Raw genomic sequence first — 288358 nt, 5'->3', positions numbered from 1 at the left:
TTCCCAGACAGCATGATGCCTCGGAATTCCGGGAACTGAAATCTGCACACCTTGAAATTGTAGCAGTTGAGAAATACTACCCTACAGAGTCAATCTCTAAAAATTAATAGGGGTTCATCATTTCCAGGAAGTGAATGGGATTTGGGTTTAATGGTTTTCTGCAGTGACTCCTATATTTCGGGTCTGGCTCACCCTTTTCTGGTTCATTTGTAACTTTCTAAAGCAGGGGTCACCAACCTTTTGGATCTTAGGGACCACCAAAATCATAATTTTAAATCCCGCAGGCCACTAAAATGAATTTTGACTGATTTTGACTAATATGAATTTTGACTGAACTTGCTGACGTTGGTGGGGAAGTCGGTTCCATATTCCAGAGCTGCAATAGTCACAGGACTGGCCTGTGCACCTGCTTGCCATGGATAAGCTGCTCTGGGATGACAAAAGGGCCAGTCTTGTGACTACTGCAGCTCTGGAATATGGGACCAGCCCGTGATGGGGGTCGAAAATCTCTGCTGTAGGGGGTGGCACATGTAATGTGCAAATTTGCAGGTGGTGCAACATGCAAAAAGCAGTACAGTTCTCTCTAAAAATGGTGGTCATGTTGGCCATGCTCAATCACAAAATTGCTTTTAGTAGAAAACAAACAGCTGAACTTGTTTTTTGTTATTCCTTCTAGCCTCCAGGATGGATGTTGTTTTGTATCTCTGTTTGTTTACTTGTGGGAGCTGGTGGGTACACTTCCAAACAAATCACTGAGCATTATTTTTGATTTTTGGGGGGATGCTAAAAAGGGCATATGAGACCCAAAATCATTCTTAAGGAGAAGAGAAGGAAAGAGAAATGACTTAAATTCCACATTTCCATGTGTTTTTTTTTAATGAAAATATTTGAAGATAGGGCCAGACATCATACTGCCAAGCTGTTGGCCAGTCTGGGCCTAATAAGCTTTTGGGGTCAGAAGTGAGAGGGAGTGTTAGGGGTTCTCCTTTCTTTTCATTTTTTTACTTGATTATTTAAAAATTCTATTTGGTTAGATATATATATTTAAATCAAGACATAGTATGCATATAAAAAATAGTAAAATTAGAAAGTAGATCTTTTTTTGAACAACATATCACTGTAAAATTCAACAAGGCACTGCATATCAATCAATCTTCTGTTGCTTCTCTACAGGGCCAGTTCAAAGGCTGATAATTAATATATTTCTTTAATCTAAGATTTTATATCTGACATTGTTGCTTCTTTTTACTGTGCATTATTATTTTCTTTGATATACCCTAAAACTGATCTACCCAAAGACCCATCACAGATCAACAGACTCCAAATTACTGATACATAATTTAATTTTACCATAACATCTTAAATTCACTTCTCAATATCCTATTAACAAAAATAGAAATATTAAACCAAAATGAAATAGTGAAAAAGCAAATCCCAAACCACAAGTCTTAGTCCTTCAAATTTATTACAACTGCAAGATAATAACAAATTAACCTTAGATCTTTGGAACATGACACAAGGCAGGAAGAAGGGAAACAGGAAAAAAATTGTAAATAATTCCATCTGGGACTGGCCATGCTGATGAATGATAAATCAGCCCTGCAATTTATTTACTGGGAGGGACCAAGTATGATCTAGAATCTGTCAAGCTATGTTGTGTTATGAGTCATAATCCTACAAGTTCCACCTTTGACATTATTGTTTTGGTGATTATAGATTCTATGGCTGGTTATAACTCGGAAAAATTGTGCTGCCTTTTATAAATGGCAACCCTGACTGAGAGCATGCATATATATCTTTTATCTTTCCCACCATCTTGACCTAATTTGCTGTAGGCTCCATTTCTGCTTTGCAGTAAGTGAGGATAAGTGACTATGGTACTTGACTGGAGTTCCCAAGCAGCAAACGCTACTGTAAATTCTCTTGCTACCTCATAATTTTCAAAGGGAAATGAAACGAAAGGCTACAAACCGGCAATTCTAGTTCAGTCACTATTGTCTATCCCCAAAGGAACTGCCTCTGCACAGTAAATTACTGACTCCAGATGAACATACTTCAACACTGGAAATTTTTAAGAAGAGATTGGACAACCATTTGTCTGGAATGGTAGAGTTCCTGCCTAAACAGCGGGTAGGAATAGAAAACATCCAAAGTCATTTCCAACTCTGTTATTCTATCTATTCTATTCTAAATCATACTATATATTAATAAATAGTTTTCTTGAAAATTCATTGTTGATTGTATCCCAGCCCTATATTGATTTTAATTCTTGGAATTCAAGAAATCAAAATGCCTTGGTTTTGGGTTTCTTTCTTTCTTTCTTTCTTTCTTTCTTTCTTTCTTTCTTTCTTTTTTACTGTTCCCCTTCAGCATCCCTCACTGTATCTTCTGGCAACAGTTCCAGAGTCTTGCTGTGAGTTGAAAGAGAAAGAGAAAAGGGATACTTTTCTTTTGCCTGTCTTCCACTATGTAGTTTCAGTTGGATGAAAAATTCAAGTTTATGAGAATGAAAGATATATTTTCACTTTTACTTGGCCCATGCCATGAATTATTTTAATGATCATCATACTGTGGATATGCCCTATCAAGGGCTTGTGTACTCCGTCTCCTTCTTTGTCAGTTTTTACAGATCTGCTTGTAAAAAGTGCATATTAAAATGCTACTAGCCACACAGCTGTGTTATAAATAAAATGTTCTCCATAAATAAAACTAGTAGAAATTGGATTAGTGAGGTTCCTCTCTGCTATATTAAAGAGATAAGATAAAAGGCACTTTACAAAACAAATCAGTTCTATCCTGTGGAATACATTGGAAATAATTAGCATTGATAAAATCACCATTAGTCAATTGTAAAAGATAGCTTTACTCAGAATAATTTACACCCTGAGATTTAAATACCATCAAATAACATCCCAGGTTCTTGAGAAGGACTTCATCAGCAGATAAAAATGCCAGATCAAGTCTAAACCTCTGGCTATTATGTGACCAACTGTAATCAGACAAAGTATAGCATTTCACTAGATGATTCTTTCTGAACAATATTATATACCTGATATACTTACTTAATTTTTGATTTAGATTAATTTCAATGATTTAGTTTCTTACAGCAGAAAAGATGCTAGAGTGAAAAGTTGAATTGTACATTTCCTTTTGCCTCTTCCATTCAGCCGAGGCTTTTTTTTAAGACTTGTTTTGAGGATCAGAGTATCCTGTGGTTGTGATAACACAAACTTCTTGCCTTGGGGTGAGATTAATGGCCCATTAAGATTAACAGAGCAGGGCATTTTTGCTGAACTCAAAAGAAGAATGCAAGAGAAAGAACAGAAATGGACTAAATTCTCCTGGATCAACCTCTTCTGGTCTACAGGTCCCCATCAAACAAAGCACTGAGATCAAGGAAGGCTAAACCACCTTTGACCTGGTATCCCTTTGTATTTGGAATAGCTGCCCAGAGCACTGGGCTGCAAAGTCAACAAGCTTCTGTCCACCCTGTCAGGGAATCTTGAAGCAATCAATTCTTCTTAAAAATAAAATTTGGATCAAAAGATTGATGAACTATGAGCAAGTGTAAATTTGGACATAGGATTAATATCATGTACATGTAGAGATCTCTAAATACTGTATATTATTTTGCATATGCAATGTTTCCCTTTGGCACCTCTTTTGAATGTATGCCACTCCCACTTAAATGAGGTCTTTGTACATACATTGAATATTTCTTATCCATGCTTCATTTCTTATTCCACTGGGAATTGTAGTGGCGCTTATGGGTAATCACAAATATGTGACACATACATAAGTTAGAAATGCTTCTTATGGTGTAAATAATCACAAATGACCAGATGGGAAGTACTATTTCATAAATTACACATGACCCCCAAGACACGTGTTATTTGCATTCACATGTTAGCCTGTATTCACATGCTAAAATGTGAATGTTAGTATATCTTATTTGCATTTGAATGACTTTTTTAATATTTTAAAATAATTTAAAATGTGGGGGAAATTCAAGGCAGTATTATGAGTTCTTATTTTTATCCGCTGTTCTCCATGCTTCGTCACACAATGGGTGGTTGCTCCTGTAACAGCCTTCCTATTTGCTTTTTCTTCCTTGAGTCAGCAGCTCTTTTCACATTCCAACCACACCTCATCTTAGGCCTCTATGACCTATAGTTGCTATGCTGAAGGCTTTGATTTTCAGCTGTAGAAAGACAGGAGATAAGCACAAGTATGAGAATAGAAAACTACTCAGAAAGAAAAGACATCTTCGTGGCTTGTTTTCTTAGATAATTCAAAAAGACCTTGTTGAAGTGTCCTGATAATTAGTTGACATGCAAAGAAATCAAGAGACTCCAGGGCAGTCAGGGTCCAAACAAGAGACCAGAGGAATTACTGAGATCAAGCTGGTGGTAATAGGAGACGGAGGCTGTGGGAAAACATCGATGCTCATGGTCTTTGCAAAAGGAGAATTCCCTAAGGTAAGTTTCTTTTAACCATAATATCAACCTCACACTTCTTACTGCCAGATCCTTTTGTCAAGATCTTTCCTACTCAAGGCAAACTATTCAAATATAGTTTCTATAGAATAACTCCTATCAAGCCTCTGATATTATTTTTCTTCAATTTGAAATTCTCCCATGTTTTAAATTCTCATAACAGGTATACTAGAAACTTCCCTTGTCATGGAAGAATAACTGAAGCATTGTGACAGCAAATCTTTCTGGAGTTTTTCTGTGGATATAGACTCTAACCAAGAGTACTAATAATACTACTAAATTCACTTTACTTAACTAAAGTATTTATCTAATTGCCAGTGACATGCTAAGGACAGCAGAACAAGATTTGGATAGAACCATGAAATATTTGACTGAAAACATCCTGAAATAAAATTATTTTGACAGGTACAAGCAGATTTGGTTATTGTAGAAAGAAAAAAAAAGAGAAAATCAATCAAGTTGGCTTTATTTTATTTAAGAATGGACTTAGAACCTTTTGGGCAAATAGATTAACCTATAATATTTAAAGTTATACTTTGCATTGGTTACATCAAAGAAATAAGAATCTTGTGACACTTTAACATTAGTTCATTTCTTACAATATAAAGTTTTATGGAGTAACATCTATTTAATTAGGCCCATTGACGTATACACTATGTATACTGTATATGTGATGAGAAAATGGTAAGCACTTAGTCCATACCTTGTCACAAATATTATCTGACTCTGAGACACAATGGCTTCCTATTTAGTGAGTAGAGGGGAGTGATACTAATAAAGGAGAATATTTGTAACTCAGGGTTGACATAAGAGGTCCTTGGTGCTATCTGAGCTTGATTGTCTTCTTGCAGGTATTTCTCATCAGTGCCAGTAAGGAGTGTTGTTTGCTCTCAGTTTATATTCTAGTGGCTTACCTGTTGGTGTTGGTGAGGGTGGTCTTAGAAATTCTTTGGGTGGACTGTTTGATGTTGGCTTCTTTGACAGTTTCTTGATTGGGTATTGTTTACTTGATTGTTGGTCTGATATTAACCTTGGAGTTAATCTATGCTGACCTGGGTGCTGATTGCTGGTAGAAAGGTGCTTGGGTCTTTTTTTTCCCGTTTTGGGCTGGGTAATAATCGCTTTTGCATAGTCTATAGATGTTGTTAATGTCTATGTGTCTACTGATAGCTGATTTGCCAGAGTGCCTGGCTTCTAGAAATTCCCTGGTGTTTTTGGACTTGACCTGGTCTAGGATGGTAACATTTTCACAATTGAAACTATGGTTAAATCTATCTATATGTTGTGAAATGAAAGGATTTTCATCATGCCTTCTGACTGTTAGTTGTGTTCATGAATGCATTCTGCCAGTCTTCTGCCTGTTTGTCCTACATAGTGGTTGTTGCAGTCCTTACACTGTATGTTGTAGCTGTCTCCTGTTTTGTTTTTTGTTTTTTCTGGGGCTGTTGGGTCTTTTGGTCTGCTTAGGATATTTTGAAGGGCTTTAGTTGGCTTGTGTTCTATGCTGATTCCATGTGGTTGTAATAGACTGTTGGTGGTTTCTGGGATATTCTTGATATATGGTAATGTAATTCTTTTTAAGGTTTGTATTGGTTGTGCTGTGTTGGTTGGGTTGAGTGGTCAGGAACCACTCTATTTCCTTTTTCTGCTGTTTTGGGTTGCTGCAGGGTGTTTGTTCTTGTCTAAATAAAGTCCCTACACAGCTTCTCTTGTGGGAGGTTGGGTTGTTGCTTTGGAAGTGGAGCACCTGGTTAGTAAAGGTAGTTTTTCTGTAGACTTGCGTTTCTAGTTTGCCATTGTGGTCTCTGCTGATCAGGATGTCCAGGAAGGGTAGCAAGTTGTTGTTTTTTCTTTTCTAGTAAAGTAGATTCCTTTAAACATGTTACTGATAGTTCTGTGGGTGTTCTCCAATTGGTCCTTTTTTATTATGGTGTAGGTGTCCCCTAGGAGGTGTGATGTACTGGGGGGGTGGGTGTTCAGAGGCTCACTTCAGAACCTGCCAGCAACTTGGGGTAATCTTGGAAGTCAGATTTGACCCACAGGACTGAATTCAATATCCTTGGCATTAGCATATACATGATCATTCAATTAACTATTAGCAATACAATTATTACCTCCCACCCGTCACCTCTGTAATAAACTATTCCATTGGTGTAGGCTATAAGATTTAATATTGATAGTTCATAATTTAACAATTTCATATTAGAGTCTTCCTTGAAAATTATTTGTTTAAAAATAACCACCAAAAAATTAAATCTCCAATGGAAGAGAATATATGTAGGTCAGGGTGGAACTGTAGAGTCCTTGGTGCACTCTGAGCTTGGTTGTTTGCTTGCAGACATTTCATCTGTGTATTGATGATGTTATCTAGTTGGGTAATGAAACATCTGCGAGCAAACAATCAAGTTCAGAGAACACCAAGGAATCCACAAATCAGCATCTGTATGTATAAGCTGAAATGATCCTATCTTGGTTATTTTTATCTATATGTTGCATTCACAACTGAATCATTTTTATTGCAAAAATAAGTGAATGTGGATTGGTGAAATGTGGCAGAGATAGAAAAGAAGGGAAAGCAAAAAAATAACTTTCCTATAGCTTTGTGAAATGAAAGAATATCTGGATACCTATATGTCTCTGAAGATTTTGCCTTACCAAATGTAACCTAGAGTCAGATGAAGATTAACTCCAGATTTTTAATATTAATTCAGTAGAAGTTGATAATACAGTCTCCCTCAAGGACTGAGCTTTTCTAGTGTCAAGGAAGCCATGGCTGAGAAAATAACTGAGATATGGACCACTTAATGGTGCTCCTGAAGGCACCCTCCCACAGTGAAATATTAATTAGATTGGGCCAACTGAGAATGGGCCTTTTCATTGTTGCCTGTACTCAAATTTCCTTGCTATGTATTTATTACATTTTTAATATAGGAAAATACGCTTTTATTTCTCCAGACTTTCCAATGCTAATTTTCTTGCCACAGTCCAATGGAGCTTTTTTAATTGATCTGTTTTTGTTGGCTACCGGTTGTTTTAATTAGTTGACATATTGTTTCAGTAGATGTGCTGTGTATTTGTTAGCTGTTTTGTGATGCTGTTAATTAATGCTAGAATTTTTTTGAGAAAGAGGTTAGATATTGTTCTTCAAAATGTTTTGAAGACTTTGTAGGAAAAGATTTGTTTGGAAAAGCAGCCTATATATTCCTAAACAAATAATCTGAAAGGAAATAGATGCTGTGGCAGAAAAAGCTCTGCAGGGATGGTATCAAATCAACCAATCCTTCAAGAGATAATCAGCTAAGCAAAAATGTAACTTTCTTCATCATCTTTTTCTAGGTTTATAACCCAACAGTTTTTGAGAAATATTTTGCTCCCTTTTGCATCAGTGACAAGCAAGTCCATATCAGTCTTTGGGACACAGCAGGTAAGGCCTAGGTCAAAACGGCAGCATTATTCTATAGACAGATGCATTAGCAAAATAAAATTCTTTCAGTGAGATTGTGTTAGTCAAGGAATGAACAAACTTTTGCCTGTATAGAGACATCATGTTCCAGAAGGAAGTTCAATGCAGTGGCAGTTTGCCAACAATTTTTGGCTACTGACTGAACACCAGCTAGTCAGGCAGAATTATTTGCTTGAAAAAGGCAACCTAAAACCTAGCAATGTGGGGGTGTGGAGATGAATTTAATTTAAAGAATTATCTTTCACTACTGCATTAGCTTATTTTAACATAGAACCATATTCAAATATAGTTGCCTTCTTTAGGGAGTATGTAGAACATATCACAATCTTTGATCCACATATGGACAGAAATAGGCAGCCCATAAGCAAAAAGCTTTCTTTTCTTTTGGGAAGGTAGTATCGCCCAATCTCTTTATTCATCACAATGTTTTGCAAAGGGGGAATAGCATAAATCTTGTGGTGATGTATCATACAATGAACACTTTGCCTTATCAAAGCTGGAGTCCCTCAGATGTCCTAAGCTTCACCTCTTACATGCTGACTAGGGATGATGAGAGTGAGCCTAACACATCTGTTGAGACAGGCTGCCTTGAAGTTCCTCTGCATGAATGAAACAAACATTTTGGTTTTTAAAATAATGTACGTCAGTCAGGATATCCTGTAACCTTCCCTTCCAAGATCACTGCATAACAAGCAAGTCACTTTTACCACATTTTACAACTTGTTGCTTCACTTTTATAGACTTGGTTGCCCCCCACCCCACCCCACTTCCCCTGCTGCCCTGTCTATTGACAGTACTGAGCTCTCACTGTAGAAACTGTATTTTCTGAGGCAGAAAAGTGTGCTCCTGTAAGGAAAAGGCCCTTTCAATGCTTCCTTTTGTTAAAATATATAAAAATGAACAAAGGTGGAGAAGGAACAAATGACAAAACCTCCCTTACAGAGAACCTCAGACAATCTCTCAAGAGTTCAAAGTGGCCATTTCTAGAACCTTGAAATTTCCCTGGAATATCAGTCCAAAGTTACCAGATTTCTAGAGGTGAAAGAAATACTTTCAACAGAACTGAAAGAACAGTTTCTTTCATCTCTAGACAAAATATCTACCACTTCCATACCTTGAATCCTGGAGATTATGTTGCAGAGAAAACAAAAGACTGCACAGCAGGGGTGGGATCAGTAGTGGGATTCAAATGTTTTTACTACAGGTTCTGTGGGCGAGGCTTGGTGGGAATGGCAGGGGAAGGATACTATAAAATCTCCAGTCAGAGGTGTCATTTGCCGATTCTCTAAACTATTCAAAATTTCTGCTACCAGTTCTCCAGAACTGGTCAGAACCTGCTGAATACCACCTCTGGGTGGGATGCTACTGGTTCTGTCCAGCTCTAGAGAGCTGGTAGCTCTGAAGAGCAACAGACCCAAAACCGGTTCTGTGTCTGCTGCTGTTCGGCTCACCCGCCCACCCGGGCTCTTACCTGACCTTGATTTCCTGCATTTTCAACTTCAGCTGCTTTCCGTGGCACAGCTGCAGTTGAAAAAGCAGGAAAAAAGTGCTTTTTGAAATGCTCTGCACCCATGGGCAGCGCTTATCAGCTGTCCCAGTGGCTCAGCTAATGATGTAGTACACACACAAAATGCAAATACTGAACTGGTAGTAACGCTAGTTGAATCCCACCCCTGCTGCACAGTACATGTCAACAGTTGTAGTTGTGTTTCTCCTAGATTAGAGGAGAAGAAATAAGAGAAAGAGTGGTTTTTCTGCTACTTTTGAATTTCTAAAAAATATAAGTAAAGGCCTAGTAAAGATAGACTGTCACCTAGGATTTTATCCTAGCAGTCAACTCATGCATGGACACATGCTCACATGAACATCTGACTATAATGATTTGAAGATAACAGGAGGCCAGTTCATCTCCTGATTGTTTCCTCTTGCTCACAATGCTCCTATGCACAAATGAAGCACATTGGAAATGCTAAGGATGTATGTTCTTTACAGGTCCCTGAAAATTACACTGTGATCAACTAGTATATAAAATCACAACCTTTTAGACATTTAATCAGAAACAAACTCCACTGAATGGACTGAGAAGACAATGCATATTAGACTGTACTATGTATTTAATTTATTAGATTTTTACCTTGCCTTTATTATTTTATAAATAACGTAAGGTGGCAATGGTACCTAATACTCCTTCCTCCTCATGTTTTCCCCACTGTGACAACCTTGTGAGGTGGGTTGGGCTGAAGGAAGGCAACTGGCCCAAAGTCATCCAGCTTGGCTTTCGTGTACTTTAAATTACTTAGGGATTTTTTAGGACAGAGATACACTACCTTATATATTAATATGACTGTAGGTGGCTATTATGGGAAGTGAAATGTGTAAGAAACTGGGAGGAAGCCCCTGAAAAAGCACTAATGCATATATTGTAAGTGATGCTTATATATATTGGTCAATGCAAATACATGTTACATTATTCTATACAGGACAGGAAGATTATGACAGACTCCGCCCTCTCTCCTATGACGGAGCCAATGCAATTATCATATGCTATGATGTCACCAATCCCATCAGCTTCAACAACATCCTCACAAAGGTAACAAGAACAGTACCTCAACGTAATATGTGAACTCAATGAAAATCGCTTGCTATGGCATCTGTTGAAAAGGTGTGATATCTTACAGTAAATAAAAGTCAAGTTGTTATACCAGAAAAACTTGCAGCTCTTCCAAGGACATCCATTCAGCTTTTGGGTTTGCTTCCTTTTCTTCTATTTCACTCCATTTTGACCTGCATAATCATTTTATTTTAATCCATCATCTGGTTTTATCATGCCCAAAGTATTAAGTCTTGTTTGTTGAATGCTGGAACAGACCGGCTTTATTTGGTCCAGAATTCAGACTGATTAGTTATTCTTGCAATCCATGGTACTCTTGTCAACCATCTCCAAATCCAGAATCTGAAAGTGTGTTTTCTTTCTCTTGTTCTTTCTCTGTGTCCACAGCTTTCACAGCTGTATGTTCGCACTGAAAGACCATTGAGGAAACAAATTCCTTGAGTAAAAACTCATTCATTCTAGATACGCATGTTTTATAGAAGTCTCTTTACTAGTTTTCAGAAATATAGCAAAAAATAAAGCAGATTCTATATAACTGAAATCTATATACCTTCGATGTTTTTTTAAACCCCATCTGTCTCTTATTTTAGTGGTACCCTGAAGCAAACCATTTCTGCAAAGGGATTCCAATTTTACTTGTTGGTTGCAAAACTGACCTAAGGAAAGACAAAGTTCTACTAAGGAAAGAACATCAAAATCAACTGGAACCCATCACCTACCAGAAGGTAGTACAATCAGACACCCACACTTCTCTCTCTGTGTGTGTGCTATCATGTTGCACTATCCAACCACAAGCTTTACCCCCAAAAAACATAATACATGAGGTGACTTTCTACCTACATTCGGTCTCATCAAAGCTAACAAAAGGTGCTGATAATAGCAGGGCTGAACAATACTTCAGAAATAATATTAGAGAACGTATGCTTTGGGATGGATGAAAGCACAAAAGAACATGTCTACAACTCCTTAGACCTGCTGCTTCTTTTCCCTTGACTGGGTGTTATGCTATCTGCAGCTGCCATGTGATCCCCGGAAACAATGCAGTTACTTCAAGAATTGTAGATTTATGGCCCTTTGAAGCACATTTTTGGAACTAAATCTAAAGCACTTTCCTATCCTAACATTCAGCCAAATCCCATCAAGTTGGGCTTGATAGCTGGAAATTACATAGACTAATGGTTACCATTTCATCCTCACCTTGAAATACCAGGTGTGCTTTGTTGTAGCTCATTATTGTAAATATGTTGCCCTTTACTGGTTCCTTAAATCAGGAACGAGCAGCAGTTGTTGAATTCCAACTCTCATTATCTGTGAGCAGAACAGCCAGTGGTACAAGATGATAGTGTTGCAAACCAAGGTCCAGAAGGCCACAAATTGTCTATCCTGCCCTAGTTTTAAGAAGATATGCTAATATTGTTATTTCCAACTCCCCTCCCCCCACTCCTCATCTTCTTTTTGTTGTAGGGACAGGCCTTGGCTCGGAATCTCCATGCAGTTGCATATTTTGAGTGTTCAGCCCTCTATCATGAAAATATTACTGACATATTCACAGAGGCTTCAAAAGCAGCTTTGAGTAGGATGAAGAAAGAACAGCGGAGGCAAAGACTCAAAAGGACCTGTCTCCTTACCTAAACATCCTTTGAGTGACTCCAGAAACTTTGCAAAAGTTCCTATCTACCCAGAGAGATGAAATCTCTTAGAATAAGTTGTGCAATAAATAAAGAAAATAAGTAATAAAGATGTTGGGACCCCAACTGAGATAGACCAATATGCAAATAGATAGAACAAGATTGCATAGAATATCAAGCTTCCTGGATCTAGTGGTACAATATTTCAACTACTGCACAGCAGTTCATCTTCACCTTCAAATTTATCGATGACTAAAGAAGAAATCAAAGGAACTAGATTTGCTTTTTCTAAGGAAAAGAACAGCAAATGCAATCACAGACTATATCTGATAATCTAGGAACAAAGCCAGAAGGAGGGACCCGCCCAGCCTGCAAGCTTGGTTCTTCAAGTTGAGTACTTTTCCATCATAGCTGCACATCTAATTCTGGGGCAATATACAGTGTATATCATGTTAGAAGCCTCCTTTATTTCTGTGACCTTGCTGCTTATTTTTTAAAAAGTTATTGAAACAATTTTTTTAAAGCCTTGAAACCCTTGGTTTAAAATTATCTAGCTGCACTTTGTCCAGCATTTTCAAATTAGTTAGTCTTAAATTAGTCTTTAAGATGCAATAAACTCTGAGAGAAAGTCAGTTTTTGATGTGCCTAAATATGTTATTTATTCACAGACATGTATTAACAAAGAAAAAGGAAGTATTGTGTTGCATATATAATTCAATTTATCTATAGGCCATTAGATAACAGAAGACTGCCATAGGACAATATCACAATTCATCATCACATGTCAAGATTTATTTTCTATGCAGAACTAGAAATAACACAAAATGTATTTTTCAGCGTCATGACCATTGCTACCACCTAGTGTGAAGAATCTGGAATTTCTGTCTATTCAGTTATTGAAGAAGACTTGAGGTGTTGTGGGGAAATAGAAAAAATTCACAGAGAAAGAAAGAATCCCACCCTCAGAACTTTGCTTAACAAATAACTTCATTGCTAAGAGAAAAACTGTGACACAATGGAAGAACACATTCTGAGTTTTGGCTAAATAGTAAATTTTTCTTTTTCCAATACAGGATATCATAAAACATGTAAAACAACAACAATTGGATAGGAGGTGTTAAGGATTCAAGCCAAGAAAACCTATTTTCAATAGGTTTTCTCCTTAACCTTTCTCTGGCCTTAGACAAGTTTTTCTTCCAATAAACTCTGAAAATCTTAAAGTCCCAGAGCATGTTAGCCTTTTCATTTTCTATTACTTTGTCTGTTTTATGTTCCCACCACTTTTTGCTTGCAGGCAAACACTATTTCTTGCAGATATTCCAACATGTTGTTTCTACATACTTTGTGAAACCGTTGTTTATAATCAGTAGCTAACTAGGTAGTCCATTATTTCTTCAGTTCCTTATTGTTTACATTTATGATGACAGTTCAATGGACTCTGGGTGGCTTACAACATCCAGGTATATAATTAAAACAATTAGAAATAAAAAATAAAATATGTATTACAAAAAAAACAATTAAAAATATAAATGACATGTTAGTCCAAACTAAAAACAAACAAAACAATAAAACCTGACAGGGGCCATAAACACCTTAATCCCAAGCCCGGGAACACAGGTAGATTTCCAGTGCTTTCTGGAACTCCAGGAGAGTTGACATTGTGTGTACAGTATCTCTGGGGGACTACTGTTCCAGAGGTCAGGAGCAGCAATAGAGAAGGCATGCTTCCTCAATCCCACACAATGACATTGTTTCATTGAGGGGACTTGGCGCATACCCCTCAGACCGAATGTTCCAGATAGACAGAAATTATTTGAAAAAGGTGTGGTTTACCATTACATTCCCCCATGCATTATGAAATGATGCCTTTGCCATTGCCATTAAAGCTATCATCCACTTTCAGCATCTTCCGATATCACTAAAGCCTATTCGCATTAGCTCGGCAGATGGACTTACATCTTGAATGGTCCTGCTGGGACTATGTACTTTTGGCATATACTCCTGGCATTCTTCGCTCATCCCTCTTAGAAATACCATCCCTATCCTCCATTGTGATGAAGCATCATAGCAGGACTTGGGGAAATAGGTTTGCTTCTTTAGTGTATCTGAGTAAGGGAAGAATGCCCAATTTTTCATGCACAGTCCTGACTCGTAGGATAAAAAGGGAAATCTTCAAAGTCCGAAAGTGCTAATAGTGACCTTTAAATTCTAGTATGTTTTTTTTTACTATCCTTTAAAAACTTAAAACACAATATGTATGATGTCTGTAATCTTCACAATATTTTTCTTCAAGCACTAGTTATTACAATTTGAGGTCAGAGAAAAGAGAATCATAAAAATGAATATGATTCTTCCGTACTTCTAGCCTGATGTCATTCTTCATATCACTTGTGTCTACCTAAGTTGAAACTGAACATCTAGAAGGCCCAAGGCTGAAGAAGCTGGGCTGATCCAGTTATTGAATATACCAGGAAAAAATTTCATATCATATATCGTGGATTTGGTTGCAAATTCTAAAAACAAAAATAAACAAAACAAAAAAAATGTTGGTAGAGCACTTTGAAATCCTACTTATTGTGATATAAGGTATCCTACTTTGGACAAATTATGCGTTCTCTGGTAGCAAAGTGGTGCTTATAATAGCAATGAGTGCACCATGGAATTGCTGAAGGACTAGGTTAGGGTCAGATGATCTTGAAAATTCATCTACAATACATGGTCACTAAGAATCAGCAACCATTTGTTAACACGATTGAATTTTGGAAAAATGGTAGCCCAGGTTGGTTGTCACAGTTCTCTAGACTTAGGGAGATAAATACCAAAGCAGAGATAATATTTTTTGAAGACATTTCATTTTGCAGTTCAGCAACCCTTTGTGCAACCCTTCAGAAGTGGGGGTCACCTCGTACTGTTATACCCTATGCCAAATTTGAATTATCTGGAATTAATGGGCGATTGGAGGCTTCTTGATGGTTGGAATGGTGTCAACTCTGTTGTCAGTCTGTTATGTATGATTTGAATCAAGTGCTTTACCTTTCTTTCAAATTAAGCAACTCTAGTTCTGTCCTTATTTAATTTGAGGCACATTCACTAAGTAGAAAACTCAAAAGAAATAATGCAAAAGTAAAATTGCCTTTCTGTATCTATAAAAGATGTATATCTTTTATATATCTATTCTGCAAAATGGGCAATGAAGTAGAAAGCATCCTAATGCTGAGAAACCCGCAGCATAATGCTAAACCCCAACAGACTTCTAAAGAAGAAACTATGATTTTAAAAATGATTTAAATACAAAAAATGTTCTTTTAAAGATAATAAATTTCTTGTTAAAGTTAGCTAATACAATATTACTCTATAATGAATGGGGATCCTGCTTTTCTAGGCATCAATGATGTTCAGTTATTTAAATACTGATCCTATATTCATATTGTTTTCTTTCAACAAAACTAGACTGCTCATTGGGTCTGTTTTTTTTTTCTTCCTATTATTTTCCCAGAAGTGCAAGGTCCACTTTTTCCAGTTTAACTGATATTGATCTATTTGATTAAAGCAGGAATTGACTGACAAGCTTGTCATCAAAGCCTGATGACTGGGACTGAAAGTTCCTGGTTCAAAGTCACCCAGCTGACTTTCATGACTAAAGTAGAACTAGAGTTCACTCTTTCCTGGTCGCTAACCTGATCTAACTACTAGACCAAACTAGTACTTTTAATTGGAGTTGAAAATAGAAGTAATAATTTTGTATGACTGCATGTTGCAATGAATCATTTCAACCTCAGCAGAAATATACTTCCTACAATGATTAAGTTTTTCGTTACAGTGAAATTGTTCAGGGTAAGCATATTATTTTTCAGTCCCATGCATCTTAACTAAAATTTTAAAATAAATAATATACTGACAACCCAATTTCATTCATGTTTATCTGAATCTAGGGCTATTGAAAAATATTTCTACAATTAGTCTGCTCATAAAAAATTAGTTAAGCAATCTTTACATTTACTATCAAGCTCTTTAATACATAATTCATTTCAAATCTGGAGAGTATTAAAAAAAACTTTTTGAAATGGACTGTCAAGTAGTCCTCAACTTACAAACATTTGTTTAGTGACCGTTCGACATTACAACAGCCCTGAAAAAAGTGACTTGATTTTCACACTTAACGACTGTTACAGCATACCTGGAACAAAATTCATATATTTGGAAACTAGTATTTATTTATGACAGTTGCAGTGTCTGGGGTCATGCTTTGGCTACCTTCTGACAAGAAAAGTCAATAGTGAAGTAAGATTCACTGAACAACTGTGTTATTAACTTCATAACTGCAATGATTTACTGTGGCAAGAAAGGTATAAAATGGGGCAAAACTCAACAACTGTCTTGCTTAGCAGCAGAAATTTTGGGCTCATTGTCATAAATAATGGATTATAACTGAAATATTGCTCAGAAAAGATTTTTGTCAACTCTGCCTCAAAAAATATTAGGCTAACATCTCACTAACATCTCATCCTGGGCACCCTTTTCTTTTTTGAACTATTACCACCTGGCAGACGGTACAGGATAATAAAAACAAGGACAAATAGGCTGAAAAAGACTTTCTATCCCAGGGCAGTAGCTCTTTTGAATTCTGCTGTATAGAGCAGTATTGGTGCGGTGTCGCGGTTTTCAATTCAATGTGTGGAGTGTGAAGGATGCGTTTGTGTTTTATTTTTATAGTTATAATGTAACTGAAGATGGCATTTCATTTCGTTGTAGGAGGTGCAATGACAAACTAACTTTTGTGACACTTAAAAAATTGATAGACTCTAGTCTAAAGCAATTATGCAATGACAACAGCTATCGGAAAAATCTAATTAGCTTTGTTAAATAGGTGTCAGTCTATATATCCCGCACCCCCTTAAAGAGCTTTATGTAGATTTCGAAACGTGAGCCTTTTTTTTTTCTTGTGTCACTTTCGGAAAGCCGACTCCAAAGCAAAGGTCCTCCCGTTACGCTCATTGCGGTCCAGAATTGTGACAGAAAACCCGCTGTGTCCCATCAGGGTTGTTGGGAAAGAGAACAGGTAGCGAATGCAAACCAGCCAGAACATTTTTTTTTCTTTATTTAACAGCAATTTTCAAATTATTTCCTAGAACTTAAAACGATGCGGTAGAATCAAGTTATTTTTCAGTTACTGAAAGGAAAGCAAAAGTTAGTGAGAGCGGCTGTTCCCCCTCGTCTCTTCCGTAAAGATGAGGAGAGAAACACGATGGACTGTTCTTAATGGGATGCGATCCCGAGCACTTTTTGCTAAATAGGCCTAGTAATGCGTTTAAATGCCCCTCGTCCTACTTCACTTGGGTAACCGCGTCAGAAAAAGCTTCTCTGAGTAACAAAGTGAGAGAGAATTAGCCTGCGGGCGTAACATGTAAAACAGAATCCTTAATTTCCCTATTCCGGATCACTTCCACGGAGATCAATAATTCTTATCCAGAATAAACACCAGACCGAATCTTCCCCTCAGAGCACTTTTTCCCTCCCTTAAGCATTGCGCATGCCTCGGAAATTGTAATATTCCGCTAGGTGGCGCAATAGAAAACCCCAATTTTACGTAAAGGTCCAGCCAAATCAAGACGAGAGAAGAGAGCGAGGAAGAGAGATAGATAAAGTAGAAAGATAGGTAGATAGATAGATAAATAAATAAATAAATACTACGCATGCGTATCCACTGGTCAAGTCTAGGCCAAAAGCAGATCCCGCTTATACGCGTGCGCAGTTAAAAAGGGTTCAACTCCAGGTGGAGAAAAGCGCGCGTGCGCATGGGGAGGGCTTGCTTGTTGGGAGGGGTTAGAGAGGGAAGAGTATGCCGCGCAGGCGCAGTATGGCGGCCGAGTATGTGTGTATGTGAGAGTCTGACGGGTTCAAAATGGCGGCGGCTGCTGCTTCTATGTGAGGGGAAGAATCTGGGGGCGGCGGGAAGGGAAGGAGGGCGAATGACGGTGGGGTTGAGTGATTGACCGATGGGCAGCTACCAGGCCCCGAGAGCCGACTCGAGGGATCCTAGTGGCTCTTTGTAGTGGGAGGCTGTGGCTGTGTCCTGGAGGGGGTGATAGAAGTGGAAGCGACAAGGCTGAGGTTTGGGTGCGAGTTCGGGGCCACCCTGAAAAACCCAGGATGGGGCCGATAGTCACGGGAGAAGGGGGCCGGGTTAAGCTCGGTGGAAGCATTTGAAATGAGCCAAGGCTACTGAGGTGAGAATCGGAGGGATGGGCAGAGGCTGGAGAGGCAAGTTGAAAGACTGGGAAGGCTGAAGGTGCGTGTGAGACTAGTCTTGAATGGGGGATTTCCAGGGATTGTGGGGCCAGATCGATAAGGGGAAAGCTTATTTATCTTATTATCTGCCGGACCTGGGAGAGAGTTTAATGTCGCGGCAGGGACTTTGTGGGAGTTCCCCCCCCCCCCTTCCCTGCGTCGAGTTACTGCTTCAGAGTTGATCGTTTGGGAGCTAAGGTGAAGAGAGGTTACAGTTTTCGGGACACCCTCCCCCTCCAAGCCCGGCCTTGTGGAGAGGAGCCGGAGTATAGTATGCCCTCCAGGATCCCCCTGGCAACCCCCACTCCCCCACTCCCAGAAGGAAGTTGGTTACTCTTTGTATTTGAAGGCTTCCTGCCCTTTCTGGATACGAAAGTTCTCCAGCTTTTGAAGTCGCTTGGGAATTGATTTATTTTCTTTCTTTCTTTTTTTCCTGCCCTAGAAAGGGGCAAAGGAAATTCAGAAACCTGGTAAGATCTAACTTTGTTTATATTCTGTAGTTTTATAAACAATGCTGTGTTTAATATTTCCTCTTCTCGGTGGTGAAAACCAAGGTGTCTCTGCATTTGTATCAGTGCAAATTATGTAATATGCTGGTGCTTAAAATCCAGATAATCTCCCTAATTTCTGACTCCTTTTAGCAACAGTATTCTGAACTATTTTATTGGTTCTGGGACCTTGGGACAAGTGAGATGGGTGTTGGGAGCAAGTAGACATCTCTAAATTTCTCTTACTCCACCCAGTTCCTTCTTGCTATTTATACGTCAAATCACCAAGGCAGAACTTAACTAGTTAGTTTTCAAACTGTGACTAAAACAAGTTAGGCAGTTTTTCTTAACATGTATTTTTATTTAAGCAATTTTTATATAAGTTACTATTATAGAGTTTCCAAAGACGGATTTCTGTTTTATTTATGATAATGAATCCTCTCCTCATTCATCAGTTTTGTGACTTATACATTATTATTCTTACATATGTGTTTAGTGTCAGGCAGTTGTAATACCAGATTTATTACTACTGAATAAACTTTTAATTACAGGAATCCTTTTATAATTATGCAACAAAATTATGATTATGGTGCATACACTTCACAATAGTGCAGTAAAGAAACAACAAATTGGCAACACATATAATGGTTGAAATCATAAATTGTAACTAGTCTGATATATCTTAAAGTACTAAAAAGAATTTTGTTGCTGCTGCTATTGTTTTGGCAGTAACTATCTTCTAAATATGTTACATCAGTATGGATTTAAATCATGGTTAGATAACATGTGGCTCTCCGAAATATAACTCCTAAGATTCCTCACCTTAGTTATGCTTTAAAGAGTAGAAGGGCAACAGGCAGCTCACTTTCAATTTATAGTACAATATAAGTCTGTGGATCACAAGCTTTGCTTGGTAGCAACCCACATCAGAATATTATATGAATTTGTGCCATTTTGTCCTTATGGATAAAAATAATTACAGTGATGTTAGGGTTGGGCATGAAATAAATATATCACTTTTACTCATTGCTTTAATCCATTATTGTAGGGGTTCTCATATTTTGCAGTTACTGCACTGTGAGCTTGTATAGACAAAATTAGAAGCAAAACCCAGAACAAGTTTTTACAGTGTTCCCATTTGCCTGAGCAAGCCAGATGAAGTTTTTTTTAAAGACCAAGGCACTTCTTTAAGTTGCTTGTGATTCTCTTGGTGATCCTGACTCACAGTTTGAGGACGCTTGATATAATATTAGAAATTGTTTTATTAAATATTCCTGAAGCTGAAAAAAAGTTACTCTCTTCCAGTAATATTAAATCATTATAATACATTATAAGTCAAATTGGAATTGGTTTACAGGTAGCATGGTAATTATAAAAATATCTTTATAATCAATATTTTGAAATGCTTTCTATAAATAAATGAAAATAATTTTAATTAAATTGGGTGTTTTAATTAAATTGATTTATCAACCCATTTAAAAAACAACTTATTGTGTTGCACAGATCAACATATATCTGTGCATTAGCACTGGACAAATTATGGAAGACCTCTCAGAAGCAGATGATTTAGAATGCACTAGCATAGGCAGAATGAAATGTCTGTTTCATAAGCTGCACTGGTTTTCAGTAAGCTTCTAGGTGCAACTCAAAGTGTGAATGGCACTTATAAAGGCTTCATGGTATAGGATTTGGTAATCTGAGAACCATCTGTCTTCAGTCATTTCTGCCCCTCTTGTACAAGTGGACATTCTTGACATGCTCTGAGTTCCCATTGATCAATATCACCTGAGGGAAAGGAGGCCTTCTCTGTCACAGCACATGTTATATGAATTCATATGGCCCTTATCCTATCTTTTTTTTAAAAAATTCTTATTTATTACATTTATATGCCACCAAATTCCCAGAGATCCCAGGTAGTTTAAACATTAATATTCCCTCAAGCCTTAGACTATAATAGGTGGTGGACCTGTATGATAGATTGATATGTTTTGTTGCTATGTCCAGGCAGTACTGTTCTTTATTGTTTATACCATTTTAGTGTTTTATGCCATCCAGAGTCATGATGGAGTTGCATGGCCTTAAAAATTTGATAAATACAATTATATGCTTCTCTTACGCAACTGCCAGATCATACTTAGTTTACAAACACTATAGTTATCTGAATAAAATCTACTAAAATATTTTCCAATCAATATGGGTAGTGGAAACTAAAATTCAAAACATTTGAAGGTGTGACATGTTTTGGAAGGCCTAAAGAATTGAAAGGGAATCCTGTTTCCTTTCTCTTATCTCAAGGAGGAAGAGGAAGAAGATAGTAGTTCTGATATATCCTTCTCACTCTCATCAGAAGAGTCTGAGATGGAGCCTGAAGAAGAACGGATCCGTTATAGCAAACGACTGGTTAGTGTGCACTCTTTTTATGTTTCACTTTAGCCATGTATACTTACACATATATACTATGATGTTCAATACATTTACTTTCAAATGTGGTAGCTTTATAGTTGCTAGAGACGTTAACATAACTTGCACTCCACTTATCCAAATAAATGGTTTAAGTATACCTTTCGAAGAATACTGGGAAAATTGATGTCACAATGTTTGGTAGAGTATGAGGAAAAAAAATAAAAAACTAGCAATGCTTACTTTTCTCAATTTAAAATACTCTTACAGTTTTCAGATCTTTGAAAAAATAAAAGGAATGTTTAGCTTGGGGGTGGGGGGGCGAAATTAAGCATGGTTATGTTATACTTCAAAGAAAAACTACCAGGAAAGCTCAGGGTTTTAAACTGGGAAGTCAAAAAAGCCTTCCTTAGAAGTTGATCGTATTTGTGTTCAGAATGATTTGACTCCATCTGATGAGTCTTGATGCTATACTTTGAGTGTGCAGTGATCTGGAATCCAAGGGAAAAAGGTGATTCCAAGTATGTATCACGTTCACATAACGTTGTTGGTAACTTCTTTAAGAAATTGTGTCTTTCCTTTACAGTCCTAAAGAAAGACACGATTTAAGGAGCTGTCAAAAAGTGCTGTATCGGTGTGCCCACTCTTCACTTTTGAATTTGATCACTGTCCAGCTGTGCTAGACTACCATGCTTTTGAAACTTTCCAACTGATTTTATATGCAACATTTTATTTTCCTGAGTGGAATGTGTTACAGAGAGCATGCTGTACTTAAATGTGTTGGCTCCATTACCTTCTAGGAATAATGTAATGTGATGCTTTAAACTTTAAAAATCATGCACTTTTCCTCTGCATTCTACTTTTTATAGTAATTCAGAAGATTTCTTATGATTATACTTTTACAGACCCAACACATGCTTGGTAGATACTCCAGTATCTGTGAAATGTCTTTTCATTGGAGATTAATCAAAGTTCAGGTTCAGCTTACATTCTTTAAAAGCAGAAAGAGTGTGAGTGCTAGAGTTACAAAACAATAGAATAATCTACATTCTAATAAAGCATTTGCAATATATAATTAATTAAGAATTAGATGTTAATTCATCTGAGTTTCTGGGATAAAAATGCTGGTATAACATCTTAAGAGAAGTTATGCATGGTAATAGAGTATATGTTCAGGAAACAGATGAAATATATGGAACTTTGATTATTGCTTGTCATATTAAGTTTATGATATTTTAAGAGGAAAGTGAAAGTATGCACTTATGTACTCAAAACTGAATATGACTATATTTTCAGATAAGTTAATGGATAAAGTGGTCGTAATTGCAATTATTTATCAGAAAATAGTGTGCATTGCATTATAATTATGCTTATCTGTGAGGCAACCTTTATATGCCTTTTCTTGAATCTTTGTTATGACTCCCTAAGGTTTATTAACTACTTTGAGAAGAGTAGAAGTCCAGATCTATCCACAGGGGCTGTAAAAGTTCACTCAAAAATAATTTATTTTAGAGTGGCCATGTAGAGAAGTGTAGACTCTTTAAGATGCAAGATTCCCTACAGATTATCTAGAGCAATCCTCTGCCTGGTAAAAGAAAATGTGACAACAGCATCCTCAATAAATGGCACTGCACAGATGTCCTGAAGCATAATGGTATTTTGATTTAAATAAAGGTCTAGGGTTCAGTTCACAATAAACAATACAATTTACAAAAGAAGAAAAAATAAATAAAAATGGCACTGCACTCTGCTGTGAAGGAGAGTCTACTATTCTTCCATTTTTATTATCGTATTTGTCACTGCATGATAATTTGTAGTTTTAAGCAAATAATCTTAAAGCAAAGTTGGAGTAAATGTTTTAAGATATGTGTTTAACTTGAGCTTTCAACAAAGTAGGTGTATGTATTTAAAATTCAACTGAGGGTTGCCAAATTTCAGAAAAGTATAGTTTTGTTATAGGCTAGTAATTTTGAATAACTTATATACTGAACAATAAGTAATTGCCATTCTCTTCCTAAAAATGTGGATCAGTATTGAGTTAAGTATGCTGGCCCTGCTTGCCTGTTATTAATTATCAGCATCATCACATTTTAAAATTGGTGGGAACCTTGACTTTCCTTGTAGGTACTAAAGATAGATTAATGGTTAAAACAGCACTGTGTTGTGATTGTATTTTCTAATAACCTTTTACTACAAGTGTTCTCACTAACTTTAATATAGGCACGTTCATTCCATATATACAGATACAAGTTAAGATTTTTAGAATTGTTTTTAAGCTAATAAAACTGGACTGGTTCACATATATATCATTATAATGAGTATGCTGAGCTGAAAACAAATATATTTTTAAAGAGATCCTTTGGAGTTTGGTGTGCTGGGAGCTACCTATCAGCAATTAGTTTAAATTGAAAGCTTGATTTCAATTTAAACATAATTAGAAGTCACATTTGTAAATTGCACATCTTTAATAATTTCCTTGTCATTTTTTAAAAATAGTTTTATGACAACATTTGGACTGGCATTTAAAGGACTTACTCAAGACTTTGAAATATTACCACCTGTGTATCCTGTTTATATGTTATGTCATTTATACATAGAATATTAAATAATTTGGAATATTAAATAATTAAATACATCTGGATTATTGAAGCACCAAGATCATAACAAATAGGAAATTAGCCCTCAGGTTCTGTGTGAATTTTGTAATATTCAAGAACTATTTCTATTCCCACAAAAGGAGAATTGATTATATTATAATTATTTTATCAAACTTCATACATTCTATTATATGCTTGTCAGAATTCATCCTCAAGCTTTGTAGAATGAAGAAAAAAATATAAAGGGGAAGAAAGAATATTTGCTACTGAAAATTTGTTTTTTGAAGAAGCAATATCAGTTACTACTGAAGTGTAAAGAACTGGAATTCCAAAAATGGTTGAAAAGTACTCTTTGGCTTCAGTTCTATGTCCCTGACACCATATCTCAGAAATGTTAGGATATTTTAGATCTCCCCATGTGAGGACAGCAAGAGAGCAAGGTCTGTTCTTGGAATTTATCCAACTTTGTTTGCCCTTCCCAATTCCCATGCATGTCCATAGCCCTGTAGCTAGTGTAGCTAATTCTCCTCTTACTGATTGCAGTTGGCGAAGAATATTGGAGAAGGAATAGTAAAATCTCAATTCTTCCTTTCTCTGTCACAGGAAGTCTGGCAGAGCTTAGGATAAAGCACCAATTCCATCTTTGGCAGTTTTTCCTCCTGTTGATAAGTTTGTTCTACCTGGAGCCTTATGACATACTTTTTGTTTTAGGTTTTTTTTATCCTACCTGTATTATTTTTTTCCATAGATAGCTTGAGGCAGTAAACATACCATGCCATCAGAAGTAATGGGTGCTCTATCACTGGAGGTTTTTAAGAAAAGATTGGGCAGCCATTTGACACACGCACTCCAAACACGTAATTATGAATGGCTACAAACTGCTCTGAGCCATAAAGTTTCTGGCTTATTGCTTATTCAGCAAACATATAAACAAGTAGTAAGTACAATATAGGAAGAGATCGTACATATTTAAATAGGGCCTAATGTTTGAAATATTTGTATAAGTCACATGGCATGGTTTCTCTCATTAGCTGCAGTCACAGAAACTATAGCCTATTATGAGTTTGACATCACTTTTGGGGCTGTTTGCTAGAGCTGACTTTTACAACATAGTACTCTTCAAATGTATAAGAATACAAGTTTTAGTGACTGCAAATAATGACAGTTGTGTCCTAAAGATCTGCATTTATTGACAACTATAGACAGAGCGGAAGCATGGAAGCCTTTTTATGGGCAGGGAAGGCTTGCTTTTAGTAGTTTTATTGAATAATCCTTTACAACAGGAGGGAACAATATTTTGTACCAAAAAGATTGCATTATATCTCTTTTTGATTACTGTGGTCTCCTGGAGGGAGGCATAAATTGATAATTATGTCATAGGATGAAAATATTTGATCGTTAAGTCTTTTCTTAATTTGCATGCTTTCATAGAAAAACAAATGAAAAAGCACATTGTTGAACTTAGATAGTGCAATTGGGGATTAAAGAATGGTTACCAAGGTGTTAGGAAGCCTACAGACCTCACACTGCTCATTCATTTGAATCACTATAAAATTTTAGAGAATATTGTCTGAAAGACAACATATTTTGTTAATTCAACATAAATACACAAGTTTCCAAAAACAGTGGCATAAAACTTTTTTTAAGGCAAAATTGGTTTTTTTAGAAAGTTTGAGTAGCTAGATTATAAGCAGTTTTCAATAGAAAATAGTCTTGTCTCTTGTTCAGTTATAATTAAAGTACCATTTTAGTATATGGGGGCCTGTGTATAAAAATGTTTTCATATGCTTCACCTGAAAAAAGATAAAAGAAGTACTTAACTTTAAACCTGGGCAGTTTAACCTAGATGTTTTTGTTGTTGTTAACTGTTTGGCTAAATCTTTGCTAAACCTGTCATACTAAGCTATTAGTATATGGCTAGAGCAGCTCAGTGGCCTAGAGGTGAAAATGCTAGCCTCCCACTCGAAGATTGAGTGTTCAATCCTAGGAAGCCCAACAGATGTTTCTCTGTCATAGCTCAAAGAGAAACTATCTGCTGTGAACTCCATGTAGACAGAAAGAAGGGCATCTGCCCAGTAAAGGCTCAGCTCCATTCAGTCACCCAGACTCCACCCTGATAAAAGGATTACAAGGTCATAAAAAGAAAAAAAAATCGGTGTATATTGCTGTCTATCTCACAACAGCAACATTTGAGGGGTAACAGTAAAAATAATGCTTTACTTAACTATGAATTGAAAAACACATATATTTACTTCGATTGAGTTTGTACAACATAACCACAAGTCATAGTTTAAGAACCAGAGTGAATAGGTTCACAACATACTTAAGCCATAATAAATATATCATTTTGAGTTAGCAAGTTTTTGAACCCAGTCTATAAAACAGGACATTTTCTTTTGTAAAAATCTTGTTGCCCAGATAGAGGGATGGTTGGATGCTTGCATGCATTCATGCATGCGATGGATGGATGCTGTCTTTCAATTATTTGGGCTGATTAAAATAGAGATTAAGGGTCAACTATTAAGTCCCTGAGAGTCTGCATATTTGGAAACTAGTATCCCCAGTAAATGTGTTTTGTGTACATTAACAGTTAAGCTCCCATTTTATGCAAATATGGATTTGAGGCTCAATTTCCAATAAGGCATGATAAGTATCAAGTTAAAAGGAGTCTAGTTGACTTTTGTGCAGAATAGAAAAAAAACAGATGGAATTTATTCCTTTATATTTCCTTGACAACTACATTGAAACTTGTTGATACGTCTAATACATGTAATTATTATAAATGTAATTCACAAAATTTTCTTTGTTATGAATATCAATTCAGCATGCTTTTAACTTAGATCATAGGTAATTGCTTAGAAAAAAATGCATGCCTTTTCCACAATTATTTTTGTTGTTTTTAATACAGCTAATTTAGTTTTTTTTTTTAATTCACTTATTGGTGTCCTTGATTTTTATCAGGCATTTTAAGTGTTATTACTAAGTGGCCTGCATTGTGCTATTTTAAAACGTCAGTGTAGGCTACTATGATCTGGTTGTTTCATAATAGCTTGATAGTGCAATCTCTCAAGATACAGTACAAGAAAAACAATATTCTAGTAGCCCTGAAGAATTTCTTCACTGAAACATGTTAGATATCTTGTTATTTTAATTTTGCATTTTTGTTGGTATTTTGAAGGTAAACCTCTTTCATTATTAAAAATAACCATGTATTTCTCTTGCAGAAAACCAAAAATCAGACACTGTACTTTATTTTGGTGCATGTTAGAGAGGTTGGTAGAAAAGTCAGGAATGAATCAATGTTTGCTGCCTTGAGTTATTTATAAAATAATAAAGGCTGGATATAAAATAAATCATACCTTTTGCCTAGGAAATTATGACAAATAATATTAATGATGCTGCTAGGTAAAGGATCTGTAACAGTCAGAATGATACTCGCTGTTGGAATGCTTTTAAGACTAAAACTTCTTAAGGAGAGGAATGTGGAAGTCACTACTGTATAAAATTTTGGGAATAAAAGAAAAAGCTGTTTATTTCTTTGTCCACTGTAAATTAAAAACGGGATTGTAGGTAAGAGAAGTATCTTGGAAGTATGTGAATGTATATGTTCAAGAAAGATTCTTAAGCAGGACTTTTACCAATTTATGTTATAAATCACAGTGGACTACATGCATAGTTTCTGGTTATCAATAATGTACAATTTTCTGTCACACAAACATTTGTATTTTGGAGAACACACCAATAGGACAATTGACTGTAAAACAAGCCTTTTATATTTAATTATAAGTAAAATATGGATTCTTAAACTCATTAAAATACATTTTTGTTTATAGCACAATGAGAATTGTTACACTTTGCAGCTGTCTGAAGATTATATTTTTCTTAACAGAAATTTCCCCTAATTTCTTTTGTTATTGCAAAATACAGCAATAATTGGTGTAGAATAATGAGCAGGAAGGCATATATTTTGTTTGTTTACTCTAGGAATGAAACTTACACTGAAAATAAGCTTAGGTCTGATTTGTTTTGCAATGCTGTTTTAATCAAGTCCAACTTTGCCTGTTTTGAGGTCTGTTTAATATTATTGTACTGTATCTTAGACAGTTTTCTCTGAGGGGCAGACGTCTCTGAATATATCCTTGTATCAGACAGGACTATATAATTCACATTTTTTCTGCCTTTGAATTTTCAGTTCTAAAAATTGTTGAAAATAGCTGTATCAATATTTTAAGGCATAATGAGGGTGTTAGAATAGGATATCTATTTTAAGTTTTAATTTGTATTCATTGATTTGTGTCCTTTTTTCTGAAGCCATGTTATGCTAGCATAAAAAAAATCATTGAAAAAATATATGTATTAAAAACTACAACAGTTTGTAAGATTTCCATATAGAGCTATCATTTAGAAATCTGATAACTTTTTCACATGCTGTCAAATTTCCAAATGTATTCATTGGGCTCCAGAGGTTGAAGACTTATAGCGTATCTTAAAAGCTTGATGAAACAAATTTTTCACTGTAAAAGAGAGGAATCACTTTCCTATCTACTTCCCTACTGAGAAAGCTTTTTCTTTTGGATTTTTCATGGTTATTAGTTGACTTCTAAGTTTACAAATCTTGAAGTATTTAGAGCTTTACAATATATAAAAAAGGAGAATGATTTTTAAAAATGTTTAGAATGTTTACTTTAGATTCATTGGAGTCAATTAAATATTTAATATAGGATTCTTCTATCTTCTTAGAAGAGTATTCCAGTGATTGTTAACTCACTAGTAGTGTTTTCTCTACTTGTTTTGCACAAACAAAAACCTGTTTCAACCACAGGCAGTTCTCAACCTACGACTACAATTGAGCCCAAAATGTATGTTGTTAAGTGAGAAATGTGTTGAGTTTTGCCCCATTTTACGACTTTTCTTGCCACACTTGTTAAATGAATCAGTGCAGTTGTTAAATTAGTAATGCAGCTGTTAAGTAAATCTGGTTTCTCCATTGATTTTGCTTGTCAGAAGGTTACAAAAGGTGATCACATGACCCCAGGACCCTGCAACCATCATAAATGTGAGACAGTTGTCTAGCATCCAAATGTAAATCATGTGACCATAGGGATGCTTCAATGGTCATAAGTGTGAAAAATGGTCATAAGTCACTTTTTTCAGTGCTGTTCTAACTTTAATGGGCACTAAACAAGCCGGTAAGTCGAGGACTACTTGTACAGAGGCAAAAAGAGAGCCATTCAATTTCTAGTTAAATTGTTTTCAGAAATTTGTATTAGCCAATCACATACTTAATGGTAGGATTGAAATTTAAATTGAGAGTTGCAAAGGCTGGAAAGAGACAAAATGAAAACCTGGGACTACCTGTAATTTGTAAAGTAGCATAAATGGCAGCAGGTAATCCAATATTGATGATGATAACTATTAAGAGTAAGGGAAAGAAACTCCAAGATTTAATCTCTGAATATGCATAACTTATAGATTCTTGTCTATACAGGCTGATCTTTGTGATATATAAGATTGATTATTCATTGTAAGCAATCTTATATTTTGTATAAGGAACTACTTTATCTACTGATATGAAACTTTTGATTTCTCATAAGAGCACCAAGTTCCTTAAGAAAACATTTATTTCATTGGCCTGAGGTAGCCCATGGCATCAGGTTCAATTTCTCTTTGCTTCAAGGGAGAAAAAAAAATGACTTCAGACTTCTGAGACCAGAGGTGCCAAATTCACGGCCTGCAAGCCGGATGCATCATGTGCTTGCCACACCCATGCCAAGTTTAGCGAAGGGGAGGAAAGTCACAATACACCACGTGATGACACGAGTTTGACACCCCTCTCCTAGACTATCATGTGATCCTTTGGTAGATCGGCTGACAATGGATCGAGTTGCTAATATCCTGCTCTAGTATCAAAATCAAGTGATACAGTATCAGAAATAGGTAGCAGTTGAGGTGGACTAGGTCCTTAATTGATTAATCGAGCAGATGTCTTAGCATCTCCCTCAGATCAGGATCAGCTGCCAAAGAAGCTGTAGCAGCAATAGTTCTTAAGCACTCGCATCTCACTTCTTTTTTTGACAAATATGGGAGTAATAACATATTCCTCACTCTATGTATCTTACACAGTCAGTCTGAAGCCTGTAGAAATTAGTGCAGACTAATCCCACATAAGATTTATAATTAGCTTTTTGACTGAGGAGGGCACAAAATGAATAACTCTCTCTTCCCTTCTGCTACAAAACAGCCTTTGTAACTTCATAATACTTGAAAAGCTACTTTTCAGGTCTACCTTCAGCGTGATGGTAAGGACTAATGGAGTGCTGCCTTCATTCTTATTTCAACTGCCATTAAGATTTAGCCTAACCTCTCTTTGGTCAGATTTGCTTCTAAAAACTGCTTATTTTCTTTCTGAAATGTTACCCTTCCAATTTATCTGTAATTGCCACCTGTATCTGTAGTTGGACACCTCTTAACCATCCTGCATTCCTGAAACGTCCTTTTTTCTTCAGGAACTGCAAACTACTCAGTGCCTCTTTTTAAAAAACAATTTGATTGTGTCAAAGGCTCCTTACAACTGCTCATCGTGTTGAGCATCATTGCTGAGAAGAATTCTTCCCTCCTTTTGTTGTTTGAAACTGTATCTGGCTTTTGCTCAAGTTCTTCCCCTCTCTTAGCTAGATATCCTTTTTCAATTAATGAATTGTTATCTATTATTTCAACTTATATGGCTACTTCTCTCAAATTCATGACTCTGGGTGGCTAATAACCATTAAAAACATCATAAATCACATAACAATAAAAACACACACATGATTAGCAGCCGAAGTAAAAAAGACAAGTAGAATCAACAGCAGTAAATCAGCATAACCATTGCATAGGTTCTCTGCTCTGCTACACATTGAGATGGCAACACCCTGTGACAAAACTATGTCTTTAAGACCTTGAGCAAAGCCAGCAGGTCCCAGGCCAATCTAATCACTGGGAGGTGGGTATTCCAAAAAGCAAGGGTTATGATGCTATTCGTTGGCCCATTTCTGGTGCTTGGATAGATTTTAATTTTTTATTTTATTTATTTATTTGTCAAGCAATTATAATAGGTATAAGTATAAACAGAGTTATGAATACATGAAATGGATACATATAAGAGAAATAAAAAGAATAGGACAGGGATGGTAGGCACGTTGGTGCGCTTAATGCACCAATATCAATATCAGTTCCATATTTTTCATTTGAACTCACAGCTGCACTAGAAATACATTGGCTTTACACTATTCACTCTTAGTTTTGTTCTGACCCTTATGAACCTTCAATTCAGTAACTTCAAGAACATTTTCAATTCAGAAACACAACCATATTTTTACACATACACACACACACACACACACACACACACACACACACACACACACAGGTTGCATGGGCACCAACAGACAGAAAGAATGAGTAAATCTTTATTATTATCTCCATGACACAAACTGCTAGATTTTTAGCCCCTTTTTTGAAAAGAAAAGAAAAGAAAAAGGAGAACCCTCTAATACTCACCTTTTGTATAATAACTGATAGTCGCTGAAATATTTAAAATAAGTGCATGGAGGGGCCGCGCGCATTGCCTTCTGGGTGGTGGCATGCGAGTGTGCGAGCATGTACAAATGCAATTTTTGGCATGGGAGCTCAAAAAGGTTATCCTATAGAATAGGGTCTTTTGAGAGTTCCCAATCCCAGCCCTTTTTGATATTTGCTCCCATTTATCAGTGGGAAAAAACTGATCTGAGATTAAATATTGATTGAATAGTTGCATTTATTTTACAAAGCTTGCTGGTGGTAGAGAAAATAAAACATGCTATTGCTGACAAAATATTTAAGGTCAAAAATATTTGCTGATTTTTTTCAACACGAGGATATAAAACAGATTCAAACATAAGCTAAACTATATATTAGGACCATCTTGGACTATGGAGTCCAGAGATTTTTGATATAGGGAAGTGTCTAAGCATAAGCTGAGCAAAGCCAAATAGTCTTCTGTCTTTTGAGCTGAATGCCGAGGCTTTTCCAGATGTGATTTTTTTGAAAGCAGAGCTTAGTTAGAGATAATGTCTCTTGTTTATATCCACTTATGTTTCTACAGCAACATAATGCAAATAAAACAGTCTACCTAGGGATGCTCTACATCTCTAAGGAATTTGGAAGATTCCAACAAACAAGACAATCTCAAAATTGTGTATTAAATGGCTTAGGGTCCTATTTCTGTAGGCTATTTAATAATGTGTTCTTTGCATTAAAGGATGCATGAGCCATAATAACATGGCTCATTGTAGCTCTGCAGACATTCTGGCTGTGCATTCTCAAGTTGAAAGTGGTAGGACAAGAGGACATCAGTTCTGCCTATAGTATCCTTGAGTCTGTTGGTTTCAATAAAACCTTGTGTGCATTAAGCGCTGAGGTTTGGAAAGAGGGCTGTAACATATTCTTGTACACCATAATAAAATGCATTAAAATGTACATTGTCAGGTATATACAATATATTTTATTGCTGCACTGGTTTTGTTTATTTTTATATGCAGCTTAGTGTACACTGTACATTTTGCAAGAACTGGGACATTAGTGGGTAGAATGAACATATTGTAACCTTGTCATATAGGCAATGCTGCCTATAGGAAATAAATCATCTTAACTATCACACTTTAGTTTTTATAAATAAAATTATCAAAATTTATTACATTTAATAAAAATATTAAGCATAAGGAAAAATAGAAAATGATGTGGAAATAGGAAAATATTCACTGCAAAATTGGCAGTCTTTAGAGCTGTGTTCTGAACTGTTTTGTGTTATTTGCTTTATTCATATGTAAAAACAGAATTAGAATGTACGGAATGATTGTTGATTAGTCTTTGGATATGTTCTGCACTGCTTCTCTTACTGCTTAAGCTAACCCATAGTAACATCATGATCTGAGGTTCAGGAAGTTAGCATCAGTCCCATGCCATAGCAGCTTATGCCTTTTAGATCCTGGAGTTCTAGGGCACCTGGAGTTCTTGATTGGCCTATCCCAGGTTACTGATGAACCTAATAGAGTTTCAGAGAAAACATGGAGTTATTTCTCAAGCTCTGCTTCGCGGTTCAGCCGAGGCCTTAATCACAGCTTTGAATGAGCATATTCCAATAATTCTGCCTCCATGGACTTCACAATAATGTATCCTGCACATGGTCTATACAGCAGTTCTGGGAGAGGAACAGACCTAAGAGACACTTACAGCCTACTAGAGAAAGATGAAAGGTGATGACAACCAGATATAGGTAAGAGCCTTCATTAGGACTTAATGTGACAGTAAAAGCAGCAAAGTGAGTTAATAACAGAATAACAGAATTGGAAGGGATCTTTGAGGTCTTCTAGTCCACCCCCCTGCTCAGGCAGGAAGCCCTATATCATTTCAGACAAGTAGTTATCCAGTCTCTTTTTAAAAACCTCCAGTGATGGAGCATCCACCATTTCTGTAAGCAAGCCATTCCACTGATTCATTGTTCCCAGTTAGGAAATTTCTCCATAGTTCTAGGTTGCTTTTCTCCTTGATTAGGTTCTATCCATTATTTCTTATCCTGCCTTCGGGTGCTTTGGAAAATAGGTTGATCCCCTCTTTGTGGCAGCCCCTCAAATATTGGAACACTGCTATTATGTTACTCTAGTCCAGGGGTGGGCAAACTTTTTGGCTCGGGGGCCGCATTGACTTTTAAAATTTGACAGACGGTCCGGGTCAGCACAAGATACGATACATATAAAAACCTGCATTTGTTAACAGTACATATCAAACATAAATAGAAAAAAGCATTAAACTTAGCTCTCTTTTGCTCCAGTTAGGTGCTCCCAGCGTGGACAAGGAGCATGAAGGGAGGCAACAAGGGCATGTGATAGGTCCCTCCACGGTCCCCTCCCAGGTGACAGCCAGGGCTTTGGCACCTACTTTTTTCCTGAGAGGTGTGGTATCTGCCTCCCTTCATACTCCTTGTGGAGGGACACACATGCCCCGTCACCCCTGCCGCTAGTACGTTTGCTCGGCTTCTTCCATGGGGGCACTCTTAAAGTCGACCAATAAGTGGTCCCGGAATATCCACCCACCTGCCCAGCACCCGCCCTCCCAGAGCACGCTTTCTTCCTTCTCATGGAGAACGTGCCTCTCCAGCCCGGCTAGCCAGCAGGTGACCACATGTCCTGGGGCTTGTCGCGAGATGCCTGCAGCATGCTCTGTTCAATTTGTCAGGCCCAGCAAGTCCGAGCAGCCGGCGCATAGAACAGGGTGGTGCCGGACCATTGGAGAAGCGGAGCAAAGCCGGAGATTAGTAGCTGCCTCTTTCGGCGCAGAAAGCTTCCCCCAACTAGCCGGCTGGTCTCCTCCTCCTCGGCCACACAGAACAAACAGACAGAGAAGGAGGAGAGCAGCTGGCCAGTTGGGGGAGGCTTCTTGTGCTGCGAAAGAGGTGGCTAATGGTCTCCAGTTCCACTCTGCTTCTCCAACATCCAGTGCCGCCCTGTTCTGTGCGCCGTCTGCTCGGACTTGCTAGGCCTGACACAGAACAGGGTGGTGCCGGATGTTGGAGAAGCAGAGCGGAGCGGAGATCTTTAGCCGCCTCTTTCGCAGCACAAGAAGAACAGGGTGGTGCCGGACCATTGGAGAAGCGGAGCAAAGCCAGAGATTAGTAGCTGCCTCTTTCGGTGCAGAAAGCTTACCCCAACCAGCCGGGGGGTCGTCTCCTTCTCTGGCGGTTTGTTCTGTATGGCTGAGGAGGAGAAGACCAGCCAAGAAGCGCACTGCCAGGCAGGGGCCACGTGGCGCAGGGCAACACGCCATGCCCAGCCCTGGTGAGGGAAAGCAGTGGGTGTTCCTTGGGCGGCGGCCTCGGCCCTGCCACCAGGGAAGCAGCTGCCCAGCTCTGGAGCTGATCCACTCCTGACCAGCTGGAAAGGAAGGGTGTGTAGTGTTGGTGTTGTGTGTGCGATTTTTTGGCGCATGGCACGGGGTCTCTCTAGGCCAGCCCCTATTTTTTTTTCAGAGGCGGGCCGGATTAAAAAGACCAATGGGCCGGATGTGGCCCGCGGGCCATAGTTTGCCCAGCCCTGTTCTAGTCCTTCTTTTCACTAGACTAGACTAAGTCATTGTTTTTTAAAGTATGGTGTGAGGACCCCTTAGGTCTCTGCAAAATCTATCAGCCAGATATTGAGGATACTTACACAAATTCAAAACATTAACTCTTCTCATTATTTTTATTCACTAAAATACCATTTTTCATAAATATTTTGTTTATGTTAATATCCACTGGGTTCAATTTTACTGTTTTTACAATAAAATATTCCTTGAATAATTAATTTTAATTTTTAATGCAGTAAATATCAGTAAATATAACCCATACAAACAAAAGCTCCTTCATACTTTATAAAAATGGGAAGAGATCCTGCAACTAAAAACTTTAAGAAATATTTGCCTAAAGTAATGAATCTTACATTCAGGCAGTCTTCAAGGTGTGACTTCTAATAGCCCTTGCCCATTAGGGTCATAAGTCAAAATAGTCATAAAATGTATTGGGTTTATTTGTGCAACATTTTTTACTATGTTCGTTAAGTGAATCAACCAAGTCATTAAGTGCAGATCCGGCTTGTTGTTTTCTTCTTAAATTACCTTATTAAGTGAACCAGGAGCTTGAGAATTTGAATGGCTCTTCTTCCTGTTGCCCTCCCATCAGCTGTTCTACAAGCAATCAACAGCAGTACACACTAACAATCAAAGCAAAAGCAAACACAGTACTGTAGAACAGGGGTGTCAAACTCAAGGCCTGTGGGCTGGATCCAGCCTGCAGGATGCATTGGAAACAGAGAAGGACTGGCCCATCAAGCTTCTGCCAGTGAAAACAGAGCTCAGGAGGGCTGCATGCTACCCTCCCAAGCTCCGTTTTCAGCTGAGAGGGCCTCCTGCAATCCTCTGCCAAGGAAAATGAAGCTCTGGAGGGTTGCATGTGGCCATGCCTACCCTGGCCACCCCCCACCCCCCATAACCCTGATGTGGCCCTCAATGAAATCGAGTTTGACACCCCTGCTGTAGAGCAATAAAGAACTTCACAATATCTTTGCTTTCTGTGGGTGTTGGCTAGTATTTGTGCAGTGATCTCAAACACATGCAAACACAATATAGAGTATAATGCAAAGGAACTTTACAGTACTAAATTTGATTTCAGTAGGGGCTGGCTAGTATTTCTGCAAACAATTTCAAGATAAATATAAACAAGCACAGTACAAGTAGTCTTCGAAGTACGACCATAATTGAGTCCAAAATTTCTGTTATGTGAGACATTTGTTAATTGAGTTTTGCCCCATTTTACAATCTGATCCCAGGTGTTACCTGAATTACTGCATAAAATGTATTGGGTTCATTTGTTAAGTGAACCTGGCTTCCCCATTGACTCTGCTTGTCAGAAGGTTGCAAAAGTAATCACATGGTCTTGAGACACAGAAATAGTCATAAGTATAAACCAGTTGCCATCTGAATTTTGATCACAAAGGGAAAAAAAACTGCATGACCATACGGGTCTCAGAAATCACCTGTTCTAACTGCTGGCAGCTTCTGGGTCTCAAAGGACTAAAGACTAAAAATGGCTGCCACAGTTTAAAGGGATCGAATCCAGGTCACATGATTGCAGAGACCTCTTATTGGTCACAATTTCTGCAGAGCTGTTTTTTTTTTTAAAAAAAAAAAACTTTAGATGACATGATTCTCTTCCAGACAGAGTTAATACACTACTTGGGTTTCATTCTAGACTTGTGGCTCTTGCTGAAGGAGAAATGCCTTTGCGCAAATTCATCTTTTGAGCCAATTACGCCCATTCTTGGAGGCCTTGCTAACATTCACTCATGCCCTGGTTAGGCATGAGATCCTGATTAGTTTATTGCAGAATTCTTTTCATGGGACTGCCTTCGAAGATCACCCAAAAGTTATAAGTGATCCAGAATGCAGCAGCATATGCAATTCTAGTCAACCTGCTACTATTGCAAGAGCTGGTGACTGTCAGTTTATTTTTACGTACAATTCAACTTGCTAGTTATCTCCTTTAAAAATATGAATGTCACAGGGCCAGGCTCTTTGCAGAACTGTTATCTTTGAGGATATCTGCCTATTCCTCCCAAGTTAGATAAAGTGGACATGCTTCAGGTCCCTCCCCTGAAATGATGTCATCTGATCGGTATTATGGTTGGATACACAGCCAGATATTTAGATTAGATCTGGCATTTTTGTTCACCTATCAACTCCTTCCCAAAGATCTGGGTTAGGCAAATGCTATTTACGGTAATAATAAGGTACAGGTTATAAGCAGGGGTGCGATTCAACCGGTGTAACAACAGGTTCGGTGCCCGTGCGTGCAGAGCGTTTGATACTGACTTTCTCCAGCAATCTGTGTTTTGCCTGTGATTGCCTGACGGGTGGCAATCCGCTGTGCCGCACAAATCAGCTGAGCTTGAAAACCAGGATATAAAGTACAGACTAGAGCCAGGGCAAGTGGGTGGGCCCAACAGTTGATTGTCGGCGAACCGGTTCTCTCACAGCTGATCCTCGGAGCTACCGGTTCCGAATCAGTAGAATCCCACCCCTGGTTATAAACTGTTCCATGTAAACTCTTCCTTTTGCAGTGGATTAATGGTGATACATTTCATATGATCTTTCTTATAGTTTGGTCTCTTTGGTATTTAATAAACCTTCATGGTGTATTAGTTTCAATGCATCTTCTTCAGTGTCCTTCAGGTATTCTTCCAATGCTCTTTTTTCTTCTTCAGCTCCCTAAAGTGCTTGCAACATTCCACAGCCTTGCTATTATTGTATTATAACAATAATAATAATTATTATTATTATTTCTTTTATTCATTAACCCTGAAACTCAGTCAACTGAACATTTAAACACGTATCACAAATATAATTGACTGGCGCTAATAGTTGATATGGGTTGCTGCCAGCATCCTAGGTATTAACCATGTATGTATGTATGTATTATTTATTAGTATAATTATTATTCTATCTCCTATATCTCGGATATTTAAATCTTTGTTCAATTTGCCTCATGTAGCTAAGCACCTGTCAATACGCACGCACGCACTAATAGTACAATGGAGATTGCATTGTTTTAAGAAATTAGTTTCATACTGAAACTTTTATTACATTACGACTGTGATGTGAAACGCAGTGCATTTGTTATGTTATGCTCAATTTTGGATAATAAATAACTTTGTTTGCAGTATTGACATCTTAAAATACTATTAATATTAATGGAATTTTTACTTTTTTCTTCTTTTCGGTATGTTTTCTGAGTAATAGAATGTTTATGATTTGTAATCTTATTACATACGTACTATTACATTGAAATCTTCATTGAAATAATACAGTATAATAAGATTTATAACATTACAATAGAAGAGAAAAATAATTCAAGCAGAAACTAATGAATTAGCTTCATGTTGAGAGAAAGGCAAACTCTGAATGTGGTATAATCCGTATATAAGAATATAATCTATGAAGAGTTTCCAATTTGCATTTTTAAAAATACATTGTCATCTGGCAGGATCTTAAGATATACCTTCTCTCACCTGTGAATAATGGAAGGATCCTTACCCTTTAAGCCCTCTGAAAAGCCTTGAAGAGCTGATTGTTCCCCAAGGTGTTCAGTTAGGATATGAATAGAGTTGCAAATGTGTGGTGGACATGCTGTGAAGTCTTTAGCAGTGTTATTTCATTTTCTATGTCAATTTTGCTGTGAATTAAACAAGTTTATTGTATATAAGATGGATATTCATACAAGTATTATTAAAAATAAAATTGTGGAGTCTGATCTTTTTTTGAGGAATATTGATTATTTAGGGCATGGGATGGGAATGAGGAATAACTTGGATACAAGTAGTCCTTGACACACAACCACAATTGAGTCCAAAATTTCTGTTGCTGAGCAAGGCAGTTGATAAGTGAGTTTTGCCCCATTTTACATCCTTTTTGCCACAGTTGTTAAGAGAATCACTGCAGTTGTTAAGTGAATCATGCTGTCATTAAGCAAATCTGGCTACCCTCACTGACTGTGCTTCTTGGAAGTTGGCTGGGAAGGTTACAAATGATAGTCACATGAGCCTGGGACAGTGCAACTGTCATAAATATATCCAGCTGCCAAGTGCCTGAACATTGATTACATGGCTATGGGATGCTACAACAGTTAAGTGTGAAAACTGGACATAAATCTTTTTGTGTGTGTGCCATTGTAACTCAAATAGTCACTAAACAAATGGTTATTTGTTAAAATGGTTATCTGTACTGTAAGATTGGAAAAGTATTACGCTAAATATTAAAGACTGGAATAAAAGTTACGTAATTTTTTTTGATACGACTAGAGGTTTTTAGTAATCAAGAACTGACACAATATGTTTGACCAGTGGTGCGATTCAACCCGTGTAACAACCGGTTCAGTGACCACGTGCATGCACACCATTTAAAAAAGCCCATTTCCAGTTATAATACTTATCTTCTACTGCAACCCCAGTGAATAAAACAGCTGAGGCGCAGCAAAACCGCTCTGCCACGCGAATCAGCTGTGCTCCAAAACAAGGAACTAAAGCACAGGAAAGAGCAGGGGTGGATGGGTGGGGCCAAATGATCACCGGAACTACCGGTTTGCCTGAACCAGTCCAAACCAGTAGAATACCACCCGTGTTTGACCTATATTTCATAATATTTTACAAGACAATACTTATTTTAATGCTTGATAAATTGTAGTTAAATGAATATATACTATATTTAGCTGATTTATATACATTTAGCTTATTAATTTTAGGGAGTTTTCTGTTCAAATGTTTATTTTAGTTTGTGTTTTGATACTTCCATTGTATAAATATCCAGTTATTTTGTTTTCTGTCTTCTTTTACCTTTGTCTCTTTTAAAACAAATAATTAAAATGTATATAGCTTATTTTGGGAACTACCTGACTACTAGATTCTTCCCTGTGGTTCATCCTATACTTATATTTTGCAATTGATTCTACAGCGTGGTGCTATGAGACGACGCTATGAGGATGATGGCATCTCAGATGATGAGATTGAAGGCAAGCGAACATTTGACCTTGAAGAAAAACTTACTACCAACAAATATAATGCCAACTTTGTAGTATTCATGGAAGGCAAAGGTGAGTGTCCATTCTACCATGCTTCCGTTCCAAGGTGAGGATACATATGAGTATTTCACCTAACTGCTGTAACAAAACGATTTTATTCTCTGATGCTATGGGGCTCAGCGAATATTAAAATTCTAAAAAAAAAAATTCAGCCCCTTTCTTAGAAACTCAATTGGTGCTTCTTGTAATAATAGGGCATTTGAAAATACAAATGAAAATTATAGCAAAAATAGTAAATAATCACAAATAAATGAAGGAAACAGACTTTCATCTACAGAGAGAGAGAGAGAGAGAGAGAGAGAGAGAGAATGAGTGTGTGTATATATATTTGGTGATTTAAAATTCACTAAATAAATACAAAGTGCTGACATAATGTCATATTTAATAAGATGCTATCTTCCTCCTCCCCATACTATTTTATGATTTTGCTATATAAGCTATATTCAAAACATTATACATGAACTTTTAGCAGTCAGAAAAGCAAGAATAATTTATCATACAGGAGTGCTATTCCTGCAAGTCTTACAACTCAGCATGTAGTTCCTCCTTTCCTCATCACAGCATTGGGATGAAAGATAAAATACTGCAATTTGCTTTTTTTTTTAGTCCTTTTGTCTTGTATGCTCTTGCTTCCAGTCCCATTGATTAAACAAACTGTGTAGGAGGAACCCATAGGCAGGCCTTCTTTGTTACTAAATTTTCTTTTTGGAATATCATCTTCTACGGAATTATAGGGCCACTTACCTTCAGCCATTCTTTTAAAATTTGGCTTTTTCCAGGCCTTGAGTTAGGATAGGGACCACTTTAAACTGAAGGAGTATGCAGGAGGATAGTTCTATTCTTTCAGACAGTTGTTGTTTTATATATAGTTGTAGTTTTATGTAATGTTTGTTCTTCTAACTTGGTAAAGCTTCCCAGAATAATGTTGGAGTTGGATGGCCTGAAAATGTAATGAGTTGGATTTTCATTCTTGCCATACATAGTTTTTGCTGTGGCAATCATGAAATTTATCATAGTAAAATTCTGACTGCCACTCACAGCATTCGCCCTGAGTGATGGTGAGGCACATGCATCTTCAATACACAGTAAATAAGATGGCTTGTAGCATTTGTGTTATGTGTCTTATGTTACATGCTCTTAACTTGACATTAAGTATATGTATAAATGTTTAAGCACGTGTAGAAAACATCTAGAGCTTTACAATGCAGAGGACAGAATTTCACAGAATTTCAGAATTTTTGCACAAAAATGTTGATATATAACCCCTGCAAATACAGAGATCAAACTATCAATGAATAAATTTTGACTTCAATATATTCTGAAAAAAGTAAGCTCCTTTCAATTATATGTGTGCACCGTTTCCACATAGATTACAAGTAGCTTTGAAATCTCCTTTAATAAATCTATTAAATTAGAATATAATAAGGAGAAATTAGTACTTTCTTAGCATATACTGTATCCATCATTGAAATTGAGAAATTTATGCTGAGAAACATTGTATGTCAGGTTGTCAGGTTCCTTTGGGCAATATCAGTCTATGATGGGTCTAATAATGTCACTCTTTCAGACTGTATGGTAACCTCATGTTTATAAACTAGCCAATAAATGCTGACCTTTGAAAAAGGCTATCATGGTCCTTTCATTAGCTTTTGGTATGCTGGACTATGATTGCCATTGTATTGTTTAATTATGCTTTGCAAAGGTAGCACAGTGGTTAGAATACAGTATTGCAGGCTAACTCTGCCCATAACCAGGAGTTTGATCCTGACCAGCTCAAGGTTGACTTAGGTTACCATCCTTCCAAGGTTGGTTAAAATGAGGACCCAAATTGTTGGGTGAAATATGCTGACTCTAAACCACTCAGAGAGTGCTTTAAACTTAAAGCACTATGGGCGGTATATACATCTAAAATACTACTGCTATTTTGTATTCCTTTTGTTAGATTTTATTGATTTTTTTATGCATTGCCCAGAGTAACGTTGATTACTTGAGCAGCCATATAAATGGTTTAAATAAGTAAATGTGTCACCAAGTCCACATTTTGACAGCCATATAGTATTTAGTAATTGTTAAACTCCGACTGATTCTTCCTTGGCCCCCTACTTGTGTCTTATTTGACAATTTTAGTGTTTTTGTTGTTGTTCTATTTATTTTGTAAGGCTTTGCATGCCTTGAAAATTATTCAGAGGTGGGAATCTGGGGAAAAAACTGCTTTAATGGAAAGCCAAGAGGTACAATGCATGCATGAGTTCCAAAACACTTCTGAATAATTCTTGAAATATACGTAGCCCTGGTATTTTTAGCTTAAGTGTAACAATTTATTTTTTAAAACAATTGTTGTATAGATACTAGAACAATATATTGTAAAAGGCTTCCTAACAAGGCAGTGGTGGTTGTGTACCTCCATTATGGTGATGAATTTTATTATCAGTATTCAAACATTCCTGTTTTCCTTACTAATTTCATCTGTGCAAGCATGGCTTAAGTAATTATAGCAGCCTTTCCAACGGAAAAAATAGTTTTAGCACTCCTGGGACAAAAAGTATTAGGATATTATTAATTAAGTGGAGGAGATTGGAATACTAATGATATTTCATGTGTTAGCTTCACATTAGTAATGTTAATATGTTATCTGTGGAATGCTATTATTTGGGCTTAGAAAATGATGAGTTGTTAAACTAAATATGTAGAAGTGGAAATGATTCTTTGAAATTATAAAAATTCAAAGCAATTGTAAACCTCATTTCAGATATCTAAATAAACTAGTAATCAAATCATGTACCTCTCTTTTTAATTTTATTTGAATTAAGATTGCCAGGTTGATTTATTTGTATTGATTTTACTCAGTTTATAGGGCCATCCACCTGTTTTTCTCTGTATATGAAGTCTTAAGCATACCTTTTCACAATTTCCAGCAAATATGTGCAATTGCTTGGGGGGGACAAGGAAAGAGGCATTTTATGAGAAACACTTTTTGTTTACATTGTTTTTATTTTGATCTTGTTTGGCTCTTAAATTGAATAAGGATTCCTTTCAATGGTTAATGTTGAAGAAATGGGAGGTAAGAACTTAAACATGGGAGTTTTGTTTTATTCTCAATCTCATATTTATTCATCTTCTATCCATTCATCCATTCAATTTCTATAGCCACCCATCTAAGTCAATGACTCTTGGTGGCTTACAATTCAAAAAATGTACTACAGTTTAAAATACTAAAAACATTTAAAAACAATAAAAATGCTAAAAAACATCCAGATTAAGTATACATAGGAGCAAGATATTTAGCCAGTTAACAATACAGCCAGTGAACAGGACCCTTAACCCATTCAGCACCTCAAGCATGGTAATACAAGTTTTAGGCCCTTAAGAAAGCCTAGTAGGTTTGGAGTCAGGGAGGATGCTCCATAGAGCAGGGACCACTGTAGAAAAAGTTCATCTTCTGATTTCTGCTACTTGGCACTCTTTGACTGATGGGATCTGCAGCAAGTCCATTCTGTTAAATCTAGTTGAACAAGTAGAGACTCTTGAAAAAAAGATTCCTCCAGTACCCCAATCTCAAATCATCTAGATCTTTAAAGGTAACTACTATCACCTATTGCACCCGGAAGCACACTGGCAACCAATGCACAGAAGTAGTGTTACATGTGCCTCGTATCTGACACATTTAACACACATACACACACACCCATTTCTGCACTAGTTGAAGTTTTTGAATGGTCTTCAGAGTAGCCCCATGTAGAGCATGTTACGGTAGTCTATCCTAGAGGTTACAAGGGTGTGAGTTACTGTGTGCAGGTCCTCCTGGTCCATGTATGGGTACAACTGGCACACTGAAGATATGCAAAGGCCCTCCTAGCCACATCTGCCACCTACTGTTTGAGTCGAGACCATATTATAGTTAAAAGTCTTATTTGAAAACTGTAATGAACAGTTCATTTTTATTATTATGTTTGAATAATTTTTCCTTCTGTTGTAATAAAAATTATAAATTTGACAGAATTTTAGGTCACACAAGCCTTTGGGACCTTTACATAGCCTTAGTGCTCCAGGTTATATATATCTGTTATAGTGGATAACATGGCTAAGAATTTTCATAAGCCTCTTTGTCCAACTCAATTATTCATTTAAAAATATTTATATCCTACCTATTTTTCCAAAACAGTTCTAGATAGCTCACAGCAGATACGTTTAATAAATAAGCTGGCTTTTCATTAGTATAACATGAGTAAAGTTATATTTCATTATCTGTGCCAATAAAGTCATATGTTTGCTAATAATATTTTTCCCCCCAAAATAGGGAAGTAATTAAGTAGGAAAAACCATTTTATTTTTCACTCTTACCTTTTCATTCTAGCTGTCTTTTGGGGTTCTCACTTGGTTGCTAGTTTTCTCTAATAAACCATTTTTTTTTCTTGAACAGACTTCAATGTGGAGTACATTCAGCGTGGTGGCTTAAGAGATCCTTTGATCTTCAAGAATTGTGATGGTCTTGGAATAAAGTGAGTGGTGGAAAAATATCAATTTGATATTAGACAAGGTCACTATTTCCCCTATGAGATAATGTGTTACTAAGCCAGAATGCTTTGTTTATGCTCCTCCAAGTTTCTGATAATGACAGGAGATGAGACTAGTGCAGGAAGAAACTCAACAGACTATTCTAAAGTTTATTTTAATGCACATAATATTGAAGTTGAAAATAGTGACATATATTCAAATTAGATGCCATATTTAGTGTAAGATCTATAGAGATTTTAAGGTTACTGATCATAATTTGTGAGTCCACTTTTAATTACTATAGAAATAAAATATTTTGGAGAGTCAGGCCAAATATTTGCTTCTTGGTTCATTATGACTGGCCAGTTCTCCAGCACGATTGGAGAATCCATGGATGGGTTGACACATGCCTTTCTTCCCTGGGTCTGAAGATGTTGGACAAATGTCATTCAGCCATGAATTTTGGAACAATGTGATAGATAACACAGGTAATACAACTATCTAAGAGCCATGGTGGCACAGTCATTAGAATGCAGTATTTCAGGCTACTTCTGTCAGCTGCCTGCAGTTTGGCAGTTCGAATCTCACCAGGCTCAAGGTTGACTCAGCCTTCCATCCTTCTGAGGTAGGTAAAATGAGGACCCAGATTGTTGGGGGCAATATGCTGACTCTGTAGACCCCTTAGAGAAGGCTGTAAAGCACTGTGAAGCAGTATATAAGTCTAAGTGCTATTGCTATCTGTCTTAACTTGGAAGAAGCCAATTATCTCCAGACCAGTTTTAACCATAGTGGTCTGGACTCAACATTGAATCCCAGCATTTTTAGGTTGATAGTCTTAAAGCCTCATTGTTTTCTTGACTGTATTTGCAATTCAGTCAGATGATGAGAAAGAAATTGTAAACAAATAGCCTAAACAAATTTCAAAAGTTTGGCATTTCTATAAGAGATTTGCAAGAAAAGGGGTATCAGGAATAGAGAGAACTTTGTGTATTTAGCATGAAGAAGAAAAGGCTGTAGGAAGACACAGTTGCTCTCTTCAAGTGTCTAAAGAGTTGTCACCACAGGATTGGTCAGGAGGATAGGATATCCTAATGATAAGAATTATTCAACAATGAAGAAAACTGCCAGTGAAGAAGTTGATTCTAGTAAAGGGCTTGACGACATTTCCAAGTCTTACATTCTATGATTTCATTTTTTTTCATAATATACTATTTTTCTGGCTAAAACAATCCTCCCATAAAAACAAGTACTTTCAATAATAATTCATGGCTTTGATCCCATCAAAACCCATTTTGTTAATCATTGAGGCAGTTATTTTTTCCTTTCTTAATTGGGCAAACATTTTTGAGAATCTGTGCTGTTAATCCAGTTGAGTTAGTTCAAATAGAACCCTCTACTTGGTATTCGTTAATTTAGTGCTACACTGTTGCTTTTTCTAGACATTTTTCAAGGATGATTTCTCCATTGAATATATTGCAGTAGTTACAAGAAAATGTAAGCAATGCATGAATAACTACTGCCATATCTGTAGCTAAGAAAGAGTTGTTGCTAATGTACTAACTGTAGTTGTCAAATGCCTCTTGGCTGTAATTGACTTCTGTTATCATTGAGGATCAAAGAGCAAACTAGGGATCTCTTTTTAAAGTGAGCGCAGCTTCTTCCAAACCAAGACTGAACTTCAGTTCCCCAAGTGCAGTTTTGTATCTGTCAACAGGACTCCCTTTTCGCCTGGATTGAATTTCAGCTTTCTCCTTTATTCAGCCCATTCAGCTTGGATAATTTTTGAGGATATATATTACTTTCTTGAACTATTAGAAGCAAGATAGAAGGCAAGATAGAAATAAAGTAAATTACAGTAGCCATTAACTGGATCTTGCTACAAAAAGCTATTAGGAACCAGCAGATGGCAGAGTTGGGCCATTTTATCCAGTTGTTCACCCTGCTAAGGTTTTATTCAGGTCACTGATGTAAAACTGGCTAGAGCAGGGGTCGCCAACCTTTTGGATCTCAAGGACCACCAAACTCATACTTTTAAATCCCAAGGACCAGTAATACGAATTTTAATACAAATTTTAATTTTAATTTTCATACAAATATATTAATACGAGCTAATATATTTAATATAATTTATATATATATAAATGTATGTGTTTTCTTAAGTTTTCGTGGGTATTTATATGTATGGTGTTCAGCTTTGTCCGGGTATTTTCCCACGTCATTATAGTTGTGCTTTTAAAGTTGTAGCAACGTTTCGGCAGAATCTCATCTGCCATCGATTTTCATGGGTACAGGTATGTGGGTCTATGTGTGTTCGGGTCTTTTCCCATGTAAGATTAAGAGTATCTTGGTGACGTTTTGGCGAGGTCCCACTCGCCATCCTCAGGCTGGTGCTTTCGGCTTCGTGCTTGCACTGGCATGAATAATAATAATATAGGTATATATACATATATATACGTGTTCTGTCTCACCTTTCCAAGGAAGATGAAGAGTCCAAAAAATCCGACAAATACAGGCAGGCAAGAAGATTCAGTATTTACGGGGTTAATTCCTTTATACAGACAATGCTTTTGGCATTATAACCAACACTGCCTGCCAAGTCCGACAAGATAACCAGAAAGATTAATCACTAAAGTTTCCAACGCAGACCACAAAACACACCGGAGCCTGACAGAAAGTAACACTTTGTCCCGTACAGAGTTTTCAGAGAAAACACACCCACTTTTATCCCCTGTGGGATGTGTCTCAATAACTCATCTCACTCTCTGATTCGCCCACGCCTCCTGCGTTGCAGCTCACACTTCTTCCTGCAACACTGCCTCGGGGCCAACCTTCGTCTACTTGATTCCCTGTCAGAGGCTGCTCCGATATGCCCTCCTCCTCCTGATTAGTCTCAGGCTGTCTGTCTCGGTTATCTGCTGAAACCTGAGGTATTATCAGGGAGGAAGGCATTCCCAATTCCTCCTCCTCCTCATCTTCTGAGTCCTCTTCCTGTAACAACACAGGCTCAGGAATCGGAGCCACAGCACTATCCCTCACCGCAGGGCCCTTCCCCCAAATCTGATGGTCAGGATGTGGTCTCAAGGGGAACTGGTCATGGAACCTCCATATAAGGTCCGGGGTGTGGAACGTGGAAGCATCCACCCAGGAAAGGGCCTCTGGTCCATCCCCTTGCCTCTCGATCAAATACTGGAACCGTCCTTTCAACCAGCGGGAAATCTGAATGCTGACCACTGTGCCGTCAACTGTGTTATCATCATCGGGTACAGGTGATGGATCATCAGCTGCGGGAGGCCGGAGATCACACAAAGGGGCGTCTGGGACCAAAAGGGAACGGTGAAAAACAGGATGAATACACATGGAGCGCGGTAGAGTCAAACGATAGGCTATGGGGTTGATGACTGCCTCGATGGGAAAGGGGCTGATGAACCGATGGTCCAGCTTCTTTATCGGGTGGTCGACCCGAAGATGTTTTGTGGACAACCACACACGGTCTCCCACAGCCAGCGGAGGCGTCGCCCGTCAAGAGTGATCTGTGAACCTCTTATAGTCTTCCTTGGCCCGTATCAATTGCTGTCGAATTAATTGTTGAACAGAATGTAGCTCCGACAAGAATTCCTGGGTCTCGGGAACGGGGGAATCTAAGAGCGTCAATGGAAATAATCGCAGATGGAAGCCCACATTCGAATAAAATGGTGTCGTTTGGGTGGAGGTGTGCTGGGAGTTGTTGAAGGCAAACTCCGCCAGAGGGAGATAAGCAACCCAATTGTTCTGTTGTTAATTGACAAAACAACGCAAATATTGTTCGAGAATGCCAATAACCTTCTCCGTCCCACCATCAGTCTCTGGATGGTGCGCCGACGACAAGCATACCTGCACCTGTAATGCGGCCATCAGGCTCTTCCAAAATTGGGCTGAAAATTGGACACCGCGATCAGAGACTACCCTGTCTGGCAGACCATGGAGATGAAAAACATGCTGCAAAAACAACTGGGCAGTAGTACGGGCCGAAGGCAATTTACGACACGGAATAAAGTGGGCCAGTTTGGTTAACATGTCGACCACCACAAGCACAGTCGTAAATCCCGAAGATGATGGTAAATGAGTCAAGAAGTCCATGGAAATTGCTCCCCATGGTCTTTCTGGAGTCGGCAGAGGTTGGAGAAGACCAGGAGGCGCACCCGTCGCGGTTTTCGTTCGACATGACATAAGCGTGGACATCATGCCATACTTGAGGCCACCAAAATGTCCATGTGACAAGATGGAGGGTCTTAAAAAACCCCAAAATGGCCGGCTGCAGGGTTGTCGTGACACTGAGTCATAATAAGGGCTCGAAGCGGCCCTGATGCTTGAGTAAGCCCTCCTCCAAAGTCCATGGGGAATCGGGTCCAATCTCCCCCATCTGCTGCGACCAAGCGTCTAGGCGCTGCGCCTCTCGCACCTGAGTCCACAAATCCACCGGTTCCTGGACTATGGCCAAGGACTCTGCTGGCAGCACCGTCTGCGGAGGAATGGGGTCCTCGGGGCAAAGGTGCTCAGGTTTGCAGGACAGGGCATCCGCCCTCCGATTGTGACCACTGGGGATATAGGTCACAAAAAAGTTGAACCGGGCAAAATACAACGACCACCGGATCTGCTGCTGGTTCAACTTTCGTGCCATTGACAAGTGTTCTAAATTCCGATGATCCGTCCAGACCTCCACCTTGTGTTGGGCCCCCTCGAGATGATGTCGCCAAGTCTCAAATGCAGCCTTGATAGCCAGCAAGTCTTTTTCCCAGATGGTGTAATTGCGTTCGGAAGGAGTGAGTTTCCAGGAATAGTAACCGCAGGGAAAAAGAGTGACGCTATCCACTGGGGCTTGCAACAACACAGCCCCAATAGCCACGTTGGACGCATCTGTCTCCACCACAAAAGGACGATGCAGATCAGGATGCCTCAGGACAGGTTCTGCGATGAAGGCCTTCTTGAGGGCTTCAAAAGCCTGTTGCTGCGGGTGGGGGCACTGGAACGGGACCTTCTTTCGAAGGAGCTGGGTTATTGGACCTGTCAGTTTGGCAAAACCCGGGATGAAGGTCCAGTAATAGTTAGCAAACCCCAATAGGCGTTGAACGTCCTTCACGCGACGAGGGGGTTCTCAACTACACAAGGCCTCAACCTTACGCGGGTCCATAGCGATGCCTTCGGGAGAGATGATGTGCCCAAGGAACTCTATGGAAGTCTGGACGAAAAGACATTTCTCCAACTTCGCATAAAGTTGGTGTTCCCGAAGGTGTTGCAAAACCAGAGAACGTGGTGAAGGTGGCTGTCCCTGGACCCAGAATAGATCAGAATATCATCAAGGTACACCACCATGAACCGATCTAACATATCCCAAAATACGTCATTCATCAGGTGCTGGAAGACCGCGGGGGCATTGGTCAACCCAAACGGCATCACAGTGTACTCAAAATGGCCGTATCAGGTGCCAAATGCCGTCTTCCATTCGCCCCCCTCTCGCATCCGCACCAGGTTGTAGGCCCCTCGAAGATCGAGCTTGGTGAAGATAGCGGCCTTCCCCAACCTCTCCAACAACTCCAGAATAAGCGGCAAAGGGTAGCTATTCCACACCGTGATGGCGTTTAACCGGCGGTAATCGCAGCACAAGCTTAAGTCTCCCGTCTTCTTCTTGACAAAGAGAACTGGGGCTGAGAGAGGGGACGACGAAGGCCGGATGAACCCCCGGGCCAAGTTTTTGTCCAAAAAGTCTCGCAGTGCGGCCAGCTCGGACTCGGACATGGAGTACAAACGTCCCTTTGGCAGTGGTACATTGGGCAGAAGGTCCACTGGGCAATCATAGGGCTGATGTGGGGGTAACTGGTCCGCCTCCTTCTCACTGAACACATTCGAGAAGTCCGAGAGTTCAGGAGGTATGGAGACAGCAGGGGTGGTGATGTCCTGGCCAGCACAGATGTGGCGTAAGTGGTCCACGCACTGCAGACTTGGAAAAGAAATGGCGTTCCGCGACCATGCCACCTGAGGATCATGAATCCGAAGCCAAGCCATGCCGAGGACTAATGGGAAATGGAGGTCCGCGGTGACATAAAAGCGGATTGCCTCCTCATGGTCTCCAATGACCAGGCGCAAAGGCTGGCGATCCGCTTTTATGTCACCGTGGACCTCCATTAATGGGTCCTGCAATAAGTTCCCGCCCATCAATAGTCTCGACCCTCATCGGAGGGTCTACCGGAACCAAGGGAGCATCAAAATGAGCCACAAAGACCTGGTCCATAAAGTTAGTCGTGGCCCCCGAATCCACCAGCGCAGTCGCTGAAATCCCTTCCGACTGGTTAGTCAAGAAAACCCGAGTGTCCAAAAGCAAATGCCAAGGGGGCCCAGAGTCAACCTCCGCTAATTCAGGTGGGTGTTTGATACATGTCCGGCCGAGGGTCCCCCCCCAGGTCAGGCCTGCCTTGTTTCCCGATTGATCAGGCCGAGATTCAGGCATAGGCTTGAGTGCCCCCCTTCGCTTTATAGGACAAGAAATAGCAAAATGTCCTGCCCCCCAACAATACAAGCACAAACCTCCTTGGCGTCTCCGCATTTGCTCCTGGGCCATCGGGTGAGGTCTGACCGCTCCCAACTCCATTGGGTCCTCAGCCATTTCCACGACACATTGGGTGACATGGGGCGCTGATTGCGCAGGGCGCTGCGGTACAGATATGGATGGCTGCTCCTGGACGGTGCGACGGGTCTTTCGCCATTGAAGTTGTGCGTCGATGCGCAAGCATTGCACCACCAGAGCATCGAGGGGCGGGGCTGGTTCCACTCGAACTAACTCATCCTGCAGCTCATCTGACAGGCCATCCTGGAAGGCATCCATTAAGGCTGCATCGTTCCAATTGGAATCCAGACATACAAGCCGAAATTCCAAAATAAATTACTGCAGGGGGCGGTTCCCTTGGCGAAGTTCCTTCAGACGCCTGGCTGCCGTCTGCACTCGTATGGGGTCCTCATACATGTGGCGCATATGTTGCCAAAACCCTTGGTAATCCGTTAATAACGGGCTGTTCCGGAGCAACAAAGGTGTGGCCCATCTGGCAGCCGAGCCAGAAAGGAGGCTTATCACAAACCCCACCCGGGCCCAGTCATCTGGGAAATCCTCTGGCCTCATAGCCATAAACAACTGGCACTGTCCCATGAAAGCCGGGAACATCTCAGGCTGCCCAGAAAACTTGTCCATCACAGCCACCGGGCATTTCCGACGGGGAGGGGCAGGAGGAGCAGCATGAGCCTGCAGCAAAGCAATTTGAGCTATTAATTGAGTCACCTGCTGTTGCAGAGCCTGATTTTCATTCTGCAGCTGTTGCTGCTGCTGCTGTTGCTGGTCCATCTTGGGTAAAAGATGGTTTAAGTCTGGTACGGGAGAAAAATGTTCTGTCTCACCTTTCCAAGGAAGATGAAGAGTCCAAAAATCTGACAAATATAGGCATATATATGCCCTCCTCCTCCTGATTAGTCTTAGGCTGTCCCTCTCGGTTATCTGCTGAAACCTGGGGTATTATCAGGGAGGAAGGCATTGCCGAAGAGGAAGGTCCTGGGGAGGAAGGCATTTCCAATTCCTCCTCCTCCTCATCTTCCGAGTCCTCTTCCTCTAACAACGCAGGCTCAGGAATCGGAGCCACAACATATACATATATACACACACATTTAATTATAACAAAAATGTAAATGCTTAATGATAACAAAAAAAACGTTCTGGGCTGGAAGCCTCCCCCCACCTGGCACCTTCCAAAGAGACAGAAGAGTGGGCTCTGTGTGTTTGTGTGTGCAGTTCTTGTGCCTCCCAGCTCTCCGAGGGACCCCGGATATGCATGCGCCAACCAGCTCCTACACCCGGCGGCAGCGGCAACAGCAGTCCACCCCCCAGCACCCGCTGTCAGCTCTTCCCCATTAGTTCTCTAGCTTTGAATTGCTCCCAGCTCTCTCCCTTTCCTCCCCACCGCCCATGTGCAGGCAGGAAAGGGAAACGGAGCCATGCACAGCTCTCCCCTTTTCCAGCCCTTGCTGCCTCTCCCAACATCGAAGCCTTGGAAACGCAGGCAAAGCCACCACAGCGGTAGTGCCCTGAGTTGCTTGCTTCTCCACTACTGCCTCCTCCTCCTCCAGCAACACTTCCTTCTCTGGGTTAGGGCGATTCTTAACTAACCGAGCATGCTAAGACAACTCAGGACACTACTGCTGTGGCGGCTTTGCCTGCATTCGATGTTGGGAGAGGCAGTAAGGGCTGGAAAAGGGGAGAGCTGTACACGGCTCCGTTTCCCTTTCCTGCCTGCACATGGGCGGTGGGGAGGAAAGGGAGAGAGCTGGGAGCAATTCAAAGCTAGAGAACTAATGGGGAAGAGCTGACAGCGGGTGCTGGGGGGTGGACTGCTGTTGCCGCTGCCGCCGGGTGTAGGAGCTGGTTGGCGCATGCATATCCGGGGTCCCTCGGAGAGCTGGGAGGCACAAGAACTGCATGGCCCAGATTAATTGGTTTTGGGGGCCATTTCTTCTGCAGCCCACCAAAAAAATTTCCACGGCCCACCGGTTGGCGACCGCTAGGCTAGAGAGTGATGTCCCTGGCAACCAGGATACATAGACTTTGCTCACATTTAGATCATTAGCTCCACCCAAGCAGAATACAAAATCCAGAATATGGCATTCAACATGGGGCCAAATATCATTGGAAAGATTTTTTTTTTATTATCCTGAAAGACACAAAATTGTGAGTAACTTCTAACTTGGCTGTCTCAGTAATTTATTAAAATCCTTAGGACAAGAATTTTAAGAAATGAAAAATCATTCACTGTGGCTACCTTAATAGGAGTTTTAGATAATGGGATATAAAGTACATTGTTAGCATCTCTACACTATCCTGACCACCCATATGCACTCAAAATTAGCTGACAAAGGGAACATCTAGATAACTAGAAAGAGTGCCTATAAATCACAACCACCCCACATCTAATCCTAGCCTAGTATGTTATTGAACAGACAAGAAGATAGAGCTCTCCACCCTCAGTTCTTCATGTTATATCCCAGACCAGTACTTTCATCCATAATTAAATCCTGGATAACAAAGTTTACCAATAAATGATCTGGCACTGAAGAGTAAAATCTTCAGGTTGGAAGGCTCCTGTCAACTAGTCTGCCTTATCTTCTGTTACCTGCATTGGCCAAATTGCAACCTGTGATATTGCTCCCCACCTAGCCTCTCCAGCTACTTGTCTGTAAACAGAACAAAGTAAGTTCCCTTTAACCCCAAGGCTTCCATAAGGTGTTCCTAAAGTACACTGTATTACTTTAACACTCTTCAGTCTATCATTCTGCAGCTGGATAACTTCAAAGAGTTAAATAATGCAATACTGAAAAAAGTAAAAACTAAGCAACGAGTAGCAACAATGATTGTTTTGCAAATTAAAAGCCTGGGATGTTTTTAAATGCACACCTAGTATTTAAAGAACAGACAGTAGCATCATGCCAGCCTGAGAAAAAGAATTCTATAGTTAGAATTCCATACATGAGAATTCTTTCCAGACACTATCCATTTTGCTTGTAAAAGTATCCAGAAAGTATCCATATAATGATTTTACAACATGGTGCTAGTGTGAAAATAAGATCTCCTTTGGGTATTGGGGCTTCAGCCACATTGGACTATAAAATAGCACAAGCATTTAGACTTCTATATTGCTTTACAGTGTTTTATAGCCCTCTCTAAAGTGTTTACGGCATTGCCCTCAACAATCTGGGTCCTCATTTTACCGACCTCAGAAGGATGGAAGGTTAAGTTAACCTTGAGCCAGTGAGAATTGAACTGCTGGCAGTTGGCAGAACTAGCCTGCAATACTGCATTCTAACCACTGTATGATCATCTTGTAAAAGATTATACATACAGCTATATCTATTACAAATGGACTGATAACGAGTGAGAATATTGTCATACTTGTGGAGGGTACATTCTCTGATTAGTGTATACCAAAAAGCTAACTAGCAGTGTTCTGAACTAACTGAAGTGGCCAGACAGTCATCAGAGGCTGTCACATGCAACAGATTCCAGTAAGCTAATTTGAAGAATAGCTATAAATGGGAACTGAAGCCATACTGTCTCTGTCTAAACAGGAGAAAGCAAGAGGGGATACTCTAGTTTATCTCTTTAGAGTAACAATATCAAACAAGAAATCTGATTTTTAGGGGTTAAAGTGATTTTCTAAGTGAAGAACTGACAACATTTCATGGTTCATATTGCAGCCCACCAGAGTAAAGTTATTGGAAGGTACACAGTTAGAGCAAATCCAAAACTGACCAAGATCAAAGTAAAAAATGATTAGGAAATCCTATTCTCTGCTTCATTTATCATCATTCCAGAAGTTATATTTTTTGTTCTTCTTTAAGAAACAGCAACAGATTCTCAAATGCTTCCTCAATCCATTTTTTTCCTCTTTCAGTTACTCACATACTCAAAATACTTTTTTTCCATATTCATGCACTTGCCTTACAATGAGATTTTCTTCCCTAGTAGACAAGGAAAAAAAGGCTTCACTTTCTTATAACACAGGAGAGCAAAGCTAAGAAGTAGAGGTAAAATTCAATGGCAGCGAGTAGATTAGATACATGCTGAATCTGCCTATGGGTGTATATTGGGTAAAGACTACATATGTGTTTCAACAGGATGTGCATTCAGCTCCAAATAGTTCCACTTCCTGACAAAAAGAACCACCTGTGAATCTTGCCTGAATGTTAAAAAAATTTCAGTACATTTGATACGAAGAGCATCTCATTTCACATTCCTAAGTGACATTAAGCAGAAGTTTCATGTTGCCAGTGCTCAATCAATAAATAAGACAATGTGGAATTTTACAGGACTTGGTAGTATAAATATTACAGAATTGTTCAAAACTCAGCAAGAGCTGCTTCAGCCAAGAATGGAACCACTTATCCACAGTTCAAGTGCGTCTTTACTCAAATACTTTGTTCAGAGAAATAAAATAGTAAATTGTAAATTTGGCTTCAAAGAAAAGTAAGAAAGTGGGCTTGGTTATATCTCTGGTTTTACATGATGGATAGTTTTGAAGCAGACTTGTAGGAGAATAGATAAAAGACTCGCAGCATTACAGACTCACAGATAAAAGACTCACTGCACTTTTTTTTCTGTTTCAGGATGCCAGAGCCAGACTTTAGTGTGAGTGATGTACGACTCTATGTAGGTAATTATGCATTTTTCTTCTGAATTAAACAGGCATGTCAAGATAAAAACTGGTATGTAATTTATGTGTAGAATTTAATTTTAGCAGAACTTTTAAATTGTAAAGTAATCCCTGGTCTTGAAGGGAAAAAAATGAAAAATGTATGTTTTAAAGATTAAGCACCCCTAAATCAGAAGGCCTTGGATAATTATTCTATATCTTATCCTTTATATGCCCTTTATCTCCCCCCACTGCTTTTTAAAAACCATGTTTTATGTGTTCTGCCTCTCTTGAGCTAGACGTTATTACCGGAAATTAATTATCTATTTATCTTATTAATTGGTAGGGAGTCGTAGGATGGTGGATGTCATGGATGTAAACACACAAAGGGATATTGAGATGACCATGTCTCAGTGGGCACGCTACTATGAAACACCAGAGGAAGACCGAGAGAAGCTATACAACGTTATCAGCTTAGAGTTCAGCCATACCCGGCTTGAGAATCTGGTGCAAAGGCCAAATACGGTAAATTTGGTGTTTCTTCTTTCCAGGGACAGTATCATTTAAAAAAAAAACATTGAAGGTCTTTTAAATAAACGAGGGAGTCCATAATATTAACTTGGGTCATGGTTTAAGTCATGGATTCAGGTGATATCTGAATACCCCGTTTCCACGAAAATATGACCTACCCTGAAAGTAAGTCCTAGCTTGATTTTTTTTTACACGTGCGCCCAATATAAGCCCTACCCCCAAAATAAGCCCTAATTAAGATCCCGCCCACTCCAGAGTGCATGGGTAAAAATTAAGTAGGGTGGAGATGGGGGTGGAGCTGCCCGACTACTTACCCTTTGGAAAGTTGTAACCAGGCCTAGCATACCCCAACACCTGCCTTGCCGGCCCATTTATTCAGCAGCCATCAAGGCTAGCAAGGCTTTCCTGAAGGCCTCTCTAGCGGATAACAGCTCCGGATCGATCGGAGCTCTGTTATCCACTACAGAGGCCTTCAGGAAAGCCTTGCCAGCCGCAGAAGTAGTAGTCCCTGAAGGCCTCTGACAGTGAAAAGGAGGCCGCCGGGGGGGGGGACGTATGCAAGAGAGACTAGTCAGTGGATGGCATCCCCCCAAAATAAGACCTGGTGCCTTTTTTGGTGGCAAAAAATTATAAAACAGGGTCTTATTTTGGGGGAAACATGGGAACTTCTACTGAGCTGCCAAAAGCAATAATTATATTATTGCTGAAGCTTCATCACCCAGCATGCATATATTTTAAATTTTGTACTTAAACTATAATAGCAATGAAAAGAGAGAAATAAATGCTGATGGGAACTATCAAGGTTGTCATTGTATGGGAAGGGAGGGGGATAATGTGCTTTTCTCTATTTGTGATCATACACTGCTCAAAAAAATAAAGGGAACACTTAAACAACACAATGTAACTCCAAGTCAGTCACACTCCTGTGAAATCAAACTGTCCACTTAGGTAGCAACACTGATTGACAATCAATTTCACATGCTGTTGTACAAATGGAATAGACAACAGGTGGAAAGCAGAGGCAGTTAGCAAGACATCCCCAAGAAAGGAGTGGTTCTGCAGGTGGTGACCACAGACCACTTCTCAGTTCCTATGCTTTCTGGCCGATGGTTTGGTCACTTTTGAATGCTGGTGGTGCTTTCACTCTAGTGGTAGCATGAGACGGAGTCTACAATCCACACAAGTGGCTCAGGTAGTGCAGCTCATCCAGGATGGCACATCAATGCGAGCTGGAGCAAGAAGGTTTGCTGTGTCTGTCAGCATAGTGTCCAGAGCATGGAGGCGCTACCAGGAGACAGGACAGTACATCAGAAGACATGGAGGAGGCCGTAGGAGGGCAACAACCCAGCATCAAGACAGCTACCTGGGCCTTTGTGCAAGGAGGGACAGGAGGAGCACTGCCAGAGCCCTGCAAAATGACCTCCAGCGGGCCACAAATGTGCATGTGGCTGCTCAAACAGTCAGAAACAGACTCCATGAGGGTGGCATGAGCGCCCGACGTCCACAGGTGGGGGTTGTGCTTACAGCCCAACACCGTGCAGGACGTTTGGCATTTGCCAGAGAACACCAAGATTGGCAAATTCACCACTGTGCTTTTCACAGATGAAAGCAGGTTCACACAGAGCACATGTGACAGACATGACAGGGTCTGGAGACACCGTGGAGAATGTTCTGCTGCCTTCAACATCCTCCAGCATGATTGGTTTGGCAGTGGGTCAGTAATGGTGTGAGGTGGCATTTCTTTAGGGGGCCGCACAGCCCTCCATGTGCTCGCCAGAGGTAGCCTGACTGCCATTAGGTACAGAGATGAGATCCTCAGACCCCTTGAGACCATATGCTGGCGTGGTTGGCGCTGGGTTCCTCCTAATGCACGACAATGCTAGACCTCATGTGGCTGGAGTGTGTCAGCAGTTTCTGCAAGACGAAGGCATTGATGCTATGGACTGGCCCGCCCATTCCCCAGACCTGAATCCAATTGAGCACATCTGGAACATCATGTCTTGCTCCATCCACCAATGCCATGTTGCACCACAGACTGTCCAGGAGCTGGGGGATGCTTTAGTCCAGGTGTGGGAAGAGATCCCTCAGGAGACCATCCGCCTCCTCATCAGGAGCATGCCCAGGCATTGTAGGGAGGTCATACAGGCACGTGGAGGCCACACTACTGAGCCTCATTTTGACTTGTTTTAAGGACATTACATCAAAGTTGGATCAGCCTGTAGTGTTTTTTTCCACTTTAATTTTGAGTGTAACTCCAAATCCAGACTGCCATGGGTTGCTAAATTTGATTTCCATTGATAATTTTTGTGTGATTTTGTTGTCAGCACATTCAACTATGTAATGAACAAAGTATTTAATAAGAATATTTCATTCATTCAGATCTAGGATGCCTTATTTTTGTGTTCCCTTTAATTTTTTGAGCAGTGTAGTATCCTACCCATGATCCTCAATTTCCAGATTGCTGGAAATTCTGGACTCAAGAATGGAGGGATACCCCTAGGTAATGGTTCTTTGCTTTCTAAGGTCTGGACACACCACAGCATAGCAGATATGTATACAGTGCTTTATTGCAGCACACACCTTTCCCAATAATACGCAATTGTTCCCCACCCTTAAACATTTTATAAGCTGATGTTTCCTTGTAATATATTTCCATGTAAGTATATATTTAATACTCAGTCCTCTAATATTTAATACTCAAGTCAAAATAAAAGACCCAAAGTCTTTAAAGTGCCATACAACCTTTGCCTTCTTCCAAAAGTTCTTACATTAACTGGGATAAATGCTGCCTCAGTGTGATTGCTGCTTTTCTGGTTGCTATCAGGCTCCCAGGAAAGCTCCAGGGTCCAGATAGGAATCCTGCTAAGATACGTGGCTCACCTTAGCTTGTAGTCCTGGCAATTGACTGGTAATCCTCTTGACTGCCTGGAAGAGCTGCCAATCTCTCTGTCTGTTTCAGCTTCCCTATCGGCATGTCGTCATCTTATCCCCTGTTATCCTGCACATCACTTCCCTTTGTTGTAGCATTATTTTTTGTAAGCCAAGAGCCTGGGTGGGGTTGTTAGGACGTCTGGATGTTAGGACGTCCTTGAAAACAACAGGGTGTGGCTCACTTATTACAGGCAGCTGGAATACTGCTGGCATTGATGCTTGTGAGTAAAATGGTGGGTGAATAAATGCATGATGGAAGTAGAATGGGAACTGTTTCTGCCTGGCTGCACCTGCTTTGGGTACAATCTCAATGTTTGAGTTTGGGGAACAAGAGCGTGAAGAGGAGCCTTTTACATGGTTGCATGATCCTGTCGGCTTCTCTTTTTCCCCAAGGTTACCATGACCACCTCCTTCCTGTCATTTAAGAAATTAGTTAAGGCCTTCTATTCCATTTGGCTTTTGGAAAATACAGTGGTAAAAATGGTAGTTCCCCTGTATGATCTCTTAGCAATTGTTCTTCATATTGGTATGTTTTATTTTGACTGTATTTTGCTGGGATTTTTAATACGTTTTATGTCTTAACATTTGTTGATTTTAAAAGGTAGGTGATAGTATGATATATGGAGTCTTTGTTGTTTGCTGAGCTTGGTTGTTTGTTTGCATATGTTTTATTATCTGACTAGGTAATATCAGTGCTAGTGAGTATGGCATTTGGTCCTTGTTTATATACACTAGATTTTATGTATTTATTTATTTAAATAAATCTTAAACAACTCTTTAACAACCATCAAACCTGTAAATAATCCTAAACAGGAAACAGTAAAGCAATACCATGTGCCATAGTCATCCCCTTTGGGATGCCCCACAACAAGATAAACTACCCTCCTTCCATGCCCTCTACCCATATAATCCCAGCCACCTCAGTCAAAAGCCAAGTCTTAACAGCCTTCCAAAAAGCTTGAAGGGTGGAGACCTGGCAAACCACAAGTGGGACAATGTTCCACAAGGTAGGTCAGCCATGGAAAAGTCATGCTTCCAAAGTACTGTTAGATGGCAACATTTTAAGGAGAGGACTAGGAGCATACTCACTCTCTCTGATCTTGTGGGATGGATGGATAGGCTTAGGCAGTCCCACAAATAACCAGATCCCATGCCATGTAGGGTGTTAAAGATGATAACCAGCACTGTGAATTGCATCCAGAAGAAAACTGGGAACAAAGTAAAAATGTATTTCTAGGCATTACTGTAAATATAATTCTTAAAACAACCAAAAAACCCTCACCATATAAAAAATAATATATTGTCCCTATAGGAAATTATTCATATTAAAATAAAATCTATGATAAGTTGTGATTGAAAGCTTGCAGTATGTGTGGCATTAATTACATTTATGTGTATGAGAAATCAATCTGTACTTAAATATAAGCATTAATTCTGATTCCTTCAGCAAGCCAGTTTGATCTAAATGTTAAAGTTCCAGGTTAGAAATGAGGAGGCTGTGCATTCTAGTCCTGCCTTAGGCATCTAGATGTAGCTGGATGACTTTGGGCCAGTGATTCCCTCTCAGCCCACAACATCAGGCAACAAGCCAATCAGTCAATTCCTGTTGCAGCCAATGGGTCAGCATTTGATTGGTTCAAAATGTGGATCCTCTACCTAAAGGAAAAATGCTTGGAAGAAGAAAAAAACCTGATCCTTTCACTAGCAATTCTAAAGTATATTAAGTCCATTTGACTTCCAGTGAATTGGTGATGTATGAGATTGCACATATGTGTGCTACAAAAGATAATTTTAAATTTTATTCCATAAATATTGGATAGGTGGTTTGTTTGTTTTTTAATTGAAGCACACAGCATCAGTATCAGCTGGGGTTTGACCAGCTAAACTTACTGCAGCATGCCAATAACAAAAAAATGTAAACTAATGATAGAATTCCAAGTATCTTATCTCACAAAACTCATTTCACTTTGTCCCAACTGCAGTAAAAGCAGCCAGTTAGTAAAGCTGAGAATACTTACTGCAGAAGGATGGAAGACTGATTACAAACATGAGTAAGAGGGTTGTTATTATTATTTAAATACATAAAATGGCCCTTACAAAAGGTGACTATTGTTGACTAGGATCACAAACTGGAGTAATATAAGATTATAACGAGTGAGAAAGCCAAGCCAAGATTACAGGTTTTTTTCCTCCAGCAAGACTCTCACCTGACTCTCCTTTAGACAATGGCTGAGTTACCCCAAATGAAGGCCCTAGGGCTGTGATGGCGAACCTATGGCACGTGTGACACAGGTGGCACGCAGAGCTATTTGTGCGGGCACGCAATCCCCAGCCAAACTGACCTGCACTGCACATAAGCACACCTCCCAGCTGATTTACGGCCTGTTTGAGGCCGTTTTCGCCCTCCCAGAGGCTCGAGGGAAGCCTCTGCAGCCTCGGGAGGCCAAAAAATGGGCCTTCCGGAAGTGCTGAAACAGGTTTTCAGCCTCCCAAGGTTCTAGAGACTTCCCTAGAGCCTCCAGGAGGGTGAAAACTGCCTCCCCTGGGCTCCAGAGGCCCTCCAAAGGCTGAAAATGGGTACTTCCAGTAATTCCGGAAGGGCCATTTTTTGGTCTCCCGAGGCTGCAGAGGCTTCCTTCGAGCCTGCGGGAGGGCGAAAACGGCCTCAAACGGGCCAAAAATCAGCTGGGAGGTGCATACATGTGCAGTGCAGGTAAGGGGGCGGGGTGAGGTGTTGTGCACACATGGGCAAGAGGGGGGGGCACATTGCATTGTTGGTGCCGGCACATGCACCCTATCATGTGCCCATGCACTTTCAGCACACCACAACAAAAAGGTTCGCCATCGCTGCCCTATGGTGAAGTCATTTCATGACTGGTCATTAGGGCCTTGCTGCATGTTTACAGGAGAGCCAATTGAAACTAGAGTAAATCCAGCCAAAGAATTTGCCTCATGAATCAACAGCCTTTTATATCGACAACATTCCCATAAAGAGGAACTGGACTATGCTGGGAGGTGAAGAGACTGCACTCCGCCATCCCACCCACATCCTATATGCTTCATCCTGCATCCCTGACGACCCAAGTTGACTTTTGTCACTGAAATGGCAGGGATAGGGAAGTGCAAGGCGGCAGGAGCAGCAGACTTGGCAGAGTGCAGCACAGATAAAAGGACAAAAATGTGGGGGGAGGTAGGTAGGTGGAAGGAATAAAGAAGAGCTGAGTGCTACAGTGAAGGAAAAAAATTGAAATCTAATGACAGCAGTTCTGGACTAAAGACTGCAATGGGACTACCAAAACTGCCAACATTAAGCAGTGCAATCATGTGACATTTCCCATAATGACTGCATCACTTAACAACAGAAATTCCAATTAGGGACTTTATGTAAGGACTACTTCTAAAGATATTATCTTTTTTTTAATATTTCATCAGTATAGGTGGGAGATATTTATTCCTGACTAACCAGTTTTGTGACATTCATTGTAATTCTGTTATTTTTATGTTTAATTTCTAAGACATTATTGTATATCTTATTTCATAGATAATTGTTCACGAATACAGAGTATATCAGTATAATAATACCAGATTGTTAGTTGAAAGAGTGAGTAGAGCCTCACTAACTGATACTTAGTGAAATATCCTATATCTTGAACCTCAAGATATAATCTTTGATACCTATTTAATATTTTGGAATTGGGTTATTTGGTGGAAAGATAATGAACATTTGTTTGTGAAAAACATAAATCTTGATTTAATACATATTTTCAGGTGGATTTAATTGATTGGGTTGACAACATGTGGCCAAGACATCTGAAGGAAAGCCAGACAGAATCAACAAATGCTATTTTGGATATGCAGTATCCAAAAGTGCAAAAGTAAGTATTTGTATATAGAACTTTCTTTTCATTGATGTGAGTTTTAAGGAAGATATTTCTGTACTACTATCTCTCCTTCTATGTTTGTATTGATTGTCAAAGATCAGCAGTCTGGGCCAGACAGGCTGACATCATTCCTAAGTCCTCCAACAATGCTAATTGGATGGATAACATCTATTAACATTGTATTGTTGAATGGCAAAATAGATTTGTTTTAACAGCAGGAATTATAGCAGGAAGAACTTCCTGCTTAGTGATATAGATTCATATTACTAGCTTTCTGATGCAATAAAAACTATACATCAGGTACTAATCTTATTGTCCAGTTTTCTTTCAATAGTAGAAAGTATTCTTAATACATAGATTCTGGTAATACTATCATTCAATGTGTCAGTGGCATACTAAATACTAACAATAAGCATTTATTCTATCTATAGAGTGTTGCAACTTAATAAAGTTTATGTTTTCATAATTTCTGGTTTTATTTCAGATATTGCCTGATGAGTGTTAAAGGATGCTACACAGATTTCCATGTAGATTTTGGTGGCACATCAGTATGGTATCACATCCACAGAGGGGGGAAGGTACTGTGGCATTTCCAGCAACATACTTTTTGTGAGAAGTTTTGAGTAAAGAGCAAATGGTCACTGTACACAGCAGTTGCTAAATGAGTGCTACCTGCAGATATTCATTTCACTTGAGTCATTTGAAACTCATTTGGACACCTCACTCTAGAATTAAACTTACTGGGCTGTTTTAACAGGATTCCTTAGTGTAACTAGTAACTAGTACTATGTAACTATTATATATATTATATATTACACAGTAGGTAATTAATAGCACTAGAGCTAATTTTAACAATAAGGAGTTAATGAAATAACTATTTTATGAATTGTATGCCTAAACTAGTTGATTGTAATAGCTTATATTGAAAAATAGGATACATACAGTAATTTTTTTAATAGATTGAAAATATCAATCTACAAGATCAGTGAATCTACTTAATTCTTTTTAAATAGTTACCATTTTTGTAACAAATTTGCTTTCAGGTATAAATGTTCCCGATCAGAAAAATAACACTTTACACATCTGCTCATGCTATTCAACTGCAGCATTATTTTATTACCTGTTTGGCATAGAGACGTTAGTAGAATTTTTACCTGGTCTTATTTAAAAAAAAGAAATTTCCAAGGATTTTTAGGCTTATTTGGGGACTTTTATATGTCTAGTTCTTTAATCATTTAATATTCTATTTTTAAGAAAGTTTAAAAATTGAGATACGTTTTGTCCTACTGCAAAACTTCGCTTTCATTCTGTTGTTTTGAATTATTTGCTTTGCTAATTGTACAGCCATTACTCATTTAGTGACCATCTCAGTGACCATTCACAACTACAATAATAATAAAAAATGCTGATTAAAAATTCATTTTCCAACCAATTCATGTACTTGAGCCTGACAAAAGAAGCCTTCAGAGTGACATTGGTTAAAATCCCATTAGTTTCAGGCAGCTAAGTGTGCTAATTAACTAATTAAGGTTACAGAATTGAGCTTGTTACCTTGTTTGTGGCTTTTAGGGAAACTATGCTGTGTGGAGAAAAGCAGCCCAGGAAGAAAGCTTATTTTAAAAATCTCTCCAACCTGTAAGGGAAGCAAAATAGATCAGGCACAGGACACTAGGAAAGAAGGAACCAGTGATCTTCATAACCTCTCTCTCTTAACCATGTATTCACGTAGCAATTATTTCACTTAACAACCAAATTGTTAGAATGCAACTCAGTTGTTGAATAAGGAGAAAGTGCATTAAATGATCTCCCCCATTTAAATTAATTGGATTAGTTGCATTAACTATAGAAATTAAGGAATGTATAAAGATTCTTCAATACTTCACTGAACTCCTACAGTATATACAGTATAAATGAGTAAAATCCAAATGGCTAGTTTTCTATGCCAGTCTAAACAGAGGTAAATAATACATACAACACAGAAAGTACTATTGAAAATGGAGGACACAAAGATTAATCTATTTTAGTACCTTTAATTATTATTTTTCCCAAAAAGCAGTAAGTTTGCTCTGCCAGGTTTAGAATATCTTTTTGCCACATTGAACCTTTGAGAATTACTGGCTCTGTGTTGCATATGCAATGTGATGTTTTGTTTTAGTTAAATATAAAAGTAGCGCTCAATTACGACTCATTGAGTCAAGGGTCTTCAAACTTGGCAAGTTTAAAACTTGTGGACTTCAACTCCCAGAATTCCTGAGCTAACATGATTAGAGGAGGAATTCTGGGAGTTGAAGTCCACAAGTCTTAAGCCTGTCAAGTTTGAAGATTGAGTGATCATTTGAAATTGCAGCAGAAATTGAAAAAAGTGACTTACAAGCAATCCTCATACTTGCGACTGTTGCAGAATTCCCACAGTCACACAATCAAAATTCAGGCACTCACCAACTGGCATGTATTTCTGATGGTTGCAGCATCCCGGAGTCATGTGATCACCATTTACGACCTTTATTTCTGACAAGCAAAGTCAGTGGAGGAAGCCATATTTGTTTAGTGACTGACTGTGTGAGTCATTTAACAACTGCAATGATTCAATTAACAACCGTGATAAAAAAAAGTTGTAAAATAGGCACAACTCATGCAACTCACGTAACAACTGTCTTACTTAACAATGAAAGTTTTAGTATCAATTGTAGTCATAAGTTGAGGAGTATTTGTCATATAATAATAATCATACAAATTGCAATCTCCATACAATTCAAATTGCTGGCAGTGATTATTGGTATCTAGTAACATGTTGTAAAAGAGAAGATTATAAACTAAAAGATTTGTCCTCATTGGGATAGCTAGGGCAGGACTAGGCTGCAGATGAAATGCTGATAAAAATATTTCCAAATAATTCTCTTAGAAGAAAAGCTCTACCCTGAGAATCCAATATGCAGAGAGAGAGAAATTGGGGCGGGGGGTGTTCTTGAAGAAAAGAGATGGTAGATTGGTTGAATGTGATAAGCAACATGCAAGAAAGTTTCAGAAAACAAATGCTAGATGGTTTCAATTATCTTTTTTTTTTTAAACAAATTTTATTAATTTTAAAGACAAACAAAACATCATTAAACATTAAAAACATAAAACCTCTTTCCATTGTAAATCTTTACAAGGCAGATAAAACATTATTTTATACCGCATAATTCTAATTTACCCCATTTCCATATGGACACATAAATATCTTTTAACAAATTTCTCATTATTTCTCTTTACTCTTATTCAATTACATTTCTATATTTATCTGTTATATAGTCATCATATTTATATTTCCCTCTGACTTGTTTACAATTATTCTCATCTAACATTCCTCCAAGGTTTTATTAATTCTCAGTCAAACATAAAACACACAAAACACAAAAACATAAAACTTCTTTTTAGAAAGTGGCTTGGCCCCAGATTACCTCTCTTTGTATGGACTTCAATTAAATTCATGCTCATCTTATATACCATTACCTATCTTATTTACCATTCTATGACTTCTATATAACTCCTCCCCGCTTTTCAATCTTCTTAATTCTATTTTATTTATTTCATCTTACTTTAAATCATTATACTTGTATCTTTTGTCCATTCTTTTCCAATTAACCATTTATCTCATTCTCAATAATAAAAAAAAAGAAAATTTCTCCTGAAATCACTAATCGGAGTATGATGCCTTTCTATCATTCCCCTAGATTAACATTTAAAATAACACTTAGATCCCAGTCTGATTCTGCTTAGTACATTCTACCTACTAAATTTTAAGAAAAAAAAAGAATAAATCTATAAAATAGTTAAGTACATAATTAAATATTAAAATCTATCATTAAATCTTAAACATTTTAATGTTTTAATTTATTAAATCTTATAACATTCCAATTGTCTATTTCAAAAACAAATGCTGCAATAATAAATCTATAATAACATCAACACAATATCCCATTAAACTCTATAATTAAACTAAATATTTTACACATTTCCTTTAATATTTTATTAAATCTTAGAATCTATCATTATTAAACATTTTAATATTTTAATCTTTTATTAGATCTTATAAAATTCTAATTTTCTATTTCTAATACAAATACTACAATACTATCATATGTACTTTGCAGAATCTTTTTTTTAAAAAAAAAATTATGCATTACCCTTTATCCCTAAAAAAAATTTCTTTTTCCCATCTTGTTTCATACCTTTGTGGCTTTTTCCCCCCTTTTCCCTTTCTTTCTTAATCCACCTAGCCTTTTTACCCCCTCCTCTCCTAACCTCCGCCTTTTTAGCTTCCCCTCTCTGTTGTATTCCTCTTTTCTTTTGCTTTCTAACATTGTATTGATTTTGCATCTTATTTTTCTCTTTCTTGGGTGTTTTTTTAGGTCTTAAGTCCTTCCTTTTCCTTCTTTTCTTTCTCTTTTCTTTCTTGATCAAACTTTTTGGTTCATTAAAAATGGCTTCTTCTGCTTCTGCTTCTGCTTCTCCTTCTCCTGCTTCTGCTTCCTCCACCTGGTGTTGAGTTTGCTGGTAAATAGCAAGCGCCATTTCTAAAAAGCGAAAGGCTTCTCCCACAGCGTCCTTGCCTTCTTTCCTTGTTTTTCCATATTGTTAGTTCATCAAGAGGTAAAGCCATTATAACCCTTTTCTTCTTCATTTTCTTTTTCCTCTTCTTCTTATTAAACCAACCAAGATATTTCAAAACTTCAAACAGTTTCCCAAAGTCCCAGAGTCATCAAGCAGTCCAAACAGAGCACAAAGTTCTTCCCTTTGCAATTTCTCTTCCTGGGGTAATATCAATTAGAAAAAAAAAACCCCAATCTGTATTTTAAAGCCTTATTGCAGTTAACTTCTAGTCTCTAAATCTTCAAGGCATCTCCTCCAACAAAATCTTAATATAAGTTTTTTTTTTCAGTCCTCTCCCTTCCCACTTGTAACAAAGAGCTTTAAATTTTTACCTTCTATAAAAAAGCAGGTTTTTCAGTGTCCATTTGTTAACTCCGTAAGGGAGGGAGAGTAACTTTCCCTTTCAGCACTTCTATTCGCCGCTTTAAAAAAACTCCACTGGAAACAATGTATCATCCAAGAGATCATGGTTTTCAGGATATTAAATGTATCTTAAAAGTCCCGGTTCAGCCAAAAGACTTTCACTTTACAACTTTCTCCTTCTTCCTCCTGCACAGTCTTGTCCAGCTGCCGGCTTCTTTGTTGCGGCCATTACAGACTGCCGCTCCACCGCCTTGAGAAAAGGGGGTTTTGCCAGCTGGGGAGGGTGTCTGCAATACCCCCAAACACCTATCCGGACCCCCCCTGTCTTCGGCTGCCTCTACAGGGCAGCCTTATCCTCCAGACCCGTCGGGATCAGAGGCACCAAGATGGCTAGCACGGCAGGGATCGCGCAGGAACGCGAATCCCTGCCGTCGCCGAAGCCTGGCAAACTGGAAGTCCAATTATCTTTTTTTTTTTTACTGTATTTATCTCTAGTTCTTGAGCATTATTGCAGTTTAGATGGGTGGTCTGTCCTTCTAAAAGTTGAGTATCCACTAAACATCCACAATTAGCACAAATTAGCAAACTCTTGAACATGGAGTGGTCTTATGTTTCTTCTTCGCACTTGATCCAATTACTGTTGCATGTATGAATATTATCAGAAGTGATACATACAGTGTGAAATAATTTTTAGCTGGGAAGCTTATAGTTTCATGATGGCAAACCTGTGGCATGCAGAGCCATTTGTGCGGGCACGTGAGCCCCAGCCAAACTAACTGCACTGTGCATGCACATGCCTCCCAGCTGATTTTTGGCCCATTTGAGGCTGTTTTCGCCCTCCCGGAGGCTCAAGGGAAGCCTCTGCAGCCTCGGGAGGCCGAAAAATGGGCCTTCCTGAAACACCGGAAGTGCTGAAATGGGCCCATTTTCAGCCTCCCAAGGCTCTAGAGGCTTCACTAGAGCCTCTGGGAGGGCAAAAATGGCCTCCCCCCAGGCTCCAGAGGCCCTCTGGAGGCTGAAAACAGGCACTTACGGTATTTCCGGAAGGCCTGTTTTTCAGCCTCCCAAGGCTGCAGAGGCTTTCCTCAAGCCTCCAGGAGGGTGAAAACTGCCTCAAACAGGCTGAAAATTAGCTGGGAGGTGTGCACCTGCACAGTGCAGGTAGGGGGATAGGGCAGGGGTATTGCGCACGCATGGGCGGGGGGGCACATTGCATTGTGGGTGCCCTCACGTGCATGCTATCTTGCACGCACGCACTTTCGGCGCACCACAACCAAAAGGTTTGCCATCACTGTTATAGGTGGAATATGTAGGTCACCAATTTTCAGCAAGGTGTTGCATAACTTAAAATACTAATCTGGATTTAATAGTTGATTTTTCTGAAGGACGCCTTCTTTAATTTTTCTTTTTCTATTTGCAGATCTTCTGGCTAATCCCACCCACTCCACAGAATTTAGAATTATATGAAAACTGGCTATTATCAGGGAAACAAGGTGACATCTTCCTTGGTGACAGGGTATCAGATTGTCAGCGTATTGAACTAAAGCAAGGCTATACCTTTGTCATTCCCTCAGGTATATATAAACAGTGTTGCATAGGTAAAACACAGCCACTAAGAAAAAGTTCTAAACTGCAGATTCTCAGTATCTTTTTTATTGCTAAAAAAGTATATGTCTGTTGAAGTATTAGAATAATACAGTACTTCTTACGGTTTGATTAAGCCTGGGATATACTTAAATTTGAACAGACAATTCTTCGATTAACTACAATCGATCTACTTCGCTTAACAATCTCCAGATTCACTTTGCTAAAATTCAATGAATCCCCAATTTTTGGCAGCATAATCTTTGACATCTTTTTTGATTTTCTGAGAGATTGGAAATAAATAAATTAAGTTTAAAATAGCCTCATAAGTCTTGGGTGATATCTCTCTGGTAATGTAAGCCCTTTATCCCCTTTGCTTCAGAGGCCTAAAAATGATTCTGACCTAAACAGTATTTACCCATTTAAGTCAACAGGGCAATCTGCATTGTTGGCAAATCTTGTTGAAAACAATGAGGGAAGAGCAATAGGCAGTTATTCTAAGAAACCAGAAAATACCAAACCTCCCTTTCCTCCAATTTCAGGTGAAAAATATCATTGCATCTTTATAAACTGCATGACATATGTTGCTGAAGCCAGGTTGGATCTTATACCTTCCTGTAATCCTAGGATAAATTGGAATTAAGAATACATTTTTTCTGAGAAGATTTGGTTCAATAAATACAACTCTTGGAAGTGTAAACATATGTAAATTATAACTTTAAAAATACAAGATTTTCAGCTATGGACACTCAGATTATTTAAATGATGAGCTTTGATCCTTAGGTTGGATCCATGCTGTGTATACTCCTATGGATACCCTAGTTTTTGGAGGAAACTTTCTACACAGCTTCAACATCCCTATGCAGCTACGGATTTATAGTATTGAAGACCGTACACGGGTAAGAGGTTTTCAGAAACATTTTTTTTAAATTGTATAACTTACACATTATAGAATATTACTACCCCGATTGAAGTTAGTTTTGCAACTGGTAAACCCTAAAATTTCAGCAGATAGGGCAAACACTAATTTAATCAGAGAAACAACAGTATAGATGTCTACATTCTTTTCTAATATTTTTAATAGTTTTCTAATTGTTATTTACAATGCCCATAATGGCAGGGCACAACAGATGATCCACTTAACTGGATTAAATCAAGATGTCATGTAATCCCAAAATCAGTTTCTATCATATCAGCTAGTCCTGAAAGATCAGAAATGAAGCATTATCGTAATCAGCTTTTATTGATTATTATCCAGTGTCTAGTACTGATCTGAAATACAGAGCTGAAATTACTTTCAGTCTATGTTTAACTGAATTCTCATACTTGCCATATGATTTTTTTTAATCACTTATTTTTCACTGCTAAATTATGCCACAAGTTGATGTTTCTGCTTAGGCTTTATTGTGCTAAGTAATCTAGGCTCACTTCAAGTTACTGTAGTATCTAAGTTCTTTGTTTCCAAATTATTTGTAATAATTGCTGACTTCAAGACAAATCCTTTCAGATAAATTATTTTAACTTCTTTTCATTGTGTAGTTAGTTGATTCTGTTATCATTCAATAAGTTACCAGTCTATAAGCTGGCAGCATACAATTTCTGAAGTTGTGGGAAACTTTTATGTCTAAACACAACCAAATTAACAAACTTAGATAATAATTTATACTGGCAAGGGCAGTTTTATCCATAAGATCTTCTTTCACATAGAAAAGGGACAGGTTTTACAATCCCTTTCAATCCCATTTGTTCATGACGTTTGAGAAGCCTTTCAGAAGAGTGTGAAATTATAACATGGGCAAGTAACAAAAAATAGCTCACCTTCTATCAAAATTGTTGGATCGAAGGCGTTCTGTGAACATGAAAGAACAATGTTATTTGTAGAAAGGGTGTCTCCATGTAGAAAGACTCAGCAATTGCAGAAATTCTAAAAAGCTAATGAAGCAAGGCCTTTCCTTTATAAAAGCCATGCTGATTTTTTTTCCCCCTCTGGTAATTCTGGTTGCTCTTCAGATCAGAGATCTTCATCACTCTTTAATGTTCAACTTTTCTGCACATTGAGCTATCCTTAATAGTATTCTCTAGTTTATATGGGGCAGAAGTTAAGATGACCTAGATCTTTTTTAAAGATTATATAGGCTGTTTTGAAGTCCTCAGTAAGAAAGCTAATTTTAATAAGTTTATATTTTAATTAAGAGACTGGAAAAAATGCCACTGGCCCCACACGGAATTGTAAAGTATGAATGAATTAATACTGAGAGAACTACAAGGCAGCAATTTTCTACATACTGGGGCATTTTGATTTCCCTATAGGGCTAAGTGAGAAAAAGGTGGGGTTATTAAGAAAATTGCATAACAAATAGTCTAAGAAATGCTGTTTCCTTATATTTTGTTACTTTATAGGTCCCAATTAAATTTCGTTATCCCTTTTATTATGAAATGTGCTGGTATGTACTAGAACGCTATGTCTACTGCATCACTAACCGTTCCCATTTGACCAAGGACTTTCAGAAGGAATCACTTAACATGGGTAAGAGCTGTTATTGTAGTTTTCTTTATATATATATATATTATACACATACACATACGCACTTCTGATTTTAACAGATAACCCTTAAAGATAATGCCATAACCAGAAAAGAGTCACATACCCAATCACCAAGTGATCTAAGAGGATGACTTAAACCTAACTATATGTTCACCTTTATTTATTTAATGCTGTCCAAAAAAAATCAAATATTTAATCTGATAATGATTATTCCTTCCCCTGTATGCAGATATGGAACTGTGCAACTCAGATTCAGGAAATATTGATGAAGACGATGCTATGGGCGGAAAGGAATCACGTCGCCCAATCACCAGAAGGTCAATCCTTACCAGCCCAGTAGCCAATGGTGCTAATCTAGACTATGATGAACTAAATAGAGGGTGTCGAAGTTTGCCAAGTCTTAAGAGAACTCTCTCTATGGATTCTGAATCCAGTCGAGGTTCCCAAAATGGCCAAACATGGGATTCTCACAGCAATTGTTCACTTAAAGACAAGAAGGTGCACCTAACACAGTTTGAGCTTGAAGGTCTGCGTTGTCTTGTAGACAAGCTGGAATCTTTGCCTCTACACAAGAAATGTGTACCCACGGGCATAGAAGATGAGGATGCTCTTATTGTAGATGTTAAGGTAAGATGGAAATATTGTCTTTTTCTATCGCACCATCAAGTTAAGGAACAAAGGAACAGTAATAATCAAATTGAAATATTTAATCAGGACTGGATGATTATAGCTAACTATGCTGCACTACTGCAAGCTGGTTTAACACTGGAATCAAAATAGCTATTTTATTTTGTACTTATCAAAATTCCTGACACTATTCGTATTTGAAAATGTTTCTGCTTTCCCTGCTGTACTAAATAGAAGTAATGCAGATTTGTCATTCTGAGAATAGTCATGTTTCCCCAAATATAAGACCGGATCGTATTTTCTTTGGGGTCCTAAAATAAGTACATGGGTGGCCTGGCTTACCTCAGGGCCCCTGCAGCCAGGCCACCCATGCCCCGACACCTGCTTCACCTTGCATCCATGGCACCAGCAACTCAGTCCAGCAGGACCCTGCATGGCTGCCAGCCATTTCTGCTTCCTTGTAGCCGCAATGGAGCAGGAGGCCAAGCAACGCACCAGTGCCGTGGTCACAAGGTGAGGCGGGTGGAGCTACCCCACACCAGCTTACCTCAGGACCCCCCACAGCCAGTCCATCCATGCCCCTACACCTGCCTCACCTCGCAGCCATGGCACCACTGCGCCACTCAGCCTGCTGCTCCGTTGCAGCTGTGAGCAAGCAGAAATGGGCCAGTGGCCACGTGGGCTCTTGCTGCACATGGCTGCTAGTGCTGCCACTCTGAGGCAGGTGTCGAGGCGTGGATGGCCTGGCTGTGGGAGGTCCTGAGGTAAGCTAGTGTGGAGCGCATGGGACAGCCCGACCCGCCTCACCTCATGGCCTCAGCACCACAAACAACCAGATGAAATGGGTGGGCATCCGGCTGCGCAGGCTCTTAAGTAGGGCTTATTTGGGGGGTTGGTCTTATTTTCAGGGAAACAAGGTATACCCCATACTATTTCATTTGCATCCCAAGAAGAGGGTCAAAAAATGATTTTCCACATCTCTAATATGGGCACAGTTATCAATTTACATTTTGGTAATATTTGATAACATGTATTGATAGTGTTTCATATATGATATGTACCCTTACAAAGTTGTTTCATGGAAATGAAACAAGGAAGTTCCTGAATTTTATCAGTATGAAATACTTCCTATAGTAAAGTAACTATGTATCTTCCATGTGTTTTGTCACTTAGAGTCCCTGAATAATTTAATATATTTCTGGAAGGATTTGTTGAACAGAATCCTTGGTAAACATACTTTTAGTTATATGCTCCCAGCCAGCACATAAGCACAGATATCATATGAACATAAAACTGTGTGAACTATTACTACAAATTAGTAATTTGTCATTTGCCTGAAAGCCAATTAAGTTTTTAAGAAAGCAGAACACAGTAGAGTATCCACTGCTCCATTAACTTCTGATAACTTCTTCAGACTAGATTCACCATCTGTTAAGACTGTAGCTGGCTTATGAAGTTTGCTGAATTGTCTGGATTTGCCTCATATATTAAAACCATAAATCATAATTTACAAACCAGTATCTGGATTCAGATAATACAAGTCAAACCCAGTCAAATCACATTATGGCATAGTGCATTATATAAAGCAAGGCACAATAACTTGATTTGTGTATTTTTGTTCCTTATCTCTCTGGAATTTTTTTTCTCTTGTGGTTATTTGAAGAGGGAAAAGGATTTATTTAATCCAAATGATCAACAAAGCCACATCATCCAACTTGAAAGGCAAGACTGAAAAATGTTTCCTTATTGGAGGGTTATTAGAAGTGTACATGTGTATGTGTATATAGAACCACAAGCCATTATGTCTCCTAGAGATAACAGCTGCCATTTTGTTCAGTTGGTGTTTTATGGGTACTGTGTGTCATTTGATCTGTCTACTGAAAAATGATGACAAATTCAGAAGTTTCCATAGAAATGGTAGTGTCCAATTACATTGTATAGTCTGATAAAAATAGTGCTCAGTTAGAAATACTGCTTAGTTATATAATTCCAGGAAATGTTGGTGAAACCCACAATTGATAGTAAAAAATAAAACTGTTAAAACATTATTCCCCTAATGTTTTATGCATTAATTAAAATGCTGTGGCATATTCCAATACACCTGTAAACAATTGTGTAAATATACTCTTTGAAACGAGAAAATTTGCATTACAGTCTTGCAGGCATTTTCTTTTTTTCAGCATCTGTAGGTTGCTCTCTTGTATCCCGCAAGCTATGTGACATAGCCACAGTTCTGCTTAAGGCTGTTTAAACTTTTAGTAAGTTTGAATGCATTGTCATCTCTTAATGGTTTATATGCATGCAAAGTAAAACATTTATGTATGTAAAATACGCCAACTATCTGTTGCACTGCAATAGCTAGTTGTATATTTTGAACGTTAGCCCCTGCTACATCGACATTTAAGATATACTGTGGCATTACTTGTGGTTAGAAGCTTTATAAGCCCATGCCTTTAATGTTTGTTCAATCACTTTTTATCCGTTTCAGCCTTCTAAATATACCAGCAAACATTTTAAACGCCCAGTAATACAAGGGTAGCATCCTGCAATACCTGTTTGGCTAGCATACAGCACCAACTTGTCTCTAATAAGTCTGTATGGCAAGTTTGTGCTGAATTCCGAAAACGTTGATTCGTGAGCAGGAAAGCGGGGGTGGGGGAACCGCCATCAGATACAAGTTTCACTTTTACAACGAACTTCCCGTGCGGTCTTTTAAACTCACATTTTCAATATAAAGCGGCTGGATAGCTGACGGCATTAAGAAACTAGCTGTACCTCTCTCGGCCGTTTCACGGTTCTCAAGACCTTTTCTTTCCCATGTTCTAGGCGGTTAAAGAAAAGAAAAGCCATTGTTACTGTTCAAAGGCACCCTTATTAAGAGGAATTTGCTTGTGACCAAAATAGGGATGCAAGGGCGGGTGGTGGGGGGTGGGAAAGAGACGTAGCTGCAGCAACCTCCGAGAACGGGTTAATAAAGCTTTCCTGTTCTCGAAAGTCTGCCAGAGTCTCAGCCCCAAGGGCTGCTGGCCCCGGATTCTCCAATTGCAGTGGCGGGGGAGGGAGAAGGGCGTCAGCTTAGGCGGCCGTTTCGACCAATTAGCAAGCAGCCAACCGCTTAGTCCAGCCCCCCTCCTCCTCCTCCTCCCGACTCTGCAGCAGAACGGCTTTCCGTTCTGTTCTTCGCTCGCTCGGCCTCCTTTCTCTCCTGCCATCTTCCGTTGCAAAGCATTGCTGGGAACTGCATGTGGGTGACGCAGCAGCATTGTTTGCAGGCAGAGGAAGCTTCCGCTGAAGGGTTCTGGAAGGAGCATGCTCCGGCCAGGCAGCTGCTCGGGCTGACAAGAGTTGTTAAAAGTGGCCCCCGTTTCACCGCAATCCTCGCCCGGGAGAACGAGAATTGGATGGGAACAAACTTGTATACCTTGGGGCAAAAAAGATCGAACCCGAAGCGGTAACTGGGCAGACTAGAAAACAAAGAGACTATAGCAGGAAACTTCCTTTGCGAGACTCTCGGCTGCTTCGGTGGAACGGAGCGCGCAAGGTCAGGCAGATCCGGAACTGTGGGGCTGGGTTCAGGATCGGGGAGTGGACTTCTGCTGAATGAGCGGATCCCCGCGTTCCCGTGGAGAGCGGTTGAGCGGGCTTTCCCGGCGGCGTTTCCTTTCACTGTGCTTGTCTGCATTTTCGGAGGGGGGGGGGAAGGGGTTGTTTGAATTGAAGGGGAAACGCCAGGCCGCTTAGCTTGGCTTTAAAGGGCAGCAAGACCCTCGACTTCTATAAGTTTGTCAGCGATGCGTTGCGTGTTTGAAAGTCGCGTGTTCTCAGAGTTAGTTCCGCGATGGGTCTTTTTCTATCTCTTTTCTCTTCCTGCTCCCGAATGGGCTCTTTCTAAATGTCCCTGGGAATTGGTGGAACTGGGTGTTGTCGTCCTCGCAGCTTACACGCCTCTGCGGCTCCCCCTAAAGTGCCTCTGACTGAAGGAGTTTGTGTGTGTCTCTTTCCCCCCCCCCCCACCTTTCCCCCCCCCCCAGCAGCGTGTGTGTTCATGCCCTCAAATGCCGACCTTTCCTCTTAAGTACGTGCCGTAAGGAAGAGGGCGGGGCTTGGAGACTGCATGTTCTGCTGGGCTAGCCGCGACAGTCACTTCCTTCCACCCACGGTTTTTTTTTTTTCTTGAAGGGTGGGGAAACAGTTGCAAAGCAGGGTGGATTAAAAATCCGTTAAAAAATTTAAACCCAATTAAGTTTTGTTAAAACGCAGGCAGGTTGTGGGGTTTTTTTTGTTTTTGTTTTTTGAATGACCCTTGGTCTATAATGGAAGTTTGCCTTTTCTTTTAAAAGGGATTCTATAAAAGCATTCTTATCAACTACATTGTAACTTCCTAAAATAAACCCAAAGTAAAATGGTAGGTCTCATAAAAAGCTGCAATTCTGTTATTTAAACGACAAATGTTGAGGTGGGTAGTGGTTCTTGGCCTTTAATTGTTATCCGGGATGTGCACTAGTAAAAATGGTGTTATCAGTATAGCAATCCAAGTGATCCAACTTCATTCTGACATACACAGATTTTAATCCATGCATGTTGCAAGAATACTTTTAATAACATCTTTGAACCAGATAACAACCACCCTTTATCTGATTGGCAGATTTTGTTACTGTTTCTGTGTTGTTGCTAAAGTGCCATTTTATTTTAGTTTTGAAGCACTTCACATATATCTGTTTAATTTTATATGTGAGGAGCTTCCAAAATTTTAAACAGATAAGAGACTAGTCAGCCAAGGGTGAAAAGGAATATTTCTTTTTCCTGTCTCCTACTTTATTAGGGGGAAAGTATGACCTGCTTAAGGATTATTGGTTTGGGCTAAACTAAAACAGTACTGTACAGTTTCTGTGTCATAGGGAAATAGCTCTGCCTGATTGGTTTCTTGTTTTTGCTTTTGGAAGTTCCATCTTCGCATTTAAACATCACTTAAATTGTTGTTTATTCCTACATCTGTAAATAAAATGTGCTATCAATTTTTTTCTTTGAATAGATTCATATTTGTCATTGTATAAAGGTGATAGTCTGCGTGATTACAGATTCAGGAGTAGGAGAATTCCGTTTCTTCTTTTGTCGCATATATATGTTCATTACTTAGGGCAATCTATTAATCAGATAGATTGGATAGATACCTTTATATTTGGTTTAAATCCTCAATGTTGGTTTCCCCCAATTCTTGGCAATTTTAAAGTCTCTTATACTAATAGACATTTCACAGCAGAAGCTTCATATGGGAATATGAATTCCTTGCATTGGTTAGTGCCAGCAAGAGCAAGCCCAGCCCATGCAGTGTTCTTTCCATCTTGGCAGCAAGAAACACTGCACTCCCTGCACAAGGCAATGCCAGTAATGTATCCATAGTAACCCCAAGTAAATAAAGCACATCTGAAACGGCAATCGAGTGGGTGGATGTGGGGTGGACAGCAGAAGCATCAGAAACGAGGGGGGAAATATTTAGGAAGAGATGCAAAATCACCTATGATTTTAGCCACATGCTGCTAACACTGAGCAGCAGACTGGTGACTCAGGCTATTTAGTGCTACAGTATATGAAAAAGACAGATGAACATTAAAGCAACATTATTAGAAAAAAATAGCCTTAGTACCTGCTGTTGAATTTTAGGGCCAAATTGTCTGTTTTAAGGTTAAAAGTAAGTCTAATCACAATAGTTGAGCACTGATGCATTAGACATTCCTTTCTGTATGAGTTGGACATTGTAATAGTATGGAAACAATAAAAACTGGATTGTAAAGATAGTCCATATGTCTGCACAAATTTTTGTTTTTGTTTTTTTAACTGAAGATGGTATATGCTTTGGGTAGTTGATGTAGATTACAGGTAGCACTATGCAAAACCTTCATTAATAAATGGGACTACTTATTTTTACAGAAAGTTATTCTTAAGGATGAATATTAAACATGTATTGAATAATTTTAAAATGCTATATGAAGTTTAAAGATATATTTTTATTTTCTATGTTCTGCTATAGCTATTGCTTGAAGAGTATTCAAACAGTGATCCCAAACTGGCACTTACTGGAATCCCTATTGTCCAGTGGCCGAAGAGGGATAAGGTAAATAATGGTTCTCTGTGTTTGTTCTAATAACTGGAAAATTTGTGTTGAAAATATAAATCCACTGTGTTAAATCCAGCCTCTTATTTCAGTTAAAGACCCAAGATACAGACTCTTGTTGCTGCCTTTATTCCTACAAATGCACATAATTGTAGTATGCAGAAAGTAAAATTAAGGATAACGTACATAGTATTTTTAAAGTGCTGATTTCTAGGAATTATCATTGCCACAACTCAGAATTAGTTAATGATAAAATAATCCTGTTATTTAGACATCTTATCTTATCAAGCTCTTTTCCCTTTGCATACATAATTTTTTTTCTGTTCCCATGTTTAGAGCTTTTCTGTGATTGAATGTCTATTATCGCATTGTGGTCTTTTGAAAGAAGAATCTTTGGTATTCCATGAATCTCTAGATTTAATACCGTTTTCCCCCCTACACTGACAGCTCAAGCTTCAGACTCGGCCAAAGTTAAGATTACCTGCCATCCCTATCACCAAGCCCCATACCATGAAACCAGCTCCACGACTTGCAACTGTGAGACCCACAGTCTCTCCTATAGTATCTGGTGCACGAAGGAGGCGGGTACGATGTCGTAAATGCAAGGCCTGCCTGCAGGGTGAATGTGGCATGTGTCATTACTGCAAAGATATGAAGAAATTTGGAGGGCCTGGTCGCATGAAACAGTCTTGTATTTTAAGGCAATGTTTGGCGGTAAGTGATGCTACAAGAGAAAAACCAGTTGTCTTTGCAAAAGAAATAAGCTTTGATTTGTGTAAATGAAGGGGATGAAGCCTGTGATTCTTTTTGAAAATAACCCTGAACTAAAACCCAAAACTATCCTTGAAGTCCAAATAGAAGTTTCTGGTCTGATTTCTTGTTTTAACTTTGTAGCCCAGACTGCCTCATTCTGTCACATGCGCACTTTGTGGAGAGGTAGATAAGAATGAAGATTCCCAGGACTTTGACAAGAAACTAATGGAGTGCTGCATCTGCAATGAAATTGTTCATCCTGGCTGTTTACAGGTGAGGAGCTCTAAATTCCATACAGACAACTTGATTTGATTTGATTTGCTATAAGAATGACACCAATGTGCGTCTTACCAACATGGAAATTATTGCTGAGTTTCTCTCTTCTGCAGATGGATGGGGAAGGGCTACTGAACGAGGAATTGCCAAATTGCTGGGAATGCCCGAAGTGTTACAAGGGAGATGAGGCAGAGAAAGGCCAGGTAAAGAAGTGATTTTTTAATTGGTTGTGCATAGTATCCTGCTCTTGAGTAATGAGACAAACTGTTGTTTGTGGAGCGGCTCAATATTTTATGTAGCCTTTATGACTAGGAAGCTGAGATTGGTGCAGCATCTCCGTTTCTTGATTTATTTATGTGTATTGAGGAAGTGAAGTTGCAGGAAGTGCATCAGTAGTTCTAGCAAGTGAACTTTTGGGTGTTATTGCAGAAAATACTTGCATATATTAATGAGCACAAGAGAAATTGCCTTGTTCATAATAAGCAGATTGCTTCACAGTTTTGTCTTATGATCTTCCTGGAATCTAGTAAGTTATGACATTTTGCCAGGGGGGAAATCAGCATCCAGTTATTAAATAGCAAATACATGACAGTGCAAAAGCTGCAAAGTTGGGCTGCTGGGCCTACTATCCCAACAAAGAACTTTCTAGTGAAAACTGCAAGGTGGTAATCCCTTTCTGAGCATTGCAAGAGCTATTTCCAAATGGGAGAATATTTGGCCTCTGGGTGGCCCTCCAATACTTCATTCCTGTCCTAAGGAACTCAGATCATAGTAGTAAGGAGTCCTTATATGAGCCATTGATTATGACATACTATATATGGAATATTATTCAGTATAGAAAGAACTTGGTTCATAACCTGAATACTTGCTAGCGAATTAAATCTTGACAAAAAAAGTAGCATCTTCCTAATCTGTATGTTAAACTAGCAACTTAAAGAAGTTGTGTTTTATTTCAGTCTGGAAGAATAGTTGGCTTGTTTTTCACATCCATTCATTTGCTGCTTCTGGTACATGTATACTGTACACTATTGAAACTTCCTAGCTTTATTTTGTACCTTGGCATAGATAATCTTGAATATATATCGCTTTAAACTTTGGTAACATTTGTATGACCAGTACAGATAATTTGAGACCAATTGGAAGAAGAAAATATATTGCATTCAAATGAATTAAAGGGTTTGTAGAAGAAAGATGGTTCTGGTCACAGTCAGTTAAATTTATAGGACATTCAACTCCCAGCAACTTTGGATGGTTAACAATTTGTTAAAAGCATTTAAAAGGTAACAAAACAAGAAATGCAAAAAAGAAAAGAAAGCAGAGAAAAACTTGGGTGGGAACAAGGAAAAGGAAGCAAAGGAGCATTAACCATCTCACCAAAGATCTGGGCAAAGAGCCAATATGTTGAGGGCCTTTTGAAATATCAGTAGAGTGGTTTTGAATCTTAGAGGGGGAACCACATCCCAGAGGACAAGTATTGCTACAGAAAAGGTGCACTTCTGGGGTCTACAAATCCTGCCAGATTGAACCAGCCAGGCAGATAGTATGGAAAACAGGTAGTCTCTCAAGTAAATCCTTCAAAAATTAGTTGTGAGGAAGTTAGAACTCCATATAGAACAGCTACTGGAATATGCTTTCCTTAAAAATCTGCAGACTTTATCATGATCAAACCAATTGCACCCTGTGGCTTTGCTCACAGTCACTCAAGCCTTGATCACTTCCCATCTAGATTACCACAATACTTCAACTGGTCCAGAATGCGGCAGAGCAGATAGTAACAGGGATTAATAGGTTTGCCCTCATAGCACTAGTATTATGCAAGCTGCACTGACGTCCAGTTCATTTGCAAGTGGAAATAAAGGTACTGGTCATCATCTTTAAAGCCCCATATTGCATGAAGCCAAGTTATCTGTGGGGAGGACCTCCTTTCCGTAAGGATATTGACCAGATCAGATAGGTCAGCTCCCTAAATACTATTTAATAGGAGAAAGGGAACATTTCCCATGGCAGCCCTTACCCTATGGGCATCTTGTCCCCTGAAGTTTGACAGGCTTCCATCTTTTTAGCCTTCTTAAAGACCTGGCTTTCCCCCCAAGTATAGGGAGTGGCTTAGATAACGGCACATTAACAAGGATTGGCACCAGATTTTTCTTGTTCTGATGTTTTATGTATTGACCAGTTGTTTTTTGACAGTTTTTAAAAATGATTTTATATGTCTTTTTAGTTTTTGATCAGGAGCCACCCACAGTTGGCTGAAAGATGGACAGCTATAGAAGTGTTTTAAATAAATGATGACTGCAATAATATAGATCTCCCATGTGTTTCTCCGAGCTTCTCCCTAAATAAGGTGTAATTCTACCACAGAACTAAATGTCAAAATTTAATATGAAACAGAAATAACTTGGTAATTTGCATTATATATTACAGAAATGCAATTTGCATTACATCTATAGATCCTGATGCTTAATCAATAGTGCAAGTTGGAAATCCAATTTGTGTCCATTTTATTTCACAAAGGAAAATTATATAAGCTAGAAAGGCAAACTTTATGAAGAACAGCAATTTTAATAATGTATTAAACGTATATGTCAGCGGGTCAAAGCAGTAAAGGAGCAACTTGAATCACTTTCCTGAATATTACCAGTTACAAAAGGAGAAGGAAGGAAACAATTTTGTGCTTTGCAATCTAACTTCTTGTCTGGGAATAGCAAGAAGGGAAGGGAGGAAAAACCCAGACAAAAAGGCTGCGGGTGGGGTAGTGATGAGGAGGGAAATAAAAAAAAGTACTGCAGTAGAAAGCTGTGGAGATAAGGAGAAACAATGGGAAACAATAAGGAAATAAAATGAAAGAAAGGACAAAGTCTGCTAAGGAAAGAAGAGATAAAAATTATGTTCGTAACAAAAATACACCCCCTTTCTTCTGTACTTATAATCAAGCGTTCTCAAAAATCTAAAAATTCTATAGCAGCTATGTTTGCATAACTGGTAGCGTAGTAGGTTGTTCCTGCGAAGAAACTGGCAACTCTTTCCACTGAGGCAGTACCGGCTTCTTTAAGCGCTGTAGGGGGTTCTCTTTGCTTCCTTTTCTTCGTGTTCCATCCATATAACTTTATCTCTGCTTCCTTTCTGTGCCACACAGGAAATGAAGAGTGATGACACAGCCTGTCTTTTCTCCTTTTGCTCTTGATATCTCACATGATGCTGCTATCCCTGCACTTTCCCTAAGGGAAAAGACATGTTTAATGTTTTTTTTAAAAAAATTGAAAGTATTAAAGTGCAAAGAGGAGTTCTCAATCTTTGCTGAGACATTAGTACATCAAGTGTCGTACTGGGACCTCTAACCGTCAGCCTTTTAATGTAGTAAATCAGTGTACATTTTCCATTCTGCTTTATTTTTCTACTTGAACAAATGTAGGCTTCTGCGTGGCAATCATAGAAAGGAAAAGAGAGGGATTTCGAGTATCCTATTTATCCCTGATCTATGGCATTCGTTCCAAGGCCCAAACTCCTATTTGATATTTAAATGGTAACTTAATATCACTCACTTTTTAGAAACGGAAAATGGATGATGGTGATGATGACACAGTTCAAGCCAAAGTCCTGCGTCCCCTGCGAAGCTGTGAGGAACCTCTGACTCCACCACCCCACTCTCCTACCCCAATGCTGCAGCTGATCCATGATCCTGTGTCACCTCGAAGCATAGTGACACGGTCCTCTCCAGGGGCAGGTCCTAGCGACCATCATGGTGCCAGTCGGGATGAACGCTTTAAGAGACGACAGCTGCTTCGACTACAGGGCACAGAACGTACAGTTGTGCGGGAAAAGGAAAACAACCCTAGTGGCAAGAAAGAGCTTTCAGAGGTAGAAAAAGCCAAGCTTCATGGTTCATATCTCACAGTCACATTGCAAAGACCTACCAAAGACATGCATGGCACTTCAATTGTACCCAAGTTGCAGGCAATCACTGCCTCCGCTAATCTGAGACACTCCCCCCGTGTGGTCATGCGCCAAAGTTCAGCCAGGACACCCCAGCGGGGTGGAGATGAAGAAGTAGCAGAGGAGGAAGAGGAAGATGACAGTGCAGATGAAGAAGAAGAGAATGCTGAGGAAAATGGGGCAGCCAGGCTAAATGGACAGGGGGGCAGGGCATCGGATGGTGAGGAAATCTGGATGCAAAAGGAAGTATGGATGTCTGTCTTCCGATACCTTACTCGCAAGGAGCTTTGTGAATGTATGCGTGTATGCAAAACCTGGCACAAATGGTAAGTGTACAGAAATTATTGCCAGAGCAGTTTTTACAGCTCATTTCTGTAATGCCTTTATTTTTCACAGTGACTTACACAATCCTTACATACCACCCAAAAATCATAGATCAGGTTGTATTTGCTGGGCCTCAACTGACAGATTTATGAATAAGCAGAAATGGGGATACAAAAATGGAATAAAGATATTTATGCAACAATATTTGTCTATACACGATGTCTAGAATGTGCATATCGGTTCCATGCTCAAGTGACAATTTGGGGGAAAAAATAAACGTGCAGATTATAAATAATTGCTTTGCTAGTAATAGCTGAAAATGGAATCATGTTCATTGGAAGCATATATTCTGGACTGATCTAGTGTAATATTTTACATGCCACAGTCTGGGCATGACTGAAGTATGCTACAATATTCTAAAGAGAACTGCCATCTGGTGCATTTTAAACTCCCTGAATTCTAAGTTTTGTGTTCAAGCATTTATATATCAACGAAAGATGGTTCTGTTCTATCAGTAAATATTTAAAGCACTTTGCTTTGATTTTTTTGATCTTTGATCTTTCAGTGCAAAAAGCTAGCGATGAGCTTTTAAGTGTACAGCACTTAATATTGGAATATGTATGAGTTCACATTACAAATCTCTGCAAGTGAAATATTCGATCTGGGTGTATTGCTACACAATTCTTTAGTCTGCATAGGTTTCAGACCTGCCTCTTCGGTCCCTTTATAGTGGAAAAAATAATCTGACCTCAGCCTGCCACAGGATCTGGTTTATATATTTAGGTTGAAGTCAAACAGCAAGCATGAACCATCATTTAGATTTTTTCTAGTTCTCTGTCTTCGTGTTTTGAATGCGATATTTTCATATGTAGTGAACATGCATCTATCTTATCTATAGGAATTGGGAGGGAGTAAATGTGTCAGTGATTATCCAGAAAAATGGTTCTTACCACTGAAAAGCTTCATAGATCCAAATGCACTGTTTGAAAGATTATTGACCTGACTACTGTAAAAAGCCATGTCCAACCTTATACTTGTAAATAGAAAAGGTTAACTTTCATATAAAAATAAAAGTGTGTGTGTGTGTGTGTGTGTAGTGAAGAATTGGAAGGTAACTATGGCCAAGACAGAAAAAAAAAAATAAGCTTATATCCATATGATATCTCAAGCTATGTCTTTCCTATCTAGACTTTGTTTCAGAGTATATACTGATGCACTCCTCTATAATAATCTTAGTCTTGCCCCCAAAAGATAGTGGTGAGAGACTTGTCAGGAACTGTTATATAAGTGATGTAGGAAAGTATGTTCTCTGTCTAAATCAATATATTTGATAGGTGCGGTGATAGGAGATTGTGGACAAAGATTGACTTAAGCAGGTATAAGTCCATCACACCCTTGGCTCTTAGTGGTATAATCAGGAGGCAACCAGTCAGCCTTGACCTCAGCTGGACCAATATTTCTAGAAAACAGCTTACCTGGCTCATCAACAGATTACCAGGTATGTACCTTCATCAGGTTAGATGCATCTTTCTGTCAAAGCCTCACATTAAAGGTTTCCCATTTAACAGATTAATTTCCTATGATAGCTGATCACTAAGGTTGTTTGTGAAAATAGTTTAGGATTCTGAATATCATAATATGACATTCATTTGCTTTCCCAAAGATAACCATAGATTAGATTTGTTACTTTGGCCTAATTCTTAACAAGCTATGAGGCAAATGTTAATGGGTTATCAAAGAAGCATTGTTCTTACAATACTGATATTGTTTTTATACTGTGGACTTCAGCAATGATCAACTATTGCCTCACATTTACAATCTGGAATGAGGGCTCAAAGTAAAAGTCCAGTAGCTGGGGTCCTGGACATATATACAGAAAATTATTTAAAAGATTTTCACATCTATCATTCAACAGGCCTCAAAGACCTCATCTTGGCAGGCTGCTCCTGGTCAGCAGTATCTGCTCTCAGTACCTCTACCTGCCCCCTTCTCAGGACCCTCGATCTTCGGTGGGCAGTAGGAATCAAGGATCCTCAGATTCGGGACTTGCTGACACCTCCATCAGATAAACCCAGTATGTTTGTTTGCCATTTGCACACAGCAGGAATTTCTGGAGAGCTTGTGGGTGACAGACAGATTGATAATGAGTAGGAAAATTAAAAGGGGGAAGTTTGGGGCTGAAATATACGATAGTTGTTTTTTGTGCCCTTTCAAACGTTACTGTGTATCATACAATAGGTCAAGACAATCGCAGCAAACTCCGTAACATGATCGACTTCCGATTGGCCGGGCTGGATATTACTGATGCCACACTCCGGCTCATCATTCGCCACATGCCTATGCTCTCGCGACTTGATCTTAGTCACTGCAATCACCTTACAGACCAGTCAGCCAACCTGTTAACAGCTGTGGGATCTTCCACACGAAACTCACTCACTGAAATTAATATGGCAGGTATGTGCACTTGCATTTTTAAAAAATACATCTCTGCATTCTACCCTGGCAAGAACCACTGGCCTGCATGATCTCTGGTTTCTTGCCCTGTGGTTGCAGAAGAGGGCAATTTTAAACAGATAGTGATCTCTTTTGCTCTCAAGTCACAAACGTATCTTTCAGAACCCAAAGGCCTATGAAAGTTTGAGGTGCTTATCTTCCATATTTCATAGGCTTTTCCTCCAGTCTTTATTAAATGTGAATATAGCAAAACAGTCACCAGAGGTAAAATTTACCTTGCATGTATTTGAACTCGGATAGTATTCCATTATAAATATTTTTTTGAGAAATGCATTTGAACTAGCATGTTAAAATTAAATCCTGTATAGTGCAAGCGTTTTACTGATTGTTGCAAATCCACATTCAATAAAAATTGGCATATAACCCTGAAGGAAAATAATCATTTACAAAATGGTAAGAGTTCAATAGTACTTGTCTTATTCCATAACAGCTTGTCTGATTGCTAATAGTGTCAGCTTGAAGAACTGTTCTGTTACATGCTTAACTGGTCAGATCAGACCGTAGAAAAGATTAGGAACTGCTAATGAAGAAATACTGTTTAAATGCGTGTTTCGGTATTCTTGTGCATTTTATCTCTTCTGCTCTGTAATATTTTTACCCATGGAAGAAGTGAGTGTGAGAGCCAGTTTAGTGTAGTGGTGAGGGTGCTGGCCTAGAAACCAGGAGACTATGAATTCTAGTCCCAAAATAGGCATGAAAGCCAGCTGGGTGACTTTGGGCCAGTCACTGTTAACTCACCTCACCTCACAGGGTTGTCCTGGGGAAAAGAGGTGGTGTAAAAAGAATATTATATGTGTTTGTACATTAAGTTACTTGTAAAGTAATAAAGGCAGGATAAAATATAATAAAGAAGTGAATATTATGTGTATCATACTGCCTTACTTTCCATAGGTTGCAATAAGCTCACAGACCAGTCCCTGCTGTACCTGCGACGCATCTCTAATGTCACTCTGATAGATCTGCGTGGCTGCAAACAGATCACCCGCAAGGCCTGCGAGCACTTCATTTCAGACCTGTCAATCAACAGCCTCTATTGCCTGTCAGATGAAAAGCTGATCCAAAAAATCAGCTAGAAATTTGCCACAGAAAGACTGAAGAGAAGGAAAGATCCCAGACAACCCCTCTTGGAGAGCAGATCCTCCCTCAGTTTACCCCATCTCTACAGTCAGGAGACATGCCAGCCTGATTGTGATTGTAATGACCCTCCTCTACTTGGGACTTCTGTAAACCAGAAAATCCCACCAGGCAGTTGAGTAAGTGGCAGCAAGAAGAGATGGACAATTGCTCTTGTCGGGGTACTTGCTCATCAGCTACATGCTCTTAACTTTTTGTAGCCGCTTTTTCAGGGGGAAACATGACCTTTTCTCTCCACCTTTCTCCCTTCTCATAAATCCTGTGAAAACAAATTATACTTCCTCATCAGATAATGGGAAACGTGACCTGGATAGTATAAAACAGGTGCATTTCTGCTCCCTGTTTCTTTACTGTCTTGGTATGCAATTTGTTACTAAGTCTTCAGAGTTACTAAGACTTGAGAGTAACTGCTCTTGCCCACCACATTCTGCTAAGCTTCCTTTTCTCACTCACCAGCAGCTGAATGGGCAGCTACTGCATTGTGCCGATTACTCAGAACTACATGTCCGCAGTAGTGATGCCTGCTTTGTAGTGAGGTTCAGTTTGCAGGCGTCTCCCAACTTAAGACTAGTGAGGGGATGGCGGAAGTTTCAGAATAAGGAAGCCATGTTCTTATCCTAGATTATCCCAGAAAAGGGAGAGGGTGTCAGACAAGCATGTTCTACCTTTCCTGCGATGAAAGGATGGCAGCATTTGTGTAGAGAAAAAGCTGCAGTATAGCTTGAAGGCTTCAGGGGCATCTATTGGGATTTCTAACACCAGCAGAAATGGTCTCTGTTGTTCCATATGTCTGCTGAAATTAGCATTCTTAGAGATGCTGGCTAGAACAAATGCCTGCATCCTGCGGGGTGCATAGCTGTTGGCTCTTGAGCTGAGAGACGGGTTAATGCTCCATTAGCTGCCTCTCTTCCTTTGCAATGAATGGCCGGTCCAAAGAACTTCTCTCTTGGGCAGCAGAGAGCTTTTTGCACTTTAGAAAGAAAGGTAATATTTTGGATCCCTATTTTATTTTCCCCTGCTTGAGTGACTGGACACTCCTTCCAGCTGTCTGAGTTTGTCAGGGTTTGAATGCACACTTTGCACTCTGCTCTCTTCCCCATAGTGATAGCACAAATTGGACTGCCCTCCCCCCTGGCCTCCCCCTCTGATCTTCAAATGGCAAAAAAGCAGCTCTCCAGTGTTTGTGCAGCAAGGGAAAGGAGGAGAGTGGTTACAGAATTGGAGGAAGACCCAATGCACCCTCGCTGCTGCTTCTGAAGCAATAAGGGAGGGGGAGGAATCCACCCATAACTCTCCAAATCGCCCAGCCTCATTGCATTGAATGCTGTGGCAACTGAGCCTCGGGGAAGACTTGAGTTCCCCTGCACTAATGGGGATGGGGTGAGGGAGATACATTTAGATCTACTGAAATCCAATGGTTCCCCCCTCACTTCCATATGAGGAGCAGGCTTCTTTGCCAAGAGGACAATGCTAGTGTGATGAGTTCCAGAGTGCCTCAATATACAGGAGCTTTGCTGCAAATTGAATTTTTCTGCAAAAATGCCCACTGATCTCCTAGAAGTGGAAACTTTCTGCCTTGTTGTATTGGCTCCTGTGGAAAAAAAAAATTGTAGAACCAATCTTTTTGTGCTTTTTTGTTTGTTTGTTTCCAAGAGGAAGGTGAGAATAGCCATAAATAGGAGATTCAAGTGCATCTGCCCAGATAACTCCCACATTGAGTTTTCTACACTCTGGGTATTTTATGTTTTTGTTTTCTCAAAAGTGGGAGCACCTTCATAACTCTCCACGTGCATTGATCAGCCTGAGAAGTGCTGAACTGCAGCAAGTTGGCATGACAGGAGCATTAGTCTGGGAGGAATCTCGTCCTGCGGCAAGAGGGATGAAAAAGCATCAGCAGACTGATTGGGGAGGGTGGGTATTGTGAGTTTAGGTTTTATTATCCTACAGCCTTCTCAGAAATGGCCCTCGAGTGACTGTGGCTTAAGAGACTTAAAGTAATTGTGAAACTTCATTGCCTAAACTGATCATCACTTCAGAGGGCAAGTGGTGACACAAAGGAAAGAAAAATTATATATAAAATCACTTGGTGATTTAAAAAAGAAACAAAAGAAGACAAACATGCTCCCTAAATAAAACTCCCTAAGAAAGTCACTATTGTCTAAAAGGGTTTGGTTGTTATTTTGTGTTTTTCTTTTCTTTGGTTGGTTTGTTTGAAGAAATTGTAAATATATATTTTTTTTGTTGCTAACTTAGAGTCAATCTCCAATGTTGTGCTTCAAAATTAAATGTAAGCGTTAAGGGTAAAAGAAACCAAGTCTTGCGCTCTCGCGGTTGACATGTTTAGGGTTGGGGAACATTTGGGGCTAAAGGGGAGGGGACCTAGTTGGGATTTTTCATTTTCTAATCATTTGCCAATAACAGTTTTAAAGAATCTTTCCTCAAACATATTACCACAGATCTGAGGCACAAGTGAAAGGGGGAAGAAAAGATACCAGCCTCTGAAGGGAGACTTTGTTTCAATGGGGTGGATTTTGGAATAAACATTTCAAGAAAAAAATATGTGGGGTCTGCATATTGATTACCCTTGATTTGAGCAGCATTGTAACAGCGTGAATGAGAAAACTCAAGTTGTCTAATCCACTATGCATTTTTCCTTCCCACATTTACTATCTTATGAATTCTGCACTATTAAAATGATATATGCTAGCAATATTTTAGCCAGAAAAATTTTAGTTTGTATCGGTAGTAGACATTTGCTCTATCTGCATAACTTTGCAAATCTTAGTGACGTTATAGTGCATTCATAATTAGCAGTTCTAACAAAGGGCACTAAAGCTACATACACAAAGCACTGGAACCATATTTTCAACCGTTTATTTTGTCTGGCCAATTCCAGCCTCCAAAATTGAAGCAAATGCTATTTTGATACTTTAAAGTACATTTGAGATTATCAAAATTTAGGAACTCTAGGCTCAATATTCTAAGCCAGGAGTTTCAAACTCACGGGCCAGGTGCGTCACACGCTGGCCACACCCAGTTTAGCAAATACCTGTGGTTTTGTTTATCCTATACATTGATGGCAGTTGAACATACATGGAGCACACTTCTTGGAATAAATATGCTGCATGAGCTAGAGGAGTTTATTCTGAAATGTTATAAAAGCACTGGAATATGGCCATATTCTAAAAATTTCTATCCATATTTCGTATCTTAACGACATTTAAGATTATAAATAATGTTTACAGCCCTTATTTCCTTCTTGCTTTTTAATTTCTCTGAATTCTTGAGATTCTATATGATCTACAATCTGTTTATTTTATACAAAAGAGTAAACATAATATATTGTACAAGTAATACTGGGATGTTGATGTCTTCTGGATAAAAGGTGCTAATTAATAGGAATTGGATTTATAAATATTTAACATACTTTGGTGGGATGTAACATGTAACATACAGATTATTCATGCTGATTTGTTTTAATTCATGGTGTTTTATTCCTGTCAACCTATACCTGATCTTTTGTGCATCAAAAGCTACAGTTTGCTAGTACAAAAATAGCAAATTGGTTTCTTCAAAACCTACTATAAAACCAGGATTAAGCAAACATCTATGATTTGGTATTTAAATTTACTTTAAAGCTATCCTGGGAATACAATCCATGCAGTAAGCAAAAATAAAGGAATAAAATAGCAAATCTATCAATAAAATCTGGGGAAGATTGTTGGTGCCAGCAAGTACGAACCTTATTAACCAGATTAAGGAAATTAAACCTGATGGTTGAAAATATCTCTGACAGGGGTCTCTTTGAACATTAAATATAAATGGATCTCTGTGACATTAAAATGACAGAAAAAAGTTGCACAGAAAAATTCTTGGAATGTTTGTAGATGGCTCTGATTAGACACAAAACTTGGGGATAGTTTCAGGAAATGCCATACGTATAAGAGCAAGGAGAATCAGTTTGGTGCAGTGGTTAAGGGATCAGGGTAGAAATTAAGAAACGAGTTGTAATCCCATGTTAGACGTAAAGCCAGCTGGGTGACCTTGGGCCAGTCCCTTTCAACCCCAGCAAGAAGGCAATGGCAAAATCATTTTTGAAACACCTTGCCAAGAAAAGTGTACAGACTTGTTAGGCAGTCACCAGGAATGACTCAAAGGCACCAAATAAATAAAAATAGGAACAATAGGATATAATCTTAAGATCCAGAAAAGCATTTTATTTAGTAAGTTTCAAAACCAATTACTTTTTAGAACAATACAAAGGAGAAAGTTAATGCCTTTCACAAATATGTAAAGTTATTTTTAAATAAGAGGAGATCTGGGTATAAAATAAAAACCTGAAGTTTTCCTTAGCTGGGAAATCATTACTTATGGACTATATGGTCTAGTAACCTTCATCCATCAAAGGCAGTAAGTATCGGGTGGGCTTCAAAAATGTTAGCAACAGGTTCTCTGCCCAGTTGCTGGGTAGGCGTGGCCTAGTTGCCTGCACCACAGCAGGGGGAGCGTATTTGCCCTCCTTGGGCTCTGGAGGCTCTCTGGAAGCCAGAAACAGGCCCATTTCTGAACTTCTGGGAGGCCTGTTTTCCGTCCTTCCCCAAGCCTCCACGCGCACCCTGCATTTAACCTGCATCCAAAACGGGCCAAGTGGGGACTCAGCGTAGGGGAGGAGTGGGTGGGGCCAGCGAGGAGTGGGATTTGGGGGTTCTCTGAACTGCACAGAATCTTAGCTAGGGGCTCTCCAGAACCCCTGCGAACCCCCAGCAGCACATCCTGGTAAGTATTCATGTATGTACATAGTCTGCGTCTTTTGCACCTTTAAAAGCACTAACTTAATTCCTGCTGTTTTCCTGTTAAGCCACTGCCATCTTTCTAACCTAATGAATATCTTTTGCTCTCTGCCCCTCATTCTTTCCCCTCTACTCAGGGGTGGGATTCAAATTTTTTAACAACTGGTTCTGTGGGCATGTCCTAAGGTGGTGGGTATGGCTTGGTGGTCATGTGACTGGATAGACATGGCTTGGTGGTCATGTTATTAGCTGGGTGTGGCCAACTCAATATCATTCACATTGAGGCATGCATCTCCTTGCCTGGCCTCTCATGACTGTGGGGATTCTGCAACAGTCGTAAGTGTAAAAAATGGTCATAAGTCACTTTTTTCAGTGCCATTGTAACTTTGAATGGTCACTCCACACAAGCAAAGTACCAGCAAAGGAGGGGAAAAAAACCTCCAGAGACGTTCCTGAGACAGGAAGTCTAGTCCTGCCAAGAATGTAATAAGGGTTAATGGAGAGGCAGTTTCTGTAAGCAGTACCAGGATGTTTCCTTCCTGCCTTCCTTACAGCAGTGGCCCCCAACCTTTTTTGTGCCATGGCCCAGTACTGGCATCACAAAATGATCTGCGGACCGGTACTGGCATCAGCACGCATGGCAAGGCGAGCCAAGCGACCGGCCAGTCAGCTGCCCCCCACTTCTCCCCGCCACCTTCAACTCCTCCTCTGTACCTTTGTCGATGGGCTTCGGGACGGTCACTCAGCTCGCCTTGCCTTGGGTGCTGAAAGAATCCTCGCGCCTTAGTTTTGTTCGAAGCCATCCCCCCCCCCCCATCCCTTGATGAAACTACGGCGCAAGGATTCCTTCAGGACCCAAACGCCGCTTTCCAACCGGAAAAGCTCACCGGAAGCACTTTCTCATCAAAACAAGATGGCGGCGCCCAGCAAACCAGCGGCCCAGTAGAAAATGTTCCACGGACCGGTACCGGTCCAGGGCCCGGTGGTTGGGGACCCCTGCCTTACAGGATTCGGCCAGTAATTTCTTCTAACTAACAACCGGTTCTCTGAACTGCTTAGAACGTTAACAACTGGTTCTAGCGAATAGGTGCAAACTGGTAGAATCCCACCCCTGCCTCTACTCCAAAAACATATCCATTCTACCATAACTTAAGTTTCCTCTCTAAGTAACAGTTACAATTTATTTCCAACCTCTGGCATCCCTTAAACATCATTCCAGAATCCAATTGTCTAAATTCAGAATATTTTATTCTCATTCAGGGATGAGATATTAGAGGGCAGTGCCATTTTTATATATTATAATATCAAGCATGAATGACCTAGCTGGTACAATGTTCTCGGTCGTATTATGCTTTGGTTTGAGCTATGTGAGTTGCAAGCCATAGTTTATAGGTTAGTACACTTCAGCCATCAAAAGTAGCATATTGCAAATCTCATCAGGTTTTATAACCAATTCTTTTGGGGGAAGGTTTGGTTCTCTCACTTCAATAAAGAAGCAATACTAAAAATAGCCGGGAACAAGTACTTAAGTGTAAAATCTAATGTCTACATGTCTGTAAGTAAGCTCCGCTGAGTTAAATGAGAACTGCTTCTAAAAAGATGCATACCAGATTGCATGGGAAGTCAGAAGAACTTTGCTGAACAACACTAAAAACTGCAGTTTATGACATCCAACAAGTAGCCTGGAAAACTAGCAATGAGGTTTTAATGCTTGTGCTTTTTGGTTTGCTCTAAGAAGGAAAGAGTGTGTTAATTTTAGGAAATAACCAGTGTTTGTGAAAAAGTTACTCTCCAGAAAATACTTTAAAAGCACACTATTTGTAGTTTACAAGATCGCTCGGTCGTAGTATGCAGACATCATATGGGACAGATAAAGAATTAGCCATTTAAATTTGAGAGACTTTACACTTTACCTCAGATGATAGTAAAATGGAATGCCTGTGGGTGTCTATATCTATAGCTATCTAGAGATTCATTCATCCCTCCACCCTTGGAGAAAATGCCTGTTTATAGTGGGACCCGTGTTATTTGATAGAATGAATGATGGGAAGATAGGAAAGGTTGAGAACTGCTTTAGGAGATTATAGGCCTAACTTATTTCTCAAGCACACAGGCTGAAGATTCTATTTTTATCATATTCTTTAGCCAGGGTGGATTTTTCCAGTATCTGATCTTGCTGTATAGAAATCCAGTCTGGTTCATTGGTTATACATGCTTAACCATGCTAAATACATCTATACGTCTATCCATTTTTTATTTTTAAATAGCCATGTTATTGATAAAAGCCTAAAGGCTTTAAAATGTTAAGCTTTTGTAAGTAAACAGTTTTTCAAGTTCAAATTTACCATACTAAATCTTTAAATCTGTATAGCGCTGCTCTTTTAACATTCAAAGGAGAAGCATTTTTTTAATTGGGATATTTCATATTACTTTTTTATAAATTATTGAAGAAAAAATAGCAGAAGCATCCTCTGCCAACATTTGTTCTTTATCGAGAGCTGTGGAGAGTCCATTTCCTGATTAGAGTTTGAGATTGGAAAGCACAAATCTTTGAACTGAACCCATGCTTCCTTGTACAGAACAAAAGTTCTAGACCTATCTTCGTTCCGAGAATCTTGGGTTGGAGCTTCTCAGAAATTATGTAAGATGAATGGTGGATAGCCAAGGGTAGCAGATCAAGAAGGGTAGCAGATCATTATTGTCCAAAGGGGCTAGTTTTACAGAATCTCCATTGATGAATGGTGGATAGCCAAGGGTAGCAGATCAAGAAAATGGCAGTAAATCCCTCTTCCCGTGTAACTGGTACATTGTTTAGCACTTAAAGCACTAGAAATTGGATGCATACATACACATACATCCAGTTTCAAAGATATGAATCTGAGAACAAGTTCTCTAATAGGTTTAAATAACCGAATGGATTAAAAAATTTTAGATAACCAGGTCCTAAGTATTTAAGGGTTGTAGAATTGAACATTAGGTTTGACAATGGACTGGTAGCTAGAACACTAACATGACTGAGTACATCTTACTACACACTAACATGATTGAGCACATCTTGCTACACCATCAACTCAACTTATGGCAATCTCATTTATGTGTTCAAGTTTTCTGACTCCCATCAGCATTGAGTATTTGCATTTCATTTCATTTGCATTTTACAGTAGAACTACCTTGGAGGGATCTAGAGCATGGATAATTGTTACTACATCCAAGTACAAGTAATCTAAGTAATCATCACTGTCACCATTATAAGTGGGATGGGGAGGGTTTGGTCCTTTTACTTTTTAATTGGGTGTGATTGCTGTGCCGTGCCATTTTGTGACTTGGTTGATTTTTCAAGGCATACTGATGCCTTGTTTAAAACTAAAATGGTTATTACAATGCTACAAGATGATAATTACAAGCCAGCGCTTGTAAATATTGCTTACGGCTCCTGCTGCTACCTGATCAGGATGTGCATAGAAACTCTGCTGATCCTTCAAGAGGAATGCAATTCATCTAGAACTAACTGCATATTATTGTCCAAAGGGGCTAGTTTTACAGAATCTCCATTTTTTCCAGACTTTAAGTATATGCTCTTGTCAATAAAAAAAGCCACTGACTAAGTGCTTATTTAGTTAATTATTCTGTTCTCAAAGCTGTTAGTACCTTGGAAATCCACAAGTCTTGAAAGCAATAAGCTTTCTCTCTTAGCAACCAGTACTGAGTGACATTCCACCTCCAATACTGATGGTTATAGATAATTGCAGCTATTAGTCATTGATAGTTATATCTTCCATTAATGTGTCTACTCCACTCTTTAAGCCTGTGCTGATAGCATAGCATATTGTGATGGCAAATTTTACTGTGTAGTGCAGTGCAGTGTAAAGCTATTCCTACCGGTCTTGAATCTTGAATCATTCAGATGCATTAATGGCCCATACTTCTAATTATTATTGTTTTAAGAGCAAGATGTTAGTCTTGGCATTTTTATTCACCTATCAGGTCTTTCCCAAGGACCTGGGAGAAAGAATGAGTGTTAATTCAAGGAGACAAACACTTAATACTCCTGCCTCCTGTTTTTCCCACAACTACCCTATGAGATAGGTTGGGCTGAGAGTGTGACTGGCCCAAAATCACTCAAGCCAGTTTTCGTGCCTAAGTTGAGACTAGAATACCCCTGATTTCTAAGCCAGCACCTTCGCCACTGCATCAAACTAGCCACAACTGAGCTTATTTATCCTTTGGGGGAGAGAGTTCTGATCAGTATTCTGAGTGTTTTATACACAATTCTGTGAAATGGGTGTCAAACTCGCATTGTCATGGCATCACATGATGTATCGCAACTTTTTCCCCCTTCACTAAACCGGGGGTGGGCGTGCATCTGGCCCTGCAGTCCACGAGTTTGACAGCCCTGCTGTAAAAGCAAACATTTATTTTGTAGCCACTTGGGTAATTATTTCAACATAGATTTGGCTTTAAAAAAAAAAGATACAAACCCAAAGCCAACTCCCAAAGAAAGTCCTGTAATTCCTTTCTTAGTGAATCACCAGCTATTTGAGCCCCATCAGGGAATATCCTGATGTTTGGATTTTCTAAAAATGCTTATTCCCCAAAGCATAGAGATTATTTTCAAATTCTTTTCCTGTTTTAACAATCCTAATTAATTGGAAGTTAGTTACATGACATAACTGCTCAGAACCTAAGCAATTCGGAAGTGCATTAATATTTCGATGGTAAATCTCTAGGGGATATGAGGGGTGTAAATTAGGCTGGGAAGTTTAAACAGCTAATGGAAGTACTTGACTGTACCGCTAGCAAGAAAACTGCATATAGTCCTCAAATTACACCATTCATTTAGCAACCAAAGTTACAATGGCATTGAAAAAAATGACTTAGACCAGTCTTCACATTGAGCGACCATCACATGCTTAAAATTTAGGCGCTTGGCAACTGGCATGTATTTATGATGGTTGTGGCATCCCAGGGTCATGTGATTGCCATTTGCAACCTTTCTTGCCAATTTCCAACAACCAAAGTCAATGGAGGAAAGCGAATTCCCTTGACAATGTGATTCACTTAACAAGTAGGGCAAAAACAGTCATAAAATCCAGCACATCTCACTTAACCGCCTCCTTTGGCAACAGAAAAACTAGTCCCAATTATGGTAGTAAGTCAAGGACTATTCATGCACAATTTTTTTTCATGAATAAATACATCCTTCAGCCCAGCTTTATGTAATCCTGTCTAAACTCAGAATTACAGAATTTAATCAGCCTTTTACCATGCACAAGGAGACTTGGTGCAACCATGCAAGTGGATGTTTTTTGGGGGGAAATGGAATGAAGCTGGAAATTTAGGTAGAAAAATATGTTTATTAGGAAAAAGGGCATATAATCAGTAATTATTTACTATCTGCTTAAATAGGATGCTGAGTTTCAGGACATATAATGAATAGTGTTGAGTAGATCTTTCTGCTTGAGTTTCTATCATTTTAGAATAACTAAAAACAAATACCTAGGATGATATTCCTGCTTTGTCGAGTCAAGCAGATTACTTCATTTTTACATCATGGGGCTAACCAGTAAATTTAAAAAATTATGCAACAGCTGAATATATGGCCTTGTAATTCAGTGTTTCCCAACCATGGTCATTTATAAATGTGTAGAGTTCTACTTCCAGAATTTTAAGCAATGTCCATCCGAAAATGTTGGGAAACACTGCTGCAAATCCATGAGAAAAGCACCAGCTACCATGCACCAGTTATGCCATTACATTAGAAACATTGTGTGGGGTAGGTTATTTTCAGAAATAAATAGAATTACATTTATTCAGGCCTTAGATGATGGGATCCATTTACTTGATGTTTCAGGTGGGCTATGTCTTACCAAAAGTGGATTGCTTTCTGAATGTAATGTTCTCCATACATATTGAAACTGCAAATCATAGCATTTCAAACTAGCATGGCTGGGAATTCGGAGCTCCAGTCAAAAGACAGCTGGGGGCACCAGGTTGGGGGTATATTTACAGCTTGTGCTGTAAAGATAACAAACATTTGAGAATTACTTATGCCCCAGCATCATTTTATCAAAAATGTTGGTTCTATTTACAATAACAGTAGTAAAATAAAATATTTTCACTAAGTAGATTTTAATGTATATAAAGGTTCTCTTATTTTTATAAATTTTAAGGACTGACTTTGTATCCTCCCAAAGGGTGTATCTATTGCCAATTAAGTATCATTAGTCTCAGTCTTTCTAGCTGTTATCTCCCAGACAAGCTTATCCCATTCCATCGAATTTAATTGAATTAACAGCACACTCTTTGTCTCTAGAGTCACAGCTAACCCTGAGAGGATAGAGCTTCAACAGTTGCTCAGTTAATTAATTGTCAAGAGGGTGTCTCTGAAAGCAAGATTAAATACAAATATCCATGTTAAAAATAGCACAATATCACATAGCCAACCTTGCTTTAAACTTGAGGTTGCACCAGTGGCTTGTTAAACACTTCACAGTGTTATAGATTCTGTGCCCTCATAATTAATTTTGGCATTACAGCATCCAGAGAAATTACACATCATAGGAAGGTAGTTAATACAGGGGAACTAAGTGTTACATGAGAGTTATTTAAAATACAGGTAGTCCTCAGCTTATGAACACAGTGGAGCCCAAAAGTTTCTGTTGTTAAGTGAGACATTTTTAAAGTGAGTTTTGCCCCATTTTACGACCTTTCTGGCCAGAGTTGTTAAGTGAATCACTGCAGCTGATAAGTTAGTAACCCAATGTTAGGTGAATCTGGCTTCGCCATTGACTTTGCTTGCCAAAAGGTCACAAAAATTGACCACATGACATTGGGACACAGCAACGACCATAAGTATGTAATAGTTGCCAGGCATCTGAATTTTCACATGATCACATGATTATGGGGATGCTGCAAAGTTCGTAACTCTGAAACATGGTCATAAGTCAATTTTTTCAGTGCCGTTGTAACTTTGAATGGTCATTAAATGAACGAGTCGAGGAATACCTGTACTACAAAGTACCTCTTCGTTTCAAAGAGACCTATTTTTTTCCTGACAGACTATAAGGATATTTAAATATACAAATAGTCCTTGGGTTACAACAGCAGTTGAGACCAGAATTTTCATTACTAAATGATGCTGTTATGAAGTGTGGCAATATGTAATCACATCACTTAGCAACAGCAATTTTGGCAGTCTCAGCTGCCATCAAGAAGCAAATCATTAAAACAGGATAGCAACTTCCAACTTTCTGCCAGCTTCCCAATGGCTTTGCTGGTTGAAAGATGGCAGGGAAGTTTGGAAATTGAGGTCACATGACTGTGACAGTCTAATAGTGACCATTAAAATACTGCAATTTAATTATTACATTTGTTTAAAATATTACACTTATCAACTTTATTTCTGTTTAACAGTAACTTAAATGTAAGTTATGTATAGCAAAGCAATCCGTACTTCCAACCAATTGCATAATTACTTGTTTAGATCAATAATAGTCAAATAGGGTTTTTAAGAAATATTCTCTGTGACAAGATCAGAAAAAAGAAAAACTAGTGAAATAAAAACTAAAATTTAACATTTGCAATGATGAAGTCCATCAAATAATTTTTTTTAAAAAGGCATTTTAAGGGACAATTAGGGAGCAATGCTAGGGAAGCTCTCACCTAAAAGGTATTATCAGGATGGGCCTTGCCGGCAGGTAACTACTTAAATTGTCTATTAGAACAGGGGTGTCCAACTCACATCATCGTGGCAGCATCACATGACGCATCAGGACTTTTCCCCCTTTTGCTAAACCGGGTATGGGCGTGGCCACATGTGACGCATCCGGCCCATGTGCTCGGAGTTTGATAGCCCTGTATTAGAAGGTATCTATCTGATTTCCTATTCTTTACCACCTGCTGGCTTTTCATTACAGTTGAATCCCTAGCCAGGACAGCTGACCTTGAAAATCAAGGTAGGAAGGTAGAACAATATTCTATCTTCGAACCTATTAAAGGATTCATTATAATTTTAATTCATTATAATTAAAATTATAATTTCCTGGCCAAACTATGACACCCACTGCAACCTGCTAACATCATAGGATGATATTAGTTGTAAGGTAGTATTGGCTTAATTTGGCCTTAAATGGCATTTGCTCCTCTTTCCAATATGGACAAACTGCATTCCGGATGAAGGCCTTTCTATGCTTGATTCTATCAAATCAAGGTATGCCCCATAAAGTATTTGTTTCTGTCTTGCCCAATAATGTTGCTTTCATATTTTTCTTAGTCCAGGAAACCAATCTTAGGTTGCCCTTAGCTGTATCAGTGCTAACATTCTCCCCTCATTCTGACTCAAGAGAGTGAATAAACAGCACTATTGTTTGTTCATTATCACCTTGGATGAATGTGGGGCATTTGCAGAGGCAATGTACACAGGAATTATTATTGTTCAGTCCCTTCCAACTCTTTGTAACCTAAGGAACATAATTTGACCAATTTATTGTGGTTACACCCTGAAAAGTTTTCTTTCTTCCATAAAGCAAACATAAGATTTCTTTCTGAAACTTCCTTTTTTCCCCATTATCCACTGGATGTTAACAATGTGATCTCAGGTATCTCATTCTTCTGAATCCAGTTTGTACACCTAACATTCTCATTTCGTGCGCTGTTGAGATCTAGACTGCAAAATCTTGAGCATTATCTTACTAAAATGTGAGCTACAAGAGCAAATTTCATGCAGGTAGTTTCCTGCTGATTCAAGGATGTTTCGAGAACATTTACAGTGGAGAAATCCATTAAATGAGTAAAGAAAACTGTGTAATGTGCAACCTACCATGGGGTTAGTGTGAGTCCTAAAACATTGATTTACCCTCTCACATTCACATAGAATGATTTCATGTTAGTTGCAAATGTAAGATTATTTTTAGTTTTCCCTGCTGCAGTAACACCTACTTACTATATTATGTTGACAGATGATGAGAAACAGAACTGCAGGAGCAAGGAGGAGAACTGTGGATAATTCCAAGATTGGAATGTAGATGCCTGACTAAATTCTCCCAAGAAAAAGATGACATGGATGATTTTACTGGGATTCTCCCATATGTATTTGCAGAGACAGTTGCTGCTGCTCTGATCATGAGGAATGGTTTTAAAATAGGAATCCCTACATTTTAAATGTTCTAGTGCAGATACAAATAAAGCAAGAAAAGGCAAGCATCTTTTTGCGCTGTTGCAGCAAAGAATCCCTCGGCAACTTGGAAGACAGTTTATTGCTGCAGGAGCTTTTGGAAGCCAAGCAAACCCAACATATCTGATGAAATATTCAAGTGCTAGTTTCCCAGAATTCATGCTGCTCCAGCAATCTGCACAATCTCCTCTTGATTACTTTGAAGTAAACCCCACTGAGATTTACTCTGATGGCCCAGGATTCTCTTTCCTTTGAAGTGCTTGAAGAGTTGTCAAGTAAAACATTAGACTCTTCAAGTTTTTAAGGAAAACAGCAATTTTCTGAAGGTTTTATTGCCATTTTCACCCTTGCTGTAGTTTACTTCTTTTTTTTTAAAAAAAAAAGCTTGTCTTATGTAACTTTTCCTGCACATACATTTAACTTTTCCAAAGTATTATGGATATTAACTCCACATATTTATCTCTTCCTATAAGGTTTAAATAGCTTCCTTATTGTCCACTACATTCTTATTGCTTCTAATTACAAAAAAGTAACAACATTTATCTGCCTTTGTTCTATAGAACTTATTTTAGCCAAATGTTTGAATATCATTATACAGATGCATATTCTGCTGAGTAAAACAACCCAAATAAGAACAAAAATGGTAATACCATTAGATTAATAATCTATTTCATGTGAGCAATTATCCTGACTTGGCTAAAGAAGTGGATAACTCTGAGACATAGACAATTACTTGTGCTGGAGGGACATGATTTACAACTGGGATGGCATCCCTTTCTATGGTACGAGAAACATAAAACACATAAATACTTTCAGACACACTACATTAGGAATGCTCTGCTTTCAATATGGGCAAAAATCAAGGAAAAATACTATTTGAAAATACCAGTCTGGCTCTCCACGATGGAGGCATTAACATACCCAAATGTGATAGATATGCGAAAAATTGTAAAATACAAAGACATTTTAAGAGAAGGGGGAATTGAAAAACAAACAGGAATTGAATAGCCAAGGAATAAATTTAGCATGGTGCCTGCATGTACAGGTACAATCTAGATATTATAAAGATGTTAAAACATGGTTTTTATAAAGAACCAACAGAATTGGATCATATTCTAATAGGACTGGAGGAGAAACTGATTTAAAAATTCTATAATTATTTATTGACTATCAGAATGGAAGAGGGGCAAGTAAAAGAAACCATGAAAGCGCGGGCTAAAAAATTTGGGTATTTGATAGATTTCGACAAACGGCAAAAATTGTGGGACAGAAACTATAAATTGACAACATCCACTGTGTATAAAGAAAGCTTATGGTATACAAAATGTTTTATCGATGGCACTTTTCCCCAGCAAGATTAGCTAGAATGTTTAAGAATATGTCGGCCAAGTGTTGGAAGTGCAATCAAATCCTGGGTTTGTATTACCACATGTGATGGACATGTCTGAAAGCAAAAAAATACTGGACTAAAATACACACCTGGCCAGAAAAAAATGATAAAGGAACATATAGATTTAAACCCTGATTTTTTTTGTTGAGCATCATACCAGACAAATACAGTAAAGGAATATATATTTAATAATACACGTATTAACAGCAGCCAGAATAGTGTTCGTACAACATTGGAAAGGCGACGAGAGGCATGGCATCTATTTTATCGATGGTTAAACAAGAGAAACAGGAGTTAGAACCTCAAAAACTATAGGAGAAAGATTTATTTAATATTAGGGTTGATCACTGTAATTTATTGATGTTAATTAATTTTGATTAATACTAATAATATGTATCAATACTATGAGGGAAAAGCACTGTTATTATAAGATTATTAGGGAATACTATTATTATTACTATGCTGAATATTACTCAAAAGAATTGTAACCTGACAACACACAATTTATATGTATTTGAACATGTCGCTCTTTCTATTTATATTAATAAAAAATAAAAAAATTATATAAAAATAATAATATATTTCACATAAATCAATGGAAGGCATTTATTAAATACAACTATAGTCGTGGACTAAAAGTATAGCTTTTCTATTTAATTTTTAGTGATCTTTACGAATGACAGTAAGGGATAGGGGTAAAGATATATTGTATTATTGATTTCTAAAATAATGTTTAAGGAAATATTTCATGAACAATTCTTTATAAAATCTTGACAAAAATGACAGGATTTACTTATGTATTGATAACATATATTTTTAAAATTATAAACTCTAGGATAAAATTAATAGGTTGTTCTTTTAATGAAAAAAAAAAAACCACTACCCACCCTGGATTAATATTGTAATATAAAATGGAACTATGGCTGAGAAACAACATAGTCAGATTTATAAATTATAGCCAAGGAATGTTTAAAAATTCAAAAATTTGTCAAAAATTAGAGCAAAAGCCAAAATATGACAAACAACATTCAGTAATGAGGAAAAAATGATAATTTCACATTGATCATGATAGGTCTTTATGGAGGATAAACAATAAGTGATCTTGAATTCATGGTAGAAAACTTAATGAAAACTTGAGTTTAGTGGCATCTACAAAAATAAAATTCATTTCTGTTAAAACTTTTAAATCAGAAGATTAAAAACTAGCACAAACTAATTGTAGTAAAATTTCCTACTAAAACTAAGGGAGGAAAAAGAAAAAAGATGAACAAAACAAAACAAAAATTCAAAAGTGCAAAAGAAAAAAAAGTAGAAGAAAAAATACAAAAGAAAGAAAAAAGATATAAAGGCTTCCAATATTCTTCACAGGTTATAAGCATAAGTATGTTTTAATTTCTCTATCTGAAGTTACATCATATTACTTTTCTCTCTATAATCTATTTTGTCTAATTATCAAAACTATAAGTCACAAATTCGCTTTTTTATTTTTCATTTGTGGTGTAATGTTAAGACACCAGGCTAGAAAGAGGAAGACTGTGAGTTCAAATTCTGCCAGCTGGGTAACTTTGGGTCAGTTACTCTCTCTCTCAGATCAACTTACCTCACAGGGTTGTTGTGGGGAAAATAGGAGAAGAAAGGCGTGTTGGATATGTCTGTGGCCTTGAGTTATTTTTAAAAATAATAAAGACGGGATAAAAATAAATAAATAAATAAATAAATGGCTTCCAGTCACTAATAATAGAGAGAATGTACACTGCTCAAAAAAATAAAGGGAACACAAAAATAAGACATCCTAGATCTGAATGAATGAAATGTTCTTATTAAATATGTTGTTCATTACATAGTTGAATGTGCTGACAACAAAATCACACAAAAATTATCAATGGAAATCAAATTTAACAACCCATGGAGGTCTGAATTTGGAGTTACAATCAAAATTAAAGTGGAAAAAAACACTACAGGCTGATCCAACTTTGATATAATGTCCTTAAAACAAGTCAAAATGAGGCTCAGTAGTATGTGTGGCTTCCACGTGCCTGTATGACCTCCCTACAATGCCTGGGCATGCTCCTGATGAGGTGGCGGATGGTCTCCTGTGGGATCTCCTCCCACACCTGGACTAAAGCATCCCCCAACTCCTGGACAGTCTGTGGTGCAACGTGGCGTTGGTGGATGGAGCGAGACGTGATGTCCCAGATGTGCTCAATTGGATTCAGCTCTGGGGAACAGGCGGGACAGTCCATAGCATCAATGCCTTCGTCTTGCAGGAACTGCTGACACACTCCAGCCACATGAGGTCTAGTATTGTCTTGCATTAGGAGGAACCCAGGGCCAGCATATGGTCTCACAAGAAGGAGTCTGAGGATCTCATCTCAGTAACTAATGACAGTCAGGCTACCTCTGGCGAGCACATGGAGGGCTGTGCGGCCCCCTAAAGAAATGCCACCCCATACCATTACTGACCCACTGACAAACCGATCATGCTGGAGGATGTTGCAGGCAGAAGAAGGTTCTCCAGGGTGTCTCCAGACCCTGTCACGTCTGTCACATGTGCTCTATGTGAACATGCCTTCATCTGTGAAGAGCACAGGGCGTCAGTGGTGAATTTGCCAATTTGGCAAATTGGTGTTCTCTAGCAAATGCCAAACATCCTGCATGGTGTTGGGCTGTAAGCACAACCCCCACCTGTGGACGTCAGGCCCTCATACCACCCTCATAGAGTCTGTTTCTGACCGTTTGAGCAGCCACATGCACATTTGTGGCCCGCTGGAGGTCATTTTGCAGGACTGTGGCAGTGTTCCTCCTGTCCCTCCTTGCACAAAAGCAGAGGTAGCGGTCCTGATGCTGGGTTGTTGCCCTCCTACAGCCTCCTCCATGTCTCCCGATGTACTGGCCTGTCTCCTGGTAGCGCCTCCATGCTCTGGACACTACGCTGACAGACACAGCAAACCTTCTTGCCACAGCTCGCATTGATGTGCCATCCTGGATGAGCTGCACTACCAGAGCCACTTGTGTGGGTTGTAGACTCAATCTCATGCTACCACTAGAGTGAAAGCACCGCCAGCATTCAAAAGTGACCAAACCATCAGCCAGAAAGAATAGGAACTGAAAAATGGTCTGTGGTCACCACCTGCAGAACCACTCCTTTCTTGGGGATGTCTTGCTAACTGCCTCTGCTTTCCATCTGTTGTCTATTCCATTTGCACAACAGCATGTGAAATTGATTGTCAATCAGTGTTGCTATCTAAGTGGACAGTTTGATTTCACAGGAGCGTGATTGACTTGGAGTTACATTGTGTTGTTTAAGTGTTCCCTTTATTTATTTTTTGAGCAGTGTATTTTCTCTACTCAAAAAAGTCAATTTATCAAAAATAAAAATAAAAACAGGCCTGAGCCCTGTTACTAACGATATCTACAAATTGGTTATATCATCAGAACAGATCGGCCAGTGATATGGACAGAGAACTTGTAAAGAAGTGGTTGTTGTAATGATTATCTCTCTTGTGCTTGAGTACCGAACACTGGAAACAAAGGCATGTTTATAAAACCACAGTGAAAGGAAGCTTTTGTTACTATATATAGTGTTCCAAAATTTAAAAACAATGTAATTAATAAAGTATTGTAATACATATCAAAATGCAAAAAACCTCCACCTCTATTAACAGACACACTGCATTTTCATCCCATAGCAGAAATTCAAATAAAAATTTGAAATTTTATATAAAGTTTATTCTTACAAGAAATAAGAATATGAAGGGAAATTGAAGCTGGGCAGTCACAGCAAAATGTCATTTTATTATAATCTCTAAGTAAAATGGACTTTTTAATTCTTTCCATTCATGTTGGCAAGAAGAGTTGTCTATTTGATTTGGACTCATCCATACATAGAACACATCTATTGCAATTCCTGAGCAATAATTATTAGAAGCTTAAGTCTTATTTATTTCACTGGATCTAAACAATAGATTTTTGTGTAAATATGTTGTATACTTTATGTTAAAAAAATTATTAGTAAAGTTTTATGAACTATTTAGAACTAGTATGCATGCCATGTAAAGGTATATTGGTACATTATCTATAGGAGATACCAAGAACCTTTTGGCTGCATACTGGTAGCATTTTGGCCAAAGCTTTATAGAATGCAGAATTATTTTTATAATTTTTATTATTCTGGTTGACATTAATGGAAGGAAGTAAAAGCAAACCTGAGCTACAATTAATGTAAAATTGGCAACTTCCTTGTCAAGTTGCTCTATCCATTATTATAGTAGTGCCCAGACCAGATTTTACATTGTTCACATAATTTTAACATGCCATCTAGCCAATGTGATTTACAAAGTAAAAAAAGGCTTGTTGACCCATTTTCACAGCCAGTCAGGTGCCTAACAAGCTATATTTAGAAATGTACAAAAAACGTCTTGCTGGGTTAGATCAAAGGGCCTAGCTAGACTGCAGCAATATTTCCCACTGTGGCTAACCAGATGCCTATGGAAATATTCCTGTAGATCACTATAAAAGCTACTATACAGGCAAATGATTTATACCTGTTGCTTACATGTATTTGGTCTTTTAGTCGGAAGAAAATGTCAACTGCTATGCTCCACATATCCTGTTTCATATTCTAGAGCTGTACCACATCACTATTTACTCAACTGATGTAGAATCAATTAATTTGAAGCTCATGTAGAACTGCTCTTCCAAAGTCCCCAAAAAGCTTTAAAATATTTAACTAGGAAGCTGTTTTAATTTAAGAAAAAAATCAACTTTATTTTTCAGATGAAAGAAAGTAACAACTGCCTTTTCAGTAGTAATATTCCTTGCCTCACACTCAAATTTTAGGACACCTAGCCAATCTTGTCTGGGCTCAGAAGGTAAGCAGGTCGATTTTGGGTCAGGGGACCACTATTGAATTCCAAAAATGGACACAATAATCTAGGACTCTGAGAAAGTATTAGTTATTATTCCTGCACATATTGGACTAAGTTTTCCAGCTTTCAGATGGGTACATATTTTATCTCAACTATTTATGTGTATGTGCTGTATCTATAATAATGGTGGTCACTGGTATGCAAAATGCAAATAAAAAGTAGAGAGGCAGGATTGTTTTGAGGAAATTACTTCACAACCCATGTGACAGACTCCTTAAAAAATATCCAGTTTGAATTTCATATTAGTCATAGTGACGACTAGTTCATATTGAAAAACTGGATTAACAACTTTTTGGCATGACGAACTATAGACTTTAAGGGATGCAAAGGATCCATATGATCACAAGCAAAAAAGAAAAAGAAATATGGTTGATACAGATGGTTTGTGTCTTTATCAGCTGATTCTGTTACATTGGATGGATGCTTTTTAACTGTATAGATTGAGAAAAAAAAATGCATTTCTGGAAACAGAAGTATATAAAAACTCTGTTTACATCCATTGTTTTCTATCTTTTTTTTCTATTTTCTTCTTCTTTTCTTTTTCTCTCTTACATTTATGTATGTGTCGTTGGTCTGTTTTAATTGTAAAAATCAATAAAATTTATTTTAAAAAACTCTGTTTACATCTGTGATTCTGTGATGATACTCCATTTCTACAGGAAGATCAATACCTGCTTTTGCAGTCCTTATGATACATAGTGGGTGTGTTGAAACCAGAGAAAGATGTGCTGAGAATTTCTTCTTTGATTACAGTCGGCCTAATTCTCCCTATCTTGATCGGAAAGGAATATCCAAATTGTAGGCAGATAAATGTCATAAATTGTTCCTGGCATAATCAGAGAACACACAATATCAAACTCTTGAAGCAGTTATGAGGCAGTTATGAAGAAAAAACTGCTATCTGTCCTTAATCTTAACCTGGTCCTTCAGATGTTTCACCAGTGTACTCGTTACCACTGTAACAGAGTCCATTCATCTTTCTGTCAAGTTATCCCCTTCTTGTAATTTCTTCCCAGAATAAGCCTTCTCCAAAAACCTGGATCTTCATGTAATGTGTTCAAAGTAGGACCATTTGAGCTGATCAGTTGTTCCTCAAGTAAGAACTCTGGGCTGATTTGATGACCCATTTTGGGGTTGTTGTTGTTTTTTGTCTTAATGCGGTACTTCGCACACTCATCAGTCAGCCCTACTTCTGCCTTCCTGCGTGAACATAGCCGGCTCCTTTCTTTCTCACACTTGAGTGAATGTCTATTAATCAAGAGTACCTATTTTTCTTGCCACATAACTTTCCCCTCTAAAGGAGGATGCTAGGTAAAGGGCCTGTTGCGCATGCCTATGCAGCAACTGAGGGCAGTATGAATCGGCCCCGTTAGGCCTCGGAGCGTTTCTCGATTGGAGCGTCGTCGTCGTCCCCCATCTCCTTCGCTATTGCAACGAGCTGCCTCGGGCTGTGCTCGCATCGAGATGGAAATTGCTTAGGGCAGGAGATGGGGGAGAGAGGCTAAAGCTGGCGTAGAGCAAGCACAAGCTGCAAGTCCGCCCGCACTCTCTGGAGGGCAGCACTGGGACGACGAACTTCCTTCGGCGTCCAAAGCAACCTCTTCTTATTGCCCGCCAGCAGCGCGGGTGCTTGTCGAAGTTGCCCCCAAAAGATCCGGAGCGCTGCGCCCAGAGAGACCTTTGCTCCCGCGGGACTGAGGGGTGGGGGGTGGGGAATCCCGCGGGCGAGGAAAAGGAAGCCCGGCTCCGCTCCTAAATTTCAATCCGCGGCCGGGCGTTAACCTTATCTGCCTTCCCTTCCGCGGGGCTGCTTTGACGGCGCCTTTTCCTCCAGGCCGGGCTCGCGCTCCGCCTCGGGGAGAGAAACCCCGACGGACCCAGCGCTCGAGTTCCAAAGCGGCGCCCCGTTCCCTCTTCGCGTTGACAGGGCAGCGAAAGCGCAGCCCTCCCTCTTGTACGTACGCTTCCCAAGGAAGGCACGGCGGCGGCGAGCAGGCGAAGGAGCCAGCGGCGTCGGTGCAGAAAGAAGGTGGACGCGCGGCTTCCCGCACAGGCATCATGTGGGTCTGTTGGTAAGAGGGGTGGGGGGGGAACCGATCCCCGCTCCTCCGCCTCGCTCCCCCTCCCTCGGCACGCGCAGCGGCACCCGCTCCGGCAAGGCAGAAGGAGACGAGGCGAGCCCCGGAGGCCGCAGGGAATAATCGGAGAATTGGTGGTGGAAAAAAAAAAAAGGAAAGCAGAAGAAGAAAATATTTCCTGGCAAGATGGCCGACTTGGAGGCTGTGCTCGCCGATGTGAGCTACTTAATGGCTATGGAGAAAAGTAAATCGACTCCGGCGGCTCGAGCCAGCAAGAAGATCATCCTACCTGAGCCGAGGTGAGCTGTGAGGAGGGTGGGGGGTGTTGGAGGACAGGTGTGGTAGCCCAGCCTGAGGCGCCGTGGAGTTGGCCCCGGGTGCCTTCCTGTGCGTGTGAATGCGCGGGCGCGTGTATGGAACCTCCATCTGTCTTGAGAGCGCTCTTGAAATGAACCGTGCCAGCTTCCCTCTCGCCCCTTCTGAAAGACGTGTTGTCCTCAGAGGAAAAGATGGGAGAAGGAATGGCATCTGACCTGTTGTATGTTTTGGGTTACTACGGTGGGCATTAGGAAGGGGTGTCATGTGTCCCCGTTATTAATTCGGCCCGATGGCGGGGGGGGGGCATTATTCCTTACAACAGCAAACTCCTGGGCCACCTTCAGAGAGGAATAAACCTCTTCCACGGTACTGCTGTTTTCCTTATCCGCACGTCACAGCCCCCCCCCCTTTTGTTTCTCGTGTATGTGTAACAAGCGGTTATTAATCTCTGCAGAAAGGCAGGCTGTAATAAATTATATGATGATTTTCTGAGCAGTCCAGCATCTGCTCCTCTGTGTGCTCCAGAGAGCATGCATTAAGGCCGTAGCTACGTTCAGATAGCCCTAGCCACTTGCATGTATGTTTTTGCTGTATTCCATTCTGGGAGTGGAGCCTTGTTGCTTGGCTGACAAGGATCTTTCTAACACTTAAAACACAAAGGCTTAGGTCTGTGTTTCTTTAGCACTGTGGATTGGAAATGGGATTGCATTTAGGCATTCATATCCCTTGTCACTCTAAATTTAAATGGGAATTAGAGCTGCACAAACAACATTGCAATTCTGTGCAAATCTTTTGCAAGGTCACCAAGGTGCAGTTTTTCTCAAAAGAAATGAGGAATGCATTGGTAGAAGATTTGCTTCCTGTGTAAGGATTTTACTGTCAGGTGACACCAAAATGGTCTTGGCACATGAAATCCGAGGGCCACAATTTAGCTTGGCCAACCCTTAACTTGCTTCCCAGCAGCTGTTACCAAGGGCAACTGGGTTGGGCCTGACAGGCATTCTGCACCGACAGCACACAGGGAAGTGCAGGCTGCCTCCTATTCTCCCCCCATTACCTCCCTCTTCCTCTGGCAACCTCCATGTGACATCTGGCCTATTCTGCTCTACTCCATATCATCCAATAACCTTGGGCTTTCTCAACTGAGGCCAATGGCTACTCAGACACAGTTTCCCTCCACTCCCCTACCATTGAGGGGTGGATGAATGGATAGTCTCTGAAATAAAGCAGAAAGCACCCTGGAAGGAAAAAAATGGCAGCTGCTCTTTTAGAAGATGAAGCAGATGTGTAACCATGGCAATGCTTGAAAGACCCAGGAGCCTTTGTGTTCTTCACATGCTGCTGGTTTCAATATGGAAGTACTTGCCCACATGGGAACTTTAGGTGCTGTTCCTCCACAGTCTTGGAAGGAAAGAACCTTAAAGCAGGGAGAGCCAACCAGCAGCCTTTACCCTTCACCTCCAACTTGGATAGTAACAATTCTCTGGCAACTCTCTTGGCTAAGTCACAGCCATACAGAATATTTATTTATTAATCAAATTTATATAGCCACCAATCTCACTGGGAGTAACTATGGGCAGTATACACCAATTTAACAGAAATTGCAGAATAAAATTATATTTATCCTCATTTAAGTTCCAATTCTATTTGAATTTTGTACTAATGGTATTACTGGTAGCATTTCCCCCTTACCTTTCTCTTCTAAACTCATTAGAAATGTCTTCAGTTTTCTCAGTCTTGCAGCCACCCCGATGTAGAAGCATGGGAGATAGATGATCTTAAGTGAAGATCTAAATACGGAAGGAGGCACCAACAAGATATTCATTTCAGGAAGTTATCCTAAAAATAAATAAATTAAAGGCCAAACTATTAATCAGTGAAGCAAGGCCCTAAAAGGAGGTTAGGAATTGAAGAATCCTGCAGAGAAGTTTTGTCACAGTCAGAACAGGAGCTCTACTGGAGAATTCCCATCAGATGGAATAATGAGGGCTACGGGTTGCAGATTCAGGGATGTAATTTAAATGTCTTCTAAAACCAGATATTGGAAATGCATTAAAGAGGTAGGCCTTGGACATAATTCAACCTAAATCACATTGCAGAAGAAAGCTTATTTGTAGAATTGTTTTATGCATATTTTATTTTGCTTTGGGTAATCATGGATAGGGTATAACATGTCAGGAACTGTTCAGATATTTAACCAGTCCTTAAATGTCTAGATTGTTTTTGTAGATCAGCTGATGTACTGAATAGATGTCCCCTGTATTGTTTTTTGTGATTGGTTTGCTTGATGTGATCTTGGCATGGGAGAGCAATCCCGATCAAAGCTGACAGTGTCTCATTTCTGAAGGCCACAACGTTAATTCTCAAGCACCTAGATACACATGATTTATGGGAGCCGCTGGCAGTGAGGACCTTGCACATTCTCTTCTCAAACATTTCTTCATGGATAGTTGACCAAATAGCTTTCCATGAGAATTGTTTTCATTGTAACAATTGGAAAGCAACAGCACTAAGAATCTTGTAGTTTATTATTATTTATTTAATTTGTATTGCACTTCAAATAACTCAAGACAATATACATTTTTAAAAAACATTGCTGTTGTTTAAATGTTGCTGTTGTTAAACAGTTGTTTCAAAAATAGTGCTGGATTTTGGGATACTTCAGGAAGATATGTCAACAAGTTGGACAAGACAATTACTGAAGTTAAACAATTAATGCTCAGGATAACATTAATGAAGGTTGACCAGACCAGATGAAGTACATTGAGGTTTTTTGATATAAAAAAGTATAAATCATTGAGCTTAATGCCAAATCTCTACTGTAGTGTTATCTGTGCATACTAAAGAGAGAGAAAAAAAACCCCACTAAAAATAGTATAGATAACTATTTCATTTCTGAATTCCCCCTTCTTTGTACTCTAAACAATTTACAGTATTTATAAACATAGATGTAGAAACTATGCTGCTAAGTGTTCGTACTTACTTGCTGTCTGATATATATAGTATATCTGAAAATTATTCTTTCTTATTGTTACTAAATTTATATTATGTATATGGTTAATTTTGCCATTGCTGTGTATATTCTCCAAGTTTGAGTTCCCAAGGAGATATCTTTGGTACTATGTTTTTTTTTTCAGTGTTGTGCAGTTTGTCCTCATAGGCATGAGTATATATCTTAACGAATTATGGTGTTTTTCATTGGTATGTTCTGAAATTATACACAGTAAAAAGAATTGTTTTAATTTCAAGTTTGATTTCTGAGATTCTCTGAATGGTTGTGTGCATATTTTCCAATCCTCTTTTTTTATAGCGGGGGAGTGGTTACATGTCCACCACATATGGTATTGGGGCAGTATTTCTATTTCGATCTGGGGTAAAAATTCTGCCTAAGGTTGGAATGCAGGTAGATCTCAACTTATGGCAACAATTGTGATCAGAATGTCTGTTGTTCAGCAAGATGGTTATTAAGTGAGTTGCACCTTTTACAATCTTTTTTGCCACGGTTGTTAAGCAGACAACTGCAGTTAAATGAATCATAGGGATGTTAAGCAAATCCAGCTTGTCAGAATCCAGCTGGGACAGTCGCAAATGGCAATCATTATGATCCAGGGATCCTGTACCTATCAAATACAAGGCAGTTTCCAAGCGACTGAATTTTAATCATGTGACTGGAGGTTGCTCCAAAGGTCATAAGTATGAGAACTAGTTGTAGGTCAGTTTTTTTCAATGCTATTGTAACTTGGTCACTAAATAAATGGTTGTAAGTTGAGGACTAACTAATAGAGGACAAAGAATAGACAAAAGCTGCAGAGTAAGTGATGCTCATTAGCATAATAGGAATTTAATTCTTTCCCCCCCTGTATATTCTTTGTTATGCTTCTTCTTGATATTCTTGAGAATATGTGAAGTCTTTCTCAGTTCATGGTACCCTTAATGTCTCAATTTTTTTTCGTATCACCCTAGGCTCATAACCTGTAAGATGTTTGACAGATATTGAGTATTACCGGGTAGTTGTCTTGTGGCCTTGGGAATTGTGGAGCTGTTGAGCTACTTTAGAGCAAGATGAGATACAGTGACATGGCCTCAGCTATACTGTGAATTTTGTAGCTGATTGTTGAATCCAAATTTCTCACCATCTAATCTCACTTCTCTGGCTCATAAATCACACAATATTAATAATTTAGACAAGAAAATTGCTGCCATACTAATTGCAAGAGAAAATGTTCAAAACTGCTCAGAATCATATTCATCTCTTGAGAGAGCAAACTCAAAATTTTACAGATTGCATTGAATTCTACCTTATTCTAAGAAAATAAAAATTGTACAAATAGTCCCCCTTCAGCAATTATCTTGGGTTTTCACTACAACTCTTCCTCCAATTTTACAAACTACTGATGTATTTGGCTGCAGTTCCCATACTTTACAGCAGCTAGGACTATAGGGCATTCTCATTAGGAATCATGGGAACTATAGTTCAACACATACAAAGAGTGGACAAGGTTGGGCTATATCAGAATGCAGAATTGGCACAGCAGTCTTTCATAATTCTAATTATGGAACAGTTTCATCCGCTTTCAATAGATTCTGATATTCTGCAGTTCCTGCCTTAGCAACTTCAAGTGTCGTTTTCACATCACTTCCACCTAGAATGGAAGAATCATTGCAGCTTTCAGGAAATGGTACCTCCTGGGGTTTTAAACCCGCTGGATCATCTACAACAGAAGCAATTGCAACACAGACCAAGAGTTGTAGCAATCTAGATCCTGTTATTTGTGGCAACCACATGATCAATGTCTTGCAGGTTGTACATAGATGCTAGTAATGTGCTGCTATAACATGAGCATAGCATTTTTGAAAGGGCAGAAGTTAACATTTCTCATGTTGAAAGAGAGGATTATAAAATAAGCAATAAAAGTTTTCTTATCTATTTGTTACTGTGTTGGAGGGTGTTGTTTTTTTTCCTGTTAAGGGAAGCAGGCTATTTTCTATGCATTTATTTCCTTTTTCTGTGATTAGTCATGGCAGGGGCCCTCGTCCATTGCTGTGCTTTGACCCCCTAAATGGTAAATGAATTTGTGTAACCTTCCTGGATAAAATTATCATTTTCAGTGTAGTTGGGTAATGAATACAACATGTTTAAGAAATGCATTTTCATCTATCAAATAAAGAAAATGATAACTATCAAATAAAACATTACATTGCAAATAACAGTTTACAATCTTATTTTTATAAGAATGATCTTTGCATAATTCCTGACTTTTTTATTTTTAATATAGCCACTTTCCTTCGTAGTAGCACGTTTATTTTTGATCAATACTTGATCTTTACTGCACCAGCTGTAAGAAATTCTGACTTTGCTACTGTTTTGTTCAGGCAGAACAAGACTGAGTTTGGTTTTATGTATGTGTGCCATGAGCCTTGCACACTTAAAATAAGAGCCATGTCAAAATTATCTCAAGGTTTTGGTGGTGTGATTGTTATCATTTGGGTCAAAATGTGGGAGGTCCAGGTTCAAGTCTGTTCTTAGCCTTAAAAACTCATTGGGTGGATTTGAGCCCATTATTATCTCTTAATGCACTTTTTTTTAGAGGGTGGTATTGTAGGAATACAATGAAATGTAATGACCATGTAAGCCATTTGGGGCCCTTGAAGGTATGGTGAGGTATACATTTAACAAAAGAATAAGCTTCCTGCCAGTGTCTTCTGGCAGAGCAGGAGCAACTTTTTGAGAGTGATCCAGTTTTTAAAGCTGGAGCTCTGTCAGGGTATGCTTGTATTTTCCTTATTACCTGTTCAGCAAGGAAGCTGCTGGCTTACCAAGGCAGAGCAAGAGCAAATTCTAACCATGATCCAGATTCAAGTGTGCAAGCTGGAGGAAATACAGAGTTAGCAACTTGTCAGAACTTGCTTCAGATTTCCTTGGAAAATCTGGCTGCCAGTTTGTCTAGAGGGAATGGGAGCACATTTTGATAAGATCCATCTTTGGATGTGCAAACCAGTGTACTTGCAAAGCTAGAACTGTTGGCTTGTCCCAACAAAGCAATGGCAACATTTTATTTATTTGCATTTAGAAGCCACTCATTTCCCTCACAGAGAGATCTGGATGGTATATAAATATATCTGGCAAAAATCTTGGTTTGCCTTCACACAAACCTCAGGAAAGTTGCACACCCTTTCCATAAGGTACAACTTACACTTTCAGAACCCCTGAGTTAATGAATCAGTACTGAAGTTAAACTCTGTTTTAAATCTTCCAGTCCAAAAAATATTTTTAAAAGTAGCCCCGATATTCAGGGTTACTTGCAAGTAATTTCCTATTTCCTTCCCAATGGCCTATATGTGAATAAAAGCTTTTTAAATATCTGGCTGATTATTTTTAGTAGTAACTACTTCTCATTAAATGCCTATACTAGAAGAATTCAAGAGAACTAACATTCTCAGTAGCTTTTGCTGTGCCTTATTTTACAAAGAAAAAAAATGAGGCAAGAGTCAGTCCTAGGATCAGATTCCTAAAATGTTTGTAATTACCATTAAATTTTATCAGCAAACGCTCATCTTTTGCATTTCAGCAATTGTCATTGAAAAAACTATAACTGGTCTTCCACTGATATGAAATTACTAGAAACTAGGAGTTTCTCCTCTAACACGTTTTTTTGTTAACAGTTTGTTGTTCCAAGAATCTTCCTTAAAACTTTTCTGGTTGTCTAGACCAGGGATGTCAAACTTGCAGCGTCACATTGTTGTCACATGAGGTATTGTGACTTTTCCACCCTTTGCTAAACTGGGATGGGCATGGTCAGTGCATGATGCATCCGGCCCACGGGCCATGAGTTTGACACCCCTGGTCTAGACCAACTGGCTAGGGAATTCTGGGAGTTGAACATACCTTAATGTTGCTAAGGTTGAGAAACACTGGTCTACTTTTGTTTACCTCAGGAAATCAGGCAAGCTTATTTCTGTATCCCAGTTTGGCTTATTGAGCTCAAAGTAACTATCTAGAAGCTAAGAAGGGTTAACTTCTGTACATAAATGGAGTAATGATTGTACATTTACAATCTGACCAGGCATAATTATTAAGGCATGTTAAGTTAGGTTTAGTTATGAATTATAGATGTTAGAAATGCTGCCTTGTCACATTTGTAATAGAATATGTTGCACCTTCTAAGATGGATATGTTCTTTTCATTAAAAAAAAACCCCAAACATAATTTCAGGTTATATATAAGTTTCAAAGACAATAAGTCATGAAATTACATAGTTTTAGCAAAAACATGGGTAGGTGACATTGTTGAAACTATTGGAATTTTTGAATAACTGTACTTAAGACTGAAATAGGAGGGTGCTAATGCTGGTGTGGGTTTTTTTTTTCATTTTTAGAAATAAAAAAATGAGCTCACACAATTCAGAAATCCAGCTGTTGTCTGTGAAGGAAATAAAATAGTTCCACAGAAGCAGATAATTTACAGAGGAAGTAAGGCCTTGGATTATCTCAAAAAGATTGCAAAAGTTTAAAATTAGAATTTCAATACTTTGTAATATATTAACTCATCATGTTTAGCTAGTGGAGAAGCTATTATACATAGTATGTTTTCCAAATTGTCACCTAAAGGTCTTGCCAACTCATCGTTGAGGTACTTTTGTAACTCTGAAATTTCTGGCTCATTTTCAGCCCAAAGATACTCTGTCCCAATATTATTTTCAGCAGTTTATGTCTTCCTTACAGATAATCTTTGATGCAAGATAAAAATAGGTAGAGGGATTTTGGCCACTAACAATGCAGTCATTAATTGAGTCATTATGTGTCTGGACCCAATTTTATGGTCATTTTTACTGTGGTTCTTTAAGCAAATCATATGGTTGTTAAGCGAATCTCGCTTTCCCAGTTAACTTTGTTGGAAGCCCACTGTGGAGGTTGTAAACTGTGATCATGTTACTGCAAGACACCATCATAAATGCAGGCCAGTTGCCAATCACCTAAATTGCAATAATGTTATTGCAGGGGTGGTGTGATGGCTATAACTTCAATAACAGGTCTTAAGTTACTTTTTTCTAAGACTATCATAACTTCAAACTATTGCGAAGCAGTTGTAAGTCAAGGAATATCTGTAGTGATTTCTTTTGATAAACCACCTAGAAAAATGAACATGGCTCTGCTTCAGTACAATACTGGAATATGTCCTGAGTTTGCTTTTTACACTTTTGAAAGAAGTGGCCCTAAATATTTTATTTCTTTGAAAATTAATCTCTCAGATCTAGATGCCATTCTAGAAATGCCACATTTTCTTTATAGTAATTATCTACTGACTAAATGCTAAAAGGGTGTGACAGAGTACATTGGAGCAGGCATCTGTGTGCCTCCTTACCTGAGACTTATGCTGTATTTTCTGGAATCACAGTTATAAGGACACCCAAGAAAAGACACAGGTTCTTTAAGGAGATATCTACAAATACATTAAGGTCCAATGCGGGACACTTTTTCAGCTTCATATCTGAAACAAAGTACATCCCTATTGCAAATGTACCTTCTTTCTTTTTTATGGTTAGAATTAGCACAAAAAAGGAACAACATTCTTCTTTAAAATTAAAACAGAATAGTTAGTGTATGAGTGGTCAAATATTTTCTGTTGAAGATGATAATTTTAAAGTTTTTCGTAATCTAGCGCTCTCTAGATATTTTAGATTCAAGCATATTGAGTCTAAAATATAGACGACAGTTTGTCAATCACATTTGGAGAAGTCTCTTTTAAGAAAACTAGCACCAAGACAGACACACCTAATCTGTTGTAGAATCTTCCCAGTATCAGAAATACTAAAATTTCTAGTTTCTAATATGCTTTGGGAAAAGACTTTGGAGAGAATACACCAAGCTAGAAAAATATTTTATAATTAACTTCCCTTGTGTGCCTTCTCTTGGCAGCATCCGCAGTGTTATGCAAAAATACTTGGAGGATCGGGGTGAAGTCACCTTTGACAAGATATTTTCTCAAAAGATTGGTAAGTATTAGAATCTTTGCATGGCTATATGTTTAGCTAGATACATTACCTAAAACAAGTAAAGTTCAATGGAGCTTTCCTGCTTACTCAGTGGCTGCAGCATGATTTTTAGCTTAACATATTATGTGAACTGTGCTATTACTTATGGTTAAGTGTGATTGTGTTTGCATAACAAGTTGAACTACATACAAAGTCTAAAACTGAATCAACAAATGGCATTATATGGTAGGATGTTGCATGAAGCAAATCATCACCTCAAGCTATAAAGTAATTTTGTTTTGGCATAACATATTGTGTGAACACATCCAGTATAGTTTGCTAACCACAATTTCAAGTTTAGAATGATTTGAAAACAGCCTGAATTGTGCAATCACAGCTTAATTTACCTTGAATAAACACAACCAATATATTTTTGGCTGTTAGAGCTCAAGCTTCTGACCAGAAATCAATCAATCTACTATGCATATTTTTCACTCAGTTTTTATTTCATAGTTTTCATTCAACATAATTTTTATGGTAACAAAGACATAACTGACCAAAATAAAAAGGGAAAGGGAAACTCATGATGCAAATTGAAAAATTGCATTCCCTTTGATTCAGGGAGAAGATATAATCTTAGTTTTTTAAGTTACTGCTACGGTTTAGAGCAGCCTTGGCCACCTTCATTTAAATGTAGAGTTAACAAGTCTTTTGCCTCCCCTATCCTGATGCTAATGAGGATTATAACTTCCATTGTCTTAATAGAAGTGGTAGAGCTGTTCTAGGATGACTACTTGCAAAGGAAACTGATGTTTTGTATCTTGAAAGTTGTATAAGAGAAAGGGATTTTGAATGGTAGGGTGTATCACATAATAGAACTGCAAACAGAAACAAATGTGGTACCAATTTTAAAAATGTCTTACTTAGAAAAATCCAGTCTGGTAACATTGCCTTCCATATTGAGGCACAGCAAACCGAGTCATTCAAGATGAGCTTAAAGATTAAAGATGAGCTTAAATGGAGAAGAGAATAAATAGCTGAACTCTGTAAAGAAACTTGCTTCCTCTTGTCCTCATTACAATGGTGTCTGTTTCCTCTTCTGTTAGTTTGGAAAAATGCTTGCTTCACTTGGTAAATATTTGTGGTGTTTGCATGACATACTTATCTATTTTAACTATCATTTACTTGATTAAGCCATCCAGTTTTCTGGGTTCTTACAGCAGTCCATATTTACATGACATGCTATTCTAGTGTGTAGCATGTCAAGTCATGCGTATAACCTGCTGTTGGAAGGGGAAAGCATTTAAAATATCTGGGTTGGAAGTATGTGAAAATGCCTTTCCTCTTGGAATTCCAAGTCTGTAGATTATGCACAACATAACCTTTATAGGTGCCTGTGCTTTTAAGAGTTGCATAGCAAGCAGAATGTTTCTCCCTGCAGATTTCTCTCTTTACTGCAGTCAATAGAAAATCTGCACTGGAGGAAATGTCTCTTCTGCAATTCTTAAAGATGCATGAACCTTTAGGAATCAAAACTGCCAACCCTTTCTTTCAGAATGTCTGTACCATCAACAGCTGTGAAAGGAGTGAATATTTCAGCAGGTGGAATATTTGCCTCTATAGAAAGATCGATGGGGAGAATTTACCTACTGAATTTCTGTTTGTCTTTTGTTGAAGCCCAGAATAAGGGGGGTGGGTGGGTATGAAACCATTATACCCAATATTTCTGTTCTTCTGGAAGAAGGAAGGATCTATTTGGTCCAGCTATAAATAACAAAGAGAAGACTACATAAAATAAAGTTTCATTAAAGGTACAGAAAACACAAATTTGGAGTGAGTAATGGCTGTTGGTCAACAACTCACTGGGTGATACTGGACTGTTGTCCATGCTCAGCCAGGCAACAACAAGTACTCTAGCACTGTTTCCCCTTTCCGTTATTACACCCCGCCTCAACAGGAAATGCTCTTGCTTCCTCCCACACCCACAGCCACTTGTGGTTTCCGCATGATGTATCCCAATTTTGCCTATTCTCTCTCTCTCCTGGTTGGGTTGCTTTCTCAATAGTTTTTTAACCTCAGCAATCTCCCCTTGCACTTGGGGGAAGTGTAGGCTGACAGGGACAGTGGGAGTTGTTGAGCCACAAACTGAAATTGAAATTGATCAGCCTGCACCTCAGTGAGTGAGCCAGGGGAGGGAACAAGAAGCAGAAGATGGTGCCTGCTATGCTTGAGAAATTAATAAGTGGTGCAGGGATTAATAGTTTTTAAATGTCCAGTTTCAGTTGCTCTCTTTAATACTGGTGGGGTGAGACTTCTGGATTAGTATTTTGATGATGTTGGCTTTACACAATGCATGAGGCAAAACTGTAGCTTGCTGGTATATGGTTCAGTGGCTGTGTTTGCACAAAAACACATCCTTAATTAAGAGAGCCATGAGTTCAGTTCTCAGTGCACTCCATGTTCTGGTCAGGCATGATATTCTGAACCGTCAACTAATCATATGAATTTGGTTTGTATAGCAGAGTAAGCAACGCTTACTAGTTCCTTCTTCAGTATTTTATGTGAACCTAACCTGCGTAAGTAATTTACAGTTTAGGGTGACATTTGAATACTAGTTGGGTTAATTCACAGAATATTAATTAAATAATCCACAGATTAGGATTATTCACATGTTCTAATATTTTCAAAAATGATGCAGTTATATAATAGGTTGGGAAGCTATAGTTAATCACTTATTATGATTGGTCAATAGCTTTATAAGTTGCTCTAGGTATGTGCTTTTGATTATTGGAATCTTAGAACATTTGTGACTCATGACTAACAATTGAAGAGGGACCAACAAGCTTGAGAACTGTCGTTGACTTTTTACTGATATTCTGTGCAAAAATTAACCATGGGAATCTTTTCCTGGAATAAAGATGAAATAATTGAGCAGGGGACAGGGGAAGTAAGCAAATCTAATGACATCTTATGATTTTCCACAGTTTTTAATGTAGCCTATAAAACTGAAATTATATGGCTTTTATAGAAATAAAAATATTTAAATGTTTCTTGTTAGAAATCTCAGATTCCTCTCTTTTTTTCTGGGGATTAGATGTTTGTGGTTTTCAGCTCTGTCTAAACAGAGGCTGTTTGCTACTGGTAGCAATCATCCAATTTTTTTACCCCAGTGGGCTGATGCATGATTCATAAATGATTCCAAATTCATTAATTTTTTCCTTTTATATTACTGTTAAAAGACTAGTAGTAAACCTGCATTGCAAAATTCTGGATGACTGTAAAAACGGCAAGATAGCAATACAATATTAGCCCTGTTCTAGCAACTGTGAAAAATTGCTGCTGATTACAGGAAAAGTTTATGCATTTTCATAGAAGATAAATACTTTGGCAGGGATAAACAATGGCAGTTTAAATGAAACCTGCTTTATTTGGAGGCAGTAGATCAGTACTTTGATCGGCATGTGGATAGTCATCACTACCATGCATCTTCTGGGATTGTCAATTGCTACGTAGAGACATTGAGTTCACATCTCATGCCAATCCCAACTCTATCCATGATATGTGGTTTTGTACGTTGCTGAATTTTGCCTTTCTAAACCATTGTTTATGTTTTACTTTGTACAAACCAATTGTAGCTTGGTCAAAAATCATTGTAAAATCAGCTGTGGCTTCAGAGTATACAGTATTCATTTTAAAAGAACTGCTGAGGAAACAGGAATCAAAGCAACTGTAATTTCTGCCCTGGCTTTCCACAACATGATTCTTTGCTATTGGCTGAAACCCTTTACTCCAATATGGCAATTATTTGGATAAGAGAAGAAAAGGAGTTGCCCCACTGAAGGCTTTAATTTCTCAGGCTTGGCAATTGTAACAGATGTTGATTATTGAATGGCTTGTGACTGCCCTAATTTGGAAGTATTTTGTGAGACTAGAAGGGCTTTCTGATCCATCCAGCAATAGAAGATCCCTACTTTTAAGGCAATGTGGCAATTGTAGATCATTTTGTAACCATTTTCAGCATTATTCTGTTCTCTGTTATTTAGGGGATAAGTAGTCACGGGTGGCATATGAGTCCTGGATTGCTAGAAATGATAAATAAGACTAGGAGCAGTTTGTTAAATGTGTTGAAGGAGTTAGTGGCGTATGAGTTTCATATTGCTTTTTGTGTATTTTAGGGTTCCTACTATTCCGAGATTTCTGCTTGAATCAGGTAGAGGAGGCCAAACCACTGGTGGAATTCTATGAAGAGGTGAGGCACTAACTCAACAAAAAAAGTGTTCTAACATTCAGACATTGTTACCTTCTTTAGCCTAGCACACAAATAATACATTATTCTTTGAAATGGATAGAGATGTTTGAGACTGTTAGCCTACATTTCTCTTGGGAGGAGGATGGTATAAGCATTAAGAATGAAATCAAGGTGAAAAGGGTTAACAACATTGCTAGTGGAATCGATTTCTATCCTCATGCAAGCTCCTCCTTTCATATTTCCTAAATCTGATCTTGGAAGCTTGGAGTAAGTGGGTAGTAGAAACCCACTTGAAAATTACTGAACAGGGCCCTTCGCTTTGACTGTCTTTACAGCACAGAATATTACTTTTAGACTTAGGCTTCCTAGAAACAGCTAAGTGATTCCAAGCCCCTTTTACATATTGAAGGTAATTAGGATGAAGTGGCCTTCCTTCTCAAATAACTGGAGTTTTGTTCATGCAGCAGATGAAGAATCCAAAAGAACATTAGATCATGGACCTCCAGCTGCAGTTTAGCTAGAATTTTAAATAAACAAGCAGATTGGCAGAGCCTAGTGGCTTTGTCAAAACTGTTATCCTCTAAGCAGCAAACTGGGATATAAATCATTAATATTAATAACATTCTGTAAAATCTTGTCAGTTGGAGAATACAATACAGAAAAATGCAAGTATTTATTTTATTTTAGTTTAAGGAGTTGGTGATGTGTTAACTGGCAACGTATGTGGTTATAGACAAATGCATATAGATACCAGTTTGGGAAAAGCTGATATGCTTCACTTGTCTTAATTAAAAATAAAAACAGATCATAAGCAAGGAAGAGAAGAAGTGGTAATTACTTTCCAGTGCACTGTTGAATTTCTTAATCACAGTTCTTGTCCTTTTGCTTTTCTATCGTTATTATATAATTATTGCTTCCACACTGTCTTTGTTATCACTACCATCCCTGTTGTAACCTGCACCTTCCACTCAAACAAAATAAGCTAAGAAAATGAATCTTGATGGCCTGGTTCGTAAGCTAACATTTTGGAATTTTTCAGGTTTAGACTGTGGTATCTGTAAATGGCCTTATCTACTGAGCCTTGAATGTTTTGTGTGGAAAAAGGACATCATCTTACCTATCCAATATTATCTTGCCTGTTCCTTCCAGATCAAAAAATATGAGAAGTTGGATTCTGATGAGGATCGAGCAGTTAAGAGCCGCCAGATCTTTGACATGTACATCATGAAGGAACTGTTGTCCTGCTCTCATGTGAGTGCTTCGGACACTTGCTGCCATGTGAGAGAGTCTGAAAAGGCCCTTGGGAATGGGCGGAAAGGCTGCTTCATAATCACCTTGAACGAGATCCTTGAAAATGTAAGGCTCCCCAGATTAAGTGAGAGGAGCTAGACCGCCGTCACGATACCCTCTTCGCAGGCAAAATACTTTCTGTGGGTCCCTGAGTGGCACACATAGTTCTGCTGGAATGGCCTATCTCAGCTCTTAACCTTTCTCCGTGATTCCCGCCCCCCCCCCCCTTCCCCACTCTGCTGCTGCCAAGCAGTGTCTCTTTTCTTGTTCAGGGCTGATCTTGTTATTAGTGAACTGCAGGCAGCCACCTAGATACAGTAGTTCCTTTTTTAAGGCAGTGTTCTTGCAGCATCAGACAGACAATTTCTTTCTCTCTACTTGGGACAGCTAATTCTGATCTCCCTTCCTGTTTGTATCAGGTGTACCATAACAAACAATATGGAATTGTCTGTTTCCTGTCCTCATCGTACCACATTGACTGTAGAGGGAGCAGCGGGGGATGCATTGTGTGATGATATCACATCCCATTGTGTCTGTATTGGATGTAGGAGGAAGAGGCATAGAAACATCGTAGAATAGTGGTCTCTTCTAATATCTAGCTAAGTTATGGGTATCGAGATTCCTAATGTTGAAATCAAACAAGAATAAATAATTGATGTATGCTAGTCAGAGCAATTTCAGAGTTCAGGAAATAAGCATTGCAAGATGCTTTTCTTCCTGCTAAAGGGCCCTAACTCATAGGTAGAACACCAACTTTGTGTTCAGGATTTATCAAGATCAGTTCTTGGCAACTCCAGTTAAGAGAGTCAAATAGTTGATAATGGGGAAGACTCATTATCAACTTTGAAGACTTTGAGAGAGATTTTGAAGAGTATTGTCCATCACCCAAAATAAGCAATATTAGGATAAATAAACTGTGTAATTTGGTATAAGGCACCTTTCCATATAAGTGCGTGGATGGCATAAATAAGATGTTTTCAAGACTGGAAACAAATGAGAGCTATCAACATAGGAGAATTTTATCTATACAGTCTGCAGACAAGATAAACTAAACACAAGGATTGGGAGAGTGAAGTAGAGTAGATAAAAGCGGCTACCAAGCTGCAGGACTGAATGTGGAATAAAAAGACAGTACCTACATTTTGCCTGATTCCAGCTGTTTCTTGTTTTGCATTAGTCCTTCCTATTTCTCTCTGTAGTCAGCTTCTTTGGAAAAATGCTTTGGGCTCTCCTTGGCAAAAGTATACCAAGCAACAAGTTGGAACTGAACAGGTCAACACACACAGACACCTGCCCTATCAGGTTTTTGTTCATCCTACTAAATTAATGATCACCTATGCATTAGGCTGACTTGTTTTTGTGTATCCTTTACAGCCCTTCTCAAAAACAGCCACAGAGTACGTGCAAACTCGTCTGAGCAAAAAGCAAGTGCTGCCTGACCTGTTCCAAGTAAGTCTCTTTCCACAGATGAGATCTCTGAGCTCACACAAAATATCATTTGCCCTTGAATCAGCCCGCAACCTTTCCTGGGACAAATTGCTGAGTGAAACAGATCTGTGCAGCATGAATAGCATTTCACTGCATTGGATTCATCCCAGTTTGAACCCAGTCTGAACCATAGCTTGTGACATGCTTTTCATTATATTGCCACATGTTAAAAAAACTTGACTCTGGTAGGGCCCATCTATTTTACAGGGAGTCCTCACTTAGTGACTGGTTGTTTAGTGACCATTCAAAGTTATGAAGCCCCCCCCCCCCCAGCTACTTACCACCCAATTCTGGAGTTGTCACAACACATACACAGAGAGATACATGTCTGCATTTCAGACACGTGGCAACTGCTTTGCCTTTACAGCCAGTTGCAACAAGGTCATGTGACAAGATTTACAATGAGGCTTTTCCCAGAAACTGGCAATGAGGCTTTTTGTCCAATTTTCAACAAAAAAACCATCCAAAGGAATATATTGGTTTGCTTTACAATGATCGCTTAACAACTGCCACAAAAAGGTCATAAAATTGGGTCTGTGTGAGTTTCTCAATTCATCACTATCACGATTTATGATGATGCTCCATTACAGCCATAAGTTGAGGACTACCTGTAAACCTTTTGCTGCCAGTATTCTTGCATTCCCCTGGCCAGGGATGTTAATATCTACAACTGGAACTACTCAGAAGAGAAACGAGACAAGTGAGTGACAAAGGTAATAGGTAGGCTGCTGGTATTTAAGTCTGTCTTCTCTTTTGCCAGCCATACATTGAAGAGATCTGCCAATGTCTGCGTGGGTCTGTCTTCCAGAAGTTCATTGAGAGGTGAGTCCTGAGGAATATAAATTCTCTTTAGAAGTTACATTACAGGAATGCTGTGAACCGTCTTTGATTTTCAGTCAGATAGCTCTGGGCTTTTTTTTCCTGAAGACTTTTTCTTTCTTCAGTATTTACCTAGCCACCTTTCAAATCCACCTCAGCATATTGACCTGGCCCTTATTGAGCTTTTTTACAGTTTTGTTCTGAGAATCCTCCTTTAGGAGCTTTCTATGGATCTTTTTAAAAGTAATATTGTTGATCAATATTGTTGATCAAGTTTGTTGATTCTTTTGTATAAAACCATGCTATTGGGGTCCATATTTACTATGGATATATAGCAACTTTCTCTTGAGGCTTTTGATATGGCTTGGATTGCCGTCCCATCGTTTCCAAGTAGCATGGGTCTGTTGCTTTCTTTTTTTTTGAGGTAATCCTTGTTTAAAGAGAGTTGAGAGAGAGAACCCCCAGTTGACACTTAGAGACCAAAGGAAGTTATTGGGAAATTCCACTAAAATAAGTCTTTAAAGGCAATATGGAGAAATGAATATCCTTTTTATTCATTGTTGTGTAACTGGGGCAGGGGTGGTTACAAAAATGCAGTAATATCTTTTAAAGTTTGCAGATCTACATAGGAGTGAGATCCCATGAACACAGTGAAAATGCCTTTGGAATAAATATACATAAAGCCATTCTGTTGTTTTCTCTCTCTTTCCCTCCCCCCCCTCCCCCCGCATGTGTACACATACATACATATATACAGATAGATACATCATGTAATATAATTGATTTGGTGTAGTATACTGAAGATGGTTACTTGAAAATATGATTACTTTACATTGACTGTTAGAAGAGATAGAGATCTGATAGAAGCCAAACATGGTTATAGATCAAGATAAACAGGTATGTCTTTTAGAGCCCAATTGAAGGTTTACTATGATGGAATCTCAAAAACATTAGACCTAGCAGGGTCCATCTTCCAGAAGGCCTTGTGTCTTCTAATGTGATGTTAGAGTATATTCATTGGCATGGATAAGGCTGAGATTTTTGACAGCCTATTCTTAATTCAGACCTTTAGAACCAACATAAACATTTTAAATGTATGATAAGACTGATGTGTTATAGATTTTACTTTATAGACATATCATAGTTATAGTGCATTGGTAAAAACAATTGTTGGCTACTTGGCTGTCTAAACTTTCCAGTTAGCATGCAGTCTTAAGAACCACTCAGCATACTGTATGTGAGGGGTTTTTTTTTTAAATAGAGAATGTGATCCAGCAATTTTATTGATAAACACTTTTGGGCTTTCAACACTCAAAGTGTTTGTCCATAAAATAAATTGCCATCAAGTAGATCTCAGAGGACCTTTGAAGGTCCCAATCCTTTTAAATTTGGCTCTATGACAAGAACATCCTTTAATGATTAAAAAGACTCGTTTGGACAATGTTCTATAAATGCAGTGATGGCTGCGTGTTCACTAATAGCAATAACCAAATATCCATTCCTATTTTCTGCTTGCATTTTTATGAAAGTCACAGGTGACACTTCATTTATTGTAAATTTTAGTCATTTTTCTTTATTCATGTCAGCAGCACCTTCAAATATAGACTTATGTCTATAATGTTCGATATTGAGTAGCTAAAATAAGTGTAAAATAGGTCACAGAGATACAGCACATGTAAAAAATATGCAAAATAGATAGGATTAAAACTGGATGCGCAGCAGCATTTTCTCTCACCAGCTTGAGGTCTTCCTCTGTACATGTTGAAGAACATTGGATGCACTGTAGTACATGTGAGATGGATTGTTCTCTATATTTACACAATGTGAGGAGGAGGGACATGAAAGGAGCCTCCCCAAAGGTTGCATTGCTTTTTGCAATCTGGCGTCCCCTGGGCCAGATTGTTGCTGGCAAATCTTTTCAGCCCAGAAACACTCTTCAGTTGGAGAATTTCAGTCATATCTTTAATCATAATGTTCTCCCTATAGAGAGAACCCTCCCGCTTCTTCCTAATCATTACAAAACCTTAAGATCAAGGTGTTTCTATCTCAGATGTTAGGAGAGGTATAATTTGAGTCATGAACATATTGACATGGTAATCATGACATCTTGAGCTGCACTTAACAACAACGGTTTCTTAGTTTGAATGTTAACCTTTCCCTCAAATCTTGAGCCCTGTACTTACCTCCTTCAGCCTAGACAAGAAGGCAACTTGGATAATGCAGGCAATCAAAATTGGCTGAGTGTTAGACTGATCAAAGAGAGAGTTTATAGACCAAGATTATCTTTACCACTTAAGTTGCTATATACAAGGTAGCCAGATAGACACATTTGGAAGAGGTAAATATGTCCCCCTCCTTTCAATCAGATTTTAGTGATGTGAGCCAAGTTGGCATGCTGTTCCATAATTTGATATGATCATGCCTCATTTCCCATTAACCAATCTAGCATTGATTAACTGCACCTGGATACTAGAGGAAAACTAGTATCCTTATCTGTGGGGAAATGGCATTAAGATATCTGAATTACTGCCTTTTTAGCTCCCATTGCCACAATGTCCTCTGGTTGGACTATCTTTAAAATGCCTCCTATATTCTTTCATTGCTGGTATACTGAACTTGAAATCTTGTAAATAGAGATTTTAGTTTAAAAATGCACTGACTGGGGACCGGAGTCAACTGAGAGAGAAATTGTTTATGTATATTTGTGAGTTATGTCTCTTATTCTGTTTCAGTGACAAATTCACACGCTTCTGCCAATGGAAAAATGTGGAGCTGAACATCCATGTAAGTGCCTAGTATTGGGAGGGCATTTTGAGGTTGTGATAAAACTGTCATGAGCAGGGTGGGATTCAAATTTTTTAACAACTGGGTCTGTGGGCGTGGCTTAGGTGGTGGGTGTCGCTTGATGGTCATGTGACTAGGTGGACATGGCTTGGTAGTCATGTTATTGGCTGGGTGTGGCCAACTCAATATTACTCACATTGAGGCATGTATCTCCTTGTCTGGCCTCTCATGACTGTGGGGATGCTGCAACAGTTGTAAGTGTGAAAAATGGTCATAAGTCATTTTTTTCAGTGCCATTGTAACTTTGAATGGTCATTCCACACAAGCAAAGTACCAGCAAAGGAGGAGGAAAAAACTCCAGAGAAGTTCCTGAGACAGGAAGTCTAGTCCTGCCAAGAATGTAATAAGGGTTAACAGAGAGGCAGTTTCTGTAAGCAACACCAGAATGCTTACTTCCTGCCTTCCTTACAGGATTAGGCCAGTAATTTCTTCTAACAACCGCTTCTCCAACCGGTTCTAGCAAATAGGTGCGAACTGGTAGAATCCCACCCCTGGTCATGAGACACTAAGCATAGAGTTACTAATGGTCACTTTATTATAGAATGCAGAATTTACAAGATTTGCAAAGCAATCGTAATGTAGTGAGAAAGGAGTTCCCATCCCTAAAAGGCTCGTCGTTTTGGTAGCTAGAACAACATTATTTATGTAAATGAATGATAATTTGTAAATGAACTAGATAATTCAGTGTCATGCTCAATATCTTAAAACAGGAACAGAAATTTTTTTGCTTTGGAATTGCTGGACTTATAACTTGTTTATAATGCTAGCTGGCATCTTTCAGCATCTTGGGAGTTACAGGTTATCAGTTTCTGTTTCAAGATATGAATGTATATACCCAGTGATACCTCCTATAGTAGTAAAAACTCAAGCAGTGGTGACCAAGATGAGGGAAAGTATGTATTGAAAGTAGTTGAAATCCAGTGATAATTAGCCCTTGGATAGGAATGTACTTAGATAGTGCTATGGAAACAAGTTCATTCTCCCTTCAGGTTAATGTTCTTGTTTTGCTTTCTCTTCCCTTTTTTTTTTTTTTTAAAAAAATGCTCTTTCATGGGATCTAGCTGACCATGAATGACTTCAGTGTCCATAGGATCATCGGACGTGGTGGATTTGGAGAAGTCTATGGCTGCCGGAAAGCAGATACGGGAAAAATGTAATATGTGGGATTGTCTTGTCGTGCTGTGGTGAGAATTGTAGGAGAGCAAGTCAAAAATGATGTGCAAAGGTTCAGCAACTGGCAATTCCCAATTTCTTTTTTATGTAATACTTTAATTATTGCTATCTAACTATGAAGAGCATCACTAGGTGTAAAAAAAAATACTCCTTTCTGAATCTTATGATTGTGGAAAGTCATGAGGCAGGCCCTCAAGTACCTCCGGACTGCCACTCCCCACAGGTTGCACTGAAAACATGAGCCTTTGCTTGACCCAGGAGCCAAGTAAGCTTCCTGAAGCTTTTTGCCAGCTTGCTTTTATTTTCGAGACACACAGAACATTTTCAGCACCAATTAAAGAGTTCAAAGGTATAGGTGAACTGCTGAAACAAAACAAAAAATCCATACATACAATCAGTATCTTAGATTTTATTATAAAATGTTTTGTTGAATTCCAGAACAAATCATTGCAGTTCAGCAATCATTTCAGAGCAGCAGAAGGAAAATCCAATTGTTCCAGTTTTCAAATGAAATAAAATGTAGAGGGATCCCTGGGGATTATTTTGGACCAAGTAGGGCAGGACTGCTACATCTTACTCCTCTCTCCTCAGCAACTCCCGCTACAGTTCATTCCATCAGCCTGTTCATTTGCTGCCTCTCTCCCAACTTCCCAGCATCTTCCCTCCCACAGTTATTGCCAGTCTCTCTGGCTCAATTCCCCAAACCACTTCGGCTGCCAACAACTGCATTTTGGGCCATATCTAGAACAAAACAGCTTCATTTTGATCTGTAGATCAGACACAAAGCTGTAAAATCCATGTTTCGGGTTAAAGGGAGACCAGCTGTTTTATGCACATCTCTTATAATTAAAATGAAGACAAGCAGCAGAACCAGTTGAACAAGATACAAAATAAGAATAACAAGTATAGATTCAGATGGAGATCCTTCAGACATTTCCCCCACAAGGTTATGCTTCTCATCCATTAGCCACATAATACTTCCTTTCAAGTTGAATGGCCATAAAGAGAATTCTGCAGGATAAGAGAAATATGCTGGTCCCAGATATGCATATTGCTAGCTTTAAGATGAACAATAATTGCCTTCTATTATGTTGGCTTGCAGGATTCAAGGAAGTGCTTTGCCTTCTCACAGTAACTTTTGTCTTGTTTATCTCTCAAACTATTGTAATGCACTCTACGTGGTACTGTCTTTTAAGATGCCTCAGAATGCCTCAGCTGATTCAGAATGCAGCAACTTAATTAAAGGCAAATCCCAATCTGCCTATTTTTGGTGAAATCCATATGGGCCCAACCCTCCAGGGTTTTGCAGCAGGCCTTGGGCAAATAAATCATGATTGCTGTTCTTCCTTATAGTTGGACTTCATTAAAATTGATTTCTTTCTATTGTTCCTCAGTGGCAAAAGAGTAAATTGATGACATAATATATATTTTTGTAATCTTATTTATGCGATAACACGTGTAAACTGGTCAGTGACTAAGGAAGCATAAGCATCACTAATTTAAGAAAATTCCAGCTTCCTTTAAAACCTTTACATTTTCTCTACAATGCATCCCTTGTGGACTTGATCATGTGCTTCCTTATTGCTGCCTTGGAAAATGTCCCTCCTCTAAACAAGTTAATTCAGTTATTGTCCTGTCTGGCCAAATATAAGGCAAAAAGAAACTGACTGCTTTCCCTCCCTTCCACATCCTGAGTGTGAGCCAGTAGGAAAATTACCAAAGAGTTTTCCCAATTGTTGGCAAGCTGGACAGTTATTGTTTAGGGTTGTTATGGAGATAAAAGGAAAGCTTGGAAAACATAGGATAATGTAGTGGCATCTGTAATCAGGGAGAATATGTTTTCATTTTAAATATCTGAAGTTCCTAAATGGGAGGACAAGTTTCTATTCAGAAAGAACATGATAAGGACATTATGAGCTTCATTGGAAGTACTGTCACATGGTTATGTTTGGAGGGAGATCTGCAGGGGTGATTTCATAGATAGGAGCATCATCAGATACTTTTGGCAAAAATTTAACACTCTGATCATTCCGTTTCTGACCTCTTCTGTTTCTTGATAGGTACGCCATGAAGTGTCTAGATAAGAAGCGTATTAAGATGAAGCAGGGGGAGACATTGGCTCTGAATGAACGCATTATGCTGTCTCTTGTCAGCACTGGGGTGAGCTTGGCTACTCTGTGAGGAATTGGGAGAAGTGGAAAGAATGCATAAGCTCCGAATCTACACCATATAAGTTTTATTGGTGGGCAGAAGGAAAAATCTAAAAACGTTCCAAGTGACAGTTTGGGGGCTTGAATTCAAAGCTGGCCTGGGTGAAATAAATATTTTGCTGAACCCACCTGACATAGAGAAGGAAGAAGATATGTAAAGGAGGTAGTGTTGATTTGATACTGGGAGTGTAACCTAGCAGCAAAGACGGCATGCATGTATGCTGCAACATTTATGTCAGAAAGAATAAGAGGTGCCGTGCAGCATGTCTGAAAATTAGAGGAGAGTATGTGTTGTGTATGGAGTATACTGAAGAAAGAAAGAAGGGCAGGGTGGTTTCTTAGCATGTAAGAAAAACCGGAGGAAAATACCTACAAGTGTTTCCAGGATGGGGTTGTGGAAAAGCAAGGAAGGTTACTATGTATTGTGTAGGTATTGGTGCAGGGTACGCTGAAGAAATTGTAGACTATAGGGTCAATACAAGAGGTAGCACTAGTTCGTGAGGCTGGAAACTGAGTGATTACACAATTCGTTGTCACAAGATTGTAAGAAGCAAGCGTAAGTGTGTGCAGTTGAATGAGTTGGGTAATAAGTGTGAACACAGGATGTATTAGATTGTAGAATGTACAGCAAAGATGCCAGAGGCAAACTGCATGAGAGTGTGAGCTGAAACGTATCGATCAATATATGCTGTGTGCATGCATGCAGTTTCTTGGTTGTTGTTGGGTTTTTTTCTGTTGTAACTTTGTTCTTTGGATCCCTGCCAGGATTGCCCCTTCATCGTGTGCATGTCATATGCCTTCCAAACTCCCGACAAGCTCAGCTTCATCCTGGACCTCATGAATGGTGAGAGCCAGGATCCTGCCTCTAAGAGCCCCTTCTTCTCTGCTATCCTCATGTGCTTTCCTAAATGACTCCCACCCCCGACTATGTCTTGTTCCATCACATAGTTCTTTCCTTTCCTCCTTGCAGGGGGTGATCTACATTATCACCTCTCCCAGCATGGGGTCTTCTCGGAGATAGAGATGCGTTTCTATGCAGCAGAGATCATTCTGGGTCTGGAACACATGCACAATCGTTTTGTGGTTTATCGTGACCTCAAGGTGAGACTACCTACCTCTTCTAACCAATCCCACTGCTGTATAGGGGTCCAGCAGAGCCACCATCACCATTACTGGCTTTATTTCACAAAGGGAGTAGATTGCTGGTATTCAGTGGTGAGGCTTCAATATCTCATTCCTCTCTGAGAAAAAGGTAGTTTACTCAGTGCATTCGTATTTCTTCCACCTCCTATTCAGGAGCCAACATATGACTGAGGGACTTGTGATCAGAGAACACTGATGTCTCCTTTAGAAAATGGAAGTTTGATTACTGTGTGAATTCTTTTATTGAATAAATTAAAGCAATGTTCTAAAATCTTAATGTTCCATAGAACCTCACATTCCTGTTCTAAGTAGTTTGAATTATTAAAATAATTGATATCCATTTTTTGAATCAGAACTAATGTTTCATATAAAGTAGGATGAGATCATGTTTTGTTGCTTGTTTTGTATATTATAACTTGATTGTGCTCCTCTGTAAACCTAATCTAACTACTGTGGGAGCTAAATTCATCATTCGGAAAACGCTTCTTCAGTTCTCCTGCAGAGATTTACCTTTAGCACTTACCAAAGTGCTGTTGCAGAGGCTCGGGGTCACAGCATGAGGGAGGAGAGTTTCAATAGGCTGGGCTTGCTTGCCTTCTTTCATCACCATTTCCACAGCAGCACTCTGGAGTCCAAGAAATAAAAATAAAACACTTACTTTGTTAAATGGTGCTCTGTCCCTACAGCCAGCCAACATCTTGCTAGATGAATTTGGTCATGTCCGCATCTCAGATTTGGGACTCGCCTGTGATTTCTCCAAGAAGAAGCCTCATGCCAGTGTGTGAGTCTCTAAAAGAAATATCCTTTTTTGCCCAGAAATGCTAGATACGATTAATTTTATTGTGTTATTGTGACCTCCAGATACTTAAGATTTAAGTGTCCATCACCCCCATTAGCTAGTTTATTAGTTAGGGTTACTTCAAACTATCTGGAAAATTTGAAACATTTTGCCTCACTTCTCAAAAAGTTCATGTGATGACCTGGGGTGTGGCACAAAAGCAACAAAGTCACAAAAATAGGTAAAGTCCCTTTAATGCCTTCAACTGGCCCCCAGTGTCCAGTTATCCTTGGCTGGAGATCAAACTCTTCTAAAAACAGTCTACAAAGGGAAGAAATGCAGTCTGAACCCAAAGTACAGATATAAATAAAAAACCCAACACAAACCATGCTGAAGTAATTAACACGACAGACCAGGATAATAAATTGCAGACTTCCCAACGATAATGAAGCACACACAGTTGGGAGGACGCCAACACCCAGATAAGCCTTGACCGAGATAATGCATGCTTTGCTTCCATCAAGGTGCTGTGTGCAAACACCCTTCTTATATCCTGTTCTCCCAACTGCAGCTAATGAAAGGGATCAGGCCTTTTTCTCTCCTGTAAGCCACGTTACTCCCTTCTCTGTTCCTCCCTGCATGCCCTAGGATGAAGAGGGGGTGGCCCTGGGTCTTCCTCTGAATGCCCAGTCGGACTGTGCCCTTCCCCCATTTCTTTCACAGCCACCGGAGCCACACTCCCACTCCCTGTCAGCTCCTCAATCTCCCCCTCAGAATCAGACTCCGACAAGGGCATGACATATCATACTTAAACTGTGATAGGGAATAATATCATTCCAAGATGCTTATATAGCTGAATGTGTCCATCATTTATATATGAACTGTGCATAATGGAGAGAGGGAGAAGGAGGGAGAGAATATGAATACACATACACACACACACACACACACACAAACTGATAACATGGATCAACAGATCACAACATTCCAATCTCCTGATTGCATACATGGAGTCCACCTTTTGCATTTTCTGCTTTTAAATTATAAGGTAAAAGGATGTTCCCAGAGTGTTGGTGATTAAACCTTGTATTCACCTACACATGTAATTATATATTTTGGTATTGACAGCAGATTATCTATTTGAAACCACTTCCATTAAGAATGTATTTAAACATACTCCCACATATCATGTTTACAATTTTTAAATGTGATGCAAGGAGGAATTAATAATTACTTCGATTTACAAACCAGGTAAAATAGGGGGAGGGGGGGAAATGCAGTGCAAATCTCTGATAGAAAAGTAGGATAAATTCTGTTTTCCTTTGATACATCCTTCTAAGGATCTTTAGCCTAATGCTCCTTCTAATTCTTGGTGTGATCCTCTCTACAGTGGCACACATGGGTACATGGCACCAGAGGTTTTGCAGAAAGGTGTGGCCTATGACAGCAGTGCTGATTGGTTTTCTTTAGGCTGCATGCTCTTCAAACTTCTGAGGGGGTAAGTGGCCGAATATGCTGAGAAAGTGCAGTATGTGGAAACTTAATCATTCAAATGAGCTGTAACTGGCTGGAGAAGCTGGGGTTGATTGGAGTAATTGGCACAAGGTGTACAAGAGAGTAGGAAAGAAATTACCTCAATTTTCCTTTGACATTCTGCTTGGTCTTACACAGGCATAGCCCTTTTCGACAGCACAAGACTAAAGACAAACATGAGATTGATCGCATGACACTCACTATGGTAAGTGATTTTGTTTATTAAATTTAGTAAGGGGTAAGCTTTGATTCCCATCTTCAAAGAATATGAATTTGTCCCTCCCTTTGTTCTGTAAAAATGATCTCTGTCCTCCTTATTGAACCAGTCCTCCCCTCAAAGGATATATTGGAATCCTTGCAGAGGTCAACCACTGGATTCTCCTACTGCTATACTGTGTGTCTACTTGATAGCTTTATCAAGCGATAGCTCACTTGAATATCTGTCCAGGCATTTGTTTGAAAATAATTCCACTATCAGTCAGTATTTTGGTAAAGTATTTAACCTAAAATTCTCTTCCACTACCTCATCACAATTCATTTACCAAGTCTAGGAGTTTCAGTTTTACACAAGGCAAGTGTAATTAAGACCTATGAAGCCTGAATATAAGTTCTCCTTGCTGTAGCTCTCAAAATTCAGTAGACAATTACACTGTCCCTTAGAAAACTGGAAATAAGACGGCCTCATCACACAGAAGGATTGAGAATCAAGAATACAAAACATTCTTGATTTTCAACAATAATCTAAATAGCAAAATTAAAACAATGTGTTTTAAGTAAGTAGGGCCACAAACAAAATTCAATGTGATGGAGTGCAGTTGTGCATTATTAATCAGCCAGTTATGCTGAGCTCTATAGTTTCCCCTTTGGTTTCATGACAATCTGGACTTATTTTTTTAAGTTTGGGATTCCCCCAAGCCTAACAATACCTCCATTTTGGTTAGTACAGAAACAGCAGTCAAACCTGAAATAAGAAATGGGGGAAATGAAGGAAGAGGTTGTGGTGCTTAGGGCTACCTCAAGACACTTTACTATTTGAGGAAAAAGACAAGATGACTCAGCCAGATTGATAGTTGAATGCTACTTCCCTTTTATCTGTCACTGTAATTCCGAAAAATTTAAAGGGCTGTGGGGCTTTTTTAATAGTGATTTTTTTTTACACGAGCATCTACTTCATGCGATAATGGAATTGGAAGCTATTTGGGAAGCCAATACTAACATGCCGATAAAAAACACCAATATAAAATTATCAAAGGGTCTTCAGTGTGTAAAGCAGGCCTTTCTGGAACAATTCAAAGTCCACCTAGTGCAGCACCCAGTTTTTGAGGAGAAAACTAGGGAAGAAAATCTCAATATTGTTGCCCCCTTCCTTAGGAACTGGTGTTCAAACTTCTACCCTTTTTTAATTTAAAGATTGATTCTTACTTCTCTTGATTGAATACATTTGTTCTTAAATGTGTCTCTTTGAAAGTGATCGAACCGTTGTCAAAGTGTTTGTTTCTGGTTAGATGAAATAGAATTGACTTTCAGCATTTCTGAAATTACTGCTAGTCATTTTAATTGGGTAACCTTTAAGTGCTGACATTGGAAAGGCCATATATACAAATATATACACATATCATGCTATCTTCTTTTGGCATCTCGTAATGTTACGCAAAATACAGAAAATGAATAAGAAACAGTACAAGAAAGAAAAAAAGATTAAAAAGAACATTATCATCTGTCACACCTCTTCAATCAAAATTCTGCCAAACATCTTTCCAATAGATTAATCCTTTTGTACTTTTCATATTCACTGTTGCTTGCTATCCTTTTGTAGAGGACAATGAAAGCATTTTTCAATTGTCAGGCCCAGATGGAGTTCTCACACATTAAATAAGCTGTACTCCACATCCATATTTTAGTACTTTTTCAATTACATCACATGCAGCCTTTTTCAACCTTCTCACAGTACAAAGGATTTTTTATGCATCAGTTTTGCTTGGATGCTAATATTTATAGAATTTGTAGCAATTCCATTCTTCAGCATATCGTTATCTTCCATAGAGAACTTTGAATATTTTTACAGCACTGACTTACTTCAGTCTTAACCCAAGTTATTTTATCAGTTTATTTATTTTTTTAATTTTGTTCATTATTGTAATCAGTGCAGTGTATATTAGTTATATGTTATAAGTTACCAATGGCTCCCATTTTTATGTTATTTCAAATCAAATAATAAATTAGTGTATCAAAATCACTCATTTTCTCTCTCTTTTTAACTATTTAAACCCTTTATATTATCCTCATTTTTATAGCTATTTTAAATGTATTTTTCTCTCAACTGCTAATACAGACCTCCATTGCCTATCATGGCGTTACCTAATTAAGACTTTCGTATAAAATGTTTGAGTGGGATAGAAAATGTGTAAAGTTGGTTACCAGTCTTACGCATGTGTCATTTACAGCATTCCCTGCTAATAAGGCTGGTACTGATTGGTTTGTCCACCTTTTGCCACAAGCAGAACCAAAACACAGTTTTAATTTAAATGTGTTCACTCTATGCTGGGAAAGTTTGGTCTCTCCAATGAAAAGACTCTCTTTAATATTAACATACAGTTGTCTGCATCCCACTAATTAGAAGGCACATATGATGTATAAATACACCCAGGATATTTAGAAATGATTTATCAAGTATGAAACCAGGAGGACAAGTTATATTTTGATTTCAATGTTGATGAACCTCCAGTTAAATTGAGCTGTGTAATTAAGTGATCTATGAAATAAAACAAACTGAGTAACTGAACTGGGCATGCTCAGGGGGGAGTGATCTGTAAATTAACCTTGGAGTTTGACTTGTTGAGTACCGGTAATTTTCCTCAACTTGATGTTATCCAGATGGCACTAGGATCATAGCTGTTGTCCTCCAGCATTGGTGCATTTATGTAAGCCATAAATAACTTAAGGGAGCCATTGGTAACTTATAACATCTTTGTAACATCACATAGCCATTTGACAATTTTAATAATAATTTTATTAGGTTTATCAAGATATAAAATACGAAAGGGAAAAGAATGGAAAATGGAGGAGGAAAAAGAGAAGAGTGTAGGGTGAAAGGGAAAAAACAAAAGAAAAACATTAATTTCCGACTCTTTAGCACAGTAACAGTTAGTAGTAACAGTACAGCTCAATTTCTTCCATTAAATGATATGTATTGATATATACTAGCCATTTCTATAATAGCAAAGGTATCTAATCAGCAAACCCCAAAGTCCAAGTTTCATTATTTCCCCCACCTGGAGCACAAAATCCACAAGTGATTTCCAAGTAAGCATTTTGTTTATTATAATCCTATTTCATCTGGAAGTAATCAGATTGTGAAAAGCTTGGATAAAGATCTGTAAGATGTTTGCAAGAATCTGTTGAATTGTATGAAGTGATTCGGAAAACAAAGTAGCTCTAATAGGGAGCCAATAAACATTTCAATAAAATGGCAGTAGTTAAAAAAAACTTTTTACCTCTGCTGATAATATCCAATAATTAGAATAGAATAGAATAGAATAGAATAGAATAGAATAGAATAGAATAGAATAGAATAGAATAGAACAGCAGAGTTGGAAGGGACCTTGGAGATCTTCTAGTCCAACCCCCTGCTTAGGCAGGAAACCCTACACCACTTCAGACAATCTCTTTTTTAAAACTTCCAGTGTTGGAGCATTCACAACTTCTGGAGGCAAGTTGTTCCACTGATTAATTGTTAACAACTAATAACTACTCACAGCCATTGAGAGTCAGGCAACATGCAAGTTTATTATTATCATTATGGTTGTTTGCGCGTTTAGCCACATGTTTAGATTGGATTTGACATTTTTATTCAGTTATTGAGTTCTTCCCAAGGGTTTGGGATAGGCTGATGTTATGGTTTAATAATATTAAAAGTATTGTCACATAGTGTAAGCTGTTCCAAGTAAAACTGCCTTTTGAAATTGACTGATGCTGATTTGGTCAATGCTGATGGTGTTCAATGGGTGCTCCAGATCTGAAATTACACCCAAGGCACCAATCGCTATTGGTGCTATCATTGCTTTCTGTTGCCACAGTTATTCTACTGCTATTTGCAGGTCTTTGTGATTTTTCTCCAGTTTTTTTCTCTAATTTGCTGTCTTCAGGTTTTGCAATGTCCATGGTTTATGTATTATCATCATAATTATCTGAGGATTTATACACAGAGATAGGGAGCCTTGTTCCTCTGAAAATTTCTTGACACAGAAACAACCCTCTGGCCACTGTTGATAGAGGGCAAAACCACAGTTATAAATAGGTAGATTCTACAAAATTATTCAGCTCTCCTTCCTCTTTACTATTCCATTGCATTTGAACCCATTTTACTCTTGCAGAAACATATGCGAGCACAGGATAGAAGTGAAAGTAATTCCCAGTGGGTCTGTTGTTTTCAAGCAGCAGAATAATGCTGAGGGCTGTGTGAAATGAAATGAGACTGATTGCATGTGATTTTGGGGGTTGCATATTATTATTCTTCCTTTCCTTCTAGAATTAAGATGTCATTGCTGTCAGACCCAAGTTATTCACTATTTCTGTGGAATCACCCAGTCTTGGAATGGGGAACATTGTCTTTTCTGATAGCCTGAGTGAATAACAAATAATGCTTCCAAAGGTTGAAGGAATTAAGATATATCTGCTTGGTTTCCTCTGACCTCTTCAATCGCTCATCTTTTAGCTAAAACCTGTCCTCCTTTTTCAACAGGCTGTGGAGCTCCCAGACTCCTTTTCACCTGAGCTACGCTCTTTGTTGGAGGGACTGTTACAGAGAGATGTCAACCGTCGGCTGGGCTGTATGGGTCGTGGGTGAGTGTCCTGCCAAGGTGCTGAAGGACTATAGGAGATGTAGAGGAATGTCAGAATGGGCCAGAGTTTAAGGTTCAGTTCTAGAAAAAGTTCTACATAGAATAGAGTTGGGTTTGGAAGTCAGATGAGAACAATTCCTTCACTTCTTATTTAAGAAAAACAAAAACTTGCAAAAAATGTATTTTTTCCATATCCTTGATTATCAAAACATATTTTCTGGATCTATTGCGTAAAGACAATATGAACAAAACTTCAAAACTTGGAAGTTAATGTTAACAGAACCAGCTTCATAAAAACATTCCCCAGTATCTTGACTGCTGCCTTGGTTTTCAAGGCTGCCAATTTTCTCCATTCCTCAGTTGCAAATTCAAGACACACTCTGATAAATCAGCATAGATGACCTTGTAGCATGGGTGTACCAGGAAAACACATCAGTGTTATGTAAACTTCAGAAATATTGTTTTCTTATAATAAGGATTTTATTTTCATGATTTCTGATTAGCATTGAATATAGATCAAGATTGAAATCTAAAAGATTTTCAGAATAATAAATAGCTACTGTAATTTGAAAACATGAAGTGCTATTGTTTTTAAAAACATTTCCCCCAAGTAATAAAAGATCAACCAGCAATTCTTGTTTTTTGCATTTTATTATGGTTCATTTACCATTTCATAAAATAATGCATTATTCAATTTATTTCTTTTCTTCTCTAATTACTATAAGATACAATGTAGTCTCTAGATAAATACATAAAGTCCTTAAGGATGAACCAAACCTTTACTTTCATCTGATGAAGTGGGCTCTTTTCTATGCATGCCTCTTAGGATTAATGTTACACGTATTGTTCATTAATTGCATACCCTGCTAATAATTTCTGTGGCCTGATCATCCAGATTTTGGTACAATAAATGTTATCATATACTATGCAAATTTAGAATGTTTGCATATTTTATCTTGGAGTTTTATTTGGTGGCCTCCTCCTCTGTATTTGCTAATCATCAGAAAGGAAAAAGAGTCCACGGAGTAATAGTTTCACTTCCCTTCCTCTACCTCCAAAGCCATTCAAAGTTTTGTTCAGTTACTTCTCTAGTTTCTGAAATTTTAAGCAGCATTTTTAGTTTTCTAACGGTAGCAATAGACACATGTTCTTTTCTGAGCAAATTGGGCATTCCAGTAGAAGATAACAGTCCACAGATGTTGTTGTAGTTAGATTTACCTGAATTCTTTCAAGGTTTAAATTAAAAATTGAAATGCCACACTAATGGAATTCCTCACTGATTATAAAAATACATAAACATGATAAATTATATTTTCTGTTCATAAAGGTCATCATAGCTCAAATTTTTTATCCCCTGCCTTTTAGTTCCAGCTATTGCAAAGTCAAAGGTGATCACTGTTACCTCTTCTATATTTTCATTAGGTCACTTGAAATCAAGGAGAATCCATTTTTCCAGGGTGTGGACTGGCAGATGGTTTTTCTCCAGAAGGTGAGGGGAGCCCTAGTTGAAAGGCTAATGGGAAAGAAAATAACACATATTTGGGCACTATGATGTGGAAAAAATGAAAAGGTACAGCATTCTGCTCTTTGCCAACTTTATTTCATTGTATCTTTGTAGTATCCTCCACCTTTGATTCCACCACGTGGGGAGGTAAATGCAGCAGATGCTTTTGACATTGGCTCATTTGATGAAGAAGACACCAAAGGAATTAAGGTACTCAAGGACAATCCCCCAGAATTATGGTGCCCTCTGCTGAGTAGCTGCAATTTTCTTTTGTGTTATGAGAATTTCTCTTTTAAAATTGATATCCCATTTTTCTTCAAAAAACAAAACTCGAACATGTTGAATTTACATATAGTTAAAAAAAAAAAAGGCCTCCGATCAGCTGAGAGGAGGAAAGAAAAGCCTCCAACAATCAGCTGAGAGAATAAAAGACCAAAAAGCGCATGGGAGGGTGGGAAGGTCGCTCCTAGCTTTTCCTTTCTTCATCCTCTCAGCTGATTGGATTGTTAGGGGCGCATGCGCACGCGCAATCACCCACCGAACTGGTAGCAACTAAGGTAGGATCCCACTACTGAATATGTTCTTAGTTGGGAAAAGTGCTGGGGAAATTAGGATGTAGTAGAAAGGATGGGTTCTGAAATAACGACAAGGAATTGTGCAAGCTGTGAATTCTAATAGAAGGAGCAGAGCTGGAGCAAATAACACTGTCAAAGAGAAAACAATAGGCCTTATTCCAAAAGTCCAAACAGAACATCAGAATGCTGTTGAAACTAACTGAAAGACTGTTGTGGGATATCCAGTAGAACTCTTGTGCTGCTGTTTCAGCAGCTGAAACCCAGCGGAATGCTTTCCTCTCTTCCTGGAGACATAATGACATAGCATGCTCTTCTCCTCCCAGCTACTGGATAGTGACCAAGAGCTCTATCGCAACTTTCCGCTCACCATCTCAGAGCGCTGGCAGCAGGAGGTGACAGAGACTGTCTTTGATACGGTCAATGCTGAGACTGACAAGCTGGAGGCCCGCAAAAGAGCAAAGAACAAGCAGTTGGGCCATGAGGAAGGTGAGCCTTGTTGCTGTTCTGTATGAGAAACCCCTTTGCCAAAACTGAGGCTTATTCCGCAAGAATTTGCTTTTGAAAACTTGGTGTTTCTTCCCTGTTTTTAGTGTGGGAAGGCTGTCTGGATTCATTGGTACTAGTCCCATTCTGCTCCCTATAACACCTTTTTGTTAGCCTTCATGTTGTTATCTTCACTTATTTTGTACAGATTATGCTTTGGGCAAAGACTGCATCATGCATGGCTATATGTCAAAACTAGGGAATCCTTTCCTTACTCAGTGGCAGAGGCGATACTTCTACCTCTTCCCAAATCGCTTGGAGTGGCGTGGAGAGGGAGAATCTCCGGTAAGGAACAAGCTTTTTTCCAGAGGATGGGAAAGATAGAATATCAGATTTGGGGTTGTATGAAGACTTGTCATACATGGTTGGAAGAATTCAATATTAGTTTGTGTGTGTTTAGGGAGATATAGCACTCAGAGGTAAGCACACATTTGTGTGTGTTTAAGGCCATAGCACAGCACCGGTCGAAGAGGACTCTTTAGATATAGGTTAAAGATGAATATTTAAGATATATGTTGGAAATTGTTTTCATTAATCAAATGTTTGTTGTGGGGCATTATAGCAGTCCCTGCTCACTATGGAAGAGATCCAGTCAGTGGAGGAGACACAAGTAAAAGATCGAAAATGCATTCTGCTTAAGATCCGGGGAGGCAAGCAATTTGTTCTGCAGTGTGATGTAAGTTTGTTTTGATTTTCTCCTCTCATATAGTCTCTCCTAAGAAATTTTTCTTGATGGTCAATTTAAATCTTTTGTGAAGCTCAACTTTGGTATCTGTCTAAGAAAGATGTTAATTTTCTATTCCATACAAAATAGAAAAAGAGCAAAACTAGGCAAGTTGAAATTATTTTGCATCCTGTTCTTCCTGTTTCACTCTAGATTCACTCTGTGTTCCTTTTTAAAAATTGTGGTTCTTTAAAATCCCCATTATTTGCTCTTAGAGACTAGGACAGGATCTCTTCTTAGTTTATGGAAAAAGTGACTTGAACAGTGAATTGTTTTAGTGGTCATGTATGCTTGGCAAATGCTTCTCAGAATAATCTGTGCCTATTAAGTTTTCAAGTACAGCTTAACTGCATTTGCGCAATTATTGTCTAGTTTATAAATCCAGAGGATCAGAAGCAGCTTATATTTCAATATTGGGAGGCAATAAGTTGTAGATATTCCCCAGTCCCTAAAAGCCACATTTACATTCTCTCTAGAAAAATACTAGCTAGGGAAACAAAGCTAAGCAATTCTGTCTTGTTGCTTTCCGTGGATATCTAGAAGGAGTTTATCTTGCTTTATAATATCCCAAATGTTTGTAACCAAAATGGTTTTGCAATTTGCAGGTTCCATACACTGCAGAGTATGTGGGCATTAAAAAGCATTCAGGGCAAATAATAAGTGGATCCTCTGGGACCAGGACTATGCTGTTAGGGTCAGAAATTCTCTCTCTCCAGTTGCTCTCCTCTCCTGGGAGAAAACAGGAGGCTAATAGCTGGCAGAGAGACATGGTGCTAAGCACTAAGGGAATCCCTGGAAGCTTTAATCATTTATATCTAAATTTTTAAAGGAAGGATGTATTCGCTGATTTGGGTCAACAGCTCAAGAGTCTTAATGCATGTTAAAGTGTAATTTTTTGCGAGTTCAGCTTAAATGGATTATAAGTGGTATTGAAGTATGTGTCCTAACCACTGTCCATGTTTGATGGAAGTTGCAGTCTAAAATATCTAGTGAGCATATTGCTGACTCCTTACAGCAAATATTCTTTTTAAAGAAACAAATTTATTTGTAATAAGGGCTCTGGATCAGATTGTCACCATACTCACAGGGTGAATAAGACCAATGATGAAATATAATTTCTCTCTTCCCTCCCTCCGTGCAACTATTGCTATTGTTTTGGAATATGTCTTTCTTGTGCTTCTCTGTTAATACATCTTCTTTTTCTCTCAGAGCGATCCTGAGCTGGTGCAGTGGAAGAAGGAGCTGCGTGATGCTTATCAAGAAGCTCAACAGCTGCTGCAGAGGGTACCCAAAATGAAACATAAGCCACGCTCTCCAGTGGTAGAGCTAAGCAAGGTCCCACTGATTCAGCGCAGCAGCAGTAGTACCAATGGCCTCTGACCTTCCTTGACTTCATTTCCCATCCTTAATTTATTCAGCTGGATTTGCCCACCATCCCCACCCTCTCTTCTGTCTCTTCTTGCTGATCATTGTGATGTCCACCCAACCCCCAGGGATACAATGAGGGGGTGGGGGTATTCAGAAAGCGTGGGACAGGTTCCCTCCTCCCCTATCCCCTCTGCACATGGGGATCAATACCCATTCCAGGGGTAGGAGATTGATAAGGTGGATAAGAATCTACTCATTCCCTACTGAGAAAGGCTGAAATTAAGGCCTTGCCCCTAAATAGGACCAACAGAAGGAAATCTGAAGTGTGCCAAGCATCTTGAGCAGTTCCTTCCTACTTTCTCATTGTGGTGCCAGATGTGTGCTAAAGTATACATGAGGTATACCACAGATCCTGCTAGCTTGGGCCTTGTTGACATGGCATTTTGGGAATGTACATTGTCTTAAAATAAGTCCTCTTTAACGCTAGCAGAAATGAGGAGAAATCCACAAGGCAATCTGAAATTCAGACCCTTTTCCTTCCCATACCGAACTCTTGACAAGGGTTCTACAGTAGATCCTGAAGAAATCTATCTTAGTTCTTGCCAGAGAGATCTGAAGAATGCATCTTCACCTATCCCGAGTTTTGGGTAGGGTGGCATTAAGCATCTCTTTCAGGATTGGATGGGGTTCCACTCCAGGCTGGGAATGAGGTCTGGCCTTTAAACAATTACACAGTAATAGGAACTCCTAATAAAAATGTAGCCCTGTTCTTTCCCAGTGCTCTGTCCAGGTCCTTAATCCTTACTATTACCTTCTTATTCTACCATTCACCATTCCAAATCTGATATTTCCAACCCAGGACAGCAGCTGCTGCTTCAGCAGCAGCCTTAGGAACTGAAATCCTTTGCTATTCCAGGCCTGAACAGGCATTCTCAATCAATGGTGCCAAATTTCAAGATGGTCTTGTGCCTGTTCCTGTTAGCAGAGATGAAGTTGTGCTCCCTGTGACCCCAGGAGAGATCTGGAGAGACCCGTGTTTGTCTTGCCCAGAATATATTAATGCCTCCAACTCTTTTCTTTGAAGTCAGGTGAGAATTGCCCCCGTTTCTGCTGTCTCCACTGCCAAAACTTATGCTGCTTTGCTGTGGAAAGAGGCAGGGGCAATGGTTTTCATGCCAAAAGTGATTTGGAGCTGCCCGAGCCACATTTCGGGGCCTCTTGAGGCTAGAGCTGGACTGCAGTAGCTGAAAACAGCCTGATCAAGGCTTTGTGCCAACTCCCAAGTGTCTGAAGGATTCTGTAAATAAATTTGTGCCAAGGGACCAGGTTGGTTTGAAAAGCTAAGCCTGCTCGTCTCCCCTTTTCCGGTATGCCTTGTATTAAACAGTGTTCCCTTTCAAGCCCCCTCCCACCTTCCCACCCAAGCGTTATGATTTCTCCCACAGGATGGTGAGAAATCTCAGGTCGAATTGCCCCTGTATCCGCCTTCCTCCTTTCATTTGCAATTAAGGGGGGTTGGGGTGGACGGCTTTCAGTTGGGGGTCAGGTTTCATGCCCCAAGCGCATGCAATTGCCTCTGCTGCATGCCCCCCCCCCCCCCCATGTGATGAATTTTGCCTGTTCTGCCATCTGATTTCCCCCCTTCCTTCCAAGAAGAGGTGGAATAAAAAACCCTGTCCCTGCAGTGTCTGTAAATATTGATCTCTGGTTTGTTTCTCTGGGTTATTATTATGGATTTTTTGCCGATTTTTGAATGTGATTTTAATGAGTGGGATAAATACTGTTTTTTTATAATAAAAAATCCAAAACCCACAAGTGCATACTTATGAATTCTTCTGTGGCTTCTACTGCCGGAACGATAAAACAGATCACGAGCACCGACCATATGCGTAAATATGCTTGGGGTTTGCAGTACCGGAAGTCACCAAACCTCTGCTCAGAGGACATCAGCCTTGTCTCAAGAATATGTTTTATCTTCCTATTATAGATGCTGCTTTAGAGCAGCTTTATCTTTTACTGCTTCTAACCTTGCAGGCTTCTTCCCTACTAGACAGGAAGGGAGGCCTTGAAGACAATGGGAGATGATGAGCCCTTAATGGAATATTAATTAAGGCAATAATTTCTCATCCCTACAGTGGCCTATTAGCTGCAGTATAAGAAACAGCGGCATTAACACCCAACTAGATAGCAGTTGGGGAAAAAACTCCTCATAAAAGGCAGTGGCAAGCCACATTTTATATCATACAAGAAAATATGCATGGATATGTTCATATAAATATACAGGAAAGCCCCAGCAAGCAGCAGCAGCAGAAATTCTATTTATTTATATTATTTAATATATGTAGCCACCTTTAAACATGTGACTCTAAGGGGCTTCCAATAAAATACCTGACTTTGGATGGTCTTGAAAGCTATGTACCCTTGGTCAGTTCTTGGATAGAAGATTTAGGATCTTAAGACTTTCAGGATTATGCTGGGAAGACCAGCCCCTTCCCCAAGGCAAAGGACTTCTATAACATTGCTACGAAAACTAGATTTTATGGCATCTGTACATATTCATTTGGCATTATAGCTATAGCAGTCAATAAGCTGGTTTACCCAGTATATTTGGCCACAATGTGGTTTGTTGGGTTTTGACAAAGTGTAGTGTGTGAACTAGACCAGGGGTCCCCGGACGGCGGCCCATTACTGGGCCTTAAGCATGCAGAACCGGACAGCAAAAGTGGTGGGTGAGTGCGCATGCACCCCCAGTTGCACGAGCAGTGGGTGAGCACATGCCCACATAGTCAATTTGCACGAACGTGTGCTTGCCCACCACTCACACGAAACCATCTCCTTTCCCCCCTGCCACTCCACCAAGCCAGAAAGATTTGGGAACTCTGAACAAGACCACTGTAATTTGGAAAACAAATTTTGGTTTAGCAAAATTTGTAACTTCAGTTCATAACAGTTGGGAGGGAAAAGTATGCCACTTTCATTTTGATAAATTCTAGGTACATAAGCTCTCTATAAGAATATATAAATCATTCATCCTTAAATACATCACTTCTGTGCTCATTTCCATCCAGATAACACTGTCAGCACCCAATATTATCAACTGCATATTAGGAGTTCATTTGCCTGCTTATATAAATCACCAGCCAGATATTGAAGTCATTGAAGTTATTTTTTTATTCAGGCAATACAGTCGTTTCTTTTTAAAAACTAATAAAATCAAATTTGGTTCTCATCTTCTGACAACGTTTTGCCTGTCTTGCTGGGCCTTTAGATGACAAAATGATTCCCTTCTCTGCCATCTAACGATCCCATTTTTACAGTCTGTTGAGTGAGAGACATACAACTTTAATAAAGTTGTTTTAGTTCAATTTCTCTTTGACTTGTCAGTGGCAAATGAACTAATCACTGATCAGTGGTTGTATCATGAGAAATATTTAAGCTTGCCTATGACAAAAACCAAAATGGTGTATCTTTTTTCCATATCATGATCCCTCAAATCTCAGCAGTGATGGTAGAATGTAATTCATAGAATTGCTGAGCCCAGGGATTCAAGGTAGGTTACAAGATGGCCAGTCCCAACCTCTGTCTCATAGTTGTTTCCTAGCTCCTACCACCCAAAATAGCTGCTTCCCTCTGCACAATGGTAGGACTGAGCCTATGCTATTACAGTATTGCAACGTCCGTATGCCATCAGTGGCCAATAAGGTTCTGCTTGTTCCCAGAAGACAAATTAGGCTTGTGCAAAAGAATGAGCACAATTTCTTACATTAAGAAAAGCAATATTCTGAAACCGGTGACAAAATACTTCTGCTAACACACAAGTTGCTATGCTTCAGCAAAATCATTTTACAGAGGATTTTCCACCAGGAATAGATTAACTAGAATTTATCAGAAAATATGTTCTGTTTAATTTGGACTTTATTGGACCTGTAAGATACTACCCTTCGTGTAAGAACGCAATTTGGTTACATTTTCCTCCACTTCTAGTCAGAAACTATAAAAGAGAACATACCAAAACACCGAAGTACAAATTTAAAATGCTAATATAAGTACATGTCAAAAATTGTAACTGCTGCTGGGATGAATTTTCAATTTGCAAATATTTGGATTTTGCATACAACCTAGATATACCGGTACACAAAGTCCTTAACAACAAGTCCTTCATTTAGTGACCATTTGAAGTTACAATAGCACTGAAAATGTAACCTAGGACCAGTCCTCACATGTACTGCTGTCGCAGCATTCCCACAGTTGCATGATCAAAATTTGGGTGTTTTGGCAATCAACATATTTATAAGTTGCACTTTCTGCAACCAAGGGTGTGTGTGTGTGTGTACATGCATTCCTTAAAAAAATCCTCCCCCCATGGGTGGTCTGTGTCTTCTTCAATCTCAGGCCCTCTACTAGAGACTTGGGAATTTGTTCCTACATAGTATCTTAGCTTTTACTAGTACTGTACTCTTTAGGACGGGGCGCTCTGATGTTGTTACTGGGATCTATTGGAGCCATTCTGCCAGCTTGGGAATCACAGCCCTGAGCACTCCTACCACCACTGGGACTACTTTGGCCTTTTGGCCGTCTGGATGTGTACGTCCCACAGAATATTAGACCTTATTCTCCAAAACCTTAAGTGGAATCTCCCATTTAGACTTGGGAGGGTCTAGCCCAGTGATGGCTAACCTTTTCGTCACATGCTGAAAGTACGTGCGCATGCATGCCTGTACCCATAATGCAATGCGTGTGCAACACCCCCACCCCCTACGCATGCACGCGTGACCCCCACACATGCACCCCACCCCTGCACATGCATAGCAGCTACCTGACAATCAGCTGGCTGGCGGGAGGCATATACACATGCGCAGTAGATTTGTGACGGCTCACATGCCGGCAGAAATGGATCTGCGTGTCACTTCTGGCACACGTGCCATAGGTTCACCATCACGGGTCTAGCCCATGCACTATGTAGATATTCCTGTACACAAGGTCAGTTACTTGTGCTGTTCCATGTATGCTGTTCCTGCCTGTATCTTACACTCTGGCGTTATGGGTTGGACTGTCTCCAAGACCTGTCTGCAGTCTGCACTTCCACTTCTGGTCCTGTGGTAGACCTCTGCTTCTATGGAGCTGGTGTTTTATGCCTGTTCCTGTGCTATTATGATCAGTATGTCAGGGCTCAGCCACTGATAGGATGAATGGATGGGTAGATGGATGATACACATATCTCCAATAGAAGACAACACCAGGCATCTGATGAAATAGAATCCATAATCAATAAAATGTAATGGTACCCCTAATTTTTATGGTTGGTTTTCCTGAAAACATAACCATGTCCCATAAATTGGCAAAAATAAACACAACAGAATTCAGGCTAGACCAGACTTAAACTCTTCAGAAGTCATCTTGCTTACTGGAGATAAATACAGATATAAGTTAGGCAGAAATGTACTGCAGTGTAAAAGCACAGTTGAAAGTCAACATCAGTGCCTGTTAAAATGAATGCAAGAGCGACTTCAAAAAATGAAAAAGATAAACTTGATTTCCCAGAAAGCCTGAGGTATATTTTTTTATTAGTTGAAGAGCAAACCTGCTTAACTGAGGATTCCTGGTCATCTCACTAAAAAAGAAAAAAAGCTTTCTTAGCCTAATGTATTTTCTTCTTGGTGTTTTTACAGTACCGCCTCTTCACTTCCTTTGCTACATTTTTTGAGGCCTAATCATAGGAGGCCTCTCCCAAAGAAAGAAGCCAATTCTTTTCAAGTTCACTTGGTGCCAATTTTCCTGTCCCTTCAATCAATAAACACAACCGTTTGATGAAGTTGGTTCAGGACAGCCCTTCAGACAGGCCTGGTAATATCTGACCTGCCTGGGGGGATGAGAGAGTAAACAGGCACTGCAATAGAAAACCTGATCCTTGAAAGCCATTTGGAAGTAAAATGACAGAACTTTTACAATTCATTTTTGGAAGAATGCCCTGAAATCCAAGTAGTGTCTACTCAAGAGGTTTAACTAAGTTTAACTAAGGTCAGTCAAGCTCATTTTGCCTAAGTATGACCCTAAACTACCAAGATTGTTCAAATCTAATAAAGAGAGACAGGATTACATGGTAAGAGGAGTCGCCATCCCAAATGTTTGAACAATATAAAAGTTATTTTTTAAAAAAATATATCTACTTAGCGTTGTTGGAATATATGACTTCGTTACACAGCAGGCTAGAGCTCTCATACTCTGCAAACTGTACTGTATTCTCTGCCAAAGGAAAGGCATTCTGCACATGCTCAAACGCCTCCCTTTCTGGACCCCTGTGTTCCACAACTGAGCCTTGACGAGATCGTTCCTCTCTGGAGCTAAAACGACGTGGCGCAGAACGAAACGCTGCGGTAAACGAAACAACCTGAGAAAGAAATGCTTCTCTCCCCTGCGAAATCTATGCATTATTGCAGTCAGGGCAGAAAAGGGCAGCGCGCCCGCCCGCCCCGCTGCAAAGCGAACCCACCGACGCAGCGCCGTTTCTTTTTCATTCTCCCGCGTAGGGAGGCGAACCGGGAAGCGGGGACACCCCCGGGCATTAGCCAGCCTCTCAGTCTGCGCGTGCTGCGCTGCCCGGGTCCCTCGGTGACGCACGGGGGGAGGGTGCCGCTGCCGCCCAAACCCTCCGAGTGCCTTCCTCTCGCGTGGGCTGGCGTTGAGAACCAGGCCGGAAAAGTGCCCAGCCCGGGCCAGGTTTCCGCGCCCCGACCGCTGTTTCTCCTCCCTGCGCCTCGGAGGCCCGCCCCCTTCTTCCCAACCCGCCGCTCTCGGGCTCTGGGTCGACCTCGGGAGCTGCAGCGCACCCCGGCCAGGCCGCGCGGCGCCCCTCCCTCGCCTCGCCTCGCCTTTCGGCAGCGCCTCCGCCACCGCAGCGGGCCCAGCGCTGAGGCGAGCAGGACGGGAACTGCTGCTGCTGGCTGGGTAGCCGTCACCCGGGAAGGCCTCGGACAGAGAAGGACCGGAGCGGAGACCCGGCCAGGCGCGGGGACATGGTGACGGGATGGCCCGCATCGCAGACGCCTTCCCTCTGCACCTGCTCGTCTGGCACAACCGGCACCAGGCGCTGGACAGCGAGCTGCGCAAGGGACAGGTACGCGGAGCCCCCCTCCCCGGTCCGGGACGTCTGTTTTTCTGCTCTATCCACCCAGCCCAGCCTGCCTTCCCTCTCAGCCCGAGCCCAGGGGCGCAGAGAGAAGGGGATGTGATGGAGAGAGTCCCAAGCTTCTTCTGCCTCCCCATTTCATCCCCTCGCTGTCAGGGGAGGGGGCAGTGAACGAGGCCTGTGATTCCCCTAATCCCGAGATGGCTACTTCTAATCTAGATTTCACTTGCATCCCACGGAACCCGTTTCTAATGAATTTCTCTCTTCCTCCTTACTGGCATGGAAAATGTCCGACGAATATTTATTTCCAGATACTAGTTGGGAATCACTCTTTTCCTCAGTCTCGGGGTAGCAACCCTGGTGCTGCATCTCCATTATTTCTCTCCTGTCTCAGAACTCTCCTTTCTTCCTCTTCATTACAACCCAAGGAGCAGTTTGAGGATAGTTATGTAGATCAAGCCACATTTCATTTGGAAATCCCCACATACTAGACCTACCTTAACAATAGGCGCTTCAGAGAAAAGAATACTCCTCCTTTTTTGGCACTCAGCTTGAAATCCCACAGTCTAATGTGCTTTCAATCATAGTTACTCTGCAGCTTCCCCCAGACAGGGTATATGAGGGCAAAGGATCACAAGTTGGCATGTATGCCCCTGGCCTGGTAATGATTATAACATCCTCTGGTATGGAGGGCAAGCTTTTCCTTTTCTCCTTCCCATTTCAGCTTCTTATTCAGGACAATAATGTATAAATGGCCACCATTTTGGGAAAGAATAAAATATTATTAAACTTAAGCATGTGTGTACCCAATTGACCCTGGCTCTTTCTTTGTCCATTTCTACACTTAAACAAATAAAATGAAGACTTCACACTAGGACTTACAGTGATATTCAACTATGGTTGAATGCGATTATGGTCATCATTAGTGCATGTACACTATCCAGGGATGGATGCATTATTCTAAAAGATTCTGTAAGTCACTGCTGAAAATCTTCCTTTTCCTACTTTTTATAGGCTATTTGAGCCTGTGCCTATTTGTGCTTTCTGCAGTGCACTGTTTAACATGATCAAAAATGCGTTGCAGATTTCACTTCCTGTTTGTCCCACAGATTAACATCATGCATTGGATAGGCATTTGTGCTCCAAAAAATTGATAGAAATAGACAGTCTCAGATTGGTAGTTTGTTGGACTCCTGCTAATTTTATATATTTGTTTTTCTACCTAGAGGTTAAAACAAGGAGAATAGTATCTCCAGAATACTGGGCTATGTATTATAGAAAGAATACTGGGCTATGTATTATAGAAAGAATCTTGCCTGATAATTATTTTGGAACTGAGACAAAATGGGGATCAGTTCATTTGAGTTTTCAAAGGTCTATGCTATGAAATGATAATAACTTCAGAAAGTTAAAAAAAATCCTACCTGTTGTTTTCTGGGGGGAAAAGGAAATTATTTGGAGCATCTGGAAAGTGAATTTTGGAAAACTAATATTTTGAGTCATCTAGCCATCCAGATACTTCTGGAAGTTTATAAATATGGTGCTAAAGGCAATTACTGTGTCCTGTTTATCCTCCCTGGGTTTTTTCTTCCCTGTCTCTACAAATGTGAAAATTCTGAAGAAGAGCTTGTAAGAGAGTATTGGGACTACTAGGTCAGGATAGAGTAACAAGTTTATAAATGGCAAATGATTGGGAGTAGAAGTGGTGAGACTTTTTAAGCGAGTCTCCTTTCTTTTCCTCCCTCCCTCCCTTCCTCCCTTCCTTCCATCCATCCATCCATCCTATGTAAAATGTGTGACTAGTTAAGTTCAACCCACGTATTCCCTTTGAATTTAATTGGTAATCTGAGGTTCATTCATTAGTGAGTCAAATATCTCTGAAAAATTTATACCATGGAACAACAGTTTGTGCCCCCTCATTTTTAAACTGAGCTGGATGACAGTTTCTCAGAGTTGCAATAGTTGTGTCCTTCATTGTTGAAACAAGGCTGGAATAGATTTTGCCCCAACATATTTTCCCACTAGTGAATTACAAATCAACTTTCTATAATTCCTTGCTGTAGTGTTAGTAGCTATTAGATTATGTAGATGGATGCTTATTAAATTAACCTCATCTAAATAATCTTAACTACATTGCTCCAAAACATGTTAATTTTTGTTTCTTATTTTTTTATTTACTGTGTAAGTATGCATTGTAGTGTATACCTTCTGTCATTAAAAAGCAAATCCAATTGGGCTGATCTTGGTCCCTTTTGTCAGAAGGAAAGATTGTTGATGTGAATGGCTACCTTTATAATAATGAAACTCTGGAGGATAACATTGCAAGACTCTTTCATCAGGAAGTCAAAATTGAATACCAGTACTGTATTATAAAACAATTTATGGGCTGAAATACCGCTGTAGGCATCAATTTACATTAAACAGCAATGTTGGTTCTTTAGTCCTTCAACTAGCTGCTAGTGGATAAAACTATATTACAATTCCTATTAGTGTCCTTTGTGTCAGTTCAGTTAACTCTATGAATTATATCTAATCCTGGATGGCCTTAGAGATAAAGAGCAATATTTGAGAACAAGTGCTGGCTGAATGGCATTCTTTAACAGAAGATATTTGAACAAGGCCATTCTCAAGACTGATCCCAGCACTGAAAATTGATCGAGCTTGCAGTTGAAGTTAAACACCATGCTTGTTTTATCTGCAAAACATTTCTTATCCAGATTATTAATCCTCTGATTCTTTTGCAGCATGATATTGAAATGCTTGACCCACGTGGCCGAACACCTCTGGAATTGGCAGTGTCCCTTGGGAACTTGGAATCTGCCCGTGTATTGCTGCGACACAATGCCAGTGTGGGTCAGGAGAATGCCAATGGCTGGACAGGTAGGACATAGTTGAAAGTCTGTATTGCTAGAGCAATGAGAAATGTTCCTCCTTTACTTCCTGGCTTCTGTGGCAAAAGATTTTAGTTTGCACAAATTTCAAAAAAACCCTGCTTAACAGTGTGAAAAGCTGTTAGATTCTTTTGCTTGTTAGGTATGTAAACTTCCTAGCCTAGAGCACTTAAAATATTTTGGGACAGATTATCAAATGGAGATTATAGGAGTGAATTAAGTAACTAAAATGGGCTGTAGGGTTCATTTTTTAAAATAAAATAATTTCTTATATGGCAGGCAGAGAAAGGTAGAAAATTGGAAAGGATTGAAAGTTGGACACAGGAAGGCAAAACTATTGAAAAATTAAGGACTTGTGACATCTGCTGTGAGGAATAGACAGTGAAGGATGGAAATCATTGTTTTCTCATGAGACAGTAAAGTCTCGCTTCCTTCAAGCCTCTGGTCAACTCCTTATCTTTCACACTTGTTTTTGGAAAAGGACAAGTTTGTCCAAATGTCTTCATGAGGTGACCATAAATGCTTCTTACTGTGTATTTGTTTCAAGACCGCCAATAGACCACAGGTGGTCCTTTACTTACTGCCACAGTTGAGCCCAAAATTTATGTTGTTAAGTGGGATAATTGTTCAGTGAATTTTGTCACATTTTGCGACCATTCCTGCCACAGTTGTTAAGTGAATCATTGTAGTTCTTAAGTTAGTAACACGTTAGTTAAGTGAATCTGGATTCCCCATTGACCTTGCTTGCAAAGCAAAGGTTGCAGAAAGTGATCATGTGATCCTGAGACACTGCAACCATCATAAATATGAGTCAGTTGCCAAGCATCTGAATTTTGATCATGAGACCATGGGGATGCTGAAATTGTCATAAGTGTGAAAAAGAGTCATAAGATACTTTTTTCTGTGCTGTTGTAACTTCAAATTGCACTAAACAAACTGTTATAAGTCAAGGACTACTTGTATTTCTAATGGTTAATCACTCTAGGTTTTAATTTTAATTTTTAAAATTTTCTTTAAGATATAAAAAAGCAAATCTGTGAAGCAAAACCATTAAAACAGAAACTATACAGATTTCCTGAAACACCATGATATAAATCAGATGGAATTATGTTAATGTTGAAACCTTCTGGAAAAATTTAGACTTCTCTTTTAAGAAGAAAAATGACTTAACCAAATATACTACAGTGAAACATTCTTGCCAAACCATCTAATTGATTTATATCCTTAATATAAATAATAACATTCATAGTTATTAAAAAGCAAATGGTCTACACCAAATATATTCAGCAAGGACATCTTCATATTTCAGCAGATTTCATTGTGAAATCTACAAAAAAGTCAAGTTTCCTCATGATTGCATTTGTTTTGTGTCAGCTGAGATGTAACCTTCAACTAATTGAATATTTAAGTTGCAGATAGAAGAGTGGGCTTTCCACTTTGTGCAATTTTCTTAGTATTATGGTACCTTTCCCACTCTTTCTGCTCAGGTTCCCAGCACTGTTGACATAAATAAGCACAATTCTAGTTCTTCTGGCATTTAGATGTTTCCTTTGATAGATATAGATACAGATAGATAAAGAGGTTGAATCTGATTCTGCTGGATGTGAGAATAGAGTAAAATTCAACTGAGGTTAGAGATAAGATAAGGCATAATGAAACAGAAAGAAGATCCAAGAAGCTAGATACTTACTGTTTCCTTACACTCTTTCCGTGGCATCTAGTCCTTCAAGAAGCTGTAAGCACTGGAGATCCAGAGATGGTACAGTTGATACTCCAATATCGTGATTACCAGCGTGCCACACGACGACTGGCTGGTATTCCAGAATTACTCAACAAACTACGTAGGGTATGTATTAATATAATCTTCCAGATAAATCGGAGTATTTTCCATTCTCTTTTGGAGTCTGCAAATATTTATTTTGCGATATCTATCCTGGCTTTGTCAAATATTCTTGCCAAAAGTTGTAAAGAGGAGGAAATTAAACCTTGTCAAACAATTTCTTGTGCAGCTTTCCTCAATTTGGTGCCTCTCAGGAAAACATGTTGGCTCGTATTATGAAAGATGTAATCTTGCACTTTGGAAGAACATACATTTAGAGAAGTTTGCTCTTGTGGATTGTTCTTCTGTTTTTCTCTAAGATCTGGCTGCATTTGGTTTAAAAAATAATAGTCTAGATACAAGCAGTCCTTAATGTATGACCACTATTGAGTGTGGGATTTTGGCTGCAAGTTGTTGCAATTGTAAGCTGAATCACTACATAACCGGACTTGTTTTTATGTGAGTCATTGCAGTCATTAAGCAAATCACATAGTTGTAAGTCTCAATCCAGTTTATCCAATAGGCACTGTTAGTTGCTTTTTGCTGGAAAATGGCAAAAATATTACAAAATACAATCAAAACACAATTACATTGGAAATGGCTTGAAGTTTATTACAACATCCTGGGATGCTGCATCTGGTTATAAATGTGAGCCAGCTGCCAAGTGCACAAAATGCCATCCTGTGATTTCAGGGGTGATGTGACAGTTGTAATGTTGAGGACAAGTTGTAAGTAACCTTTTCAAAGTCAGTCATAACTTGAAGCAATCCCTTGTAAGTCGAGGACTACTTGCAGTTAACAACATTAACATCTTTTATTTCTGTCCGAAGTATGTGCAGTTACATTTCTTTACCATGTTAATTTGTAGGAAATAAGTTGGAATGGCACACTTTCAGGATTTCAGAAGTAATTTCTGGGAATCCTGAAAACATCAGCACTGAACTTTTAAATATTTTCTTCTTCAGTGTCTTTTGAAACATTCTTGGCCTTGCTAGTTGCCAAACCTAATTGCATAATATACTCCTACTGACAAAAGATTTGTCATAGTGTTAAGCCCTGTCTATTTCAGAGGAAAAACATACAGAGGTTGTATCTTCCTGTCCCTTCTCTTGTTTGTACTGATTTCACTTCTGGTTTGTAATGAATTAGTTTTCCATTTCCTCAGGCCCCTGACTTCTATGTGGAAATGAAGTGGGAGTTTACCAGCTGGGGTAAGTCAGTACTTCAGGTGTCTAATTCAGTGAGTAAAGAGGAAAAATGAACACGAGATAGAAAAGATGGTGTGCAGAAAAATATTTGAACTAAGGAATGAGATTTCCTTGTTTGGTTATTATCATTACTTTTCAGAATAGATTTGGCCACTAACTTTCAAAAAGGGTATCACTGGCAGAGCATGTGGACTAACTGTTCGTTTTGTGAAAAAAGGAATTCTGCCTCTTGTTCTACAGTCAGTGCAGTGGCTTCTTCCGTGGGCAGCCTATCCAGGGGATTTTAACATGTGATAACACAAGTAGTGCTCCGAAGCTTTTAAGTGATAATTTGGAAGGTTGGGAAGGTCCCACGCAGATGCCTCAGGGACCTATTAAATTTGTTGTTTATTCTTAGGCATGTTGTTGTCTCACCTTACCCTACTTTTAAAGAGGCTATAATTCCTTCATGGAAAACAGTCTTGTACAAATGTGACTCATTATTTAATAGTTCCAGGTAATGATCCTTATGCCTCTGTTTATTATCTTCCTCTCTCTCTCTCTGCAGTGCCTCTTGTCTCCAAAATATGTCCAAGCGATGTGTATCGGGTATGGAAGCGGGGTGAAAACCTGCGGGTAGACACTACCTTACTGGGCTTTGAGCACATGACCTGGCAGCGGGGCCGGCGCAGCTACATCTTTAAAGGCGAAGGTCAGAATATCCCTTTCTTGGGAGATGGGCGCGTGCTCAGTGACACGTGTGGTTTCGGGTGAAAGTGTTTTTCTTCCAAGGTTGCCTTTTCATCCTCTTTCTCCTCCCCCTTTTTTTAGATGAAAATGCTGTGGTGATGGAAGTTGACCATGATAAGCAGGTTGTGTACACTGAGACATTGTCACTAGCCTTGCATGAGCCTGAGCTGATGCTGGCTGCCATGCAGCCTTCGGAGGAACATGTTGCCAGTCGCCTCACATCTCCTATTGTCTCCACCCACCTTGATACCAAGAATATTGCCTTCGAGCGGTGAGTTTTGGCAGACGGAAGGGAATGTATTATTCAGTGCTTATCAGTGCCCATATAGGGGGGATTGTGCGGGAGGAGCAGGAACATAGTGACCCTGTGTGGCAATTGTTGGGGAGCAAGAGCAGGAGAAACTACCAAAGGTTTTGCTTTGATCCTGTAAGCTGCTTGATGTTCTTATACCATAAGAGGGAGCCGAGGAAATCAAAATTGAAGTGAGACCCAACTTGGAAAGAAAGTCTCTGTGATTCTTTGAGCACTAAATAGTTTTTTCAGGAAGCCTTATATTGGAAATGGCTTGAAGTTTATTATGACAAAACATCCTACTTTTGCCTTTGGTCTGGTTACTGGAAGACCAGGTTTCCTTACACAAGAAAATAGTTGCTCTGGAAACACCACTTAGTCTCTTTAGTTAAGGCTTTTTAAAGGTAGAGGTATAGGCAGGTCTATTTGTGCAATAACAGCATTTAATGTAATTAATATTTTTAGGTGAGGGATTCTCATACTAGGGATCACATAATTCCTAAGTTACTTGATCTCACCCTGGTGTTGTGAATTGACTGTCTGCTTATCCAAGCAGTGTAATGCATGGATGGCAGTGATCCAGCTGTGTGTTTGCAGTCTAGACTTGTACAACCAAAACTGTATAACTGATAGAACTCATGCTATCAAGGGTGACCTCAGGATTTGCTACTTCCACATCTCCCTGCTCCATGGGCACCTCCATGTTTTCATTGGCCATCTACAAGGCATGCTTGCTGAACTCTCAGCGTGTTTTCTAGCACGGCCTTTCCTGTTCTGTCTGCTGCCAGCAGCTTCCATGCATCCATCCTGGCTGGATTGGGAAGGGGGAACAACAGGGTGGAAGAGAAAGCTAATATCACTTGGAATTTCCTTACACTGCACAGCCCTTGTTCAGGGTGAGAGAGAGAATTGAGAAAAGTGGGCAGAGTTGAGATGCAGCAGCAATGATGTCTCAGCAGATCTGGAAAACTTGGCCAGGAGACGAGCAGTACATTCCCTTCTGTGCAGGAAGGCAGCGACCCATCCTTATCCAAATGTCTTGAAGAAGAAGTTCTCCTGGTAGCATAGATCGTCCAGAGGTTCTGGGCACAGATAGGCACCAAAAAACTACCTCTAAAAACAGGAAAAGAAATGCAGTTCAGATAAAGAAAGGTTTTATGTAACCTTATCCACGAATAAAACTGTGAAATAGTGACAAAGATCCTGGTAACAATCCAGCTGTGCTAGGTATGTACCAAAGACAGAGCAAGAACATAGTCTGACAGGGCTCTGGCTTTGTGTGCACAATTAAGGTGACTTGTGTCCAGAACCCCAGATGACTTGCACATGAGCTCTGACAGTGATTCAGTTTTTGATGTGCAAGTCTGGGGTTGCACACAAAAAATTGGAGTACTAACCAAATGCCCTTCTGCTCTCCTAATGAAGCTGACCACCAGCTTCTCCAGGTAAAAGAGGTGGTCTGTTTGACAGTGGGAATCCTGTCAGAACATAGTATAACAACTTTATTTCTTGTGGGGAGATCACAAAAAGTTATTTATCATTTCAGCATCACAGAGTTTGAGATTTAGACTGAAATAGGAATCCATTCCATGTGCAAGTTTGGGCCATTGTCATACTTGACTCAGGAATATCTTTCTATTCAGGAACAAATCTGGCATCTGGGGCTGGCGCTCGGAGAAAATGGAAGTAATCAGTGGTTACGAAGCCAAGGTACAATTCTCTGTCTTTGTATAATTATCCAACATAAATGTCAAGATTTAGCTTATCTTCTGTACTTCTAATTAGCAGTCTTTGAAGGAATCAAATAATATAAATGAGTTTGTGCTTCTCCAGGTTTACAGTGCCAGCAATGTGGAGCTTATCACCAAAACACGTACCGAGCACCTGTCTGACCAGGACAAAACACGCAACAAAGGTAGAGCACACATGTACTACTTCCAGTTTTGAACCCATGTTGACTTAACCAGTCTATTATGCTGTAGATAATTTGTCCTCATGATAGTTCCAGTTATTCATTCTCTCTCTTTAGTAATTGTTCTTTGACCTTGGTTGCCTTGTCCTCAGCAAATTCAACATGGAATATTTATATTTCATTTACTTATTTATTATGTTTACATCTTTCCCAAAAATTGAATACACTGAATAAAGCACTGCTATGTCCGGTGTTATATCTCTCCACCCCTGTGAGATAAGTTGAACTGAAAGAGAATGACTAACCTGATGAACTTTAAAGCTCTATTACTTGTGATAGAATATTTTGTATGGGGGCGGGGGAATAGAAAACAGTATAGGAAGAAAGATTTTTGAATAACAAGATTATAGGTGCTGGTCTTTGTGGCTTTGGAATAATAAGAAACCTACTTAGAAATCTAGATGTAGCATCTTTTAAACAAAGTGTAAATTTTGAATTCTTACGTAAAATGCAAGAGAGCCTCCGAGGTGATTCTTGATTTCTCATTTGTTCATTTATTTATGAAATTTACATGGTACTTTTCACTCCAGGCAATCTCAGATGTAGTAAATAAATCAATATAGTATCAAATCAACAATCAAACTATTGTATAGAGATTAAAATGAAACACCAGCTAATATTGCTGGCATTTTTAACATTTTTAAATAATAAATTTGATGGCACTTACTCTCAGGTGATTAAAAATAGGATTCTATACTGACAATGCATTCAATTTATCAATATGCCTTACTCTTATACATTTAGATAACACAGGATAGCACTATTAAAATATTTTTAAAAATACTTTTTTAATGAGACAAAAACTGTATTTGCATTGAATGCATGTTGAAAAACAGATCCATTCTTGCAAATTGTGGAAGCTTTTCCTTCCTTGTTGCTGGCCTTCCAGAATACCAAAATGATTTTACCGGTAAAAAGAGATGAGTAATTTAAACACTCTAAAACTTAATCATTCGTTTCTATGATTAAGGAAAATACCAACCAGCTCTGAAGAAAGTATACAGTATATATTCATGGATAAGCTGAGAATGTTAGGTTCCAAAATATACCCCCAAAATTAGTTTTGGCTTCTCTACAGACCAGAGTTCAGAGTTTTTAAAGACTGTCACAACCTTAACATCACATGGTTTTATAAAAAAATGACATAACAGTTTGCAGTTTCCTGCCTGTGGTTGCAGTTTAAAAATTGAGGGATAGCTTATCTGCGAGTGGCACATTTTTCATGGTATTTTGGTTGAAATTCATAGTGTTGTCTTATCTGCAGATAGGTTTATCCACAATTATGTACAGTGTTTATTTTGCTGCAATCACTTGTCCTATTCCCTATCTTAGCAGCCCTTGCAACCAGGTTCTTATTAGTGTAAAATAAATTAGCTTCTTGGAGGAAAAGTGAGGTAGATAAGTAAATAGTCTTGCCCAGTATTAGGAGTGGGCAGTATGGGACAAATTCTTTTGACATTTTATAAGATACTTGTTGCTGTAAAGAAAGAATATATTTAGGAAAGCCAGGTAAATATTGAGCTATTGCCACGTACAGAGGGCTGCCTTTGAACAAATCCTGGAAGCTGCAAATGGTCTCCAGATAGTTATTGGACATGCTTTGAAATGCCCAGGTGATACAGTATTGATTATTGGTCACCTTAAAAGCCTTTAAGGCATAGCTCTACATTTTATGAAGATCACTTACTGTTTTGCTCATCTGGTAAGATCTGGTAGGGTTGATGTACTTTAGGAACCCTTGATCAAGCAATGCCATCTGTCGGAGGCATTGACTTCTCTATTACAGTGTCTGCTTTCTGGAATTATACTTCCCCACTGATTTATTTACCTACCTACCTACCTGATGTCATTCCACAAGTTGTTAAAAACCTGACTATTCTTCTGAGCCTTGGGATAGGAGGTTGGAAGGTCCTGGGTGATTGGTTGTTACTTAATCTATCCAGATGCTTAAGTTTTTCTTTACTGCTTTCTTGTTTTAAGTGTAACCAGCTCAGAATCATTTTGGGTCTCAAGGGAAGCTTCTAAATTTATTTTTTTAAAATTTAAAAAAATAACAAGTGAGTAGTGAATGCCTGCTCTTATATAATATAGTAGTAGCGGTTATAGTAAAAGAGAAGGGCAAATTACAGTCAGATATATTACTGGGACATACATAAGCATTTTGTGACATGAAGCTTTTCCCATGACATTTCTACAGCGATGGGGAAAAGACACCAAGTTTCAATGTACTATGCAATTATTATTATTTTGAATTATGTTTATATCTCTTGTCTCTTTTTTCAATGGGGAAATACAAAGTAAGGCAAATAGCTGTTCCACATAATGGAATAGTTTTAAGATGCGATGAGGGGACAACTTAGCTGGAAGCCAGGCAGGCCAATGAAAACTTTTTTGGTTTAGTTTCTTTCCACAGTGGTCTGCTGCTGCTGCTGCTGCTAAGGGTCTAAAGAAAGGGGGGCTGGGGGACAGGCCAATATTTGGATGTTGGAGGAGCCTCAGTTCACATTTCATTTTCAGTGCTATGTAGGTCTTGCACTGTAATATTAAAAAGGGTTCACTTGGGGAGATGCTCATCTTTGTAGAAATAAAAGAGACATTTTCTGTAGTATTTTATTATCTTTCAAGGGCTGCTGCTGCTAGTGCTAAAACTGTTTTATCTGCAAGTGTTTAGTATATCATGTTTATTTTAATATCAAAAGCACAAGTTCTATGCTGCATGCCACCTTGAATGCTGTAACGAACAGATAGGATGGATATATTTTAAAGAAACATTATAAGCATCTGATAAAAATAGGTAATTGTAACGGAAGTGCTTCTTTGAGAAGAAGCATAGGACTTACTCTTTTGGATGTCCTTTCCTCACTCTACAGGCTCCAAGACTCCATTCCAGTCCTTCCTAGGAATTGCCCAGCAGCATGCAGCCCAGAATGGGGTATGTAACAAGGTTCCTTCCCTGCACAGGGAAAAGGGTGCTAGCTGAGTCATCTGGATGAGGAACTAAAGGGGAGGAAGGCAGCAACAAGAGACTTACGCTGGACCAGTTTGGTGGGACTGGTGGGGAGTGAGACTTGGTATTTATGTGGCGTTTACAATTATTGCTAGAATCCTCTGCTTAGAGTAGATCCTGCTTCCCATTTTTCAGGCCCCTGTGCTGCAGTCAGCCAGTCCCACAAACCCAACATCTATCACCCCTGAGGAATACTTTGACCCCAACTTCAACTTGGAGTCCCGTAATATTGGCCGCCCTATTGAGATGTCCAGCAAAGTTCAGAGGTGAGTGCAGATGGGAAAGAGAGTGCAGCATTGATATACAGTGGGAAACACAAGACATGAAGACTAGCATTGATGCTTTTGGGGGGTGAGAATGAAAATCCATAAGGGTGAGCATGACGGCTAGACCTTTTGGTGTGCTAAGATGGAAGAAAGGAAAGTTCTAGAAACTGACTTGTTCCTTATTTGTTAGGTTCAAGGCCACTCTGTGGCTCTGTGAGGACCATCCCCTCTCCCTGGTGGAGCAGGTGACACCTATTATTGATCTGATGGCGATCAGCAATGCTCATTTTGCCAAGTTACGTGATTTCATCACCCTCAAGTTACCTCCTGGCTTCCCAGTTAAAATCGGTGAGAGAGATGCAAAGCAAACTGGCTGAAACTGGGAGTGGCAAGTGATGGTGCTAACCATTGTAATGTGGAACTAGAAGACAAAGTGTGGCAGAGGGAACAGGAGTATGGCAGGAATGATGTATGTCAAAGTCGGATGTAACAGTAGATCTGTGGTTGCTGATATTTATTTCTGAAGACCAGGTACTGAGAAACAGAAAGTGGGAGGCACTATTACATACCTGATCTATAGAAGCACTTAGTTAATCATTGTAGGAGTAGAATGCTGGCTACTCTAGATGGCTTTTGGTCCAGTCCAGGATCAGGATTCTTTTTATATTGTTATATTCTTATTAATAATGTTTTGATGGGTTCAGCAAGAGACCTGAAAATAAATAGTTCCCATCCTTTCATTCTTTTCTTTCCCTTTTCTATAAGTTTTCCCTGTCATTTTCAGAGATCCCTCTCTTCCACGTGCTCAATGCCCGGATCACTTTCAGTAATTTGTGTGGCTGTGATGAGCCACTAAGCTCAGTGCGGATCTGTACTCCTACCCAATACCCTGGCAGCAGCGAGGAACCAAGTGCTGGGGCAGAGGCAGCCAGCAACACTAAAGGTAAGATCAAGGGCCATATCAAAATTATACCCAATGCTTCTATGGCTTCAGTGATGTAACCTTTGGTAAAACTGGATAAAGAAAAAGAGGAAAGAAGCTGTTGGAGCTGGAAGAGATGATGCCCAACAGTCCATACTGAATTATTTGAAGAAGTAATAGAGAAAAGGATAAAACAGGATGTGCAGTCTGCATCCCATAAGCTGCCAGACGGGTCCTAGGCTCTGCTTCTGTAACTCCCATAGCACCTCAGAAATTATGCCAATATTTTTCATCAAACAAAAGTGTGAACTTCCCTCTCTTTTTTTTTAAGTTTAAACTTCCAAACAAACTTTATTTGTCTAAAATACAACCCAAGCCCCAAAGGAACCTCTTGAAAATCTATGCTTTGCCCACTTGTGTGGTAACATTACATCACCATTGCTTCCCCAAACTATCAAAATATATATTTATCATGGAACAGCTGCTAAAAGATTGCTTGCTCTGGAAAAGACTAGTTAAAAGAATGACTCTTTTAACTGAAAGAAAGACTGTGCTGTTCTTGTCCATAATCCGTCTCCTTCATCCACTTACCTTACTCTAGGAAAAATTCCTAGCAGAGATCCATACTGGTCCTAACAGCAGCAACCGTAAATATTGAATTTGCACTTGATTCTCTCCCTTTCACCTCAGAAAATGCTGTCTAGAAGGATTCTGCACAGAATTTGCCCAAACTTTTCACAATCTTATTTTGCCTATCTAGGACTGATGCGCAGAGCTAGTAAAACAATTTCCAATTGTTGTTTCCATTTAAAGATTTTGCTGTTGTTATTACTCTGGCATAATAATAGTTCACACTAATTTAGTCTTGTGCTTTCCCTCTCTATTGTTCTGAGAAAATTGAGTAATGCCAGCTTTTTGCTAAACTGTTATGTCTTGGTTCACCTGGGAAGATTTAGTGTATTTGCTTTACTTCTGGAAAGTATATGGCTTGATCAAAAAGAGAACCTTACTGTAGTTATGGGGAAGTAAGACAGAGATTAGGTGTTTGTCTGTTTAATTAATACAGGACATAGTTAAACCCATTCAAACTCTTATGATATTTGAGCACAATTTTAGACAATCTTAACACAATATAGACAACTTAATAGTGGATATGGTACTACTAGTCACTCTAATGACTCCATATTTGTATGCCTTCCTTTCCAGGCAGTAAACAGAGAGAGGCATTGTACTTACGTCCTATTTGTAGGTCTCCCTGTGGCTTCTAACTGATGATGGTCTAAACAGGATGCTGTCTTGATATGCCTTTGGTTTTATGTAGTATAGCTAATGCTATTTTCCCAATCCCTGTTGTAGTTACTGTTATGTTATTCTCCTTGCCCCTAGTGTACCCTTTCCCCTGTGAAGTGGATCCATCTGTATTTGAGGTGCCCCAAGGCTACACAATGTTGGGTGCAGGCCGTACGGAGCCCATGAGGGATGAGGATGATGACCTCCTCCAATTTGCCATTCAACAGAGTCTCCTGGATGCTGGCACAGAGACAGATCAGGTGATTGTGAGGGCAGCAACTGGACTGTGGTGGGAAAGGCTTTGTATTCAATTAGCAGAAAAGCATGTTTAACTGGTTCTTCAAAACAGGGTCTGTGGTCTAAGAAGGTTGTGTGGTACGAGACAAAAATAGGAGGACAACATAGCAAATAAACCCCCAGGTATTGTCACTGGAGATTATTCTTTGTGAACAAGTTTAGATATAGCACTGGGGGATTAAATATAGTCTTACTGGTACTTTGTATTGCTTATTAGGGATCAGGTATGGGGGAGACCTAAAGCTAAACATGATCTCAAACTATTCAATAAGTCATGGGATCGATTAGTTAATTGATTAATTAATTACCCCAAAAGTTTCCAATTGCTGTCTACTACTGGATGATACCTGTTGACTGTTTTTTACTTTTATTTCTTCATTCCATATATTTATTAGGTTACCATCTGGGAAGCTCTGACCAACACACGGCCAGGATCCAATCCACCAACCTACGATGAGGAACTACAGTTGGAACGGTGAGTATCTGTAAAACGCACACCCTCCATTCAAATACATATCTAGCTCTCCTGCCAGACTCTGTTTCTTTTTTATTGTGATGGAAGCAGCGGCTGCTACTAGAACAGAATTTGGTTGGGAGAAGGTGCCAGGAACTACATGAATTAAGATAGTTGCATGCTATCCTTCTAGTTTAAGTTCTCTGCCTTTCCTTCATAATTATGTAGTTTAAAGCAAAAAATCATATATTTATATGGTTTCTTCTTCCTGTTATGGAAAGGAACAAGAACTATGCAGGGCATGGAAACTTCTTTCCCAGCTATTAGAGATTTTGTTCATTAGCTCATTTCTGGCTTGTGGGATGCCACTAGCATGACTATGTAGTTTGGTTTGGTTTTAAGAGAAATCTGATATTGATAGTAGAATTGTGACTGGGTTTTTTTTAATGAAAATTTGTACCCTAAATAATTCATATATTTGCTTACAGATAAAATTCTTAGGCCTGAGAATCATTCTTTTTAGTTATTACACATATTGTAGGAGTGATTGTCTTAAAAATAAATTTAGTCTGTGAATAGCAAAAAGAAGCATGCTATCTGTGCCATGGTCAGGTTATATAAATACTCTAAAAAGACTGCTTCTTGAAAAATACCTGTTTCTGTCTGCTTTATAGGGATATATTTGAATTGATTAGAAACTTTTAACATTTACTCAGGGGTGGGATTCAAATTTCTTAACAACCGGTTCTATGGATGTGGCCTAATTTGTGGGTGTAGCTTGATGGTCATGTGACTGGGTGGGCCTGGCTTGCTGACTGGGCATTGCTTGGTGTCATGTGACTGGGTGGGCCTGGCTTGTATGTAAATATTATAAATATTTATGTAAATATTGATTTTTTTATAAAAAAGAGCAAATTTTAACCAAAAGCAGACAAATTGAGTTGCTCACAGAATCACAGATTCATCTTTCCATCTGCAATCAGCTACCTGAGTCTGTCACATAAAATTTGCTTGCAAGCAAACTCACAAAATTAACTCACAACATACCATATATGTAAATATTGAATTTTTTATAAAAAAAGAGCAACTTTTAACCAAAAGAAGGCAGGCAGATTGAGTTGGTCACAGAATCACAGATCTATCTATTTGCAATCGGCTACCTGAGTCTGCACTGAAAAGTAGAAGCTTCAGTCCTAAGGAAGGTTTGGCTCTGCTTTGAGATTAGCTAGAAAGCAAGAAATCAAAGGATTTTCTGCTTTCTACTAATCTAAATCTCCCGGCAGAACAGAACAACTGATGGTCAGGGAGAAAAAAAGGAAAAATAGCAACTTACCAAACCAGGCAAGTTGGATGGCTCGCATGCCAGGTAAGGAGTGAGTTGGCGGGGAGGAGAGGGGCCAGCCAGTGGAGCGATTTACCAGTTTTCCGAACTGCAGACAATCATAACACGTGTGTGTGTAGCATTTGCAAGAAATCATCAACTGTGATGCTTGGACTGCTAACAAAGTGCTGTGACGAGTGCGCAGCGTTTGAAAATCCTCTTGTTTCCTGCTTTTTCAACCTCAGCTGTGCCACACAAAGCAGCTGAGGAGGGAAAAGCAGGGAATAAAAGACAGCCTAGAGCCCGGACAGGCATGTGGGCCAAACACTGAATCGGTTCGGTGTCAGCTGCTCTTCGCAGCTACCTGTTCTATAGAACTGGGCCGACCCGGTAGCATTCAGCTCCTGAATTTACTCACTGTCTTTTTCAATGCTGCAGTTGCTGGCAATAGAACTATGTTTCTGTGCCCAATACGGCCTGAATTGATGGCATGTGAATAAACTATATTTTAAATTAGAAAATGTTATTTACAATCACATGCATATAACCAAATTCTGATAGCTTTTTGATTTTTTTTTTCTTTTTAAAGAAACTGTTGTGGGTAGGTTGAAATTTAGATCCAAGAAACAGCAACGTTTGCTTCGTTCTTTTACTATATAAGTGCTTCCCCATCAAGGTGTATTTCCAACATTTTAGGTTATAATTAACCTAATATAGGCTTGAAAATTAGCAGATAGAAAAGCATCTGAAAAAGGGAAATGGGAAGAGAAAAAATGCTGTTAGGAAAAAGAGATTAAAACATTGCTATTGCTATTTTAAGTCATTATTTCATTTTTCTTTGAAAATTTTTTTTAAAGGTTTTATATTTTTAACACAAGTTATCCTCAGGTTTTAAAATCCTCAATATTTATTTCATTTTGAAACACATTTCTGGCTTCTATGGTTATAACCACAGATTAGACAGTAATGACTGGATTCACCTAAAATCACAACGAAGCCAACTTGCAATGAGATAGGTGGCAAACAAATTTAATAAATAATAATATAACATATTGGAATGTGTGAATCTAGTTATTATGTTAGTATTTTACTTCTGTTTTTGGCAGATTTAAACAAGGAGGTACGTCATACTATCTGTTGAGCATGAAATCTTCAACTATCTTTTTTGTGTTTAGTGTAGAAATATTCTACAGAAGAGCTTGCTTTTCCCTGGAGCTCTTTTTAAAATTATGTTTATTTACTGATCATGAACTTAGAAGCTGTTTCCTTTATTCAACCCTTATAAATTTATGTCATTTTATCGAAAGCAAATACAGTAAGAGGTGACAGTCAGGGCCTGTTGTTGTAACAAGCAAAGGATTCTATTGACTGAATGTCCACTTCTGATTTTTCTGATTTGCATTGTTTTTAATTTGTTAAATTTGTAGTTCATTTACATATATATTCAGCATACATGTGATAAACTAAGAATTTCATGTGCTAAAACACCCCACACCAAATTGTGCTTTCTTATCCATGAGTACTATAGGTTTCCCCATGCATGTTCTTAACTCAGCTAATAAAGTAAAGATAGTCCTAAGTAAAGACTTATGGCCACAACTGAGCCCAAAATTTCTGTTGCTAAGATAGACATTAGTTAAATGAGCTTTGCCCCATTTTATGACCCTTCTGGCCACAATTGTTAAGTAAAGCACTATAGTTGTTAACATGGTTGTTAAGTGAATCTGGCTTCCCCATTTACCTTACTTGTCAGAAGGTCACAAAAGATGATCACATGATCCCAGGTCACTGCAACTGTCATAAATATGAATCAGTTGCCAAGCGTCCAAATTTTGATCACACAACCATGGGAATGCTGCAGTGGTTGTAAGTGTGAAAAATGGTTTTAAGTCCCTTTTTTCAGTGTCGTCATAACTGAATGGTTACTAAACAAACTGTTGTAAATCAAGGACTACCTATTTGTTATAACAAGATTAATAAAACACATTAAAATATAATCAAAATTATATGAGTTTTAAGATATGCATATTTTTAAAGCAAGGTAAAAGGTTTCCCTGTCAGTTGTGTCCAAGTCTAGGTCATGGTGCTCATCTCCATTTTTTGGCCAAGGGAGCCAGCGTTGTCTGAAGACATTTTCTGTGGCCAGCATGACTATACATGAAAAGTGCATGGAATGCTGTTACCTTCCTACCGAAGTGATACCTATTAATCTACTTGCATTGCTTCCAAACTGCTGGGTGGGCAGGAACGAGGGCAGGAATGGGAACTCACCCCATTGCACGGCACTTGGGTCTCAAACCTGGGCTAGCAGCACTCCAACTGATAAACTCAGTATCTTTAATAGCAATAGCACTTAGACTTATGTACTGCTTCACAGAGCTTTACAGCTCTCCCTGAGTGGTTTACAGAGTCAGCCTATTGCGCCCAACAATCTGGGTCCTCATTTTACCCACCTCGGAAGGATGGGAGGCTGAGACAATCTTGAGCCTGGTAGGATTTGAACTGCCAAATTGCAGTCAGCCGGCAGTCAGCAGAAGTAGCCTGCAAAAGTAGCCTGCATTCTAACCACTGTGCCACCGCGGCTCTTAACTATTGACCCATTGCGCACTCTATTCATAAAGTGGCTGAAATAAATTATAAAAGATTAATAAAATACTTTATAATATAACCAAAGTATATAAAATACAAATTTTCCAAAAATAACAAATATAAACAGTAAGTGCTTGTTATAAGCCTCTGATTAGTTTTGGTTTTGTTTAGCTTAATTTACAAATGACACAGTTATGATTTGTTCATAACTTAAATCATGGTTTAATGCACTGCATAGCCCACTCGTGAAGCTAACAGATCTCAAATTCACCGTTTTTCAGCAAGCCAATTTAAAAGAATCTAGTATAAAATCACTGACTTGTAATTCATCAGCAAATTTGGCTGAGTTTGAATGCAAAACAGATGGTTTATTAATGTAAGGTATTAATTTGCATTAGTCCTGTTGCTGTGCTAGTTCATCTTGCTTGTGGCAAAAAATGCATATCTACCCTGGATGTGTCCAGTATTCATTTCACAGCAGTTTCTGCACAGCACTATCACAAGCTATTACTGTCTTCCAAATTGTTTTTAGTTTTAAATGCACTTAATAGGAAACCGTAGGCTTTCTCTATCATTACTGCATGCAGTTCAGTAACCACTAAATGACTGGTGAAAGTTAATGCCAGAAACATCCATCATCTTTTGCTATTCCTCCCTGAAGTTATTCTGGGAATTACTTCAGCAGCAAACTACAGCAACTTAAGAAAATAGACATCAACAAAGGCATCCGAGAGCGCTTGGGGAAAATGCAGTAAATAGCAATTTAGGCAAGCCCAAGAATTGTGATTCTTACAGTTTTGCAGCAAGCCCATGAAAAGCTATAGAAAGAAATGGACATAGTTTATTTGATAATTTAAATGCTCCACTTCATCTCATCCAGACAAAAAAAGAAATAGATACATCTACTTTCAATATGCCTAGAAATATGGTTCAGCCTATTCCCGATCAAATTATTCAATTTGCAATTGCCCCTATAGTTCAGACTGTTGTGGGAGACCTATATGGTTTCCATTGTATATTTATGGAAAACTCCCAACCTAGGGGAGTAAAATATAAGTATCTTATGTACTATACATGACAGGTCTTCACAAACTGTCATTCATTCCAAATAATGCTTGCTCAGCTGCAGAATGGACCCAGGTTCTGGGATTCATTGTGTCAATGATTAATAACTTAAGTGGCTTCCAATTTACTTCTGAACACAAAGCAAAGATCCGCAAACCTTTTGTGCCTGAAGTTCACCTGTTCTAGCATGGGCCTGCCCATGGATTAAACCCATTTTCTGATTGCACTACCATCCAAAATAAGATGGCCAGCACCTGGGGAAAATCCTAGTTGGTAACAATGCTGCCATTAGTTCAGTGCTCTCTCCTTGGAATGTTTCTCCTGTTGAATTAGTTTATGTTTTCTTCAAAGCCGGAGAATTTTTAATTGCCCCGGAATGTTTTTTTGTTGTGCTACATTATCTCTACTTTTATTAGCTGCTTCTTTCTGGTGTGTTTCACAAAAAATCTGTGTGTGAACAGTTCCACTAATTTGGAGTAGCCTATATGCCTGAACTGAGACTTCAAGGTTTCAGGCATTTTGATCCATGAATGAAAGAAAATAGTATATTTTCTAAAAGCCTTTGTATACAATTGTAAATGCTCACAAGTATTCTTCAAGTCCCACTTCTTTGGCTCCTATATAGGTAGTCCTCAACTAATGACCACCATTGAGCCCAAAATTTCTGTTGCTAAGTGAGACAGTTGTTAAGTGCATTTTGCTCCATTTTACAACCTTTCTTGCCACAGTTGTTAAGTGAATAGCTGCAGTTGTTAACTGTTACTGACACAGTTGTTAAGTAAATCTGGCTTCCCCATTGACCTTCCTTGTCAGAAGTTCTCAAAAGGTGATCACATGATCCCAGGTCACTGCAACTGTCATAAATATGAATCAAGCATCTGAATTTTGATTACCTGATCATGGGGATGCTGCAACAATCATTAAGTGTGAAAACTGGTCATAAGTCACTGGTTTCAATACTTCTTCTAACTTTGAATGGTCACTAAATGAACTGTTGTAAGTTGTGGACTATCTGTACAGTCTTCCCAGTCTCTTGTCTTTTACCTACCTGTATGATAAGAATTCTGAAAAATGTAATTGCAACATATCTGCAAAGCAAGAGGTTTGCGAATGCAGCTGCAGTCTCAACATTAGCATCTGAATACAGGGTAAGGTTCAGATAAGCAAATGCAGTTGATAATAAATTGCTTCCCAGCCCACAACTGTCTGGATATCCAGATGTTGCTATGACTGTTTAAGTTACAAATATTCTGTGATAAACAGAATCAGTTCAATGTGACATGTCCCGTTAACTCAGAGGTCTCCAAAATGCAAGAAGCCTGGTGAATAAAATACCTGAATTTCTCCTCTTACTAAATATGGCTAAATTCGACATCATATTTGTCTGTGAAACATGACTCAATGCATCTCTCCCTGACTCCACTACCACAGTAAGAGACTATCATGTTTACCAATCAGATCATGAAATCCGTAGAGGAGGTGGTGTTGCCATCTTCTATAAAAAGTCCTTACATCTAAAAAACATCCAAGTTACCCAAGAGCTTGCTCTTCCTGGGACCATCGTCTGTGAACTATCCTTAAATATCACATTTCGATTCTTACTGTGTTACAGAGCCCCTGATTATGACATTGAACTTGTAAACAAGCTAAATTCATTACTAACATGGGCAATATCCTGCCCACACACTTTTATCTTTCTTGGTGACTTCAATCTACCTCACATTAACTGGACCCTAAACAAATGTAAAACTGAACCCATACATGCAACCTTCTACAATGCTGTAACAAACCTGGGACTGGAACAACTAGTAACCAACAATACTAGACTTAACAGCTGCCTCGATCTCATCTTCTGCAATAGTTTGAATTCAATTTACAGAATACAAATTAAAGAACCCTTTTCCAACAGTGACCACAGCATGATTGACCTTTGTCTCAACGTACAACCACACAAAAATCAACACAACAATGTGATCCCCAATTATAACTTCAAAAAAGGCAACTATGATCTTATAGACAACGATCTCTTATCCCTTGATTGGCAATTTCTATTCACTGAATGCAATACTGTTGAAGACCGTTACAACATATTTTTACTTGAAGTCAAAAGAGTCATCAAACTATATGAACCAATAACAACTCCAAAAACCAGAAAAAACAGATTACCCAAAACAATAAGGAAGCTTCAATCCAAAAAGAGATCACTTTGGTGGAAAAACAAATATGGTCACGTTGCCAACTTCAAAAGCCGATACAAAAATTTATGCCACCAGATAAAGACTGAATGCACCAATTATCACATTAAACAAGAGGAAAACTTCCTACGCACCAATTCCACCCGCGCTTTCTACAATTTTGTAAACAACAAACAAAGTCTCTAGGTCCATCCCACCCCTGAAAGGACCTAATGGTAAAGACTGCAATGATGACACTATTAAAGCCAACCTCCTTAACACATTCTTTGGTTAGTATTTGTAAACAGCAATGGATCATGCCCAGTATTTCCTAGTCGATCCACAGACAATTACAATGATCTAATACATATTGATTTTACAGTAGACAATGTTGAAAAAGCACTACGCAATCTAAAACCATCTCTATCTATTGGACTGGATGGAATATGTGCCTACTTCTTAAAAAGGCTATCCACTGCCATAGCCGAACCTCTAAGCATAATCTCTGAAAAATCTTTTCAGGACCAGCTCCTTGCCAAAACTATGGTCACAAGCCACAGTCATCCCCATCTTCAAAAAGGGAGACCTCAGCCTAGTTGAAAATTACAGACCAATCTCTTTATGTTGCGTCACCTGTAAAGTCATGGAATCAATTATTAACCAATCCATTATCCTCCACTTAGAAACAAACAACCTACTCTCTAATAAACAATTTGGTTTCAGAAAAAAACTATCCTACAATCTGCAACTCTTACACTGCAAAAACATATGGCCTACCACAACTCGATCAGGGCAAAGCAATAGATGCAATCTACATAGACTTCTGTAAAGCCTTTGCTTCAGTGGTACACAACAAACTACTCCTAAATATAAAATCTTATGGTATCTCTGGGCACCTGTATAACTGGATAGAAGCATTCCTTTCAAACAGACAACAAATGGTCAAAATTGGGAGTGTCTTATCAAATTCTGTACCTGTCAACAGTGGTGTCCCCCAAGGCAGTGTTCTAGGTCCAACTCTCTTCATACTCTACATAAATGACCTCTGTAATCATATTAAGAGCAACTGCATTCTCTTCGCTGACAATGTAAAGCTATTCAACACCACAGACAATACTGCTGCCCTTCAAAAAGACCTCGACTATGTATCAGAATGGTCAAACAAATGGCAACTTCAAATCTCAACAAATAAATGCTCTGTCTTACATATTGGCAAAAAAAAAATCAGAAAATAAAATGCAGGCTGAATAGTCAAGACCTTGTTGATGATCCAAACTCTGTAAGGATCTTGGAGTACTCATCTCTAATGATCTAAGCCCACTGTAACTACATAGCCAAAAAGGCATTAAGAGTTGTTAACCTAATCTTACGTAGCTTTTTCTCTGGTAATATTACACTACTAACTAGAGCATACAAAACATTTGCTAGACCAATACTTGAATACAGCTCATCAGTCTGGAACCCACATTACGTATCTGATATTTACACAGTTGAGAAAGTCCAGAAATATTTCACAAGAAGAGTTCCCCACTCCTCTACTTGTTGCAGAATACCTTATGCCACCAGACTTGAAATTCTAGACCTAGAAAACCTAGAACTAAGACATCTGGGGAACAAGCAGGGTGAACTCAAACTATGAATACATGAAGGTAAATATGATATAGTTGGAATAACAGAAACTTGGTGGGATGAAACCCATGACTGGAACATACTGGTAGAAGGATACAAACTATTCAAAAAAAACCCAGACCCCATAAAAGAGGAGGTGGAGTTGCACTGTATGTAAAGGACCACTATATTGCTACAGAAATGCATGAAACCAAAGATGAAAACCTCCTAGAATGCATATGGGTCCATATAAAAGAAAAAAAGAATGACATGGCCATAGGTGTATATTATAGGCCACCCAATCAAGCAGAAAAAATAGATGTCCTTTTTGCCAGCCAACTAACAAACATATGCAAGAAACACACAACCATAGTAATGGGAGATTTCAATTATCCTGATATCAATTGGAAAACTAATTCTGCACCAAGTGAGAAATCAAATAAGTTCCTAACCAACCTAGCTGACAACTTTGTTGTCCAAAAGGTAGAGGGTGAAGCTAGAGGGACAGCCATACTGGACTTAATTCTTACAAACAGAGTTGAAACTGCAGGAACCTTGGGTGAGAGTCACCATGTCATACTAGAATTCAACATAACACAAACACAAGCAACAGAACACAATGACACCAGAGTCTTGGATTTTAAAAGAGCTGATTTCAATAAACTCAAAGAGAACTTGGGAAAGATTCCATGGATGAAAATCCTAAAGGGGAAAACAACTCAAGAATCTTGGGATACTCTAAAAAGTATGATCATAGAAGCCCAGACCAGCACAATACCACTGAGAAAGAAAAACAAGAAATCCAAGAAGAAACCAGCATGGCTGCACAAAGATCTCTCTGGCAAATTGAAAGAAAAAAAGGACAAGTGCAAAAAATGGAAAGAAGGACATACAACTAAGGCAGAATATCAGCAGATAACCAGAATCTGCAAAGACAAAGTCAGGATAGCAAAGGCTCAGAACAAATAAAGACTTGCAACAAAAGTCAAAGATAATTAAAAAAAAGTTTCTTCCAACATATAAATAACAAGAAAAAAATCAAGGAAACAATCGGTCCACTAAAGAGAGAAGAAGGCAAGGAAGTAACAGGCAACAGAGAGAAAGCAGAACTGCTTAACTCATTCTTTGCATCTGATTTCACGCAAAAAGAAACTATAGCTCAACCCACCAAAAACATAACTGTAAAAGACAGACCAGAAATAAAAGTTAAAAATAGCAAAAAAAATAGTAAGAGAACACCTGTCTGATCTTGATGAAAACAAATCACTGGGGCCTGATGGATTATATCCCAAAGTTTTAAAGGAGCTGGCAAAGGTAATCTCAGAACCACTGCACCATATCTTTCAAAAATCCTGGAGCACCGGGGAACTACCAGAGGACTGGAAAAGAGCTGATGTGGTTCCCATCTTCAAAAAAGGAAAAAAAACAGACCCAGGAAACTATAGACCAACCAGCCTAACATCAATACCCAGGAGGATACTGGAAAAGATAATAAAAAAACCGATCTGCCAACATCTAGAAACAAGTAAAGTAATAACTAGCAGTCAGCCCGGGTTTGTTAAAAACAGATCATGCCAAACCAATCTTATTTCATTCTTCAACACAGTGACTAAATTAGTCGACCAGCAAAATACTGTGGACATAATATATTTAGATTTCAGCAAGGCATTCGATAAAGTAGACCACAACCTACTTCTTAGTAAGCTAGAAAAAGTTGGAATAGATAGCACCACCTCTAGATGGATTCGCAACTGTCTGGCAAACCATACTCAACGAGTAGTCCTTAATGGGTCTAAGTCTACATGGAGGGAAGTAAGCAGTGGGTGCCACAAGGTTCCGTCTTAGGCCCAGTACTCTTCACTATCTTCATAAACGACTTAGATGAGGGAATAGAAGGGGAACTTACCAAATTTTCAGATGATATTAAGCTGGCAGGAATAGCTAACCCCCAAGAAGATAGCTCAAGATATAGATGGATCTTGACAGACTAGAACACTGGGCCGTATCTAACAAAATGAAATTCAATGTAGAGAAAAGTAAAGTCCTACACTTAGGCAAGAAAAACCAAAAGTACACATATAGACTGGGTGAAACCAGGCTCAATAGCAGTAACTGTGAGAGGGATCTTGGAGTCTTAGTGGACAACCAGCTAAATATGACCCAGCAGTGTGCTGCAGCCGCCAAAAAAGCTAATGCAATCCTAAGTTGTATGAACAGAGGGATACAGTCAAGATCAAGGGAAGTACTAATACCACTCTATAAAGCCTTAGTAAGACCACATCTAGAGTACTGCATCCAGTTTTGGTCACCACATTATAAAAAAGATGTTGAGGCTCTAGAAAAAGTACAGAGAAGAGCAATCAGGATGATTAGGGGACTGGAGGCTAAAACATACAATGAACGGTTGCAGGAATTGGGCTTGGCTAGTCTAGTAAAGAGAAGGACCAGGGGAGACATGATAGCGGTCTTCCAATATTTGAGGGGCTGCCACAGGGAGGAAAGGGGTCAAGCTATTTTCTAAAGGGCCTGTAGGCCAGACAAGGAATAATGGATGGAGATTGAACAAGGAGAGATTGAACCTGGAAATAAGGAGAAACTTTCTGACAGTGAGAACAATCAACCAATGGAACAGCTTGCCCTCAGAAGTTGTGGGAGCTCCATCAGTTGAGATTTTCAAGAAGAGATTGGACTGCCATTTGTCAGAAATGGTGTAGGGTCTCCCGCTTGGGCAGGGGGTTGGACTAGATGACCTAAAAGGTCCCTTCCAATTCTGATTATCTGTATCTGCCTTTGGTCCAATCTAAGTATAGTATATAAAATCATACATTGCAATGTCCTACCTGTCAATGAATACTTCAGCTTCAACCATAACAATACAAGAGCAAACAACAGATAAAAACTCAAGGTTAACTGCACCAAACTTGATTGCAGGAAATACGACTTCAGCAACAGACTGGTCAGTGTCTGGAACACTCTACCTGACTCTGTGATTTCTTCCCCAAACCCCCAAAACTTTAACCTTAGACTGTCTACTATTGGCCTCACCCCCTTCCTAAGAGGCCTGTAGGGGGCGTGCATAACGGCACCAATGTGCCTACCGTCCCTGTCCTATTGTTTCTTTTATTTTTCTTATATGTATCCATGTATTCATAACTATGTTTTTTACTTATACCTATTATCTTGTAAGCAATTGACAAACCAAATAAAATAAAATAAATAAATAAACTTGGCAACTTTAAGACTTAACGGACTTCAACTTCCGGAATTCCTCAGCCAGCTAGGAATTCTGGGTGTTGAAATCCACAAGTCTTAAAGTTGCCAAGTTTGGGGACCCCTGTGTTAACTATTGTGTTTTAAGTGCTTGATTAAATGAATCACATTCTGATTTGGAAATAGTAAGATTTTTTTTTTTAAATCACAAAATTGAAAAGAGCTTTGTGTAATAGGAGGTAATAAAGAGAATCTGTCCTCAGGCAGTGATCCGTAGTGTGAACATGAGTTTATTACAAGGACAAAAATGTTGCTCCATCCATTACCTAGGTAGGAAATGTAATAAATTCAGGAGGTTTTTGTCAGCATTGTATATAATCGGCGCAAACAGCTTGAATCAAAAGCTGACCCATTGCTTTGTTTGTACTGGCAGTGAGGCTCTTTTGTAATTGTATGAGCACGGAGAAACTCGAGATTGAGCCAGACAATCAGAATGTTAACATGAGAAAATAGAATAGAATAGAATAGAATAGAATAGAATAGAATAGAATAGAATAGAATAGAATTCTTTATTGGCCAAGTGTGATTGGACACACAAGGAATTTGTTTTGGTGCAAATGCTCTCAACGTACATAAAAAGAAAAAAAAATATTTGTCAAGAATCATAGGTGTAACACTTAATAGTAGTCAAAGGGTACAAGTGAGCAATCAAATCATACTAGAAAACATAAAAATAAGGGATCAAATCAAATTATACTAGTAAAACGTCGATTTAAAAAATCATAAGGATACAAGCAACCAAGTTACATTCATGCAGTCATAAGTGGGAGGAGATGGCTGAAAGGAAGGATGAGAAGATGAATAGTAATAGTAATGCAGACTTAGTAAATAGTTTTGACAGTTTAAGGGAATTATTTGTTTAGCAGAGTGATGGCACCCAGGAAAAACCTATCCTTGTGTTCAGTTGCTCCGGTATGCAGCGCTTCACAGCATGGTCAGAAATATGTTTGAAGGCCTTTAAGTGGGCTGAAGTACACCTGTTGAACAAGCAGAAGGGCAACTTGTGTCTCTTTCTCATGATTGCAACAAACTCTCCTCTTCCTTCTCAGGGCCATCCAAGAAAGCATGTTCCTTCAGTCAGGACCAGGCCTGGTCCCTATGGAGTCTGGAGGTGGCAATGATGTGCCTGCTCCTGAGGGCAACCCAGCGCTCAGCACCAATGGAAGCGGTTCCTCAGCTTTGCCTCCACCTTACCCCAGCTTTGATGAGCAGCTGCGTTTGGCCATGGAGCTGTCGTCTAGGGAGCAGGAAGAACGGGAGCGCCAACACCGTGAAGAAGATGAGGAGCTGCAACGAATCCTCCAGCTCTCTCTGACAGAGAAGTAGCATCCCAGCCTGCTAGCAAGGGGTCCCTTGGCCTTGCTCAATCAAGCCTCACACCACCCAGCCTAATTCTCCTTGCTGCCACTGTATTTTGGATTGGGTTGGGTTCCATGCTTTGCCCCCTTTCCTGTTGGGGTCAGGCTGGAGGTGAGAAGACAGAACCTTCTGCATTTCCTGTGGTTCACTTGGTTCCGTCCTTTAATATTATTTCTTGTAATTTTTTTAACCGCTTTATCCTTCATGGAGGAATTGTTTTCTACAGCACAGAGAAGGGGAGTAAGAGAAAAGGAGCAGCAACTGATAGGAAAGAATGGAAAAATAATGAAAGATGTTTCTCTTTTTCAGATGAGTTTGCAGGGTTTTTTTTGAGGGTGCTAGAAGTGTGCTGTTGCAGCTTCTGTCTTTGCATGGGTTTTGGCCTCTCTTGGGGATTGGGGCAATAGAGGGGGTGGGATCCAGGAGCTCAATGCATTGATATTTGCAGTAAGACTGAAGTCAGGCGGCAGCTTGATGAATAATACTCATTCCTGTCTTCCCCCACCCGCCCCCCTTCCTCATCATGAGCTGCTGCTCTCCCCTCTTCCCGTGTTTAATTTATTTTATTTATATCTTTAAAGATATATACTAGAAAGGGAGCGGAGGTGTGTGCTTTTTTAAAAACTGAACCCAGTGGGTCTTAAAGGGAACAGCTGGGTTCACTCGAGCAGTTTTCTCCTGCTGTCTGGGGACCAGGCACGGGGAGCTCTGGGCAGCAGGAATACTAAATAAAAAACATGAAACCAGCATCTGCTTTTGGTAGCTTTCTTCAGTTTCAACTATCTTGGTCACAGTTTGTGTGGCTCTCATACAAACATAATGTGAGGCTCCATTTGTGGTACTTGTGATCATGTTTAAATTACTGAACAAGCTGATTTGTTTACTAAAAAAAAAAAACAACCCTCAGTTTATGGTTTGAATGATCAGGCTGTGGTAGCATGTCTTAAGAAGGAATTAGTGGATTGTTCACAAAGAATTACTTAACCAGTCAGGTGCAACATTTCAACAAGCCAAATGCATAGAATTCTGTATGTTTGATAATCTTTCATTTTTATGAACTCAATCAAACAAGAGGTAATGGTCCTACTTCTAGAACCAAAACTTGCAGTCAATAATATATCTGATTATTTTAAATTATTATATGAAATGTTTAGCATATGTGCCTTCTTAAGTCTCCCATCTTCCTTTTACTTACAAGGCTATGATGACAGTGGAAGCAATAAATAGCAGAATTTCCAGATCAAGGATTAGCAACACACCACTGAGATTGCAAGAGTTTTACCAAGCTCCCCACCCCACCCAATTGCATTTTCTTCAATTTTAGCAGTCACTTCTATCTCTGAACGTAGCTTTTCAGGACATTTCTAACATTTATTTTAGCCACTCTGTTTGTTGAGCAGCTTCCTTACATTTTTCTTTCACTGTCCTCTTAATTCAAACTGCCACCATTCTGTTCTGCCTTCATTGGAGGACAGGAGGCACATCTAAGGAGCAATAGGTTGAAGGCTGCACCAGAATATGGTTCATGTTTGGATTAAATATTTCTTTGCCTTAATTCCCCATGCTTTCCCCCTCTTAAACCTCCATTCCCAGCAATTCTTTCATCAGGTTCCTCTTTCTCTGGCTATTTGCTCACTGTGCATTTTTCTTTTTGCTTCCTTGCTCATTTTGGTTTGCTTCTGTATTTCCTGAAGCCTTTTCCCGCCATCTTCTTGGGTGCCATATAATATGGTTTGTTGGCTCACAGAATTTGAAGTACAAATTACTATGTTCTGTGAATAATTAGAATTCTGAAATCTCATATTTGTCCAGTGGTCAATTCTTGGTATCATTACTACTACAGTAATACAGAACAAGATCAATTTTGATGCTCTAATTTCCTGCCTTACATGAACCCCCTAGTGGTCATTCACGGAAATGTAATTTGTGTGATGTGACAAAACCTTGGTGGCTTTATGAGGCCATGTGATAAAAGTCTGTCAAACAATTTTTTAAATACTTCTAATATTACTAAAATTGCAATAACCATTAATTAGTTGTGTTCATTTTGTATAGCCTTTTTACTCTATATTCCTTCATTCAGGAAGGTATGGAAGAGGTTCCAGGGCATCTGATTTTGTTCAGATATGTGAGGTGCATATTTTGAAAAATGAACAATCCCTGGACAATCCAAGTTCTTCTCTGAAACATTAGAACACTAATGCTAGTTAGAATATTCACTTGGTACATTAAATGGAAGGTAGCTTTATTTTGCATCAGTAATTTTAAGAGATTAATACTGTGTTATGAAGTGTGTTGTCACTGTTTATAACTGACTGGATTGGAAGATCAAGGGATGATTCTGAGTAGAGTTCAAATATTTACCTGAACCTGGAGATCGTATCTATTGTGACCGAAAACCATGTGCAGAGGCTGCTAGTATATCATATACTATATGAAACTTTCTGCCTTCATTCTCCACAACTTCAAGCAAGCTATGTCCAGAGAAAAAAGAGAAAATGCAGTATTGTTACGGTCTCCTTCAAATCAAGCTCAATTTCTAATAATTCTATGGACTATTCCATGTAGGTTTTTGGTCCACAATATAAAGGTGTTTCCCTACTGCCATCTTCTGGGATGTTTTTCAGTTTCCAGCCTTAGCGTTTTTGCTTTGTCCAAGAAGTAGTAACCAAGTTCAACTTTCCTTAGTTTTTAAGATCAGCCATAGTTGGCTAGGCACTACCACCAGTATTTGCCCCAAACAGCCAGATTAAGTCAGAATGCAAGACAAGTTATTTCAAAATATTCAAGAATTGATGCATTATACTATATTAAAAAACTATACTGTACCCTCAATAATTCGATGTGATGATCAGCTCCTGATACGCTTATCACAATAAACTAACTCTTGGAGCCTTAAAATTATTTGTTGTGGTAACTATTGTAGACCAAAACATGGGGCTGTTGTAAAGGGACAGACAAGATGACTGCCAAGAAACTTGAGAATTTCAGCATTCGACTTGTTCTTTGATCACAGCATGTCATATCAATATTTGTTGGTGTCTCACCGGTGTTTGTGGTCAGTGATGCAGTCAGGTGATTTTCAACTCTGACCATATCATAGAGGAAGTCTCTTGATAATTTGTGCTCTTTTATATCAATCTGGTAAACCAGCCCTACTGCTTTTGATGATTTCCTGTTAAAGCTGTGAGTTCTGCCCTGATGGTGCCACTGTTTATAGCTCATTAGGATCTTGTGAGAAAGTTTGAGCCTTCCGGCTGAATTTCAGAAAGATCCTGGTTGGCAACAGCAGCTGAATTCAGTGGTCTTACTGGGTGAAAAAAAATGAAATGATACTGTGTTTTTCCAAACTAGACTTTTTTTTAAAAAAAAATCACCTGCTGAGTCATTGTAATAGTAACATGAACAATGCAGCAAGGCATAGATGGCTATAGTTATAACAAGCCACACTCCAGGGACTTCTTTATTTTAAGCCTGGGATAAAATTTCAAAATCCAGGAGCAGGACCTCCCTCCCCCAACCACGTCAAGTTTAGATAGGGAACTTTTCCTCTTCTCATATTAAAGGAACAGTGTAGCTTCTTCCTCAGTGTCTGTTAGGTACGGAAAGCCTAGCAATCGGGAGGGGGGGGTGTCCCCTGAAAACGACCTGTAATAATTAGACCCTGTTACAAGATTGCTCTATTTCAGCTCCAGATTTTGTCCAATATCGTATAGTGGTTCTGGTGAACTTATAGGAACCTTCCCCCCCGCTTACGGGAGATCGCTTCAAGTGAGCCCTGTGGCTAACTTCAGGTATATGGGGGAAAGGTAAGCTCATTCCAGGCACAGGGCAGCCTGAAAGACTCTCCAGCCTTGCAGTTGCAGTTCTTCCACAGTATGAAGGGTCCGGCTTTCTGTAAAAGAAGCGGGGCTGAGCCCTGGCCCAAGATTAGGAGAACGGGACAGCGGAGATGGGAATTCCCTTGGGAAGCGCGTTCCCGTAGTTGCCACGGATTGGCACCTCCTCCGCCTCCTCCTCCCCCAGCCGCTGGTCTTTCGCCACTTGGGCCTGTTCCTTTAAGAGCCACCCCCGATAGGACGTACTCGGTGTTACTTTGCAGACTATATCCGTGCGCTTGTTCGTCGGAGTGGCTGGACGAAGGAGCAGAAAGTTTGCGGTTGGCAGGCTCCCACCCCGGGATGAGTGAATGAGTGGCCCGCTACTCCCGCCCCCTGCAGACGGTTTGCGGCGGCGTTGCGCTGGCTCCGAGTGGCACCGTCTCAGTCTCCCCCGGAGCGGAGGAAAGGCGCAGGAGTTCGTCCGCGCATGGCGCTGGTTACCGTCTGTCGATCCCCATCGGGGAGTGGCCACTCGACCCCCACCGGCTACAAGGTGAGCCCCCAAAAAAAAAACCGCCCCGTGCCTTTCACGTTGGACAGGACTCTCCAAGATGGTACAGTCCTACATTCCGTTCTGATCCCGCCGCCGACCCTCCTTTCAGACGCTCTTTCCACTGAGGACGTTCACGGTCCTCCTGTCCCCGTCCTTCCTTTCTGGGACTGGCGACTGAGGATGTTTGAGCGCCTGTCCTACCTGGGCCCCTTCCCTGAATGTATTTGGCTTCCATCTGTCTTACTGGTCACTGCAAACTGTGAGCAGGGTTTTGCAGAGAGTGGCTTCAGAGTTCACCATCTTGTTCGTGAAAAAAACGTGTACTTGCAGTTCCCTTAAGGGGCAGTTCTTGGAAGAAAGGCAGGGAAAACAAAATCTGAAGGGTCAGGGGAGAGATTATCCGATTTTAGCAGGCCTCTCTTTTTTCCTCTGGTACTGTGCATGTAGAGAAGCAAGCCGAGCTGGTGGATGGAGAGAGGAGAGGGGGAGTTTTGCCACACTCTAGGCAAAGTCTTTTCTCCTGGCTCCCTGTGGATCCACTCTCCCACTTGCAGTATGGAAGATAGATGCAATCATCCATTTTGCTTTACAATTGCCAAAAAGTATCAAAAGGGAGATTTTTAAAATATATATATATATATTGGCTACAGCTTCAATTTCTTTAACATTAAAATGCCATTTAAAATATAAAAATAACACTGGAAAATATCTGTGACATCCATGTCTATAGTATAGAATACAGGATAGACATCTGGAAGTTATTTTGGGTGATCAGATGCACAGGGGCACTGTGTGGACATGTGCTGAAGGAGTAGCCTTGGCTTCTGCCTTGCACTGGGTGCTTAGAAGATGAGAAGCCTCCTGAGCAATCCAGCTGCTGGAAGCCAATTGGTTTGAGCACCAGTCCTCTTGACTGCAAGGGTCAAAACAAAAACAAGGAAGTGATTTAGCTGCAAAAATACAATTTATAATGTGTCCATGGATGTCTTTTCCAACAGATTATAGTGGTTTGTTGAGAGGTGCTTCCCTTCTCTTCTTCCTAGACTGCTGCATTTCTAGCCTGTCCTTGTATGGAAACAGTTTAGGATACTTGTCAAATTGTGGCCTTTCCTTGCATTCCCATTAATATACTATTTTCTCTAATCAGTTTTCAACAGCCCAAGTTTCTGTGGGAGAAGTAGGCACTAAAAGCTGCTTGTCAGTAAGTTTCACAATATACTACTTCCTGTCAGCTCCTGACAGACTGCAACGTCAGAGACCAAGGAGTACTGCAGAAATATCTGTTGCATAATGTCCTTAAAGAGGAAGACTTTCCAGTCCATTATACCAATGTTGGGATAGAGCTTTGGGCTTTTTGCACCAGAGCACCTATGCTTGAGCTTACATCTCAAGCCTGACAGTCTGTGGGATGATCTTGAGTTTCAAGTATAATTAGACATTGTGCAAAGAACTGGCAATTAAGAAGTGGCACAAATGCTGTTTGTTTGCTATTTTTCCCTGGTGCTTAGAAATATCACAGGAAATTGCCAACAAAATAGGAAGCACATAGATAAGATTATGCGAGAGCTGGAATTCAAGGCCAATCTAGGAATCCTGAAAAGGAGATAAGAGACAAGCAAGGTAACAGCACCTAGCTGGCCTCTGAATATCTGTTTCCAAACCTTTGGAAGAATTCCTGTTTTTGTGAAGCTATGGCATAGAAAAGGAGTATACAACTTGGGGCCTGCCAGGGCAATTATAAAGCATCAGCCAGATATTGGGGCATACTTGGTACTTGATTTGCTTTTGCTACTTACAAACAAGGAAAAATTGTTAAATGTGAGTCTAACACTGTCTAATTGGAACTGGGGTGGGATTAAAATTTCTTAACAACTGGTTCTGTGGGCATGGCCTAATTTGTGGGTGTAGCTTGGTGGTCATGTGACTGGATGGCCGTGGCTTGTATGTAAATATTGTAAATATATATGTAAAGATTGAATTTTTTTATTTAAAAAAAGAGCAACTTTTACCCAAAATCAGGCAAAGTAGGCAGACAGATTGAGCTGCTTGCAGAATCACAGCTTCACTCGCAGATCTACCTTTCTGCAATCTGCTGCCTGAGTCTACACTGAAAAAATAGAAGCTTCAATCCTAAGGAAGGTTCAGCTCTGCTCTCAGGCCACTTCTCCCTCCCACAACCCCCTGAATACCACCCTTGACTGGGCCTCAGGGAAGCCTCCTGGGTGGGGAGGGGATAGGCCAGCTAGTGGTGTAATTTGCCAGTTCTCCGAGCTGCACAGAATCGTAACAACCGGTTCTATAGAACTGGTCCGAACTGGTAGAATCCCACCCCTGAATTGGAAGCATTTGACTTCACAGAGCAACAACATTTTTTGCTGGTAGAGAATAATGAGAACTAGAATAGCATCAGGACATGAGCCAGAAAGTTTTTTGTACCAGTCATGTCACATAGATGGGATCTTATTGTCCAGCCTTGGGCATTTAAAATGGGCAAACCATTCAGCCTCAACCTCACCATCTGCAATAATCGTATATAGGGCTGTTGAAGACATTGCAAAAATAATAAATATGCAATACTTTCAATTTGAAGAAAGTGTTAGTAGAATTCTAAAGGGTAACTAATGTCTGTTACATCATGCAACTTCACAAATAGGTCTCATTACTGGAATGGGGGCACCTTGGCCATGATTTCATGAAAGAGCATGTATTTCAGCCATTGATACAGATTAAGAATTAGCAAAACTATGAAGACAGTCACTTTTCTGTAAAACAAGCCCTTATTTGGATCCAAAGCAAAAATTAATACAGCAGTCTTGTGCTCTGAATTGAAATCTAATCATCATTCTTCCTTTTAATGATGGAGACAGAATTTCAAGATAGCAAAACAATCCATTGAAATGTCTTCTTATATTTACTTTAAAATTGTGTGCCGTCCTTCAAAGAAATATATTTTTACTTCTAATGCATAGTTGTTTTCTGATATTGGTTTATCATAAAATGAGCTGGATTTGTAGCATCCCATATACAAATAGATACTTTAAATGTTTAATATTTCTTTAATTAAGAAAGCTTGGAAATATCCCATGGATCTGGACCTGTATCATGAAAGTGTAGAACTGATTGGAAAGTGAGACATTTGGATTTAAAGTTTGTTGTTGTTTTTGTCAAGTAAGTTTCAAGCTCTTTTCATGTCAGCTTAAATCGGGAACCTGCTAGTGTTGCTATGAAATAGTAGAAACACGGGTGCTTAGTAAGATTTCCCAGGGGGTGGCATTAATTGCTGCCATAGACGACATGCCTCCTTCCTTGCCTCCTTCCTTCCTCCATGTCTAGCTGAACAAGCACAGCAAATCATCTAAGAAACAGGCTATAGATTGGGGGCCCAGAGTTCTGCAATGGAAGTCCTGTGAATGTTCAGGATTCTAGATGAACAAAGCAGTCCCCCAAAGTATCTGCTTTTGCCACAGAGGTATTAGGAATAGGAACATTATGTCATGCCAAGTTTTCTCATGCCAAAGCCAATGGCAGAAATAGTTGCTTGATGACTCCACATGTTTGGATTAGACATTGTTTTCTTGGTACAAAGGAAATTCTCAGACCACTACTAGGGGTAGATCCTATCAGTTATGCCTATTCGGTATTGACCCTTGATTTAAGCACCTAACAACAGTGTAGAATAGCCTTTGATTGTGGGAAATGTGAGCTTACCATTCCAATTACGTTTGAGGAATGGCTTGTTTAAATTATGAGATTGCACAGTTAATTGTTTAATGAGCCATGTTGATTTGTTTTGTGTTAGTTTATGTTAGGATTTAAGTCATGTCCTGCATTGTAGATCAAGAGACTTACTAAGTTTTAAGTGAAAGGCAACCTCTTGTGTTTCCTGTGGTTGTTGAATTAGAATTCAGAGCTTCTGCTTAAGAGACCAAGTGAGGGATATTGATGTTAGGTGTGACAAGTGAGCACTTCTTTTAACGGCAAACATTGTAATCTGGAGAGAAATGGTAATCAACCTGGAAATCCCTTGCAGGATGAAGATATTCCCAGAAGACGACAGTTGCAGCGACGGTAAGTAGTCATTGTTTTTAATATTCTTTATATAATATTTTTGAAAGGTTCTAGGTGAGCTATAGGTTTTCCAGGCCCTGCCTTTGAAAATTTTCACACTTTTTTTCATCATAAAAATTTAACTGTGATGCCTCCAATGAGCAACTGTTGAATGTGCTATAAAAAACAAATACACCACATACCCTCAGAGTATGGAGATAGATGGGTCCTTTTTGAAACTTTAAAGAAATTATTTTAATTCTTAAGTTGCACGGTGAAGAAATGAAGAAATATGCACATACTGTATGAATGTTCCTGAAATGCTTGTTTAGGAACTGAGTAATTTTGCTATTCTTTGTCAGGAATATACCAGCACTAAAAAAAGCATGATTGGAAGAATGTGCAACCATCTGAGATTTTTTTAAAAATAGAACAGATTGTTTCAAATTGCTATGGAAAGGGTATATCCAATTTGCTAAAGACAAATAGCATTCAGGGAATTAAAAGTCCAAATACTGATCATAAGTATATTGGAGCCAGAATCATATTTTTTCCCAATCAAGAATACAATATTATAACAGGCCTCCCCTTTCTGTTTTGGACTGATGATCAGTTGAATATTTTAGAGCATATAATGGACACTGTGACAAAATGGCTGCTAGGGACATGCTTGCCTATTCATAAAATGGCTGCCATGAGTACATAACCATAAACCATATTTATTGATTGGTTGGTTGATTAATCAAAGCACTAATTTATCAAAACTCTGTGTGCCATCTCTATATCTTACTCCCCTAATACTCTATACCTTTCCATACTAGCTGTCTCTTTTTCAGGGTAGATAACACGGTGCCAAAGAGAGACTGTGCACCACTCACCCACATTTTTCTAAAGTATTTATGGAGCCAAGAAACTTTTGGATATAAAGATAATGGTGGAGATTAGTGCCTTGAATGTAGCATGCATGCTCCCTTGCCTTTCTTCTTTGTAATAAAACTAGGTCTTAAAAAAAATTATATCCAAGATGTGGCCAAAAAGGGGTTTTATAGGAAGGTTGATTTTCATAAGATCAATGTTAAAGATCTCTCTCATAGGGAAAATTCTTCACTCTGCAATGCAGAAGTGTGATAGTTTCATATTGATTACTGAAATATATGCTATAAAAGAAAATTCTTAAGAGACAAGTATAGAAAATAGGATAACATATCCTCCCAATTTATATATATGGAAATATATTTATATTCCATTTCTAACAGTATCAGAAAGGTCCCTAATCAAAACAGAATGGAGTTCTCTCTCCCCCTCTGAAGCAATATTTACTATTTTTCAAATAGACTATTTTTCTGGTAGGTGTTGATTAGTGAAAAAATGAAACCATTAGACGAATGTTGCTTCTTTATTTTAAATCTTCATTTCCAAATAGCTCTGCTTTTAAAAAGATGTAGAGGCATAGTTGCCCACGTTCCTGTGTGTCACTGTAGGAAGCCCTTTAGTTCTTTTCCCTTATTTGTCTTTCCCCACATACTTTTATAGAAATATAAGTGCCCCAAGGTGAGGGTGGTTTGTACCATAACCTCTTGGATAACTTTAAGAAATGTCAAACAATAAAACCTAAAACTAAACAATACATAGATATTTAATATGACTCCTTCAGTCTTCGTTATTAATTAAGTTTGGACTTTTTAATATATTCTTTATAGGGAAAACCTATTTGTTTTTGTTTTGGCTTTATTTTATTTTCAAAAACAACTATTCTTTTAAATTCTTGATCATGGAGGTTAATGCGTCAAGCCAGCAGAGTTTTTATTCATTTTCCTTTGTATACAATAGCTGACTGATTACAGGCAGCCCTTGACTTATGCTTATAATAGGCGCAAATATTTTGGTTGCTAAATGCAGCAGTCATTAAATGAGGCATCATGTAATTACTTTGCTTAGTGACCAAAATCCTGGCATTCCTGGCTGCCATTGTTAAGTGAGAATTGCAAGTTGTTAAGCAGATGGAGCCCCAGGTAAGGAGCACAGGGGTGTCCCAGGGGTGCATGGGGGAGGCCCTGGGAGGTCAAACACAGGCCGTGCATGAATTGGAGGTGCTGCTGTGTGGTGCAAGTGCAAGGAGGACAGGGAAAGAAGCCATAGCCACCTCTGGAAGCCTCAGTGCTATACCCTGGTACAGCAGCACCGTGAAAAGGTGCTACACCTCAGGTTGAACACCTGAAAAGCAGCCTCCCACCGGATCCAGCACCAAATGCCTGGGAAGCCTTCACAGTGCAGCAAAATGGTACCATGCTAGGGAAGTACCAAGCACCCAAGAAGTTCCAGTGACATGATACGAAGCAGTTGTCCCCCTCCCCTTCCTTCTTTTTCACATTTCTAAACTTTCCCTCTACTTGAAAGCAGCCATTCTCCCTATTCTCCAACTAGTGCATGGCTTAAGCAGGTCTTTCAACATGAGTCTTTTTTTTTTTAATCACCTGTTCTTCTTCAGCCACAGTTTTGTCATGGTCAAAGGAGCTGCTTTACTCCTGCCGGAAGAAGACAAGTTGGAGGCCGTCCAGGAGGGTCCAGCAACCCCCCTAGATCAAACACCTAAAAGTGAAGATGCTATTGCTGGGCAGCAAGAACTGCACTTACAGCAAATGGTGGGGCTGCTGCGGCCAGAAGACGCCATCCAGCTGGTAAGATTGTTAATGACAGGAAGAAGGGATGCAAACTAGTGGCGGTATTCAAATTGTTTTACTACCAGTAAATTGTTTTACTACCAGTGGGTGTGGCTTGGTGGACATGATAGGGGAAGGATACTGTAAAATCTCCACTTCCACCCCACTCCAGGGGAAGGATAGTGCAAAATCCCCATTCCCTCCCCACCCCACTAACCTGCTTTCCAGCTCTGTTCTCCTGTGCAGGGCAACAAAAGAAGACCCAACCAATCAGCTGGGACTCGGGAGGCAGAGAATAGATGGGGTGGGGCCAACCAGAAGTGGTACTTACCAGTTCTCCCAACTACTCAAAATTTCTGTTACCGGTTCTCCAGATCCTGACAGAAATGGCTGAATACCACCTCTGATGCAAACAACAGTGTAAATGTAGAGACTGGAAAAGCATTGCTACTTGAGTCTCAGGAAGCCAGAAGTTTAGGCAGTAATGTCTTCCCACATTTCTTTCTACAACTTCATACTCCAGTGATGTTTCTGATTACAATTCCCCATTTTGTTGTCTGATTACTTAAGATTTGGCATTCCTGGCAGACCAGCTCACTTTGCCAATCAAACTAAACTAGGAAGCCAATAAGGTTTTCCCTGACCTATCTTGTTTAAGGAACAAAGAGATTCCTTTCCTGCTGAGCCCCCTTCAATATTCCAGGATGCTCTGCTTTTCTCTGTGACATAGCAAGGAACATTTCCCTGATCTTTAACTTAATGTTCGCTAATACAGCAATTAGTAGTGAAAGGAGTGGCTTTGCACTGTAGAAACATTTTTTGTTTTTTATAAGAGACTAGTGGTTGCCTGCTTTTCCGTAATGCAGTAAAACCTGCGTCTGAACCATATCATTCAAATTGCAGGTGAGGTTTCATATACTGTAGCTAAATGCATCTCCAGGATGGCTGGAATTAACTCCATTTAAAAATACAGAAGAGTTTTGTCCTCATGTTCTCTTTTGTGCTCCCCCCCGCCATACACACACATTCCATCATGCAAGTTGCCTTCTGCAACTCAAGAAAAATTCCCTTAAGAAAAATTCTGGAGAATCCAGATTGCTTCCCAGGCTGATTCAGACTTTCCAAGTTGCTTCCTTCTTCATATTACTACTTGTTCATGACCTGAAATAGCCTGCTTTTTCCTATCTCCTGTTGTGATGCAAAACCAGAACTGATGCTACTTGGCAGTCTTGTGAGAAATAAACTCAGCCCTGTCCACCTTCTGGGACTCTCTCTTCGGGTGCTCGTTGTCCTTCGGGTGGGGTGGGGAAGAATTCCTCCCCGTTTGGAATTTGGATGTCAGACATTCAGCCAGGAGCTCAGCCAGTTCCCCATTTATGGCCTGTGGGGCTCATCGTCTCTTGGGCGGGCAGCCAGAGCTGGCGTCTCTGCTGAGCCTGATCCAAGTTTTGTCTCTGAGGCCTCTGCTGGGAGATTTCCAGATGGGCTTAAATAACTTTTGTTTTCCTTTTTTCGTCTTCTTCCTAGAGAGTGAGTCATAGCAGCTTCCAAGCATCAGGAACAATTTCTTTCAGGCAGTGGCTATTAAGTTGTGTTCTGATAGACCCCGACTCCTTTTGGAAGCTTGCCAGGGTTGTTCAGTTAGGGGAAAAAAATTATAGTGGACACATGACTACTCTGAACATCAATTGGTTCTCTATTGTGGATCTTCCCCTTGCCAAGTGAAAAATGAATCAAAATATGAATGAACATCTGTTGGGGGTCCTCTCAGTTCAGGAGCCCCAAGGATTTTGTCCGGCGCTTCCACATCTAGTTTAAGAACCTTTGCAAAGCTGCTGGTTTTCCATGTCAGCTGCTAGCGTAGAACTCGTCACCAAAGGATTTGTAAAACCTAGGCTGGAATCACACTTCATACTAAGTTGGTAATGATTCCCCAAAGGAGGAATATTCATTTTGTGCTTGTTTTCTGAAGATGCAGATACTTAAAGGGCCCATTTCATCCCTAAGACTTCTGATACCATCCCAAAATAGACCTTGGCCCTCTTCATTTTTGAAGTATGGCAAGGAGCAATTGCAGAGTGTGATTTTTTCCTGATTATCATTATTCGCACAAGATATTAATAGCCAGACTGGAGAGAAAAGTATAAAATACAGTAATAAATATTATTTAAAAGTTAAATAATATTTCTAAGGAGTTGATAGAGGAATTCACCTTTCCTTGTTTATCCACAATTAACAATTAAAATACGCCACTGCTGTACTAATACTATTAAATGTCTTGCAGATATTCATCATTTTAGAAGCTTAGCCACAGAGGGCTGTTAAGGAATCCCTTGAAATGGGTGTAAAATGTAAAAACTAGCTTGAATATACAATTGGTGTAGTACATTGTGTGAATGTACTGTAAAATTCCAGGCATCTTAACTTAGGAAAAAACAAAAGTTCTTAAGGATGAAAACTAAAATGAATTACAAACTTCTATAGTTCTATACCATAGTCTGACCTTTTAAATTTAAATCTTGACGCAGCATGATTTTACTGATACGATTTATACTTTTTGAAAATTAGTTTATAAACACCAAATGCAATGCAAAGCACACTTCAGCTTACTTGCAAACATGCTTCTTTTTCTAGATAATTTTTTTTTAAAGTTCTCAAACCACTGCTCTGGTTCCACTGTTGGAACTTGAGCCCAAGCTACCAAGAAGGAATGAGGTTCTTCTTTTCTTCTAGGACTAGCTAGATTCTGTACATATGTGTTGTTAACCATGATTTAGCATAAATCACGTTAGTTTTCATGTGAGCATAAACATGAAGTGAGGTTAAGACTCAGGGCTCCTAACGGCTTCCATTTGCTTCTGAACAAAATCCTTCTCCTGGATCTGTGGGCAGTACCACCACACATTTTCATGATGGAGATTGTATTGGTGTACATATGTCAGTGAAACATGCAAGACTAGTATGTTTTCTTCCTTGCAGGCTGTGAGACTGGAGTCAGCACGAGCTCATAGAATACGATACTTGTTGGTGGTTTCAGCAACAGAGAGGGAGAGCAAGAACGAGATGGTGCTTTTGGGAGTGGACTTCCCTGATGAAAGGTGAGGTGGCAAGGGTATGGTGGCATCAGGAAAACGAGAAGTATTATACTGAGAAATAGATAGAATGGCCAGATTTCACACATCACACAAACACACTTTAGTTTTGTCTCATCACGTGGATGAGCCTTGGTTTATAAATCTTAATTCTAGGCTTTCATCCATTCTGGTTTTCTCAGGGAACCAAATGCAGTGGATTAACTTGGCTCTACCTACAACTGAGGCTGCAGTTTTATCTGCCCTGGGAATTCCATTGGTTGATCTCTTACTAATCTGAGGTCCTTTTATAAGTTTTTCAGTAATAGCTGATAATGACAGAAAATGTCCTCGAAAGCAAAATCTATTTGGCCCTATTAACCATACTTGCTTACCTAAATTACTCTGGAGGTTAACTTTTTGATTTGTTAGGGTGAACTGGGAGTCAGATACCCTTGCCTGTCTATTGCAAATCAACCCATTGATTCCAATTTAGCCTGTTAGCCTGTCATGCCACATAATTCTACTTTCTAAGTAATGATCTGTGGAAAAATGGAAGAAAAAGAGAGGATATTCTTCAGTGTTTACTTTGAATCACATTGAAAAGCCAAATTTAACAATGTGAATTAATAAATGGAACATGAACTAAATGGTTGCAATATACTTAGGGCTGCCTGCCTCTGAAAACTATGCAGAAACTAAAATGCAATTGATATAAAGCGTGGCCTGCGTGCTGGGAAGTGAAAGCCATTGTGCCCATAGAACACCATGGTACTTTTCTAAAGGTCTACATGGCTTGACTTCTAGATATCTCTAGAATTAGGTCTTCAATCTACAACTGACCTAGCCCGACTGCACATCCCAAGGAAGGATATTCAAGGCCTCCTGTGTACAGGAAGTTGTTGAGGGGAAGCCTGGAGGTAAAGTTTCTCTGTTGCAGACCCTTCCTTCTGGAGTACCCTCCCCTAGAGGTTCAATTGGCAGCCACGTGATATAATTTAGAAACATTACCATTCCACAGAGACTTCAATAGGTAATTATAATTATCACCGCTGTGAAGGGGTGCCAGGGGATAATTATTGTAATGCAGTTTAATTCTTTTATTGATTTTGTGTTTTACTGTTTTGAGTAAATAGCTAGGAGTCATACTTGGAATTTGGTGCTATTATTAGAAGTAAACAAATGCATCTGTGGTCCAAAGTGCTCCAATACCTTTGTTCTCTTCATAAAAGTAGTTACATAGAAAAATCTTCATTAGATCTACCTTAGTTTTGCAGTTGTTCCTTGCCTCGTGCATTTATAGCCTACTATGTGTATTTTATTCCCTGGTCAAACCAGTTTGGCAGTTCATGGAGATTTTTTTCTCTCTCTTTCTCTCTACTGTTTTTTCAAAGTAAGTTCTTTCATTTATGAGTTCAGCTAGAAGCTAGTAAAGTTTGCTACAGCAGAATTTCAAATCAAGAAGAAAAATAAAAATGTTTTGTGTTTTCTTCTTAGCCACTACAAATACTTCCTGCCTGCATAATATAGTCTCTCTGCTATGAAACATCTGTTTGACTGAAAACTTGGTGATAATATTTAATTTTACAGTATTTATCAGATGATTATAAGTTTAGGAAACGATACAGATAAGGGCCAAAGAAACCAGTCTCCAAAGCAAACATGCTGTATAATGCTTGTTTTAGAGGCTCTCTAATTCCTTTTTTCTCTCTTTCTCAAACAGCTTGGCTACCTGCACACTGGGTATGGTGCTTCCACTTTGGAGTGACACACAGGTTTTCCTTGATGGCGATGGGTAAGAGAACAATTCCTTTATATCAGGGGTGTCAAACTTGTGGGCCAGATGTGTCATACATCCGGTTTAGTGAAGGGGGAAAAATCGTGTGACGCTGCCATGACAACACAAGTTTGACACTCCTGCTTTATATTATTCTATATAACTGCAATTTTTTTGTTTATTTTAAGTTTCTATTAGGAGCTTGCTTTGCATACATAAATAGACTGGGATAATGAAAGGTCATACTAGGTATATTTGGGGTTTTTTTTTATGCCACAAGTGTTCATATGGAATAAACAGGCGATGTCTTCTCTATTTCTATTGCACAAATTGAAGTGACATAAAGTATATTCTAAACCACTAAGAGATTTCATTTGTTTCTGGGTTAGATCCTATCACTTTTTATCTGATGGAACTGACCATTTCTGTACTGTATTTTTTCCATCTGTTCCTTTTTTAAAGATCCTTCCCTTCTGCTGCAAGTCACAATAGCACCCCCCCTCCAAAAAAACCTGATGAAATGTGATGTTATAATGCAATGGCCTTTTGTTCTTACATCAAGAACATGGGAAGCAAGTATATAAGTTACGTAGCTTTTAATTATTACAGTGCAAGTTATCTCATTTCCTTGCCCCCCCCAACATCTGTATCTTTCCAGAAGCTCCTTCTGATATACCTGCATTTTATTATATTTGTTGCCATTCCCAAAACAGCAATATATCACAATCACTCAAAAAAATTTTTTTAAAAAAAATCCCTAAATGGATTTACAGTTTAAAATTCAGTACAGTAGTAACCCCTGTATATAAACCACAATAAGCATAAGTGGAGGTAAAATACGTGTTAGTGTGGCAGGATTAAAAGCAGATTTCTTTAATTGTTTTACATGGCCGCTCAGCTCAAGTACATGATTCTGGGCAGCTAACAATATTTAAAAACAATAACAATGATATAATGAAATAAATAACATAAATGGCAATCAAGAAAAAAAACCCACACTACCACAAATAATTATAATAATTAACACAATCAAGAAATGACTCACCCACATTGTCAGAGAATGACAAAATCAAGCCTTTGTGTCCTTGCAAAAGGCTAGTAGGGGTCGGGTGAATCTGGTTCTAGTGGGATGATGTTCCAGCAGTCAGGCCCCACAACAGAAAAGGCTCTCGTTCTGTAAGTCTTGCAAGATAGACCAGAAATACAATCAGAACTACTAGCTCTATCTTCATTGTAAGGTTTTATTAACAGAACCTTGCAAAACTGAAAGTATTTCCTCTCCTCTTTTTCTTCTACTCTCCAGAAAACTAGGGGGGGGGTCCATCCTGAAATGTTTCCTATGCCCCTCCAATCCTGTGGACTGAGATATCTTTTACATGCTGGTTTCCCAGTTTATGGTTTTCTCTCCTGTCTCCCAAGGTCATTCACTCATACTGTTACACTTCCAGGGTCCGATTAGGTAGAACTTTTTAATGCTTCTCTTGCCAGATCTAATGGGACACGTTGATATAACTAGGAGAAATGGTCATACCGTTCATGTTGTAGGTAGGAGAGCTTGAAATCATAGATTTTTTTTTCAAAATTCTAGGACCAGAAATATTGGCCTGTTCAGGATTTTTTTAGAAAGCTGCCCCTCTCTAACATTCAGAGAAGTGATTGGTGGCAATGCAAAGAATGGGAAGAACTGAACAGCAGGGAATTTCCCAAAACTTTCCCATGTTCAGCTGTGTCCAGGAAGCAGCCTTACTGCTAAGACACAGTAAAGGCACTTTGCGAAGACAGTGCTTTCAAAATTTTCCTCCCTCATTGGAGTTGCTTTGTGATTGAGCCCTCTCCCTTTATGCCCAAAGACACTGTGTATTCACCTGTTCTTGCCATTAATTCCATTAATTTTATCTTGGTCGCTTGCTTCTATAAAATCCTTTATAGTTAAAAAGAGTTTATATATTAAAACCAAGATGTTCTAGGATTATTTTGGATTTATTTATCCTTAGCATTCATGTGCCGCTGTTCAAAACCAGATTTTCCCAGACTGGCCCTTAGAACAACTACACAATTTAGAGAGCAGGGGAGGTAGGATTGACATAATAACTTTTAAGTGGTAAAATCTATTTTTTAGAAATCATAGATTAATTCTGTTGTCATTCCAAAAGGCAGACACAGCCTAGTTTAATTTTCTGTGTGTTGAGGGAGAATGTCCTTTTCCCCCCAGCTAAAATGGAATCTAGTATTTTAGGATATTTCACACCAGTTACACAACTGTCCAAACTGTTACATTTTTCATTACAACATTCCAGATATCTGCCTTCTTCCTGGAGTACAAAGTTACTTAAGAGTTGACTCTCCTATTCTTTTTTAGGGGCTTCAGTGTGACATCTGGGGGACAAACACGGATCTTTAAGCCCATCTCTGTCCAGACAATGTGGTGAGCAGGGTTCTTGATTAGATGAACAAATGTTTAAGATATCCACAGGGGGCAATAAATGAATATCAGGAAAGACACAAAGTATTATTGATGTCCCTCATGCTGTGAAGAAAAAAAGTTTTTTTACTTTTTTTATAATGACAGCAATAGCTTCCAAAGGGTTTAAAATGTCAAAGCAAAATTTGGAGTTCTTTAGCTGTCAATCATATTTATTTAATTTTTTTTAAAAAAATAACTGTTTAAATTTTATGATATTTACAAAGTATTGCAAATATATTCAGTTGTCCTGTACTCAATAACTGTATCTGAAAAATGAAAGGATGGGGCTAACTGCCATAGGTTACGGTAGCTGTTGGATGTGATATCTCCTGCTCTGAACACTTTTAAGTATGACTTCATATTCTCAGGATCTAATTGCTTTCTCTGCTCTCAGGTCAGCACTGCAAGTGCTGCACAAAGCATGCAACGAAGCAGTCTCCAACAACTACTTTCCTGGAGGGGGTGCATTGAACTGGACCGAGTGGTATCAGAAGGCTGTGAATTCTGACCAGAGCTGCATTAATGAGTGGCTAGCCATGTCTGACCTGGAATCTGTGCGGCCCACGTCTCCCTCTATCTTCTCAGACCAGTCAGTGATGCCCCCTTTTTCCCTGGAGTTAATTGTAGGCCTGTGAGGGTTCCTAGAAGGATTTTACACAGTACACTAATCCCAAACCCAGGCAACCTTTGGAGAAACATCCCAGTCAGTCTAGTGCATGCCATGCCCCATTTTTGAGTCTTGCCTCTGAAGTCCAGCCCAATAACCTAGACTGAAAAATTTCAGTGGGGGTGGGAGATGCTATTCAAATCCCATTATTAATCCTGTGGCTTTTTTTAGGCCTAAAGGAATAAATTACTGTAAGGAAATGTTAAGGTTCAGGATAATATTAGATTTATACCCCTGCAGCTGGGGAGGACGGGGATGGGTGTCTGTGTGGGAAACCTGAGGTGATGGTGTTGGGGACAGAATCTAGACAGCTTTGCCGACCCTCCATCTTTGTGCCTCAGGCGGACAGCACAGGACGTGACAGAGCGGACGATCCGGGCCAAGCTGCGTGAGGTGATGGGCACCACTGACCTGGAGAGCATCACCTCCAAGGAGGTGGGATGTTGGGACCAGAGGACCTTGGAATAGGAGGTGATGGGAGTGTGGGGGAAAACGGAAATGGCAAAGTGTGTGAATAGATGGGACTATGAGCACAAGAAACATGACAATTCTTAATAGGAAGAAAAAGGATTGGGGAGGATTGGCAAATATCTGGGAAGTCAGAATATATGGCAGGATAGTGAGTAGGAATGTGTGATTACGAAAAAAAACCCACGTGGAAGATAACATCAGTCATCTTCTGCAGATTCGTACAGAACTGGAGCAGCGGGTTGGCTGTAGTCTGAACGATTACAAGGAGTTTATTGACAACGAAATGTTGCTTATCATGGCACAGATGGATCGGCCTTCTAAGATCTTTGACTACCTCTATTTGGTAAGAAAATACAAGAGGGGGAACCCTGATGTCAACCTTCCAATGGTTAAGGATTACAATTGGTGCCTCTTGATTGGTGATGTAGAGGGAATAGGGAACAGCCTTGAAGGACTGAACAAATCTTTAATTAGCTGAGAGATCAACTGGGTTCTAAAAATGAAAAAAATAAAGCTATCTCGTTTCTGAGACTTGTTTAACTTTGTCCTATTTTCTAATAAATATCATTAAATGAAGCTCAGATTTAATGCTGTATTCTATTGAGTAGGCTGCCAAAGATTTGACAATGAAAGGGAAAAATTGGGATTTGTTTGATCTACAATGGAGTTGCCCCTGGGGAAATTGGAAACTGCTTCATTTAGGAAAAAGCTGGGTATGATTATTTTACTCTGCATACCCTGGGTATACATCCCAATTAACTCAATGGGGCTCACTTTTGAGAATATATACTTAGGATTGCATTGGTAGATGTTATAATTATTTCATTATACAACATATGGATGAAGCCTGTGCATGCTTCAGAAATGACCAGTAGTTACTTTGGAACATGTGGGAGTACTGTACAGAATCATTTTAAAGGAGTTGTATCTTTCAGATTTCTACATTAACCCAAAAGAAATGCAAAATACACATAAAAATGGTGTATCACCTGCGCCTTTAGTATATTTTTTTAAACAAATAACAAGTTTTCAGGCTTGTATGGAATCTGAAAAAAGTTATCTCTGCTTTTAAAACGTGCTTTCAGAACCATTTTCAAATGTGCACGCACACACATTTTTTGTCTCTCAACAAAATAGCAATTACAAACGGCATCCACATATTTTAGGTGGATGATTGGTGAATAAGTGATCAAGATGCAGTGTTTATACTTGTTAGCAAATTATTCCCTGCACATTTTCTTTAAATAGAACTTAAGGGGGCTTTGTGACATTTTTTTAACCTATATTTTCTCATATGGGATAGTATGAAAAAGTACTTTCTACTTTCTTCTGCTCTGAAATGTACAGAGCAGGAGGGCTTGTACCACTGACTTTGCTTAAAGTATAGTTAGGTTCTGAATGTACTGCTATAAGAAGTTCATAATGCACATAAATTAGTTAATAGCTTACACAACATGAGAATGAATGTGTGTCTCATATTGTTCTTACAGGGCTCTGAATGGAATGCAGCCAACCTTGAGGAGCTCCAAAAGAACAGGTTTGTAATCTTTTTAAGATGTTGCTCAGAATGCTAGAAGTTCATCCTTGGACTTTGAGATAGCTATTTACCATGCCGTTCAAGTCAGACTTGTTGGAAATACTTTCAACCCTTGGTTTAAGTTCCATCCTGAGACGCCATGTAATTTTGGAGGAAAATTTAGGAGACAGGGTAAGGCTAGGTAAATTGGGATAGAAGAAACTAGAAGAAATTAGGTGGATAGCAGTGATAAACAGTCTCCTTATGAGAGTGAATTGGGAAAGCTCACTTGATTTCTTGCCTATCTTTAGAGTCACCCATATCCTCAATGTGACTCGTGAGATTGACAACTTCTTCCCAGAGCATTTCACTTACATGAATGTCCGTATCTATGATGAAGAAGCCTCACAACTACTGCCATACTGGAAGGAGACCCACAACTTCATTTCAGATGTTCGGTGAGAATTGGGCAGCAAGATGATTGTCATACACAAACATGATTGAACTGCCGTGTATTGTAAAGAGTTTAGTTTAATTTTTCCCTAATGCAGTTAATAGTACTCTGTGCACTGGAGCAAGCTTTAGTGTTTGTGTGGAATAATTCAATTAAGAAAGCGTTTTATAAGAAACATAATCTCCTGTGAAATGTTATGTATGCATATATCACATTTCAATAGCTATTTGAGAGGATCTGCAAAACTGGAAAAAGTTTTTCCTTTTGCCTCTTTATTCACTCTTCTTTTCAGCATAGGCTGAGCACATCTCCGTATTTTATTTAGAACTGATGCAGGCAAAGAGCTACATGTGGATCTCTGAGTTCAGTTTTGCAGAAACGGTTTTTGACACAAACCACAAGGAATTATATATGGGAACAAGGGATAGATAATCCTTGCCTAATTTGTCACAGCCACTTGTTTAAAAAAACAAGAAAGCTATCCCTGACTCGGGATCTCCATCCTTGGTAGGAACAATCTCTGGAATAACCAGATTCCTTTCCAAAGCCGTACTCAGCATTGCTCACTTCTTATCATAACATAACAATCTGTACTTAAGAAAGTCAACCAAGAACCTGGAAGTCCTTTCTGTTCTGGGTATTGTGGTAGTCTTGTTTATGACCATGATTCTCCCTCACAGGACCCAAGGCTCTCGGGTATTGGTGCACTGCAAAATGGGAGTGAGCCGTTCGGGCTCCACGGTGATTGCCTATGCTATGAAGGAGTACGGCTGGTCGCTGGAACGGGCTCTTGGTCATGTGCGAGAACGGCGACCAATTGTTCACCCCAATCCAGGCTTCATGAGACAGCTGGAACTTTACCAGGGCATGCTGGATGCCAGGTAATTAGAAGGGAAGAGGATATGATTGATGGGCTGATACATATGTAAAGGACAAAGGATGTGGAACGATATCCAGTTGCATGATCCAACCTTTCTACTCAAATCAGTTCTCCTGTCCTATACCGTTTTACAGGCAAATCTGCACAATGGTAGCCTTTGGAAATGGAAAATTTGCCTGAATAGGGCTATATAAATAGGGTTCTAATTATTATGTTCCCTTCCATTTGTGTGGATTTTGTGGAAATATCAGTGGGAAGCAGCTCAAAAAGGCACTTTTGGAAGGAACAATCAAGCAGTGGCAAATTTATTTTACAGTTATCTCCTGTGACTTCATTATAGGTCCATATATTATTTAGCTCTTTATGAAAGATAGTAAAGGATTCCTTACTCACCTGCCATTGTCAATCTGCTACATGCAGGAGGAAATCCTGTTCCTCTTTACATCCCAGAATGTCAGACCCTTCTCATGTTTCTATGCAGCCGTCACAGCAGCCTATGGGAACAAAAGGCGGGAGATGCCCCCTCAGGAGGATCTTCTGATATAAGTGATGCCAGCAGTGATCATTCTGGGAGCCTGGAGTACGAGACCCTGAGCAGCTCAGATGAAGAACCAGAAGTGCCAGTAACTACTCCCCAGTATTGTTTTCGTCCTTTACATGAGCCTTCTGAGAATCCCAGTTATCCCTTGCCTCTCTCAGGCAGCCCCATGCTCAGTCTTCAGGCAATAGAAGAACCTGGGGCATCAGATGATTCAGGAGCTGAGGAGGTGCGGAGACACCTGGCTACCATGAAAGTACCCGAGAAGCCACCCATACTCCGACGGGAACGCATTAATCTTTATGCAATTATGCGCAGCATCAGTGAGATGGATAGCCCAGAACACACTTCCGTGACAGAGGGCACACCTGAGGAAGAGGTATGGAATCATGCAAAGGTACCTGCGCAGGAGTGAATGGGGAGCAGAAAAGAGATGGGGTGCGTCTCATGATAATGGTGATAAAAGGAAAGGGACCAAATGCAAACCCAATTTCAGCCAGTCCTTGAGTATTGAAGTTTTGCCTTTAAATGAATCTAAACTCCAGCTCCTCTTTAGGACAATGATGGTTTATCCAATATAGCATCAAACAACAAATACTCTAATCAGGCAAGAATGGCTAAAAACCAGACAAGGTTAGAGTTGGGTTTGAGTTTGATCCCTTTTATCACCATTATCATGAGACACACCCCACCACACCCAGGCCTATACTCAGTTCTAATTCTGGCCACGCCTAACCCATGATCCCTAAATGCTATTAACCCTATAACATCTACATCCCTACCCTATTCCGACCCTCATTAACTGATCCCCACCTGGTGCCACCTTCACCATGTTTTAACCTAAGTCCTAATTACCACCTATATGTGCCCCAACCCACTTTAACAATATGCACAACATCAATAAAGAGCCAGTTCCAGCAGCCCTGCAGTTGTTGCAGACTCCATCCTCAGCTCTGCTGAGTCATTCCAAAGCCATCGGCCAGCACACAAGCAGAAATACAGATCTGGCAGCAGCAGAGATAAGGTGACATGGCCAGACTTGCTGCAAAGTATATTCGGAGCTGACGGGCTCTGGGTGAACTCAGAGCCTGACACTTTACAACCTAGAATAAAAGAAGGGAGTAAAACTGACATCAGGTATTTATTTAAAACATAATGACTTCCAGTAAAATAAATCTTGAAGTGGTTTACAATTAGAAATACAATTATATAAAAAATAGGGCAAACCAATAAATAAAAGCATACTGTTAAGAAGATGATATTCTTTAGTTAATGACCATTTGTTCAACAATCATTCTAAATTACAAAGCTGACTGAGGAGACTGACAGCTGATCCTCAAAACTGTGGCCATCACAGCATCCCTACAAGCCTGTGATTGCCATTTGTGCCCTTCACTGCTGGCTTCCAACAAGCAAAAGTCAATAGGGAAGCTGGCTGGAGATTTCAAAAGGCAATTCCATGAATTGTGCCTAACAACCACTCCTCCTAAAAGAAGAATATGTGCTCTCTTTTTGTATTAAAAATAGTAAAACATGAGACACAATTCAAAGCAAACATGAACATGACCTCACCTGAGCAAGCACCTTATCAAGAGTTAAAATTAAACTAACCTTCCAAAATCCGAAATAAAGGACCTGCTACAGATTGGACTGTCAGAACTAGAATCTAAGTAATGAATTTGATTGATTATACTCTAGAAGGCTCTAAGACCCTCTCCTATTAAGATTGTGTATGATGATTTGCTGCGCCAGATTCTCCAAAGTCCCAAATCAATGCATAAATGAAGATAGGTGGCATTTCTGGGGCAGAGAGTTGCATTACTCTAATAGGTCAGGTCAGGGAAAGGATTAGAGTAAAATGAATGGAGATGGAGTCAGACTTAAAACAGCTTAAGTGTAAAATTATTCAAATAGATCAGGGCTGTCAAACTCCTAGCCCACGGGCCAGATGCGTCACGTGCTGGCCATGCCCACGGCTGGTTTAACGAAGGGGAAAAAAGTTCTGATATGTCACGTGACAACACCGTGATGCTGTGAGTTTGCCACCACTGAACTAGATGCTTCTACGAGAGAATAAAAGCATGCAAGCCCTGGCAGTAGCTGCCCAGTGTTTTGTTTCTAAAATGAAACTGTTCTAAGCCAGTTGCATAGAAATGTTAACCAAGAGCAATGGAATGTGGAAGCTAAAGTGACAGAGGAAGTAGTAGTTTTAACCAGGGATCCCCAACCCCCACTACCGGGCTATGGCCTATTCAGAATTGGGCTGTGTGAGTTGTTGCACACATGCACATGAACTTGCACAAGCAATGGACTGGCAGGCACTTGATGTGCACCCCAGCCTGCCACTCGTGCAAGTTGAGCTTTGCACATGCATTACTTGTGCCACTTGTGCAAAGGCTGCATGCGAGCATGCCCACCAGCCCACCTTTCGCATGGCCAGCCCTCCCCCCCCCAAGTCAGACCACCAAGCCACAAAGATTGGGGACCACTGGTTTTAACCATTTAATCATGCCAACTCTTGGTGACTATAGGCAAGTGCTCTCCATGCTACCCTGTCAAGCACAGCTTCTTTTAGTTGTTGGATGTTCATCTTTGTATCAGCTTTGATGGTATCAAGCCAGGGTGTTCTTCACTTGCCCCTTCTTCTTGATCCACTAACCATTCCTAGCACTGACCTCTCCAATGAATGTGCATGACATGGCCAAAGTAAAGACAAGATAAATCAAAGAGCATCCAATGTAGTTGGTGATGTGCAATTCAATGAGCTCTTCCTCTCTCGGCAGGTATTTCTTCATGCTGAAAGGAAGACCTGTGAACTATCATCCCAAAGTGAAGAAAATGAAAAGCCAGTTACAGCAAAATCGTCTCTTCCAGGAGAGCAGCAGGCATATGGACGCAGGCCAGGGCGAAGGGGACGTAGCAGAGGTTCCAGAGTCCATGCTCAGCCTTGCAAACAGCTCTCGTACCACCCGGCACCAGGCAAGGTGCATAAAGCTGTTCGGCACATGGAAGGGTCTGGCTCATGTGGGCGCAAGGCCCCCTTGCAGCACCGCCTCTCAGTGGCTCAACTGGCTGATGCTGCCCTGGTGGTGAGTCGGACCAAGGAATTTGAGGGACAGATAAATCCTGAAATTCCCAAGAAGCTCCAATTGCCATCTTCCTTGCCGTGTTCCAGGTCTCGACAGGTTGTGCGCCAGGCCAGTGTTGACATGGACCCTAGTTCGGTCTGAAGACCTTTTCTCTGCCTTTCCCCCTTTCTACTGTCAGTAAACAAAAAGTTTTCATGGAATCCCAAGACTGAAGGCACATTTGTGATACTTAGCCTGAGGGAATACATTTTCTGTACACTGCCTAGGAGGAGAGAACTTCTTTACTCCTAAAGGAAACCACAGCTGCTTTCCAAGTGCATTTTTTCTCCTTTCTATGGGAAATGGCAGCATGGGTGTGGAAAGGACCAGTGTTGCTTTTGGGTTAATCCATTTATGTGTTACTGACCTAAGGGCCCTGATGATGTCACAGTTTTAAGTTTCATATGGCAGGGCTGTTTGTCTTTTAATTTGCTTTGACTGCCCTCATATTCTGTTCTTCCCCAATCTGGTATTTTCCGGTTTAATGGACTAGAATTCTGGTCATCTTCACCCAGCACAATAGTGGAAATTGTAGTCAGACAGGAGGCCTCCAGATGGGCCAAAGGTTGTTTTACAGAAAAGGTTTAAGACTGAATCCTCTCACTGTGATCCAAGTGGGGAATGAACTACTCTTTATTTTTGTGTAACTACAGTTACTGTGCCATTGCCAGCTTCACACAGCCTGAAAATAAAGTTCATTCGTTTTCCACTTGGACATCTCAGGTTTTGTTTCTTCTTTTGAAGCATATCTCTGTTCTTAATCCTAACCAAACCCTAACCAAAGTAAAAGGGAAAGAGAATAGTTTTTCTTCCTTAAAGTAATGCTGTTCACACCTGAGGCTCTGCAAATTGATAAAAACTAGCTGGGTTGCTTTCATTATTTTCCTGATGGGGCTGGATACTTCATACTAGACCACACTTTGTCTGGCTAGGCTTCACCTGCTGTGTGACCTCCAATCCTACAACTATGGTTTGTTCAAGAAAACATGGTTAAAACAAACCATTGGTGAGCAGCCTGTAAGTGAATTTAGTCTGTAAGTGAAAACACAACCCATGGGACAAACAGCAACAAAAGCATCCCACAATTAACAGAATGTGAAGCAAATATTGGGTTCTTCACAGCAGTTTATGAGATTACACTTGTCCAGGCTTATTAGTGAAGCAAAGCTGTTCAAGCCTGGTTCTGATCAAAGTTAATAATAACTGGACCTGTTAATACATTAATACCTCACTCATTATTAGTTGTGAGAAGTTCAAGAAAGAACTGGATTCATTGTATCTATAATGAACATGAAGTAAAACATCTGTGGAAGAAAAAGTAAATATTTTGATACCTGTGTTCCATTGTTGCAACTTTCTTTGGAATTTGTAGTCCTGTTGGGTTGTGCCCTTATGCCTACTGATAAGTACAGACATACAATAATCAACTGCATTGCTGGAGTGGGAACGGCCTGGTAGAAGTCAGAAGCAAAACTCTCCCAATATTGCCCTGCCACCGTGCCTCCCCTGCTTTCTGTGGGCAACTAATGCTTCTACTTGGGAGTTTTGCTTCTGACTTCTGCCAGGAAGTTCCCACTCCAGCAATGAAGTGTATGGTCCATCCAATCCATCCATCCATGTATGTAACTACCCGCGAAAACTTAAGAAAACAGAGAACAAACATAAACACACTAGTATGTGTGTATCTCACATTTAATAATTTTCAAATGCTTCAAAATGTTATTCCATAGTCACATAATTGGAAAACCTTATGAAAATGGTTTGCATTTAACAGCCTGTGGTTTATTGTGTAATTTGCCATTCATATTACAGTGAAGTAGAGGCAATTTTCAATTCCAATGGTCGGCCTGATAAAATATCATTAAGGCTATTTCCATTTCTCCACTGTTTGCCTAGAATGATGCAGTAGTGTTATTGTGTGTATGAATTTAGGCAGCAAACATATCTAATACACCTATTTCCCCTACAACAGCCCTGTGAGTTGGATTGGGCTGAAATTGACTGGCCCAAAGTTATCCAGCCGGCTTTCTGTGTTTTATTAATTTCGGGTACAAGCGGTGTATCAATAAATCCAGTTCCTCTTAAAAATGCAGGTATATTTTTTATCAAATTATCCAAATCCGGAGAGATTTTGATAGTTGAGGCATAACAAGTTTAATAAACTTGAAAAGTTTAAAGTTACCGTTCCGCGAGGTATGTATGCCCTCGGGAGAAAAATCGAAACAACTACAATAACCGTCATGCTCTGCGACTAAGGAGGGATACATGCGCAGAATGCCTTTTCCTTGTTGCTATGGGAGCCTGCGGTAGGGCCGGACTTCGGGCGATTCTCCGGTAGGGTCCCCCTCTCCTTTCGTTCCCCCGCGTCCTGGCAGCCGAAGTTACAAGTTCCAGTTCGGGGGTGGGGGAGAAATCCTTTGTTGTCATGGTGACGATAGTATCGTTGCTCCGGGCATGCTAGCGATGTTCTCAGTGGAGCCGGACACGGAGGAGGACAGCCGGAGCAGCAGCGATGTCCCGTTCCCAAATCATCCACAGTGGCCACTTCATGGTCTCGGAACCCCACGCCGAGTCGGACCCCGATCCAGACCTCGGTTCCGAAGAGGCCATAAGCTCGGCCGATCGAGCGGTTTGTTTAGGCCTGCAAAAAAGCTGCGCGGCCGAGCGAGTCAGAGGGGCCGGAGCGTTAGGGAAGACTGCGGCTGGGAAGGCTGAAAGTGCGACCCAGCAGTGTTTCGGGGCTCCCTACGACATCGACACGGTGAACCAAGGCACCTGTCAGACCTACCGCTACGGGCCGCGCAGTAGCGGCGCGCTCAATATCGACGCCTCCCTCACGAAGCTGTTCGAATGCATGACCCTGGCCTACAGGTGAGGAGGGCCGGGGCCCTGGTCGCTGGGATGGCGAAGGGAGGCGGGCCCCGCTTGGTACTTTCTGGCGCATAAAAGACCCGCAAGAGGGAGAAGGGCCGGGAAGACCGGCCCAGGCAATGTGGATTGGATCCAAAGCTTCCAGAAATCAAAATCTTGAATCTTCCTTTGAAGCTGTGCAGGTAGTCCTCGACTTAAAACAGCTCATTTAGTCACTGTTCAAAGTTACAACAGCAGTGAAAAAACGTGACTTGGGACCAATTTTCAGTTACAAACCTTTGCAGCATCTCTATGGTCATGTGACAAAAATTTAGATGTTTGGCAACCGGTTCAACTTTGAGAACTTTTATACAACAAAATTTCATTTTTAATGTATGTCTATTAGTGTACATTTGAAGTGACAATAATGTTATTCTATTGCTATTCCATCCATTGTGATGTCCCAGGATCATGAGATCACCTTTTGTGATCCTCTGACAAGCAAAGTCAATGGAGAAGCCAGTTTCACTTAACAACTGGGAGACTAAGTTAACTGCAGTGATTCACTTAACATCTTTGGCTGGAAAGGTCATAAAATGGGACAAAATTCACTTAACAAATGTTTCACTTAGCAACAGAAATTTTGGGCTCAGTTATCGTCGTAAGTCAAAAGCTACCTGTATTTGACAACATATCTTCCTTCCAAGTTTTCTTAGATCAGGAGTGTCAAACTGGTGGCCCGTGGGCCGGATGTGTCACGAGCAAGCCACATCTATCCCAGCTCCACAAATAGGAAAAACATCGCAAAATGTCAAGTGAGGCAACGTGACACCGCGTGTTTGACACCTGTGCCTTAGATTCTGCACCCTAGTTAACAATGGGCCTTGCCCATTGATGGGCCATGAGTGTTAGAACAATGTTCTAAATGTGCTATCCTCTTCTGGGCAATGTTATTAAGTTAAAACCCTCTACTCAAATGAGACTTTTTTGTTGTTTCTTCCTCATACTAGAACCTGAGCACAAACAGAGAGGCTCAAAGTCTCTGTTAATATCCTGGGAGTGTAGAGTACCCCAAAACCAAGCAGACATTTCACAAGTAGAAATAAAGGCTCTTGGGTGTAACTTATTATGGATTGCCTCAAAAATTACGAGAAGTAGAAAAGTGATTTTCTAATGTGCCATTTGAATTAAACTTGAGGGCAAAAAGTATGTAAATGTTCAAAAGAAGAAACTTATTTATATGTCACTAGCTTTGTTGAAAGCTTGATTTGTTATGTGCCTGCACTTGCTGGGTAAAACTGGTAGTATGAGCCTATATGTACCCATTTGATAACGTCCTCAACTTACAACCACAATTGAGCCCCAAATCTCTTGCTAAATTAGAAATTTATTGAGTTTTGCCCCATTTTACAATATTTCTTACCACATTTGGTAAATCAACCACTGCAGTTAAGTTACTAACATGTTGTTAAGTGAATCTGGCTTCCCCCATTGACTTTGCTTGTCAGAAGGTTGCAAAAGGTAATCACATAACTTTGGGACATTGCAACCGTCATAAATATGAACCAATTGTCAAACATCCAAATGTAAATCACGTGACCATGGGGATATTGGGGATGTCATAAGTGTGAAAAATGGTCATAAGTCACTTTTTTCAGTGCCATTGTAATTTGAAATGTCACTAAATGAACTGTGGTTAAGTTGAGGGCTGCCTGTATCTTTTATAGTTGCCCTTTATAACAGAGTATTGTTTACTGGAAAGCTATTCATGATTAATCTGCCATATGAGCCTTAGACCAGAGTTCTACATTCTTAGAGGAGACTTGGTTCAAAGAGTTGTTGAGAACAAAGGAGGAAAGGGAATTCTGAATGCTTCGGCACAAGGCCTCTATTGTGCATTCATTTTTGTTCCTTTTCGTAATGTTTTATAGGGAAAGGAGAAGCAGTAGCCTCTTCCACTTTTAAATCTCCCATCTCCCTGACATTTCATACTTGTTACCAAAAAATGTTGAAAAACAAAAATACATTCTAATTTAGTAGTTACAGTTGATCTTGAGACCAGCATATTATTTATAGTTAATAGTCTCCAGATGTTTTCTGCATGATCTGCTGTTGTGTGCCTGTTCATCCATCTCCTTTTGCCATAAAATCCAATGGGGAAGGGAAACCAGAGATGAGATACTAACTTTCAAAGAAACCTTGCACATTACTCAGTCTTTCAAAAAGATAAATAATTGCATGTGTTTTATTACTCTATTTGAATTTTCTTATTTTCTTCTTTTATTGGAACAGTGTAGGGATATTTGTATCTATAGTGTCAAGTCTTTGAGGTAGTATTCCTATTCATTTTGCTTTCTTAATCATTTTTGGCTTGACTTATTGATTCCTTAATCCAGATATACCAGATATTACAGAAGGTTCTTTGGATTCTTTTTTATTTTTAGTGGGAAAATTGTATCTCCCAAATGGAAAACTTTCAAAGGGCTGAAATTGCTGCAGCGTGACAAGATTCGACTCAATAATGCTATTTGGAGGGCATGGTATTTACAGTGTGAGTAATGGGAACAGGGTAAATTCAGAAGTTTATTCTCAAGGTACCTTCTTTTCATAAGGAGTCCATATGTTAGATCCGTGTATCTGCCATTCTTCAGTGGAAGAAGGGTGGGGGGGAGTTGATACAAGTAATCCTTTTTGATGTAACCTGAATATCTTAAACCTTATATCGAATCTGTATCTTGCACATGATATACAACTGGAGGACTGGAGCCAGATGTCTAGAAACTTGTCACCTCTTGGAGAGATAGCAAGAGGAGAAGGGACCATAAGAATTCCAGCTCTGAAAGATACTTCCTGGGAAACTCTTCTAAGATACTTTTCTAAGATCCAGGAAAAAAAAGGGAGGGGGAATTAACATGTTGGTTCTTTGTTTGACTAAATCCACATCAGAATAAGGGGAGGGGTTCTAACTCCCTTTATCTATTACTGTATGCCTGGAAGCATCTTAGAATCTGCTTTGACTAGTACCGGGATCACTTCCTTTCAATAAAGAATTCCTTTCGAAGTACCTAGCTTTCAGTTCATTTTTTTTGGTTGAAAGGGAAAAGTCCAGTGCTTACACCAGAATTCTTGATGAATTCTATAGTCAAGGACTATTTTCTATTCACTATTATGAGGTGCAAGCAATAACATGTACTTCTGAACATCACACAGTCTGTTTTCTTTGGTTGTAAAACCCATAAACATTGTCTTCCTGTTTGTGAATGTACAATTTGGGGGAGCTTTCAGTCAGTCAAAAAGTACATTTGTCTGTCTCTAAAAGTGACAATGGCATTTAGAGTTCTGTTTCTTTTTCATTTTGGACACAGATGTGGAGAAGAGGCAGAATCCTGTGTGCAGTTTTGTGACTCCCCTAGAATGCAGTGACATAGAGCAGCATCGCAAGCCTGAGGTGAGCAAGGATTTTATAGCACAAAGAGTTACCAGAGTGTAATGCTCTCTGAGTACAATGATGATGTTACCTAGTTTGGTAATGAGATATCTGCAAGGAAACCACCAAGCTCAGAGAGCACCAAAGACCCTCCATTTCAAACTTCTGTATCTTTATTTATTTGTTAGGCTGTCATCATGGAAGGAAAATATTGGAAACGCCAGGTTGGGGTTGTTATTAGAGAATATCATAAATGGAGGACATTTTTCCATATTCAGGTAAGTTTCTTCTCAAGCAAGTAAAGCTTTTTGGATAACACATGATATCAATGTGATAAAATAGCTGGAATGTAGCACTATATTGAAATTTTCCATCCCCAGATGATATTCTTTGTTGTCGTCTGTGTTGTTGCAGTGGCAGCCAAGAATCTAATTCTATCCTAAAATAATTTAACTCTACATATTCAGCCTGCATTTACAAGATTTAAAACATGATGAGGATAAAAAGGGCACCATGAAAGTACCTCTACAGAATTTCTGCACATTTTCACCAACATTTGTAGGCATTTTGTAAAATGTGTTTGGCTAGGATTTTAGCAGCTTTTTATAACTGAAAATTTTTATTATAGCAGTTCCCAATCATGCGACCTAGTATTAGATTTACCAGGTGTTTATCCTTTTTATTTTTATGTTTGTTTATATTTCATATTTCTAAGCTATCCATCTTCCTCAGAGTGGGGCTCTTTTATGTATCAGGTACTTCAGACCTTTTCTCCACCTATAGTTAATTCATAATTTTGATTTTTTGCCATTTGTATAAGATATACACATTATTTATTAATATTTACAGTTGCTTATAAGAGTTCTCTACTGCTTTGTGGTATCTTTAATTGAATAAATTAAAATTTCCTTTGCTAATTATTCTCTCAGAAATGTATTCTAATCCAAACCACCCTGTCTTTTTGTTTTAGGAGCAGAAGAAGTTTGACAAACCAATCTGCGATCCTAGTCAGGTGCTATATTAATATTCAAAAGTTCCCTTTCCCTATTTCCTTCCCCCCCCTGTGGCAGAGTCTAAAGCTGGAATACTTGAATAATAATCATTGAGCATTCCAGGCTTTTACTTCCCCAATCCTTTGCTGGAACTTATGTGTTCCGCTCCCCCTCCCTATTTTGTGCAGGAGGTGTCTGATGCAATTTCAGAGGTAGAACTTAACACTGAAACAGCAACTGGGGGACCAATGGAGCTTGATCCCTTACATGATCTGGATGTACTTCTGGACACCATGGTCTCCAGCCGCAACCCTTATGGTGGTCCCAACTTACGTGGTCTTGGTGAGAAGTCACTTTATGCCCTTTATACAATGGTTTTATAGTGAAACTTTTTCCTTTATGCCCAAGTGCTGAAAGCTTTCCAAGGGCTTCCATAAAGGAGTTAGTTGGCGACTTGTAAAGACTGTGTATGACACATGCTATTTAACTATGAAAGCTGTAAATTTAGCTATAAATTTTTGTCCTGTCTCCAATCTTCCCTTTTGGGGGAAAGTTGTTGAGAAGGTGATCAAGTGGCATCTCCAGAAGAGCCAGAATGAAACAGTATCTGGATCCCCTTCAATAAGGATTCAGGCCCAGATATGAGACACAAATGCCATTGATTATCTGGCAGGAACAGGATGGGATGGTACTCTCTGCTCCTGTTTAACATCCACATGAAAATATTGAGCGAGATCATCTCCATGGGGAAAGATATTATCAATATGATGATAATACTCAGTTGTACATCTCTGCCTTTGTTGAGTTAAGCAATGTTCAAATGCCCTTTCCTAGTCCCTGGAAGCTACTGAGGCCACAGGCCAAAATTGAACTTTGGCAAGATGTCATGGGTTTGGGTCTCCTTGGGTTTTGGAGAATTATCTGTGGTCAGGGATGAAGTTGGCACTGCCCCAAACAGACCTGGTGCATAATCTGGTGTTCTCCTGGACTTGTGACCCCTGCTTGAGGAGGAGGTGGCAATCGTGGCCAGGAGGACTTGCTCCTTGTTGTGCACCAGTTACGCCCATTCCGGGACCAACATGCCCTTCTCAAAGTCACCCAAGTGGACTATTGTAATGCAGTCTACATGGAGTTGCTCTTGAAGAGTATCCAGAAGCTTCAGTTGGTTCAAAATGTAGCAACTCATACAGTTTTACACAAGCCTAGGTTCATGCATGTATCATGTCCTTTGTAGGTTCTGCATTGGTTGCCTATTTGCTTCTGGGTTCAATTCAAGGTACTGCTTATAACCTTTAAAACCATGCAGGGCTTGGGGCCAATTTATTTGAAAGACTGCATCTCTCCAATTACATCTTCCTGGTCTACCAGAACAGGAAGCAGGATATGTTATGGGCCCCATTTATTAGGAAAGTACATTAGGTGGAACCAAGAAAAAGGGTTGACTTAATTGTGCCCCCCTCCCTATGGAAGAGCAATTCCCTCAGATATAAAATACGCCCCCCCCCCCTCGGTACTTTTCTAGAAGACCCTGAAGACAAGAACGTGGGGGACCCAGACTATGGAATGGCTAGTGACTAGACCAGGGGTGTCAAATTCAAGGCCCATGGGCTGGATCTGGCCTGCAGAGTGCTTAGATCTGGCCTGTGCGACTGCTCTAAAAATTGAGAAGGACTGGCCTGTGGTGCCTCTGCCAGCGATAACAGAGACCCTCCCGAGCTCCGTTTTCACTGGCAGAGGGTTGCAGGAGGCCAGTGCGGCTGAAAACGAAGCTCAGGAGCCCATTTTCACTGGCAGAGCACTTGGGCCACCACAGGTCCCCTCAACACGAGTGATGTCAAACTGGCCATGGCCACCCTGGCCACACACACACCCAGAGGTCAAACACCACCCTGATACAGCCGTCAATGAAATCGAGTTTGATACCCCTGGACTAGACTAATTGTATTGATTGTCAAGTGGATAGAGTAATTGCAGCAGCAGAGAAGGTGGCATTTTAAGAGATTTACATTGTGGGTTTTTAATGCTATAAGCTACCCAGTGTCCCCTTATTTTATGTCTTCAGCTCACCAGGGTAATGCTGACATGATCCAGCCTACTCTGACCCAACTTCACCCCAATTTTGGAGAAGAATTTGTGAATACTTTGGACCCTATTCACGGTAACAAAAAATCCACAATTTTATATAACTGTTGAATTATGTGATCTGGTGGAACATTCCATGTAGACAAAAGATTTATATTTTTAAATGACCTTTGCATAGTTTCTTAGGGTCAAATCAAGGCTATTGTTTTAAAAAATTTTCACATATGTGAAAAGTGTACAGCATGGGAATGTATTGCTGGACTCCCTATATCTGTTTCCATTATTTAGTGTATGTTTAGTGGGAAAATGTTTTCACAATCTCAAAATGCAAAGTATCTAAATCTCATGCTTTGGGAGAAAATGAGATTACTGACTTATTTTCAAAAGCCTCAAATTAATCCCCAGATTATGAAAGGTGGTTTCTGACCTCAACAATAAATAGTATTAGAGTCCTTGATTATTTACATTGGCTCAGAGGTATAGCTAGGGAACAAAGACAGCCTAAGTCACAAGAAATAAGAGCAGAGTTTTGCTCTGGCAAAATCCTGTCTTCTAAGATTCTACATGTCTACAAGTGTGCAAATCAGTGATTGTAAAAGTGAATAAATGAAAATAATATTTTTTAGCATTTATATACCGGTAATAATAGCAATGTAATTCTCATAGTGCTGATGTTATTTTTTAATGTAACATTTATGCTCAAGGCTAAAGGATCAACAGACTTGACAAAAACACTATATTTTGCAGAATAAAAAAATAAAAGGTTTCTTGATTGAGTAGGCAGAAAGCAGGCAGAATTGAAATTGAAAAGGTTGTGCAACAAAACAGCACCATTGTCTAGTTTGAATCCCAGATGAGGAGATTTTATATTGTAGCACTTGAATCTAATCCCACTTGATCCATCTATTTCATAGCAGGCTTAATAAATCAATAGAGGAATTAATTAGTAATTTCTGTAATTCGCCAAAATCATTCAATTGTCAACTCAAACTGAAAAATTAAAAAAGCACAAAAGAGGCACTGGATATTCACTAGTTGAATCCTGGATAATAGCTTTTGATTTAGTTAATATACATGCTCCATCTTGCTCTAACCATTGATCAACACTATTTCTCTGGTGAACATGCTGCACAGTATTCCCATACTATGGTCCTGGAACCTAAATTGGTCTTTCATTCTGTCTTTCTTTATTGTCATGCCCCTGTTAGAATCTGACTCAGAGGGAGAGGAGGAACAACCACAGGGAGTGGGAGTGTGGCTCCGGAGGTTGTGGAGGAAACTGGGGAAAGGCACAGGCCAGCTGGGCATTCAGAGAAAGATCCAGGCCCATCCCCTCTTCATCCTAGGGCAGATAGGAGGAGCAGATAAGGGAGAAACATGAATGGCGTGGTCTACGGGGAGGAAAGGGCCTTGATCCCCTTCATGGGCTGCAGCTGTGAGGACTGTTTAAAAGGACAAACTGCACATGGGCCAGTCCTGGAAGCAAAGCGTGAAAATATTTCTAGTCTGTCAGTTCTTATCTGAGTTCTGGCATCCTTCCCAGTGTGTCTATTTCGATATCTGTGGACATCTTCAAGCCCTTATCCCGCCTTGTCTCATTAATTGCTTCAGTGTAGTTTGCGTTGTTTTTTTTTTCTATTTATAATTTATATGTATTTTGAGTTTGAATGGAAGTTCTTCCTTTTCGCGACTGTTTGTGGGGTGTTTTTTTCTCCAGTCAATGGTAATTGGATCTTTGCAGCCAAGTTGAAGGAATTAAAGGGACTTCACCTGTTTTTGTGACTGTTGCTTTTGTATCCCACTCTGGATCATCACATTTATCTTTCATTTGTTTTCTTACCTTTGTCAAGACTGTTTAAAAGGCTGCCTTGCCATCATCTCCTTTCATCATTCATGATCTGTAGTCAATTCAATCATGCTTTTTTCCATTTCTATTCTGGTTTTTGATTGGTATTTTGATGGGAGACCACTAAGGAATATTGGAGCTATAGACTGGAAGGTTTAAAAATATCCTGGAAGCCATTTCCATATTGCAACCAAATAAACAAGATAAACCTCTCTGTGTAGACATCCAGAATCAAGCTCAATATGAGGGTGACTACATTTTATCTATTTCATCGAACAGTATCAGAAAAGGTAATTTGATTTCTAACACACAAGGATTGAAATAGAACAAAACAGAACAGAAGAGAGCTGGAATTGACCTTGGAGGTATTCTAGACCCTGCTCAAACAGGAGAACCTATCTCCTAAACATAAATCTGAATAGAGTTGTTTCCATCTACAATTCAGAATCTTTTGCCAATAATTTAAAATCTAATGCACATTACTATTGTCTCCTTTATGGAGATTTGCAAGGAATCAGATTACGATATAAAATTTAATTATGAAAATTGGGCCATTCTTCTTACTAAAATTTAAAGATTGTGACTAATATTTAATATGGTTACTATCAAATATACTTGGAAGAAGATTAATATGACAACTTGCATTCTAGTCCCTGCATATGTGTGCGAAGACACACACACACACACAGACTTAATTTCTCTCTATCCATGACAACTATTATATGATATAATCAGGCAAAATATATAAGTTGCTTTTTCTTTCCTCAGGTTCCAGCCCCATATTGTCCATATTCTTGTTTATGAATTTTTTTAAATACCACTAACAGAGAAAAATCCTTATCTGCTTAATTGATTGAGCTTATCAGACAATCCTCATTTTTATTACTCATTGACTCATCCTAATCATCTACCCTACCTTTTTCTTTTCACAGAATTTATTACGTCTTGTCGTTCTCAGCCTATATTCCAGGTAAGGAGAAGCAGTATATCCAGTCATCTAATACAATAGCCACAATAAGGTTAGCACTTAGTTTCATATGTGTAAAGTGAGGATGATTATTTTCTATTAGAAGTTATGTTACAGGGAATGAAAACTACAGTTTGAAAAGTGTAGCCCAACCAACCCAGATAATTATTTCAATCTATTATTTTATTTTTTGGATTATATTTTCCTGGTATATTCCTATATAAGGTGAACTAAACCATACATAAAGAACTATATAATTTATTATTATTTTTATAGCTATTAATTTTACTACAAATTGTGTGCTGTACCTGGTTATGAATTTAAACCAGAAATTAAAAGCAGTCGTTGCTTAAGGAGCACAATTGGGAATGGAAACTCAGACAAGGAGTGAAGAGATCATTAAGTGAGATGTCACATGACTGCTTCGCTCAATGACCATGATCCCAACACTCCCAGTTGCTATCATAAATGATCTCCGAAGAGAGAGGTTAGGGAAACAAGGATTTTAGCATGTTAAATTCCATGCACCGAGAGGCTTTACGTACTAAAATCCTTGCCTCTCCCTTTGGCGATCACGTAGCCATTGCAACTGGGAATATTGGGATCATGTTCATTGAGCAAAGCAATCATGTGACATCTCACTTAAGTCCTCTTAACAGGTAGCAACAGCAGCTTGCAACTTTCCCTGTTGGCTTTCCCATTGATTTTCTGATTGCAGACACTGGGTAACTAGTGATAAGTATGAATAGGTTGGCCAAGCACCCAGAACGGCATCACATGACCATGGGGAGTGAGGGGAGGATTTTCCAGAAGTGCTTTTCAGGCTGTAAAGCATTTTTTCCTGGTGACCGTTGTTAATTTGAATGGTCATTAAGCAAGGTCCATCTGTAATTAATCTTTTCCTCCCACCCTTCCTTATGCAACAGTAAGAAAGTGCTGACAGAATTAAAACAAATTCTGTATAAGAGCTGACATTTCCTTAGCCTTTCCTAGGTTCCTGCACCTCTGCCAGATGCTACGGCCTTACACCAAGACACCTCAGATTTGCCTCCAGTTGCACCTCACGCTAAGGCGCTCTCACCATTGGGAGACCCACTTCTGGATGTGGAGCTGCCTACACCTCTGACTGGACAGCAGATCTTCTTGCCATTCTTCCCTACCTCTCCTCCAAGGATCAGCCCTCCACCTGCCCCTCCCATCTTGCACCTTCAGCCACAAACCACATTTGTCTTTTCTGTCGTCAGTAACACTGGAGTGGAAAAGACCTTGCCATCCCCTCCTGCGGGATCTTTTGTTATGCCAAACTGTGGTTCTACATCCAAGGGTGGGGGGGTCAGGCAGTTTCAGCGGATTGCTCCAGCACCTGCTCCTACTCATCATCAGCCAGTAACACCCCAGGCCTCCTTCACACCACTACCTACAGCTGGTACGTACTGCTAAGCAGGGCTCCATAGAGAGGAGAAATGGGGCTTAGCACTAGTTCAGCTTCCTTAGGACTTTTGCTTTTTGGTTTTTAAGTAATACTGGGGATTTGTGCACTTATCCGAGCTAGTTTTACAACAGTCACCAGGTATTGAGGTGGGGGGAAACAGCAAAATAATAATAATAATAATAATAATAATAATAATAATAATAATAATAATAATAATAATAATAATAATAATAATCTGGCTACAACCATTCAGTTGGTGCCCTGCCCCCTTTTTAAACAGGTCAACGCATGGATGCATGTAAAATAATAGAGCTTCAATCACAAGGACATGGTTACCATCTTGCCTTTTTTGATACACATCTCAAAATGTGTCTACACCTGGGTAGACATTTGATTTTCAGACTGTCATCAGTTGAAAATTATGTAACAGTGACCAGTAGATTTAGGATGTTAGTCTGTAAATTTAAGAACACAGTATACATATAAATTTAAATGTATAAAGGAAATAGCAGATTATTGTTTTCAATTACAATTTTAGGAGTTACTTATGTAAAAGCATGACAGCTGCATGCTGTCCAACACTTGCTTTTCTTGGTTATATTTTTCCAATGTATTTTTGCTTGGACCATTTAAAGTCTATGTACAAATTTTAAGATCTACATAACCACTTTATTGAAAGATTTCCTTAATTCCCAAATTGAAATAATATTGAAATGCACTAATTGAAATGCAAAGCTCATACTCATATTCAGAGTGCATATTCTTAATTTAAAAATAACAAGGGCAAAATTGAACTCCAGAATTCTTTTTCTACTCTTTGTATAGGCAACTATTAATAAATTCTGAGTAGTTTTCAAGCTGAGTACCACAAGCCAAAATTTTAGATGAAAACAATGATTGTGAGGTGGCCAGGTTTACTTGGATTTTTTTATATTAGTTGACATGCTGAGTGAGATACCCATCATTTTAAGTAACAACTGGTGGCTTTAAGTTCTAGATAAAGTAAGTGGAATTTATTTCAGAAGACTGGCTCTCTAACTAACTAATGTAGTTTACTGGTGAATTGCCAAATTTAGTGTTCTTTTCCTGGTAGGGATCATTAACCAGCCAAGATTTCTAATGACTGGGGGCCCATAGAGACTGGAAACAGAAAAAAATCCTCTTTCTTTCATTTCTAGGTCTTGTCCCATTGCCCTTCACTTCAGCTACAAAATCTGCTCAGGTAAAGATGTTCTCTTTTGCTATCTTCTGAAAAGGGTAAGATAAGCAGCTCTGATTTTGCCACCTTCTGTGTGGAAGGCCTTTCAATAAATATTTAGGTCTTCTTGGATTGATATGCACAGTTTATCCTTCGTAATTCCTTTTGATCCCTAGCTGATAACTTTTTTTTATTATCCAACAGATTTGTGGCACCTCCAAGTTCCCTGCTGATGTCCTATTGAGGTCAGTCTCCATTACAAAGGAGCTTTCACCAGTTCCTGTCTCAGCTGCTGCCTTGCTTGATACTGGTAAACATGCTAGGCATGGTTTGGAATCGTTTCACATATCCTGTTTCATCTATTCCTTTACTTTAGTCTATATATATCACATTTAGGTGAAAACAGGATACAAGCCCATTTAACCCCTATATTTTGGAAATTGTTCCAGGTTCCTCAGCCCAGAAGTTAGCCAAGGAGAAGAATCTGTGTAGTCACCAGGAAAAGTACAAATATAATCCTATTCAGGTGAGAAGATCACTATTTGAAAGGAAGATCATGTTTCTTTCCCCTGTTGTTTTTAAATCTGAAGAGTATCAGAATCAGAATATGGTAGTCGAGGTGGCAATATTATTTATGTTTATAACACCTGGGGTGAAGTTAAGTTTTCTTAAATTCCGAGTGATCTTCTTTTTGATCAAATAAATATATTAATCTCACCTGACTACACCCACGTACCCCACCCTCTCATGCCATATGTCTTCTGCAGATCAAAAACAATGCCTTATCTTGTGTAGCCCAATTGAATGAACTGCAAAGCTGAGAATTGTCAGAATACAATTGTCCCTTGCAGGGAAGCTGCCGATCAAGTTTTACTTCTGCTGACTGTGCCCGTCGTATGATCATCAGCTCGGGCTTTAACACTCTTGCCAGTCTAGTACTATCAGGATCTGACCAAATCAGCACTAAGGTACATATCTTTTCCCTGTAAGAAAGAAGGTTAGTATTTATCTTGTCTTTCCCATTGCTCCTCTGATCCTCTTGGAACCGTTTGCCTTCCCTTCTTCTGTTCCATCTTGTATGCTCTCAGCTCAGCAAAGCACTACTCTTGCAGAAGAGTGTAGCATATGTAGGAAGACTTCAGCAAGAACGCCGACAAAATCAGGAAATGGCAGAAAGACTGCGTGGAGAAATTGAAGAGTTGAGCACTGCCATTGAGTAAGTTGAATAATAGATTTGAATGGTTGAGCTGTCACTTGATCTGAGTAAAGGAAGTTTATATGGTTGAGGTGTTTTTTTTTTTCTGCAGTAAATTCCAGCGCCAACTTCCACCTAATGGAGCTCCTGTATTACCTCCACAATCAAATCAGGCTTCTGAATTCTATGAAGAATATGTACGTCAGCGCACATTAGAGGACTGGCGTTTTTGGATTGTATCCATCAAGAACTAACAAAGCAGGATTTATTTGGTTACTGCAGAGGAACAAATTGGGGGCATAAAGTCTGATAAATTTTGCCACAGCAAAATTTTAAATGGGAAAAGTTGATTGTAATGAATCCTTAACTCCTTTCAACTTGCAGTTCAGTGTTATAATTAAGCCACTGTTTGAGAGCTATACTACAACGGTGAACACAGGCAACATCAAGGATTTCTGCCAATCGGTGATGAACTGGTTGGAGCAACACTGCACATTACCCATCTTGCGGCCTGGTATGGTTTGGCACTTTGGTAGGACAAATTAGAATAGCAAAGAAATCTGAAAACTCTAGACAGATTTTTTTCAAATGAATACCTTGAAAGCATTCCAAGATCCTATGTGGGGCTTGATCTAAAACAGAGTACCTTTGCTTCAGAGCATGAAATAAACATAGCATCTGAAGTGCTGGGAAACTACTCCTGCCCTTTTAGCCTTCAGAAGGCTATGAAGATATGGTTCTTTCCCCAAACATTGGGCTAGGATGGGGTTGAGTCAGGCAGTCAAATATTTGCTTGTTCTGGCTCCTAGTGGGAAGTTTGTTCTGCTTTTATTTCAGCCAATTGTTTTTATTGGTGGTTTTGAATCAGCTAAGGTCATTATGTGAGATAGGCAGTCATAAGTTCTATATGAGAAAAATGAAAGGAGGAATTGGAAGATTTATCTTAATTCTATAATTTGCCTGCCTATTGTGATTTTGCTACCATAATATGTAACTCAAAATGTAAGTGTGAAATAGAATGAATACGGCACAAACTGTCTTGATTTGAAGCAGAGGAAAGGCAGGAATTATCACAAGATATTGGCTATGCAAGAAAAGTATATGTAGTTATGTTTTTTGTTTACAAGGATTGCATTTCTAGGGATCATATATTTAATTTATTATTAATAGGGGTTTTGGGTTGTTGTTTTTTTTGTAGCTATCTCTGGCTCCCTTCTGCAGCTGAGCAAAATCACGTCAATATTGACTCAGCCAAGCCATCTGCCTGGACAAGCTCTACGAGCAGTATCTTCTCCACAGTGCAAGAGCAACAACTAGGATGAAAATCTGTCTTCCTTCCCCCAGATGTTGCTAGGAATCCATAAGAACTTCTAACTCAGGAAATCCCTTTATCATGCAAATAAGGACATTGTAACAATATTGGTGCTAGGTATTCCATAGCAGGGACTTTCTGGGGGCTACCTTTGGTGCTGGTCATCACAGCAGAGCAGTGGAAGAGTAGAGGGAACAGGACAAGGTACGGAATTGGAGTACCTCTTAGATTGTAGAAAGAAGTCATCAGGCATGGCTTTAGATCAGGGGTGTCAAACTGGCGGCCTGGGGGCTGGATGTGTCACATGCAGGCCATGCCCACCCCAGCTCCACAAAGGGAAAAAAACGTCGGGAAATGTCATGTGACAGCAATGTGACGCCATGAGTTTGACACCCGTGCTTTAGATTTTTTTTATAGAACTGGGAAGAGTGTGGGTCTTCATTTCCACAGTTTTCCCACCAGAGGTCAGTAAAGATACTTAGCATGATTCAGTTTCTCACACAATGTGAAAACTTATGGCTAGCAGTCCCTAGTGCGAGTGCATAATTATAGGTAGTCCTTAATTTACAATCATTCATTTAGTGACCCCACGAAGTTGCAACAATAGTGAAATTTATGATCATTTTTCACATGGCCATTGCAGCATCCCCATGGTCACGTGAACAGAATTCAGCCACTTGGCAACTGGCTCCTATTTATAGCGGTTACAGTGTCCCAGGATCATGTGGTCGCCTTTTGCAACCTTCTGACAACCAAATTCAGTGGGGAAGTCAGCTTCACTTAAGAACCGTGCTGCCAATGTAACAATTACAGTGATTCACTTAACTGCCAAGAAAGGCCATAAAAAGGGGCAAAACTCACTTAACAATTGTCTCACTTAGCAATGGAAATTTGGGGCTCAATTGTGGTCGTAAGTTGAGGACTACATGTACTGAATATTGGTCTGCTTATGCTTGAAAAACTGTGTGTCCCAACTCTGTGTTGCAGGCTTCACACATGGATGGTTGCAGACACACAATTTGCCTTATATCTCTCTTTCATTCCTGATCAGAAATCTTATGCAGAGCTGCCCATTTTCTGGACATGCCCTGAATTTCTACAAGAGGGCGGAACCTGGTTTCCAGCACAGATGTTTACTTTGGGGTTTTGTACTTCCAAAGATCATGTGTTGATATTTAGAGAAAAACTAAATATTTAACTGAAGAACATGAGCAGGTTCTTATAAAGCAATGACTTGATGGAGTTATTTTCAGTGCAATCCTATGCCCTCTGTTCAAAGGAAAGTTTTGCTTAGTTCTGAGGATATAATTTCTGCCTAATTATTTTTGCATACTACAACTAATGCTTTCCATATAGCAGTTCAAATGCACTGGAAGTGTAGGGAATTTTTCTAAAATACTGTCTTATAGCACAGCTTCTTTTTATAAATGTTTCTATAATAAATGTTCTCAAAGCATTCCGATACTGATAAGAGTGAAAACTGAACAATAGACCCTGTCTATTGCATGGGGCAGGGATTGGCAATGTGGTGCTTCTAGGTATTAGGACATCACCAACTCAAAGCATGGCAGGTCTAAAATAAATGAAAACTGGTTTTAAAAAGATAGCCATTGCTTTAGAGATTTTGTGACAAAATATAACATTCCATTGTCCAACATTTTCTTGGAAGATAAGAATATACAAAATTCATTACAAATTGGAATATACTTTCTTTTTTAATATTTGTTGTCATTTAATCTGTAACCCTTTAGTGTCCTTCTTCATTCATGTATGGAGGAAGAACTTTTACCTAAAGTTACCACCAACAAATTATGCTAATATATATTAGCAGAGAGCCAGCTTAGTGTAGTGGTTGAGGCATCAGCCTAGAAACTGGGAGAGCCAAGTTCTAGTTCTACATTAAATCTGAAGCCAATTGGATGACCTTGGGCCAGTCCACTCTCTCAGCCCTAGGAAGTGGGAAACCACTTCTGAACTCTTGCCAAATGATAAATAGGCAGGCAGATGGATTGTTGCCTACTTGCCTTACAAACAAGTTTTTAATTTTTTCCAGTCCCCTGGGATTTCCCTAGTTGAAGATTTCAATTTTACAAAACTTTCATGAACAACTGCAGAAGTCTTATGATTGCATTTTATTTTGTAATTATAGAGGCTATCTTTGTTTTTCTCAGTTACATCTCAGATGCAACTTATTTTTCTTTGATGCTGAATTTATATTTTTAGTTTTCCCTTTTGTGATTTTCCTGATATTTTGCTACTGTTATTTCCATATAAATACATACACACACCTACACAAGCATCAAATTGTTATATATTATTAAAGGCATTTTTAAATTATCACTTGTATTACAGGTTTTTAATTAATGTCTTGTCATGATTTTATCAAACAGTTTCTATTATTTTCAGCTCCTGTCTTCATTTATCTTACCAGGTATGTCTTCCATTGGCCTATTCATTACTTTAATCAAGTTCTTTTTGTACATTTAGGTGGAATAGAGTATTTTAGGAAATTGATTTTAACATCAGTCGATTGGTGCTTTTGCAGATTCAGATTAAATGCCATTGTTTGACAGCTCATGCTACAGGCGGCGTGGTCTTGTCTATTCAGTATTTAACATTCCCTCAAAGCTGTGGTGCTGACATTTTTCCATTCCTCACTCCCAGGAAGAAGAGTGAAAAATTGTACAAGACAGAGCATTTTATTACTTTTGGAATATTTTCTATACATATATAAATATCATGATATATACAATCAATAAATCCAATCAATATGATAAAAGGCAACATTAAACCAAAAGCAGAATTATTAAAAATTAAGAAAAAAATCTGAACAAATAATCAAATCTTAGCTTTATTTTGGCAATGCTGACCCAGTTGAATCTTCAGTTCACCGTAGCTTTAGTTCAATAGCTCTAACTACAGCACATGTTGACTGAATATGTCCTCAACAACCTAAAACTATGGAACCAATACAAAGCTCTTGCTTAGGATGCAATTTTACTAAAGACAGCATGAAATTCTTTTAGAAAAGTGGCTCATAATGCATAGACGAAAATGCTGATGACATAAATATTATGTCTTTCAGCACCTCTTAAAGTATACAAGCACTTATCCAAATGAAACCAGGCTCAAAGTTGAATGAACAATATACAGAGCAGATTGCAATTCCATATTGAATTTGGCTTGCTGTGTTTACTGTATTGGTATGTATCAGCTTTGATCTAGTTCTTAATGATTTCTAAAAGCTCAGGCCAAAGTCACAAGTGAAGATCAACTAGAAGGCATTCTCACCCCTATAAGACCCTTACCACCACTGCAAAGCAGTATTCTCTACAGAAACATCCAAATGATTATGGTATTACAATGGCAGGGGCTACTTCTCAGCCTCAGGTAGCAACAGTTGTTCTTTTCAGAGGGTATATTCATGCCACAAGCTACAAGAAAGAAATTTAGAGAATGGTTACTGTCAGGGTTGACTTTTCACATGGCCACTCCATCCCCTTGCCAAGCAGCTGGAATGGGCTTGGCTGTCTTCTGTGACACAACAGCATCCTTTGTGGCAGACATAATTTTATGGTCAACTTAAAGCAAATTTTCCATGTGGAGTCAGCTCTTGTCCCACAGCTCTCAACTTTCAAAGCTAGCATGTTCTTGGCCAAAGCAGAGGAGGAGGGAGACCATATCTGGGACCTCTTGAAATTCTCATCACCACCTTAGTGTTGGGTCCTGATAGTGCATTTAATCCTATAGCACTGAAGCAGCTAAGAAAATTTAGGAGCCAATCAGTACTTGGGAAAATGGAAGGCTCCATTTTTAATCTCTTTTTAGCTTTGTAAAGGTTACTTATAGCTCTAAAGCATCACTGGTGATCTTTTTGGGCTCTGTATCAAAAATTTGGAAAATAACTTTGACTCTGCTGGTAGGTCATTGCTCCTCAAACAAAAGAGTAACAATTCTTTATATTATTTATTTATTTATTAAAATATAGTCCATTCATGTGGGACTATATATTATACAAAGAAACATTAAATAATTACAAAAAATGAAATACAACAGTCATTTTTTAAGCGTTTGGCAGCTGTGTGAGAACACATTGATTCTCATGCAGCTTCCACAAGCTCCTAAAATTGTGTCAGAATGGAGCATGCTTTCAAGAACAGTTGTTGGTGATGCTGGTTTGTCAGCCAAAATGCAGCATGTCACCTTTGACACGTGTGTCATAGGTTTGCTTCACTGCTCTAAATACTCTAAATATTAATGTTAAGGCTATAAATACGGAAGAAATTAAGCTTCCTTGCTTGAATACATTTCACATTGCTTGTGGTAGATGTTGTCTTGAAGAAAAGACACACCTGAACATTCTGAATGCTTTTGTTCTGACTTCTATCCTTGCTGATCCTAACTGATGTTTTTCTCATGAAGTCAGCATATGTTTTTGTTACTAACAACTCTAGTATAATACAAGCCACGGATACTTGAGCTTCAAGGAAAGAATCGTGGCCTTGTTCCTGCATAAATTCTATATTCTCAAAGTGAATGGCTGGAAATTTTCTTCTGGTTTACCTTATATCTCTCCCTTTTCTAGAATCTGAGTCTTTTTTTTAGAGAGGTAGTTATGGCCTATTCACAAAAAATGTAACACCAGAATTTAACTCAATAATCCATGCTATTTTTCAAAATTTTGTTCTTCCTGATGGATTGTTTAAAAAAAAACACCAATGGACTGAAAAGTGTATAAACATAAAATATACTGACCTATATATAACAAAAGGGTCCTTATTATACTTCAGGAGCAAATCCTGCACAGTTGTAGGGGGATTGAGTCCTAAAAATTTGGCTCGTTCCCAGCGCTGCATACGGGTAATTCCTGTCAGCAGAAGAAAGTGATCCAAGAATGTAGTATCTGCAGAAAGCTTCCTAATCAGTTTATCTGAGACAACTGTGGTTATGAGAGCCTGAGGATGATTTATGAGTTCCTTTTTTCTATGTTGCTATTGTTTGTCTGGCATTATCATCTGCATGTTATTTTACAGTAGAAGTGTAGAAGCTAAGTACAGAAGACATCGTTTTCTGAGCTACAATGGAATATATATATATATACAATTCTTTCTGATAAATATCCTATCTTTTTACCCCAACCACTCTTAATTTATACAATGTAAATTTAGTGGATAGGGTAGTTGTTTTTGTTGTTGCTACATTAAGGTCTCAATTTTACAAAACACCATTCAGCAAATTTTGCATGCAACACAATTCTAGTTGCCGTTCCCCCCCAAATATTAGTCTGTTGTTTCTATAGCAGTCTGGACAACTAACATAAAGACATTATTTGCATCAATTCAAGTGCATTTGTATAATAACACTTTATTAACAAAATTATTTGGTTTGGGGAGATAATAAAATATATAAATTTGGAGTGAATCACTATTTAGTTTTAGTTGACTTACCTCCCCCCAATAATTATTAAATGAACATTGTACTGTGTCAATAAATAACTGGGAATTATAATTGCTGATCTATTGCAAATATCCAATGCATCTGCAACATGATATACACCATTTATGTAAGTTTCTGTTAAAATGAGGTTATATTTCAAAATATGGCAAGAAGGAAACAACAGCAAAGAAAAGAAAATTTACTTCTTTCACGATATGTACTTGGACTTGGTTTCAATAGACATGCTTACCACTGCAGGGACCATATTGCCAGTTGAGATCAAACTGCTTCAGTATTTCCAGCTGATCAGGTTGTGCAGTATCTTGTAAGTGAGATTCTGCTTGAACTAAGTCTGAGAAGCAACCAACCCATTAGTGCAAATAGGTGGAGTGCTGGTATTTTTCCTTGCATAGAGGGCTTAGGGTGGCACTTAACCAATTGTGTTACCATCTCCTCTGTAGCCAATTCCAAAATCTAAATGGCAACAGCCATGCTATTTGCAGCTTTCCATCTATATCGGTGTTTCTCAAATTTGGCAACTTTAAGATGTATGGTTGTCAATTCCCAGAATTTTCCAACTTTCATATAGGGCAAGGGGGGAATTCCCAAATAAGATTTCAATTGCATTAGTATCATTAAACTATTAGTAATCATGGGGGGGTCCCTATTAGGCATTCCTAAAGCAGGTGGGAGATGGAACTTCATAACTTTCCAGATTTTATTTATTTATGTATCCATATCTAAGCTGGTTTACTTCCCTCGAAGCAGCATCCAGGACATTTTTTTGGCCACCAAAAATAATCAGGTAAATATGTTTTCAAAAATGGCATGAACTCTTCTTGCCCCACTATGTACCCGTGGCAATTTTTGGGGGGAAGGGGGAGCTATCCAAGAGGTGGCCAAGGACCTAATCCTCTCTACATTCTAGAAGAATTTAGGTTTCCACAGAAGCTGCTGGGAATGTTGGAGTAACTGCAGGAAAAGATCCTTGCTCTCTTTTTCTAATGAAAAGAATGTTCCTTTCTGTCTCATCATCTCCTCCCTTTCTCATTGTTCTCCAGTTCTATTTTTAAAAATGGAACTAGCTTGGAGTTGTAATTTGCTACAGGCCCTTTCAGCCAAGGAATGTCAGTTGGTGGGGACTAGGAGATGTTCCCTCCTCTGCCAAAGTCCCTGTCCTCCAGAATAGTCTCTCCTTAAGAGTTGAGGATGAGCCTGACACCGTTGGCCTGTAGTAAGGCTCCAAAGACCTGGATGTACACTTGGGCCAGTGTGCGAAGTGGCCCGTTTTCTGATTGTATGGACATCTATGATATATTTTCTCAGCTGCCATATATATTTAATTTTGTATTATATAAGTGCTTTTAATTATTATTGTTCACTATTCAGAGTCCATTGTTTTGAGATGGGCAGCTAATTGAATAAATCTACCCAGGTAAGGCATCTGCCAGGATGTCAGGCACAAAAGAAAAGAAAAATGAACTAGGACAGATAGGCTTCCCACTTTGGGATTGGAATTCTGCAACATGGCTGACTTGTTGAAGCTCTCCAAATGGGGTTGGCAACGCCAAATGCTAGAAGACATCTCTTTGGGCTCTTGCCAAAAGCTGGGGTTAGAAGCATTGCCAGTTTCCCCTTCTGCCTCCAGTGACATCAAGAAAGTAGAAAGAACTGGAGAGTGGGATGGAGGAGTCCTACTAACCATTGAAATGCTCACAATGAGCAAGGGTTGTCTTGATGACCTCTAAGGCACTTTCCAGCTCTGTGAGCTCTAGCCCTGCTTGCAAATCCACCCATTGAACCCGCTGAGGAGGAGCCTAGTGCTTGTTTTCTGCCATGGGTGGAAAGAGTAAAGAAGCGGAGGAATCCATCCACCCCACCAAGCCATTCCAATGGCCAAAGCAGGGGAAGGAGACCACAGAATTGCTTACCCTGCGGTGGGCTCGGAGTCTGAGCCGCTTTTCTTTCTTCCCTGCCTCCTTTCTTTTTCACCACTTGGAAAGAATCGGTGATGAGTCGTTTCCTGCTCATAGCGTCCCTCCCGGCTGCTCCCAGTGAAGGGGAAGGAGAAGCAGAGAGAGGCTTAGACCGGCGGCTCTCCGGAAGCCGCTGCGCTTCACCCCCAGCTGCCCGCTTTCGAGCAGAGGATTCCCGCGTCCCGTTCCCACCTGCGAGCGGGACGCCCCTCAATCCTCAAGCATCCTCATCCCTCGCGAAGGATGGAAAAAGCAGAGGGACCGATCCTCCCGACCTTCGTCTTTGCTCCCCGTCAGCTGCTCTGCCCCGCCAGCCCCGAGGAAGGCTTTCCTTCGCCAACAGCCGCGCCCAGGTTTTATTCCCAGGGGACCCGATCCCGCCAACCTCTCGCTCGCTCCCTTCCTCGAGGGAGAGAAAAGCAACGTCGCGAACCCAAAGGGGCTTTCTTGTCCAAGAGGGAGCTGGACTTGCTCCTCATCCAAGAAGCTGCTTCGGCTCTGAGGGGCTTCCACTCTCCCACCATCCAGTCAGAACTGAAGAAGCTTCTTGGATGGGGAGCGAAACGTCTTCAAAGAAAAAAACAACAACCCAGAAAGTTGTTGTGAAAGGGGAAAAAAGCCCCTTTGGGATAACCCCGGACCTGGATGGCTGAGAATCTCCACTGGCATTTAGCAACATCGAGAAGAAAGAAGATTCCCCCTCCCCGCTTTGGGCCCCGGGGTGCTTCCTCCTATGAAGGAAGAGAAAGAGAAGCCAAACCAAGGAAAAATGCGGCGGGCGGCGTCCTCGCCAGTCGCCGAGGCCTCCAAGCAGCGCCCGGAACGTCTCGTGCGAACGCAGGAGCGGAGACGGCGGCCCAGCTGCGAAGCTCGTCGCCCCACAACCCGGAATAGCCCGTGTGGCGTCTAGTTGTTGTTGGTGTGGCTTAGCCAATGGCGGAGCTGCTTTCGCTTTGCCTTGGAGGGCAGGGGAAGGCAGGCCTCTGTTGGCCTGCTTCCAGTTCCTTGATAAAGGATATCACTAGCTTTCCATGAATTTTAGGCAAGGATATGAGGCCCAAGAATGAGAGGCCCCCAGAAGAAAAACACGCAGGAGCAATATGAAGGTTTTTTTTTTAACAAAATGGGGTTTTCTCTGCCTAAATCTAGCTGGACCAAGCCTACACCCCTGCAGGTTTTATAGTCCAGGCTCAGAAATACCAATTCGAGCCTGGTAATGTCATGTCACATGTCTTTCCCAATGTGAACTAAGTCCATCTCAGCAGGTTGTATGAATTGGCATCCTTCAGTCTCAAGAGCCTATGGTATCGTGCTCTGAAAAGAGGTCCTAAAACAGCATCTAGTGTGGCTAAAAAGGCCAATTTGAGAGTGGCAATCCCTTCCACACCAAGGACAGATACAGTCTATCTCCTGTCCAGCCCCCGGAATTCGCTGGTTCTGGGACTGCCTCTTTGCCTCAGCCTGCCAAACAAGTGTCTCTTCAAATTGAAGGCGCCCATGCTGTGTCTTTAGCCTCCAAGCTGAATGACCAAAGGTTAAGGTTTCCCAGCTGTTGATGTCCATTTCCAAGGCCTTTTGATCCCTCTTGCAGATATCCTTATATAGCAGCTGTGATTCCCCCCAGGGCGCTTTCCCTGCACTAATTCTCCATACAGGAGGTCTTTTGGAATCCGACCATCAGACATCCTCACAGCATGCCTAAGCCAGCGTAGACTTCGCTGTTTCAATAGTATATACATTCTATAAATTCCAACACGTTCCAAGACTGCACTATTTGGAACTTTGTCATGCCAGCTGATGCCTAGAATACACCGAAGACAGTGTATGTGAAGGGTGTTCAACTTTCCATCCTGCCATGCATAAAGGGCCCAAAACTCGCTGCTGTATAAGAGTGTGCTCAAGACACAGGCTCTATAGACCTGAATCTTTTTATGTCCCGTCAGCTTCTTATTAAGCCATAAAGGTTGTATGACTATCAAATTAAACATGACCCACATCTAGATTAAACTGCAGGAATGGTGATTTGGACTGATCCAGACTAAAATCATGAGAAAAAGAAAGTACACCCTTTAGAGTCCTATGGTTTTACGTATCAGAACATAGTAAAACTAATCAGGTCCTTAGAAGTTCTTAAAAGTACAAGCTCAGATGAACAACAACACGTAAGATGTTATACCATGTCATTATTTATTTTACAAAAAGAAAGCCAAATACAGAAGCTTTGTGTGAAAGTTTAACCCTTACAACCATTGCAGAATCCCCATGGTCATGTGATCAAAATTCAACTGCTTGGCAACTGACTCATATTTATGACAGTTGCAGTGTCCGGGGGTCATGTAGATCTCTGATATCTTGCCTGTTTGTACTTTCAACTTGTGCACACATCCTTTTCTTGGTCAATGAGTTTTTTATTGTTTTTTTCCAGGGACTCAAGAAGGGATACCCGAAACTACCCAGGATGCAGCACCTGCTAAACAAACAAAGTTATTTGTAATTCCTTACTTCCTGTATGTGCTTTCAGATCCAAATAAATTTCAGGCTGGTAGGTGAGTGACCATCCTGTTGGCCATCACCACTGTTATAATGTTGAGGCCTGAGGCAAAATTGTTAAGGCATTCTGAAGGTTTTGTTACAATCAGGCTCTCACAGTAATGGCGGCTATCTTTGAAATCCGCGCTCACATTGTTTATGGGTCAATCGGGGCCCAAAATCAATAGGATTCCTATTGGACTAACTAGATAAACTAGCCATTTAATTTTCTGTTCTCATCTCTTTGATTTTGTTCTTTTTGCCTTTCACCTTTTCCAGGCTAGAGCCCGGCTTCAGACTTTCCTCCTTGAATAGTTCCAGCGTTGATCTACTGAATGAAAACTGGGCCTACGGGCGCAATCAACAAAGCCACAGGTATCTGGCCAAAATGATACAGCATTTCCCTAGCAGTAGGATTCTGAACCAGGAGGGACACCTTATCAGCTGGATGTTGATGGATCTTTTTGGCGCCCAAGCACATGGGTATACCCTCCCATCGTTCCGTGGGAAGGGATATTTAGCTATAACCGCTAAGGCACTTTGTATGCAGGCCTATAATGCTGGATATCCTTTATATGGCTTTGTTGCACTAAAAAATAACCATATGCAGAGATTGTTGGAAAAGGGAAGGTATCAGAAACAGGTTCCATGAACCCTGAGAGATACTTATGCACTACCTATCTGATAGCTATAGGACACCTCCCAGGTGCCAGGTTGGATCAGGCTTATGAAGAATATTTCTCTGAAATTTCTTGATTGTCTTCCACCAATGTTTGTTTGATGGCTAGGCCTATTCTTCAATGTCTCATTCCTTGACAAGATAATATTTAGGATTTGAATTCTACCTCATCCCCAAGTTCTCCACAGGCTTCCTATATCCTCTGGAGGCCCTTTTGGAAGGTGTCAACTGCTGGCCAGATTCAGTTCTCTTCCTCTTTGGCTTGATGTGCTATATTGGTTATAACACTCTGCATAAAGAAAGCGAACCAAAATAAATTTCTGGCAAAAAAAGTGCTGTTTTGAAGGAATAAGACTGCAACGATGACACCATTAAAGCCAACATCTTTAACACGTTCTTCAGCTCAGTATTTATAAACAGCAATGGATCATGCCCAGTATTTCCTAGCTGAACCACAGAAAACTACAATGGTCTAATACATATCGATTTTACAGAAGACAATGTTGAAAAAGCACTACGCAATCTAAAACCATCTCTATCTATTGGACTGGACAGAATATGTGCCTACTTCTTAAAAAAGCTATCCACTGCCATAGCCGAACCTCTAAGCATAATCTTTGAAAAATCTTTCAGGACCAGCTCCTTGCCTAACCTATGGTCACAAGCCACGGTCATCCCCATCTTCAAAAAGGGAGACCCCAGCCTAGTTGAAAATTACAGACCAATCTCTTTATGCTACGTCACCTGTAAAATCATGGAATCAATTATTAACCAATCCATTATCCTCCACTTAGAGACAAACAACCTACTCTCCAATAAACAATTTGGTTTCAGGAAAAAACTATCCTGTAATCTGCAACTCTTACACTGCAAAAACATATGGACTACACAACTAGATCAGGGCAAAGCAATAGATGCAATCTACATAGACTTCTGTAAAGCCTTTGATTCAGTGGTACATGACAAACTACTCCTAAAACTAAAATCTTACGGTATCTCTGGACACCTGCATAACTGGATAGAAGCATTCCTGTCAAACAGACAACAAATGGTCAAAATTGGGAGTGTCTTATCAAATTCTGTACCTGTCAATAGTGGTGTCCCCCAAGGCAGTGTTCTAGGACCAACTCTCTTCATACTCTACATAAATGACCTCTGTGATCATATTAAGAGCAACTGCGTTCTTTTTGCTGATGATGTAAAGCTGTTCAATACCACAAACAATACTGCTACCCTTCAAAAAGATCTCGACTATGTATCAGAATGGTCAAACAAATGGCAACTTCAAATCTCAACAAATAAATGCTCTGTCTTACATATTGGCAAAAAAAATCAGAAAATAAAATACAAGCTGAATAGTCAAGATCTTGTTGATGATCCAAGCTCTGTAAAGGACCTTGGAATACTCATCTCTAATGATCTAAGTGCTAGAGCCCACTGTAACTACATAGCCAAAAAGGCATTAAGAGTTGTTAACCTAATCCTACATAGCTTTTTCTCTCATAATATCACACTACTAACTAGAGTAAACAAAACATTTGCTAGACCAATACTCGAATACAGCTCATCAGTCTGGAACCCACATTATGTATCTGATATTAGCACAGTTGAGAAAGTCCAGAAATATTTCACAAGAAGAGTTCTCCACTCTTCTACTTGTTGTTAACCGCATCAAACTTGATTGAAGGAAATACGACTTCAGCAACAGAATAGTCAATGTCTGAAATACTCTACCTGATTCTGTGGTTTTTTCCCCAAACCCCCAAAACTTTAACCTTAGACTGTCTACTATTGACCTCACCCCTTTCCTAAGAGGTTGTAGGGGGCGTGCATAAGCACACCAACGTGCCTACCGTCCCTGTCCTATTGTTTCTTTTATTTTTCTTATATGTAGCCATTTCATGTATTCATAACTATGTATATACTTATACCTATAATCTTGTAAGCAATTGACAAATCAAATAAATAAATAAAATATAAAGTTGGGGCTTTGGGTTTCATATTTATCCCTGTGTTTCATAAGAGATTGCATTCCATGCAGAGTAGGATCATGATCTAGGAATATTCTCTGACTTTATTTGCTCTCTGGGATTTCATGTAATGACTTATACAAATCCATTCAGTGCAACAGCTTCTACCTTTTCCGAATTAACTCTATTTGTCCGTAGCTATGTAGGGCCTTTCTTCAGATGTTAACTCCTGCAAGAGGCTCTAATGGGGCTGTTTGTTAAGAAACTCCCTTGACATTGCCAATGATATTCCCACTGTCATATTTTAAAAATGCAATGCTTCAAGGACTCGGGTTCCAAACCCTGTCTTCATCTGCTTGTCTTTTGGTAGGGAAGAAGACACTGGACTTTGTTATTAAGATCTACAGAGCAGGCTCTGCCTAAATATATTCAGATCTGACAAATAGCAACAGCATTTAGATTTTCATACTGCTCCATGGTAATTACAGCCCTCTCTAAAAGGTTTACAGTGTCAACATATTGCCCCCAACAATCTGGGTCCTCATTTAACCAACCTCAGAAGGATGGAAGGCTGAGTCAACCTTGAGCCAGTCAGAATCCAACTCCTGGCAATGAATAGTTAGCCTGCAATACTGCATTTTACTGTACTGTACCACGACAGCTCCTAAAAAGATACTTAGTGCTTTCATTTAAAAGAGAACTATCTTCTTAGCCAATCGGAGATATTTTAACTATCTTTTGGTAGCTAAATACCATAAAGTAGGGGTTGCTACCACTTGGTACCTAGGAGTATGAGGAACAAAATCAGACCGATATTTTTTTCAAAAGGCCTGATAAAGGGCATGCGATTGAGGAACCTAAACGGCTGCCTAGAGTGGCAGCCAAATTAGGTGGTGGATGAACATACCAGACAGTATTTGGAGCATGGAGCATGGTGCAAACCAATACCAAACAGTCCTTTGCTATTCCCAGGAGTCATCCAGAGTTTGTACCCAGATCTGATACCCAACGGTTGTGGTTATCTGTTGGCTCCCTCAGCTCTAACCCTCAGAATGTGCACTGCCACTGCCATTCCTCAGGAGTGGGTTGCCTTTCTGACTGGCTCATCCCTCTTCACCAATGGCCAGGTTTTTTTCTTTTCCCCAAACAGAATTAGAAGTATTACTTTTATTATATAAGTGTGTAGGTTGTGTGTGCACCTGCATCTACTTTTTGCTTTGATTTCTTTTTCATAAGCTTGATGGTTTGCTCATTATCACCACTCAGGATCCCTCTGTGAGGGAGATGTGATGATATTTAAATACAATAAATTAAATTACTTGTTTTAGAAAAGCATTATAAAAAGAATACATGAATACAAAGTAAATAAATATGCTTAAAAATTAAGCTTAGCGTGGACAAAATTATAACATTAGATTCTTAGATGAAGACATTCCTGAAGACACTTAGATCAGATGCACTCAATAGCCTAACAAAAACTGCACATTTTATGCCCAAGTAACTTAGAAAAAAGGACAGAGGAAAATACAGCACAGATAAAATGACAAAAAACATGCCAAATATGGCTAGTTTAGACATAGAAATTCCAGTCTACAAAACACCTGATCTCTATCAAGATCATATACCTTATTCTCTATCAACGTGAGAAAAGATGGATATCCGAGACCAAGGCACCTTGCATAGTTCTGGAAAATAGACAAAACCCTTTAACTTTGGGATTAGTGACATTGCCAATTTGGGATTAATGACATTGTCCCATGCTCATCAGGTCAGGTCAGCCTGCCACAGGGTTCTTGTTGCATAATAACACTTCAGCAACAAAGAAGATACGATCCAGTCTGGCCACAGTAGCTTCCTCTCTTATTGACTCCCATAGGCACTACCTTGAAGTAATGCCCAGAACAGGGGTAGCAAACTTTTTGAAAAGTTTTCTATTAGTGTACGCTACTTTTTCTGATATATGCCAGCAAAACATGGATACTAATCTTACGATCAATACCAAAGCTATGACTGGCACAGAGAGCCATGGAATGATATATGTTTGGCATCAGAATAGAATAGAATTATTTATTGGCCAAGTGTGATTGGACACACAAGGAACTTGTCTTGGTGCAAATGCTCTCAGTGTACAAGATAGAAGACAAGATAAAAAACACATGGATTAGAATATATATATATATATATATATAAATAATATCATAAAAAGAGTGAAAGAATTGAAATGGAAATGAGCTAGTCACATAGCAAGTAGAACTGATGGCAGGTGGACTGATGGCTAGAATGATGACAAGAGTTGTTGCTTTCAAATTGCTTCCTCTGCAGGTTATAAATTTAACTAATATAATATTTCTTTGTAACACTATGAACGGAGAAACTACTACATTTTATGACCCTAGACCAGTGGTTCCTAAACTTTTTCAGTCCACTGCCCCCTTGGTGCTACAAACTCATCCTCAGTGCCCCCCACCCAGGGGTGGGATTCAAATTTCTTAACTGGTTCTGTGGGCGTGGCTTAATTTGTGGGCGTGAGACTGGCTAGGCGTGGCTTGCTGGCTGGGCATGGTTTGGTGGTCATGTGACTGGGTGGGCATGGCCAGGTGGCCATGTGACTGGAAAACTAAATATAGGTCCTTGTTAATGGCTGGTTGCTTAGTAAGTGTTGTAATTTATGACTGACCTCCCCAGAGCTACTTGACCTGTTTTTGGAGTTTTCTGTCCCTTCCTTCCATTCTCCCCTCTTTCTTTGTCTATCCTTTTTCTTCCTTTCTCCCTTTTTCTTTCCCTTTTCTCTTTCTTTTCTTTCTTGTCTCTTCCTTCTCTTTTGCTTTCCCTCTTTCTCTCTCTCTCCCTCCCTCCATATCCCATTCACTTTCTCCTCCTTCCCTCCCTTTCTCTCATTCCCTCTTTTTCTCTCTTTCCCTTTCTCTCTCTCTCTCCCTATCCATTCACCTTCTCTTCCCTCCCTCCCTCCCTCTCTCTTTCCTTTTCTCTCTCATTCCCTCTCTTTCTCTTGTTCCCTCTCTCTCTTTCCCTCTCTCTCTATCCCTTCCTTAACCTATCTACCTATTTTCTGCCCAGGCAGATGTGGCCTAATCCAGGGGTCACCAACCTTTTGGACTTCAGGGACCACCAAACTCATAATTTTAAATCCTGTGGACCACTAATTTGAATTTTGACTGATGGTGGCACAGGAAACTTTGGCCGGGCTCTCAGGAGATGAGAGTGACTCTGGCTGCTTCTCTCTGCTAACAGGCAAAACTGTTTCTAAGTATCAACAGTGAGGTGTCACATAAAATGGTTCATTCTGTATTGTTGAATTTCTACTGCTTATTGTCTTAGGTATTAAATACTGTCCCCTTGATTAGGAGGGGGAAACATTTACTGTTTTGCATTTCATGATTATCAGATTATCTCCAACCAGTATAATAAAATGGAACTATTTTGCCATATTATTACAATTTCTCTTTCTCTCAACAACCCCTCTGCAATGGGCCAGTAACATAAAATACAAGAAGCCTTGCCAAAAGGCTCCGGTTTTGTGACAGGGACAAATATGCCACAAATACGTGAAACTCTTGGTTCCTCCACCGTCCACGGGAGAAAAAAAAACACGGCAACACAAGGAAACACAAATATCCCCTTCAAACAAAGGAGTGGCCGGCTGGATGCGGCTTTACACCCGGTGCCCCGAAGGACTCCAGAAGCCAGGCTCGAGTGCTCCTAATAGACACGTAACGGGGGGAGGAAGAGGGCACGTCCTCGAGCGGGACTGCAAACAGGACACCCAGGAGCTGGCAGGGTTTTGAGAGGGGCGAAAGCAGCGGCGGCGGCAGAGAGAGGGTTTTCTTCCCCCTTTGTGGCGCCGCCTCTTCCCTTCCAGCGCTGCCTCCAGCACCGATTGGAAGTTCAGCGCTTCTAATGGAGCGCTTCTCTGGCTGCCGCACTTTAGTGACGGGTGCAGGCAAAGGTAGCGTCCTCGGGGCTGCGTCGCTGGAGCAATGCTGGCGCTTCGGGGATGAGCCACCACCACCCAGCCACCCCTACCCCCGTGTTAGTGCGGTGCAACAACGTTATGCTCCCCTTTGCACAGGAGTTCGGCCAGCTATCTGCAAAATCGTCTCTCTTGAGGAGCGCTTGACAGTTTGCAGATATCTTGGCCGCCTGTTAGCGGAAAGAAGCGGCCAGATTCGCCCTTATCTTGAGACCCCGGTCAAAGTTTCCCGCGCCGCTCACGCTTCAGCGCTTTGACTCCCAGGAGCAGGAGTTCGGCCAAGCTACCTGCAAAATCCCACCCCTGAATTGCGCCCTGCGAGGGGGCCACCTCCAGCGGCCCCCTACCGCCTCTTAGCGCCCCCCTAAGACACCCCACCGCCCCCCAGGGGGAGGTACCACCCACTTTGGGAACCACTGCCCTAGACCCATGATGGCAAACCTATGGCACGTGTGCCACAGGTGGCATGCAGAATTCTCTCTGGGCACCCAAGCCGTCACCCCAGCTCAGCTTTGCCACCAGCTACTCTTCAGGTCTGCTGTGCATGCGCGGGGGGGGGGGGCACATGCGCAGGGTGCATGTGCGGGGATACACGTGTATGCACAGGGCCAGAGCGGATGCCCTGTGGATGGAGTCCATGTAGGGTGGGGTGCATGTGCATTGAACTTTGGGGATGTGCACGCATGTGTGCTTTTGGCACTCTGTGCCGAAAAGGTTAGCCATCACTGCCATAGACCAAAATCCCCTACCATACCAGGCAATGTACATGCATTGAGGGAATATGCTTAAGTCACCCTTCTCTAGTCGAAAAATTAACATTATCACAATAAATGTTCCACTCAATCACATTTGTTCTAAATAAAGGTGTGCTGTTATTTTTACCTTGAAAACTGGTCCAAGAGGTTTTCCTGATCCCCAAAATATGGTGAAAGGAATCACCTCTAAACTAAACGTAATGTATTCTGTATGAAAAGAATATCTGAGAACCAAGGAGTGCATCTTAGATGTCACATATTCTAAGAATATGTAGAATATTCTGATTGGGGCCAAATTCATTAACAGATATGATTACTCATTATGAAACATTGCCATTCAAAATGCCTTTCTGTCTTTCTGAATTACGATTCAGTCTCAGCCACCCTCACTTGAGAAAAACATTATAGTAAAAAAATGGAATAAAATTAGTCCTCGACTTACTACAGTTCATTTAGTGACTGTTCAAAGTTACAACAGGACAGAAAAAAACTGGCTTATGACTGTTTTTCACACTTACGACCATTGCAGCATCCCAGAGTCATGGATCAAAATTAAGATGCTTGGCAAACTGCTACTTATGACAGTTGCAGTGTGCCAGGTTATGGGATCACCTTTTGCGACCTTCTCCTAAGCAAAGCCAATGGGGAAGCCAGATTCACTTAACAACCATCTTACTAACTTAGTAGCTGCAGTGATTTGCTTAAATGTGGCAAAAAAAGGTTGTAAAATAGGACAAAACTCACTTAACAAATGTCTTACATAGCAACATAAATTTTGGGCTCAGTTGTGGTCATAAGTTGAGGACTACTGTACAAGCTAAGTGAAAAGATGGCCAGTGAATGTCAGTCATAGAAAAATAAGCTATCGCGTTTGACCTCAAAGGACAAAGTACCATCCTGTTAATGGTTCATTTTTCAGGAATAAAAAGATTAATTGACTGGATAACCAAGTCACGTGCCCTCCGAATCCATTCACAATTGAAGTCTGCCTTCTCCTCTGCCTCCCTCTTCTTCCTCCTCTCAGCCAGGTGTGTCCTTTTGCAAGTAAGCATTACAGTTTCATTGAAGTTTTGTTGCAGCCTTTTCTTCAGAAAAAATGTTATACTGAGAACCTTCTTAGCTACTGTTGCACCAATTATTTAGTACAAAATACATGAAAACGTATAGATAATGTAATCAAATTACCTTTTAAGTGACTGGAAACCGATGTTAGACTTCAGGAAAGTAAATGTGAATGGAGCGTTTTAAAAATGGACAGCATAGTATGACTTAAAACCCTAAAGGATGAACAAGCCTCAGAGAGATTGCCTTTGGGGATAAAAAACAAAATCTAGGACTTCCAGTTTGGGTTTCTTCAGCGATAGACCGAAATCTGCAATCGTGCATGGTTTCGATCTGTGCTCGCTGCTGGAGCACCCCGATCCTTTTGATTCGGGGCTGAAGCCACCCCTTGTAGAGGTGGTGAAGAGTGGGGAGATTGCTAGCCAAGTGGAGGGGAGCCACATCTCTCCTCCTTGGCTGGTCTAAACTCCCTTTCCCGAAGGTGGTTGCAGCGGTGGTCAGACATGGCCACCTCAAAGAAGAACCCGACTGGATAAGATTGTGGAGGAGGAAGACAACGAGGAAAGCAGGACAGACCGGGCTAAACAACAGAGAACATCTAAGCAAGGTACCCTGAATCTAAAAATACTTAGAGGGATACTTCTCAAAAGAAGATTTGTAAGTGGTGAAGGAGAGAGAAAAGGAGGCTAAAAACCCTTTTTAAACCTTCATATTGACAATTACAAATGGTATGGAAAGAAATCTATGTTAATCTATTTTGACACTAATAGGCAACTTTAAGCTGAAATCTAAGTGTTAAAAGAAGAATAAAGATATAATTTTTTTGGTCATTTTAAACCCCTAAAAAGGAGAAGAGCGGAGGCAAAATGGTGAGACTTGGAATAATGAAAAAATGGAGTGCCACCTGAAGGGGAAGAACTTATGAGGGACAAAAGCAGGAAATAAAGAAAAAGGGGAAACGTACTAGAATTAAAGGTATTTGCTCAGCTAGAAAACACAGACAATGGCTAAATTAAGTAAAAAGTGAGGATTCTGCAAAGGTACAAAAGATAGTGTTGTGACAGTAGAATACTGTAATGAGTTAGAAGTGAAATAAGTAAATAATCTATGAGATAAAACGGTATTGTTGTGTAATGGTATGTTTATTAATAATTAATGCAATAATAAAGAAGAGAGGGAAACATTGTAATTGTTTCTAAAGATTGATAAAATATTGAAAAGAAATGTGAAAGATTTATAAGGAAATTTATACCAGTTACTAGAATGAATTTGAATAATTATTTTGCTTATTAATAGTAAATAATTTATAAGATAAAACTGTATGACTATCCAATGGTATGCTTATTAACAATTAACGTAATAATGAAGAAGGGAGGAAAACATTTCAATTGTACTCAAAGATTGTTAAATATTGAAAATAAAGATTTACAAGGCTCATACCAGTACTAGAATGAATTTGAATAACTATTTTGTTTACTAATGTTTTTATATATATATTGTTTTTGCTATGTTTTTAGAATTCTTCTTTTTACATTTTCAAGAGGAAGTACCAAGCAGAGTCTGAATGATGAGATTTACATGATATAAAACAGATACTAGAAATTTGAATGCTATAATTTTAGAATGCACAAATTTAATGTTTAGTGAGATTTCATATGATAATAACAATAAGACTTAAAGGTGTTGCACTCCGATTGTCAATCGTAGGGGGAATTTTGCTTTTAAAGAATGTTGGAAGAGAACATACGAAATTGTAAACAATGGCTGAACTGTGTACCCATAGAATGAGAAGTGAAAAGGAGATAGCCAGAAAAAAAAAGAAACAAAGAGTAGAAAGTGGTGGACAGAAAATGCCAACTACAATGAAAGAGTGTTATTTAGTGCACTGATATTAAAAATGCAGTGTCAAGGCATGTTTGGGGGTGTTGTCTATAGAAAATGGAAGAATAGTAACAGCTAGAAAAATAATGCTCTTCCTAACCTGATTGAAGAAACGTGGGGAATACAGCTAAGGGCTGATAAAAATATAATATGATCCCCAAATCCTACCTGAAATTAAATCTCTAGGGGCAGGTGAGTTATCCCAGGGTTGAAAGCAGCTGACCAAAGAAATCCCATAACGGCAAACCAGAAAACTTGGAAGATGCTAGAATAGCAAAATAAGTACTGAAGGAGCAAAAGACAGAGGAGTCAGGAAATTTACAGACCACTAAAGATTTGTCAAAAGCAAGGAGTGCCAGAGTAACTCCTTTATTTTTGATCTGCAACTGCAACCACATCCCAGGATCTGCATTCATTTTGGAGGAAATTTCAGATGGGTTCACAGAGCCCTAGTTAACAAATGGATCAACCAGGGAGAAGGTGCAAGAGGAGGGAAGGAGGGAGATGTTCATCGGATTTTTTTAAGGACATAAACAAGGAGGTGGTTTAATAGCTAATCACAGGGCAAACACCATAATTCAATATTACATGGTAAAAAGCTGAAACCCTGTCAAATCTAAGCGGATTGTTATTCATCAATGACAAATGCAGGGTCCTATCTCTGATGGGAAAAATGAAATGCGTAGGCAGAGGATTGGGGAAGCCTGGCATGACAGCAGAGCTCGTGAGAAGGATCTAGGGTACCAAACAGACAACTGGCTGGACACAAGCAAACACTGGAATGCAACACCCAGAAAAGCCAATAGAGGATGGGGCAGCCTAAGAAAGGAACCAATGTGCCCAACCCAGAGGAAGGAAATTGTCCCGTATATTCTGCAGGGACAAGGCTGCACTTGAGATTCTGTTGAATGTTTTTTTTAAAAGGAGGAGAGAGAAATGGGAGATAGTTCAAAGGACAACTTTTAGGAGTCTGGAAAACATTACCTATGAGGAATGATTAAAGGAATTAAGCAATAAATATTGGAAGGTTTTCACATGCACTATGATCTTTTTTTTTAAATCAAAGTGAGAATCCTTTCCAGTTCACACAGTACATAATTCCGTGATTAAGTGCATTCAACTCATAGTAGATCAGGAAGACTTTTTGTGAGAATTTGCGTCACTGACAGGGACCATTTCATCCACTTGGTCTCCAGCAGGCAGGGAAGGTGGTTCATCAAGAGTTGATGCAATTTTGCTTCTTTTCTCCCTTCCAGTTTGCTCGCCAAAAGACGCCTCGGTGGGACCTGCGGGGCACCCTCAACCTGGCCAGCCATGCTGATCCTGACCTGCTCTTCCAAGCTGCAGCTGCTGGAGGGTGTGTTGCGGAAGGGTCTCCCTGAAACACTGCTGGTAATCCCTTGTTTAGTGCTCCTCCTGTCTCCGTATGAATATAAGAGCTGGTGTTTCCCTATTTACTGGGAATTTGGAGAAAACCACCTGTTAAATTTCTAAGTGGATAATATCTGATGCCTGCCATGAAGTCATTTCACATTCAAGTCCCCTTTTCCTTTAACCACATCTGCAAATGCAAAATCAGTGGTGGTATGTTACTGGTTCAGCCCAGTTCAGCCGAACCAATAGGTTTTTTTTTTTTTAAAAAAAGCCTCCCATGATAAACTGAGAGGGGGAAAAGGCCCTCTCACCTACCCCTGCACTTTTCTCTTCTTCATCCTCTCAGCTGATTGGCGCTCAGCTGGTGTGTGGAAAGCTGTGCACGCGTTAGGTGTGTGTGTGCACGCACATGCAATCACCGACCCAGTAGTGGAACAGGTAGGATCCCACTGCTGCGCAAAACCCATAAAGTTCAAAAATAAGTGTACTTGCAGCAGCATAAACAAAAGAATCTCTTTTTGCTGATTTCCCCTGCTACAGAAAATCAAAAAACCAACTGACCTTTCAATGAGAGTGAATTCCTACAACTCACCCATCTTAGTATTTGGCCCTTAATAAGACCTTGGGTGGCTTCTCTATCAGCCAATCAGAGATTGCTCACTTCTGCCCCAGATCCACCCTCCCCCAACCTTTTGATGAATGACATGAGAGGAAAAGCAGAATCTCTCCTGCACTAGGGCTGCCTGACCCTCTTTTTAATTTAAGGTCTGTGGGGCAGTGATGCACATCAATCGTGGGAACCCAGCTCAACATGAAGTCGTGGTGGACTCTTGGCCAGAATTTAAAGCTGTTCTTACCCGACCACGGAAGGAGGTAGGAAATTACAGCAAAATGGGGGCAGGAAGGGGAACTCCACAAGAAACATAGGTATTGAGGGCACAAAATACATTCAGGGGGTGCTGTAGCACTTTTCCTTTGCCTTGTTTTTTTTATATCCCTCTTCCAAGTTGGCCTGACCTCACCAACTCACCAATCCCTCCACATGGTGTCTGCCACGTGCTCTAATCCTGGTCTTTGTCCCACTTCTTGCAGGTGGTGAAGGACAAGAGGGATTATTATGCCAACCTGTATGCTGCTTTCTATCGGGAGGAAGATGCCTGCAGAACCCTCCTGGAAAACAAAGATGCCGTAGACTGGGACAAAGCCTTCCAGCTGCAAGGCAAGGCCTGGGCTCTGGAAATTTCTTTTCCACCCTTAGGAGATTTTGGAAAGTTCCAAAAACCTGTTTGTTCCCTCAAATCTACCACATGGTAGCCAAAGAGGGAAAATCTATAAGCTTATGTCACTCCCCATTTCTGTCATCACCACCATTTCCTTGTGGCTGGGAATCAGTGATGGGATTCAAGTAATTTAACAACTGGTTCTCCTAGTGATTGGTTGGGTGAGCATCGACTGAATGGGCATGGTCATGGGGGGGGGGGGTCATGTAACTGAATGGGCATGGCCAACTCAATGTCTCTCATGGCAAGGCGGGGCGGCACCTTGCTGAGTGACATTGAATGATGTTGTGTTGGCCACGCCCACTCAGTCACATGACTGATGCTGCAGAGACAGGGCTATTTCTTACATAGCCCCACCCTTTTATTTTGTCAGGCGGGGGGTGGGGGCTTGGAATGTTATGTAGGATATCTGTCTCTGCAGCATCCATTGCTTGCCAGGCAAGGGCACTGGGCCTCGGGGACTGTGGGGAAGGCAGCAGGGAGAGCAGGCAAGCGGACTGGGCCTCGGGGACGGAGGAGAAGGCAGGCAAGCCAGCTGGGCATTGTGGGAGGCAGCTAAGCCAGGATTCATGCCTTGCTACTTGCAGGGTCTCCCAGGGTGTTCTGGGTGCTCAGCTGGGTTGTGCAGAGAGTGCTGCGTGAGCGTGGAAACCAGTCAAGCTGGCTGGGCCATGGGGGAGGCAGTTTGGCCGGGATTTGGGCCTCACTGCTTGCAGTCACTCACCCAGGCAGATCAGAGCAGCTCAGCTGGGCTGTGTGGAGAGCACTGAGTGGGATGCAGCCGAAGGCAGGCAAGCTGGTTGTCCGTCAGACACTGTGTAGTCTAGACAAGCAAGGGAGTCAGACCAAGAGCAGCAGCAGCTATGCCAGGCGAGCAGATGGGATGGGATGAGGAGTGATTGGGTGGAGTGAACAAATGGTGAGATTTGTCGGTTCTCCGAACTGCACAAAATCGTAAATAGAGGTTTGCCTGAACTGGTCCAAACAGGCTGAATCCCACCACTGGCTGGGAAATGTTTCTGTGCCACCCAGTTGCAGAGAATCAGGAACAGAGAGAAGATAAATTTTCATTCTGAACCTCAGTTTGGTATCCTGTGATGTTTCCATTCTACGCAGGTCTCCAGGATGGGCTCTATCGGGCTGTGAAAGACATAGCAGAGGCTAGACGTGTCCACACAGAGCCCTACTTCTACCAAGCAGCGCTGCACCCAGATGCAGCCATGTTATGTCAGAACCAGTGAGTGATTGTACTCTCTTTCTAAGGGAACCGTTTGGGACAGGGTCCAAGAGGATTTGATTCCATGCAATTATATGGAATTCTGTAATGAAACTAAGGATTTCTGGCAGTTTCATTACTAATCATATCCTCTGTAGAAAACTAGGGGTATTTCATTTGTTTAATATATATAGATATATAGATATAGATATGTAGATACACACACGTAGGTCTAGGTGTGTTTGGGTCTTTTCCCATGTAAGTTTAAGAGTATCTCTTAATCTTAAGAGTATCTTACAATCTTATATATCTTATATATATGTTAAGTTTTCGCGGGTACTTACATGTATGGCATTCAGCTTTGTTCGGGTATTTTCCCACGTCATTAGAGTTGTGCTTTTAAAGTTGTAGCAACGTTTCGGCAGAATCTCAACTGCCATCATCTGGCTTCTGTATTGTGTTCGTCTGAGAGTCAGACTTTCTGACTCTCAGTGAAAATCTGACTCACAGACGAACACAATATAGAAGCCTGATGATGGCAGTTGAGATTCTGCCAAAACGTTGCTGCAACTTTAAAAGCACAACTATAATGACGTGGGAAAATACCCGAACAAGGCTGAATACCATAGATAGATAGATAGATAGATAGATAGATAGATAGATAGATAGATAGATAGATAGATAGATAGATAGATTTTCTTAAGTTTTCTTAAGTTTCTTAAGATATATATATGTTATGCCTCACCTGAATCCACAGGTGAGCAATCACAATTCTGAAGTTCCAAAAATATAAGCAATTAAAAACAAACCCCAACCAAGATAACTGCTGAAATTTTTCCAGTCCTCAGCAGTAATTCCAATATCTGTTTGGCAAACCTGAAGTGCCTATAAATCACAATGCCTCAGAGAATCTTCACAAGGCTTTCGCTCTAACAAGACACTTTGCTTCTGGCAAATTTCTCAAGCCAATCTGTTTCCTTTTATCCCCTAAAGCGGGCGTGTCAGTCTCATTAATCACTGGTTTGACGCTTCTTTCCCAATTGAGATTGACGTCTCAATCTCCATCTATTTCTCACGTCAAGCCAAGATCCCTCAAACCCCTCCTCCTCCGCACTTGAAAGCTCTTGCATGTTTTCCTGATATATATATATATATATATATTCTGTCTCACCAGTAGCCACAAGGTGAGAGTCCATATTTCAAAGGAAAATACACAAACAGACAGGAAACAGGAACGACAGAGTTAACTTCCTTTGGTTGAATCCGTCTTTGGCAGTTTTCCCAGAAGCTGCCTACCAAGTCTGATAACGAGCAGAACCATAAATCAGAGGTGAGCGCCACACAGAATAATTTGTCCAAACTGAAAACTCAAATAAACAAGTTGACCCGAACAGGGATTCAGAGCTAACACTCCTCCTTATATTCCCTGAGGGGCGTGTCAGTCTCTTTTCTCAGTCTCTGATTTGACATTTCCTTTTACGTTGTATGTCACGTTTCTGCCTGCGTCTTTGCCTTGCATCAGACCAGCATTTCTCGGCTTGATCTTCAGCCAATGACTCCGGCAAGCTCTCCTGATTATCTGCCGACACCTGAGGCACAATCAGGGAGGAAGATTCTGGGGAGGAAGACGACTCTGAAACTTCCAGCAAAGCAGGCTCAAATCGTAGAGCCAAGTCCTCCTCTTCCTCCTGATTCCCATCTGTGTCACTCAACAAAGCAGGCATATACATATACATACACACACACACACACACACACACACACACATATATATATATATGGATCTTTGGTTATTCGGGTTTTCTCCCGCGTAAGATTGGAAGTATCTAGACAATGTTTCAATGAAGTCTCATTCATCATCTTCAGGCTTGTGTCTTCGGCTCTGTGCTTCTCAGAGTGAGAAGGCCTGATGATGGCAGATGAGATTCTGCCAAAACGTTGCTACAACTTTAAAAGCACAACTACAATGATGTGGGAAAATAGCCGAACAAAGCTGAATGCCATACATGTAAGTACCCGCGAAAACTTGAATGTGCTGACAACAAAATCACACAAAAATTATCAATGGAAATCAAATTTAGCAACTCATGGAGGTCTGGATTTGGAGTTACACTCAAAATTAAAGTGATAAAAAACACTACAGGCTGATCCAACTTTGATGTAATGTCCTTAAAACAAGTCAAAATGAGGCTCAGTAGTGTGTGTGGCCTCCATGTGCCTGTATGACCTCCCTACAACGCCTGGGCATGCTCCTGATGAGGTGGCAGATGGTCTCCTGAGGGATCTCCTCCCACACCTGGACTAAAGCATCCCCCAACTCCTGGGCAGTCTGTGGTGCAACATGGCATTGGTGGATGGAGCAAGACATGATGTCCCGGATGTGCTCAATTGGATTCAGCTCTGGGGAACGGGCAGGCCAGCCCATAGCATCAATGCCTTCATCTTTCAAGAACTGCTGACACACTCCAGCCACATGAGGTCTAGCATTGTTGTGCATTAGGAGGAACCCAGGGCCAACCGCACCAGCATATGGTCTCACAAGGGGTCTGAGGATCTCATCTCGGTACCTAATGGCAGTCAGGCTACCTCTGGTGAGCACATGGAGGGCTGTGCGGCCCCCTAAAGAAATGCCACCCCCCACCATTACTGACCCACTGCCAAACCGGTCATGCTGGAGGATGTTGCAGGCAGAAGAATGTTCTCCAGGGCATCTCCAGACCCTGTCACATCTGTTACATGTGCTCACTGTGAACCTGCTTTCAACTGTGAAAAGCACAGGGCTCCAGTGTCGAATTTGCCAATCTTGGTGTTCTCTGGCAAATGCCAAACATCCTGCTTGGTGTTGGGCTGTAAGCACAACCCCCACCTGTGGACGTTGGGCCCTCATACCACCCTCATGTAGTCTGTTTCTGACCGTTTGAGCAGCCACATGCACATTTGTGGCACGCTGGAGGTCATTTTGCAGGGCTCTGGCAGTGCTCCTCCTGTCCCTCCTTGCACAAAGGCCCAGGTAGCTGTCCTGATGCTGGGTTGTTGCCCTCCTACGGCCTCCTCCACGTCTCCTGATGTACTGGCCTGTCTCCTGGTAGCGCCTCCATGCTCTGGACACTACACTGACAGACACAGCAAACCTTCTTGCCACAGCTCGCATTGATGTGCCATCCTGGATGAGTTGCACTATCTGAGCCACTTGTGTGGGTTGTAGACTCCGTCTCATGCTACCACTAGTATGAAAGCACCGCCAGCATTCAAAAGTGACCAAACCATCAGCCAGAAAGCATAGGAACTGAGAAATGGTCTGTGGTCACCACCTGCAGAACCACTCCTTTATTGGGATGTCTTGCTAACTGCCTATGCTTTCCACCTGTTTGTTGTCTATTCCATTTGCACAACAGTATGTGAAATTGATTGTCAATCAGTGTTGCTACCTAAGTGGACAGTTTGATTTCACAGGAGTGTGACTGACTTGGAGTTGCAGTGTATATATATATTTCTCCACTATCACCACTGGAATACATATATATATATGTATACACACACACACACACACACACACATATATATATACACACACACACACACAAAAACTACTGAGGCTACTTGGAAGGTGTGGAATGAACAATATGTAATAGAGAGCCAGGATTAGACTTGGAAAAATTCACTGAATACAACTGCTCCACAGGTGGTATTCAGCAGGTTCTGAGCAGTTCTGGAGAGCCGGTAGCAGAAATTTTGAGTAATTCAGAGAACCAGCAAATACCACCTCTGACTGGAGATTTTACAGTATCCTTCCCCTGCCACACCCAAGCCACGCCCACAGAACTGGTAGTGAAAAAATTTGATTACTGCTCCATTGGTTTCTCCGAAAGCAATTATGTAAAAGATATGATGTTTTAAACAGAAAAAGTATCCTTGTACTTTCAAGAGACGGTTAGGGGGATATTTCAGAATAACTGAGATATGTGTATTTCAAATACTGGAAAATTCTGAAACTATAATTTCTCTTTTGTTTTGCTGGGTGTGAGCAAATATTTTTTACGGATGGGTGGGATGCTCTCTTTCTGTTCCACCGTCACTACTGCTGTGATGACCCGGGGCATGGCACAAAAATAACAAAGTCACCAAACTAGATAAATTCCCTTTAATGCCTCCAACTTGGCCCCCAAGGTTCAATTATCCTTGGTGGGAGATCAAACTCTTCCAAAAACAGCCTACAAAGGAAAGAAAAGCAAACCCAAAATACAGATAAAGTAGAAATAAAAAAAACACACACACTAAGCTGAAGTAATTAACACAACAAACCAGGATAACTTGCAGACTACCAAAAGATAATGAGGGATACACAGTTGGGAGGATGCCAAAACCCATATAAGTCTCGACAAAGATAATGGACGCTTTGCTTCCAGCAACTTTGCCTTTTAAACAGTCTTCCCAGCTGCAGCCCATGAAGGGGATCAGGGCCCTTTTCTCCCCCCTCCCCAAACCACATTGCTCCCTTATCCATTCTTCCCTGTGTGCCCTAGGATGAAGAGGAGGTGGGCCTGGGCCTTCCCCTGAATGCTCAGCTGGCCTGTGCCCTTCCCCAGTTTCCTTCACAACCACCGGAGCCACACTCCCACTCCCCGTCAGCTGTTCCACCTCTCCCTTGGAATCAGATTCTAATTGGGGCATGACAATTGCTTTCTCTTTCCTTTCAGGCTCAGAAGTGAGCCCCTCCACCTGGGGACACTCAGCCCATCTGATGCACCTCTGGTCAATGACACCTGGGCTTTTGCAAGCAATGATCGGAGCCTGCGCTACCTCAGGAGCCTGATTGAGGTCTTTCCAAATGCTTGCCTCCTAGATCAGAAAGGGAAGCCGGTTGCCTGGTGCCTAAGTGATGCCATTGGGTGTATGACCCATGCCTACACTCTTCCTGAATACCAGGGAAAAGGTCATATGAAAACAGTGTTCCAGGCTCTAGGCAGGAAGTTACAGGCTAAAGATTTTGCCTTATATGGGTCAGTTCTGCCAGAGAACCAGAACTCCAAGAAACTTTTAATTAGTCAGGGCTTCCATCTCTTGTCTTTGACAAACTATGTGTTTTTGTTCACTCCAAATCATCTGAAATAGCCTACTGCATTTTCCGTCCTAAAATCAGTGGCACCAATATTGGCTTCATTAGACTGAGAGGTTAGGAGTAAATTTGAACCTTGGATTTAAGGGACTGCCTCTTTAGATATATTCAAAATTAAGTCTGAAAAGAATCACAAGAACCAAGAATAGCTCTCAATGAATGAAAATAGAACTCTTGGAAACAGTGATGGCAAACCTTTTGAGCTGAATATGTCAAACATTTAGAAAATGCCTCACTTGAGTCTGGTGATGAGTCACCTCCCCACAAAGAATGGCAATGTCAATCCTAGCCAGAGATTAGAGGCCTGAGCCTTAACCTCAACCCTAGCACAGCTGCTGCCATAAAAAATGGTCACTTCACGCCATTCCCCAAAGCGTGCAAAGCCTTAGGGAATGGATACGATTGCCCCAGTGGCCCAGCAAAGGCCTGGGCCACTGGGGAAATCATATCTATTCCTTAAGGCTTGCACGCTTTGGGGAATGGTTCAAGGCAACCATTTTCAGTGGCAATGCCAATGCCATTTACCTTTATTTTTTAGAAAAATACTTTATTAAAAAAATTTATACAAATACAATAAAACCAAACATTCCGCTTATTGCAACATGAGCAAGACAGTGTTCACTCCATCTGACATCTCTCAGCTTATGTAGAATAATCATTCAGACTTATTACATTAATATATATCACAGGGTTTCATCTAATTGTATATTACAAACATAATTGCATATGTTACTAATTTCCATCATACCTTTTTATTTGACTTTGTTTTGTTCATTTCATGTCTACCTTCCAACCAACTGTACCATAAATTCCAGATCTCATAGTACTCTGACTCCTCTTTGTTTTTAAGTTCCAATGACAACCTGTCCACTCCAAAGTTTTCTTTATAATCATAAAGTCAGGGGGAGTATTTTCGCATTTCCAATTTTGGGCAAAGGCAAGCTTTCCTGCTGTTAATATACTATGAAGTATAATATATAATGATTTTTTACAATTTTTTTGTTTTAGAATTCCTAATAAAAATATCTCTGGTTTCAGTTCAGTTTTAACTTTTGTAATTTCTTTTAGTCAATTTCTAATTTTCTAATTTTCTTTTGCTATTGGGCAGGTTCACCACATATGACAGTAGGTTCCCTGCTCATAGCCAAATTTCCAACAGCTTGCTGAATTATTGGGAAACATTTTTGCAAGTCTTGCTGGCGAGCAATAAAACACTTTATATAAGTTCTCCTTATAGGTTGCTGATAGAGTTAATTTATAGTTTATTTTTCATAGGTTTTCCCAATCTTCCAAGTTAATACTATAGCCAAAGTTTTTGGCGCAGGTTATCATTGCTTCCTTCTTCCAGTTTCTTCTTCCAATTTGTATCTTAACAAATACTTATACATTTTGGTTATCATTTTCCTCTCTGGCCCCTATAGAATTTTATCCAATTCTTGTTGGTCCAAATATATCCCATACTGTTCTATGTCTTTCTTATATCTAGTTTGTATCTGTAGATACGGCCACCAATCTACTTGTATTCCTTGTGACACCAGTTCCTGCTTAGATTTTAATTTCCCTTGTTCATCAATAGCTCTTTATAGCTCACTATCTTATCCAGATCTAAGACATTCAGGTATACCATAGCTTCCACGGTTGACATCCAGATTGGGATCTTTGTATAATGGTTTCAGCACGTGTAGCGAACAAGTGCATTTGTGTATGTTCCACTTGCGCATGCAGCAGACAAATGCATGTGTGCACCCTCCATTTGCCCAAGAGATGGGCACACCTTCAACACTGCTCACTCAAATGGAGCTGCACACACACATCCATGTTTGCTCGCCACTAGCCCAGAATCATCTCCCACCCCCCTGGGCTGTTCTGCAAAGGCAGAGAGATTGGGAAAAATTGTCTAAAGCAATTACTGCTCCCACCAGCTTCTGAAAATGCAACTATCGGTGTTGACTGAAATTGACAATTCTACTAGGACATTGTCTCACATTAAGTAAAGATTTTGTTATCGTGTCTCATCTCATGGTGCAGGATGTAACTATAGTATCCATAAACTAGTTAAAGCAAGTTTTATTTCCACTGAATGAAATTCAACCAATTGTTTGGAATTTTCCATAAATTTACCCATCATTTTAAATCAGGGGTCTTCAAACTTGACAGCTTTAAGACTTGTGGACTTCAACTCCCAGAATTCTTCCTCCAATCATGTTAGCTCAGGAATTCTGGGAGTTGAAGTCCACAAGTCTTAAAGCTGCTGAGTTTGAAGACCCTTGTTTTAAATGTTACTCAGGTTGAATAGGAATTCTTGAATTCTGGGAGATCAGGTACAAAATATCGTGAAGGCAAAACAAAACAAAAATGGTATAACAATTTTGCTTGATTGAAAAATGATAATTAAAATATTTTTTAAAGTCACCTTGGTAAAAAAATAAAAATACTGTTCCTAGAATCACCATGATCTCATTTTGTAATCTCCTTCTGAATTTTTTTTTAAAAAATCATAATTTGAACTTGGGCATTTAAACTGAAAGGTTTCATCTGCCTTTTTGAGTGCTTAAAAAATTGAGTTAGTGGTGAGTAAACATTGGTTATTAGTGATTTTATTGCAGGGAAGCAACATCACATTCCAATTTAATTATTCATTTTACTTGCACATAATTCTAATATCTAACCATTCCCCCAAATTGTTCCAAAAGTGGCTGGTAAGAAAAATGCATGTCTTAGCACTATTTTCCCCTGACAATATGGATTGAAAGTATTGAAATTTATTATTTCTATAGTCTTAAAGATATTTTTTTATAAGAACAAAGTATCATGTTATATTTTTTGGTACATATCACCAGAAAAATTGGCTAGTTCTTTAAACATACACTGGAAATGTAAACAACAAGAGACATTTTTTCATGCTTGATGGTCATGTAAAAAAGCCAGAAAATTTTGGACTCAATGCATATAATAAAACAAGATTTTAAAAATGCATCTACAATTGAAACCAGAGACTTTTCTTTTGAAATTGATGGATATGAAGCTAGAAAAAAAAATATGGGGCTTTGTTTTTACATATGACTGCATTAAGACTATCATATGCACAAAGGTGAAAAATTTCAACTTTACCCACAATGGAGGAATGGATGGTGATGCTGATGGAATCTGCTGAAATGGCCAAATTGACTATGTTAACTAGAGAAATGGTATTAATTGGAAGCTACATATTTGTGTCTTTTTTCTTTACTACTTTCTTTTATTTTTCCCTTTCTTACATTTTTAATTTCTCTCTTTTTCTTATGTCACATTAATTTGTATTTTCTTAATATCCTCTTTGTCTATATCAATATCTGTCTGTCTGTCTATCTTATCTATCTATCATCTATCTTCCATTCTATCTCTATCACCTCTGTCTCTCTCTCTCTCTCTAATGCTCTCTCTCTCTAAATCTAACCTTGCGAAAACTAAGAGGATGGTTATTCATCTGTGAAAAATGTAAGGTCCCATCTCTTGTGGGAAAAAATGAAACACACAGATAAAAGACGGGGGAAGCTATCTATCTATAAGTTGAAGATTTCTTCAATTTTACAAAGCTTTCGTGAACAACTGCAGATGTCTTATGATTTTATTAAAGTTTTTAATTAATGTCTTGTCATGATTTTATCATAGTTTCTGTAATTTTCAACTCCTGTCTTCATTTATCTTACCAGGTATGTCTACCACTGGCTTATTTATTACTTTAATCAAGTTATTTTTAGGCATTCTCACGCCTATAAGACCCTTACCACCACTGCAAAGCAGCATTCTCTACAGGAATGATGGAAACATCCAAATGGTATGGATGTTTCAGGTAGCAACAGTTGTTCTTTTCAGAGGGTATATTCATGCCACAAGCTACAAGAAAGAAATTTGGAGCATGGTTACTGTCAGGGTTGACTTTTCACATGGCCACTCCATCCCCTTGCCAAGCAGCTGGACTGGGCTTGGCTGACTTCTGTGACACAACAGCATCCTTTGTGGCAGACACAATTTTATGGTCAACTTAAAGCAAATTTTCCATGTGGAGTCAGCTCTTGTCCCACAGCTCTCAACTTTCAAAGCTAGCATGTTCTTGGCCAAAGCAGAGGAGGAGGGAGACCATATCTGGGACCTCTTGAAATTCTCATCACTACCTTAGTGTTGGGTCGTGATAGTACATTTAATCCTATAGCACTGAAGCAGCTAAGAAAATTAGGAGGCAATCAGTACTTGGATGGAAGGCTCCACTTTTAATCTCTTTTTAGCTTTGTAAAGATTACTTATAGCTCTAAAGCAGCGGTGGTGATCCTTTTGGGCTTGGTGTATCAAAAATTTAATCAAAATAACTTTGACTCTGCTGGTAGGTCATTGCCCCTCAAACAAAAGAGAAACACTTCTTTATATATTTATTTGTTTATTTATTAAAAATACAGCCCATTCATATGGGACTATATATTATACAAAGAAACATTAAATAATTATAAAAAAATGAAAAAAACTCATTTTTGGATGGTTTGGCAGCTGTGTGAGAATACATTGATTTTCATGCAGCCTCCTCAAGCTCCAAAAATTATATCAGAATGGAACATGCTTTCAAGAACAGTTGTTGGTGATGCTGGTTTGTTGTTGGCATGTCACCTCTGATATGGGCGTCATAGGTTACTTCACTGCTCTAAATACATGACTATAAATGTGAAGGCTATAAATACGGAAGGAATTAAGCTTCCTTGCTTGAATACATTTCACATTGCTTGTGGTAGATGTCGTCTTGAAGAAAAGACATACCCGAATTGCAGTCTTTGTTCTGACTTCTGTCCTTGCTGATCCTAACTGATGTTTTTCTCATGAAGTCAGCATATGTCTTTGTTACTAACAACTCTAGTATACTACAAGCCATGGATACTTGAGCTTCAAGGAAAGAATCGTGGCCTTGTTCCTGCATAAATTCTATATTCTCAAAGTGAATGGCTGGAAATTTTCTTCTGGTTTACCTTATATCTCTCACTTTTCTAGAATCTTTTCTTTAGAGAGGTAGTTACGGCCGATTCACAAAAAAGTAACACCAGAATTTAACTCAGTAATAATTTTTCATAATTTTGTTCTTTCTGATGGATAGTTAAAAAAAAACACAAGGGACTGAAAAGTATATAAACATAAAATATATTGACCTATATATAACAAAAGGGTCATTATTATACTTCAGGAGAAATCCTGCACAGTTGTAGGGGGATTGAGTCCTAAGAATTTGGCTCATTCCCAGCGCTGCATACAGGTAATTCCTGTCAGCAGAAGAAAGTGATCCAAGAATGTAGTATCTGCAGGAAGCTTCCTAATCAGTTTATCTGAGACAACTGTGGTTATGAGAGCCTGAGGATGATTTATAAGTTCCTTTTTTCTATGTTGCTATTGTTTGTCTGGCATTATCATCTGCATGTTATTTTACAGTAGAAGTGTAGAAGCTAAGTACAGAAGACATTGTTTTCTGAGCTACAATGGAATATATATATATACAATTCTTTATGATAAATATCCAATCTTTTTCTCCCAACCACACTTAATTTATACAGTGTAAATTTAGTGGGTAGTTATTTTTGTTGCTGCTACATTAAAGCCTCAATTTTACAAAATGCCATTCAACAAATTTTGCATGCAACAGAATTCTAGCTGCTGTTCACCCCCAAATATTAGTCTGTTGTTTCTATAGCAGTCCAAACAACTAACATAAAGACATTATTTGCATCAATTCAACTGCATTTGTATAATAACACTTTATTAACAAAATTATTTGGTTTGGGGAGATAATAAAATATGTATATTTGGAATGAATCGCTATTTAGTTTTAGTTGACTTACTTCACCCCCCAATAACTATTAAATCAATGTTGTACTGGATCAAGAAATAACTGGGAAAAATAACTGCTGATCTATTGCAAATATCCAATGCATCTGCAACAAAATATGATATACACCATTTATGTAAGTATTTGTTAAAATGAGATTATACTTCAAAATTTGGCAGGAAGGAAACAACAGCAAAGAAAAGGCAAACATTTACTTCTTTCACAATATGTATTTGGGCTTGGTTTCAATAGATAACTAGACATTACCACTGCACGGACCATATTGCCAGTTGAGATCAAACTGCTTCAGTATTTCCAAGTTGTGCAGTATCTTGTAGATGAGATTCTAAGCAGAATCTAAGAAGCAACCAGCCCATTAGTGTAAATAGGTGGAGTGCTGGTATTTTTCCTTGCAAAGAGGGCTTAGGGTGGCACTTAACCAATTGTGTTACCATCTCCTCTGTAGCCAATTCCAAAATCTAAATGGCAACAGCCATGCTATTTGAAGCTTTCCATCTATATCGGTGTTTCACAAATTTGGCAACTTTAAGATGTATGGTTGTCAATTCCCAGAATTTTCCAACTTTCATATAGGGCAAGGGGGGAATTCCCAAATAAGATCTCAATTGCATTAGTATCATTAAACTATTGGTAATCATGGGGGGGGTCCCTATTATGCATTCTTAAAGCAGGTGGGAGATGGAACTTCATAACTTTCCAGATTTTATTTATTTATGTATCTGTTTCTATTTACAAACTAGTTTACAAAAACTTACCTTGAAGCAGCATCCAAGACATTTTTCAGGCCACCAAAAACAGAGAATCAGATAAATATGGTCTCAAAAGCTGCATGAACTCTTCTTGCCCCACTATGTATCTGTAGCATTTTTTCCGGGGTGGGGTGGGGGAGCTATCCAAGAGGTGGCCAAGGACCTAATTATTATCGTTCACTGTGCAGAGTCCATTGTTTGGGAAGGGCAGCTATAGAAATTGAATAAATCTACCCAGGTGAAGCATCTGCCAGGATGTCAGGCACAAAACAATGATCTCTAAAATGATCTTAGATGACCTCTAAGGCACTTTCCAGCTCTGTGAGCTCTAGCCCTGCTTGCAAATCCACCCATTGAACCTGCTGAGGAGGAGACTAGTGCTTGTTTTCTGCCATGGGTGGAAAGAGTAAAGAAGCGGAGGAATCCATCCACCCCACCAAGCCTTCAAATGGCCAAAGCAGGGGAAGGAGACCACAGAATTGCTTACCCTGCGGTGGGCTCGGAGTCTGAGCCGCTTTTCTTTCTTCCCTGCCTCCTTTCTTTTTCACCACTTGGAAAGAATCGGTGATGAGTCGTTTCCTGCTCATAGCGTCCCTCCCGGCTGCTCCCAGTGAAGGGGAAGGAGAAGCAGAGAGAGGCTTAGACCGGCGGCTCTCCGGAAGCCGCTGCGCTTCACCCCCAGCTGCCCGCTTTCGAGCAGAGGATTCCCGCGTCCCGTTCCCACCTGCGAGCGGGACGCCCCTCAATCCCCAAGCATTCTCATCCCTCGCGAAGGATGGAAAAAGCAGAGGGACCGATCCTCCCGACCTTCGTCTTTGCTCCCCGTCAGCTGCTCTGCCCCGCCAGCCCCGAGGAAGGCTTTCCTTCGCCAACAGCCGCGCCCAGGTTTTATTCCCAGGGGACCCGATCCCGCCAACCTCTCGCTCGCTCCCTTCCTCGAGGGAGAGAAAAGCAACGTCGCGAACCCAAAGGGGCTTTTTTATCCAAGAGGGAACTGGACTTGCTCCTCATCCAAGAAGCTGCTTCGGCTCTGAGGGGCTTCCACTCTCCCACCATCAGAACAGAAGAAGCTTCTTGGATGGGGAGCGAAACGTCTTCAAAGGAAAAACCAACAACCCAGAAAGTCCAGCTGCCTCTGGAAAAGGGGGAAGCCCCTTTGGGACAACCCCGGACCTGGATGGCTGAGAATCTCCACAGGCATTTAGCAACATCGAGAAGAAAGATTCCCCCTCCCCTCTTTGGGCCCCGGGGTGCTTCCTCCTATGAAGGAAGAGAAAGAGAAGCCAAACCCAGGAAAAATGCGGCGGGCGGCGTCCTCACGAGTCGCCGAGGCCTCCAAGCAGCGCCCGGAACGTCTCGTGCGAACGCAGGAGCGGAGACGGCGGCCCAGCTGCGAAGCTCGTCGCCCCACAACCCGGAATAGCCCGTGTGGCGTCTAGTTGTTGTTGGTGTGGCTTAGCCAATGGCGGAGCTGCTTTCGCTTTGCCTTGGAGGGAAGGGGAACAGTTCCTTGAGGCATTTTAGGCAAGGATATGAGGCCCAAGAATGAGAGGCCCCCAGAAGAAAAACATGTAGGAGCAATATGAAGGTTTTTCAACAAAATGGGGTTTCTTTGCCTAAAACTATCTGGACCAAGCCTACACCCCTGCAGGCTGAGAAATACAGGCTGAGAAATACAAATTTGAGCCTGGTAATGTCATGTCACATGTCTTTCTAGCACCATTAACATTTCCTGGAGTTTTCCAAACAGACCCGATCATGCTTAGTTTTAGAGTTTTTGCCACTAGACCAGAGGTCTCTAACCTTGGCAACTTCAAGACTTGTGGACTTCAACTACCAGTAGTAGACCATGCACTAGACCATCTCCAAATATACTGGGAAATATAACATGATGTCCTTGTTTGGCATACAGACCATGTGAAAATTACTGGCAATTATCCATCCATATCCCACTTCCTTCTTTTGAATGACTTTCTGACTTTTCTGCCTTATCCCCAGCACTGAACTGCTTTTCAGTCGTGGTCTTTGTTCCTCCTAAAATGCAAAGGGAGTTCAGTTGGCCAGTATTTTGGCATTCCTCATGGATAAGATTTGATATCTCCTGATGATGTAGCTTCTTTTTCTGGGAGTTATCAGCAGCTTTGCAACATGTCCTGACCTGAATTATGATCATGATTTCTGACACTCCCTGAGAGTTTCCCACAAAGTCAATGGGGAAGCTGGCAGGAAGTCAGAAGTTGCTCCCGCTCCCACTGCTTTTTTGTTCTCCTATGGTCATTCTGCTTCTTTAGTTAATTAAGGAAACATCTCTGAAAGGGATCACAGGTTTTCTATGGCAAGATCCTTCTTATTAGAGCTTTCCAAATGAACTAGATCTCTACCAGAATCCATTTTTCACATCCCTGTTCCTCATTAAACTTCATCGCAAAGCAGGTCCCTCTCTAGAAAGGCATTATAAAATTCAAGATTGTGCTTATTCCAGTGGTACAGAAGAGATGAAATAAAATCTAGTGCCCAGGAGATCATTCATAGGGGGAAATAATGCATGGAACTGTCATGGTGTGCTTCGTTTGGCTGCTTTAGAAGCTGCTCCCTGCATAAGCATACAGTGATCAAATACACTACCAAAGTTGGCAAGGAGTAGCATGGACAGAAAAGCCTGAAAGAAATAAGCTTTTATAATAAAAAAAAAGGAATGCTTTGAGCCTCCTGGTTGTTCAAAAGCACTTCTTTCTAAGGACTTGCACAACCCTAAAATGTATCCAAATAAATGCATATATAGATGATAAAAATCACTTAAACACAATTAACTAATCACTTTACACAATAGCTATTGGAACATCCTCTGTGACAACCAGTAAAAACAACCTTCTTTTTACCAAAACTGCATGTCCCTCTGTTGACCTTTAATGGATTATTCTGGGTTTAAAATTATGTGTCCTTTTTCTTATTTTTATTGAAGAATCATTGTAACTGTTTCTCATATGAACCTTGAGACATGCACATTTCTGGAAACTTGAACTTGAAGAAACCTGTCCTGGGGCTCAATTATTGGCCAATTATTACCAAAAACTTTTTAACACCCTCTTCATCAAGGAACTTCTACATCCACAAGGCATCTGTTAATAGTTAATCTGCTGTAGTATAAATCTGATCTCCATATCAAAGCAAGTATTAAAGAGACTGGACTGGACAGAAGACAGACATAAGAAGGGAGGAGAAATTGTGGAGCTATCCCGACAAAGACCTGGCTCGCTGAAGGTGAGCAGGAGACACTTGCGACAGAATACTGGTGCTGCCTAAGGGAAAATCCTGGGTTATGTTCAAATGTGACCTGAAAGGGAAGGAAAGTTACAGTGGGAAGCAGAGAAGCTGCACTGGTTTGTGCCTTCCCTTGGCAAGGATTTTGGATAAATCTGTTGTTTTGGTGAGATAGAGGGCGTCCCCATTTGGGAGTGACAGGAAAGAATGGAGAAGTGGTCTCTCATTCAGGGTATTTCTATGTCTTTGTTCTACCCATCAGCTTCAAGCCCCAAAACCATGCTGGTCCTCTCCTGTCCTTACAAACTCCGCTTGTTGGAGGGAATGCTGAGGAAGAGTCTCCCTCAGGCAATTGTGGTAGGTTTGAAACATTTACTAGAACACTGAGGTAGGGTCTTGCTTGACAATAACTTCATTTTCTAGAACTTAACATTTGGCACTCAGGATTAATAAAATATATTATGTATACTATGTAAGTATACTATGCCTAATGGGCATAGATCCCTGGTGACTGGAAAGTTGAAGGGCAAATCGCTAATTTTCTGCATAACTGATGAAATGCCTTCATCTTATTCATCAACAATTTATCTTATACATCCTTTAACCCGGACTCCTTTTCCCTCAAAACACTATTGACCTCACCCCATTCCTAAAAGGTATGTAAGGGATGTGCATAAGCGCACAATCATGCCTACCGTGCCTGTCCTATTGTCCCCAATTATTCGTACTTATTTCCTGTATTTATACTTATGTTTATTCTTATCTTTATTATCTTGTAAGCCATTGACAAATCAAATTTTAAAAAAACAAAGACATAATTCTGGAATATCATCAACATTCAACACGTGGGGAAGGGGGGGTGATAGAACACTAGGTGGAAGTTCTTGCAGCAGATTTAAATTAAGGCCACTCTCCTTTTCTCCAAACATTGATCTCAGACTGATTCCCTTAACTGCACTGACACTTGACTCTTGACAGGTGCACGGAGCAGTCATGAACATAAATCGGGGGAATCCAATTCATCATGAGGTGATTGTGGATTCATGGCCAGAGTTCAAAGTTGTCCTCACCAGACCATGCAAAGAGGTAATAAACAGCCTTGGTGATTCTGAGAGAGGGAGGGAGAGAAGAAGGGAGGAAGGGATATTTAGCCAACCCGAGGGACAATCTAAGATACTGCTGGTTTTTTAGAAGAGGCCATCTTTGGCCTTTCCAAAAAAAGAAGGCATCGCACTGATGGTTATTTCTATCATTTTATCTCCAGATTAGGTGAGAGATATGAAGAGGTGGTGAATCAGGAGATTATACTGTAGTATATGAGTTCCATGCCTTTCTTCTAGATTGTTACAGATCCCTCAGATGGGTATGCCAATGTGTATGCAGCATTTTATCAGGATCTTGATGCGTATCGGAGGCTTGTAAAGGATACAGATGCTGTGAACTGGGCCCACACCTTCCGTCTCTTTGGTAATGATCCTTTTTGAAGGACTGAAGAAAAGGCATTGTATTCTCACATAGGATTTTTTCTATTACAATATATAGGCTGTGACATCAGAATGAAAATGGCTCAAACATTCCTGAGTAATAACCACTAAAGCCCTGTCCCAAAGAAGATAGTAATTGCATCCTCCCTTTTCACGTGATGCCAACCACTAACTATACAATGATGTTGTCACCTTCCGGCAATATTTTCGTTATGTTGTTTTAATTATTTGCCTATTCCGCTCCCAATGTGAATTGAGTCCATCTCAGCTGGTTGTATGAATTGGCATCCTTCAGTCTCAAGAGACTATGGTATCGTGCTCTGAAAAGAGGTCCTAAAACAGCATCTAGTGTGGCTAAAAAGGCCAATTTGAGAGTGGCAATCCCTTCCACATCAAGGACAGACTGTCTCCTGTCCAGCCCTCCCGGATTTCGCTGGTTCTGGGACTGCCTCTTTGCCTCAGCCTGCTGAACCAGTGTCTCTTCAAATTGAAGGCACCCATGCTGTGTCTTTAGCCTCCAAGCTGAATGACCAGAGGTCAAGGTTTCCCAGCTGTTGATGTCCATTTCCAAGGCCTTTTGATCCTTCTTGCAGATATCCTTATATCGCAGCTGTGATTCCCCCCAGGGCGCTTTCCCTGCACTAATTCTCCATACAGGAGGTCTTTTGGAATCCGACCATCAGACATCCTCATGGCATGCCTAAGCCAGTGTAGACTTCGCTGTTTCAATAGTATATACATTCTATAAATTCCAACACGTTCCAAGACTGCACTATTTGGAACTTTTTCATGCCAGCTGATGCCTAGAATACACCGAAGACAGTGTATGTGAAGGGTGTTCAACTTTCCATCCTGCCATGCATAAAGGGCCCAAAACTCGCTGCAGTATAAGAGTGTGCTCAAGACACAGGCTCTATAGACCTGAATCATTTTATGTCCCGTCAGCTTCTTATTAAGCCATAAAGGTTGTATGACTATCAAATTAAACATGACCCACATCTAGATTAAACTGCAGGAATGGTGATTTGGACTGATCCAGACTAAAATCATAAGAAAAAGAAAGTACACCCTTTCAGAGTCCTATGGTTTTACGTATCAGAACATAGTAAAACTAATCAGGTCCTTAGAAGTTCTTAAAAAGTACAAGCTCAGATGAACAACAACATGTAAGATGTTATACCATGTCATCATTTATTTTACAAAAAGAAAGCCAAATACAGAAGCCTTGTGTGAAAGTTTAACCCTTACAACCATTGCTGAATCCCCACGGTCATGTGATCAAAATTCAACTGCTTGGCAACTGACTCGTATTTATGACAGTTGCAGTGTCCGGGGGTCATGAAGATCTCCGATATCTTGCCTGTTTGTACTTTCAACTTGTGCACACATCTTTTTCTTGGTCAATGAGTTTTTTATTGTTTTTTTCCAGGGACTCAAGAAGGGATACCCGAAACTACCCAGGATGCAGCAGCTGCTACACAAACAAAGTTATCTGTAATTCCTTACTTCCTGTATGTGCTTTCAGATCCAAATAAATTTCAGGCTGGTAGGTGAGTGACCATCCTGTTGGCCATCACCACTGTTATAATGTTGAGGCCTGAGGCAAAATTGTTAAGGCATTCTGAAGGTTTTGTTACAATCAGGCTCCCACAGTAATGGTGGCTGTCTTTGAAATCCATGCTCACATTGTTTATGGGTCAATCGGGGCCCAAAATCAATAGGATTCCTATTGGACTAACTAGATAAACTAGCCATTTAATTTTCTGTTCTCATCTCTTTGATTTTGTTCTTTTTGCCTTTCACCTTTTCCAGGCTAGAGCCCGGCTTCAGACTTTCCTCCTTGAATAGTTCCAGCGTTGATCTACTGAATGAAAACTGGGCCTACGGGCGCAATCAACAAAGCCGCAGGTATCTGGCCAAAATGATACAGCATTTCCCTAGCAGTGGGATTCTGAACCAGGAGGGACACCTTATCAGCTGGATGTTGATGGATCTTTTTGGCGCCCAAGCACATGGGTATACCCTCCCATCATTCCGTGGGAAGGGATGTTTAGCTATATCCGCTAAGGCACTTTGTCTGCAGGCCTATAATGCTGGATATCCTTTATATGGCTTTGTTGCACTAAAAAATAACCATATGCAGAGAGCGTTGGAAAAGGGAGGGTATCAGAAAGTATCTGAGCTGAGCTACTTGTGCTTTCACGACACCGCTTAGCAGTACAGAGCGAGGATAGAGGTTCCGTGTTTTCCTTGATTTAACCAGATTTTCGTCACCTGCTCTGTGAATGCTGAGATACAGTACTTATGCACTACCTATTTGAAAACTATAGGACTCCTCCCAGATACCAGGTTGGATCAGGCTTATGAAGAATATTTCTCTGAAATTTCTTTGATTGTCTTCCACCAATGTTAGCTTGTTTGACGGCTAGGCCTATTCTTAAATGTCTCATTCGTTGACTTAAAATAATATTTAGGATTTGAATTCTAGCTCATCCCCAAGTTCTCCACAGGCTTCCTATATCCGCTGGAGGTCTTTCGGAAGTATCAACTGCTGGACAGATTCAGCTCTCTTCCTCTTTGAGCAGGCAGGCAATAATTTGATGTGTTATATTTGGTTATAACACTGCATAAAGAAAGTGAACCAAAATAAAATTCTGGCAAAAACAAAAGAGAGAAAGAGAGAGTGCAAGAGCTGTTTTGGAGCAATATAAAGTCGGGGCTTCATATTTTAAAAATGCAATGCTTTAGAACTCAGTTCCAAACCCTGGTCTTTATCTGTCTGCCTTTTGGTAGGGAAGATGACTTTGGACTTTGTTATTAAGATATACAGAGCAGGCTCTTCTTTTTGAAAACAGAATTAGAAGTATTACTTTTATTATATAAGTGTGTAGGTTGCTTGTGCACCTACATATACTTTTTGCTTTGATTTCTTTTGCATAAGCTTGATAGTTTGTTCATTATCATCACTCAGGACCCTTCTGTAATGGAGATGTGTGATATTTAAATATAATAAATTTAATTATTTGTTTTAGAAAAGCATTATAAAAATAATACATGAATACAAAGTAAATAAATATGCTTAAAAATTAAGCTTAGCATGGGCAAAATTACACCTCTCTGATAAAAATAACATTAGATTCTTAGATGAAGATTGCAATTCCTGAAGACACTTAGATCAGATGCACTCAATAGCCTAACAAAAACTGCACATTTTATGCCCAAGTAACTTAGAAAAAAGGACAGAGGAAAATACAGCACAGATAAAATGACAAAAAACATGCCAAACATGGCTAGTTTAGACATAGAAATTCCAGTCTACAAAACACCTGATCTCTATCAAGATCATATACCTTATTCTCTATCAACGTTAGAAAAGATGGATATACGAGGCCAAGGCACCTTGCATAGTTCTGGAAAATAGACAAAACCCTTTAACTTTGGGATTAGTGACATTACCAATTTGGGATTAATGACATTGTCCCATGCTCATCAGGTCAGGTCAGCCTGCCACAGGGTTCTTGTTGCATAATAACACCTCAGCAACAAAAAAGATACGATCCAGTCTGGCCACAGTGGCTTCCTCTCTTATTGACTCCCATAGGCACTACCTTGAAGTAATGCCCAGAACAGGGGTGGCAAACTTTTTGAAAAGTTTTTGATTAGTGTGTGCTACTTGTTCTAACATATGCCAGGAAAATATGGACACTAACCTCACAATCAATACAAAAGCTATGACTGGCACAGAGAGCCATAGAATGTTAAATGCTTGGCATCACAAGACGATATATATATATATATCTCAGTGAAAGTCTGACTCACAGATGAACACAATACAGAAGCCTGATGATGGCAGATGAGATTCTGCTGAAACGTTGCTACAACTTTAAAAGCACAACTATAATGATGTGGGAAAATACCCAAACAAAGCTGAATACCATACATGTAAGTACCCACGAAAACTTAAGAAATATATGTGTGTGTGTGCGTGTGTGTGTGTGTGTTTTCATAGATTTTCACGGGTAGAGATATGTAGGTCTAGGTGTGTTCGGGTCTTTTCCCATGTAAGATTAAGAGTATCTTGGCCACGTTTCAGCAAGGTCCCACTACTCTTCAGGTCTGCTGTACATGCGCGGGGGGGGCACATGCGTATGCACAGGGCTAGAGCAGATGCACTGGGGATGAGGTCCATGTGTGCGTGCATGTGCGCTTTTGGCACTCTGTGCTGAAAAGGTTAGCCATCACTGCCATAGACCAGAATCCCCTACCATACCAGGCAACATACATGCATTGAGGGAATACGCTTAAGTCACACTTCTCTAGTTATAAATTAACATTATCACAAGAAATGATCCACTCAATCACATTTGTTCTAAATAAAGGTGTGCTGTTGTTGTTTTTTTACCTTGAAAACTGGTCCAATATGTGTGGAAGAAAAGATACTGAACTAAAATTCATACATGGCTGGAAAAAATGACAAAATGGCATACAAGACTTGAAACCAGAGATATTTTTATTGGGTATCTTACCTGAAGGATACAGTAGAGAATTGATGTATTTGATTATTAATGTTTTAACAGCAGCTAGAATTGTATTTGCCCAAAACTGGAAAAATGAAAAAAATTCCGATAGAAGAGGAGGTGATAAAGAAAATAATGGAATGTGCAGAGATGAGTAGATTGACATTGGCAATTAGACAACAAGAATAAAAAGAATATTATAAAATATGGGATTGGTTTTATCAATGGTTAGATAGAAAAACAGGAAAATGAAATATATTATAATAGAAATACAATACAATAGTAAATATAATACAATGGTAATGATATGTTATAATTGACTATTATGGAAGGAATTATAATATGAATTAGAACTTGTAAAAATTGAGATTTGCTCGAAAAGGATAATGTGGATTTGCAATTAAAGTCTAATGATGATGTAATAAGAATATAACATGACATAGAAAGCTGATTTAATATGAATATAAATCTAAAAGGGAAAGACTATTGATATTGTACACAAGAAATATGTACCAACCAACAAAATGTACAACTGAAAGAAGGTTTTGTTGTTTTGTGTTTTTGTTTGTTTACGTTTGTTGTTAAAAATAAAAAAAAATAAAAAAGAAAAAAGAAAACTGGTCCAGGAGGTTTTCCTGATCCCCAAAATATGGTGAAAGGAATAACCTCTAAACTAAACGTAATGTATTCTGTATGAAAAGAATATCTGAGAACCAAGGAGTGCATCTTAGATGTCACATATTCTAAGAATATGTGGAATATTCTGATTGGGGCCAAATTCATTAGCAGATATGATTACTCATTATGAAACATTGCCATTCAAAATGCCTTTCTGTCTTTCTGAATTACGATTCAGTCTCAGCCACCCTCACTTGAGAAAAACATTATAGTAAAAAAATGGAATATAATTAGTCCTAGACTTACCACAGTTCATTTAGTGACCGTTCAAAGTTACAACGGCACAGAAAAAACTGGCTTATGACTGTTTTTCACACTTACGACCATTGCAGCATCCCAGAGTCATGGATCAAAATTAAGATGCTTGGCAACTGACTGCTACTTATGACAGTTGCAGTGTGCCGGGTTACGGGATCACCTTTTGCGACCTTCTCCTAAGCAAAGCCAATGGGGAAGCCAGATTCACTTAACAACCATCTTACTAACTTAGTAGCTGCAGTGGTTTGCTTAACAACTGTGGCAAAAAAGGTTGTAAAATAGGGCAAAACTCACTTAACAAATGTCTTACATAGCAGCATAAATTTTGGACTCAGTTGTGGTCATAAGTTGAGGACTACTGTACAAGCTAAGTGAAAAGATGGCTGGTGAATGTCAGTCATAGAAAAACAAGCTATTGTGTTTGAGCTCTATTTTTCTTTGGTTTCTAACCAGATTGAATCAAGGCAAAACTATCTGCTAGCTCAATTGTGCCTATTCTTTTTTCTGGGCCTCCAGCACAGAGAACAAAGGAACCATCCTGTTAATGGTTCATTTTTCAGGAATAAAAAGATTAATTGACTGGATAACCAAGTCACGTGCCCTCCGAATCCATTCATAATTGAAATCTGCCTTCTCCTCTGCCTCCCTCTTCTTCCTCCTCTCAGCCAGGTGTGTCCTTTTGCAAGTAAGCATTACAGTTTCAGCCTTTTCTTCAGAAAAATCTTACACTGAAAACCTTCTTAGCTACTATTTGCACCAATTATTTAGTACAAAATACATGAAAACATATAGATAATGTAACCAAATTACCTTATAAGTGACTAGAAACTGATGTTAGACTTCAGGAAAGTAAATGTGAATGGAACCTTTTAAAAATGGACAGCATAGTATGACTTAAAATCCCAGGGTTAAAAGCAGCTAACCAAAGAAATCCCATAACTGCAAACCAGAAAACTTGGAAGATGCTAGAATAGCAAAATAAGTACTGAAGGAGCAATAGACAGAGGAGTCAGGAAATTTACAGACCACTAAAGATTTGTCAAAAGCAAGGAGTGCCAGAGTAACTCCTTTATTTTTGATCTGCAACTGCAACCACATCCCAGGATCTGCATTCATTTTGAAGGAAATTTCAGATGGGTTCACAGAGCCCTAGTTAACAAATGGATCAACCAGGGAGAAGGTGCAAGAGGAGGGAAGGAGGGAGATGTTCATCGGATTTTTTTAAGGACATAAACAAGGAGGTGGTTTAATAGCTAATCACAGGGCAAACACCATAATTCAATATTACATGGTAAAAAGCTGAAACCCTGTCAAATCTAAGCGGATTGTTATTCACCAATGACAAATGCAGGGTCCTATCTCTGATGGGAAAAATGAAATGCACAGGCAGAGGATTGGGGAAGCCTGGCATGACAGCAGAGCTCGTGAGAAGGATCTAGGGTACCAAACAGACAACTGGCTGGACATAAGCAAACACTGGAATGCAACACCTAGAAAAGCCAATGGAGGATGGGGCAGCCTAAGAAAGGAACCAATGTGCCCAACCCAGAGGAAGGAAATTGTCCCGTATATTCTGCAGGGACAAGGCTGCACTTGAGATTCTGTTCAATGTTTTTTTAAAAGGAGGAGAGAGAAATGGGAGATAGTTCAAAGGACAACTTTTAGGTTGGCAAGGAGTCTAGAAAACATTACCTATGAGGAATGATTAAAGGAATTAAGCTATAAATATTGGAAGGTTTTCACATGCAGTATGATTTTTTTTTAAATCAAAGTGAGAATCCTTTCCAGTTCACACAGTACATAATTCCGTGATTAAGTGCATTCAACCCATAGTAGATCAGAAAGACTTTTTGTGAGAATTTGCGTCACTGACAGGGACCATTTCATCCACTTGGTCTCCAGCAGGCAGGGAAGGTGGTTCATCAAGAGTTGATTCAATTTTGCTTCTTTTCTCCCTTCCAGTTTGCTCGCCAAAAGACGCCTCCGTGGGACCTGTGAGGCACCTCGACCTGGCCAGCCATGCTGATCCTGACCTGCTCTTCCAAGCTGCAGCTGCTGGAAAGCGTGTTGCGGAAGGGCCTCCCTGAAACACTGCTGGTAATCCCTTGTTTAGTGCTCCTCTTCTCTCGGTGTGAACAACCGGCTGTCTTCGTGATTGATTGGGGGCGTGGCCAAGGGTGGTCCTCTGACTAAGTGGGCGCGGCCAACTTGACGTTCCTCACGGCAAGGGGGGGCGGTGCCTTGCCGTGAGTGACGTTGAGTTGGCCCCGCCCACTCAGTCACATGACTGACGCTGCAGAGACGGGGCGATTTCCTATAAAATAAAAACCCATCTAAAGATCGCGGCTGCCTGCTGAGCCTGCTTGCCGAAGGATGCAAAAGGAGGCTGGGGAAGAGAAGGGCAGATGGAAACACCCCGTTTTCCGCCTCCATTGGGCTGTCTGCACCACGCTGGATTGGGATCGGGGGGGGCGGGGAGCAAAAAGCCTACTCAACGGTTCGGGCATTGGGAGAGCTTGAGGAGTAGATTGTTTGCCCCGAAGTCCGTCTGCTGCTCTTCCAAGCCCGGATCTGGCTGCATCATCGGCCAAATTTCTCGCGCTCCTTCAGGGAATCCCGGGAGCGGGCCAGCACGGTGCATGCTTTTCGCTCCAAGCAGCCCAGACTGCAACAAAAGCGCATGGCTGGGGCGGAGGAGCGGTTCTCCTCAACCAGCTCCAAACCACCGCTGCTGCTGCTGCTCCGAGCCCAGCAGTTGTGAGGGCAGGCTTTTCCAAGGCAGTCGCGATGTTTAGATGGGCTTGTATTTTGTCAGCCCGGGGGTGGAGGCTCGGAAGGGTATGTAGGAAATCTGTCTCTGTAAGCATCCATTGCTTGCCATCGGGCAGGCAATGAGGCAGCGGTGGCAGGCAAGGGCACTGGGCCTCGGGACGGCGGAGAAGGCAGGCAAGGAGACAGGGTCTCGGGGGGACCCACCGTGGAAAGCAGGCAAGAGGGCTGGGCCTCGGGGACCGCAAGGAAGGCAGGCAAGGGGCTGGGCCTCAGGAACGTGGGGAGGCAGAGGGGAAGGCAGGCAAGCTGGCTGGGGTGGGAGGTAGCTAAGCCAGCATTCAGGCCTTGCTCCTTGCAGGCTCTCCCAGGCAGATCAGGGGAACTCAATTGGGCCGCGCGGAGAGTGCTGCGTGGGATTCAGCCCAGAGGAGGGAAATTGTCCCATTATATCCTACCCTGAAGTTTCGTGACGGATTCTGGGCATTGTTTTGAAGAGGAGGAGGAAGAACCAGGTTCAGAGGAGAACTCCTAGGCTGGGGAGGGATCTGGAAACCACTTCCTATGAGGAATGATTAAGGGAGCTAAGCTATAAATATCTCCAAGGCTCTCACATACTTGATTGTTCAGAATCCGTATCACTGACGGAGACCATTTAAAGACATCAACTTGATCTCCAGCAGGCAGGGAAGGTGGTTCATCAGAAATTGATGCAATTTTGCTTCTTTTCTCCCTTCCAGTTTGCTCGCCAAAAGACGCCTTGGTGGGACCTGCGGGGCACCCTTGACCTGGCCAGCCATGCTGATCCTGACCTGCTCTTCCAAGCTGCAGCTGCTGGAGGGTGTGTTGCGAAAGGGCCTCCCCGAAACACTGTCGGTAATCGCCTATTTAGCGCTCTTTTCTCTGTGTAAATATAAGAGCTGGTGCTTCCCCATTTACTCTGAATTTGCCAAAAACTGCACCTATTATATTTCTAAATGAATAATTAAATCTCGTGCCAGCCATGCAGTCATTTCACATTCAGGAACATTTGCCGATTTCTTCTGCTACAGAAAATCCAAACACCATCTGGCCTTTCACTGACAGAGCAAATTCCTTCATCTCACCCATCGTAGTGTTTGCCCTCAGAAGACTTTGGGTGGCTTCTCTATCAGCCAATCAGAGATTGCTCACTTCTGCCCCAGATCCACCCTCCCCCAACCTTTTGATGAATGACATGAGAGGAAAAGCAGAATCTCTCCTGCACTAGGGCTGCCTGACCCTCTTTTTAATTTAAGGTCTGTGGGGCAGTGATGCACATCAATCGTGGGAACCCAGCTCAACATGAAGTCGTGGTGGACTCTTGGCCAGAATTTAAAGCTGTTCTTACCCGACCACGGAAGGAGGTAAGAAATTACAGCAGAAGATTGATGGGTTTCCCCCACAGTCCCCTGGCAAAAAAATGGGAGGGAAAAACCCACCTGTATCTGGGGCACAGAAGCCATTCAGGAGGCCCTCGGAGATGCTATAGCAGTTCTCCTTGCCTCCTGTTTCTATATCCCTCTTCCAAGTGAGCCTGGCCTCATCAGCTCTTCCGCATGGTCTCAGCCATCTGTTCTATTCCCGCTGCCACTTCCTGCAGGTGGTGAAGGACAAGAGGGATTATTATGCCAACCTGCATGCTGCTTTCTATCGGGAGGAAGATGCCTGCAGAACCCTCCTGGAAAACAAAGATGCCATAGACTGGGACAAAGCCTTCCAGCTGCAAGGCAAGGCCTGGGCTCTGGCAATTTCTTTTCCACCCTTAGGAGATTTTGGAAAGTGCCAAAAACCTGGTTGTTCCCCCAACTGTTAGGAAAAGGGTAGTCGTGAAGCCCTGTTTAGGTTACCTTAGTTTTGTTGAGGGTAAGATGGAGTGTTTCTTCTTCCTTTTTTGTATTTGTGTAGGGTGCCCAGAGTGATCTTTGGGGTTGCTTATATATAAGACACAGACACACACACACACAAAAACAACACACAACACACAAAAATAAAATAAATATAAAATAAAATAAATATGTGTTAGGAAATAGCCCGGAATTTACAATAAACACAAAGTGAGATTAACTTTGCAATTAATGTTTAAAATAGGAGAATCACAAAAGGAAGAAGTTCTACATTCTTTATAGTTTGATTAACATGTCAGGGAATCTTGTGAATTGTAAGATCCAATTAGCTTAATGTTATCTATGCAAGCAGTATCATTGCAGTATATAGTTCTTGTCGACTAATAGTTCATGGACAGATTAAATCTCTAAGAAAGTAATCAAATTCTCTTTTTGCTTTATTTGCAAAAATAAATATAAACTCCACTTCTATGGAACAATCATTCAAGTATTAATCGAAGAATCAGTCACATTGCTTTATGAAAGATCCAATCAGTTGGGCGGGGGGTGCATCTTTGATGTTCTCTGAGTTTGATGGTTTTCTTGCAGACATTTCATTACCAAGCTAAGAAATATCATCAGTGCATAAGGAAACCTTTGCAAGAAAACTACCAAGCTCAGAGAGCACCAAGGACTGCACAACTGAATGCTAAGCTACAAACGTTCTTTTCTATTGGTCTTTTTTTTTTTCTCATTGGAGCACAAAAGGAAAAAAAATGATACATGAAGCCCTCAGAGGAACCTGCAAAACTGCCATTTGGCCTTTAAACTCAGGAGAAGTTCTGTATCTTGAAAAATCCTTACATTCTGTTATTTTATATTTGTGCCAGATAATTCATTCCAGGCTTTGTCATGATGGATGACATTTGTCCTGGTATCCTAGAGTAGTGGCCCTTCATTCCCTATAAATCTAGGCAAAGAGGAGAAATTCCAGCCATCAATGCCATTTGCCCATGACTGAGAATTTCTCCGTGGCATCAACTGCAGGGTATTAGGCACAGAGACAAAATAAGGTTTCAGTCTGAACCTCAGGTTGGTATCCTGTGATACTACCATTCCATGCAGGTCTCCAGGATGGGCTCTATCAGGCTGTGAAAGACATGGCAGAGGCTCAACGTGTCCACATGGAGCCCTATTTCTACCAGGCAGTGCTGCACCCTGATGCAGCCATGTTTTGTCATAACCAGTGAGTGATCGTACCCTCTTTCTAAAGGAACTGTTTTGGGGGTCTATTAAGTGGATTCAATTCCATGCAATTATCTGGAATTCAATAATGAAATTAAGGACTTCTGAAAGTTTTATAACTAATCATATCCTCTGTAGAAATCTAGGAGTATGTTTTATTTCATTTATTTGTTAACTTTCTGTGGCCACGCATCTTAGTCAATGAATTTGGGCGGCTTACGGTTTATAAAATATATTACAATTGAAAATGTAAAAAAACATTTTGAAACAATAAAAAAGAGTAAAACCAGTTAAAAGCCTTAGAAACATCCAAGTTAAGATACACAAGAGTAAGATGTTGTTTCTCCTATTTGTAAAAAATAAAAAAAGAGAGAGACATGTTTACATATCAGCCCCAGTGGTTATAGCGGAGAATTTCTCATTCTCTATCAACTTGGAAGATGTGGAATGGACAATATGAATAGAGAGCCAGGGTTAGACTTGGAAGAATTCACTGAATACAACTGCTCCATTGGTTTCTCCAAAAGCAATTACGTAAAGGATGTGATGATTTAAACAAAAAGCAGGATCCCAAATAGATTGCTGCACTTTCAAGAGACTGTTAGTCTATTGATAATTTCAGAACAAATGAGATATGTCTATTTCAAATACTGGATAACTCTGAGATTATGGTTTCTCTGGAAATATCTATTGTAGTTAGACTCTTTGTTTTGCTGGGTGTGAGCTAAGATTTTTCCAGTATGGTTTTTGTTCCACCTTCATTATTGCTTTCTCTTTCCTTTCAGGCTCAGAAGTGAGCCCCTCCACCTGGGGACACTCAGCCCATCTGATGCACCTCTGGTCAATGACACCTGGGCTTTTGCAAGCAATGATCGGAGCCTGCGCTACCTCAGGAGCCTGATTGAGGTCTTCCCAAATGCTTGCCTCCTAGATCAGAAAGGGCAGCCGGTTGCCTGGTCCCTAAGTGATGCCCTTGGGCGTATGACCCATGGCTATGCTCTTCCTAAATAACAGGGAAAGGGTCATATGAAAACAGTGTTGCAGGCTCTAGGCAGGAAATTGCACACCAAGGATTTTGTCTCATATGGGGGAGTTCTGCCAGAGAACCAGAACTCCAAGAAACTTTTAATTAGTCTGGGCTTCCATCTCTTGTCTTTGAGAAATTACGTGTTTTTGTTCACTCCAAATCACCTGAAATAGCCTTCCTGCATTTTCCCTCCTAGAATCAGTGGTCTTCATTAGACTGAGAGGTTGGGACTATATTTGAACCTTGGATTTAAGCAGTGGTGGGCTTCAAAAGTTTTAGCAAAGGGTTCTCTGCCTGTTTGCTATGTGGGTGTGGCCTAGTCGGCCTCCTGCACCACAGGGAGGTGGGGCATTTTTGCCCTCCCTGGCTCCGGAGGGCAAAAATGGCCTGCCTGGGCTCTGGAAGCCAGAAACGGGCCTATTTTTCACCCTCTCCGAGCCTCCACGCACGCCCAGCACTTACCTGCATCCAAAACAGGCCCTATGGGGACTCCTGGGAGGGGAGGGGCAGGGCCAGCCAGGAGTGGGATTTGGGGGTTCCCCAAACTGCACAGAACCTTAGCTAGGGGCTCTCCCGAACCCCTGCGGACCCCCAGCAGCCCAACCCTGGATTTAAGGGACTGCCTCTTTGGATATATTCAAGATTAAGTCTGAAAAGAATCACAAGAACCAAGAATAGCTCTCAATGAATGAAAATAAAACTCTTGGAAACAGTGATGGCAAACCTTTTGAGCTGAGTATGTCAAACATTTAGAAAGTGCCTCACTTGAGTCTGGTGGTGTGTCGCCTCCCCACAAAGAAACAGGAAGAATATTCTCTTCTCTATCTACATGACCCTGAACAGCGGCACTCACTGGCAGTGCTGCTGGCCAGAAGTAGAGATCTGAGCTCAACCTCAACCCTAGCACCACTCCTGCCAGCGAAAATCGTCACTTCACATCATTCCCCAAAGTTCACAAGCCTTAGGAAATAGTGCAATGGCCCCGGACTTTTCCTGGATCTGCCACATGCCTATGTCAGCCTTCAAGACTCCTTTCTGTCTCTTCTTTCGGCTGCCATAGTAATGGGGGGAGGGTGAAATAATTGGGCTTTGTTTGGGTGGGAAATGTGCTGAAGATTTTAGAGAATGAACTGTATATCTTGTATAAACTTTATTGTTTATGCCTACTGGCTTACTGCGCAACTGTAGCTCTTTATCAAACTAGGCCAGATGTCTGCATCACCACCTGAAGATGTCCCACATGACATTATACACATCTTTGATTGGATGAGGCGTTAGAACTATGGTGGGTGGAAACGTTGCCATCACTTTGTAAATGTGTTTTTCGTGTGTAAATCCTCAGATCTAGAATTCCTTTGACGCTATCACTTGATTTCCAGTAGAAGTTCCTTTTCTCTATAACAATGGAGTCTTAAGAGTGTCTTTCTTGGATTTTGAATGGAGCACCACCTGACAGCCATTTACCTTCAGGCGATGCTCTCTTAACAGGCCCTGAGGCTGCTGTGGGTCATATGAGGCCTTAGTTCTTGAAGAAGCTTCAGAGAATACACTTCCATGGCTCCTGCTGCCTTTGAAAAGCATGTAAAAGTGTATACACCATTCTCACTCAATTTTTGGAGGCCTCACAAGAGCATACCGCATTCTCATGCGGCGTCCACAGCTTCCAAAAATTGCACAAGAATGGGTCGTGCTTTCAAGAATAGTTGTCAGAGGTTGGTGAATGCATGCCACCCATAATAGCGTGTCATAGATTTGCCATCACTTCTTTCAGTGATACATTTCCCATTGCTTTACCTTAGCATACATTTTACATCATATCAGGCTCCAGCACTTTGGACCTTTAATCTCTTTTATATGTGAGAGCGCTCCTCCACCCCACCACTGCTTTGAGTCTCCTACCCTACAACCAACTTCACTTCTGCTTGCTTCAAAGACGGAGAAATTGGCCAGTGACACTCTAAAGCAATGACTGCTTCCACCATCTTATACCATCTGAAAATGCACTATCAATGTTTGATCAAAATCTACAACTGTACTAGCATGTAATCTCATGTTAAATAAATATTTGATTATCCTGTCTCATCTTGGGTGGTGTGGATACTGCAGGATGCAATTACTATGTCTATAAACTGATTAATGGCAAGTTTTATTCCCGTTGAGTGAAATTAAACTGGAATTTTGCATACATTTGCCCATCACTTTAAACATTATTCGGGTTGAATGAGCATGCAGAAATTCTTCAATTCTGGGAGATCAGATACAAAATATGGGGCGGGGGGACAAAAACAGTATTAACTGTGTTGCTATATTGAAAAATTATCATTAAAATATTTTTAAAAACCATACTGCTCTTAGAATCACTATGACCTCCTTTTGTGAAACTCCTGAAAATAAAAACAATTGAAAAGATCCCCTGCCTCACAGACATTTAAACTGAAATGTTTCATCTGCCTTTTGAGTGCTTCAAAAAAAAAAAAGTTGAGTAGCAGAGAGTAAATGGTAATTTAATTGTAGGGAAATAACACTGCGTTCTAATTTAATTATTTATTTCACTTGCACAGAATTAATTCTAATATCTATTCATTCTCCAAATGCTTCTAAAAATGGCTGGTAGGAAAAATGTATGTGTTGGCATAATTTCCCCCCCCACACACAACAATTTGTCTCTTAGTGGTGGGATTCAAATTTTTTTTTACTACCAGTGCTATGTGCGTAGCTTGGTGGGCATGGTGTGGCTTGGTGGGCGTGGCAGTGGAAGAATACTGTAAAATCTCCATTTCCACCCCACCTCACTAACCTGATTTCCAGCTCCATTCTCCTGTGCAGGGCAACAAAAGAAGACCCAGCTGATCAGCTGGGACTTGGGAGGCAGAGAATAGATGGGGGCGGGGCCAGTCAGAGGTGGAGTTTGCCGGTTCTCCAAACTACTCAAAATTTCCATTTCCGGTTCTCCAGAACTGGCCAGAACCTGCTGAATACCACCTCTGCTCTTAGTTGAAGCTTAGCAACTTCTGAAGATACCTAGATCAGATACTTAGATGCAGCCAATAGTCCAACCAAGCTGTTAGATTTTATCCCCAATTAATTTGGAAGAGAAAAGTGGGAAATATAGTGCATACAAAATGACAAAAAAAATGAGACATTTAGTTTGTGCATAGAAATTCCAGTCTTATCGAACACCCAGTCTCTGTCATCCTATCTTATTCTCTATCAACCTGGGGGAAAAATGGACACACCAGGCCAAGGCAGGAGTACAGATGCGGATGAGTGAAACACAAGCATAAGTTTTTTCAGAAGCTCTGGTTCCAACTTCTTCCTCCCCATCGTTTGTTCACTAAAGGGGATTTTACTTTGTTCCCCTATATGCATCCAAAGCTGATAGGGGCTTTCTTGCAGGTTTTGCAAAAAGGGTGCAAACCACTAATGAAGAGATCCTTGGTTCAGATCGTAACACGTCTTGCTTGGAATGTTATTTTAATTTCAGATAATATCACTTCTGACATGATCAGTGGTGGGATTCAAACATTTTTACTATCGGTTCTGTGGGTGTGGCTTGGTGGGCGTGGCAGAGGAAAGATACTGTAAAATCTCCGTTCCCACCCTACTGGGGGAAGGTTTCAGCAAAATTTCCATTCCCCCCACCCCACTAACCTGCTTCTAGTTCCGTTCTCCTGTGCAGGGCAACAAAAGAAGACCCAGCCGATCAGCTGGGACTCTGGAGGCAGAATAGATGGGGCGGGGCCAGACAGAGGTGGTATTTGCCACTTCTCCAAACTACTCAAAATTTCCGCTACCAGTTTTCCAGAACTGGTCAGAACTTGCTGAATACCACCTCTGCATATGATGTACCTTTTACAAAACGGCAGAAAGTCTTATCTAAATTTGTATGGTGAGGAAAAAAAATGTACAAATGACAGTCAAGTTATTGGTTTTTTTTTTTAATAAAGTTTTATTTGGGTTTTCACACATACAAAATACAAGTAAAACATCTTTTTTGAAAATACCATGGTCCTGGGTTGAACTTCTTTATACAGACACAAAACTCAATTTCATGCTCCTTTTTGTATTCTATTCCATATCTTATACTATTTTACATTTTCTATATAGTTTTTCCCCTCTTTTAATTTTCTCAATTTTATTTTGATTATCTCATCTCAATTCAAATCATATTTATACTTTTGTTCTGTTTCAATTTCATATTATCTTTTCTCATTAAACAAATTTTCTCCTGTAGTTGCTAATTGGAGTATGACACCTTTATATCTTTTAATTACATCCATTCAACTCTTATTTAAACTTCAATATATACCTTAAGTTTATGACCTTCAATATAATACATAATACATAACTTTCAATCGAATTCTGCTTGGTACATTCTTATAATACACACTATATTCTTTTTTTAAAAAAAGAAAGATTGTAAATATATGTAATTATAAACCCTCATTCCATTCCAGTTCAGTTCTATCATTAATAATCATTAAAATCTTAACATCTTTAACACTTCTTTTCAATTAAATATCATACTTCCTTAAAAACACATATAATCTCCATAATTAATTTTTCCCTTATTTCTCTTGACATATGTTTTATAAATCATTAAATATACCTTTTGTTACATTTATTTATTGACAAGCATTCCACTGAATTACAATAGCTATTTTATCAGACATTTTAATCATACATTGTTTCATATTTTCTAAACTTATTTCTGCTTCTAATATAACCATACTATTTTATGTACCTTTGCAGAATCCCTTTTTCTGTTAAGTTTTCACCCATTATCTGTAAATAGGCCCTGTTTCTCTATATTTTGCTTCTGTCCTTTATAACTTCTTTTCCTTTCTTTCTTCCCTCTCATCTTCTCCCTCCTCTTTTTACCCCCTTGTCTCTCTAGTTCTAATTCTCTCCTGCATTTCCCTCTTCTGTTGCTTTCTGATTTTATACTTATTTTTCACCCTATTCTTTTTTTTTTTGGAGTTGTAAAAAAGCCAAAATATTTTGGACTCAATTATATACAATAATATAGAAGATTTTAAAAACTCATCTACAATTGAAATCAGAGACATTTATTTTGAAATTGATGGATATGCAGCTAGAAAAAAATATGGAACTTTGTACTTATATTCAAATACATTAAAACTATTATATGCACAAAGCTGAAAAGATTCAACTTTACCCACAATGGAGGAATGGATGGGGAAGTTGATGGAATTTGTTGAGATGACCAAATTGCATCAAGTAGAGAAATTACATTAATTGGAAGCTATTTTTTGTATTTCCTTTCCTTACCTTTCTTTTCCTTTCCTATTTCCTTTTACTGTATTTTCCCCTTTCTTGCATTTTTAACTTTCTCTTTGATATCTTTTTACTATTTCTTACTTTATATTAATTTGTATTAGTTGGTATTTTTTAAATATCCTGTCTGTCTATATCTATCTATGGTATCTATCTATTCTCCCTCCCTCTGCCCCCTCTCTTAGTCTCTTTTCTTGATCTAATTCTAACCAAATCTAACAAGATGGTTACCATCAGAAACAAATATAAAGTCTCATTTCTGGTGGGGAAAATTGAAATAAACTGGCAGAGGATTGGGGAAGCTTGGCATGACAGCAGAGCTCATGAGAAGGATCTAGGAGTTCAAACAGAAAACTGACTGGATCTGAGCAAAGATTAAGATGAAGCACCCAGAAAAGCCAAACGAGGAGGGAAATTGTCCCATTATATCCTACCCTGAAGTTCCGTGACAGATTCTGGGCATTGTTTTGAAGAGGAGGAGGAAGAACCAGGTTCAAAGGAAAACTCCTAGGCTGGGGAGGGATCTGGAAACCACTTCCTATGAGGAATGATTCAGGGAGCTAAGCTATAAATATCTCCAAGGCTCTCACATACTTGATTGAAGATTGGGCAGGGTCCTTTCCAGCTCACACACTGTATGATTCTATGACTGTGGATCCATTCAATCCATAGCTGATCAGGAAGGCTTTTTTAAAGAGTTCAGAATCTGTATCACTGACGGAGACCATTTGAGGACATCAACTTGATTCTCCAGCAGGCAGGGAAAGTGGTTCATCAGAAATTGATGCAATTTTGCTTCTTTTCTCCCTTCCAGTTTGCTCGCCAAAAGACGCCTTGGTGGGACCTGCGGGGCACCCTTGACCTGGCCAGCCATGCTGATCCTGACCTGCTCTTCCAAGCTGCAGCTGCTGGAGAGTGTGTTGCGAAAGGGCCTCCCCGAAACACTGCTGGTAATCACTTATTAATGCTCCTCTTCTTTCTGTGTAAATTTAAGAGCTTGTGCTTCCCCATTTACTGAGAATTTGGAGAAAACTGCACCTGTTAAATTTCTAAATCCATAATAATGTTTGATGCCCACCATAAAGTCATTTCACATTCAAATCTACTTTTCCTTTCATTACATATGCAAACAAAAAGCCAATAATGTCCAACCTGAAACAGAGCAAACAAGAGAATCCTTCTTTGCAAGAGAATTTCTTCTGCCACAGAAAATCCCAAAATCACCTGGCCTTTCAATGAGACAGTGAATGCTTACAACTGACCTATTTGGCTCTCAACAGACTGAATCAGCCAATCAGAGATGGCTTTCACTGACAGAGCAAATTCCTTCATCTCACCCATCTTAATGTTTGTCCTCGGAAGACTTTGGGTGGCTTCTGATTCAGCCAATCAGAGATTGCTCACTTCTGCCCCAGATCCACCCTCCCCCAACCTTTTGATGAATGACATGAGAGGAAAAGCAGAATCTCTCCTGTACTAGGGCTGCCTGACCCTCTTTTTAATTTAAGGTCTGTGGGGCAGTGATGCACATCAATCGTGGGAACCCAGCTCAACATGAAGTCGTGGTGGACTCTTGGCCAGAATTTAAAGCTGTTCTTACCCGACCATGGAAGGAGGTAGGAAATTACAGCAGAAGATTGATGGGTTTCCCCCACAGTCCCCTGGCAAAAAAATGGGAGGGAAAAACCCACCTGTATCTGGGGCACAGAAGCCATTCAGGAGGCCCTTGGAGATGCTATAGCAGTTCTCCTTGCCTCCTGTTTCTATATCCCTCTTCCAAGTGAGCCTGGCCTCATCAGCTCTTCCGCATGGTCTCAGCCATCTGTTCTATTCCCGCTGCCACTTCCTGCAGGTGGTGAAGGACAAGAGGGATTATTATGCCAACCTGCATGCTGCTTTCTATCGGGAGGAAGATGCCTGCAGAACCCTCCTGGAAAACAAAGATGCCATAGACTGGGACAAAGCCTTCCAGCTGCAAGGCAAGGCCTGGGCTCTGGCAATTTCTTTTCCACCCTTAGGAGATTTTGGAAAGTGCCAAAAACCTGGTTGTCCCCCCAACTCTTGGGAAAGGGTAATTGTGGATCCTAGTTTAGGTTAGCTTAGTTTTGTTGAGTGTAAGGTGGAGTGTTTTTCAGGTGTTCTTTTCTTTATTTATTTGTAAACCATCCAGATTTGTGAAGAAATTGGGCAGTCTCAACATTGGCTTAAATAAATAAATAAATGTCTCCAAATACACACACACACACACACACATATATATATTCTTGTGTCACTTCCATTCTATGTAGGTCTCCAAGATGGGCTCTATCAGGCTGTGAAAGTCATGGCAGAGGCTAGAAGTGTCCACATGGAGCCCCATTTCTACCAGGCAGTGCTGCACCCAGATGCAGCCACACTATGTCAGAATGAGTGAGTGATGGTACTCTCTTTTTAAGAGAACTGTTTTGGCGATCTATTAATTTGATTCCATATAATTATCTGGAATTCAGTAATGAGCCTCTAGTTCTTCTACAACTAACTCTATCCTCTGTAGAAAACCAGGAATATGTTGTTTCTCCTAGTTGTAAAAATGAGACAGGTTTACAGATAAGGTCCCTGTTTTGTTGCTAACTTGTAAGATGTGGGATGAACAACATTAACAGAGAGTTGAAAGAATTCCCTGAACGTAACTGCTTCATTGGCTTCCCCTGCCCCCGAAAAAGTGGCTTTGGGAATATTAAGGAGATTTAAAAAAAAACACAAAAAAAATATCCTAAAGTTGATTTCAGCAGTTTCAAAGGGGTGTTAAGGAGATATTTCAGACTATCCGGGATTTGTATTTTTCCACGATTGGGTAACTCTGAGATCATGGTTTCCCTTGATGGTTTTCCCTACCGGGCTTTTAGCTTTGCTAGGTGTGAGCAAAGCTTATTTTTCAAACATGGTGGGATACTCTCCTTTTGTTCCACCATCACTACCATCTGCTCTTTCCTTTCAGGCTCAGAAGTGACCCCTTCCACTTGGGGACGCTCAACCCATCTCATGCAGCCCTACTCAATGATACCTATGAATTTGGAGGCAATGATCGGAGCTTGCACTACCTTAGGAGCCTGATTGAGGACTTCCCAAATGCTTGCCTCCTAGATCATAAAGGGAAGCTGGTTGCCTGGAGCTTAAGTGATGCCCTTGGTTGTCTGACCCATGGCTACGCTCTTTCTGAATACCGGGGAAAGGGTCATATGAAAACAGTGATGCAGGCACTAGCCAGAAAGTTGCATGCTAAAGATTTTGCCTTGTATGCTAGAGTTCTGGCAGAGAACAAAATCTCCAAGCAATTTTTAAGCGGCCAGGGTTTTCATCTCTTGCCTTGGACAAAGTATATTCTTTTTTTAATTCCAAATCACATGAAATAGCAAGGGGCAGCATCCAGGTTTCATTAGATGGGGAGGTTGGAAGTTACATTTACAGAGATGTAAGGGACTGTGTTAGGATATACTGAAGTTTAAGTCGGAAAAGGGTCACAAAAATCAGGAATCGCTATGAATGAATAACTACATTCTAAAATAAAATTCTTGCAGCCTTGAAATGGTGCATAGCCCATCGATATCCCTCGGCATTAATTTTACACCATATTTGGATCTAGCACTTTGGCCCTAAACCACTTTTTTATTTTAAAGAGAGCTCTTCCACCCCACCACTGCTCGTGGCCCTGTGATCATCTTCACTTCTGCCAAATTCAAAAGGCTGAGAATTAAACCAATGATTCCCTGCGGCAATTACTGCTCCAACAATTAACTAGTAGGATAGTGTAAAGTATGTCCTTTAATTAGTTCCACATGCCAAACGTCATCTTTTAGGATTCTGCCACCCTTAGAGGAAGAAATAAGATTGCCTAGTGAGAATTATTATGAGAGCCAGTTTGGTCTGTTGGTTAAGGTACCAGGCTAGAAAAAAAGTGGGAGAGTGTGAGGTAAAGTTCCATCTTAGCCGCAAAAGTCAGCCTGGTGACTTTGTGCCAGTCACTGTCTCTCAAGCCAATCCACCTCGCAGGGTTATTATTGTGGGGAAAATAGGAAGAGGAAGGTGTGTTGGATATGTTCACCACTTTGAGTTATTTGTACAATAACAAAGGAGGCAGGATACAAATAAACAAATATTGTGCTGTCATTCCCAATGTCTAAGAATCATAAAATGTCTATCTATTTGGGTTTCTTCCTACATTATGACTAGCTTATTAAAAACAAATCCAGGCCCGAGTTTTGTCAATGGGGAAATATCTCCGAAAGCTTCATGAAACAAGACTAATTCATCATAAGTGGGGACATAATACTTGGTTTTTGCTACTTGTCATAGGGAAACATCTGGGAAGTAGTGTGCCTCTCTGAATTTTTACTTCAGTGCTTCTGT

General features: G+C 39.8%; 9 protein-coding genes, 2 long non-coding RNA genes, 1 other non-coding gene and 1 pseudogene across 22 annotated transcripts; 9 read left to right on the top strand and 4 right to left on the bottom strand.

Moving 5' to 3' along the window:
- Nucleotides 1-2031: 2031 nt before the first annotated feature.
- RHOD (ras homolog family member D) lies at nt 2032-12830 on the top strand. Of its 2 annotated transcripts, none has more exons than XM_087920672.1 (5): nt 2032-2130; nt 7833-7920; nt 10440-10549; nt 11161-11295; nt 12035-12340. In XM_087920672.1, exons 1-5 carry the CDS (start codon nt 2104-2106, stop codon nt 12200-12202), a joined length of 528 nt encoding a protein of 175 aa, XP_087776798.1. In that variant the 5' UTR covers nt 2032-2103; the 3' UTR covers nt 12203-12340. The 2 variants fall into 2 exon arrangements, with proteins under 2 accessions (XP_087776798.1, XP_026575426.1); XM_026719641.2 differs by lacking the exon at nt 2032-2130 and adding an exon at nt 4187-4478 and having other exon boundaries at nt 12035-12830.
- Nucleotides 12831-18060: 5230 nt separating this feature from the next.
- Nucleotides 18061-90228, top strand: KDM2A (lysine demethylase 2A). 2 transcript variants are annotated; one of them, XM_026719627.2, is made up of 22 exons: nt 18061-18123; nt 18929-18956; nt 21270-21374; nt 40022-40160; nt 44569-44647; nt 55815-55861; nt 56187-56365; nt 63071-63177; nt 63668-63761; nt 69599-69752; nt 70546-70661; nt 72163-72289; nt 72537-72934; nt 78963-79046; nt 79494-79760; nt 79941-80072; nt 80189-80278; nt 83625-84334; nt 85667-85830; nt 86248-86406; nt 86571-86786; nt 87738-90228. In XM_026719627.2, exons 1-22 carry the CDS (start codon nt 18101-18103, stop codon nt 87917-87919), a joined length of 3600 nt encoding a protein of 1199 aa, XP_026575412.1. In that variant the 5' UTR covers nt 18061-18100; the 3' UTR covers nt 87920-90228. The 2 variants fall into 2 exon arrangements, with proteins under 2 accessions (XP_026575412.1, XP_026575413.1); XM_026719628.2 differs by having other exon boundaries at nt 18061-18487.
- LOC148128043 (uncharacterized) lies at nt 31711-38629 on the bottom strand. Its single transcript, XR_015740847.1, has 3 exons — nt 38609-38629; nt 35636-35704; nt 31711-33032 (listed from the first exon to the last, which is right to left on the bottom strand). It is a non-coding gene; the product is annotated as an uncharacterized LOC148128043 (long non-coding RNA).
- LOC148128042 (uncharacterized) lies at nt 43114-76260 on the bottom strand. The gene is made up of 7 exons (XR_015740851.1): nt 75657-76260; nt 71581-71611; nt 65623-65691; nt 64735-64816; nt 60392-60510; nt 44490-44636; nt 43114-43650 (listed from the first exon to the last, which is right to left on the bottom strand). It is a non-coding gene; the product is annotated as an uncharacterized LOC148128042 (long non-coding RNA).
- An 18581-nt stretch (nt 90229-108809) lies between the features above and the next one.
- On the top strand, nt 108810-148522 carry GRK2 (G protein-coupled receptor kinase 2). 2 transcript variants are annotated; one of them, XM_026719630.2, is made up of 21 exons: nt 108810-110637; nt 119573-119649; nt 123804-123877; nt 125027-125128; nt 126542-126616; nt 127416-127477; nt 130207-130258; nt 131380-131471; nt 133552-133651; nt 134467-134545; nt 134672-134802; nt 135531-135625; nt 137013-137120; nt 137294-137360; nt 141897-141997; nt 143419-143485; nt 143615-143710; nt 144399-144561; nt 144767-144903; nt 145181-145294; nt 146552-148522. In XM_026719630.2, exons 1-21 carry the CDS (start codon nt 110525-110527, stop codon nt 146720-146722), a joined length of 2076 nt encoding a protein of 691 aa, XP_026575415.1. In that variant the 5' UTR covers nt 108810-110524; the 3' UTR covers nt 146723-148522. The 2 variants fall into 2 exon arrangements, with proteins under 2 accessions (XP_026575415.1, XP_087776793.1); XM_087920667.1 differs by having other exon boundaries at nt 125027-125233.
- Nucleotides 148523-153370: 4848 nt separating this feature from the next.
- ANKRD13D (ankyrin repeat domain 13D) lies at nt 153371-183116 on the top strand. The gene is made up of 15 exons (XM_026719614.2): nt 153371-153824; nt 156581-156716; nt 158449-158573; nt 159712-159757; nt 160302-160445; nt 160565-160754; nt 162419-162485; nt 162609-162690; nt 165618-165679; nt 165890-166020; nt 166211-166368; nt 166805-166963; nt 168329-168492; nt 168925-169004; nt 182060-183116. The coding sequence occupies exons 1-15, from the start codon at nt 153735-153737 to the stop codon at nt 182334-182336; spliced, it is 1911 nt and encodes a 636-aa protein (XP_026575399.1). The 5' UTR covers nt 153371-153734; the 3' UTR covers nt 182337-183116.
- A 3319-nt stretch (nt 183117-186435) lies between these two features.
- Nucleotides 186436-209131, top strand: SSH3 (slingshot protein phosphatase 3). Of its 2 annotated transcripts, XM_026719616.2 has the most exons (14): nt 186436-186743; nt 190774-190811; nt 193279-193468; nt 196430-196548; nt 198245-198316; nt 200658-200723; nt 201157-201351; nt 201771-201864; nt 202115-202243; nt 203391-203437; nt 203728-203874; nt 204551-204751; nt 205232-205667; nt 208072-209131. In XM_026719616.2, the coding sequence occupies exons 1-14, from the start codon at nt 186678-186680 to the stop codon at nt 208516-208518; spliced, it is 2247 nt and encodes a 748-aa protein (XP_026575401.1). In that variant the 5' UTR covers nt 186436-186677; the 3' UTR covers nt 208519-209131. The 2 variants fall into 2 exon arrangements, with proteins under 2 accessions (XP_026575401.1, XP_087776792.1); XM_087920666.1 differs by lacking the exons at nt 186436-186743; nt 190774-190811; nt 193279-193468; nt 196430-196548 and adding an exon at nt 197442-197554.
- A 1797-nt stretch (nt 209132-210928) lies between these two features.
- Nucleotides 210929-228054, top strand: LOC113448874 (MLX-interacting protein-like). 2 transcript variants are annotated; one of them, XM_087920665.1, is made up of 17 exons: nt 210929-211287; nt 213711-213817; nt 214632-214714; nt 214882-214971; nt 215664-215705; nt 215874-216027; nt 217748-217843; nt 220546-220583; nt 221574-222006; nt 223191-223234; nt 223415-223520; nt 223660-223736; nt 224062-224178; nt 224299-224426; nt 224518-224641; nt 224790-224919; nt 225604-228054. In XM_087920665.1, the coding sequence occupies exons 1-17, from the start codon at nt 210929-210931 to the stop codon at nt 225720-225722; spliced, it is 2247 nt and encodes a 748-aa protein (XP_087776791.1). In that variant the 3' UTR covers nt 225723-228054. The 2 variants fall into 2 exon arrangements, with proteins under 2 accessions (XP_087776791.1, XP_087776790.1); XM_087920664.1 differs by having other exon boundaries at nt 223654-223736.
- Nucleotides 228055-228397: 343 nt separating this feature from the next.
- POLD4 (DNA polymerase delta 4, accessory subunit) lies at nt 228398-234056 on the bottom strand. 3 transcript variants are annotated; one of them, XM_087920670.1, is made up of 5 exons: nt 233921-234056; nt 233085-233198; nt 231404-231505; nt 230473-230584; nt 228398-229151 (listed from the first exon to the last, which is right to left on the bottom strand). In XM_087920670.1, the coding sequence occupies exons 2-5, from the start codon at nt 233182-233184 to the stop codon at nt 229127-229129; spliced, it is 339 nt and encodes a 112-aa protein (XP_087776796.1). In that variant the 5' UTR covers nt 233185-233198; nt 233921-234056; the 3' UTR covers nt 228398-229126. The 3 variants fall into 3 exon arrangements, with proteins under 3 accessions (XP_087776796.1, XP_087776795.1, XP_087776797.1); XM_087920669.1 differs by having other exon boundaries at nt 233890-234050; XM_087920671.1 differs by lacking the exon at nt 233921-234056 and adding an exon at nt 233322-233476.
- Nucleotides 234057-247101: 13045 nt separating this feature from the next.
- On the top strand, nt 247102-280078 carry LOC148128041 (glycine N-acyltransferase-like protein 3). Of its 2 annotated transcripts, XR_015740848.1 has the most exons (6): nt 247102-247388; nt 248136-248243; nt 248463-248589; nt 249767-249887; nt 254564-255038; nt 278898-280078. XR_015740848.1 is itself a non-coding variant. In XM_087920662.1 (5 exons), the coding sequence occupies exons 1-5, from the start codon at nt 247311-247313 to the stop codon at nt 254976-254978; spliced, it is 849 nt and encodes a 282-aa protein (XP_087776788.1). In that variant the 5' UTR covers nt 247102-247310; the 3' UTR covers nt 254979-255808. The 2 variants fall into 2 exon arrangements, 1 of the variants encoding a protein (XP_087776788.1); XM_087920662.1 differs by lacking the exon at nt 278898-280078 and having other exon boundaries at nt 254564-255808.
- On the bottom strand, nt 257757-263040 carry LOC113453504 (uncharacterized). Of its 2 annotated transcripts, XR_015740850.1 has the most exons (4): nt 262881-263040; nt 262079-262192; nt 260151-260261; nt 257757-258858 (listed from the first exon to the last, which is right to left on the bottom strand). It is a non-coding gene; the product is annotated as an uncharacterized LOC113453504 (transcript). The 2 variants fall into 2 exon arrangements; XR_015740849.1 differs by having other exon boundaries at nt 257757-260261.
- On the top strand, nt 265132-280078 carry LOC113453505 (glycine N-acyltransferase-like protein 3; annotated as a pseudogene). The gene is made up of 11 exons (XR_015742363.1): nt 265132-265209; nt 265831-265938; nt 266193-266319; nt 267766-267886; nt 268149-268244; nt 274400-274546; nt 275269-275434; nt 275836-275943; nt 276180-276306; nt 277528-277648; nt 278433-280078. The product of XR_015742363.1 is annotated as a glycine N-acyltransferase-like protein 3 (transcript).
- Nucleotides 280079-285317: 5239 nt separating this feature from the next.
- LOC113441091 (glycine N-acyltransferase-like protein 3) lies at nt 285318-288123 on the top strand. Its single transcript, XM_087920663.1, has 4 exons — nt 285318-285588; nt 285825-285951; nt 286261-286381; nt 286950-288123. Exons 1-4 carry the CDS (start codon nt 285496-285498, stop codon nt 287362-287364), a joined length of 756 nt encoding a protein of 251 aa, XP_087776789.1. The 5' UTR covers nt 285318-285495; the 3' UTR covers nt 287365-288123.
- Nucleotides 288124-288358: the final 235 nt, after the last annotated feature.

This window comes from Pseudonaja textilis, chromosome 1 (assembly GCF_049901715.1).
Source record: "Pseudonaja textilis isolate UNSWEBS1 chromosome 1, rPseTex1.2, whole genome shotgun sequence".
NCBI classification, from domain to species: Eukaryota; Metazoa; Chordata; class Lepidosauria; order Squamata; family Elapidae; genus Pseudonaja; species Pseudonaja textilis.
This window is presented reverse-complemented; position numbering and strand designations above follow the sequence as displayed.

What these genes read in the sequence shown, in the direction of transcription:
- RHOD (XM_026719641.2), top strand. Translation starts at nt 4,332, where the DNA reads ATGCAAAGAAATCAAGAGACTCCAGGGCAGTCAGGGTCCAAACAAGAG. An exon ending in CAGTCTTTGGGACACAGCAG is followed by an intron (nt 7,921 to 10,439) that starts GTAAGGCCTAGG and finishes TATTCTATACAG; the next exon opens with GACAGGAAGATTATGACAGA. An exon ending in TCAACAACATCCTCACAAAG is followed by an intron (nt 10,550 to 11,160) that starts GTAACAAGAACA and finishes CTCTTATTTTAG; the next exon opens with TGGTACCCTGAAGCAAACCA.
- KDM2A (XM_026719627.2), top strand. Translation starts at nt 18,101, where the DNA reads ATGGCGGCGGCTGCTGCTTCTAT. An exon ending in AGTATTCATGGAAGGCAAAG is followed by an intron (nt 40,161 to 44,568) that starts GTGAGTGTCCAT and finishes TTTCTTGAACAG; the next exon opens with ACTTCAATGTGGAGTACATT. An exon ending in GTATTGAAGACCGTACACGG is followed by an intron (nt 70,662 to 72,162) that starts GTAAGAGGTTTT and finishes GTTACTTTATAG; the next exon opens with GTCCCAATTAAATTTCGTTA.
- GRK2 (XM_087920667.1), top strand. Translation starts at nt 110,525, where the DNA reads ATGGCCGACTTGGAGGCTGTGCTCGCCGATGTGAGCTACTTAATGGCT. An exon ending in ATCATCCTACCTGAGCCGAG is followed by an intron (nt 110,638 to 119,572) that starts GTGAGCTGTGAG and finishes TTCTCTTGGCAG; the next exon opens with CATCCGCAGTGTTATGCAAA. An exon ending in CTCTTCAAACTTCTGAGGGG is followed by an intron (nt 137,121 to 137,293) that starts GTAAGTGGCCGA and finishes GGTCTTACACAG; the next exon opens with GCATAGCCCTTTTCGACAGC.
- ANKRD13D (XM_026719614.2), top strand. Translation starts at nt 153,735, where the DNA reads ATGGCCCGCATCGCAGACGCCTTCCCTCTGCACCTGCTCGTCTGGCAC. An exon ending in GCGAGCTGCGCAAGGGACAG is followed by an intron (nt 153,825 to 156,580) that starts GTACGCGGAGCC and finishes ATTCTTTTGCAG; the next exon opens with CATGATATTGAAATGCTTGA. An exon ending in CTGGCACAGAGACAGATCAG is followed by an intron (nt 168,493 to 168,924) that starts GTGATTGTGAGG and finishes TATATTTATTAG; the next exon opens with GTTACCATCTGGGAAGCTCT.
- SSH3 (XM_026719616.2), top strand. Translation starts at nt 186,678, where the DNA reads ATGGCGCTGGTTACCGTCTGTCGATCCCCATCGGGGAGTGGCCACTCG. An exon ending in TCTTTGACTACCTCTATTTG is followed by an intron (nt 202,244 to 203,390) that starts GTAAGAAAATAC and finishes TTGTTCTTACAG; the next exon opens with GGCTCTGAATGGAATGCAGC. An exon ending in AACTTCATTTCAGATGTTCG is followed by an intron (nt 203,875 to 204,550) that starts GTGAGAATTGGG and finishes TCTCCCTCACAG; the next exon opens with GACCCAAGGCTCTCGGGTAT.
- LOC113448874 (XM_087920664.1), top strand. Translation starts at nt 210,929, where the DNA reads ATGTCCCGTTCCCAAATCATCCACAGTGGCCACTTCATGGTCTCGGAA. An exon ending in GAGGGCATGGTATTTACAGT is followed by an intron (nt 213,818 to 214,631) that starts GTGAGTAATGGG and finishes TTTTGGACACAG; the next exon opens with ATGTGGAGAAGAGGCAGAAT. An exon ending in ACAAATATAATCCTATTCAG is followed by an intron (nt 223,737 to 224,061) that starts GTGAGAAGATCA and finishes TGTCCCTTGCAG; the next exon opens with GGAAGCTGCCGATCAAGTTT.
- POLD4 (XM_087920670.1), bottom strand. Translation starts at nt 233,184, where the DNA reads ATGAGCAGGAAACGACTCATCACCGATTCTTTCCAAGTGGTGAAAAAG. An exon ending in GCAATATGGTCCCTGCAGTG is followed by an intron (nt 230,585 to 231,403) that starts GTAAGCATGTCT and finishes TTCTGCTGACAG; the next exon opens with GAATTACCCGTATGCAGCGC. An exon ending in GACCCTTTTGTTATATATAG is followed by an intron (nt 229,152 to 230,472) that starts GTCAGTATATTT and finishes TCTTTCTTGTAG; the next exon opens with CTTGTGGCATGAATATACCC.
- LOC148128041 (XM_087920662.1), top strand. Translation starts at nt 247,311, where the DNA reads ATGCTGATCCTGACCTGCTCTTCCAAGCTGCAGCTGCTGGAGGGTGTG. An exon ending in TTACCCGACCACGGAAGGAG is followed by an intron (nt 248,244 to 248,462) that starts GTAGGAAATTAC and finishes CACTTCTTGCAG; the next exon opens with GTGGTGAAGGACAAGAGGGA. An exon ending in CAAAGCCTTCCAGCTGCAAG is followed by an intron (nt 248,590 to 249,766) that starts GCAAGGCCTGGG and finishes CATTCTACGCAG; the next exon opens with GTCTCCAGGATGGGCTCTAT.
- LOC113441091 (XM_087920663.1), top strand. Translation starts at nt 285,496, where the DNA reads ATGCACATCAATCGTGGGAACCCAGCTCAACATGAAGTCGTGGTGGAC. An exon ending in TTACCCGACCATGGAAGGAG is followed by an intron (nt 285,589 to 285,824) that starts GTAGGAAATTAC and finishes CACTTCCTGCAG; the next exon opens with GTGGTGAAGGACAAGAGGGA. An exon ending in CAAAGCCTTCCAGCTGCAAG is followed by an intron (nt 285,952 to 286,260) that starts GCAAGGCCTGGG and finishes CATTCTATGTAG; the next exon opens with GTCTCCAAGATGGGCTCTAT.